This window comes from Typha latifolia, chromosome 2 (assembly GCF_019914945.1).
Source record: "Typha latifolia isolate L0001 chromosome 2, TyphaL0001v2, whole genome shotgun sequence".
Lineage (NCBI taxonomy): Eukaryota > Viridiplantae > Streptophyta > Magnoliopsida > Poales > Typhaceae > Typha > Typha latifolia.
Window position 1 is genome coordinate 5272690 of NC_133087.1, and position 278436 is coordinate 5551125.

General features: G+C 36.3%; 20 protein-coding genes across 33 annotated transcripts; 9 read left to right on the plus strand and 11 right to left on the minus strand.

Annotated features, from left to right (window-relative positions):
* Positions 1-297: 297 nt before the first annotated feature.
* Positions 298-2593, minus strand: LOC140782171 (arabinogalactan protein 16-like). The gene is made up of 2 exons (XM_073128611.1): positions 2254-2593; positions 298-665 (listed from the first exon to the last, which is right to left on the minus strand). Exons 1-2 carry the CDS (start codon positions 2363-2365, stop codon positions 559-561), a joined length of 219 nt encoding a protein of 72 aa, XP_072984712.1. The 5' UTR covers positions 2366-2593; the 3' UTR covers positions 298-558.
* Positions 2594-19380: 16787 nt separating this feature from the next.
* Positions 19381-24614, plus strand: LOC140781413 (indole-3-pyruvate monooxygenase YUCCA2-like). The gene is made up of 4 exons (XM_073127361.1): positions 19381-20822; positions 22040-22288; positions 24126-24248; positions 24399-24614. Exons 1-4 carry the CDS (start codon positions 20145-20147, stop codon positions 24612-24614), a joined length of 1266 nt encoding a protein of 421 aa, XP_072983462.1. The 5' UTR covers positions 19381-20144.
* An 845-nt stretch (positions 24615-25459) lies between these two features.
* Positions 25460-27958, plus strand: LOC140781134 (BURP domain-containing protein 6-like). 2 transcript variants are annotated; one of them, XM_073126951.1, is made up of 2 exons: positions 25460-26264; positions 26936-27958. In XM_073126951.1, the coding sequence occupies exons 1-2, from the start codon at positions 26231-26233 to the stop codon at positions 27607-27609; spliced, it is 708 nt and encodes a 235-aa protein (XP_072983052.1). In that variant the 5' UTR covers positions 25460-26230; the 3' UTR covers positions 27610-27958. The 2 variants fall into 2 exon arrangements, with proteins under 2 accessions (XP_072983052.1, XP_072983051.1); XM_073126950.1 differs by lacking the exon at positions 25460-26264 and adding an exon at positions 26284-26622.
* Positions 27959-31269: 3311 nt separating this feature from the next.
* LOC140782170 (kinesin-like protein KIN-13B) lies at positions 31270-36568 on the minus strand. The gene is made up of 12 exons (XM_073128610.1): positions 36308-36568; positions 36045-36200; positions 35642-35788; positions 35355-35462; positions 34653-34730; positions 34492-34573; positions 33343-33502; positions 32964-33266; positions 32665-32883; positions 32091-32574; positions 31943-32008; positions 31270-31865 (listed from the first exon to the last, which is right to left on the minus strand). The coding sequence occupies exons 1-12, from the start codon at positions 36380-36382 to the stop codon at positions 31686-31688; spliced, it is 2058 nt and encodes a 685-aa protein (XP_072984711.1). The 5' UTR covers positions 36383-36568; the 3' UTR covers positions 31270-31685.
* An 8926-nt stretch (positions 36569-45494) lies between these two features.
* Positions 45495-113025, plus strand: LOC140781214 (protein SWEETIE). Of its 2 annotated transcripts, none has more exons than XM_073127103.1 (48): positions 45495-45894; positions 47342-47549; positions 51833-51939; positions 54268-54504; positions 54636-54725; positions 54808-54895; positions 60140-60204; positions 60770-60874; positions 62839-62928; positions 63000-63080; positions 64000-64068; positions 65689-65814; positions 70739-70842; positions 72610-72742; positions 72817-72923; positions 74495-74611; positions 74727-74894; positions 75071-75157; positions 75345-75438; positions 79677-79745; positions 79847-79969; positions 80077-80145; positions 80248-80352; positions 82586-82674; positions 88140-88296; positions 91165-91314; positions 91499-91548; positions 91714-91813; positions 91896-91952; positions 92757-92824; positions 95221-95314; positions 101577-101794; positions 103232-103379; positions 103475-103543; positions 104041-104097; positions 104311-104397; positions 104480-104608; positions 104742-104942; positions 105038-105496; positions 105832-105885; positions 106342-106439; positions 106610-106703; positions 106868-107006; positions 109346-109656; positions 109738-109884; positions 109949-110113; positions 110197-110322; positions 111255-113025. In XM_073127103.1, exons 1-48 carry the CDS (start codon positions 45733-45735, stop codon positions 112410-112412), a joined length of 7029 nt encoding a protein of 2342 aa, XP_072983204.1. In that variant the 5' UTR covers positions 45495-45732; the 3' UTR covers positions 112413-113025. The 2 variants fall into 2 exon arrangements, with proteins under 2 accessions (XP_072983204.1, XP_072983205.1); XM_073127104.1 differs by having other exon boundaries at positions 106871-107006.
* Positions 113026-115016: 1991 nt separating this feature from the next.
* LOC140781215 (mitochondrial arginine transporter BAC2) lies at positions 115017-118210 on the minus strand. 2 transcript variants are annotated; one of them, XM_073127105.1, is made up of 2 exons: positions 117578-118210; positions 115017-115916 (listed from the first exon to the last, which is right to left on the minus strand). In XM_073127105.1, the coding sequence occupies exons 1-2, from the start codon at positions 117821-117823 to the stop codon at positions 115221-115223; spliced, it is 942 nt and encodes a 313-aa protein (XP_072983206.1). In that variant the 5' UTR covers positions 117824-118210; the 3' UTR covers positions 115017-115220. The 2 variants fall into 2 exon arrangements, with proteins under 2 accessions (XP_072983206.1, XP_072983207.1); XM_073127106.1 differs by having other exon boundaries at positions 117677-118173.
* Positions 118211-136787: 18577 nt separating this feature from the next.
* Positions 136788-138504, plus strand: LOC140782231 (WRKY transcription factor 22-like). Its single transcript, XM_073128702.1, has 3 exons — positions 136788-137320; positions 137418-137531; positions 137635-138504. The coding sequence occupies exons 1-3, from the start codon at positions 136980-136982 to the stop codon at positions 138185-138187; spliced, it is 1008 nt and encodes a 335-aa protein (XP_072984803.1). The 5' UTR covers positions 136788-136979; the 3' UTR covers positions 138188-138504.
* A 4327-nt stretch (positions 138505-142831) lies between these two features.
* Positions 142832-161146, minus strand: LOC140782317 (uncharacterized). 3 transcript variants are annotated; one of them, XM_073128817.1, is made up of 10 exons: positions 158369-161146; positions 158185-158288; positions 156993-157062; positions 155314-156114; positions 154435-154637; positions 153301-153424; positions 144856-145062; positions 144121-144373; positions 143378-143626; positions 142832-143297 (listed from the first exon to the last, which is right to left on the minus strand). In XM_073128817.1, exons 1-8 carry the CDS (start codon positions 161093-161095, stop codon positions 144233-144235), a joined length of 4377 nt encoding a protein of 1458 aa, XP_072984918.1. In that variant the 5' UTR covers positions 161096-161146; the 3' UTR covers positions 142832-143297; positions 143378-143626; positions 144121-144232. The 3 variants fall into 3 exon arrangements, with proteins under 3 accessions (XP_072984918.1, XP_072984917.1, XP_072984919.1); XM_073128816.1 differs by lacking the exon at positions 143378-143626; XM_073128818.1 differs by lacking the exons at positions 142832-143297; positions 143378-143626; positions 144121-144373; positions 144856-145062 and adding an exon at positions 152782-152922.
* A 2943-nt stretch (positions 161147-164089) lies between these two features.
* On the minus strand, positions 164090-173072 carry LOC140781770 (serine/threonine-protein phosphatase PP1). Of its 2 annotated transcripts, none has more exons than XM_073127963.1 (4): positions 172614-173072; positions 169315-169874; positions 168797-169009; positions 164090-164406 (listed from the first exon to the last, which is right to left on the minus strand). In XM_073127963.1, the coding sequence occupies exons 1-4, from the start codon at positions 172795-172797 to the stop codon at positions 164392-164394; spliced, it is 972 nt and encodes a 323-aa protein (XP_072984064.1). In that variant the 5' UTR covers positions 172798-173072; the 3' UTR covers positions 164090-164391. The 2 variants fall into 2 exon arrangements, with proteins under 2 accessions (XP_072984064.1, XP_072984065.1); XM_073127964.1 differs by having other exon boundaries at positions 169315-169871; positions 172614-173001.
* Positions 173073-178232: 5160 nt separating this feature from the next.
* Positions 178233-179905, minus strand: LOC140782860 (UDP-glycosyltransferase 88B1-like). The gene has a single exon (XM_073129690.1). The coding sequence runs from the start codon at positions 179851-179853 to the stop codon at positions 178390-178392; it is 1464 nt and encodes a 487-aa protein (XP_072985791.1). The 5' UTR covers positions 179854-179905; the 3' UTR covers positions 178233-178389.
* Positions 179906-185318: 5413 nt separating this feature from the next.
* LOC140780874 (ABC transporter G family member 4-like) lies at positions 185319-187350 on the minus strand. Its single transcript, XM_073126571.1, has one exon. It carries the CDS (start codon positions 187203-187205, stop codon positions 185448-185450), a length of 1758 nt encoding a protein of 585 aa, XP_072982672.1. The 5' UTR covers positions 187206-187350; the 3' UTR covers positions 185319-185447.
* Positions 187351-198208: 10858 nt separating this feature from the next.
* Positions 198209-199223, plus strand: LOC140782230 (late embryogenesis abundant protein At1g64065). The gene has a single exon (XM_073128700.1). It carries the CDS (start codon positions 198438-198440, stop codon positions 199104-199106), a length of 669 nt encoding a protein of 222 aa, XP_072984801.1. The 5' UTR covers positions 198209-198437; the 3' UTR covers positions 199107-199223.
* A 2774-nt stretch (positions 199224-201997) lies between these two features.
* On the minus strand, positions 201998-204984 carry LOC140780964 (probable membrane-associated kinase regulator 2). Of its 3 annotated transcripts, XR_012107613.1 has the most exons (3): positions 203621-204984; positions 203362-203478; positions 201998-202794 (listed from the first exon to the last, which is right to left on the minus strand). XR_012107613.1 is itself a non-coding variant. In XM_073126699.1 (2 exons), exon 1 carries the CDS (start codon positions 204660-204662, stop codon positions 203622-203624), a length of 1041 nt encoding a protein of 346 aa, XP_072982800.1. In that variant the 5' UTR covers positions 204663-204984; the 3' UTR covers positions 203223-203468; position 203621. The 3 variants fall into 3 exon arrangements, 2 of the variants coding, with proteins under 2 accessions (XP_072982800.1, XP_072982799.1); XM_073126699.1 differs by lacking the exon at positions 201998-202794 and having other exon boundaries at positions 203223-203468; XM_073126698.1 differs by lacking the exon at positions 201998-202794 and having other exon boundaries at positions 203223-203478.
* Positions 204985-214387: 9403 nt separating this feature from the next.
* LOC140781274 (reticulon-like protein B5) lies at positions 214388-216576 on the plus strand. Its single transcript, XM_073127197.1, has 5 exons — positions 214388-214831; positions 215480-215660; positions 215750-215891; positions 215987-216056; positions 216144-216576. The coding sequence occupies exons 1-5, from the start codon at positions 214624-214626 to the stop codon at positions 216308-216310; spliced, it is 768 nt and encodes a 255-aa protein (XP_072983298.1). The 5' UTR covers positions 214388-214623; the 3' UTR covers positions 216311-216576.
* Positions 216577-218894: 2318 nt separating this feature from the next.
* Positions 218895-230762, plus strand: LOC140782774 (U11/U12 small nuclear ribonucleoprotein 59 kDa protein). 4 transcript variants are annotated; one of them, XM_073129547.1, is made up of 12 exons: positions 218895-219314; positions 220250-220303; positions 220395-220475; positions 221024-221218; positions 221315-221729; positions 221874-221957; positions 222373-222438; positions 226414-226486; positions 227469-227857; positions 229723-229763; positions 230223-230286; positions 230470-230762. In XM_073129547.1, the coding sequence occupies exons 3-12, from the start codon at positions 220465-220467 to the stop codon at positions 230512-230514; spliced, it is 1383 nt and encodes a 460-aa protein (XP_072985648.1). In that variant the 5' UTR covers positions 218895-219314; positions 220250-220303; positions 220395-220464; the 3' UTR covers positions 230515-230762. The 4 variants fall into 4 exon arrangements, with proteins under 4 accessions (XP_072985648.1, XP_072985650.1, XP_072985651.1 ...); XM_073129548.1 differs by having other exon boundaries at positions 219036-219314; positions 220254-220303; XM_073129549.1 differs by lacking the exon at positions 230223-230286.
* Positions 230763-233718: 2956 nt separating this feature from the next.
* On the plus strand, positions 233719-239446 carry LOC140780947 (S-type anion channel SLAH2-like). Of its 3 annotated transcripts, XM_073126680.1 has the most exons (7): positions 234561-234926; positions 235862-236013; positions 236374-236901; positions 237343-237415; positions 237593-238113; positions 238592-238623; positions 238720-239446. In XM_073126680.1, exons 2-7 carry the CDS (start codon positions 235873-235875, stop codon positions 239066-239068), a joined length of 1644 nt encoding a protein of 547 aa, XP_072982781.1. In that variant the 5' UTR covers positions 234561-234926; positions 235862-235872; the 3' UTR covers positions 239069-239446. The 3 variants fall into 3 exon arrangements, with proteins under 3 accessions (XP_072982780.1, XP_072982781.1, XP_072982779.1); XM_073126679.1 differs by lacking the exon at positions 234561-234926 and adding an exon at positions 233719-233904 and having other exon boundaries at positions 237343-238113; XM_073126678.1 differs by having other exon boundaries at positions 237343-238113.
* Positions 239447-242256: 2810 nt separating this feature from the next.
* Positions 242257-243497, minus strand: LOC140782339 (uncharacterized). The gene has a single exon (XM_073128857.1). It carries the CDS (start codon positions 243444-243446, stop codon positions 242370-242372), a length of 1077 nt encoding a protein of 358 aa, XP_072984958.1. The 5' UTR covers positions 243447-243497; the 3' UTR covers positions 242257-242369.
* Positions 243498-250820: 7323 nt separating this feature from the next.
* LOC140781670 (pentatricopeptide repeat-containing protein At3g16010) lies at positions 250821-253325 on the plus strand. The gene is made up of 2 exons (XM_073127758.1): positions 250821-251051; positions 251329-253325. The coding sequence occupies exons 1-2, from the start codon at positions 250937-250939 to the stop codon at positions 253158-253160; spliced, it is 1947 nt and encodes a 648-aa protein (XP_072983859.1). The 5' UTR covers positions 250821-250936; the 3' UTR covers positions 253161-253325.
* Positions 253326-254064: 739 nt separating this feature from the next.
* Positions 254065-265342, minus strand: LOC140781671 (probable chlorophyll(ide) b reductase NYC1, chloroplastic). Its single transcript, XM_073127759.1, has 10 exons — positions 264983-265342; positions 264138-264216; positions 263888-264023; positions 263202-263272; positions 262873-263072; positions 261999-262067; positions 261251-261390; positions 260394-260516; positions 255628-255820; positions 254065-254764 (listed from the first exon to the last, which is right to left on the minus strand). The coding sequence occupies exons 1-10, from the start codon at positions 265307-265309 to the stop codon at positions 254579-254581; spliced, it is 1524 nt and encodes a 507-aa protein (XP_072983860.1). The 5' UTR covers positions 265310-265342; the 3' UTR covers positions 254065-254578.
* Positions 265343-270263: 4921 nt separating this feature from the next.
* Positions 270264-278070, minus strand: LOC140780906 (proline-rich receptor-like protein kinase PERK4). The gene is made up of 9 exons (XM_073126612.1): positions 277816-278070; positions 277564-277661; positions 274624-275190; positions 274155-274241; positions 273968-274038; positions 271687-271763; positions 271335-271494; positions 271095-271256; positions 270264-270816 (listed from the first exon to the last, which is right to left on the minus strand). Exons 1-9 carry the CDS (start codon positions 277920-277922, stop codon positions 270700-270702), a joined length of 1446 nt encoding a protein of 481 aa, XP_072982713.1. The 5' UTR covers positions 277923-278070; the 3' UTR covers positions 270264-270699.
* Between the last annotated feature and the right edge of the window lie 366 nt (positions 278071-278436).

The window sequence follows — 278436 nt, forward strand, 5'->3', positions numbered from 1 at the left end:
ATGTAGTTCTGGCCGGTTAAATTTATATTTATTTTATATTGCCTTTTTAAAATAATAATAGTAGTAATTAGATGGCACTAATTCTGCTGATTTTTTTTAATCAAAGTGAATATACTTAGAAACTTATTTACTTAAAAGGGAGTCTATTTTAGGTGGCAGATATGCCACCTAAAATCTCATAAACTCCATATAAAATGGTGAGGAGATTATAACGAGGGTGTTTTGAAGATGCTTAATTTAGTAATACCAAACTAGTAAGATCTTCACGGGGCCTCTGACCTATCCATAGAATGCGAATGAATCCTCGACGAGCAAGTCCAAACTTACATTACAGAGCAAAACAAGCCATATCATCTCTTTAAGAGTTGCATGGTTAATTAACCAATCAAGTGAACATGAGGGAGAAAGGAATAACAATGAAACAACGAGAGCAAACAAGAAAGAATCAAACAGTACTAGCGATCATTAAAAGCAATCCGATTCAGACAAGAACAACAATCTCAACCCCACCCCCACTACTACTTTCGTCACAACTAACTATTAAAGACCATGGACGACTTAAAAGAGCTTGTACGGAGAGGAGGCATCCAGAGGGTGGATGAGGTAGGTGAGGACTAAGGCTACCAGCATCAACACATAAGCAATCCCTTGGTCAATAGATGTTCCTGAAGGAAAGCAAAACATATGGTTATCAAACAAAGTAACAAAAGTGATTAAAAATTATTGAAATAATTAACAAAATTCAACACCAGGAAGAAAAAAAGAAGCCAACGCTTCTCCTTTGCGGTTCTGAGCAATTAGTATGAAGCACTCACAGTTGACAACTCGTTGCACACACAATGACATGTGAAAAATTGAGACAAATACTAAAAGGCAAATGATTGGTTCGTACAAAAATGGATACTTGTTTATAAATTATATTTTATAACTAACATTCACTTAAGTATATTTTAGTGAAACTTTGTATAAAGTAAATGACTTGACAAAATAATATACTTATTCACAGTTTAATAATTAAATGCAAATATTTATGTAATCTTATATGAGGTAATTATTACATTTTACAACCAAACAATAAATTATAAGTAGAATTTTATATGTATCTCATTTATATTTAAAATATGCATAAAGTTATTCTTAACAAAGTTTATTCACAAACCACGACCCTACTGTCTCAGTCCTATGAAATTTCTATCTTACACCATGTATTATTAAGTATTATGATTAAAATCCCTATCTTTCACTCTTTAAAAATTGATTCCTACGTCTTAGTAAGACACACTGCAACTAGTCTTTTTCTTGCGCAAACCTACCAAGTTGCCAAAAAAAAAAACTCCAAACCAAACCTGGGGAACCTAATAAGAGCATCTCCAACCTTTCGCTCCAAATTTTTAAATTTGGAGCACCGTTTGCTCCAATAGAGCTTCAAATCAAGATCCAGATTTGGAGCTTACTATAGCTTGAAATTTAGAAGTTGAGAGGGAGTTTTAGAGCCTAGCTCTAAATTACTGTTATATTTTAAATTACAAAATTACCATCAAAAGACATAAATCATCTTTTAAAATTCTATCTATATTCTTTTCTTTCATTCATTAATTATTTCAATTGTATATTTAGTTTCGCTAATCAAAATTTTTTTATTAAAAAATACTAGGAAGAGAGAGGCCTTCAAAAATAAATCTACTATTAAATTATTTTAAAGTTAAAAATCAAATTGTAAATTAAAAATGATAAATATAATTATTTTTAAATAATAAAATATTTAATTCTTTTACTTTTTAGGATATATAAGTGTCCCAGAACATTATATTATTTTATAATAAATAATTAAAAATAGAGTTCGGATGCATTGGAGTCCATCGGTCTCTAAAATGTGATTTGCTCCAATCCATTGGAGATGATCTAAGAGATACAAATATTAGTTAAATCAAAATTGATAAACAATCTCATCCATTTCAAGCGAGCAATCTAAGTCGGCTGTTTGAGGGGGAAGCGCAAATTAAGGATTACAAATATTCTTTTTTGAATGCCTGAAATTATGGGGCCCAGTTAAGAAATAATAAGAAGGAAGGGGATATATGAATAAGTCGATAATGCAAGAAAAAGGTGTTCATTTGAGAAAAAACTACAAAAAGATGAGGAAAAAGAAGGGTTACATCAAGAATATAGACCCCTTCAAGAAATGAAAGGAATTAAAAAAAGAAAAAGAAACAAAAAGTACAAGTGAAAAGATCAAGAAACATGGATACTAACCATCGCTCGACGGCGCCGGCGCCGGTGCTTGTGCCGCCGCGGGGAGAACAATGGCGAGGGCGACGACCGCGACGGCAACCAAAGCGAAAGGGACTCTCGGGATCACCGCCATCACCGCCTCTCAAATGCCACCAAAACAACTACCCCAACGAGACGAGAGGAGGAAGCGGTGCGCGAATTAGAGCCCTAGTCCTCTCTCCTCTCTACCTCTCTCCCCTCTACCTCTCTCCTCTCTTCCAATGAAACCGTATAATTTTTAGGGTTCGGGAGAAGAGGACGGACTCTATATATAGAGAGAGGAAGGAATCAAGGATTACGAATTCCAAGTCGGGGCGAGAATACCGCTGCGCTTCGCTGTAGAGAGAGAGAGAGAGAGAGAGAGAGAGAGAGAGAGAGAGAGGGGGAGTATATTGAGGGCCCCACCCACGTGAAGGACCAGATTGGCTGTTCGACCCTTCCAGCCTGGACTTCTTGGTTGGTTCTATTCCCGCTCCATTGGGAAATATTACGCAATCAAAAAATTTTAATTTTTCAAAATATTGTAATTACCAATAAAATTATTATTCTATCAGTTAAATCTAACTAATCAAATTGTTAAAATAAATTAAAGATTAATCATTTGAAATGGTTCAAAAACTTTTAATGTTATCTAATATCATAGGTCAATTTATTTGATAAATATCAAAGGAACAATTTTTAATTTATGCAAAGTAATTGAAACTGTGTTAAAAGAAATTTAGCATTTATTTTTTATATTTGGTATGTGATGAGTTGGTCCTCCAGCCTGACTAAGTTGGCTAAGAAATGGAAGGGATTAGGATCATTTTGGTAAATATAGTAAATAGTTAAATATCTATATATAGTAGTGTATAAATGATAATAAAAATAAATTTGATAACTTTTCTTATTTAATATCATTGCAAATCACGGTGATAAAAGTAAAAAAAAAAGATATGAAACAAATAAACCTAATGATATGTCTCATAAATGAATTAAACTTAAACATGATTTAGCGCTCGAAGAATCCACTGGCGCTCCTAATTAATGTATTAATAATATGGTTTTCTATACAATATAATGGAAAATGCTTACTTTTTAATCTCCGTATCGATAAAGGAGGTGACAGAGAGAGAAACAGGAAGAGGGACAGGGGTTGGTGCAGGGCCACAACTTATTATGGAAAGTTGGAAACTCTTCTCAAAATAATTTGAACAATCCAACTCATTCGCCCATATCATTCAGATCGACGCCTATTTCCAGACAAGGCAAGAATCCATTATTATTAACCCTTCACAACATCCCTCCAAATTTATTCAAAACAAAGTTGCATGAGTTCCTGTCGTCCATCTTATTTTTTTTTTATAAAAAAAATATAACTATTGAGATAGCTTTTAATGTACTTTAAAGTTTTACAGCTGGAATTATTTATATATTTGAAGAATTTTACTTTGAACACTTAGAAAATTATGGTGGTTGACGAAGTTTTGGATGCATTCTAAGGCACCCAAGAGTTAGGCACAAGGTTGTAGACTAAGGCAAGGGGTTGCATTACATAACTAACTATAATCAATACTTTTCCTTTGATCAAGGAGCTATATAGTTCCCGTAATAATGTTATTCTGTAAAAGTTTCTTCATTATTTACTCACCAATTAAACAAGATTTTTCTATTTTATATTATTATTATTATTTTTTTTTTGTTTCTAGGCTGAAACATTTGGATTTAAATAAGTGAAGATTTTTTTTATTTTAATTTAAAATGATAGATTGATCTATCATGATTCGAATTTAGAATCCCTGCTTTGATAAATTTTTTTTAAATTTATATTCTAAATACTAAAAATTGAGATTTAAAAGCATCCGGTGCTAAACAAACTTCACATGGGACTATGGGAGATAGGCAAGTGATGATACTTTTAATGAAGCAACCTCCAAAGTAGTTTAGCAATACTGAGGGGTGGGGCAAGAAACAAAAGAAACTGCTGCCAGTTAATAACGAATCCTATCAGGCTTCTGCTCACTGCTCAAATAATGGAGCAGTTTGAGGAATCTTTCTGGCTTCTATAATGAATGACGGATTCAAGCTTGTCAGATAAAAAGCCTGCTGTTGATGAACCCAGGAGGATACCTACGTTAGGGGTATTAATATTATTCCGCATGATATGATGTCTTATTAGAGTTTGATATAATCTAAGTAAGTCTTTTTTAGCCTTATACTAAGACCCTATGAACTGCTTGATATTTCCACGTATACTCTCATAATATCTTTTAGCACATTTTGACCATTTAATTTAAGAAAAATCTCTCAACTTAATAACAAATATATTAAATAGCTATATTATCCTTAACTTTTGTTCTTTTTTCTTCTTCTCTAAAATAAGGATGAAATAATCATCGGGGCCTAAAATTAATCACACAAACGTTCACATGTCATTTTTAATCAGATGATATATCAGATATTTTTTTATATAGTTAATGGGTTAATATGCTAAGAAAAATAAATAAGTGGGTCTATATGAAAATGTGTAGAAATTTAGAAAGTCTGGGTGTAGTTATCCCATATAGAAAAATGCTTTGCTCTCACATACTTTACAAAAATTCTCGGACTTCTTTGCATCATCCAATATATTGTAAAGTGTTTGTAAGCATATCAGTCTTCTGATCCTATTAAATTTATCTTCTATAAAGAAAATATCCTCTGGGTCTATATAAAGAACACTGTTATGTATACAAGTACTTTATAAATATTTTTCTTATGAACTAGATTTGAACCGATCTATTCATATAAAATTATGATGAGCGGTAGTCTCGTGAGTTAGGAATCTAACGGATCTAGTTTGACGTGATTTTAAGATCGAGTTAAAAAGATATAATTAAAAGAGTGAAAATAATATTGAAATTGGACAAATTGATAAATATCTAATGTTGCGACGATCGTTTGAGGGTAGCGGACGATCAAGGGTGGTGATTGACAGTTGTAAGATAAGATGGCTCGTGAAGGAAGATGTTGGCTCAGGTTTGGAAGATTAGTAGGATTCTACGGTTAAGATCAACTCTTACGAAGATAAAGACGATCTAACGATTATGATAAAAATAAATACAATAATAATAAATTAGCCAAACTCAATATTCATTCTACTATGATAATTAATCCATTACCGCTCCTATTTATAGGAGTAGGAGTGTCAAAATAAATGAGCTGCTTGGGCTCGACTCGGCTTGGTTCAACTTGAGCTGAGCCTAAGCTTATTTTGAGGCTCGATTTGAATAACACCCATATTTTCAAAGGCTTTAGCGTTAATTACCCGATGAAGATTTGAAACATTCCTTCCATCTTTTGAATCCAAAGAAGGGTGAAGAAGATGAGCACCACTGCCACAGTACGGTGAACCCTGAACCCTAAATGACATTCCTTCTTCCTCTGCGACCTCGCCTCCCCTACCATTTCCTGCCACTTCGCCATCCTAAGCCAAGTCGTCGCCGTCTCCATCCTTCATCGAGGCCACAACCTCCTCCACATTCTCTCCTCCACCTCATATCCTCTCCCTCGATGACCACCATGACTTCTCCCCCGATCCACTCCTCAACTTCCCGAGTGCCTCCCAAGGTCTTTCCAAAGCCCTAGGCCTTCTCCTCCCTCCACCCGCCAAGAGCTACCTCTTCTCTTCCCCATCTCCTATCAAAACTAGGTCCAATTTTGGTGCATCTGGCGAAAATGGAACACTTCAGCAGTAGATCTCTAAAAGTAGGAGTTGGTGGTCGCTAGGGAAGAGTGGGTTGGAGGTGAGGAGGGGGTGATGTAGTAGAGGGTGCTGATCATGTTGCCGTCGCCGAGGGAGGTGGCGAGGCCGAAGATGAGAAGGGATTGCTTGCCCATTGAATAGATTGGTGGGGAAGAGTGTGTTACTATTTACGGGTATGGTTGTAGCAGAGGGTGCTGATCACGTTGCTGTCACTGAGGGAGGTGGCGAGGCCGGAGATGAGAAGGGATTGCTTGCCCATCAGATAGATTGACGGGGAAGAGTGTGTTACTGTTTATGGGTATGGTTTCTATCAAATTTCTTGTTTATTGCCCTTCTTGCTACAACTTTGAGAAGGGATTGTCGCCGCCTCCTCCTCCTCCTTATCTTTCTTCGCAAGCTGTCGTCGCCTTCTCCTCCTCCATTAGTCTCCTCCTTTTCCTTCGGTAACCTGCCATCCTCACTGCCTTCTCCTCCTCTGATTATGCTCGAACTTGGCTTGGGCTTGGCTCAAACTCGATTTGGATTGGCTCGAGTTGAGTTGAGGCGAGCCTAAACATCAAAGTATAACTCAAAATTAATTTAGAACTGAGCTTGAGCTAGAGCCGGCTCAGTTTATTTACATCTCTATATAGGAGTAGAGTCATAGCAGATCGGATTCACATACGGATTACCCGCTTTATTTTAAATTAAAGGCAATAAGCAAATTAGACTAACTAGACTCAACTCGACCAACTCAATTGACTCGACCCATGTAGTCGAATCATAATAATCCACCACACTTCTGACTCTTTGTCCTCAAAGTGACTAATAATAATTCACCCAATAGCCTAGTTTGTGTCACGCTCGTGCTTCATGCGAGTCCGACTTAGTCAACTAATGCGAGCCCACTGGGTCGTTCCACCAATCACCCTCGGGCTCCAAGCCATGCTCATTGGTTCCAATTGTTTCGCGTGAGGTGATCAAGTCGGTTCACAATAATTTAGCATATCATGAGATTCGTGCACTTCATCTCTTCCACTTAATAGCTCAAACCCTAACCCTAGGGCTGAAAATATTTTTCACCCTAGTGGCACCGCCACAGGCTGCATGGGCGATGGTGGCTGGGTTAGGTAGTGGGTCGCCAGCAATCGACCTACAAGTGGTGCGAGCGGCGATGGAACGATGACAAGCAGTGGTGGAAACTAAAAATCAAGCTCAGGTTCGATCTGCTATAATGGCGACGATGGTGCATTGTCGGTGCGTCTACCAACCCCCGGTGGTTGTGGTTGGTAGCCGTGGCCCCACTATAGTGGAGCTACGGTAGCGATAATCATGATTTTTTTGCAACGAGAATGACTGTCGATGGTGGCTTCTCAATCTTCTCTGGCATGAATTGCGGTCATAGTTCTAGTGCGAGAGGTCCAAGGAAGGTGTTAGTGGTGGTGGCTTGGACCGAGAGGGCCTAGATCACCGTTAGTGGAAAACTAGGATTTTGACCATTGTTCTCCTCCATGGCTAGAGAAGATCATGTCAAGCCCTTTGCTGGGGGCATCTCTAGCATCGAGTTGGTGGCAGGAAAGGTTTCTAGAGATAGCAAAAGTTCCACCACTGTTGGAGATGGTGCTTTGGCTGTGGTGTGGGCTAGCTCTTTTATTTCCTCATGGGTTGAGTTTGTTTCACCGTGGGGGACAGATTCCACTATGGTCGACGATGTTGATGGCAGATGGGGTCCTTCAGAGGTCGCATGGACTCCACTGTGACCAAAGGAGGGATTTTGATAGCAGTTTGGGGCTTTACTCTACCTCCCTCATGAGTTGAGGATAATGACTAAGATGGCGGCAGTTTTGCGGCAGCCAGTGGTGGTGCAGGGGGTGGTGCTGGGTCGTGATAGCTACCGTCAAGGCTTAGATAGCACTTTGCGGCGTGATAGCTATCGTCAAGGCTTGGATAGCACTCTGCGGCAGATCTAGCAACCTCCTTCGAATTTTTTTTAAAATATTCGCCATCGCTCACGTTGGTGGCTCATCATTAGCAATGGCTAGTGGTGGTGGCATCGAAGAAATTTTCACATGGATGGAGATGAGTTCTTAGTCTTCCATGGCAGCGATCTTCCTTGGGTTAGTTTTGGATCACGTATTCACTATTGTCTAAGAAAGTCGGCTCTGATACCACAATTACAAACTAGAATTAGACCGATCTATTTGTATAAAAATTATAATATTTTTATGGGTGGTAGTAGCATTGTGAGTTAGAGATCTAATGGCTCTCATTTGATATGATTCCGAGGTCAAGGTGAAAAAATAAAATCAAAGTAGTAGAGAAATATCAAAATTGGACAGATTGATAATTATCCGATCAACATTGCGACAGTCGTTGGAGGGTGGCAGATGGCCAAAAGTGGTGGTAGATGGTAGTAAAATAGGGCGGCTCGTGGAGCAAGATGGTGGCTAAGGTTTCGAAGCATGGTAGTGTTGTATAGTTAAATCTACTCCTACAAAGATAAATACGATCTAACAGCTATGATAAAAGAGAAAAATAATAATAATAAATTGGCTAAACTTAATATTCATTCCACTACATAATCACTTCTATTTATAGGAGTAGAATCCTAGCGGATTTGATCCATATGTGGATTACTCGCTTTAACTCAAAATTAAAGACAATAAATAAATTAGATTAACTAGACTCGACTCAACCAACTCTACCCATGTAGTTGGATCATAATAATTTTTATAAACAATGATAATTTGGAATCATTTTGTGCATTGATTTTTCTCTTGCACCTCATTTGTTAAGTCTTTATGAGCGAGGCATTCTTCCTACATATATCCTTTCACCCTTATATAAGATAGTCAAGACATTGCCTGTCTTACGTAGAAAAGTTACATTGTATAAGTTTGAGGTCCCCCTAGCGGCAAAAGGTGGAAGTTTTGATATCTCGATCGTAGATCCAAATCTTCTTGCAATAAGAGTGTTATAGAAAAGTATGCCCAAAAAAAAAAAAAAAATCCCATACAGGAGCCTGAAGATTGCCAGAATTTTCCTCTCTGAGGCTCTTGTCTGTCTACTTTGAATGAGTTCTCATAAGTTAAGGGAACTCCCGATTCCCAACTACTTGGTTATAAGTTGCACAAGTTATTAATATGGCTAGAAAGACATTCCTTTCTAGGATTTGACTTCTATTGATAGTGTGACTATGATATACTTGCTACCATGCATGCAATTGCCAGTCCCCATGCACTGAACGAATCATAGTCTCCATAACTGCATCAAACTGCACGTCGGCATGGATATGCTATTATTCCTAGCTTATGGTATCATTTACAATTGTTAGAAATGGCCAGTCCAACTTATCCAATTAAGACAACCACTTGCAATTCTTGTAGCTAGATCTTGAAAGAGACTTGACATTGGTCGTTAAGCTCATGTCCATAAGGTACTTATTAATATAATAATTTGCGAGCTTAAGTATATATTTGCTGACTTATATAATATTTATAATAGTAATTTATAGACTTAAGTGTATATTTGCTATTTTATATGGTATCTATAATAGTAATATGCGGACTTAAATACATAATTCCTTATATTTTGTAGACAGATGCGAGAGACTTAATTGGACATATTTTATATAAAATATAAATATTTTGGAAGAGAAAATAGAAGAGAGAGAAGATATAATATTGATAAGATATAAAGTTAATAGTTTTAAGTCAGGTCAATCCTCTCTCAAACTCGACCGCTAACCTAACTTCAATTATGACATTGAAATGGTTGCTACAGCAAGGTTGAAAATAACACAAGCTCCCAACGAATATTTTGGTCTAGAATTATCTTAGTTGTGGACGAGCCTCAACAATTCACAGCCTAACTATCTCTCTCTCCATAGAACCAAGTCTTCTATAGCCTCCTAAATTATAGATGCACTCCCAGCTCTTGAGGTACGAGGGTCTTTGGTAATTGTTAAAGCTCTATTAGAAATCACAGGTTAAGTTGAATAATTTAATAAGCTAGTCTGTTTATTAACTCTTGCCTCCCTCTGCTGCCTCAGGCACTAATGTCACTCATTCTCTAATCATGGGTGACTTTCTTTGTTAAATTGACACCTCTTAGCATGGGGTCATAATGGCAGAGTTAGTATTTACATCCTATCTTAATCTGCCCATCCTAGCCAAATCCATCTTCTTGGACAATTACGAAAGCTCCCTAGTCGGAGAAGTTCTAGCTATCCTCCTTGAGATCATGGCTTTTATCAGTAAGCATGTAACACGCATAACTTATATATATATATATATATATATATAAATTAGCGCACGTGCCATGCGCAAGCAGTGTAACCATAGTGCACGCGCTTGGCACGTGCACTGACTCGTTCGTTCCTCTCTCCCCCCCAATTCTTGCAGTTAGTTGTGAGAAGTGGGAGAGAAAGCCGCCAAAATGGAGTCAAACTCCACTCTGCCCTCTCCCCCTTTCTCTATAAATACCTGACTCCTCTCAACTCTTTCTTTTTCCCAGCCTCTCACTTCTCTCATTCCTTTCTCTCCCTTCTCTTTGCTTCATGCCGCCGAAGACCCCGACAAAGTCTGTGGATCAGCGGAATGCCGGCGGACAGAACCAACTCGCAGCCCAAACCGTAGGTTAGTCCCCAATCCCTCCTTGCAGTTAATTTAATTCTTGTTTAGTAAATCATAGTTAAATCATGTTTTACCGTTTTTAACTTCGCCAGAGATATTCACCGGTCGGCGACTTCGGGTCGACCACCCACTGGTCCGGGAAGTTTCCTTGCATTAATCTCTTGCCGTGGGTACCAAATTTGGGTACCCACGGGGTGCGTGGGAGGCGATGCCATGTCACCTCCCACCGTCGGATTCTCGATTCGTTGGCGGCCACCATCGAATGTGGTGGCCTCGCTCGTAAGTCTCGGTCGACTCACCTCTTCGCATGGAAGAGGTGGGTACTCGGGTTGAGGGCTTTGAGCCCCTTATCGCACCTTGATGGGAGCCTCCATGGCCGTTGGCCATGGAGTCCCATGATCCTCACCATCAGCCACTCTGGCTAACGATCCGGATGCACCTTACCCCCAAAGTTGACAAGTCGACCTTGTCGACTTTGGGAGGTGGAACACCTTGGTCGCCGGCGACAGTAATCATCAGCGATGTGTGCACCTCCATCCCTTCCTTTGTCTTCTTCTCTAAAGGAAGACAAAGATGGGTGGGCGTTAGATCAAATCCCCCACCTAGCCTTCAGTTGGGCTATGAGGTGGGCTGCATCCCACACCCGAAGCCATCCGTGGGCTGGGCTGTTGAGCCCAATCCACCTCACTTTCGGTTGGGCTACGGGGTGGGTCGCAGCCCACGCTAGTAGCCATCTGTGGACTGGGTCATTGAGCCCAGTCCACCTCACTTTTAGAGGGCTATGGTGTCGACTACAGCCCACACTCGTAACCATCTGTGGACTGCAGCCCACGCCCGTAACTATCTATGGACTGGGCCTCCGAGTCTAGTCCACCCAACCTTTTATGGACTACAGGGTGGGCCGCAGCCCACACCCATAGCCAACCCTCTTTTTTTCCTTAGCTTAGTGGGTTGCAATGGGCCTGCAGCCCACTTCCCTATCTTGTGCAGTGCAAGGTTGGACCTTGAGCCCAGCCCAACTTTTGGACCATAGGCTAGTCACTATTAGTCTTTTATTTTTCCTTTAACTTATGTTAGCTACCTTTCTAGATTTTTCTCAATCATTTTATTAACATAAATTTAGGGCAATACAGAACTAATTAGGTAGTTAAATTTATTAATCATTCTAATTTTATTATTAATGCCTTTGACATTTGTAATCAAGGATAATTCTAATTTTACCATCAATAACCTATTTTAATTAATACAAAATAATATATTAATAAGGGAGAATAAATGCAAGACCAAGTCACCTATCTGGACCTAGAAAATTAAACTTAATTTATGCAACAAGGTAGTTAGTTCTATAAGTTCATCCATCTTATGCTTTATTTTATTTCATAAATTATTAGACCCAATACTATATGAGGAGGATCTCGAGATTCAGGACGAGCCGACTGTTTAGGAGAGTGAGACAAATTCCAGAGATATTTCAGGTGAGTTAGATCCTATGTTAGTCTACGAATAATATTATTATTGTGATGATAATTACGTTATGTCATTATTGATTAATTTACATGCATTATTTATTATTTATCGCTTATGTATGATAGACTCAATGCTTAGTTATGATATATGTTATCCTAATGATCATAATATAAAAAGTAATAGAAGACATGGCACCACATGCACATATCATTGTTAGTCTAGTCCCAACTAGACAGTACCCCTCTCACTCACTCAACCCGGGGTTAAGGATAGAGTGTATCAAATATTATTATATTAGCGGTCTATACTTGAGATATATTTGAGAGGTAGGGTTATAGCTCTAGCGGTACCTAAGGACGCAGGGTCAAGGCGTCTATTGAGTTGTGAGCTCTTTTTCGCTGTATGTGATAATTTTACTCTATGCGATAATTCAACTACAAGTAATAATTCTGCTCTGTACGATGATTTACTATAGCGATGATGATGTTGATGATGGGCTTATAATTGGGGGCCTTAGTCTGATGGCCACAGATAACCGGTCATATGCAGCGTCGCCAGGCATGTACGGGCGACAATACCATTAGATGACTAGTCCCATTTGTTATTATGTTTGCTTTGTGGAATATGATATTATGGACTCGGTTGCTACGTGGATTTTGATATATTGAGTTATGATGATATTACACACTTATGTGTATTATGAGTAAATAAAAGTTTATTAAAAATTACATTGTACACTTTTACCTTGATATGTTGATAATTATGCGCATGCATTTCTATTTAGCGTGCAATACATTATTCATAGATTATTATTGGATAATACTTGCTGGGCCATGTGCTCACCGCCATTTTGATAGAAATATTTTAGAGTTAAATATGAAGGGCGTGGATATCGAGGAATAGTGAATTTATTTTCTTACTAGGATTGTTTAATCTTTTATTCCTAGTTGGACTTTTAACCCATGTGAGAGTTATTATGTTTTAAATTTGTGTATTGACTTGTATTTCTGGAGGCTTATTAATGCCCGTGATAATTGTAACTCTAAATTATTTGCTTGGATTAATATGATATTTTTAGACCTATCTTAGATACTTTGTGAGATTATTACGCTGACAGGTCATGTGAGAGTCACGTGAATTTTTTCTCGTGAAGAACACGTGATTTTTAGAGGTGGGTATTTCAACTTGGTATTAGAGCATAGTTTCACTATAATTTGACAAGTTCTGTAGGGTACAGTCCATATATTGATTTAGAAAGTTTAGAGACCAAGATAGATTGGACATAAGAGATATTAATGACATGTAAGTATAATTTATGAATCATAAATAAATTACTCTGAACTTAATAAGAATGCTGCCTAAACGCGCTAGATCGATTCGTGCGACTACTTCTGAGGGAGCTATTGCTCCAGTTGATAAGTCGGCTGTGGATACTCCAACCAGCAGCATGGAGGCCCTCGGGTGTCTGGTCAGACAACAAGAGAGGTTTATTGAGGAGCTAGTTCATGAGCGCACGGCGACGACTAGGACGAATAGGACGAACATGCTGGGTGGATCGTTCGAGCACCTTACCCTAGGCGAGCAACCTGGAGGTGGATCTTCATGGCCACTAAATCGTTTTGTACAGCTTAATCCTCTAGTGTTTAGTGGCACGACCGATCCTATGGAGGCAAATTACTGCCTAGTAGATGTGAAAAAGATCCTAACTGCTTTCAGATGCCTAGAGGATCAGTAGGTGACTTTTGCCATCTTTCTTCTTCGTGGGGAGGCAGAAGAGTGGTGGTAAGCCGTCAAGCTTTTGATGCCAGACCATCATGGAGGAGAGTACATCATATGGAAGGCGTTCATAAACGCCTTTGATTAGAAGTATTTCCCAGCATCTCTTCGAGTTGAGCTAACATGGAAGTTTATCGTACGAGGAAATGTTTAATACCTTATCTCGTTCCTGTCCTAGAGTTGTGCCAGATGATGTTGTCAGAGCTGAGCAATTCAAGATGGGTATTATAGTATATCTAAATATTTTCATAACTTTCAGTTTTTTTCAGAGTCTATTGTTATAATTTAAAAAATAAAATGTAATTAAATTGCAAAAGTCGGAAAAAAAGGAGAGGGGAAAAAATGACCGAATTTTGCAATAGAAATAGGTTTCAGTCCAAAATTGCCAAATGGAGATAGAGCAAGTCTTCCAGGTCTGGAGAAGACATCGACCTGATTCGGTTTCGGAGAAATTTGGATCCGAATCGAGCAGTCAAAGCCAATTCCTCTATAAATTGTACGGAAACTATCATCGTTTGCATTTGGTCAATATTTCTCATGGGGATGTGTCGAAAAACACCAGGTAATTTTCCAACACTCTCTTCTTTAGATCTTTTTCTTTTCTTTTCCTTCAATTTGGCTCGTGAATTCTAATGGATCAGTTACTTTCTTCTCCAAGTTCTTTTTTCTTTGTCAAGATGGCATTAATAATTAACACTGTTCTCCATCAGACGTGCAGAAATATTCTCTCCTCAAAAAGGGGCATAGTAGGCCAATGTAATCTTGATCTCCCCAAAACTAAAATTACGGGCCATCAGAATATCCGAAGAAATTGGAAGAAAGAGGTTTAATTTTAGATTTTTAGCCTTTTTTAACACTTATTTACTTTTCAGTAATTTTGGAGTTTACAAAGTCATTATCTTTGAACAGTCTTCCTCTCTCTGTCAGTAAGATTATTCATATCCTTTTGGATTGATAGAAAAGTGAGTAAAGTTTCTGTTATCAAAATCCATTGAAAACATATCATATGCTTGCTAAAATTAAATAAGTTTATTCAACAATTTGTTAACAAATACAGAGGATGCCCATGTTGTGTTCTAGCAAAATACTCCTGCAGCATTCCTCCAATATTATGAACTTTAAGTCATGCTAATGTATCTTTCTTTGCGATGAAGTATGCTTTAAGAATCCAAAAGATTTCTAACGTTCGAGCAAAGTTAGAACCTGCTTGTCTATCCCACAGTAGACAAATCGATAATTTCTGAGAAATAGAGTTGTATCCTCAGATTTAAGAAGGCTTATGCTTATGGCATGCACATTGTTGTAGATTGTCAGGGATTTCACGTGTTAAAAGAATTCTCAAGGATTATTATGATTTGCATTTCATTGCAATGATTTACTAGAAATTATCAACTTGAAGGAATCCTTATATGTCTAAGGACTTGCGAAAGAAGTTGTTTGCACTACATATTTGATCTTTACCAGGAATTTGCATATGTTGGTCATTTTGAAGTAGTATTCCCGTTAGAGAACAATTTGTTTGTTTTGTCCAAAAATGCTTTTATGCACTCATTAAGAGGTTCTTGTTAGTTTTAACTGGTATCTTCACTATATAGAGGCCTATTTATTCCCTATATTTGGGCTTCTGGTTTGTCGCATACTGTTTTAATTTTGATTCAGTGGAATATATACTATCTTAATGCTTCACATAGTTATGATCTGCATGAATGCATCTTTCCTGTGATTCTAATGCTAGCTATTTTCTCCCACAAATATCTACAAAGAGGCATTTGTAAAAGCCCAGTGTCCCTGGTGACTTTATGGACCTTCGGATAGACTTATTTTCCTTTCCCTAAACACCAGATGTATGTCGTGTTTCAGTTAGAAATCTAGAATTCTTCAAAATTGAGAACCAATTAATTTTTAAAGGAAGCATAAAGACATTGTGATGTTGAGAATAGCAACCATCTGAACATAAAAACTTAGTATAGCTAGATTTTTTTTTTAAAAATTCTGAAAAATCTTTATTCTCATTACACAGCCATTTGTGTTCCGCAAATATCAATTTAAACAGCTTGGTTTTCAAGTATCTGACAAACTAAATGGAAACAATGTAAAAGGAGACAGCAGCTATCCTCTTACTCAAGTCTATTATCTTTATTTGTATAGACTTCCCTACCTATAACCATGTAACATGTGATATTGCCATTTCATCTCAGTTTCTGTATTTTTTAAGAGTTTGCTTCTCGATTTACCGTTTCATGGAATGCAACATCCCTTCTCCGTTGTAGAAAAAAGTGTAAAGGCCTACCCTTGCTACTTTCATATCAAAAGGCACTTACAGAAAAATCTTTGCGAAAAATCTTTGCGCAAGGTTCCATAGTATCTACATGTTTTTGCCTATTGTCCTATTTTGACTTGCCTCCATGATTTATAGGCATGCTATGTTTACTACACAAAGATTTACAAGCATTTAGCTACTTTACTTGACAGTGCCTGAGATGTAAGTTGTATCTCAGAAGTGATACAAAACTCCAGGAAATATTTCCATAGGAATCCCAATCAGTAGCTTCATTATAAATAGATGCCCTTGTATTTCTTTTTGAAATATTTTATTATTGCACATATGAATTTTATTGGCATTATTTGTTGTTTCCCTATCATCATATTCTATTTGAATTTGCATTATATATCAGGTGATCCACATACCAGAAAGTGTAAAGTTGAGGGTAAATCCCTGTATCATTAAATTTAGGGCTAAATACATTTTACCCTATATACTCTAGACCAAAATTACTTTACGTTATGAATTTTATTTTATATCATTATGCCTCCATGCATTTTTAACTAAGTTGTAGCAATTAGGTTTTTCATCTAAAGTTAGTGATGTTCGTATGATTTTTTTCTTTTTTAAAACTTATTTACCGATTTGAACAAAAATTACTTTATTTTACTATAGTTTTATTTTGTATCACTAAGTTACTCAATTTCTCTTTGATACATATTTATTTAACAAAAGCTGGGCCATTTGGGTCATTCTGTCATCTCTATTAAAATATTTATTTTTTATAATTTAGTCAAAAGGAGGCATAGTGATACAAAACAAAGTTTATGGAGATAAATGATTTTAGTCGAAAGTACAAGCGATAAAATGTATTATGCCTTAGAAAGTTAATTATATATTGCGTTGAGAATTGAGACACCACATATAATGGATTGAGCCCCATTACTAGAAGACCTAACTTAGCCATATCTAGTTTCTGCTCAAGGTAGTGTGGGAAGCACTAGTTCCTGCCTTAGTTTTATGTCAAAATGTTGTAAAGCTTGAACTAATGGCCCTTAAGTAGTACATTATAGTGGAAGCTGCTTCTTTGAATTGAGAATAGCTGGTTAACTTATGACCTAACCTTGTTATCCTTTTGTACTGCTGCTGATTCTGTGCTTGGTCTGCTCAAAGCAGTACTCAGATATGGATATTGCAATAACCATTTTTATGGAGCACCAGTGCATGTCAACGTCCTCTTTTTCAATCATCTCCATGGAACTTGAGAGGTAAATTTTGATTAGGAATCTAGGTAATCAACTTTAACTATCTGACTGTTCACATTTTACACACACACACATAATTATGTTCACCAAAAGCTTTATAGAATTCTAATTCAATGGAGGAAATTGATTAAAAATTACTTATGTTCTCTCTCTCTCTTTTTTTGCAGGTTGTTATTTGACTTATTTCACTGAAGCAGGGCAATTCATGCATGATAGATCCAGCTAAAATTACACTTAATTCAAGCCAATTCAAACTTGACACCAGCAAGGTACTTTGAATTTGTTTCAGTTATGTTAAATGAGTAGATCGTTCATACTCTTGCTTAAACTAGTCTCTTATGTTATTTCTTAACTCTAGTGCTAAATCACTTATTTCTTCAGCAATAATAGGATGCCTGTTATTTCTTTTCATAGGAAAATAGTCATGAGTTGATGCATTACTTTATCGATCATTCAATCTTTTCTAACTAAAAAAAATATTTGACGATCACATCGCTCTTCTTAACTTTGTTTTGGAAAGTATCAATAAATATATTCTTTAGTCGTCAACTGCTTAACTTTTCTAATATCTTCGAAGGCAACAAATGCATCAACATGCGCTAGTTAAGCTTTTCGTCCTTCAGAAATGCTATCACATATGTCAAAAGATTTCGAACAACAATTTCTTTACTCTACATATTTGTGCTATCGTGGGACGGAAAAGTTTCAAGTTTCAAACTCCCACAACTTCTCTCTTTAATTTCTATTGGACAAAGTAAGCCTTTCATCGACTTGATTTTTGTTTCTCTATTGTTCTTAACTTTTGTGATTTAGCAAGTGAATTACTTGAGACCATTTAATGGTAATCAAACAAGACAACTTTATTACTGTATAATTCCTTTCCATCATTTGCGCTAACAAATGTACATCACTGCTACTATTTTTAAATATCCAAAAGCATGAGAATAACTTTCTTAAGTCAAACTTGATAACTTAGTTTTATCTCTTGATCCCCTCAACTTAAAGAAAGCATTAACTATTTAAGTTTGTGATACAAATATCAAGAAATCATTAAAAAAAACCTAACCACTCATAGAAGTGATTATTATGCACTAAGCATGCTCTATTTTTTTTTATTATTTTAACAAGATGGGCCTTTCAAAAGGGAGGTATATTATTAGTAATTGGGAAGCTGGGCAGCATACACGTATCATAATTCCACTAATCTTAGTTAATGCTTGAGGTTAGTGCTGTCTTGGTCGAAGAGTGACAAAACTGAGAAGATCTGACCTTTTTTTATTTATTAATGTTTGGTAACAATTTGATTGGTCGAGTAGCCAATATCTTAATGGTTCTACATGATAGGATAAAAATCATTGTATTGTATAATATACTACTGATTTTCTTCTAAATTCTATCAATTTTAGTGTTGTAAGGTGAAATTATAATCTGCGGGGAGGATCAAGTTGCTTAGATATCTTGTGCTGGGCCTAAGAGCACTTATGATGCAAGGAAGCAAACTTCAATCTGTTGATTCGTGAATGAATACCGGGAGAAAGGTTTGATCCTTATATCAGATCAAACACACCAACTTTTGAGAAACATGAAAGTCAAATACTTGAGATAATTCTTAAATTTTCATTAAGAAGAGAGCCACCAAAACTCTCTCTAGTTCCACAAAGTCATAAATAAAAAAAATTTGAGCTAGACTCATTGATAGCGATCTTAACTCGGCCCAATCACACTAGAATGAAATGATGAATTGAACTACGGGTTCTAAACAGCAAGATATATACATATCATCTCATTTAAATCTGAGCTCATTATGGCCTGCATCTTATTTAAATTTTAATATCTTCTCTCTTCGAATATGGATATATCCATGATCCTTTCTTTGTGACGTGTTTAGAATATTTCTGATCATTATTTCTTAAACAAGTAAATAATGTTTTGATTAGATCTAATTAATTTGTTTTTCCTCTATCAAATTGGACTAAAAAGTTCAAATATATGGATGAAGTATTTTCATTGTTGTTGACTCATCATAAAGTAAAATTTAGAGCAGAATACTGTAATGAGAGTAGATTCTATCTGAAGAAGCCGTGTTAAATAATTTAACTGAGCTTTACTTACATACGAGGACCACATCGTGGTGGCTTAATACAATATCCAAGCTATGCGGACGTTAGGTTTAAAAATAACTTGGGTAGTGTTTCTTTAGGTCGCTTTTAAGCTATGTTTATTTTTTAACTATTTACTTTATCTTAAATATGCCGTACACTTGTACTTCTGGTTTTCCAGGACTTGGCTATAGTTCCCTTCTCTCTTGGGGATTAAAAAACGAACCCCCTCAAGAGAAAAGGGAAACAAATTTGTAAAAAAAAAAAAAAAAAAGATTTCAGGCTTAAATATCCATGTTAGGGAGGGGCATTTGCCGCATAAGAGATAATCGTGGGTGCAAAATATAAATAACCCAATGGCATAACAAGCACTTTTAGCCGTTGCCCTCTCCTCTGTTCTCGCCTCACTCCTTCCATTACTCTCTCCTCTGTTCTCGCCTCAATCCTTCCATTACCTTCCTCGTTTCCTCCACCAGACCGAATTTTCCGCCTCCAAACGGCTTAACTAAGCAAATTAGGAGAAAGCCGCATGTATATTTTAGACTAATCCAATTCCGGATAAGTCCTAAATTATCCATTCCCAGAGGAATACATTACCATTAGTGAAAGTTTACAACTACTGCTAGTGAGTGTGCAACAAATTAAACAGACACTGCCATCGAGTCTATGTGTATGGATTGTAATAGAGAATCTGACTGCAAGCTAGTCCATGACCCCTTAGCTAATGCCAAGGAGTGCGTCCCCGTTGAAGGGCCCGTCATCGTCGGCGCCGGTCCGTCAGGGTTGGCGGTTGCCGCATGCCTCAAAGCAAAAGGCATCCCTAGCCTCATCCTTGAGCGATCCACTTGCGTGGCCTCGCTGTGGCAGCTCAAGACCTACGACCGCCTGCGCCTCCACCTCCCGAAGCAATTCTGCGAGCTCCCGCTCATGCCGTTCCCTGCCGGGCTCCCGACGTATCCGACTAAACCACAATTCGTCGAGTACCTCGAGGCGTATGCAGAGAATTTTGACATTCGACCGCTTTTTAACATGTTGGTGATCAGTGCAGAATATGATGCTGGCTTTTGGCGAGTGATAGCAGAGGGCCCCAGTAAAGGTGAGAGGTTTGAATATATCTGTAGGTGGCTGGTGGCAGCCACCGGAGAGAATGCGGAGGCCGTCGTGCCGGAGATCAACGGCATGGAGGAGTTCAAGGGGCCTGTCATGCACACGAGCTTGTATCGGAGCGGCGAGGCTTATTCTGAGAAGAAGGTGCTCGTCGTCGGCTGTGGCAATTCGGGAATGGAGGTGTGTTTGGATCTCTGCAATCACAATGCTCGCCCTTCCATCGTCGTAAGAGATACGGTGAGCTACCGCTTTAGAATCATATTTCGTACATAACCATTTTATCAACCTTTAGCTGAAGTTAGAGATGTGGAGCTCTACTGTTATAGCCAATATATTAACCACCCAAAGAAAGAGGAACTCATATATATCATTATATATATGTTATTATTTTGATCGTTATTGCCGTGAGCACTTCGAGACAAGTAAACGACAAATGCTTGTCTTCTCTAAAGCATTAGTTTCTCAATATATATATATATATATATATTTATATATTTCTTTTAAATTTTCATGGAAGAAAAAAAGGCCGGTGGATAGTAGTGGCATGCGAAGAAAGATGAATGGATTTGCCATGGCGAAGTCTTTTTCTCGAATTATTTGTTCCTTCTTCAGAAAGACATTAAAACATAAATGGAGTAGTATATTGGATTGGATCTTCAAGGAATCTTCTGTTGGTCATCCTAAGATGCGGTTTCCAATATCATACGAAGATGAGCTATATATTCTTAATAAGAAATGCAAATCTAGCCGCTCAAGAACCAAATGGTTTATAAGAGATTTAATATAGAGGGACTAAAGTAATATTATTTTGAATACTGAGAGATGAATATATTTAATTAAACTATCTATTGATTTTGAATCAGTATATAAGTATATTAGATTTGAATTCCATCTTTCGAAACGAAACCAAAGATTTGAAGTTGGTTTTTAAGTATATTATGGGACAAAAGAGATTTATATTAATTGGAGGATTGATCTAGATCTAATCATTTCGACTTAACTAGATAAGATCGATTCAAATCTAATATCTTGTTAAATGATTATCTTTTATATTTAAACGAAGAAAGAAGATATGTTTCTAAAAAGAAAACATGTATGTAACTATTTCTCAATGACTTTCTACTCCTTAAATCTATAATTAAAAGGGGAATTAAGAAACTGTTACCAAATATATAAAGAAAATAAAAGAGAAACCGGCTAATATTGTTCGTAGGATTATTATCAAAAACTAGGATGGTTCTGGTAGTATTCCTATAAAGATAGGAATATTTTAGATTACATTTTAGAATATATAAATTTCCTGGCTGTTTCTTCTAAACAAATATCATAAATATTATATGCCAATTAAGTATTTGAGCTAATTCATACACCAACTTTGAGTCCGAAGCAATCCACAACTCATTTGCTTTCATCTCTTTTTGGTTAATTCATGCACCAATACGTGAGATGTTCAGGTGCATGTCCTCCCACGAGATATGCTCGGCGGCTCCACTTTCCGGCTATCCATGTGGCTCCTCAAGTGGCTACCGGTGCGGACGGTGGACCGCCTCCTTCTGCTTGTCGCCCGCCTGACGCTCGGTGACACGAAGCAGTTCGGTCTCGTGAGGCCAAACCTCGGCCCACTGGAGTTCAAGTCGCTCTCCGGAAAGACACCGGTCCTCGACGTCGGCACCCTTGCTAAGATCAAATCTGGCGACGTCAAGGTTTGTAATAGTGTAGCCTACTCAGTACTCACTCATTACTCCAGAATAACTTAAAACCTTGTTTTCTTTGAGTTTCATGGGTGTCCTTAAACTTGGTCACAGATTCCTAGCTAAGTTTAATAATCAAATATTTTTTTATCTTTTTTTATTCATAATTAAGTTCGCTTCCTGATAAATAAAATATAATTTCTAATATAAATTTAAATTAATTTCAATTTTACTTTGATATAATTTAAATATATCACTTTCATATCTTCTCAATATTCTATCATTTCTCTCCTCTCTCTTCCGCTTAATGAACTCATCTTTCACCGTGATTTAATATTAAAAAACTCATTTTATAAGTTTAATAATAATATTTTGGTATACATATTCAATTTCTTTAATAAATAAATATTTTTTTATTTTTTCATGCAATAATTATACCATTATTTTTAAATTTTCTCTAATTTTATTTTTAATTTATTAAGTATAATATAAATTATAAAGTGGTTCAGCCTACAATAATTCAATTCTTTTTTTTTTTAATAAAAGTTTGCAATACAAATAATTTCTTTAAAATATATTAGAAATTTTTTTATTAAAAATATAATAAATATTAAAAAATATTATAGCTTGTGCTTACAACAAAAAAATAAAAGAAAATAAAAAGAGTGTTTCTTCCGTGCCACAAAGTTAATTCTTGATGAAGATCTAATAGTTAAGATTTTAAGAGTATAATAGGAATGAAAGATATTATCGGTTCAGTAGGTAATTTTTTTTAAATATATAATCTTGCACATTATTTTTTGACAATAATATTATCTTAATATTTTATCAAGTAAAAGACGTATATATCATTAGCTGAGAGTAATGTATATATATCAAAATAAGGGTATTGATGTCTTTTATAATTAATTTGATGAATATTTAATTATATTTTATCTTTTTAAATATTTTTTATTATTTATATATATCTCACATTAGTTTAAGATTAATTTAAATTAAATTTTAATAGATAGAGATAGAGAATTGTATTTAAATTGAAGTTTATCTTCAAATAATCAAATTTAAATTATTTAATATTAAATGATATCTCTTATAATTAAGGCATAATTATATTTAAGAGAGAAATATTAAAGAAAGAAAAAAAAACGTGTAGTTTCTTTCGTACCGTAAAATTAATTATTTATTAATCAGATGAAGATCTAATTATTAAAGATCTTCAAGGGTATAAAAAAAAATTGGGAAGTTAGGCTCACGTAATTAAATCTTCTTAACTAATATATTCTTTTTCTTACGTAATATAATTTTAGAATAAGTATCGAGTATGAAAACTGATAATTATAGCCGTTGGATTAAGATTTTAATTTTTAAAGATGCATTAAAGTATTCGGCAAATAAAAACTAATAATCTTATATTATTATTTTTAAAAAAATTAACTTTACATTATTCTAAAATAATAATAATAATATTTATGCTTGCAAATAGATTTACGTACGGCATGTAAGCCCATTTGGCATATATATGTAAACATTACGAATCCATAATTAAAAAACTATTAATTTGATTAAAAAAATAATATTTTTAATATTATTATTATTAAAGTTAAAAGTTATTTTGGTCCTTTAATTTTATATATATATATATTTTTAAATCAATATTTTTTTTCACTTTTTTATTTCACATCAAAATTAATAATTATACTTTATCCTAATTCTCAACTTAAACGTAATATTTTCTTAGTCTAATTCAATATACCTAAACAAAATTTAAGAACTCAAGTTCGGAGCATAAGCTCAAACCAAGATGCTAAATGACAGTATAATAGTGTATATCATGTAAGTGGCTACGTAGGTGTTCCCTGCGATACAACGATTCACCAAACATGGTGCTGCGTTTGTGGACGGAAGATCAGAGGATTTCGACGCTGTCGTTCTAGCAACCGGCTACAAGAGTAATGTGTCATCTTGGCTAAAGGTACACTCAAACTAATAAGTCATACCGCTATCAAACAGTTTAAGCTTTTAGTCAACAGGTTATCTAATACGAACAGAGTAATTAACAAACTACTTCACTTAGTCTGATTTATACTATTACTCATTGTAGTGCGTTTATTTTGTTTGTCAGGAGAGAGAGATCTTCTCAGAGAAAGATGGCTTACAACGGAGGCCATTCCCCGGCGGATGGAAAGGGAAGAGTGGGCTCTACGCCGTCGGATTCAGCAAGCTTGGGTTGTTGGGTGTATCCATGGATGCAACGAGGATTGCTAACGACATTGAGAAATTCTGGAAAGCCAACGATAGCATGCTCTTCAATCTAACACACATCAAAGTGAGAATTTAACAAACTGTAGGTCGCGGTTTTGTTTCTCTATTTTTTTTTCTTCTTCTTTTTTCCGGTTGGTAATGTACTGGATGAATTATTTGCCAGGGAGGGGAAGGTATGCTCCGTTTTTATCTATTCAATTAGATCGAAAATTGTGACGTGAGATCAAGAATCTCTATTTGGACCTAATTATGATATGTGTAAGTCTTTCAAGTATTCTCTCGGGTTTTGGAACACCGAAAGGAACCCTAAACCAGTGAGTTCTGGGCTTCTATTGGGCAATTTGGTGAGGGTAGTGGATGTTCGGCCCATTAGGCCTAACCAAAATGCTACTGGCCCGTAAGGAGATGAAACATTTCATCTTAGCCAGCCCAACTATCTTCTCTCGTAGGATTCCACCGGAGTCCGGAGAATTAATAGGCAACAGTAAAGGTTGTCCTTTACTTGAGTATATTTCTTTCCCCTTCTTTGGATTCAATAACACGTGGACTCCCATAGACAGGAGAGAGATAAGGTTGCCCCAAAATAATTGGATCGTTTCATATACTGGAACGTGCTCATTAATATTGGGTAGGTAATTAAAAGTTATTATTGCTCCATAGCAATTTCTTTTGGGTTTTTACTGCCTGAGTCGAGATGCATGGTGCATGGTGCATGGTTTTAGACAGTAAAAAGATTAATATTCCTTTCATGTCTCAATGTGCCAAGTTGTTTGTCTGTTGCAGTATTGCTTTCTTTCCCCCCATAATTTTTTTCTGAGGTGATAACCAGACCTACCTCCCTCTGTCTTCTCCCTCACTGACCTCTATAAATTTCCACAACCTTCCTGCCATTGTATGCATAAGCTAAGGTTTCTTCTTTAGTTCCCTGCAAGTCACCCATGACTTGCTTTCTTGTCATCCTTTTGGTGAGCAATTAGATATTCAAAAGTCCCTCGGAGTCCTATCAAGAACTTTACCCTTTTTTTTTTTCTCTTAAGGCTAGATACGTTAGACAAAAGTCAACCCTCCATAAATATAGAAGCACTTTAGGCAAGCTTTTAACTGTCTAGTCTAGGTTTCAAGGTATATGGGTCACTGAACAATTGCTTCGAATCAAACGTTGATGAAACCTGCTCCAAGTCGTTGCATTGCCAAGTTGTTCTTCCAAGCTAATCGCAATACTTAGCCATTAATCGAATCGAGTCAAGCCAGCAAACTACCAACCACCAAATAATTTCTCAACAATATTATTTAAAATTAGGAGTTGAACTCATGATCTCGTACCAACCGACTCTAGTCTTTTTTAAATATATATATATATATTGGCCTTGCTAGTAAAACTAGATAGCTAGGAAAAGATCATCTGCCGCTCTGGTTGCAGGAATTTGCTGCAGCATGGCCTGTGGTTTGCCAGCTAAAGCCTAACGGCAAGGACTAGAATTTATTAATCTCTTGATAAAAATGTAGCGTGCAAGTACTAGTCTTGGCTTTTATTATTCTCGTTATATTTTTGGTTGCTTCTTATTTCAAGGAGTTTGATGTCTAGCCTCCAATGGAAACACTTGATTTCAGCTTGCCGTCTCAGCAGTAGCAAGCCATGCTGCTGCTTCACCCGCTCAGGAGTTCTGGGACAAAGTCCACCCTAACTCTCCTATGCCAAGTGCCATCCGCGACCTCCTTTACGCTGGTCTCTCTCTCTCTCTCTCTCTCTCTCTCTCTCTCTCTCTCTCTCTCTCTCTCTCTCTCTCTCTCTCTCTCTCTCTCTCTCTCTCTCTCTCTCTCTCTCTCTCTCTCCCTCCCTCTCCCTCTCTCTGTATATATATATATATATATATTATATATATTAAACTTCTTGCAGAATTATTATTATTATTTTGAAAATTTATTGGAGGAACGGTTGAATTTCCAAACCATTGGGAGAAATAGATGCATGTGTGCTTAGCGTGCCTAGGAAATGCTATCACCATTAGCGATTCACTTTTTTCGATTTTGCTCGCCGGTGTTCTTCAGTAATCTCGGTTACGTGGAGTTCTTCGGTACTCCAGGTGGTTTTCTCTGGCTGTAGCAACATACAGAAAAAACGGTGATGAGATTAGTGATTATTTAAGCGGCAACCAGTAAATTGTTTGAAAATTAAACCACCATATAATATATATATATGTATATCTGATACATTGAAAATGTAGACCTACTTTCTATTAGATAACTGAGTTTGATCCAAAACTAGACAGCAGTATTAAAGAAGATGGTAGTTCGTGTAAATTACATGGAATGCATGCATTTTAAAAGTTTCACACACGATTATACGCCTATTTTATGCTTTGATATATAAATTAGCTTCTGGATTGCTAATTATAGGCAAGACGATCAAGTCGGCCAACGAAGATACAGTCGGCGGCGTATTCTTCCTCGCGAGGAACATGCACCCCGGCTCCAAGATGACGCTGCACTTAACCCGAACGACTTCCTCCGTCACCCTCCTCCCTCGCCGCGTCTCCGACTCCATCCCCTTCAACTCCACCCAGCTCCCAACCATCCTCTCCCGCCTCTCCGTCGAGCCCAACTCCGCCAAGGCCGAGGCCATCAAGAAAACCCTCTCGGAGTGCGAGGAACCTGCCTTCGCCGGCGAGACCAAGCTCTGCGCCAGCTCTCTCGAGTCCATGGTGGAGTTCGCCATGTCCAGCCTCAAGACACACAGCATCCAAGCCATGTCCACTAAGGTCAGCAAAGAGGGCACACCGAAGCAGGAGTACACCATAGTTAGCCTGCGGAAGATGCCGGCCTCAGAGCTCGTGGCGTGCCACGGCGCGAGCTACGCGTACGCCGTGTTCCACTGCCACACGACGAGCGCGTCGGCGTACACGGCGTCGATGGTGGGGATGGACGGTTCGAAGGTGGAGGCTTTGGCGGCGTGCCAGACAGACAAGGCGGCCGGCGTCGAGGAGGCGTTCAAGAAGTTCGGCGTCGAGCCCGGGACCGTGCCGGTCTGCCACTTCCTGCCTCAGGTTGACCTCCTCTGGGCTCGGAACTAATTGGATTTGGATGCCATGTATGTGGCGTTCGGTTCATCCTTGGAGCGATAGCTGGAAGTGGCCCAGCTCACCATATCTATCGCTAGAATCTGTTGTCTGTGTGATATCTACGCGTTTGTCTTTTTTCGTCGGTTGTGGTCCCAAGGGATGTGTTGTAGCCTTATAGGGCCTATCAGATGTTTGTGTTTCCTTCTTGTCATATTAATAAGGGAACATGCTAGTACGTACCGCAAGGCGAATTGTCTCGCTAATTGCTTGCGCATTATGTTAGTCGCTTTTAATGATTTATCTTTTGATTCTTTGTGAGTTTGGTTCACTTTGGAATATAAATAGGTTTGTTCTAGAATAAGTCTCTTTGATTACGGTATAGTAATTAAACAATAACTTATCTTGTTCATATATATTAATTCATATTCTTTATCATCTTATTCCATATAATTTTTAATAAAATATTAAATAATAATTTACAATTATTATTTTGCCTCTAGATTATATAATATTTAATTACGCATCATCTCAGTAGTTGAGATTCTTTATTTCTTTCTTTCACCACTATCTATTCTCTTAAATAACGGCTATCTCAGCTATAATTAATATTTTCTCTCTCATTTACCTCTTCTTTTAAATATTAGTTATCTCACCTACAATTTAAATTCTATTTTTTTTTTTTGGACTAGTAAGTTTTGCAAAAATAAAAAGGAATATTAAATTTGCATACTTTTCTCCTAGTGTGAGCTTATAAGCTCGCATTACTCCATAGTGCGAGCTTATAACCCCGCGTTACTTTGCAATCTGACTGCAGATTCGGACGTGCTCGACTTCGATGAAGAATGGGAGAACCTCCTGCAGCAAGATAAAAAGAGTGGTGAGGAAAGAATCGAGCATTAGCATCCGCTCCCGAAGAAGCCACCTCTTTGTGAAAATGCCCCATTGCATGTAGATCCGATTAGAAGAAAAAAAAGATATACTCGAAATCTATGACGACGATCTATTCAGTATCAGATTCTATGAACGAGGAGTGAGGAGTAGCGGGCAAACTCGTCCCTCTCTATATCCTCTAGTGTATGATTATTTTATATAGAGTGTATACTTATAACTTCCTATTACCCCGCAGTGACACGATCCGAAATTGAAATTATGACCGACCATGTACCTCAATATAATTGAGATACATGAAGCCTTGCTAATACTTTCTAAGTACACATCGATAAGAATTAATAAATATATTTTTAATTTATATAATTTAACCTAATAATAATGAAAATAACCAATGCCATCGTTAATGTGTGTCTAAGCAAATTGAATTAATAAATAATTTAAAACATAAAAACAAAAAGAATGGAAGTGTAAAAGGGGTAGATCCTAAGTGGAGGTGGGGTCTCGGTGCATCTGGTTCAGTCACCACGCTGACCATTACCTGAAATATTAGAAGAGGAAATTCTATAAGCCAACAGTTATAGCTTAGTGAGTGAAATTCACTCAAAAACCAATTAAATTCGAAATTTATAATGTAAAAAAATCTAAATCTAATTATACAGAATGACAATTCCATTAAACATGTTCTTAAAGTAACAATAATTACGGCAATAATAATAACAATAGAAAGTCATATCTCATAACATGCTCAATTTAACATACTAAAATTTTTCTTAATAATAATAATGTCATTTGTCTCATTTGGATTTATATCCTATGGATCCATATCAACTAAAAGTCACCTCGAGATGGCACTTAGGTCTTTTCCTCATAACTAATCTGGATAGAATCATTAGGAGGTGTCACCATGTGATAAATCACACCTTATCTCTTCTAGTGGTCGTTAAAAGAGATTAGGTCACCTTAGGATGTCTTTCAATCTAAGTTAGGACTAGTTTTTAACTCCGCCACAGTCACCTAAGAAAGTCACGACAGTGATCTAAAATAGAATTTTTCCTTGGACTTTCAATTAGACTTGAGTCACTTTGGAAAATCACAAGCGATCTATACCGGAACAGTTCTCTAAGTCATACAAAATATCAATTATGTTTTTCCCCATTAAATTCTATAATTCGCATGAAGTATAGCAATGGACTCAATTATATATTTTGCACACAGAATTATAATAATTAAATTGCACACAAAAAATATAATAAATTAATTTGTATATAGAGAAATACGTGGTTTGATTAAAAAAAAGTACGAAATATAATACGAATAAATATATTAGTGAACCCACTCACCTAAGTATAAGTAAAACAATTGAAATCTCTAATCTCTAGTCTGTGTGCTAAAAATCACTACCTTTAATAATAAATAACAATAAAAATTTTAATTTAATAATATCATTATTTTAAAATTTTAAAGCTAAATAAATTGTTCAAATGGGCCACATCAAGCCCAATTAGTTAGGCTGGGCTGCGATTGACCCACAACCTCTTTTTATATTTATAATAATCGGGTTGGGCCAAGGCCCAACCTAATATTTATAAATGATTAGGCTGCGGGCTAACCCGCGGTCCATGACCCAATACTTAGGATCAAGTCAGGTCTTCAAGTCTAAAACCCAAACTTGAACTCGATATCTCTCTTAATGAGAACGACAAGGGTGAAAAAGAAAAGGAGAGAGATAAGGGAGGGAGAAAGAAGATTGTCGGTGATCACGGTCACCGACAGTTTGCCTACCTCACCAAAGCCCTCATCAGGATCATGCGAGGTGGAAGAGAAGCCACCAGCGATGACCCATAGCCTTAACCCTTGGCCAGTGGCGATTCGAGCCATGAAGGCTCCGCCAGAAGGCAACCATTGCATGAGGCCAATGACGTTAAGCTCCTGAGCACGAGCGGGACCCAAAGCCATCAGTCGACTTGATTTGTCGACGAAATCGCAAGCATCAAATTTAGGTATTTCTAATCTACTGTATTAAACTTAAATTAAATTTGAGGGGTGAGATAGGGTTTACTAACGAGTGGCATGGTGATCTCCGATTGTTCCGACGGTCCAATTCCACGATGATGCCTCCGACAAAGTTGGAGCTAGAAACTAGCTCGTAGGCAAGAAAGGGGGAGGGATGCAGACTTCTAACCTCTTTATTTTCTCTAGTGCATAGTTATTTTACATAGAATGCAGACTTCTAACCTCACATTACCTCTTTATTTTCTCTAGTGCAATAATTTTATATAGAGTACAAGCTTATAACCTCTCATTACTATGTAATGTCTTTTTATATCCTTTAGTGCATAGTTATTTTACATAGAGATCAGAATTATTTTCTTACAGTGCAGACTTAAAATCTGGCATTACCCTATAGTACATAGTTATTTTCTTATAGTGCGAATATATAAAATATTTTAAGTCCACATTTATAATAAAAAATATTATTATTTTAAAAAATTACTATTTGTTACTATTACTTTAACATATACTCAAAGTTATTTTTATTATTTGGTTTAAAACATCACCAATTTCTAATACAATTTTATTATTCTTTAATATTTTAATACCAACTTTATATCACATTAAATGTTATTATTACTTCTTATACTAGTTTTGAACTAAATATTATAATATCTTATACTAGTATTATCTCAATTCTTCTGGTATTAAAAATTAGAATAATTACATATATTCTCGAACACAACCTAAGATAAACAAGTTTGCCTGCACTAATTTAGCATTCCAATCTAGCCAGAAGAAATCAAGCTAGCATCTTTAGAAAATAAGTGTTACAATACCAAATGCAAATCTATAAAAGCACTCCAAGACTGAGTGCTTTTGATCACTGAACGACCATAGCTTTAAGAGCTTTACAAAAACACAGCCAAGAGCCTTTAGAGTAGCAAACGATAACAAATGGGAAAAAAAATCAAGTATAATGGTTCTTCAAGCAAAAGCAACTTTGCCAAAGTTACAGATTCACCCGAGAAAAGCTTCAGGTTTGATGGCCATGGCACTACAAACGTGCCGGCATTTTGCTTCTCAATCATGCAACTTGGAAGAAGATTTACGAAGGCTGATGACATGATCTCACAACAGCATCAGCAAAGACAGATAGCAATACTGAGTGACCTTTGTGCTGGACAATTTGCCTGATATAAAGCTCATATAGCCATGGAGGATACTAGAACATTATGTTCAGCCAAGCGCCGCTGAAACTGTGTCAAACGTGACTGCAGATTCATAATTCCTGCTGCCTTCTGGGAGAGGATGATATTCAGCCTAATTATGTAATTATCTAGTTGATTACCAGGTTGATCTGCTTCCTCCAATAACTTCATCTCCTGCATAGAGAAATAGTACATAATCCTCTGGCATAATAAATTACTAAGTACAGTACGAGGAATGCAATTGCTTGTACCTCCCTGACGATGTTTATTGTCTCCTCAACTTGTTCTCGATGTGCCGTCACCAGATCTTCCTCTTCCTGAAATAGTGCCACTTATCATATGCCCGATTGCTTTCAGTAATGAAGCAATAAATGAACATAATTTGGATAATACTCTCACCTGCAAAAGGGCATTGAGATCATCATCTGAATTTGAACCATTGACATGTGCACTTGACAAATCGTTCCATTGCATCTGCAAACTGACACTTCTTCCCCTATCATCAATAGGTGAAGCTGAAAATGAATTTCCAGCTCCTTTTTGTCGAGATGGTTTGTCTTGCTCATATTCCCATTGGGAGAAATTAGACTCGTCCATCCCTGAGACACCCCTAGTCTGTTGTTTGAAATAAGTAGGATATGGAGGAGGTACACGCAAATCTTCTCTCCCACTGGATACACGGTTAATGTTAAAAGGTAAAGAAGTTTCGTTTTCAATTTGCTTGGGCCGGCCAAATCTTTGGGACTCACAAGCAGTGCCAACATTGTTGCCATCAAAGCTAAGAAAAGGTGAGATAGAAGATAAGAGTGCTGGATTGGATTCTCGATTAAAGGATGCTGAAAAAAGATCCTTCTTAGAGCTGCCTCTCGAAAGGCTCTTTACTCTGCACAAACAGTAAATCCATTGTTCAGGAGATAAAAGTACTCCAATGTAATTGCTTATCCATACATGGTCAACTGAACTATCGTATTACCTATCAGCATATCTCAATGTATTGAGAGTGTGTTCGCATGAGCCAGAGTTCGGAGAAATGCATGAAATCATCACTGTGCGCGAATCTCCAATAAATGAATCCCTCAGTACTTCAGTCAGCTTGCTCCCTCTGAAAGGAATATGAACTTGGTCGCTGTCGAGGGCTCTAATACATTCTTTCAAGGCAAGCAGACTTTTGTTGATCTCAGCACCTTCTATTCTGCAGAGAGAGAAAGATTTGCTTGTTAAAATGATCAAAATGGTTCGCTGTTTAACTAACAGAAGGCAAATTTGTATCACCTCGTCTGCTTATCATTATCTGTAGTATCTGCACCACGCTCACTACCAGCAAGGTCTATGAAGGATAACTTGCCAACAACTCGAGCTGGTTTTGACTCATTGCCTTCAACCAACTTTTTAATAGCAAGCTGAAGTATGGCATGGGATCGTGAAGATTCCTCATTAGCACCTGTTGTTCCTGTACTCCTGCTAGCATTACCTTTCTCAATGAGCTCTCTTATGATGTCAACATTTGACACTCTAAACTCTTGTAGACCAACAATGCAGACTTGTTGTTTACCATCCTCCCTCATGCAAAGTTTTCTGCAGAAAGCCAACACCTAATTATGAGAAAATTTAACAAATTTTTGCACCTTAAAAGTCAAGAATGTCTACAGACCTCTTTTCATTCAGCAGATCAAATAGCTTTCCACCATATATCTCAAAAAAGCTGACAAATAATTGAAAGCCTTGATTCTTGTATGTGTGATGCATTAACCTCAGAATATCTTGCGATGCTTTAAGAGGAAGTGGTTGCATAGTATATGTCTTTCCACTACCTAAAATAATCACATAAAGGCAAGAAAAAGTCTTTCAGAACTAAAAAATTGATTTATTTACTTGACATGACAGAGTACCCAGGTAAATTTATCAGCATTTATAAATAAATGTCTTCAGGTGTAGTCGTGTTAGAGTTTCCTTTAGACAACAAAATAAGCACCCTCGTGAAAAAGGCAGCTTGGCTTCGGAGATGTAACCCTCAGCCAACCTTACAAATAAGCAACATCCTCTTCACATAAATGGATATCTGCATATGTTATCCAAACATCTAATTGAAATTGAAATGATTACAGTTGCAAATGTAGTAGTAGCACTCTCAATTGTAAAGCAAATTCGATACTGTTATTGTAATGGATATTATTTCAGTGCTGAGTAATGTGACAATTTAAGTCTGCAAGTTACAGCTGATCAAAGTTGATTCACTTACACATTAAAATATAAGCAGGAAAAAGCGGCATGAAGCTTGCCAAAAAATGAAAAATGTATGTTTGTCATGCTCTGAGCCCTTCATTAATATAAAATCTCAGATTTATAGTTAGTAGATAATTTAGTTACTAGAAATATCATCAGTTATGTACTGACTAACAAGTGCATGAGACAGTCAATCAGTAGTAAGAGAGAGCTAGCTGATGCCAAATACAAAATGCACTTAAATCCTAAACAGCATCCTTTCAGCAGAGCTCATCTCCTACTTATGAACAAACATGTTATTCATTTTGTCTTATAAAGCATCAGTAAGTTAACCAAGAGTTACATAAATTAAGAAGTAAACTGATAGTTCAATAACATAAATTAAGAAGTTATTAAAGAAAACTGTAAATTAACCAGCATGCATATGATGCCAATTAGACTCATGCAACATGGCTATTCAAATGTATATTAAAATGTTTCTACATGATATAGATATGTAGACATGTACAAGGTCCAGGAAATTAACTGCTAAAAGTGATAATTCTCATCTCAGAATATCAAGTAAATGGATACTTGCCTGTTTGTCCATATGCAAAACAAGTTGCTTTTGTCCGTTGGAAAATAGCAGGGACAATGGGCTCTACAGTTTCACGATATACCTTAAAGAAGAAAGAAACACAAAGGATGATAAAGATATTACTGGCTAGTAACCTGTGTACTTTTTAATCTTGCACTTACTTCATCATTCGAAACATCCTCATCTAGCACAGCGTTGAATATAAATTCATGCTTTTCAACATACTCCGTTAAGTCAACCTGATGGAAGAAACAACATTTGAGGATGATGTGCATTACAATATCTGTGATTTTGTATGATTGAATGGAAGTACGAAAAAGTTAATATGTTAATGCCAGAATGAAGATCTTATGCCACCCAAAAACTCAAAGCAGAGACCATGTGATTCTTATAATCATTCTAAATGCATCAAGATAGTAGGCCATATTAAAGTACAGTGGGCAGCGAATACAAGTTAAAATTTGAAACTATCTAGTTCTAAAAAACTTATTCACTCCTTTTGAGTTTGCCTTATTTGGCAAAGGCAGAAATAATGAATTAGCAGTTAAGAAATCAATTTTTAATGGTAAATCCAAAACAAGCTTCATTTTGGCATTAATCCAAATTATAATCTATGCTGCTAAGCTAGACAATATGGCATCATACTAATGATATTAATCACGGATTGTGGCATTAACTACAAGAAGGTAGGATATTCCAATTTAATGGTAGTTGGCATAACTCCCTTTCTTGAACTTCTAGATTCAATGTAGATGTGTACTGAGCGATATTAGTACCTACAGGTTATAAATCTTGAACCCCTTAACATTACTGGATCGAAGCATTCACACAAAAGATCAGCAAATCACCCACTTGGCACTTACCTTGAGTTTAATCTCATGAACAGTAAGCGAGTTGGAACTTGGTTCTATGGTGATAATATCTTCCTCTTTCTTGGATAACTCCTTTTTGTTCAGTGGCCTCTTCCTCACCTGCATTAAAAGATCAAAGTTTACCTTCCTGAATATCTTTAGACCATATAAATGATTTATATTCTTTTGTTCCCCATTTCACACTTACAGGACTACTACTCATACAAGGTAACAACCATTGCCATTCTCGTCTAGACTAGTAAACAGTAAAACTCGACTAGCAAGGTATGAGACTGTACCACTACTTTTATCTTAGCAACCGAGCTAGCCTTCTCTTTATCAGCAGAAAAGCTCTTGGTCATCTGCTTATTTGTAAAAATGCTTGGTTCTAAATCACTAAAATTTTGGCCCCTCCCAAAACTGTCGTAAGACCCTGGAATAGACATCTGCCAACATCACCAGATGAAGTTAAAACTAAGAAGTCATCAAGAATTAACATTCGTAAGTAATGTACATCAGAAATAATCTAGACAAATCCATGCTTAGGCGTTCAACTTCTGAAATCAATAACGAGGAAATTAACAGAACTCATTTGCCGGGAGAAGAACTTCATGCTTACAAACCAGAAACTATTCCTCTAGTTTATGTATTGACTCCATGTAAGAATCTTGACGCCGACAAAAATAAGGATAGAAATTTTACTTCCGGGAGGAGGTCGGTATCAAAAGACTGGAGATCCAAAATCCCAGGACTAAGCTCACCCAGCGACAAATCCTCCACGTTCCACCTCTGGCTCGACGACGGTGTGGGCGCCCTCGACGGCTCACGCGAACTCCGCATCGTCCTCAAATTCTCCCCCTACCACCGCCACAACCAATAAAAAAAATCCAACTTTAACTCAAAAAACGACTCGGGCCGATCCATTTCCCCACCAAATAAAGATGGGTCGTCCTCAAATAGCTCACCTGCTGCGGCGATGACGAGTAAACACTGGACCGAAGCCACCTATTACTCCCTCCCATCGCTGCGCCGCCGTTCATCTCCTGCTCCTCTCAAAGCTTTGACGGCGAAGAGGAGGAGAAGAGCAAGAAGGGAGCCGGTCGTTAGGAGGGGAACTTATTACGGGAATAGTAGTAATTTTGTATTAGTAGAAGAGCCAAGTGGAAAAATCTAACCAATAAAGAAAGAAACGTGAGAGAGTTTGATTAAAAAAAAAAAAAAACGAGAGAGAGAGAGAGAGATTTCAAAAGTTTAAATGGCAGGCCGGGGGGAGGTCGTAATCGTAACTCGCACAGGAGAAGAGTAGGTGCAGACAAATAGGGAAGAGACACGTGGCATAGAGAGAGAGAGAGAGAGAGAGAGAGAGAGAGGGGTCGCAGCCTCGGGGTGATGGGGCAATGGGTTGAGGACGTGGAGGGGAGTAATGGATTCGGATGTTTTCGGGGATTTTAATTTGCATCTATTTGTGGTTTATCTGTTGGGTCATCGCACATTTATGTACAGGTAAGGATTTGAGTTTGCCAGTTTGGGTAGTTGGGTATAGTTGCTGGACTCGATTTATACACAGCTGAGTTTGAGCTTACTTTGAGGCTTGATTTAAATTTCAAGTCGAACTTAAAGTGAAGCTGGCTTATTAAGATTCAGGCTCATTTACATACTGCTCCTTTTCTCTTCTTTTTCATCCAAATATAATGTAAGATAACCACACTTACTTAACGTGCTCTTCTCCTATAGTATACTTGAGTCTCACCCGTCCTGTCTTAGTTGCGTCAACTTAGTAGGCTCGATTTCCACCGCAAACTCTCGTATTTAATTTCCTTTTACTTCCTCTGACACCACATTCTCATTCTCTCTCTACAATGACTAAAAAATACTTTAAAAAGAGATATAGACCTTAATAGGCTCAAATTGCTTTCCTTTCCGAGAGAGAGAGAGAGTGAATGAAGATTAGGTTTTAACGAGAAAGAGTGTTCTCACCACCTTCTTATTCTCCTCCTACTCCTTCGATAAGCCACCTTCTCCTCCTCTTTTGGAGGTTGCTATAGCCACCGGCTCCTCTCCTCCTTTAGCCTACTCTTTCATCGACCTCCTCCTTCTCCTCCTCCTCCTCCGTCGGCAAGCAGTCACCACTGCCTCCTCTTCCAATTAGGCTTTGGACTTAGGTTTTGCTTAGGATCAGACTCGTCTCAATCGAACTTGGCTCGATTTAAATTGAGCTAAGCCTAAAGATCAAACTAGGCTCGAAATTAATTTTGAACTGAGCTTGAGCTCACTCAAACATGCTCGTTTAGACCTCGAGTTCCATCGGGCCATGAAATAAGTGATGCAACTGACCATCTTCTCCCACCCAGAGGAAGTTAATATGGGAAAAATGTATCGACCGATCTAAGAAATTATTCAAAATACTTATTTAGTTAAAAAAAGACATTAAATTATCTCAAATAGACGTAAATTTATACTTGGTATGTGATGGGATACCCACTATATCCTATACATTAAGCTAAGTAAAGAATTACACTTTGTATTTATTTGCTCGAGATCTCAATTCAATATGTTTCTTTAGTTAATCTAAATGTAATATGATATTTCTAGTTTATAAGATTGCAACATAATATCTCTCTAATTTATCTTATTGTAAGGTATTATTTCTCAACCTTATTAAATTTGAACATGTTTATCGCTAATTCAGTAAGCGTTTTATTATTAGGACTGGATTGTTAGCTTTTCTACATCTCACATGTAGAACGCTAATTATGTTAACAGCTTCTTCTTTTCTCTTAACTGATGAGGTGATCAGCTGATTTGTCCACAAGATGCCTATTTGAGTATTATATTTGGGAGTTGTCTATTTAGATATTTAGGATGTCTAGTTTGGTTAAATACTCGAATATATAATTTAATTTAAATTCATTTAGTAGTAGCCCTATTAAAATGTCTCAAAGTTCAAACAAATCATCACCACCCCCCTCCCTAGACAAAATGGTGAGTTTATGACTTCTTTGGTAGTATTTTATTTTTTTTGCCCTTCTTTTGAGTTGGTGAAGAGTATAATGTGATATTATTTCCCGTGCTATTTGAATAATTTGAGTTCCATGTTTATGCTAAACTTCTATAGGAAGTCAACTAGGAGCAAAGCTTTTGAAAATAAACAGTCTCTCTCTTGCCATGGTGTACAAGGACGTGATTGGCAAGAGTGCAAGACTTCAGAGATTTATGACTTTGATGTCAATATATATATATATATATATATATGGATTATAACCCTGGTATTAAGGCTAAATGAGCCTTCTAAAAAATTAGTTCACCCACCAAAGTTATTATAAAGTGGGAGCTATTTTTGCTAACTCAAATGTCATGCCATAGGTCGTCTAAAGAATATTGAATTATTTAAAAAATTATATAGAAGATAAATTATTAAATAGTTCAGCACTTTTATAAATAATAAAAGTACTAAATTATTAAGCGATTCACCGTAACTAACCTAATTAAAGAAAAATTGTTTAATTGTTCAGCGTTTTACTCTTGTAAATGCTAGAGGGTTAAACATTTTACTTTTAGTAGTGCATTGAACTCAATAACAGTTCATTTAACACCTCACCTAACCCTTCTCTTCTGAAACAAAATAAAAATAAAAAATAATTACCTTTTCTGCTTTCCTTTCATTTCCCTCCCGATACTAAAAACCCTAGCTCCTGCTTAGGTTGTTAGTAATTAGGTTGAGGGTGAGCACTGATTTGGAGATCAGCCAACCTAGTTCACCTGGCCAACTAATACTTTCGGTATCAAGTGGTTGTTTCACTGATCATATAAAGTTAACAGTCATGCTCCTCCTATATTATAGTTTTATCAAGATCAACTAGACCAATAGTGCAATAAGCAGATAATATTTAATTTTAATAGTAACTTGTAATATGTGTACTTACTCTGTTATATTTATAATTTTAAGAGTTACTATTTGTAGATGATATGAGAGCTATGCACATAGGAATTTTTAATTGAACTACTTGTTATATGTACAAAAGATAACCAATAAATGGAGGACGAGGATATCGTTTATCTATTTTGTTATAATTGAATCATTTTTCAAACCGTGTTATGCATAGGTTTTGATAGAAAAAGGAGATTTACAAATTATGTAATACAAATAATAATCTCTACTCAATCATTAAAAGTGGGAAGAGCGTTTATAGTTGACAGAGTCACTATGTAGATTATATTGCCATATGGAAGTAATGTGGTGCCAAGCTAATGGATGGAAAGCACTATAATAACCCAGATAAAAAAAATAAAAAAATAATAATAATATATAAATTAAATAAAAAAAGAGACAAAATAAAGAGGAAAAAAATTTGTTGCATGGCACGAGCTCGTGCCATGCAAATTGTGGGCGCACGTTGAGGGCGCCACGACCGCCGACTCGGCCAATCGAGCCGAGGCAACCGGCTGTGGCGGGCTCCGTCGACGCCACAGCTACCGCCCTTCCCCTCCTTCACCGCCTCTCTCTCTCTCTCCCTCTCTTTCGGCCTCTTGCTCTCTCTCTCTCTCTCTCTTTCTCTCCTTCCCTTGCCGATGCCGGCCTACTGCCGCCGTAATCCTCCCACTGTCTCTCTCTATAGCTCTCTCTCTCTAACTCGCTCGTTCCCTCTCTCACTCTCTCTCTCTCTTACCCTCCTCTCTTTCTCTCTCTTTATCACCTCTCTCTTTCTTTCCTCGCCGTCGCTGTCGTCACTGCCGCACCCCTCACAACCTTCTCTCTTTAACTCTCTCGTTCTCTCTCTCTTACCCTCCTCTCTTTCTCTCTCTCTATCACCTCTCTCTTTCTCTCCTCGCCAACAGCTTCTCGCCATCGCCGTCGTCGCCACCGCACCCCTCACCACCTTCTCCCTCTAACTCTCTCGTTCTCTCTCTCTTACCCTCCTCTCTCTCTCTCTCTCGAGCTCTCTTTCCTGTCTCTTATCGATGCCGGCCTGCCGCCGCCGCCACCACTGCAACCTAGGTGAGCCTCCCTCCCTTCCCTTCTCTTCTTCTTCATTATCTTCTTCTTCTTCTTCTTCTTCTTCTTCTTCTTCTTCTTTCTTTTTCTTTTTCCTTTCTTCTTCTTCTTCTTCTTCTTCCTTGGCTTCTTCTCCTTCTTTTTTTGCACAGTGTTGGGCTCGGCCCAACATTGTAGCGGCAGTGCTGGGCCAAGCCCAGGCAGTGAATTATTATTTTATTTATGTTATTTATTTAGGTATTTTCTCTTAATTAATGCAAATAGATTATTTAGACATTAACTATTTTAATAATATTATTTATTCTTCAATATAATTATTATTAATTATAATTTGTATAATTAATGATTAATTAGGCATAAATATAGGTAATACTTATATTTATTATTTATATCTCTATTAGATTAATATATATATTTGTAAATTATAATTATCAAATTTATATACTAATATTCTTATGAGATACATTTTAAGTCATTCTAATAATTTATTATACATTATTATTTTGTAACAAATAAAATACTATGCTTATCTATTTATTTATTATTTTATAAAGTAATGATTACATAGTCTCTAATTAATCAAGATATAATTATAATTAGATTTTTATCTATATTTATATTTATATTTTTATTTATAATTAAAAATTGAGCTAGTTATAAAGATAAGTAGAAATTCTAAAACCTACTAAATCATCTTATATTACATGATCGGATTTTAATTAGATGAACGACTAACTTCATGCTACTTAAATATTTTCAGATTCGGAAACCCTTATTTGAGATCTTGCTAGCGATGAGTGTCACTTGATTGATTGGCGGATGTAAGGGATACGTGGTTTACGTCTTCTGATTACAGTGAGTAGTCTTATCCCCTAGATGTCTTTCTCAAATTAGGATATATTATATATTATGAACATGCATATTTTGGTCTCCAGCATGATTATACGACTTTATATAGAGATGATTTCAGTTAAGCATATCTTATCATGCATTTTGATTAGGCTGATTTAGGATTTGAGTATATTGGTGATATATAGAGATGATTGGAGATGATTATACTGTTATGGTTTTATATCGGGATAATCTCTATCATGAGTGTGCATGTGATGGACTAGCAGGAGTATGCATGTGTTAGATACATGGTTAGAGTCTACATTACATCATTTTTCTCTTGGCTTCTTTACCACCTAAATTCCTAAGTTGCATGATCTGTTGCAGTACTGAATATATGCATATGATATATCATGTATAAGAAATCATAAAAGTACATGTGTATGTGATGTGATATGATATGATGTGATGGCTGGAACGGTAGCTAGTCCGGACTGATATTGCACATACTCTTAGCATATGACAGAGTATGGTGATGGCTTATGGTTGTACTCTTAGCGTATGACAGAGTACAAATATCATTGATATACTCTTAGCGTATGGCAAGGTATTATTATTTTCTTCTGAGATACCCTCAGTGTATGGCAGGTATGATTTATCTACAAAGATACTTTTAGCGTATGACAGAGTATGCTCTAAACTTGTGGCATGATGAGTATCGAGTTTGGGGCCGGGTACTGTAGTCCAGCATAGTGGATAATATTTAGAGTTGAGACGGATGATTGTGATAGTGAGAGATATGTGGATTATATCTACCTCTGACATAGACGATTATCTAGTGGTTGGCATGCATCATGCATCATTATTGATGTGACTAATATTATTGGATCATAATTATTATACATGATATGTTGTTATATTCAATGAGGTTATATGGTAATTTCATCATGTGATATATTTTTAGTTGGGGATATAATATGCTCATTCATATATATGTCATTAAGGATACATATATATATGCTCATATATGGCATCATGCTGATTTCTGATTCATATTATTCAGTACATAATTTACTCTCTGTTTGATATCGCTGATTCAGGGTAAGGTCTATTCACTGAACCTTTTGCTTATGACTCTTTTTATTTTTCTTTTTTTAACCCCCATAGATATTATGGTACATGATACCGACTTGAGATATTCTGATGAGATATTTTAGAGCAAAGATGAGGTGAGCTATAGATGCGAGATGGAATAGATGATAGTTTATATAGAAATTGAGTTGTACCAGTATTTGATATTTGTACTTTTTTATATTATACGATGATTTGTATAATACAGGTCGAATCATGACGTACTCTTGTATTAGTTGTTTTAGTTGTATCTTGATGGTTTGTTGTGGCCCGTGTGGGTCCTTCCAGATTATATAGTGGTCTAGTATATATTATTATGGACTTGGATATTTATATGTTAATAGGTTTATTTGGTTAATAGTATAATTTATTTGGTGATGGATTATGTGATCATGGATAGGTTAGCAGTTTTTATTTGATTATGTCATGATTATATGTGCATAAGAGAGTATCTGTGCGTGACGGGCCCCGCCCCCGAGAGGGCTTAGTTGATCATGATTTATGTTTTATCTTTCTTTTTCTTTTTGTTTGTTTCGATAAAGATATCGTCCAATTCTTTTTCTATTGATTTTTTTCCGATCGAGATGTACCGTCCTGTCGCGTGCGTCGCGCGTGTCGTGTGGGCGCGTGGGCGTACACGTGCCTATACCGGGCGAGGGCGTTACAATACCTATGATATATATAATATCTATATGGAATAATATAAAAGGATCACACGACATTTCACTTTTCCACTCTCAGATAGGCCACACACGTGATTTTGTTCTTCTGACACAACTAGTGAGATTATGATATGTTTATATTATGTTCTTATTTATTGTTTTTGAAAACTTGAACTTTACTAATTGATGTGGTTCGGCTCGATCGAGTCACCTTATAAGGGACATTTGGTTCGTTGGATCGAATCAGGTTATCATCGAGGTTTTTTTTTTCAACAATAGCAGTTTTAGGTTATGGCATTCAAATGATCACAACTTGACATTTAAATGCCGCAGGCCCATTGAAGAATAAGTGCTCTTAGGTCTCGATGTTCGAATGATTGTCACACGGCGTTTAAATAGTTGTTGCACGGCGTTTGAACACCATACTCTTATCGAAGAATAAGTGCTTTTGAGTTTTGGTGTTCAAATGGTGGCAACCCCACGTTCTAGCGCTAAAACATATTGACTATTCTCAGGTTTTCGCATTCAAATAGCTGTTGCATATCGTTTGAATACTTGAACCTATGAGTGTAGTCTGCCCAACGATGTTAAAACACTCAACACTAAAATCGTTGTGTTATGTTTAATTTAAATTATTTTTTATTTTAGTTAGCTTCTAAAAGTGTGGAAGACAATCATTTTGGAGATTTTTTTTGCTATTTTCTTCTTCTTCTTCCTCTAGTTTCATTCCATTCCTTGTCTCTCTCTAACTCCTTATCTCTCGATCTTTCGATCTAGGCCGTCATCATCTTAAAGGTCATCGTCGTCCCTCCCTCCTCATCTGCCGCACCTCCTTAGACCCATAGGGCCAGCCCTTCCTCCCTTTCTCAATTTCCCAAATCCATCGATGCCATCCTCATCACCACTTTCATAGATTTGTTGTTGCCATCACGGCCACCATCCATCCACCACCTAATCAATCTTAGCCAGGAACACAACACTATATATTTTGTATAGGTTCATATTTTATCTAATATTCATTGTACTAGCACGAATACAATAGCAAGGAATAACAGTGGTGGCACAAATGACCAGTGAGGGTAACATCACACAAGTTCATATTTTATCTGATATTCATTTTACTAGCACAAATACAATAGTAGTGGTGGCACAAATGACCAGTGAGGGTAATATCACTCATGTGCATATTACCGCATCTCAGATGATTAATGAAACATAAAGTTTACATAGAGCTGCTAAACAACCAACTCGTCATGAAGTGCATCGTCCCCTGCAACCATCACTACCTCCCATAGTTGATGTATATTCACCATATCCATCAGTGCTATCAATACCTTGCACAATCATTGTAGAGATAAAAGTAGAATATATATATATATATATATATATATATAGAGAGAGAGAGAGAGAGAGAGAGAGAGAGAGAGAGAGAGAGAGAGAGAGAGAGAGAGAGAGAGAGAGAGAGAGAGAGACTGTGGAGCTGTCTTCTAAATTATCCTAACTAGACAAGAGGATATGGAAAGGAGCATGCCATAGAGAAAGATTTCTTTCTCCTCGTATTCTATTCTGGAAAAGATTTCCTTTCATACATTATTACTCTGTATAACTTGACATTTTATCCATTTAAATATATGAGCTCCTGTTCACTAATGAATAATTTTTTTTTCATTCTAAAATATAACTTCTTATTCTAGAATAACAGTTAAACATTATAATAACTTTATTTTAGAATATAAATACTATTTATCAAAATTACATCTTATACTACACACTAATCAAATTACTAATTTACCTTTAATATCTGTCCCATCAAAAAATTAATAATAAAATAAAACATTTTTTCTCATCTTTTTTTTACTTAATATAACATCAAACATAATTATTATATTATTACTTTAGAATATAAGCGAACATAAAAAAAATTTATTCCTAATATAAATTTTTTATTTTTGAGAATAATAAAATAAAATATCTATTATAAAATTGACTTATTCCTAAAGTATAGGAGGCTGCATTTTCAACATTTCTAAGCACAACATGTACTGTATTTAATTGAAATAAGTTTATTTCAAAATTCATTACAAAGATGATTTTAAGTGTGGATAGAAGTGAACAGCCTAACTTGCGACAAAAAATTATTAACACTCTAGCTATCATGTTATACACGTAAATTCCCAATTCACACTCTCCTTTTTCTTTAACCTTTATCATTCTCTCTAAAACCATGTAATGGATTGTTTTACGAAAAGGAAACAGATTATAAATGCAACCGAAAACTAAGTTCCAATCTCTAGATTGAGCAATGGATCTAAATGAAGCGACAAAAGACCGGGTGGCCATCTATGGGGGAGAAAGACGATTTATTGAAATTTTAGAATATAGATTTCCCTACTTCTATGATTTATAAAGTTCTTTTTTTTTTGGTCTAAATAGTGAATTAAGTATAGATAATCTAACAATACGTATTATTTTCAGGCCCAAATAATTGAAGATCCAAGAAAATGATATATATTATTATTGTGGGCATCAAGAATTAAACTCAGTTATAACTTTTATTAGCAGAAAGAAATAAAATGGCCATCCTTCGAGAAATTATCAGACGATCCAAGTAGAAGATCTTAATCTTTGTTAGAACTGCAACCGATCATACTAGACAACCCAAATCCAAGATCCAAAATCCAAGAGCCGAGAACGTCGTTCTGACCGCCATTCCCTTTCGAAGGCCGTTCTCGTAGATCCGAGAAGGGAAAGCTTTCTCCGCTCGTCGCCTTCCATGGCGAAGCGCGACGCCGGCGCCATCTCGCTCTCAAGATTCGGCGTCTTGGTCGCGCAGCTCGAGTCCATCGTCGCCTCCGCGGCACAGCAGCCGCCCGACGCGCTCCTCTGCTTCGATCTCCTCTCCGAGCTCGTCGCCGCCATAGACGAGGAGCCCAAGGTCTCTTCTCTCCCCTAGCGGGATCTCTTCTTGATTTTTAAATTTGCGATGGAAACCACAGAGAGATGTTCCCATGAGATGTCTTTTTTTTTTGTTGAATAGCTCCAGAGTTGAGAGAGTTCGGGTGTCTTGGATAGCAAGTGTTGGAGATTCTTGAACTAGGAATTCACATTTCTTGGTACGGGAGTGGAAGAGACTAGAACGAATTAATTGGATTGTAGGGTAACTTTCTCAGTATGATCTGCTCTTGATTTCTGAAGTCTAATTGAAACCCTGGAAATATGGCTTGGATCTTGCTGAATTCAGGTGAAGATAGAGTTCTTGAGACCTTTTTGTTTGAATACGTTCAGGATTAAAGTTTTCCAGTATCTTGCATTGCAAGTATTGGAGATTCTTGAACTTGAAATGCACATTTCTTGATGCAAAGTGGGATTTCGGCTTGTTTCTATCGTTTGATGGAGTGTAAGAGAATATAAAGAGTTATTTGGACTGCACTGTGACTTTCTCCGATCTGATTTCTTCTTCATCTCTAAATACTGATGGAAACCCTAGAGAGATGCCTCAGATCTTGATAAATTGGGAGAAGATAAGAGTTCCTGGGATCTTTTTGCTGAATAGGTATGAAATTAGAGTGTTCCAGTGTCTGGCATAGCAGGTGATGGGGATACTTGAAATTTATATTTCTTGCTATGAGAGTGAGATTTGTGCTTGCTTACTATTGTTTGATGGAATGTTAAAGTTTGCAATGCATTAGTTGGGTTATAGAGTGGAAAATTTTATCATCATGCTCTCTTTGGGTTCTATAAATTCTGATGGGAACTACCCTAGAAGGATATCTCTTACCTTCTCAACTTGGTTTAGATCTTTGGATGTTGTATCACGAAGACAGAGTTGTTGTTGAATATCTTCAGAACTAAAGTGCCTTGGTAGGGCTTTTGTTTTTTTCCCTTGTGTAGAGTAGGTGCTTGTCGTAGCAAGCTTTTATAATTCTTGAACTCCAAATTCCCATTACTTGATACATGAGTGAGCTTGAGTTCTGACTGATAACGTTTATGCAAATACAGCTACTGTGATGCGAGTGGTTCAATTTGTTTGATCTTTCTAGCCTCCACTTGTATGAAGATGCATGCATAAATGGACCCACCCTTTTTTTCTTATATTTTTAGGACAAGACCCTATCCTCCAAATCCCCATTTCTTGATATTGGAGAGGACTTTGAATTTATTTTCTATCTTTTATGCAATATCAAATAACTCAATGAGATAACTAATTTGCAAAGAGTAAAAAACTTTATCATATTCTTGGCCATCTTAGCGTTTTAGCATGATTAGCTGTATACTTGGAGACATTTTCTTCTTAATGTTGCGATTTCTGTGGAAGTGGTGCATTATGATTAGCTAGACGGAACTTGACTTGATCTTAGTTTATTGCTTCTGTTGCATTGTAGGAATCGATACAACTGTCACAGAGGAAGTGTGAGGATGCTCTCTGTTCTTTGCTTATTCTTGGTGCACGTCGCCCTGTCCGGCGCCTTGCATCATCAGCAATTGGAAAGGTTATTGCAAAAGGTGATGGAATATCCATTTATGCAAGAGCTAGCAACCTTCAGGGGTGGCTGGCTGATGGCAAAAGAAGTGATCCACTATCTTGCTCAGGTTAGGGTGCAGAACTCTTGATCATGATTATGTCTTCCGTTGTTCTCATTTGATAGTTTAGCTGAAAATGTTGAATTTTGATTTGTTTTTCCTGTATGAACCGTGACATTTATTTGCCAAAAAAGACCTTATTGGTAGACTGTCATAGAGCCAAACACTTCGCAGTAAAAAGCTAAAATCTGATTCACCCAAAAGTACTTTAAGGTTTACACTCCAGAAACAACTTTTACAAAAGCAGTTTGTAGGCCAAAGCTGCAGCAACCCAAATTCTCACCTTATTAGGCACATCAAAAGCCAAACAAACCCAAGAGCTATTTTTGGTGACAATTTGATGTGCACAGGGCTAAAAAACATGATCTCGGTTTGAGTTTAAAATAAACACCAAGTGAAAATGCTCAAATATGATCCTTTGACTGTTTTGTCATATAGGAGGTGATGAGTATCATGATACTAATGTATTCCAGCAATTTATTAGCTTGCTTTCCCAAAAAAAAAGTTCACTAAAGAAAACTAGTATCACATGTGAGGTTTGGTCTCTCCAGGCAATTGGAGCTCAAGTGAAAATCTTTGAATGTAAGCATTTGAGCCAATACATATTGACTTAAAATTTTGAGTTGGGTAATCGTCCAATTTGTCCATCAATACCTCTTTCACTACAACTGGATTTACTCATCTCCCAGTAAATGTTTTCGAAGCCCATAATTTGACAATCAGAGACTACTTTTTAAAGCTGTTATATAGTTGATTTGGAAGCTATTGTGGAAATACAGACCTTCGTCAGATTCTGGAGTCATGGTAATGATATGGTTACAATGTAGTACAACTGGTGTAGCCAAACCTTAGTTATGGATCTGAGTACGTGGACTGGCATGCTTACTCAGTTACATGATGGTTTAAGTGTCTTGGGTTGGAATAAATGTGTTTCTAGTTGACACATGAAGTTAGACAAGTGGGTTCATGATGACTCATGACTCATGAACAACAATTAATGTGATGTAATCATGGAAAGAGCCGAAAATAGATTAGCCGAAAAAGTTAAAAGAAAAGATAATCCTGTTCTTCACTAAGAATATCCTAAGTAGGATAACTATTGCTGTAGAAATATAATGCAGAAATCACATATTAGTGCATCAAATAAAATTAATATCATAGTAGTCCAAAAATCACAGATTTGCATGTTCCATCCACTATAGTAGTACTATGCAGTCTTACAACCTGTAAATTTAATATGCAAAGAGAAAAATGATATAATTATTTATTATCATAAATTTATAATATTGAATTGATTGTCACGTATTAGCATTATCATTTGTGACTTGTTATGGTATCTTTGTGGTACCGTGCGCATTTCTCTTATGAACATATTATGCATGCTTGTGTTCTTATCTTATAAGTTAGATAAATGTTTATTAGATGTATCAATAACACAATTATATAAATTATGTCTTATTTATTTATTTTGCTATGTTATATACATAGTTCTCACACTCGGAATCAGTCAAAACGGATGGGTATTGGCCCTAGCCGATCCTGATTTTGATCGACATTGGGGTATCGGTCGTTTCTGCCGATCCTGCCCGAAAGTGGCGGGAACGGGTAGGATCCAACCCGGACCCCACTCCACTTACTTATCTTTCTCTCTTTCTCTTTTTTCTCTCTCTTTTCTTTCTTTCTTTCTTTCTTTCTTTTTTATTTTCTCTTTATCTTTTTCTCTCCTTACTCACTTCTTCCACTGGCGACCTAGTAGATCTCTGGAGAACTCGATCTTCGGTGACATTCTCCTGTCCCTATTTGGGTACGGTTCCCTTAGCTCGGGCTCCATCTCTGATCATCCAATATTATAGGAAGGATTGCTAGTAGTCCAATCCATCTGAGGAACCAACGAGTTAATTGGTATAGTATAACCACTGCGAAGGGATAATTCTTCATGGAGCTTCCTGATGGGTTAGAGCGTTTGCGAACCAGAAAGGGGAAAAACCCATCTTCCAATGTTGTGAACAAAGATCTGACGATCTCGACCTCCGGTGACCTCGGATGAGTTTTTTAATTTCAGTTTTAAATTTCTCTCATTCCCTTTCTCTTTCTCTTCCTGCACCGAGTAGATCCGACGACCTTTATTGTTGTTGCTATAGTGAAGCAGTAGCACCAGTTGCTGAGAGCCTGAGAGAGAGAGAGGGGGGGAAAGAAAGAGAGAGGGGGGAAGAAGTAAAGAAAAAATAAGAACCTTATCTATGTGAGTAATTTTTGAGTAAATTTTGAAATTTGAGAGGGGGAAGGGGAGAGTGAGAGTTCGATATTCATTAAAATTTTAAATTTTAAATAGGTTAATATATTTTTTAAGTTTTTAGGCTTCATATGTGAGTAATTTTTATTTTCTTATTTTTCTCTCATTTTTTTTATTTTAAATAATATTAGAAATTTACGTAATTAAAAAATAGTCCGATCCAATACAAGCAGCCAATACAGTCGATACATATCGTTTTTCCGGACAGCCGATACCAATCCTGATCTCGATACTAGGAGCCTTGCTTGTATATGTTTTGTGTCCTATTTTTTCAAGAGATTCTTCAATGTCGTATCCGTGTTTTGCGTCCACATTTGCTCATCTTAGGCTGCATAACCTTTAACCTGATATGTAATCCCCTTCCTCATTTTGTTATTTGCCTAGTTAAAAGAATAAGCATAAAAGACGCATGTTAGAATTTTCTAAAGCTATTTTGAGAGTCCTGTTTCCTTTTCATTTTCAGGTTATTGGACAATTCAAAATTATTACTGTAATTAAAATTATGTCAGGTTAATTTCTATTCCTTGAGATTTTGACTGCTTTATTGTCACAAGGAACTCTTGCAGATAATTCAGAGACTGAGCTTTTGCCATAATTTTAGTCATACTGGGGTCACTAATTTTGAACAAACGTCTCCTTTCTCTTTTGAGATACTGTAGAGCTCTGAAGTTCTGGACAGAGCTGTCACAACTAGTATAAAATTTGATGTCTTTTACTCAAAATTATCACTAAACCATTATAACAATCCAATCTCAATGACCAATTATGAAGTAGTTCTTAGTCTTTCATAAATTCAGTGTTCTGTTGGTCCATTATGAACCAGTGATGCTTCTAAATTACTTCTAAGATGTAAAACCACCTGAGAACCTACTCCAACTTCTGGTCCTCTAGAAAATCAGGGAGCGAAGGAAAAGAGATGCTAAAGAGAATGATGTTCTTTGTGTTTCTTCACCTTGGCATAGGTTTCCTCTCAGATCAGATTTTGACAGACATGAAATGTTGAACATATTTGGAGGAGTTGGTTTTTTTCTTTTAGGACGTTAAATATCTAAAAGTAATATTGTCTTCTTCATAGAGTAGTACAAGAAAGCTAAAGCCTACCTTTTTAGGGAAAAATAAAGAAGCCTAGTCAGTTTTATATCTTTGTTCTGATCATCCATCCTCTATGTGGGACTTTTTGTGCTGAATAATCATGGGTTTGGGCTCTGCTTGAATTTAGTGGATTTCTGAGAGTTTGTCACCAGACCTATAATTATATTGAACATGGAATGGGATCCAGAGGATTCCCCTATGTCTTTTATTATTCTGTACTTGTTTCTGATAGTATCAGGTCTTCATGTTATTTCTGTTCATTGCAGTTGTCCAAACTGTTCACTCATACTTGGGTTTTCACAGATTATTAGCACTCTTGTGCAAATTTGTACCAACTTCTTAATATGCAGTGTGCGTCTAATATTTTCATTGCACTGTATAATTATTTTATTCGCAGATATGTGTTAATTCTTCATAGAATATTAGGATATTCAGATGGTCACATATAATTTACAATTAGAATAGCTGGAAAAGATCTGATTGTCAAATGTCAATTACAACATTTGTCCCCATGTACATGCAAGCTATTTAGTCAAGATAAGTTATAAGAGGTTGAAAATGCTGTATGCATTTTGTTTGTAACATTAGGGCCACAATTTGCAATAATTCTTACCACATTCCAAAAGTTTGATCATGAATATTTTCTTCATACCTGCTACATACAAGACAATAGATCAGGATAACTAGTATCTGTTTTGCATTGAGTAGGTTGCCTTCCTACTTGTAACTTTTGGGGCATAGCTTCCAATTTTGATCTATGCCCTAAGATTGGAGAATATTCCTCTTGGATTTATTGTTGTTAATTACACAGATCCAGATTCCAGTTAAATTTGTAATTGATGTTTCACTTTTTTTCCCTAGGGTTTTGTAGTTTAATTTAATTTTTTAATCTTGTATTGGCTAATAGGTGCAGCACAATGCTTGGGTGAACTGTATCGCTTATTTGGACGTAGGATTACTTCAGGATTGATAGAAACAACAAATATCACAGCAAAACTAATGAAGTTTCATGAGGTAATATGTTTAATTTGTTTTGACTTGCTATCTCCTATTCTTTCTTTTATAATAACTTTTATGTTTTAATATTTTATCAACATTATGTACTAGATATTAAATAGAAGCAATTAATTCCTGATCCTTTAGAAGCTGTACTTTGTAAAGTATTAGATAAGTTAACATGCTTGTTCTTTGCAGTGAGCACTTGTATCTAATAACCCTGGTAATCTACACATTTCTTTTTCACATTCTCTTGTTCTATGAAATTTTGAATTGTTAATTTCATTCGTAATAAAAACCGTCTTCTTAAATCAGATTCTTATATTTTATTTAATTCATGGTCTTTTTATTTCTAACACGCTATATCCGCAATTTTAAGTATTCCCCGATTAAAGGTGACTTGATTTATATGTTACCCTTTTTTTTTAATATATACATAAAATTAATTGGCTGCCTTTTGTGGTCAGTCTGAGAAAGTCACCTCAACTTCTTCTGCATACTATGCAGTGTTGCATCACTATCTAATGGTCTTATTTAACAGACCATATAAAACAGATCTTGGTTAATGATCTTTCTTTTATTTTTCATGATGCCTAACAAATCTTTAAATGCATAGTGAGTTAATCTAGTTATCGGACCACAATGTTTCTATTCTTCCTTTCAACAGAGTGTGATTGTAACTTGTAAGTTTTTCTTAATTCTTTGTCATCCTGAAATCACAACATCTCAAACTAGGCTTGTTTAGCTTATTTCCACTTGTTTAGTCGACATAGATCGCTAGGTAAAAATTAGAGTTCTAAACTCAGTTTTGATACCTTAATCTGTGTACTTAGTTTAACAGAGCTCTTGATGAATATTTGTTAATTAAATCTCTCAAAGGTCAAAACCCTGTGGTTGAACCTTGTCAGCATTTTTATTTTCTAGATTGTTTGAAATTCCATCACGCACTAGGAAGGTACCTCCTTGCTTGCTAAGGGGAGAAAAGCTATACATTCCCCCTCTTGCTAGTTGTCCTTCACATTTTCATGGGAAGCCCTTTACTTGCCAAAAATTGCTTTTTAAGATTTGTACCATTGCTAGAAGTAGCATTAGATTTGAAACAAAATTGTTAAGTCTTCTTGATAATTCTACTATACATCTTTACCTAACCCTTTGTAATTGATCTCCCAGTATAGCTGAAATTATTGCATGACATTTATTTGATTCTTTTTTTTTCTATTTCTTTTATTTATGTTGTGATATAGAATCATTCTTTAAACCGATTTTCTAATTCTGAATTTGCAATGAACATTTAGTTGATCAATCTCAGCAATGAAATTTCTGTCCTCATGTGGTACTAAGGAAAACTGAAGCTTGATAAACTTGGATCCATGCTTTGTAACTGATCTCCCAGTATAGCTGAAATTATTGGATGACATTTATTTGATTCTTCTTTTTTTTTCTATTTCTTTTATTTATGTTGTGATATAGAATCATTCTTTAAACCGATTTTCTAATTCTGAATTTGCAATGAACATTTAGTTGATCAATGTCAGCAATGAAATTTCTGTCCTCATGTGGTACTAAGGAAAACTGAAGCTTGATAAACTTGGATCCATGCTTTGTAACTGATCTCCCAGTATAGCTGAAATTATTGCATGACATTTATTTGATTCTTCTTTTTTTTTTTCTATTTCTTTTATTTATGTTGTGATATAGAATCATTCTTTAAACCGATTTTCTAACTCTGAATTTGCAATGAACATTTAGTTGATCAATGTCAGCAATGAAATTTCTGTCCTCATGTGGTACTAAGGAAAACTGAAGCTCGATAAACTTGGATCCATGCTTTTTTAATTACAAGTCATTGGATTTACTTGCACTTACCCAACCATATTTTTTTTAAAAACTTGGATGAAGTCTATGGATTTTGGATGCATAATTATTTTAGCTGTTGCAGATATTATAGTGATTTCAACTATATATTATATCTTGTGAAGTCTATGTCTATCTTTGTTTTGTTTCTCGACCACCGACATATCCTTTTCATTATGAATACCTGATGAGAAGGTAAATGTTCCACTGCAGTCACATTCCTGATAATGATACTCTGTCTTAGAAGTCTTAAGAAGTTAAATTCTCAGGCAGCAATTTCCTGTACATGCATGGTGGCATCACCACTTCAGGCATTTATGCAATTCTCTTATTATATGTACCCATAATGTTGTATGCTGTTGCTTGCTGATTCTTGCAAACTACCAATGAGTGTATTGTCCTTTCCATCTGCTTGCTTTTATCCTTCTCGAAGTATTCTTGCTTTCTATTTTTAAGCCTAGACTTGACCTTTTTTTAATTTTGTGAACTTAGGAATTTGTGAGACAAGATGCATTGCTATTACTTGAGAATGCATTAGAAGGCTGTGGTGGTACTGGTGCCTTTGCAGCTTATTCGGAAGCTTATCGCATCATTATGCGCATTGGAATAAGTGATAAATCATTCATTGTAAGACTAGCTGCAGCAAGATGCTTGAAGACCTTTGCTAGTATAGGTGGGCCCGGATTAGGAATCACTGAACTTGAAAATTCGATGTCTTGTTGTGTCAAGGTATGCCTCCTCTTCTCCTTGTCATCGTAACACATCTCTTCATTTCTTGTACTCTCTTTATTTGGTATCAATGTTTTATTGTGATTCTCCACTTTGACTATATATTTACCACTCTTGTTGTTGCCAATTAGGGGTTGGAAGACCATATTTCATCTGTTAGGGATGCCTTTGCTGAGGCCCTTGGTGCCTTGCTTGCTCTTTCAATGAATCCTGAAGCACAGGTCTTTGACTTCTCATGATCCCCCATTTCTTTAACAATTATATCTTTTGACAATTGTCCCGTATTGTTGGTTCTGTACATAGGTGAAGAAAAGAGGAAAGAGCCAACCTGTCCCTGCAAGAAAATTGGAGAATGGTTTACAGAAGCATCTGATCATGCCATTCATAAAAGGTTAAAGCTGTAGGATCTAAATCAGTAAATCCTTTGTTAAATACACTTCAAACAGTTAAGAAACCTAATTTCTCTGGTAGTAAAATTTTCATCTCAAGTGTTTGTATGTTGTGGCATTTTTTGTTAGATGCATTAATCTTGACTTTTTTTTTGTGTGCATTTATTGGATTCACATGAGAAAGATTTTAAACACCGGATGAAATCATTCTCCAAGTTTAAAATTCCTTTTGTCATAAAGTTGTGGAATGTGAAGATAATAGAGTTGACATACTTCAAGTCTTCAGCATATACAGTTATTACTTTATTTGAATTTGCATTATTTGGTTTCTCGTTAACTTTGGAAGCATGAGAATTGTCATTTATGCATACTGAAATCGAAACTGGGTTAGGTCAGATCACATCATGAGGACATTTGACTTTGATAGATCGAGTGTATTTATCTTTTAATTAGTTCATGCTTATATCTTATATAAGCCCTTAAGACAGTTCTAGTTAAGTTATGTAAATTACTAAGACAAGTTCAATTAAGTAATGTAAGCTTCTAAGGCAAGTCTTAGTTAAGCCTTTAGGACTAGTCCTAATATGACTCATTGTACCTAATTTCTATATATATGAGGAGTGAGCTTTTCTGTTTATCATCCAAATATCTATTGAAGAATTAAAAATTATATTTTAACCTTTGACTATCTTAGGAGCTTCTAAGGCAAGTCTTAGTTAAGCCTTTAGGACTAGTCCTAATATGACTCATTGTACCTAATTTCTATATATATGAGGAGTGAGCTTTTCTGTTTATCATCCAAATATCTATTGAAGAATTAAAAATTATATTTTAACCTTTGACTATCTTAGGAGTAGAAGTAAATTAATTATAGCCGTTTATTTTCCTAGGAATAGATCGAACTTAGAACCCTAATTCTACCTCTAAATTTTAGTCATCATCTTTTTTCACGAGCCACCTTATCTTATGACTATCCACCACCACCCTTGACCATCCGTCACACTTTGACGACCACTGCAATGTCGAATAATTAATTAATTACTAATTTGTCCAGTTATGATCTTCTTCTACTATTTTAATTTTATCTTTTCACTCCGATCTCGGAATCACGTGCATTTTAACCAAAGTTACTAGATTCGTAACTTCCGATGCTTTCTCTCATAATATGACCTATTAAAAACTACATTATAGCATTTTATTTTTAGATTATTTTTATAAATGACCTATTTTATTAAAGATAAAATAACTGTTAAATATAAAGATTATTCAACACATATAATTGAATACATGAATACATTTATTAAAACTAATATTAATGATTGAACACTTCATAATATGATTAAATTTTCCATAATATAATTGAACATATAATAACATTCAACACATAATATTAATTGATAATAATTTAATAATTGAAACAAATATCTAGTTAAAAGTAGCATAATGAAGAGGATCAAAAGCTTCATTTACTAGCACAAGAATAACACGAAAATATCGCACTAAATACCAAGGTTCCAAAAATTGGTATCGGGATCGAGATCGGCCGTCCGGAAAAACGATATGTGTAAGAACCAGAAAAAAAATTAATTAGGGGTTGAGAGAGGAGGGTGCACGTGCTCTGCACGTGTAGCCCCTCCCCTCTCCCTCTTCGGTACGCGACGAGGCGCAAGAGATTGGCCGAATCCAAATCTGTTTCGGATTTGGATCTTTGCCCTATAAATAAAAATCCTAATTCTCTCTCCTCACCCCCCCCAGTCTCCTTTTCCCTTTCCTCCTCTTTTGTTTCCTTCTTCCTTACTGTCGGAAGCGCGACGTGGGTTCGGCCCATCAGAGCATCGTTGGAAGAAATTGGAACCATCACACTCCTTCCTGGTGAGCCCTCTCTCATCCCTCTAGTTTAATTTCAGTTTAATAAAGCAAATTAAAAATACCTAATTTGGGGGATTTCGGCTCCGCCGACAACTGTCGCTAGTTGGCGGCTTCGGGGCGGCTCTGCTCGTGCTCGAGAGCTCCAAGTCGTTGGCCTTGCACCATGGTTGCTCTCTGGAAGAGCCCTCGTGGCTCCGGTCGACATCAGCTTCGGCGTCGGCCGTCCGTGATGGGTTCTCTTCCACCTCGAGGGAGAGAGAGAGAGAGAGAGAGAGAGAGAGAGAGAGAGCCGAGAGGTTGAGGGTGGTCATGAACCGCCGCCGGCAGGGTCGCCGGCGGTCAATCTCTCTCCCTCAACTCTTCTTTTCCTCGCGTCGGTCGCAGGAAGAGAAGGTTTTGGGTGGGGCTCGGGTTTAACCCGAGCTAACCCTTTTCTATTAAGTTTTGGGTTCGGGTTCGGGTTGAATTTCAGATCCAAAGACTCGACCCGAACCATTTAATTGGGTGGGCTGCGGGTTAGCCCGTAGCCCAATCCACTTAATTTTGGCTAGCAGTAGCCCAGCCCAATCCAATGGGTAATTTAACCTATTTTAGTTCTTTTTAGTTTTAAAATTTTAAAAATATTGATATTATTCAAATTAAAAATTTTATTATTATTTATTGTTAAAGGTGGTGGTTTTTAGTATGTGAGTTAGAGATTTGAGATTTTGGTTATCTTACCTAAACTTAGATGAGTGGGTTCACTCACATATTTATTTTATTATATTTCATACCTTTGTCAGATCATGTAAATTTTCTGTGTGCAAATTTATTTATTTCATCCGTACGTGCAAAAATTTAATTGTTACATTTTTTGTGTGCATTTAATTATTATCCTCTGTGCATCATCATACTTTGTGCAAATATTGAAATTAGTGAAAAGAAAAACGAGACAAATATTGGTACGACTTAGAGAACAATCTCGGTATAAATCACTTGCGATTTCTCAACTCAAGTCTATCTGAAAGTCTAGGGGAAAGTTCTAAATCAGATCGCTGCAGTGACTTTTTTAGTTGACTCTAGCGGAGTTAGGGGATAGTCCTAGGGTGAATGAGAAATTTTATAGGTGACTCTAACTTCTCTCAACGGTTAGAGAAAAAGACAGAGTGTGTTGATCACATGGTGATACCATCTGATGATCATAACCGGATCAGCTATGAAGAAAAGTCCCGAGCGTCATCTCGAGGTGACTTCTAGTTGATGTGGATCCACAGGGTTTAGACCCATTGAGACATGTGATAGTATAAATATTGAAAATATGTTAATATGTTGAAACCGTGCAAGGTTACAAGTTTTGACTCTCTATTGTTATCATTATTATTATTTAAAGTGCATGCCTATTGTAAATTATTATGGATATTGTTGCTTTTAATTTTATTTTATTTAGCATTAATATAATTTAGAATTTATTTGGTTTTCGAGTGGATTCCACTCACTGAGCTATAGTTGTTGGCTCATAGATTCTTTTTTTGTATTTATTTATCTATCTCAGGTAATAGTCAGCGGGGCGATTGAGCGTGATGTACCCGGACTCCACCTCCACTTAGGATTCACCTATTTACTTTTCTGCTCTTTTGGATTTTATGCTTTAGATTAGAAGATTTGTTTATTTCGTTTAGAGACTCAAAAATAATAACATTGTTTTATATTTATTGTAATTAGTTTTAAATTTAATAAAGCAAAATTTTATTTTATTTATTTATTTTGCTATCGTACACGTAGAAAGTATTAATAAGGCTTCGTGTATCTCAAACATATTGAGATGCATGGCCGGTCATAATTCCTATTTCTGGTTGTGATAATACGTATCGACCGTATCGGCCGTCTGTATCGGATCGGACTATTTTAATTAAATAAAATTCTAAATATTATTAAAAATGTTGAGAAATTTCTAAAAATTTAGAAAAAATTATAAGAAAATAAGAAATAATAATTACTCACATATAAAGCCTAAAAAGTAAAAATCTCTTTTCCTCCCTCTTTTTTTTCTTATCTCTCTAACTGTTAGTTTAAAATATCTATTCTCTCTTACACTTTCTCTTTTTTTCTATCTTTCTCTCTCTCTCTCATCCTCTTTTTTTTATCTTTCCCTCTCCCTCACTCTCTCTTCCTTTTTCCCTCTCTCTCTCTCTCACCTTTTTTTTTTATCTTTCCCTCTCCCTCACTCTCTCTTCCTTTTCCCCTCTCTTCTCACCCTTTTTTTTATCTTTCCCTCTCCCTCACTCTCTCTTCCTTTTCCCTCTCTCTCTCTCTCACCTTTTTTTTTATCTTTCCCTCTCCCTCACTCTCTCTTCCTTTTCCCCTCTCTCTTCTCACCCTTTTTTTTTTATCTTTCCCTCTCCCTCACTCTCTCTTCCTTTTTCCCTCTCTCTCTCTCTCACCTTTTTTTTTTATCTTTCCCTCTCCCTCACTCTCTCTTCCTTTTCCCCTCTCTCTTCTCACCCTTTTTTTTATCTTTCCCTCTCCCTCACTCTCTCTTCCTTTTTCCCTCTCTCTCTCACCCTTTTTTTTATCTTTCCCTCTCCCTCACTCTCTCTTCCTTTTCCCTTCTCTCTCTCTCTCACCCTTTTTTTTATCTTTCCCTCTCCCTCACTCTCTCTTCCTTTTTCCCTCTCTCTCTCTCTCTCTCTCTTTCTCTTCTTTTCTCTCCCTCACTCTCTTCCTCTTTCCCTCTCTCTCTTCTTCTCTCTCTCTAGCTGTAGCTGCCTGTTGCAGCTGTAGCTACTTGTTGCAACCGCCTGCAGCTGTACCTACCTGCTGCAGTCGCTTGCACATAGTATGCTAAATACTATCGATAATTTTTAAAACTCATCTACTGATAGTATTGCTTTTTGTAATATTTCACATAGTTTTCATATAATATGAATTTTATAATTCTCTTATGATATGATATGAATATTGAATATGCACGGAAACTAAAGTTTATTTGATGATGATCGAAAAATAGATTTTTTTTTTTCAAAAAAGGTCCCCATATGTTGTACTGAACTGACACGGCTCAGCACAGAGGTGTGTCACTGGCACACCATTTATTATTTTTTGTCAGACCAAGCAAATCACTGCTTGAACTGAGGGAATCCTATTTCTCCTTTCATTATAATTCAATACCTCTTTTCATTATAAATAGTATGTATGGGATGGTTCATTCATGAATCATCAAATAAAAGAATTCTATGAAATCATAACATAAAAATAGGAAAGACTCTTTGAAATACTCTTTGCCAAATGCTGTGCCACTACCTACACGCAATGCCATCCTTGGTTAAAATAAAAAGAATATAAAAAATTACTATTTTTTATCAGCTTAAGCTTTTACTGAGAATTACTTTTAATTGCAGGAAGTGGAGCTAATACAAAGAACATACGCATTGGATTGACTTTCTCGTGGGTATTTTTTCTACAGGTATGCAGATATAAAGTTATCTGCATAGATTTTTGTATGCTTATAGTCTGGAACATTTTAATTACTAATCATACTGCTAATTGCTCTTTACTTAGTGTCTAGCCTGCCTAATTATGTATGATACTTTGAAATGAGTGTTAACATGTGATCTCCTTTTTGCTTTCCATTTCTAGTTTATTGAATTGCATTTTCTTATTCCCTGATAATTTGACATCAGATGTCCCAGCTCTGATATCTTCCTTATTCTTAAGAGAAGGAAAATTATTTTTTGTCATTCATAGATATGAGTTTCAATATTCTTTTTTGCCTTTAGTCATTGTTGACTTGATACTAACAGTCCATTTAATTCACCTGTCATATTGTCTCTCAATATAAGTTTCAGAAACTACAATTATGGTGGTTTTTGTTCATTGTGCAAATCTTTACAATACACATTGTTTGAATAAATACTAGATGTCTAAAGATAGTTTCAGGAACATTATACAAGTCATTTAACCTCCACACTTTTATGTATTTTAATTTGTTTTAATATTTTATAAAAAATGTTTAATTCTGATTTTTGCAGGTGATTCATCTGAAGTATCATTTCCCAGATAGTGAACTTCAAAACATTGCCTTACAAGCCATGGATATGCTTCAAGGAAATGGTTCTCTGGATCCACACGCATTGGTATTCATTTTATTGATTTAGGTTTGAATTTGTCTGTTTAGTTTTCATATACTTTATGCCTTCAGAATAATATATTTATATGTTGGCTTATTCTAAGATGGCCGTGCCAATCGGCACGCCTCATGCTGACCGGCACTTGCCGTGCCAGTAGAGGCATGACACTTGGCACGGGGTGTGCCAGCGTGCCGAGCCGTGCCGACCGACACACGTGCCGTGTCGATCCGTGTCGTCCGGCACAGCCTCGTGCCGGTCATGTGCCAATGTAGAGACATTTTTAATTTTTTATTTTATTTTCATCAATCTTTATCAAATCAACTTTACTTATTTTCTTAACAAACATGATATAACATGTAGAACCCATTTTTTCAACTTTTTCTTATTTTCATTAGTTGACTTTTGTCATTTGTCATTTTTGAAATGATAACTTATTTGTTATTTTTTAAAATTGAAATGACAATTCATTTGCTAGACCTAGACAACCACAAAGCCGAATTTATAGACAGAAGAAAAGAAAGAGACCATCTTAAGCTCAATATGATTATAGTCAAATGAGGGAAAGACTTGAGTCTATAGGTAGCAGGATAGCAGGAGAGGTGTGCCCACAGGATAATATGAGTTTCATCATCATTACCATTATATCAATCACACCCACCAGAGCCACAACGCTCTTATTATACTTCATATCCACAATCTGCATATGCTTATGGTGTGCCTGTGCCGGTCATTCTCGTGTATATTCAATATCCATATTATATCATTGAATAATTATAAAATTCTTATTTCTATGAAGACTATGTGAGACGTTATAATGAGTAATATCATCAGTGGATAAGTTTTGAAGAATATCGACAGTATTTAATGCAACATTCCCGTGTTATTCTTGTGCTAGCAAATAAAGTCTTTGATCCTTCTCGTCATTCTACGGTCAACTAAATATTAGTTTTAATTATTGAACTATTATCAATTATGTATTGAATGTTATTATGTGTTCAATTATATTATGGAGTATTCAATCATATTATGGAGTGTCTAATCATTAATATTAATTTTAATGAATGTATTCAATCATATTATGTGTTGAATAATATTATATTCAACTGTGTTTTATTTTTAATAAAATAAGTTATTTACAAAAATAATCGAAAGATAAAACATTGTAATGTAGATTTTAAATTTTAATACATATATTTAGACAAAAAAAAAATAAAAATTGACATACCAAAGACCCCAAAACATCTCTAAATATCCTAAAAATTTATTAAAAAAATTATAAATGTGTGCCACTGACACAGAGGGCGTGCCACTGGCACGACACTCATTGGGCTTAGTTACATTTTGCTCCATTGAAATTTGACTCACTATCACATTGTACCCTGAAAATTAAAAGCATACACGTTGCTCCCTGAACTATTTAAAATGTTATATTATCTACTCTTATAAAATGGTGCTGAGCATTACACTTATGATATTATAAGGGATAATTTGTATGCTTTTATAGTTGCGCGATAATTTGTATGCTTTTATAGTTGAGGAGAGACAAAATAATACCGAGTCAAATTACATGAGGGCAAAGTGTCATTTTTATATGTTTGAACTAAGTTGTTTATGTCTTAGTTCTCTATAACACATGTTGAATTTTTAGTTATTCTTTCAAATGAAGAGACTGATTATGTTGAAACTTGAAGATACTTATAGTGATTTTGAACCTTTGATCACTTGAGAAGATTTATTCATCCACCTCTGGCACTTGCTTCAATTAAGTTGCTTCTTGCTGTTTTATAGTACGTGTAAATATTTTAAATATCAAATACTTTGTTGATTTCTATATTATATATATTTTATAATATTCCTTTTCTTGAAATGAAGAGAATGGAAATAGAGTTAATACTTTACTAATTTTTTTGTTGTTGTTTGTCTTGAAGAACCTTACAAACGCTTCCTTTTTTTTATTTTTTTACCTGAAGGCATGTGTCCTGTATGTTCTTCGGGTTGGTGTTGCTGACCAAATGACTGAGCCAACACAGCGTAGTTTTTTGGTTCTTCTTGGGAGAAAGGTTTGTTTTGTGCTGCTGAGCTTAAACAAATGGAGTTTCTTTTGCAGTACCTGAAAATTTTCTACTTGCAGCTGGAATCTTCTGATTGCATTCCTCCAATGAGAGTTGCAATACTGCGAATCCTCTCGTACCTCTTAATAAGCTTGGGAGAGGTATCGAAGTTAAAAGATCTTTCTTCCTTGTGTTTTTAAATATATTTTCCTGATGATTTAGATGCTCTGTTTGGCCAACCCAAATTGAATGTAATGTGACGTTCAATTTATTTCACAACATACATATGACTTGTATATCAGTATCTTGCATTGAGCATATATATTTCGAACTGTCCACAGAGAGCTAACTTTCTGCACAATCATCTTCTGCATTTTTTTCATGACAATAACTAAAATAATCTGAGAGCTATCAGTGCTTGATAGCTTGATATTTTGCATCTAGATATTCGCAGTTTGTAATGAACCTAATCTAAGTTGCAAAAATCAAGTAGCAAAATGTAATGAACCTAATGTAAGTTACAAAATCATTGTCTTTTTATCTACATGAAGTAGCGTAATCAAGTACTGATGTTCTTCTATATTGTTAGAGTAATGATCCACATCTCTTCTCACAATAGTATATTAAAAGCTAGAGAGAGCAACCAAAGTCATTGGTAGCATTTGCCTATATAAGGTACTTTGAGCCAGGGCCCAGGAATACTAAAGTTACACAGTTCTTGTTTACATGTGCAGTAGTGCATCTGTTGTTCTTCATTTGTATTTTTTTTAATAAAAGGCAACAACCAGTTTCAAATTGGAATAGATGGATGTTTGACAACCGAGGCTGTTGTATCTTATGATATGTTAAATTATTAATAGTGACCAATGAGGAAATACCTGATTGCAAGTTTCCAAATTTCATGGTTACAATGATTAATATTGTTTGTACTCTTAAGTCTTAAGATAAATATAACTATTACCCAGTACCCTTTAACACATGATTTGGAATTTATCTCTTCCCTATTAAATTAGTTACTATGTACTTACCTCTGGGCCAAATGTGTCAAAGTGATGCAGTTCATGATTTGCAATCTTGCAGGTACCAGCTGAATTCAAGGATGTTCTTGATAACACAGTTGTGGCAGCATTATCTCATTCTTCGTTACACGTATGTCATGTCTATGCTAAATTGCTAATTGTCCTGTGTTTTTCCTTCAATTCCAATTTTTTAGCTGGTTCTATTAGTAAGGTAGATTAACTAATTGAATCATATATAATTTCCAATGGACAACTCTCAGTAGCTTGTATGAATGTTAAGATCTCCTTCAATTTTGATATCCCATGAGTTTTAGTGACAGCTCTACCTCCTTTAGTGCACTTGTGCGTATTTAAGTATGATTACTGCCTAAGTATAATAATAGTGAATTCTAACTATTGTTATCCTGTTAGTGACATCAGTTATCTGTTGGTTCTTCTTTGCCTTTATCTTTAAATTATGGAACTTTTAATAGTTTCATAACTATACTAATTTTTAATTGTTATTTTTTTTAGTTAGCAATGTCATGAAATTGACATGCATATGAACTCAGATAACCACAGTGAGACATGCCAATTTCAGGAGTTAATTTCCTCCGCTATTGTTGCAAATCATGTAGTCTTAACCTCTTGCATTAATAGATGAGCTGGTATAGTTGACCCAAAATAGTTGATGCTATAGCCTTGCTTCTTGTTATTTTATGAGATAAATGATTGAGAAGGATCCGTATAGGATCGAGGTCTGATTTCTTTATGAACCTGGGAATATCTTCCCATACTCAAATTTGATCCAGGATCCTAGTTTATGGCTTATCCCATGCCAAAATCTAACAACTGTGGACAATCTCCATATCTAGGCAACTAAATGGAAGGTTGGCTACCTTGATGTATTGCTATCAGATCAGTTAACTCACATTAAGTTAAATGTGGAAGAAAATCATTTATAGTGAAGCAACAGAACAAAGTTGGGTGTGGTAGATCATTGGTGTCTGCGATTGACATCTCTTACTAGTTACTATTGCTAGAATAATATGATCTTTCAAGCACTTCCACTATTTGTAACTTGTAAATCACCCAAATCAAGTCTAGGAAAGTAGCAAAAAGTTGGTATATCGTATAAAATAAATTTCACCACTTTCTATACAAATGTGAAAAATCGAATAAGATTTAGTTCCAAGAAGTGAAATTATTTATTATTGAAGGATAGGCTGTACCCTTAGATGGTAATCTCTTTGAAGTTCCTCTATTTTGGCCTTTTGGGGCAAAATTTCTAGTCAAATTGGGAAAGTCTAGATTAAGAATGTACACTTGTACTATTCTGTTTTAGCCAAGCCAAGCTGGTACAAACATGAAATTCAGACGGGTGTAGGTGCACTTTGCCTGTGATGATGGCATTGTGCCAACAACACTGCAGGTCGTGCTACTGCTATGTGTCAGCATGGCACATCCTGTTGGTGCATGGTTGGTAGGTCCTTGTGGCACGATGTGGCAATCCTTGATAGTATTCTTTGGTTATTTGTCATCTCATAGTTGGTGGAAGGGAGATTTTTTAGGACGCTAGATCATCAACACACTACTGAAAATAATGCATATAAGTTTGTTAAATTGAACTAATGATATGGTGGTATTTATATGCTAGTTTCCAAGTACTTTTGCAAAGTCTTTGAAATGCGGGTCCTTTTCAGAATGATCTCAACTTTTTTCATAATCAGTATGCTAATCTACTCTTTTGTATTATCTGGTGATGGTGTAGGTACGTGTTGAGGCTGCTTTAACATTGCGTGCACTGGCAGAAGTTGATCCTACTTGTGTTGGTGGTTTAATTTCGTATGGTGTGACGACATTACATGCTCTAAGAGAAAGTGCATTTTTTGACAAGGTATAGCCAGATGTACGTTAAATTTACTTATCCCATACTTCCATTGCTATTGGACTATATTGGGGCTCTGTTAGATATGAGTGCTTCATGGTAGTTGAACTTTATTTTATACAGAGTATGTACTATACTCTATGTACCTCCAATTTATAAGTTATTCTATTCAAAGGATTAAGCAATGAAGGAGAACACTTATGAGTTATGACTGTTATAACCTCAGGACTATGCATTTAAGACAAATACCTGGCCATATGTCAGACATGTCTAATATGTATCTGACTTGCTATCTTAGTAGTCTAAATAGACGTGCGTGGTTATGTTCATTTACTCTTAAGTCTTAATGTCATTTACTCTTTAAGTCTTAAGGAACGATGTCTCAGATACTATGTGTACAGGGAAGATTTATTTTACTATTTTAGAATCTTTGGCTTTCAGCTCCTTCTGATTGTTGTATCTGTTGAAATCATATCCTGGATGTCCTGGAAAAATATGTCCTGGCAATAACCACATTTATAGATGAGAAGAATTACTTTAGTGAAGTTTATATGTAAGTTTTTTCTAAAGATTAAATTATAAGCAGCTTTTCACGAAAAACTGATGTCAAAGATCTGGGTATTTAGTCTAGCACTACACTGCAGAAGTTGTGCTGCTGCAGCATTTTCATGTGATGGCCTATGCAATTGAGGGATAAAAAGGAACAAAAGGGAAGAAAATAATAGAGATAGCAGGACGACTGGATAATTTTGCATCGAGAAATTGAACTCTGACACTTGCCAGGCCTCTGCCGGGCTTTTGCTGCACAGAGTGAGAACAGGACCTCACAAGCATGGATAGAGATCCATCATTTAATTAATACAAATTCATAATAAGTCCAGCAGTATGGCTATTTGCAAAAGATGGACAGGGAAATGATTCATACCTAACTTGAAAGTTCAGAATATTTATGGTTTAAAGGTTGGAAAATTTTCCTGCACAAGTGACTAGTGGCAGCAAAGTCTAAAACTGCTAAGTTGGTTGTTGGCCATGGATATGTGTAATGACTGTGAGGCTAGCATTAATTAAAAAAAGAGAGCTTAATTTCACTTTGCACTCCTGTAATTCCCTCTTGTATTATAAAAGCATTCAAATATTTCTTTAGACTTTTAGAAAACTACAACCTCTTAGGCGTCATTAACAGATACCCTAAAATTACCTTTCTATCCCTCCATTGTTGGAGGAAAATATTAGGTTTTATTAGCTAATAACTTGTATGATATTATGAATGGTCTTGTCAGGTTTGATAGAGATAATTCTTTAAAAGGATATGTTGAACCATTCAATGGAACTTTATTTTCTTAGTTGTGCTCCCTATTGATGGGGAAATGAATTGTGAATGACATGCACCAGAATATTTAATGGACTATTGTGTTTTATTACAATTTTGGGCAAGGTTTCCAGTATTGGGATCGGTATCGGCCGTCCAGAAAAACGATACGTATCGGCCGTATCGGATTAGCCTATTTTTTAATTATATAAAATTCTAAATATTATTTAAAAATGCAGAAAAATGTAGAAAAATTTAGAAAAAATGACAAAAAATAAGAAAACAAAAAATACTCACATAAGTCTAAAAACTTAAAAAATGTATTAACTTACTCAAAATTTAAAACTTTGATAAATACTGAGCTGGTTCTCGTAAATTTCTATCATAAGTTTGTAAATATTGATGTCTGGAACCTGATGCTCCAAAAAGTGATTTCATCATACTAGTCATATTGTATAAATCTTGTTGTGTGACTTGCGTTTGAGGAGGATAATAATCAGCATTTGGATCTTGTGCCTGAGAATACTGAGGATACTGAGGATAATAACTAACATATAGATTTTGTGATGGCTCTAAACAGTAAATACTCGATGTACCATAATCATAGAAATCAAAATGCATCTCATGACGACGTCGCTGATATGTATATATATCCTTAGTTTTTCTGTCTTCACTCCTTATGCCTCCTTGACTTTTCTCAATAAATGTAGATGGAACGATCTCACCACCATATGTATCATCAAGACTATGACTAGTACTAGTATGTATACTATCTCTCGCTGCTGAATGACTCGTACCAGCCTCTGCCCTCGTCGTAGTCTCTCCCAATATTTCATCTAACCATAGGTTATCTCTGTCATCTAATAACCTGTCCTCTATTTCTCTGATCCATAGAGTGAAGGGGTCTTCTTCATCAAAAATATGATTTAAATCAATCAGTTATTCATTTTCTGTCTTTTTTTTTAAATTTCTCTCCCTCAATCTTATATTATAATGATAAAAAATTAACTTCTCTAATCTTTCCATTGTCAAACGGTTGTATGTTTTTGTGTGGATTAAGGAGAAAGTAGTCCAATTTCTTTCACACTGTGATGAAGATACAGTTTGACTTAAAATCTTCTTTGCTATTGGCGTCAAATTTGGTGCATTCTCTCATCCATAAATAGACCACTATTCAGCTGGAGTGTTATGAGATATAGCTGTAGCAACTTTAGCAGTACTGAATTGCCCAACTCTCAATCTATATTTCTCCATCTGAAATTATAAATATATTATTAGCTTATTGATTATATTGAAAGTTAAAACTTGAAACAAATAATAATAAAATTATTTAATTGAATCATAACTCACTTCTTTATCGCACACGATTTGTTTATGAATATCGGGCTCAAGCTTGCTGATTACCTTTCTAACTCTCAACAAGACTTTACTATCATTATTGACATTTTTAGAGAATTGAAATCTTGGATTAAGAAAATACCCGTAGAAATTTAAAATTTGTAAGCATTCAAAATTTTAAATATTCATAAATAAAAGTAAATTAGTAAATTAAAACTTAAAAGCATGCCTACCAGCAGCGTGTATATCTCTATGTAGTTGTTTGTTCCATCTAGAATTAATCATCTTCCACCACTTCTTATAATTTTGGCTTACATATTTTTTATTGATTCTTTAGCTATGTCCATTGCCTCATATGAGAAACCCTTCTCAGACTTGTCATCACTGTCGACAAGTCTTAATATTTTGATAAGAGGCTCAAATACTGCGGTGGTAATTGTAATATTATCTCAAAATGTATTTCAAGAGCCATATTTTTCAAAGTTTCATTTAAAGATTTATTTTTAGGTTTCATATTCTTAATTTTTATAGACCACTCCTGTGATGTAAATATCCATATAATATCATCCTTGTAGCGCATGATGCTCTTCAAGGCTAAAAAGTGAGTGACAAATCTAGTGACAAGGCTAAAAAATACCACCAGTCATCTGCCTGAGTAAATTAAGAACCCAACCATGGTTATATATAAAATTTGTTAACCTCTGATATTCACATATGACCATGTTAATTTCAGACTCTTTTGCAATATCCTCTAACATCAGATCAATACAATGTGCAGCACATGGCGTCCAATATAAATAAGGTCTTTTAATCATCAGTAAATTTCTAGTAGCTTTATAATTTGCCCTATTATTAGTAACCACTTGGACTACTCTTTTTTCACCAATTTCTTGTACCACCTCATCTATCAACTGACAAATATAATCTGCATTTTTGAAATTAGCAGTAGCATCTACAGACTTCAAAAATATTGTCCCCATGCCAGAGTACACTAAGAAATTAATTATATTTCTTCTGTTTTGTGTACTCCACCCATCACACATCAGTGTACAACCAAATTCATCCAATACCGTTTAAATGTCTCAATATAAGTATGCAGTTCATCTACCTCTGAGTCATGATATTTAGTAGCAATATCATTTGAACTATGAGGGATAACACCAGGCTCTATTGATTGTATAGCATCTACTATAGTGTGATAGTAAGGACTATCAACTATATTGAAAGGAATATGCTTCTAGAAGAAAAATTTATGGATAGCCCTACCAATGTGTTTATTTGCATTTTTAATTTCTTTGAGAGCTATCTTGATGGAAGTCTGTGTATGACTCATTTTTTCTGAAGATATGTATCCATTGGTCCAATATTTTTAGACTCTGCTGTAACATCAGGAGTCCTATGGGTAGAATTGCTGCCCCCATATTCTCTCTCTCTCCTCGTATATTAACTGATCTAGATCTCTGAAAGTTATCATCAGTGTGCTTCTTCTCATCTCTTCCTTTTCTCTATGCATATTTCTGCTCTCTTTTATTACCCTCTTCATCTGTCTCTCCTCCTCATCCTCCTCACTTTGCTCACTGCTATCATTATCAATGTGTACAGGATTATGCATCAATTCTTCACGAACCATTGACTCTCTTTGTTGTGCATATTGTTTATCCTTATTTTTGCCAATTAAATGAGCCAACATCTATTTTTCAACTTCCAAGGACACTTGAGTGCAAGCTGCTACATTTCCTTGTCTTTCAGCTAAATGTTCTTTTAAACGGCTGACATCACCACTCATTTACTTGCCACACCAGTTGCATTTAACACGTCTTTTATCTTGCCCAATAGTGCTGCAATGTTGTTGCAAGGTCGATGGAGATCAAGGTCGTCGAATCTTCGTCGGAGAACGTCACCGGAGGTCTACTCACTACTCAGTCGCCAGTGAGAAAGAGAGTAAGAGACCCGTGAGAAAGAGAGAAAGAAAGAAAAGAGAGAAAGAAAAAAAAGAGAGAAAGAGAGAAAAAAAGAAAAGAGAGAGAGAAAAGGGAGAGAAGCAGGTGGGGGTAGGAATCCGACCCGTTTCGGCCGAAACCGCCGAAACCCCTAGTTTCGGCTGGGATCCATTTCGGCTGATCCCACTCGGGATCGGCCAAAACTGAAAACCATGATTTTGGGCTTGTGTTTGCTGTATGTGAAGTGCATTATCTTAGTTTGTTTGCTGATAGTTTTTTAATGTATTGCATAGATCATGGTTCATGACATTTATATTATGCCTCTAATTTAACTTATTGTAAATAGGGAAATGATTTGCACCTTGAGATTGACTCCTTGCATGGGCAAGCTACAGTTCTTGCGGCCCTTGTTGCAATCTCGCCAAAGCTTCTTCTTGGGTATCCTGCTAGGTTTGATCTCTTATGCTCTCCCTGCAATGTATTCAAGCCTTCAAGGTTGCTTCTTTTCTTAAATTGCTATAGTCCTAAATAATATCACATCGTGGAACTAGTTTAGCACTAATTTTCCCTAAATCAGTCCGTTGTTTTTCTAATTTCTTGTAATATATGATTTCAAGAACAAGAGCTTTTAAATAAATTATGTTGTTCATGTTACTCACGTTATAATTTTTCTTGCACCTCCATAATGAACTTTTCTCTCATCACTATGCTTATCGTGTGGCTTGTGTTAACAGTATAAAGAATAAAATCACTATTATCTAATTGAGTGAGTTTTTAGAGTAGTTGGTGACTTAACATGGTACTAGAGCAGGAGGTCCGAAATTCATATCCCACTAGCCCTACCTTGTCAATTAAATAGAAACCCTGAAATGTCTTAGTCAAGTTTACTTCTTAGGCATATTAAAACGCTTTGAGTCTAGAAGTGATCGGTAGTGTTGAAGTATAAAAAGAATAAAAACATAATTCTCTAATAGCTTAAGCTTTTACGGTAGTAGTTGGGAAGTTAACATTGTGTTGATAAGCCTCTTAGATTTTCAAATAACTTTGACTTTTTATTTAGTGAACGTGTAACTTTAGGTTTGTAAAATTGGAAAAGGAGCAACTCTACAGTCTACACATTAACTAGTCAATTTTTTTCTCTTGCTTTGTATCTCCCAAATAAAAATTGTTTCACTATGCTCTTTTGAGTTTTTGACCAAATTTACCCTTCCAAATATTTATTTTATGTGTCTATTACATTTTAAAACTTAATTATGAGACTAGGTGCTTTTAAAACCACTTACTTAATTAGCAACTTCCAAATATAAGTTGCTGACTAGATTATTGACTTATGTAAAGAAAAAATTGTTAAGTCAGAGAAATTTCTATATCATTGCTGATTCAGTCAGCGGCTTATAATTTGGAAGTCATTGAATTGAAAAAAAACTTATATAAATTTTTTTTCTTAAAATTTCACAAACTTTGTAGGGGATTTGAAATTTTTATATAACTCACTAATTCAGACAACAACTTATATTTGTAAGTTTTTGGCTGGGTAAGCGGTTTCTAAGCACACTTAGTTTCATATTTAAGTTTTGAAATGAATTAGACATGTAAAAGAAATTAGCGGCCGATTGAAAATATTCAAAAGCTCTGCTCTTCTTGTTTGATTAACAAGGACCTATATTAGGATCTGTAATAAATTTGGCTTCAGCTTTTACCTGTCAAAAACTTTGAAGTTTGAAGTAATTTCTGACGTATTTCCAGATTTTGGACAACAAAGTGGCACACTGTCTCAATGTCCAATCTGGTTTTCTCTGTGGGTCCACCAATGGATATATCTTTGGGCTACTCCAGATTTGAGTTCTCCTTTTGTGTGATGGTGGTGAGAGAGAAGGGATCTAGGGATTAGTTAGCCCAGCGAGTTGCAGAATGCAGACTGTTAAAAGAATTAAAGAAGTATAAGACATGGGACTTGTTTCAAACTTAAATGTTAATAGTTGATTAGTGGCGCAAAATTTTTCAACTTGTGTGGAGCAAAAATTTTTCATGCAAATTTTTTGAAACCACCATTGGAGTGTGAATGAACCCAACTTGATCATTCTTTTATTGTAGAATATAGATCTGGTGTTAACTGAAAGTTATTCCAGAATTCAAAACTTGTTAAGTCCAATGATCTAGAAACATGCTAATAATGCTATTTAATTAGTTATATTAATGATCCAGTACTTTTTGCAGGCTGCCCAAATCGGTCTTTGAAGTATCAAAGAAAATGTTGAGTGAATTTAGTAGGAACCCTATGGCTGCTACTGTAGAGAGAGAATCTGGTTGGCTACTTTTGGCTTCTCTTTTAGCCTCTATGCCAAAAGAGGTGCGAATTCTTCTTGAAAACTTTGACTTGAATTCCTTTTCCTTCGTTGTCATGACTCTTCTATGATAAACCAGGAGCTTGAAGACCAGGTTTTTGATGTTCTTTTACTCTGGGCTGATCCTTTTGCTGGAAATCCTGAGTCATACTTTCGTCAGACGCAGGATTGGGCATCTGAATTACGGTGGGTCTGTTTGGTAATTTGGATGTGCTTAATTTTTATTGATGTCCAGTATATAAATGATGTTGTAATTATTTTCTTGGAATGTTAACCTCTTTGCATGCAAAAGTACTTGTAGTCCTTTCTTGTCTTAGTTATCTTTGGAATTCATATCAATCCTTTTGTTAATCATCTTTTATTTTTCCAAATTAAAATGAACATTATCTTACACTCTTCTCATATTGTGTGCCTGCGACGGCAAGTGAGGTAAGAGTGATTTGATACCCATTAAATGTGCAGCATAGAATTTTACCTTTAATAATACCCATGATATCATGCTAGCTGAAGGGCCTGAGGAATCAGTTCTATACTTCTACTAAAATGATGGCCAGTTAAGAAATGAGGGAAGAATTATCTTAACAGACACGACACATCCTTCTTTGCAATGGAAATTCTCTTTGCTATTTTGGCTAACATCAGGATCTATATTATCATGATACACATGCTGTACACCAGGAATTGGCTATACTTCGCCACAAAATAAGAAAAACATGTGCATCATTACTACTGGATAGTGAACTGAGATGCCTGAAGATGGAACTAAAGATATTTATTAACTATGCTCTAAGAAACTGTAGTTTCATGTATCCTGTGATATATTCTTCTTAGTTAAGCAACACATTCAAATAGTTATTATGAAGAGTATGGAGAATTCTGAAATATAGTGCTCCCTCTTTTTAGTTCTTTCATGAATCCATTCAGCAATAAACCAGAAGACAATGTGACATCTTGATGTAACCTGAGATGTCAATTGATGGAGGAGCAGAATAATTTATGATGGTGCTGTTTTCATGGTCTTACTTTCCAGATAAATCATAACAGTTTTATCTGCAACATAGTATTGGATAATACACTCTAATTTATTCTTTTGAAACTGTTAATTTTTACTATTTAGGATCTAATTCTATATTTTCATTATCTTATACACTCTAACTGCCTACCTGGAAGGCTGGAACCATTCTGTATCTGCATAGACTATATGTATCAATTTTTGTATGCCAAAGTTTCTTGTGATGACGAAGGATGAAAAGTGCAACTAAATTACTAAATCCTCCCCCCCAACATACACACTCACACAGAGGGGAAGATCTCCAATGATCTATAACTTTAGTTTGCAAGCATGTAATTTGTCTTTTGATTTCCAGCTGGTTTCCTGGAGGACAATATTTGATTTCAGTATTTCATGTGAAATTCCATTGATGTTATGAAGAATAATTATACAGTTTGTCAAAAGGTAGATCTGTTATATGCCACTAATGTTGACTTCAGGCACTCAATATAATTTTATCAATCCCCTGTTCTTCAAAGGTTTCTTTATATGAAGAGTGTAACACTAAATATCTAACTCAGCCCCTTGCTCCTCCCCTCCAAAGATGCCATCTCATGCATGCACTATTAACTTCAGTTCACCAGCATGTAACGCTACCTTTCTTTTGATTTGCTTCTTTCAACTGGTTTCCTGGAAAAATTATGATTTGATTTCAGTGAGTTGTCTTGAATCTGTTTTTGTAATAACTTCTTTGCTGTTCTTTTAGTGTTCTGTCTGTTGCAATTGAGGCACTTACTGCCTTCATAAGGAGCTTTATTTCTCCAACAGTAGCAGATTCTAATGGAGGAATCCTACTTCACCCTGTGTTGGCATACCTTAGCGGGTGAGTACAACATTCTCAAATTTGCTTCTCCTTTTCCTGTGTTATCTGTGCTTGCGAAAACTGAACTTAGAATTTATAATATGGAGACTGCACTTTACTAACTGATATTTGGCAGAGCATTGTTCTTAATATCTTCCTTATCTTCGAAGAAACTACCAAATGTAAAAGCTGCATTAGACCTATTCACGAGCAGAACAATAATGGCATATCAGTGTGTTTGCAATCCAATGGCATACAAGTCTGAACATGCACAGCTTATTCAGATTTGTACTAGCCCATTCAGGTAAGCTGTCTCATTCATCAGTTATGCTTATTGTTGAATCTGAACTCTTGAATTGTACATTAAACATTGTGAAATATTGCACTTCCTTTTTTAATTGTCAATTCTCTAGATTATGTTTCATGTATATCTTCATCTTGATTTATCATTCTTCTCCTGGTTGGTTTGCAAATGAAAAGTGATCCTTCTGGATATGAAGAAAGCTCGTGTTTGAGGTTCCTGTTAGATAAGAGGGATGCTTGGTTGGGCCCTTGGATACCTGGAAGGTATGCCTATTGTATGCTTTTAACCACTGTGAAACATTCTTCATGTAGCAGCAGCTAGTGATACTTTATAATGTAGTCGGAATACCTAAAAGTTGTAGGTATATGGATAGTTGTGGTTGTTATGTATTATATTTATATAACTTGTTTTGTTCTACATTTTAATCTTCTTCTAATTACAAATGCTCAGGGATTGGTTTGAAGATGAGCTTCGAGCTTTTGATGGTGGTAGAGATGGACTTTTACCATGTGTATGGGATGATGAGGTTTGCAGCTTTCCGCAGGTAATAATGACTCATGATGCTTTAACCCAATTTTCTTTCGTAACCCTTTGCAAGATTTTTCTCAGCCTACATGCTCAAATAATTTATGCTCCTTTGACACAAATATAGCTTGACAATTGTTTCCATGACTTAGTACAAATATCAGTGCCAATAAGGTAGTACTGCAATTCAGAATGCCAAACATGAGCAAATTTATCCTTAACTAGAGGAAAATAATGTTTTTCTATTGTACTCCTTATTCAAAGACCTTACTATCATGACCTAAAATCTGAGTCATGACCGGTCGTGTACCTTAATACACTTGAGATACACGAAGTTTTAACAACTAACTTTTTAAGTCCACAATAACAATAAATTCAATATGAATTACCATATCCGAATAAATATACTAAAAAAATAATAATAATCAAATGTCACCACTAATGTTTTATACATTAGTGGTGGTGGTAGGGTCCCAGAGCATCTCGCTCAGTCACTACACTGACCAGTATCTGAAATGCTAGGGAGATTTCGTGAGCTAACAATTATAGCTCAATGAGTAAAATTTACTCAAAAGCCAACTAAATCCGAAATTCATAGACATGACTTTAAAATAAATCTTCAAATTCAATGATATACAAATAAACAATTACACTAAGCATGCTTATAACAACAATAATAATAACTACACACGGAATAATAATGCAAGTCATATCTAATAATAGGCTTATTATTAATATGCTAAAATTTCTCAATATTAATAATGCCATATGTTTCAATTAAGTCTATGTTTTGTGCATCCACATCAATTAGAAGCCACCTTGAGATAATGTTTTGGTCTTTTCCTCATAATTAATTCGATTATGGTCACTAGGAGGTGTTACTATGTGATAAACTCACTTTATCTTTTCTACTAATTGTTGAGAGAGATTATAGTCATCATAAAAAGTCATTCGATCTAATTTAGAGCTATTTTCTAATTCTGGTAGAGTCATTTAAGAAAGTAATCGTAGTGATTTAAAATAGGATTATCCATGGATTTTCAAATAGACTTGAGATACATGGAAAGTCGCGAAGCGATATATGCCAAGACTATTCTCTTAGTTATACTAATCACTGATTATGTTTTTTCACTAATGCACATAATAAATTAAATTGCTATTGCATGAAGTATAGAAATGCACTAAGTCAAATAATTTGCACACAGACTATGATATTTAAATTGCACACAAAACGGTATATGCATGGATTCCAGTTTCGACTGATCCCGAGTGGAATCGACTGAAACGGATCGGAATCGGCCATAGCCGATCTCGGCATCTCCTCCTTATTGTGTAATGGGCAAGAGGAGGGTGAAAGGTAGGTCATGTGCACCCCACTTGGCAATTTTTTTTTTCCTAGTTATTACTATTACAATCTTTGAGAAAGCAAAATTATGTGCTTGGACTAATTAACGTGGAAAGCCAAAAATATCTCGCAATTAATGTTTTTAAATTTTGTCTTTAAGCTTCATGATTCTTGCAGTTAATGCTTTGAAATAATGTTTGTAAATTATTAGGGTAAATTACAAAGTACCCCCGGTTATGCCTAAAATCAAATTACCTACTTTTATTTGTACTGTTGTATAAACTAACGTGAACCCATTATGTTTCCCACATGGGTTGAAATTTCAGCTGATTCTAACCTATAAATAATACCTTCACGGCTTTAATCTCTCTCTCTCTCTCTCTCTCTCTCTCTCTCTCTCTCTCTCCGCCCCCCTCTTGATTTGATGACAATGAGCGATGATGAGTAATTTTCCGGCGCTGTCGACCTTCGGTTATGGTTTGAAGTTTCACTCGAGACAGAACAGTAATGGCTGAAATTTAATTAAAATTAAAGCCGAGACTCATTAGTTAAGGCCAAAACTATCAAGGTTTCTGGTTTTGACATTTATGTTGGACCACAATAGGCTAAAAACATTCTATTTCAGCCTAAAATATTCATTTTTCTAGGGGTTGAAACCAAAACCAACTGAAACTGAATCTTCGAACCATGCCTCCAGCGAGTAATTCTTCGACGAAATGTGGAGTTTTTCTTTCTTTTCTTTGGTTAGGATTTTCCCCCTTTTTTTCATCTCTGTCCTTCTCTATTCCCTATCTATTCCCTCTTTCCCCTCTCCCTCCTCCCCCTCTCGCCCTTTCTCTTTATTGCTGCAGTTGCGCTGCCTTCACTGCTACAATAGCGTAGAGAGAGAGATAGAGAGATGAGTTAACATCTTGAATGTGAGGGTATATGGAGTGTATATGGACATCCTTCTCTATTCCCTATCTATTCATCTGTCCATATTTAGTGTATATGGACCACCTGTGAGGGTACATCTTGAGTGTATTATATACATTGTTGGTCTATTGTCTATCAACTTTAGTTTTTGGTTAACTAGCTATCTAAAAATGGCAAAGTTAGACATAGTCACATCTTTTCTCATTTAGCGCCATTTTCTTTAATTATGTGTACATATACAAATCTTGAGTTACAAGGATGCTGTCAACGCCAAGCACGAATAAACAAATGCACGTACACACACAACATAAAGTTTATTTTAGTTTTACATGTGTTAGCCCCTTTGATTTTGTCATAAATATATTTTCTTGAAGAAGATTATACTTTATATTTTGGAAAACTAGAAAGAGGCCTTTTTGGCCTTAGCCTTGTGAACAAATTGAGTTGAGCCGAGTTGAACTTTATAGTTCTTGTCAATTCGGCACAGTTTGAATTTTTGGTTGGGGTTCTAGTACAATAGGAGCTTTCAAAAGTTTGGCCAGTTTCAACAATCTCAGCTATGTTCTCGATGGTTTTCATCTCTTTTTTTCAATCTATAAAATAACTCAAAATTTTCTAGAAACTACTTGAAGAATTAAAAAAAATGAGGAAATTCAAGGAATGACTGAATCAGGAAATCCAACCTAGGATGATGAATTTTTTGGAGAATCATAGAGGTAATGGTGGACGTCATTATTGCACAAACATGAGAAAGGAACAATTGTGTGAGAGAGATATACTTATTTGATCATTAGATGACTTTGAGCCTGTATTGAAGACAATGGATCATATTCTTGAGGCTTAGGGTCCAAAATTAAATTCTGCTCGATGATTCGGAGCCCCATTGGGAAATGGCTGCAGACTAGTCACCAAACCATGCAAATCTGTGTGTGTGTTTCTTCTTCTTTTGATTCACTTAATTGCACTAGATCCAATAGGGTACTGGGATCACTGTTGCCTTGTTTTTTGGGTGTTTTGTTTTGTTTCAGACTGAAGGGACCCCAACACACAAAAACGCTGAAACTCATTCACCCTTGCAAACACTCAACTTGAAGGTTTCAGAGGTATTCTGAATTGTCCATGCCTCAGCGGTAAAGCTTGCTTCTCATGATATGAGTGTATTGAACTGGTTTGAGGTCAGGTTTTTTGATAAGTGCTCAAGCTTGAACTATTAGCCAATTAATACAAGGCTTGTAGCAGAGTCAAGCCTCAGAATGATATGAAGCCAATTTAGAAATGTAAATTCTCCCATCTTTGAGCTTGGCCTATGTTTGAGGTGAGTTAGTTGGGGTTAGTGCGCAGATTTGTCTATTTACAACCATACTCGAGCGATCGAGAGACATCTCGCAGAACTATCTGATCCCTGGATGACAAAACTCAAAGTGATGGGTTGTCAATGACCCAGTGATTCCATAGAAGAGGACAAATTTAGCTGCTAGAGTTCTAGCAGCATTTTACCTCGTCTTCTAAGAATTGCATTAGAAGGGCCTGTACATGGAGATTGGATTACCATCTCTGTAATTCATCTTTTAGCGGGCGTATTGGATGGTTCTTGCCTGGGAAAGTAGTTTTTGTCTTCTTGAGTCAGGCAGAAAAACCTTTTGTGCTTTATCTCTTCCTTCATTCGTAATTTTGTCTCACTCCTGCCAATGTAACCTGGGATCTTGACGGTTGCTTCATCTATCCATTTCTTCTGGTAAGTAAAGAAGTAGTTATTTAATGTTTTGCTGATGGCTATGGCATATTTGTTTATCGGTTATTTCTGCAATCATTATTCTTGCTTGATGCTTCTATTTTCATTAATTTCATGTCTTTTTCTTTTTTAAGAAACTTATTTATTGTTATATAATACTATTCTAACTTTGAAGAAGCTTCATACTGTCATTGCTATTCCAGTTTATCTACTTCAATTATTATCAATTGAATCGTGACCCTTCATTTCCTCTTTTTTTCTGAAGCCGGAGTCTATTAGCAGAATGTTAGTCAACCAGATGCTTTTATGCTTTGGTACCATTTTTGCATGTCAGGTGTGCTCTTGATTTTAACAACTTCTTTTCCCTTTGAATTCTACATTTTATTTTTCCTGTTGGTTGATCATTTTGTTATCTTAAACTATGTTTGTATACAGGATAATCGTGGGAAGTTGATGCTTCTTAACAAAATTGATCAGTGCCTGAATTCTGGTAAGAAGCAGTCTTGGCATATGACATGTATTACAAATGCATGTGTTGGCCTGTTGTCTGGGTTAAAGGTAATCTCTACCATCTTCTTGAACTGATCAATAGTAGCACAATTTCTTTGGTGCTACTTGATGGTTATGGTTATGAGTCTTGTGACATTTTATTTGTTCGTGTTCAGGCTGTGCTTGCTTTACGTCCTCAGGCATTGGCAGCTGATATATTAAGTACTATTCAGTCCATCTTTCAGGTGACTCATTTTACATCACATTGGGTGATAGTTATATAATTTAGTTCTTCAATTAGAAATTTGCAACTTTATAATTTTGATTCTTGCCATCTTCTATATCAGGGTATTATGGCAGAGACTGAAATTTCTTCAGCACAACGAAGAGCAGTATCTGAGGGTCTTGGTCTGTTAGCTCGTGTTGGGAATGATGTTTTCACTGCAAGGATGGTTTGTTTCCCGGATAAATCTTTTCTTAAACAACCTTTTGAGCATTATCTTTCTTGCTTATTTTGAATAATTGTCACATTAACATGAGGAACACACCTTATATTCAATTTTTGGTCGGCTTTGCAGATCATATCATATAAATAAATTTCCTAATTTGTAATAGTATCTTTCTTATTGTTAGAAGAACTTCCACCATCGGTGCTAATGCTATCCAAGTCATATGTTCATCCGGCGTCTTAATTTGTTTGTCTTTTTATTAGGGCTTGTTTTGGATGATATTGTGAATACATTATCACATACTCCAAATCACATTTTATCTTTCCTTTGAGGTTCTCCTTTCCTCAATTTCCACTAGATAGTCAGTTTTCACATTTACTGGATTGGATATACTAATATAAATTGATAGCAAGGTAGAAAGCTTCTAACTAATAGCTATATGTGTTATGGTGTATGTCTTAGACTCTTAATTTCTAAATAGATGAGCCTAATGCTAAGTGATAAGAGCTTGCTTTTCACATAATTTTAATGTTTACTCTAGATGAGCAACAAGTGGTAGGTTTTGCTCAATGTTGAAATACCACTAACCTTGAAGCATGGTATGGTTCCAGATATATGGTGCTGCTGGAGGATCTATGAACCAGTTCAGTTAAAAGATATTCCATCGAGTCAATTAAAATTTTAAAGTTGACGAGTGTGAAACAATGTTTGCCTAGTTTTAAAGTTGACGAGTGGAGTATCTATGAACCAGTTCAGTTAAAAGATATTGCATCGAGTCAATTAAAATTTTAAAGTTGACGAGTGTGAAACATCATATCCTATTAGGTCAATTAAACCAAAGAAACCAAAAACATGAACTAGTTTTAGGTTCTTCTAAATATTTTCTTGCTTTATTAATAATTTATCTACAGTGCTTGCATTCCTTGCATATCAAGAAGTTTGATCCTCAATTTTTTATTAGTTTGATTCTTTCTGTAGAATGTTTTCTCATTTAAGTAATTCTAATTTCTAGGTACTTGTATGACTAAACTAATGAATAATTGCTTGAATTCTGTACGTCTTAATCAGGAAAAGTCTTGAAGGCTTAGGTGCAATACCTATTGGGCTAGGCGGGATCCTTCAAATTTTTGTTGACCTATAGTGCTACGAAAGATAAAAAAGTTATCATGGAAATATACCTGGTTCAAAATTTCCCAAAATTTAGAGGAACTTTTTGGGAAGACTCATCAAAGGATTAATTTACATGGTCTAATTTTCTTTTTCACTTGTAATGTTTTTCAGAATACTAACTTTTGGCTGAGAATTTGGAAAGTTCCTTTTTCCTTAATTAACCATAATTGTAACCCTAAAGTTGAATACTTGGATCAACATACATCTGTGAGATGATGACCCATCTAAGAATAGATCTTGTTCTTCCTTGCAATGATCACCCAAGCTTGTAAGACACCATGGAATTAGAGGACCCAATCAGTTGTTAATCATGGATGTATTTGTGGCTTTGTGCTAATACATGAGGTCAAACCGTCAAAGTATGCATTAGCTCATCATGATATCTAACATGCCTAGCAAAATATTTCATGACATATGTGTTTATAAGTCTCTATTTAGTAAATACAATACTAGCATGCATGATGATATTAATACAATACAAATTAATAAAAATAAATGTCACAATAAAGTAGTGTCATTTAAATTTTCAAACATATAAGTGTTAATTTCAGCAACAAACATAACAGTGTGCCAGGTTTTGGGGCTTATGTAGGTAATATTTTCATAACTGGTCGGAAACTATCTGGTTATATCGTTTAGTCGTTAAAGCATTCTGAGGGAATTGGTCATGTTGGGCTGCTTTCCGTAGCAACATTGCTATTTGGGTGAAGATGTGCTAAAGTTTTTGTTTGTTCATCTGGTACCTTTAATGCATAGGCTATATATTATGGTGAAAGAAACAAAGACTATGGTGTACTTTAGATTGGAAGTACCACCCTTGGAGGTTTGGTGATAGAAAAGTCATTTCCAATGACAACAAATCATGCAAAGCTATGTACACCTACTTAGGTGTCAACAAGTTGTTCTTGTTGACAGAGCAACTTTATTCATATTTAAGGTAACATTGGAAAGAGAAAAGGAAAATAAATTACATGTTTGGGAAAAAGAACTGATGGCGCACAAATTATTCTGTTTATTGTACAGTTATATTCACTTCTGTCTAATGATATATTCTTTTGTTTCTTAGACCAGAGTTCTTCTTGGAGAGCTAACTGTAGCAACAGATCCAAACTATATTGGGACTATTGCACTTTCATTGGGCTGTATCCATCGCAGGTAGGCTCTTCATATATCACAAGGTTTCTAATAACCTATACTTTGTCTTGGAAATGCAGTTTCAATTTTGATTCTTGATTAATGTACTAATAATTGGAACTATTTGTCTTTTTGTTTAGAGTGCTCCAGGTTCTTGAAGGGTGCTACTGTTTATGTTGCCCTGTTTAAGCCTTTTAATCTTTGGTCGACGAATGTCATTACCTACAAGTTGTTCCTATCTTGAAATGTCTTGCAGAGTTATCATGTAACCAAAATATCTAGTTGGGAAAACCTTGATCCATAAGTTCTTTGAGATGGGAGATAGTAGTCCTAGTCCGATCATGTATCAGCAAATATGGAAAGAGAAAACCAAGTCCGAGTAAGAAAACTAAAGCTGGAAACAAGAAGGAAAAAGAAACATGACTAAGACCACGACATAATTTTTTTTACATGGAAAACCTCTTTTTATCGTGGAAAAAACCATGGACTCATTCAGATTTACCACGATGTAATAAAAGATTACTTACAACTCCTCCCAACATTCTGAACATTTAAGTCTTCTCTTGCATGTCCCAATGAATTACTCTAATGAAGTAGAAAGCCTCCGTCTGGTTCACCCTCGAGCTACAAATTGATCTCTAGAACAAATGTCGTTGTAGATGGACAACGGAATAACTCAGCCCCTTTGATGCTTTAGATCAATAGCTGATGTTGGACGAATGCTCAGACATACAAAGGTAGCTCTCCTCACAATAATCGTAAAATATGCTCTGTGAGGGAAGCTAGAACTCTCTAAGTGTAGTACTTTGATTTTGCTTGAGTTTAGTGAATTCTTAGCCTTTGTTCTTCTTTTATAGGCATTGGAGTCATTTTTGGTTTATTCTAGGTGATTTAGATTAGGAAAATTCGAGCCAAGAACTGTTTCTAAATCTTCTTTAATCAGTTTTTGCACAGTAGGTCCGCAACTGACTTACCCGGTCCACACCTAGACTAGTTACTATTTGAGAATACATGCATTGGTTGTGTTTGTGATGCCCACCACAATGTTCTGGGTGGCATCGAGTTGAAGTACTAAATTACACTTTTTGACTTGATTTTGATTTTCATTCTTTGGTTCTCATCGTACATACACTTTTTCACAAGTCATGTGTCTTAATTGTATAATGATCCTAGGTTGTACAATATATTTTTAATTGTTCTATGACCATGAAATTCCATAAAATTGCACTAACATTCTTTTTAACACTGATGCCATATAATAAACTAATGCTAATTTTATGGCTTGGTTCTATTCGGTGATGGCCGTGCTAGTGGCACGTGCCATGCCGTGCCACCATTGGTACGCCCCCTTCGTGCTAGTGGCACACATTTATAATATTTTTAATAAATTTTTAGGATATTTAGAGATATTTTTTGGTCTTTGGTATGTCAATCTTTGATTTTTTTAATCTAAATATATGTATTAAAATTTAAAATCCACATTACAATGTTTTATCTTTCGATTATTTTTGTAAATAACCTATTTTATTAAAGATAAAACAATAGTTAAATATAAATATTATTCAACACATAATATGATTGAATACATTTATTAAAATTAATATTAATGATTAAACATTCCATAATATGATTGAATACTCCATAATATAATTGAACACTTAATAACATTCAATACATAATTGATAATAGTTCAATAATTAAAACTAATATCTAGTTGAACGTATAAATGACGAGGAGGATCAAAAACTTCATTTGCTGGTACAAGAATAACACGGGAATGTTGTGTTAAATACTGTTGATATTTTTTAAAACTCATCCACTAATAATATTGCTCATTATAACGTCTCACATAGTCTTCATACAAATAAGAATTTTGTAATTCTTTGTTGATATAATATGAATATTGAATATATATGGGAATGACAGGCACCGGCACAGGCACACTATAAGCATATGCAGATTGTGGATATGGAGTAATAAGGGTGTTGTGGCTCTGGTGGGTGTGATTGATATGATGGTATTGATAATGGACTCATATCATCCTGTGGGCACACCTCTCCTGATGTCCTGCTACCTATAGACTCAAGTCCTCTTATCTGACTGTAATCATATTGAGCTTAAGATGGTCCATTTCCTTTCTTCTGTCTCTGATTAATTCGGTTTTGTGGTTATCTAGGTCTGGCAAATGAGTTGTCATTTCAAAAATGACAAATGACAAAAGTTAATTGATGGAAATAAGAAAAGGTTAAAAAAAATAAGTTCCACATGTCATATTATGTTTGTTAAGAAAATAAGTAAAGTTGATTTGATAAAGATTGATTGAAATAGAAATTTTTTTAAAAAATGTCTCTATATTGGCACATGACCAGCATGAGGCTGTGCCGTGCCTCTACTGGCACGGCAAGTGCCGGCTGGCACGGGGTGTGCCGATCGGCACGGCCATCCTTGGTTCTATTTTATTGCCTACTTTCTTATGTTGATAATCGCAACAAGCAATGCCATGACATGAAACTAGAATTGTAACCGGCCATATACCCCAATAAAATTTGAGATACGTGAAGCCTTGATGTTAGATTTGCAAAATCCATAATAGAAAAGAACTCAATATAAATCAATAATTCCAAGTCAATTAATAAACTCTCGAGGTAATAAAGAGGTTCAAAGTTAGGCAACCAATATCTTTCAAAATAATACTAAAACAACTAATGCGGCTAATGGAGAAAACCAAAGTCTTAAGTGGAGATAAAAGAATCCTGATGCACCATGTTCACTCATCGCGTCAATTAACATCTGAAAGGTTAAAAGAGTTTTATGACTTTAGCTCAGTGGGTGAATACACCCTAACCAAATAACAAGTGAAAACCATAATTTGTAAAGTAGGATTTTAAAAATCCAAAGCTCAGCAATCAATAATACGCAGACTATACCTAGGATGCTAAAATAAATAAATAATAAGATACGAGTAATAATAATGTGAGTAACAAACTGATAACATACACAAATTTCATTATGTGGATTTTCTCAATCTCAAAGAAATGTCATATTTGTTATTTTGAATTTGTGCTTGTGGATCCATATCAATTAGAAGTCACCCTCGATAGTACAGATAATGATTGAGTTTTTTCTTTATAGTTGGTCTGGTTAGAGTAATAAACACGTTGTATTTTCTTAATTGTTGAGAGACATTTAAGTTACCTTAGAAAGTTTTTTGATTCAGTCTAGAAGTGTAATTTAACATTGTCAGAGTCATCTAAAAAAGTTACAATAGTGATCTAAATTATGTCTATTTTTTGGACATTATGTCTACACCGAAACTATTCTCTAATCCAACGTATGTCATAATTTAAGTTTCGCTAGTTACTCATGATCAATATATTTACAATTTTGCACGAAGGATAACAATGCATGAAGAATAATGTTGCACAAAGATTGACATTGTTGAAGGTAACATAATAATAGAATATACATATTTTTACGAAATATGAGACAAATAAAATCGTAAGTGAATTTACTCACCTATGTCCATGTGGAATACCCCAAATCAATAATCCAAGTGAGAAAACATCGCCATCTTAATTCATAAAAATAATATTTAATTTAAGAACATACTAGAATTTCTAAAATTAAAATTAAATTTGGGCCAAAGTGAAGCTCAAGAACTTGGGCTCGATTGTGACTAGCCCATAACCCACTCAATTTAGCAACTCGGGTTGGGCCTGCTCTGCCAACCGACCAGCTTTAATCTAAAAACTTGGGCTGGGTCAAGGCACAAGCCTAACCGCTAGCCACAACCAACCCAATACGGCAATGGGGTTGAGCTCTCACCATTGGAGATAACCACTACAACAATCCTACGATAGCCAGAAAATTAGCGAAGGCACCACACTGAAGGGTAGAGGGAGGCTAGGGAAAAAAAAGAAGAGGAAGCGATTTCTCGGCCTGAGTAGTCGACAATGAACAATCCAAGCTCCATGGTCGGCAACCATGGAGATCGCCACTTTTGCAATCTGAGAGACAGGGGCTCTCCCTCAAGACATCAACAGCATGAGGCCATCAACACGATGAGATAATAATTTGAAGCCAAATTGTCCTTGATGTGGATGTCATGAATGCAAATGGTAATTGTAATTGTAAACTCGGATGATATGACCCCTCTACTTTTAATTATTAAATATACCAAAAAGAAATCCTTTTACTTCTTCCAAGCATGAATCAATCCCTTGGAGAATTGAACAGCCACCTTTAGGATTCCAAAAAGGATGAATGTTTGTATGATTGTACTCTTTTTAGGAACTCTACTTATGTAGCATATTTGCAAGACAAGCCATGCACAAATAGAATCGGGCTTGTCCTTGATCGACTTCCAGCAATGTATACTGCATAAAGATAATTTTTTATTTCGATAGAGTGGAGCAAGCGAGTTATGTCTAACTGCCACAGTTGGATGTTTCAAAAATTAATAACAAAGGAGATAGAATAATGTGGAAAAGTAGATGTTTTCAGCCATTTTATTTTCCCTGGAAACCTTTTGCATCTTATACAGCGAGTTCAAGGCCATAATTTTATTAATAGGAGATTTTTAACTGGGAAAGAATCCTTTACTTAGTTTATCAATGGAAAAATATTAGGATGGCCATTACTGTGGGACAGTATGTTGCCAATTGCTGTTGATTGCCTCTTATTGATGACAAGGACAGATGGTGCCACTGACACTCCTCGTGCCACATGCTAACACCTACTGATGGGGCTTGTGTTGATTGGCATTCTTATCCTTGGAATATATATATATATATATATAGAATACAAAAAAAATTCAAAACTCCCTTAGTAGGTGGATGTCTAAGCTTGCATCAATTTTGTCTCTTGCAGTGCTTCAATTTCTTTCGGATCAACAGGTACCACCCTAAATTTTCATAAATAGCAAAAATGACTTTAGAATGGCTCAGTTGGAGGTGCAATGACTTACACGTCTTCGTCATGTTGTAGATCTTTTCAAGCTACACAACTAAATTGAAATTAGTAACAGTATCATTCTCCACCTTGCAAAACAGTAAGCATGCAATGTAGAAGAACAGCTGTCTTCTTCATGCTAGCAGCTCCAGTCCCATAAGCCATTGCTTGTTGTTAAGTAGTGTGATTTATTTCTGTTAAGCTGTGTAGCAGCATATTTTAAAGGGAAGTAAAGGAAGGGAGTTGGAAAGAACTTGGACATTTCTTATCATTCTTGCCTCCCCATTTTGTTGAACTGTTTTATACTTCTTTCCATTTTGTTGTAATTTTGATTTCTGAAAGTTCTGCTTACCTATCAAAGTATAGGATTATAGGAGCAGAAAATCAGTTTGATTAGATGATTAATCTGTTAATATATACCCTAATAGCTTTACCTACATATCCTTATATGAATTTATTGAGTCAACCTTTCTGTACTATTCTACATTCTCCTTTTTGCAGTATTACAAGTTTTATCTGTGGTTTTCGGTTTGCAGTGCAGGAGGAATGGCATTATCTACTTTGGTTCCTGCAACTGTGAGCTCAATTTCTCTATTGGGTAAAAATTCAAATGCTAGTGTACAATTGTGGTCATTACATGCTCTTCTTTTAACCATTGAAGCTGCTGGCTTATCGTATGTCTCACAAGTTCAGGTACCTATATGTTTATTTATGTACTTGTATAGGTGCCCTGTAGATATCGAATAACTTGTTTTCATTATTAATGTCTTTCTTCGTTCCTTTGCTAATCCTTGCTTTCTCTTTGTTGATTGTTCTTTTCTAAGTTTCTTCTAGTAAGTTATGTCAAAAGATGCTGCTAAGCCAGCCATCTCACTACTGAATTTTCTAGTATGCATAATTTACTTCTACAATGCTAAGAAAGTTCCAATCATGGCATATCCTAGGAATTCCAAGGAATGAAGTATTGTGTTAAAAGTTAACTTATACAGGAGCTGCAGTTGAATGAATTTTTCTCAAGAAACCAAGTTTGAGCTGAGGTATTCCTCACGCGATCCCAAGATCTTCATATATGGCATGGTTCCTGTCATGCCTACATAGGAAATCACAACTAAGATAGTAATTTCTGAAAAAAAACAGACAATAAAGATCTGCTCATTGCTCAAGACAAAGTCTATGCATATATTCTGAGAACCTAAGATATTGTTCTTTCTAGAGATATTGTTCTTTCTAGAGATAATTAATTTTTTTACTCCTTAAACTATCATCATTTTTTACAATGACCCCGTAAATCTTTTTTGGTATACAATGACCTTTTGAACTATTAAAATATCTTATCCTCTTGATGCCATTGATGGAATTAGTAAACTTGCCAAACTGCCCTTCCACTTATAATAATAGGATAATTAAGTGACTTAGCTAATATTAAGTATTATTTTTGAAATTCTTTCATTGCCCTGACCAATGTTAGAGAGAGAAAGAGGAGGTCCCATGCCTTAACTCCTCATTGTTTATTTATCCCTCTGTATTCTCAAGCCCCTATCTTTCTCTACTTTTCTCATTTGCCCTCTGTTGTTGAAAGTGCTTGCCAAAAGGATGAATCTTGATGGAGTAACTTGAATCTCGTGGGAAAGAGGAGGAAACAAAGGTTTGGAAAGCTACTAGCTTTCTTTTGTTTTGGGTTGTCTCATTCTAGTTGGTTTTTTCTAAGGTTCTCTTATGTGGGTTGGTGGGTGAGGGATTAGGAGCTCAATTGGGGTGCTCTAATGGTGGAAAAGAAAGTTTGGGGCCAAAATTATTGAGAGAAAAAAAGAAGCATTTGAGGTCTATATTGGTGTAAGGTCCCCCATAAAAGAGTACATGCCAAAAGGAAGTTACAGGGGGCAACATAAAAGCCCCACACAAATAGTACAATATGAAATGAGAAAGAAAATGGGGCGTAATACGCTACGACATAAACTGCTACTGAGTTCCCGCTAGAGTATCAATCAATCTGCATCATATATCAACTAGGAATGTGCCTAACGTTCAACAAGTAACACTATCACTAGTTAAATATCATAGATAAAAATATACCCGTCATGGAGAATGAATGAATATCTACACAATTGATCATCGTGATAGTAAAATGAATCATGCATGTATTTAGTTAGCCGGTTTGGCCTCACCCCTGCTAACCCTATCCACCCCATATGCATAGTGCACCTCATACAAACCCTACTAGCCACCATCCATACTCAACAGACATAAAAACCACCAAGTGATGGTAGATTCTAATTGTAGAATTGCTTGCCTATCATCCGGCGAACAGCATGGCCAGTTGTTCGCCATCGCACATTAAGGACCACAGTCGTAAGCGCACCACATGAGTTAATATCGTAATATTGCCCTTCGAGCCCTCCGCTCTATCACATTGTTGTGCAGCAAATTATGAGATGTCGCTTAGGGACGTCCTCACTCTACGCCATCGGATACCTCTAGATCTACATTATCTAACCCTTTTGCTCTACAACTTAATATCATAAAGGACTTGACTCTCGTCGATCGATAGTAAATCTTCCATAGCTCGGCGGAACAGCTGCCTGATTGTTTGTAATCTATATATGAAGACCTCAGGCGTGGACCCTACTATATAATAATAATATAAATATACTCTGCCCTTATCTTTAGATAGAGAGGTGTTGTATATTGTCGAGACGTAGAGATCACTCCTTTTACGACAGTGCATGTGTGCTAGTGACATAATATTATACAACACGAATAAGTAAATGAAATAGTGTGTGCCATCATGTCTAAGCATGCTACATAACGATCAAAATGATAGCAATTATGTCAGGCAGCATGTTAAAACAAGTAGGTATCCTTTTGGTATTCAAGTTATCATGTCATAGACAATTATTTACATTCTAACACCATACCAAGCAATAACAAAAAAGGTGGACAGTCCACTTGCCAAATCTCACTAAAATTCATTGAGGATAAATGGTGTTACACTAATCCCAGTGGATAGGTAGGGGGCATCATTGGCTCTGGCCATGGCAAGGGGAGAATCCCATCAATGGTCAAATGGTGAGGGAGGGCTCTGTATGTGGGAATGAGGAGAGAAAAAAGGAGGGGGAGGGGGAAATAAAGAGGGGAGAGGGCGGCAGCCCTCCGCCCGAGGGGTTGGACACCTTGCACGCCACCGGTGGCGTGCGTAGGGGGCCTCTAGGCCTGCCCGTCCTCGCCCTCTGTTTGACCCTCTATCAAGCAGGGAGGGGAGGTAAGGGGTGGCACATGCTCTGCCAGTATTTTTTTGTTTTTTAGGTTGTTACATCATTACTAAGTGATACTCTCTACTGTTTCTCCTTATTAAATTCCATATTTTGTACTGAATATGTGTTTGCCATTGTTGTTGATTTATTCTCATTTACTTATTATTTATTAAAACATTTTTAAGGACAAAAGGCTGTTTCTTCCTAGACCACAAAAATCTATTTGACATACCAGTTCAATAAATGAATGGGATTATCTGTTTATGCTTAATTCTGACCATATATTTCTGCTTTCTTTTGTGCTCCATAGGCAACACTCTTCCTTGCTATGGAAATTCTTTTGTTGGAAGAGAATGGCTATCTTGATCTCAGACAGGAGATAGGTCATCTTATAAATGTGATAGTTGCTGTTCTTGGTCCTGAGCTTGCTCCTGGGAGTACATTCTTTTCGCGTTGCAAGGTTTAGCTATGAATGAACTAATAGTTTTAATGGCTTGCTCTTCTCTCCCCTAGTCAGTTCTTGTGGTATTTATGTTGTTGAGCAAGTGCTTCTTGCTTAGCTTAGAAGTGATCTGGCTTTGATCTTTGCTCTTCTAATTTCTTCAAATAGTGAAATTTGTGTTAACTTGAATTTTTTATTGCAGTCTGTTATTGCAGAAATAAGCTCCTGCAAAGAGACAGCAACCCTTCTTGAGTATGTCATTATCTCATTATCTGTAACTATTGTTTTGGATAGGGTAGTGACTTTTTTTTTTAACATATCTGCTCTTTCTGTATTTTATGTGCTGTAGGGTGTTTAATATGTTAAAAAAAAATTGTACGGTACTATATAATAAATGACCATATGTTGTTCTTGCAGGTCTGTTAGGTTCACCCAACAGCTTGTTATTTTTGCTCCCCAAGCTATCCCTGTGCATTATCATGTTATAAGTCTTCTTCCAACGCTCTCCTCAAAACAAGTAATGTTTAACTATAATTGATATACTTGGTAGTTATGTTTCTCTTTTCTTTTTTTTAAACTCTAATTTCTCATTGGAACAGCCAAGCCTTAGGTATCTTGCTGTATCAACGCTGCACCATCTGATTGAAAAGGATCCGGTAAAATTGCTTAATGATATGCACTTGTCTCTTTTTATATATACTATATCACTGGCAAACCATTTTTTGTATTATCTACACTGATTGCTATCATTAATGTGACCCAATTATTTTGTAAACCTATAGATGTGTCAAAGGATGCAATGCTCCCACATAGTTAAGACTTAAATATCTAGTCAGTAGTCAAAATGAACAGTAGAATCATTAATAGAACTGTTCAAGATCTGTCTAGTGACCCTTTAGATTTACTCTGTCAAACTCAAATATATGCCATTGGGTATGTTTCTCTGCTACTCCCATTAATTTTGGGCAGGTTTCAAAGTTTTCCATTTGTTAGTTCATAATTGCGAACTAGTGCTCTTAAAAATTCCTCTGGTAGGATAATTTTGAATGGATAGTACGATATTTGTCTTAATTATATGGTGACTACAATATGCTGCTCTTCCCCTGAGAAGTAGTGATCATTTAAGTGAGATCATTGTCCTAGTAAAGTATCTTAAGAGAAATGTTCACCCTAACAATCATTTATTTCTTCTCTTCTGGTTGGAGATAGTCTGCAAAATTTGGACATGCAGATGGTTTAGTGTAATCTAAGCTTTTCTACTTAAAAATTAAAATAAATCAAACTTTTTCCATGGCATATTGTACTAGTTGTGTTAGGCACTAATTTCTGATGTTCACTTTGAATTAACTTATCTTTCTGAAACATGCAACTTTTTATGATTTTAATTAGCTATCTTACATGTGAAATATAATTGTGATCTCTTTGTTCATTGCTTATATGGTCGCAAATTTGTTTGACAGATTTCTGTGATTGATGAGAACATTGAAGAGAACTTGTTCAGTATGCTTGATGAGGAAACCGATTCTGAGTATGTGTCTTGGCATTCTCAATATGCAAAAAATTTAATGTATATCTTTAATTCCTTTATTTTTGAGAAGCACAATGCTAGAAAATTGAAATATAAAATAATACTCCAAGCAAGTAAAACAGGAAAAATAGGGTGACCCAGTGTATGAGGCTTCTGCCAAGGTAGGGTCTAAGGAGGGGAGATTTGCCCAACCTTACCTCATTTTTGAAGAGGCTATTTCTAAGACTGAACATGTAATCTCTTAGATACAAAGGGAAAATGCCCTATAAGATTTCAAACTAGAACCAAGTATTTGATTACCTCACTATTCTAACTATGGTTCAAAGAATCGACCGATACCGATCCAATACTAGGCATTTCAGTCTCCTCTCTTTCTTCTCTTTTTCTTGCTTTTTCTTATCTTCCTCCCACTCTTTGTTTGGTAAAGGTTCTGCCACAAAGAACAATTTTGGCTTAAATTTATTGGTTTCAAGCGGCACATAATGGGTGCTGCTTGATACTATGCCTGTATCTCTTGATAAGGGCGATACATGGCTCGTCATGGATTGGCACATTGCATGCCGATTGGCATGAGGCTTGCTGACCGACGCAACAATCCTCTCTCACTAGTTTAAGTGAGTAATTTGAATCCTCTTATTGTTTGATCATTTATACTAATTTTTTTAGAATTTTCCTGCATTTTATGATTTTTTTTAGAATTCTATCTAATTTAAAAATAGCTTAATATCAAAACGGCAGCCGATATGTCTCATATTTCTACTGGTCAATACCGATACTGATATATTTGGAACTTTGTTTCTAACAAGCTCTTATTCTGGCAACTTAAGACACATGAGAGGGGGGCAGAGCAGTAGGGAGGGCCAATTAGAGATTTTTAATGTGATTAGATTGGGTTAACTCCACTATTAGGCCTGATGAATACTTGATTATGTTAGTCAAGATTTCTCGGATGTCAGTCGGCTAAAGTGTTACTATCTAGGCTGAACTGAATTGATTTACTTAAAGCTAAAATCCCTAACTCTAAATCCCCACTCTATCATGAAGACTCGTCACCTCTCCCAATGTTGAACCATAAGTGCTATGATGGTGAATGGTGATGATAGAGGTGGATTTGGGCAATGTACAAGGGTGAAAGGCGAAAGAGGAGGTGCATTTGGATGGACATCAAATGCTACTATCACCAGTGAGGTGCATTTGGATGGACATCAAATGCTACTATCACCAGTTATATATACCACAAATAGACCCCACTTAACTGTCAGCACCATGTTGGCACAAGATGTGTCGAGCTGTGCACATACTGTCTTCTGAGTTGTCAAAGATGATGAACTAATAACATCATTTCTTACATGGTGGTTTTCAAAAATCTTTCTTGGTAAGGATTTAAGATCCATTTCATATGGGGTGGAGTGGCATCTTGTCAGCACAGACTTCCGTGAATCATATTGGCACAAAGAGAGGTTAGGGAGAGGAATGGAGGGAGAGAAGGGCACATACCTTGAGAAGTGGCATTTGAAATGGCATGTATAGCAGTGATAGGTGATTTAGTTTAAATTACAGATTGTCAGGGGAAAATTATCTTAAATTACAAGGAACACTGACTTTGCATGTGACGACATGCTCTACTAGGATGTATTTATTGGAAAAATGATTTTTCTAATTTTCTTTTAATCTCTAATGATCTAATCTAAACAGCATAGGAAACACTAATATATGTCTAATGGTAAAACTGCAGTACACAAAGGACAGGTTCTCAGGGTCTGGTATAATTTTGCAAATTTGCAATGACGAGATTGACTTAAATTTTAGCAAGTTAACTCTGTCTCTCAAGGCATATCACCATAGAATATCAAACGTCAACAGCATGTAATATCTTTTAATTATAATTACCGAGTTTTTTTGTGAATAGTAGTAAAATATGTTGAATTTGGTAAAGATTCGTTTGAGTTTTGAATATTGAATATTCTTAAGATTTGTATTTTGTTCTGTTTGTATGGATTAGTTAGTTGTTGAGCGGCAGACATCTTTTCTATCATTGGAATATTTTTGAAGTGGTAGTTTGAAGTGAGTGAAATTAAACAAGAGGAGGGAGATCATTACAAGTTGCCAGTTTTTCACTTTGTCATGTTCAAAGATAATATCCTTTTTCTTGATTCATATTTATTGTTCTTTTTTTTATGCTTAATCATATGCTTTTGGCATCTAGAAATTCAAGCTCTAATGATTGCTTTTAATATTTTTCATTCTGATGGAACATAATGAGTAAAAATTGTATCTGTTTCTGTTGGAATATCATTTTCCTGGCTTTTAATGCTACATGATCTTTGGTAATAATATCTTATGTTAGCATGTTGTTGTGAATTTGTGATCTCACTAGCTAAGTTTGTTGTTTATAGGATTGCAAGTTTGGTTCGTGCAACGATCAACAAGTTGCTTTATGCTTCATGTCCTTTATGTCCATCACGATGGCTGAGAATATTGCGGAGTATGGTATGTAGATTACCCTTTATTTATACTTATAAATCTGAGGACATTGTCTTCTATACATTACTATTCTTGATCACTTGTATACAGAATTCAGTGTTTTCCCAATTGAAGACAAACAAACTAATATTATTTTATTGTTATTGTATGCAAGTCGCATTACATTATTAAAATTTTGTCATATAGCAATTTTTTTATTTCATTTTATATTTTCTGCTATTGGACAACCCAGCCATCCTAAGGAAACATACACTAATACATGGAAAGAAAAGAAGGTTACAAAAGGAGGAAAAACAATGGACTTAAATCTTGTTACTTGTTCTAAACTTCGAATGTCTATGATTAAGGACTTTTTTTGGTCGTCTATAATTTGACCTAATCCATTCTCTTCTGCACTTCCATTGAAATTGTGCAAGTACCTTTTTTCTTCCATGAGATGAAATATGTACATGAAAAAGTCAGCTAGTACTATGATATTATAAAGTGCTCGAAAAGTCAGCCACTTGCCTACTTGCATAAACATGTACTTCAAAACTTGCATAAACAGGTACTTCAAAAAGTCACAGAGACCCCTCTGGTTTACAAATTTCTATTCCTTATGGTCTTGTCTTTATAATAGTGATTCTATACAAGGATAGCTGTGCTGGTCGACATGCCCCGTGTCGGTAGTGGCACGGCACAACATATGGAGCCTTTTTTATAAAAAAAATTTCTATTTTCATCAATCATCATTAAATTAACTTTAGTTTTCGTACGTATTCAATATCCATATCATATCATAGAAGAATTACAAAATTTTTGTTTGTATGAAGACTATGTGAACATTACAATAAGTAATACTATTAGTGGATAAGTTTTGAAAATTATCGATAGTTTTAGTGCAACATTCTCGTGTTATTTTTATGCCAAAAAATGAAGTCTTTAATCCTTTTCATCATATTACATTCAACTGGATATTAATTTTAATTATTAAACTATTATCAATCAATATTATGTTTTGAATATTATTATGTGTTCAATTATATTATGGAGTATTCAATCATATTATGAAGTGTTCAATCATTAATATTAGTTTTAATAAATGTATTCAATTATATTATGTATTAAATAATATTATATTTATTTTCTTTTTAATAAAATTGGTCATTTATAAAAATATTGTAAAGATAAAGCACTATAATGTAGGTTTTAATACATATATTTAAACCAAAAACTAAAAGTTGACATGAATGTTAGTTTTAATGAATTTATTCAATTATATTATGTGTTGAATAATATTTATATTTAAGTATTGTTTTATCTTTCATAAAATAGGTCATTTACAAAAATAATCTAAAGATAAAACACTATAATGTAGGTTCTAATACATATATTTAAATCAAAAACTAAAGATTGACATACCGAAGAAATAAAATTATTTCTAAATATTCTAATTTTTTTGTAAAAATATTATAAATGCGTGTCAGTGGCACTCAGGGGCGTGCTAAACCGATGGTGGCACGACACTGTCATTGTTGATCCTATTGTGATTGCAAATTTTTGCAATCACAATCTATTTTGTTTTTACTATGGCGAGATTACTTGTTTGTTGAGAACACAGGGAGTAATTTTAAGGAGTTCTAGAGTACAATTACTTATTTCTATAACGTATTAAATCACAAGGATCTCGATGATTAAAAACTAAATCATCAGGAGGAGTGAAAAGGATTGATTGGGTATTGTCTTAAAAACTGCATTTATTTGTTATTGGACAATGATGAAGATGCATGCCTTAGCTTCATTTTGCTATACTTGAACTATTTTTTTAACATGTGACTGATTAGCAAGATGATAGGTTCTAAAACATATTTGTGTTGGCATATCAACAGAATGGTATATACTATATAGTAATGATGTTCACCAACCAATCTTATAAGATGTCTTATAAGTTATAACTACATTCTTCATTTGCAGTCATCAAATAAAATGAGGTATTATATCGCCACCATATGAGTTTGAAATTTCAAGTTGATGTGATTCAGACCACACTGAGTCATCTCGTGCATTGATACGACCTATGGACTATTTTCATATTTTGGTTTCTTAGTTTTCTTGAAGAATAAGAATTCTGGCTGTCGTGTTTGAATGCGGGGAGGTCACGTTCGAACATCTGTATACGTTCGCACATACAGAGAACGTGAATTTCTCGAACACCTAGTTCATACGCTTGCATATGTTCGTACATACAAAGAAGGAAAATTGCCCGTTCGAACATGCTCAACCCGTTCGAACGTGCTCGGCGAGAATGCATTGTTTCTAGGTTTATTATTTATTAGCTTTGCTTGTTTGGTTAGCCTTTTAATATGTGGAAGGCAACTTTATTGGGATTACCAATTAATATTGTGTTAACTAGGGCTATCAATTTAAACGAGCGGCTTGGGCTCGGCTCGACTAAAGCTCAAGTTTGGCTCGACTCGGTTAGAGATGAGCCGAGCCTGAGTCGTCGAAACCGGCTCGAAATTAATATTGAGCCGGTTCCAACTCAGGCTCGACTTGATAGGCTCGGTATAAAAGGGTTGAGAATTGAGAAAACCCTAATCCCCAAATCTAACACTCACATCCCCGACTCCTCCTTTGGCAATCAGTACCCGTGCTTGTTTCCTTGAGTTGGCGCGGTGCTGCCTCGCCCTCCTTTGCCAAGACGCCAAGCCGCCGCCTCGTCTCCTTCGCCCTCCATAGCTCCCACCGGCCAACTCTACGTCTGCAACCGCCGCACGCTCCTTAACCTGATCTACATCTTTGCGGTCTCCCACCACAACAACGGTTAGCGGAGCCGAGGCGGGCTGAATTGGAGGAGGTCTGCCGTCGATGCTCGCCAACAGTGATGGGTTATGGAAGGAATGACTAAGGAATGCAAATGCCGCCTCGTCCTCCTATGCCAAGCCGCTACTGCGATGGTGGTCGAAGTATTTGGAGAAGGGGAGGAGGATAAAGGGAAGGGGATTGGGTTCTTTTTGTGGCTCTGCTTGGGCTCGATCTAGCTCAGCTTGAATGAGGCTTGATAATAGTTCTTATTTCAAGCTTGAGCTTAGCTCAGGCTCGGTCTGGCTAGAACTCGACTCGAGTTGAGCTGAGCCAAGCCCGAGCCCAATTCTAAGGCTCGAAATTAATTACAAGCCGAACCTGAGTCGGAGACGGCTCACTCAGCCTCGGCTTGTTTACACCCCTAGTATTAACCTTTCTTCTTCCTCTATTCTAAATCTTCTCCCTCCTCGCTCAAACCCTAGCCATGTGCTCCCTTGACATCGGTTACTCCTAGCCTCCCTCAACTGTCAGGTCCTCCTTGGGATCTCGACCACCTTTTCCCCCCTTTTCTTTCACCCAACAGCACCTCGTGCAACCATTCCATCACCACCTTCATCTTCATCACCCGTCATCTCCACCTCCACCGGAACTTTGCCTATTTTTGTGCTAGCTGTAGTCAGAATTTGTAAAGGGCGTGACGTAAATCAGGAAGATACGGATTGAACTCATCTGGTTTTGTAATTTTCTGACTACGAGAGAATATTTAACGAATATTTTTCTCCGATTGCGCGGACTGCTTCTTTGCATCTAAGCTTGATCGGGTAGTTGAGGTCGGATCATAACATAATTGGGTCCCTACCTAAGAAATGTTTATGTGCATCTTGCTAGGTTGCGCCATGAACATCAAGCTCAAATGATGGGCAAATAGTGTGAGGAATACTTAGGCAAACATGACTGCAGTAAGTCGATAATACTGATACATATCCTCCTCAACTTTAGTTTCATCCTAGCTTTTATGTACCACAATTACAATTAGCCTCTAAATCTAAGTTAATAGGGGAAGGGAGACTATTTGGATGTTGTTATCCTTCTTCCTCTTTCTCTTTCTCTTCAAGTTATTCTTTCCCACTAGTTCTAGAAGTGGGCACTGGTAGCAGCCGCGGCGAGCTCGAGGAAGTTGATGGTGATGATGGTAGTTTTATTCCTTCATTTAGAATTGCCACCTCAATAGGCACTTAACTCCCTTATATTTCGTATCACTTTATAAGAATTTCATATGCTAGAAGCGTTGTGCTATCTTGATGCCAATATGCCCCACATAAAGCTATACCTATGGATCAAGTTGCCTCTAGGTTCTGCAAAAACACCATTAATGGCCATTGTGAACTTAGTTAGAATTATGATTCCGAAACTTGGTATTGGTCAGTATCGACCGTTAGAAACAACAATACGTATCAGTCATATCGGCCACCCATATTGGATCATATTATCTTTTACTACGTAAAACTCTAAATATTATTTAGAAATGCAAAAAAAATTATAAAAAATTAGAAAAAGTAACAGAAAAATGAGAAAATAAGAATTAGTCACATATTAAGCCTAAAAACTTTAAAAAAATCACTAAAAAATGATGAATTCCAACTTGAATCTTGTAGAATTTATACTTGTAAATTACTATTGCAAAACAACAGTAAAGAGAGAGATGAGAGATCTGTCTCTTCATTTTTATTCTGTAGTAGTAAGAAAAGATAAAAGAGTGGGTGAGAAAATGAGAGAAGAGAAATGAGAGAAAAAACACTCATCCAAGTTCACCAGCATATGGAGTAGCCAGAGGGGCTCATCAGGTCAGTGATGAGCTCAGTGAAGTGTGAGGGTGAGAATAGAATGTGTGAGAGAGATAGAGGATAAAAATTAAAACTTGAAAAGACAGCAGTTGAGAACATCAATTATAGGTTAGATACATTTTAGATTCAAATTGACTCTTAAAAAAGTTTAGTTTCTATCAATACGGCCGAGTTCCAACCGATACGATCGAAACGAGCTAATTGATCCAGTTGATACGACCAAAATTGGTCGATCCCAGACAAAAACCGGTCACTTTGTTTCGGTCTAGATTGGGATTAGTTATGGTTGATCCTGATCAGCCAATCCAACTCAGGATCAGCCAATTTTGGAAACCATGGTTAGAATATAAAAGAAAAAAACTTTAACTTCCATCATCTCCTATATAACCTATACGAACCTATCTCCTCCCTTGTTCCTGTCTTGCTTTTGACACTACTCTAACTTGCCTCAGTTAGTGGATCTCAGTAAGCTATATTGGTGATTCTTAATGGCATCCCCTATCTTTTATTGCTCTCTCCCTTCTACAGGAAGGGGAGCTACTGCCGAATTGGGATCGGGAAGAGCTTAGGCTTTGCTGAGGTAACAATAGGAGGATGCAATTGGGATTTTGGTGGGGCTTAAGATTTGGGGAAGTGACTGGAGGAGGAAGGTATTGGGATTGCAATTAGGAGCAAAATTGGATTTGACAAATTAATAGGAGGAAGGGAATGTGATTGGGATTACTGATTAGGATTTGGATACAGCCTTGGGATTTAGCAATGGGATGGGAAAAGGTTTGGGATTGAGATCTGGATAGTGCTTGGGCTTTGGCAAGGGTGTTCTCATAATTGGAGTCTGTTAAGATGCAATAGGGAGATGATGGGTAATGGTGCCATTTGGCATCTTTCTTGTCAGCTATCAAATGGTTGTAAAATGGTATGGACTATAGAAGGGCTAAGTTCTTAAATTGAAAGTCCCATAGTGTACCTTGATATCAGGCCTAACTATAGGGGGTAAAGTGTATTTTTCTTTTAATTCTTTTCTGTCAGAATGTAAATTTTAATCCCTAATTTCTTGTTTGCTCCGCACATTAAAGGTTGTGCGGAGTGTGGACACCGTACCACCATGTGCCTCTCATTACAAATGACTTTCATTCATTATCTCATCATTATTATACAATGGCAAGAAACCAAGGAGTTTAAATAGTAGCGAAATGAACTCTCAAATAATGGTTGCTGCATGAATTTGGATATAAATGTTTATTATAAATATTGCGAGGAAGACATTTTGATTATATTATTCCAACCTGTTTTAATGTACCATGATTGAATCCTTTTACTTGCATTCATCTCTTTCGAGTGAATCGTCTTTTGCATTTTTCTGTATAATAAACATTATAAGGAAAATATTTTTCTGTTGTAACTGCTATTAATAGTTCATAATACAAGGAATAATCAAGTTAAGTCTGGTTGTAATGTGTCTACGTGAACTTCTATGATTAGTCAAGTGGTGTGTACAGTTTGGTCAAACCATTTTGTTATGCTTGGTAGGTGGTAGTGTGATACATGAATACTTAATTTTGATCATTCCATGCTTATCGAAAGAGCTACTTTTGCCAATATGTCAATACTTGTACAATTACATAGGGTGCTATGTCTAGGCTCTGGCAACATCACTAGGAAGGAATGCTTCTGTGAGTCTTTCAAGTTCAGGCCATGGTGTCTTTGAAGGTGAAAAAACAGTATCTTATGGAGAAGATGATGAAGACATGATTACTAGCTCTAAAGGGGAGCAAATAAAGGGGCTTGCTTCTAGCATCAATGATTTTGCTAGGAGAAATAAACATCTTAGATATCGGACGAAGGTTTTTGCTGCAGAGTATGTCTCTTTAACTTGCTATTGTTGACTGTCAATTTGTACAAACTTTCTTCTTTTCTTGTTTCTCTGTTATGCAGTAACGTGTTAGCAAACATTGGCATGCTATTATGGATAACACATGATTTACTTTAATTTGGAATGCAAGAGACAGATATTTCGTTCAACTATGTTTGCATCTAGCCTTTTTGCCTTCTGCTTTCTTTCTTCTCTTTTTATGATTACCACGTCATATATTCTGACTGCATTCCTTTGTACTCTAGGACGAGGATAGACTTCCCTAATAAATAACAACAAGGAGCGTACTACAGAAGTCCTTTTAGAACTATGTTTTGGAATTATGACTTGTGAGCTTTCATCTGATAATCCCTCAAGAAATTGAAGAATACACGGGTTGATAACTTTATAGATTATCATAAAATATATTGTCAGAACTGTTATGATGCTGACAAGGACTATTTGTCTAAGATTTTACATGCTACAGCATGCTTTCTTGCTGATACCATGTTCATATGATACTTGTTGCTGCACATGCTTGCTGACACTTGTCGTAGTGGATATGGCCTTTGAAACAGCGCAACCTATAATAGCATGTCTTTTGCATGCCTTGGAGTTCTCTTGTTCTTTTATTTTGGTACATGTATAAAGATCCTTTGTGCATGTTCTTCTATAGTAACAACCATAATTGCTGACCCTTGGGCATGTGTCTTAAGATGGTCTTTATTAAGGGTGTCACGGAAGCTTCTGAGCCACTCAAGCTTCGGTCATTTGCAGCTCAGCTTGAGTTTTCGTCTCATTTAATAAAGAGCGAAGCTCGAGCTGGCAATGGCTAGCTCAAACTTGAGTCTGTTTAGCTCAAATAGATAAGATACTTTTAATCGTGAACCTGATTGCATTGAATTTGAAAGTTGAAACTAATCACACTGAACTGGCTGGGTTAGGCTTGGTTCGGTACATGGTTGACACAGCTTAATATTGGACGTCTATATGTAAATTCATGCATAAAAGGTATATATCATTTAGAAAATTGCTGGATTGAATTTCAGTGAGGAAGTGACTTAAAGATAAAAAGATAATATTTAGTTTCATTCTGACAGCTGCCATATAACAGATAGGGCCTGATCTAATTGTCAAAACAGAAAAAAATCATGCTCATTTTTTATCGTAAGGTAAGCTGGACTTTGCAATTCCCATTTATCTATATAATCTGTATTAACCTAACTTCAAATCAGGGGCTTTGTTCACAAAGATAGTTTATTATCACTAATGAACTGTCTGTTTGTATGCTGCTAACTTAGTATGTTTGGGTTTTCTGGTTACTTCTTTCTCTCATCATGAGGTTCTATCTTTTGTTAGTTTGAATTCTGAGTTGTGTGCTATGAATATATAGTTTCACTGGAAAAAAATTTGGGTCATTGTTGCAACATTTCTGTGAAATAGGTGTTTGAGTTTTCTACCAACTGCCGTTGGAACAGATCCTGCACATTTTGATCTCTCTTTAGCAAGGACCCAGATAGCGAAAGGGAACAGTACCTCAAATGATTGGCTAGTGCTTAACCTACAAGAGCTGGTCTCACTTTCTTATCAGGTACTACATTTTAGTTTATATTGAGTGAACACTGCTTCCTGTTGCAAAATAGGCATAGTCATATATGAAAAGTTGACTAATATTCTGTACTACAGATAAGCACTGGAAAATTCGAAGGTATGCAACCAATAGGCTTGAGGCTTCTGAGTATCATAATGGACAAGGTATTGGATAACAAAGCCTGGAATGACCTTGCTAAACATTTTATTTAGTACTCTTATGTTTATATATTGTGTGATTATATGTTGCTTGGGCTATGACTGATATAGTATTGCAGACCAGAAATATCTATATTTTCAGTTAATGCTAGTGGTTTCACTTTCTTGCATACTTTCGAATTGTAAAACATAAGGGTATTCCATAGTGAATTCAAATGCTTCTGTTTTATAGCTTGTCCTACAAGCTTTCTAATCCCAAGTTGTGTTTTACTGTTTATATATTTGTTTATGCTGGACTTGGTGTGAATTATTATTTACTATTTGGTTCTCAAAGTACAACTTTTTAGTATATCAAATATTTTTAGGTTTTAGAGAAAAAGTTAAATTGTTGGGTCATAGTGGAAATTTCTTTCTTTTTTTATACTGTTGTATCTATTTGGTGGCATTCAATAATAAAAGTTTCTGGGAGATACTTCTTACTTAGTACTTAATGTACCTTTCAGTTTGGCAAGACGCCAGATCCAGAATTTCCTGGGCACATCTTATTGGAACAGTATCAGGTTAGTCCCAGATCTCTTGACTTCATGAAATGCCAATTGCTTTTGCCAGTGAGTTGTGTATTCTATATGATTTGTAGCATTTCCTGCTCTTTTAAAGAAGCACTGACAGGTTAAACCAAGATGAATATATAATGGAAAACAGTAGGATACTTTCATATTTTCACACTTGTATAGTTGAATTTATATATTGATGTTAAGTTCGTTGAAATGCAGGCTCAGCTTGCTTCAGCTGTTCGATCTGCTATCAGCACTGCCTCTGGCCCTCTTCTCTTGGAGGCTGGTCTTGAGCTGGCTACAAAGGTCCACAGTCTCTCCTTTTATTTTTGAATTTTTTAGTCTTGCAGCTGGAAGGTTACATAAACTCTACTTTTTTAAAATTTAGATCTTGACGAGCAGAATCATTGGTGGGGATCGGATTGCTCTTAATCGCCTATTTTCATTAATTTCACGCCCACTAAGTGATATGAAAGACCTGTACTATCCATCATTTGCTGAGTGGGTTGCTTGCAAGGTATTGCTGATCTTCTAGTAGAATTTACTGGAACTGTACTAGTTAGACATTTTTTATTTTCTTACATTTATCATAACTCTTCAACTAGATTGTAGAGGATTTATCTTACATACACATGCATCCTATATGATAGATCAAAGTACGACTTCTGGCTGCCCATGCCTCCATAAAATGCTATGTATATCAATTCCTGAGGGAACAGAAAAATGTTCCAGATGAGTATCTGCAGTTGACACCTCTCCTTGCTAATAGCTCAACCGTCTTAGGCAAGTACTGGATCAGTCTTCTCAAGGACTACTGTTATATCTGCTTTGGCTTACATTTGAAATTTAATGTAAGATTATCTATGAACCTTCAAGTTGTGTTCTCCAATATATTTCTTTTAAAGTTAAATTTTCTTTTTTATGGCTATCTTCTTCTTTCTTGCAGCACAAGCCATTTCTTGATGGAATTCAGTCACTTTTGGTTTCGTCCAAGGTTCAGAAAAATCTCGATGAATCTTGGCCATTAATTCTGCAGGCAACTGCATTAGATGCAGTTCCAGGGGAGTCTGAAATGAACAGATCTATGAACTATGATGCTGATGATCTAGGCGAGACTTCATTAATATCTGGGCGCAGCATGGTCAAATTGGAAAGCAATGAATTTCATTTTCTTTGGGGGCTGTCACTGCTTGTTCTATTTAATTTTCAGGAACCAATAGTGGATGAGCCAGCTAAGATGGTTCTTCCTCATAATAAGGAGAAACTTTGTCGATATTTATTGATCCACGGGCCAAATGATGTGAAATCATATGAGATTGCCTTGCCGGTATTTCTATCGCTTTCAAAGGAAGTCTTTTTCAGCCAGGAATTTCTTCAATTGGATATCTGCAAAGAACTCCTTCAGGTAAGATATTTTCAGGTTAAATACCTTTTGGGGAACATTTTCTTTAGCATTTTTATTTTCTGTAACTTTCCCTCATACACTATACATATATTATGAAAATGAGTCCTTTGCAAAATAAGTGCAAATTACATTTTGTATGTAGGATATTTAGTTGCTTCATTTTCTTCTGTATCCATCTTTTACAGTGAGCAAAATTCTTGTATGATCCATATTCTATCTCTTGTAACTTTGTTGGTTCACTGTGCAAGAATCTTGTATGATTCAATACCAAACATTCTATCTTTTAGTGCTTTTTAGAATGAGTTCTTATCCTAATATTGGATCATTTGTTGCAGGTTCTTGTATATGCTGATTGTTCAGGTGGCCTTGCCCTAAATTTAGTATCTCAGGTAAACTACTATTGAGGCTTGAATAAAACTTCAGTAGTAAAAGCAGCAATTAAGAAGTTGGAAGGCTTGTTTACTAATGTGTTTTATATATAGCAGAACAAGGATAACATAAACAAACTCCTTATGCTTAATCTTGGAATCAGTTGGTACTCATCTTGATATATATAATTTTTGCTGTGAGAAAGAGTTCTGTAGAATTTTATGTCTGTATAGTTGTGTGCTTGTGTAAGACCTAGGAGCCCAAAATGTGAACCTGCACTTGGACTTAATTAGATTGGATCTGCAGGGGATGGAGCTAACCCAATTCATTGCTTTTGTAGTAATAGTTCCAAGTCTTTATTGTTTTAGTATGATGTTATTGCAAGTTATCTGCTGTATTATTACTTATTTAGGCACATCTATCTTATATCATTTCTTAGAAAATTGTTCTGGCCTAATATCCACCTTTTTGAACAGGTTGCTCAGTTGTGTCCTGAGAATTTTTTTTGGGTGGAAGACTTTGCATTTGCAGTGATGGAACTATGTACCCATTACCTCATCTTGGCATTTCAAAGGTTATTTTCTTTGTATGGTATTTCCTAGATATGTATCACAGGAATAATGTCATTGACATGACGTTGTAATGATCCATCCTGTTGGCTGCTTGCAATTTATGGTTTCATACCCCTTAAACGTAAGTCATAAAGGATTGAACTCAGCTACTTGTTTATGATTATTGATGCAGTACTAATGCGAGTTCTCAAGATCATTCAAGTGGTGCTTTGCTTTCTGAATTATCTATTACAGCTGAGATAATGGCTTGTCGAATGAAAAATAAGGTGCGTCAAAGCCAATAGCTTTCTCAGAAATACTCTCCTGCCTTTAATCTGCTTTAGAATTTGAGGTTCTCATATTTTTAGAAGGACAAGATAAGTCAAGTTTTTACATGTTACTTGTCTTGTATCGTACCATCATATCTTAGGGGATGTTCTTTTGTCTATAGCAGCACCAATGGAAATTGGCAGCATCACTTGTATCAGTCTGTTACCAATCATTCAAAAGAGCTTCAAGTAACCTATACTTGTCAAAAATAATCTCTTTTCTCCAGAATATAGCACCATTTTTGAAGAAATGTTTCAAAGGTAATTCTGATTATCATTGCTCTTCTAGTCATCATAACGTGTTATATTATTATTTTTCTTTATATTCTAAAGTAATCTCTTTATGTTAATCCTAAACTAGGTCCTAAAGAAATATAGTCTACCTTAAACTTAATTTCATTTGTAGCAAATCGTATGGTTTCATTTGATAAAAGATATTACACTTATAAATGATGCTCAAAAGTGGCAAGGTATCACTTGACTAATTTGGTAAGTTTTATATTCCCTAAAATCAAAGGTCTTTGATGTCACCTGCAACAAACTTAACCTTTCAACAAAAAGATCATGTAGTATTGTAATGTTGTCAATTTGTGCATTTTAGCATGATTGTTATTGTCACAAGTCACAACATACAGGATGCCTCACACCATTAGACCAAATAGATATGGAAATGGAAAATAAAAAGGAAGTCAATATGAAAAGGGATTGGAAGATTAGATGGAGGAATTTATAGATCTCACAGTTGCATACATATGGAGGAAAGAAAGAAACCCACTTAAGATATACTTTGCTTAGCTAGTAGGTTGAACATCAATTCATCATATATAACTTACATGGAAATCAGAAAGGAAATTTGTGATTTTCTTCCTTTAACAAGATCCATCTGTTCCCACAAAGTGCACCTTTTGCAGTAGTTAAGTGTGGATCACAATCGAACTAAGCATCTTTGGTGCTATTTTGCTAGGAGATTAAGAGAAATGTGCTGCATGAAAGCAAGGTTCCTAGTATTAGAATCGGGATTAGTATCTGTTGTCCAGAAAAACGATATGTATCGGCTGTATTAGCCGCTCATAGTAGATCAGACTATTTTATAATTACATAAAATTCTAAATATTATTTAAAAATACACAATTTTTTAAAAATTTAGAAAAAATGACAAGAAAATAAGAAAATAAAAATTACTTATATATGAAGCCTAGAAACTTAAAAAATATATTAACTTATTCACAATTCAAAACTTTAATGAATGCCAAGTTGCCTCTAGTAAATTTCTATGGTTTTCATTATCATAATCACCGTAGCATTACCAACTGCAAACGCATGCAGTTGCTTCACCGCAGCAGCAATAGAGGTGGTTAATATCCTCTACTTGGTGCAGGAAGAGAAATAGTGAGGGAATGAAAGAGGAATTAGAAATTAAAAAATAATAAAAATAAAAACTCACTTAAGGTCGCAAGAGATTTACTTGGTCGCCGGTGAAAGAGGTGAGAAAGAGAAGAAAAGAGAGAGAAAGAGAGGTAGATGGGGGTGACATTAATTATTGATGTCCCCTGGGTTGGAACCGACCTGTTCCTGCTCGTTTCAGGCGGATCAGCTGATCCCATCTGAAACAATTGAAACCAGCCAACCTGCTTTCAGCCAGGATTGGGATCGTCTAAAACTAGGAACCTGACATGAAAGCATAAAGCATAATTGCTGCTTTATTGTAGCTGTTTATATCTCAGCAGCATTCCTCTTATTTTCACCTTTACAAATGTGGGCATAGTGTAAATTTGATTTGTGCGCTGTTGAATGGTTCTGGTTTGACCTTATATTAGAATTTTCTTTGGCCACAGTTTTCTTTTATATATAAATGCATATTGATTAACTAGAAAAGTTTATCCAAAATTCCTTATTTCTAAGTTCGTCTGAAGTGGACCCTAAATTATGCACTGCAAGATTCTAGAAAACTGTTCGATCATGTTTCATTAATCTTATGAATAAATATATCTAGAGCAACAACACATGAGTACATGTGAGGTACTAGAAAATGTTCGAAAAAAGATTTCCCACAGATTGTTGTGCAGAGCATGAACTAATGGAACTGATACATGGGGAGGATCTTGATACCACATATAGACCCATGCTGACCTATTGCAGACTCATGCCAACACCTTCTTAATTCTTATCCATTCACTGAACTGGCACATATTTCTCAATACGGGGATGTGGCCTCTTTGGCGATCATGGCAGTTGACATGTATCATGTCCATGGCTAAACAATACTCCCAATGCCACTAGCATGATAATCTTTCTCCTCTTCCATTTTGTACATAAATGTTATCTTGTTCCATCTACAGGACTGAGTAATGGAGTTATATGTATCCTATTCTTCTTCTTCATTCTCTTTTTCTAATGTAAGCAAACATGTTAGTCCACCCTAATTCTTAGCTAGTCTTTTGGTTTTCCAACGAGAAGAAAGAGAAATCCTTTACATTTATGTCAAAATTTTCTTTGATTATATCCTCTAAAAAAATACTAAAAGATCTATATAATTGGGATTTTGACAAAAGAAATTCTAGGAGTTCTAATAAGAAACTATATGTATTGTGGATCTGCAGATGGAGCTGAACTTAATGATGACTATGCCCATAAAAAAGCAGCCTTAGGAGCTTGGACTAGTACACTTGCAAATATTTCTTCAGAGTGCACTGAGAGGATGTGCATCCTGGAGAATAAGATGAGTGACTCCTATAAACTTGTGGCAAAGATATTTGTCTTTTCTCTGGAAGAAATTGTTGCTCTTGCCAAACTTGTTCATGTAAGTGACTATCTTAGACAAAAAGAGGCAAATGGTCACGTGTTAATGTCTATTATGTTCAGACATTGCATAGAGAGCATCAGTGCAGCTTTTCATGATGCCAACATACAGGTATAAGCATGTTAAATTTACTCTCTGTAAGAAATTCAGATAATCACCTTGTGAACAACTATGTCGAAGTACCTTATGCAGGTGCAGATGTTAGGACTTCATGTACTGAAAGACACTGCTCAGAGAGAACTTGTTGAAGATTCACATGAAAGGAGTCCTTCCTTTTTTCTTCTTTTAGCTGGAGAATTATTGGGAGATATATTTTATCTAATACAACTTACACTGAAGGTATTTCTCGTATTTAAATTCTTGCAGAAATGGATATTCAGCTTTTGACAATGCTTTTTTGCAGAAATGTATATGCAGAGCATCGATCACAGTTATTAATGAATGCTTGAAATTGCTCTTCCTGGTTCACACACTGGCACAAACTAGCAATTGCAAACAAGCTGTTACAGTTCTGCTTTTGGAAGCCTTACTTATGGCTTTCTTTCTTTCCTGTGATAGTCATTCGCAGGTAGCTACAATGTGGTTATTATCTAAATATCATGCACAAATAAATTGTATGTTCTGATCGTTTTCCAATTTTGAGAATTTCAGGAACTAAGTGAGGTTAACTCTATTACAAGGAGATTGGTTTCTCATCTCATTCAGATTCCTTCATCTGCATCACAAATCAAAGATGTGATGTTATCAGCTTCAGTCACACGAAGACAGCAACTTCAGGTATGGTGTGAGCACATCACAACAGATACCATCTTACATCAGAAACTAATGCTTCAGTTCCTAACTACTGCATATTGCTTTTCATAAAGTTCAGGTTTGTCATATTGTCTGCAATCTTTGACCCCTGAAATATGGTGTTACATGTATAGGACCTGCATTGATCATGTCATGTGTACAATGATAACTATTTTCTGCATCATAATTAAATCTAGGAAAAATTATATTTAATATTATACAGTTATTACAGTTTACATTCTTCGTTTTTTGTCTTATCCAGTTTGAACCCTACATTTTGAATTTATTAACGAAAAAACACCCCGAGTTAAATTTAACCCAATAACTATTACCCTTCTTCTCATAGCCCTATTCCTACATACTCTTGCAAAAGCCTATCAGGCTACCATCCATATTCTTCTTCTTCCCCCACCATTCCTATTCTTTTTCTTCTTCCCTCTCACTATCTCTGCTCTTCTTCTTCTTCCCCCACTGTTTCTATTCTTCTTCTTCACCTCCTAGCATATGGAGGTGATCATTGGGTCCGGTGATCGTTGACTCCAATGAGGACAAAAATACAGATTCCAAAAATCCATTTACATATCAAAACCCATTTGTCATTAATGGGTTTTAATCAAACAAATTGAGGGCATTTTTGTAACTTTGTACCTATGGTTAACTAAACCAGGTACTATGGTTATTTTCTATGTGGCTAACAAATATCAGAGTGCTTTTTGGTGAATAAATCCAAAATATAGGTTTCGAACTGGTAGGTAAAAAATGTAGGGCGTAAACTGTAATAACTGCATAATGTATGGTGTTAAAATTAATTTCCCCTTAAATTATTTCCTTCTGATTACCTGCTAGACCTTACCATCTATTATGGTGTTTTCACTTGCATATTGAGATAGGACTAATACTCTGATATGTACTTTCAGGATATGATTCGTGCTTCTGTCAATCAGAGTCAGATGCCAATGCAGGTAAATTCAAGTATGCAATCAAAGCCAAATGCTAAAGATGGTGAGATCCAATCTTCAGACTTCATGGTGGCACATTCTGAACCCCATGACATCCAAGAAAAAGATGAAGATAGAAAAAGCAATAGTGGTAATGATGATGATGATAATGATGATTGGGATGCTTTTCAATCTTTGCCTGCTAGTAATGCATCTGCTTCCACAAATAATGCCCATATTGGCAGTGAAAAAATTGATGTTCTTATAGTTGCTGATTCTTCAAATGTGGATGATCACATGTATGAAAGTAGTCCTTTTCAGCGTAGCACATCAGATGATAGTGTGTATGAAGAGGTTGGTGATACAGAGGACTCAGCAGAAGATGCTGGTGAAGCTACAACTAGTCAAAATGAACATGATGAACCCTTAGCTTGCCGACATTCTGTTAGTGATAAAATAATAGAATGTGATAGGAATGTTGAAGAGTTACCTAAGTTGTCTAGTGAGGCTGGAGACAGAATTACAGGAAGCCATCTAGATGATGATATCATTGGTTCATTCAATCAGTTACCCGGAGATGATGAAGAGCTGGTCAGGGAAAAAGGTTTTGACGGTGATGCTTTGAGAAGAAATAAGGATCATAAAGCTGGCCCTGAGTCCCATTCTGATGATCTATTTACTCCAGCCAAGAATAATGAAGAGAAGAGTAATAACCAGGTCCTGCTTAATGAGTGTTGTGACAAATCAATCACAGCTAACGAAGATCACTTGGAAAACCATTCCAATGCTGTGAGAGATACTCTCAAGGTTGAGGTAGAGGATGAGAACCTAATTGACCATCAAGTGGGTGATGCACTAGATGAAGGTGGTGAAGGTGGCTGTGACAAGCATTTCCATTATGTTATTTCTTCCCCCCAAGGTTTTGAAGAGCATAGTGATGGTACTTGCAAGGTCAATGTAGAGGGTGATAACCTACTTCTTGATCGTCAAGATGGAGATGCATTAAGCAAAATCGATGAAGGTGGCCATGACAAGAATTTCCGTGATGTGATTGCTTCTCCCCAAGGTCATGAAGAGCACAGCTATGACACACTCAAGGTGAACATACAGGGTGATAACCTACTCCTGGACCAATGAAATGGAGGTCCACTGAACGATGGTGATGAAAGTTGCTGCAACAAGCAATTCCATGCTGTCATTCCTTCTTCCCAAGGTTATGAAAAGCAGAGCAATGATAAACATATGAACGATAGAGATGGGCTGTGAATCACAGGGACGATGTGAAGATGATATGTCGAAATAACCTTCTGGCAGTTCATTAAGATCTCCCAAGGACATCGTTTAGGAGATTGGCATCCAGAATCTGAGAGATGAACCAGAAAGTGATTGTGAATTCCAAGAACATGTAACTACTTTATGATGGCTCCGGAGCTATACTAGTAGCTGCTTCACTTCCAAAAGTAGCTAGCAGAATAGGAATACACTTCAGGATACCAGATTTTTGACTGACCATAGCTTGTGTTCTAGGTAAGAAGACTTTTGTATAAAACAGCTTTACTTCTGCTCCACAATTTTGACATTCTCCTGGCATGTGCTAAAACCCTTCTGGAATTTGGAGCCTCAGCATCAAATAAGTTATCGAATCATAATAGAGGCCAGCCAGGGGCACTGTTACTTTCTTGAATGTAATTTGTATTGAGGGTAGATCTTTTTTATGTTTATAAAAAAAATGTGAAGGTGATATATGCAAGGTATTATTTCCCGAGGAATTCATCATCTGGCTGCAAAAAATCCTTTCATATGCAAAAGATAAATCTTCCTTTTGGAGCCAGAGGCAGATCATTATCTGTGTACGAGGTTCTGAATGGCATAGGTCTGAAAAGGAATGGGGTAGTTAAAAACTTAAAGCCACCTATCTACGTCGGTTTGAGCATATTATCTATCTAAGTCAATATATCCATTACGCACATTTGATAGTTTTGATGATGCTCGAGGGCAAATATAAAAGAAGCTGAAAATTTCAGCAAAGCACATTTGAAATCTCAGATGCCCTTGAATTGATGTGGCTGCGTGTATCCTGCAAGGAGTCGGTACACGACGAATCCCAATTTGGTGTTAAAAAGTGACATGCTTTACCCGACCTTGCTCTATGTTGAATCTGCTTGTTTGTCTCGGACTGCGTCAATGGTATGACACCATTATGCACCCAGCCTGGTGGAATTAGTCTTGTGGTTCGCTGTTGCAGTCCTTGATATTTTAAGCTGTCAATTTGAACTGTCATAAGAGACCATTTAGTAAATATATTTCATCTTGAACCATTAGATAATTGTGAAGAGATGCACCATTAGATAACTGAGAAGGATCGTTAAAACTTGGACTTCGTAATATTACCTGTTGAACTTACTAATAAATCTCTGGGTGATACGAGAGTATATAGGGCAAGTTGGTCTACAGTAAAACCTTATTCAGTAAAAAAAAACTTAAGCTTACATATTGCAAGTCCAACAGCACAAAATAAACCCCTTTAATTTGATTTGTTATTTCATATATCTAAAGCTGGCAAAAAAATTGCTAACTGTGGGTAAAAACATTTCATTATAAGTCAACTTTCTAGTTTACGTTCAATATGAAATTTTTCTTTTTCGTTCGTACTTAACAATTTTTAGCAGTTTAAAATTTTTATATAAGTTATATTGAGAAATCATTATCTCAGTTAATAAATTTTAAAATAATTATTCTAATTTTTAATGCTGGGAAAAGAGCTAATATTAGTTTAAGCTATTATATTATTCGGTTGAATAATAGTGTAAAGAATAATAATTACATTCGATGTGGTATAAAGTTGATATTAAAATATTAGTAAATAGTGAATTTGTATTGAAAATTAGTGACATTTTATACCAAATTACTTTGATCGGATGTAAAGTAGTAGTAATAATATATTTTTAAATTATAATATTTTTTATCATAAATGTGACTTAAAATGCTCCAAAGTCTGCTCTAAGACAAATACAAACTTACAAATACATAGCCAGTGTAAATATATAGCTATGTAGTGCATGACAGTGCTGACGTATAATTATATAATACATGGCAGTGTAGATATATAGTTATGTAATATGTGGCAGTGTGGATATATAGTCATAAATACATAATAGTAATGACATATAGCCATATAATGTGTGGTAGTATAGATATATAATTATGTAGTGCGTCGTAGTGCGGCCACAATCATAACGTGTAACAGTACAAACATTCGACATATAACCATGTATTGCATTGCAGTGCCAACATATAACTATGCAATACGTGGCAATGTAGATTTATATCCTTTATACTGTGTTGTAGTATGAATATAATAATGTATTTATGTGATATGATTACTTTTCGAAAGAAAAGAGAGGAGAAAGAGAGAAGTATTCTCAACTATAGCTAAAATAATGTGTAATTATGTGATATTTAATCTAGAGACAATATAGTAATTTTAAAGGAATGGACGCATCATGACATCTCCATCTGTCTCGCCCTGTTTATTTTTAAAAAAATTTACGGTATAAGATGAGAAAATTATTAATTAGTATACTAGAAGAATCTAAGTTATTATTTAGTTAATGCACCAGAATAAAAAAAAATTAATTTAAAATAAAGCTATTCATGTTTCACAAGTGAACAGGATCTAGTTTTTTTTTTAAATTTCGAAGTGAATTCAACATGTGATAAGGTAAATAGGCTGGCTTAAAATAATCAAAAACTCCCCAATAGGACCATAGCAGTTTCCAATAAGATCAAAGTTGAAAGAATGATCTATAAGCTATATATTTACAACCCAATCATACAGCTACATAAACTTGCTTCAAAGTATTCCTAGTGTACTGAAACATATGAATGTACTTCATGTATGAATCTGTAAATTGGGATGATATTACTGACCCACAAGAAGGCATTTCAGTTCTCCTCCATCACAACCCTCTGGTTGTTACTGCCCAAGAACCTTAAAGCCAATTCATAGGCCGAGAATATGGCTCCATTGACGACAAAGGCTCGCGCAACAGCCGTTCCAAGTCCGCGCCAAAGCACCGGGAAGCCCTCTTCTTGAACACTTCTGCGGAAGCAATCGATAATACCAGAGTACTTAAGTCCTGCCTTGTTGACATGAGAATTTGTTTGTGCTTGTATTCTGGACTTCACCACGTCTAAAGGGTAGCAGCAGACCCAACTGGCTACTCCTGCCAACCCCCCTGCAACAAGCATTGTCCCCAGGGTCTCCTGGCCAGTCTTCCTGCAGCCTGGATGAAGATGCTCTCGTGCAAACTCGTAAGTCAGAAAGTAGACCCCATGGGCCGGAGCATCTCTAAGGACAGTAATGGAGAGGCCTCTGTATATCCCACGTAATCCTTCCATCCTAAGGATATTCTTGGCCATGCAAACTGGTCCTATGTGATCCTTTCCATAATGCTTATTGCCTACTGTCTGTAATTGAAGTCGAATTTTTACTAGCTCCACTGGGCTTAGCATCAAACTCTGCAGTGCACCGGTTCCAACGCCAGCCAGTGCAACACTTCCGTATGAAGGAGGTTCATTCCTGTTGCCTGAATCAAAAGCCCTTGACAAGATTGCATACACTTGGAAAACCATAGCATTCTGCATCAAAATGTGGAATAAAGGAATAACCAAAAAGATCTTTGTGCTCCATAATTTCTAGAAACAAAAGCAAGAGTAAAGTTGACAGTATAGGAGTGGAAATTGTAGCTCATGTTATCAAATTGTATGGATTAGCACCTCTCTGCAAGGAAACCTTTATTAAGTCCATATATCTATTGTCAAAGCTCAGTTATTAATCATATCATATACACATCTTTAACTTTGAAGTTAAGATGAACATCTCTTTTGTTGAAAGTGAAGACAGCAATGTCCTCCATTTTACACAATATACTACTGGCAAGACTAGAGAATGTACTATTACTGCATTCTGGTAAAGCAAATTTGCATGATGGATCTCCTTCTGTTTTTGCAACTTTAATATGAATAAAAGATCTTTCACATTTGTTACTCAATTAGCATATATGAAGACTACAGGAGTCGGCATTTCACAGCAAATAAAAGAATTCTCATATCTCGATAACAATGTATGGAGTGCAGAGTTTGAGTATTTTTCTATTCTTATCATCACTTAACCATAAAGCAAGACAAAATTTATACAAGCAACTGCGAATTCAGACAGGATACAGTTGTCAAACAAGAAGATCACAATTCAAAACAAATTTCAAGAGCTCGGTAGAAGATGCTTGCGAATGTGGAAGCCTAAAAAATATCCAAATCATACAACCAATAGGACCTCTAACGAATTCCACGCGGATATATCTAGAAACTAAAATCATGTTTTGGATCTAAGTAACAAGTTTCAGAGAATCTAGGTATTATAATCTAAAACATGAATATCTGATAATTGATAATTCGTCAATACGTTTTCCATATATTCAACAAAGGAAATAACAGAACATCTATATAGGTCCAGGAAGCAGGGTATATTAACTGAAGAATATGAGAAGCTTCCACTGACACCCTCTTCCGCTTCTCAATAAAATACTTCAGTCTAAGAGACAAGTTGGTAATCCAGACTCAAGTCAATCCCTCAATGGTGGCTTCGAGAAATTTACTACGGGACCATCCTATTTTTCTGCAATAGAATCTGAACTAAAAATTTATCTGAAAATGACCTACCTGATTAGGTGCAAGATGCAAAGTGCAGCAATCTGAGTATTCTGAATTCTTTAAGAGGAAAACAGAAATCGACCTTTATAGCATGATCAATACATTATATATGTACTTGCTTTACACACCTATTGATAGAAGAGAGAAGCCCAAGATTCAGGGATCAAAATTTTATAATTTGCGTCAAAGAAGCAAGTCAGACAATTAAAGATACTTAGATGATAGATGATGTTCCACAGCGTTGCATACCCATAACGTAGTCACCTAATCTGTAACTAATAACCATTTATCCAACTTGGGCCTTCAATTCTTTGGATCATCTAGCTTTCTGCTAAAGATAATTTTAATTTTGACGCCAGATGTGTTTTTGGGCCTCTGTGATCTCTGGAATTACTCAAATCAACCCAACCAACTTATAGTTATCCAACATGACTAAAGACTAATCTAAAACTACTATACATTCCAACAGATCCATGAACGATTGGAACTCCCAGCCACATCCAGTGTGATCTTGGGAGGATTCTCTTACCAAGAATCACGACATAAACTACGCAATCCATGAGTTCATGGAAGAATTCAACAACACAGACCTGGAAAGTAACGGACGCGAGCGGCGCCGCCATGCCGCGGTAGAGGGCCGCGGGCCCCTCCGCCGAGACGATGCTTCGAAGTAGGCCAACGGCAGTTACCCGGCGATGAGATAAACTGGGCTGCTGTAAACGGATCCGGAGGGTATCTAGGGGGTAGCCGGAGATAACTCCGGCCATGCCGCCGACGCCGCCAGCAAAGAACTCGCGCCCCCAGCTGCTCGCCAAGAACTCAGGCCAGAACTCCATCTAGCCCTCACCACTACCATTCCAGGGCTACCCACCTCGGCCAAATTTCTGGAAACAACCTCCCTCTCTTGTTATATTTCCAAAAAGATGTCTCTTTTAATAATTAAAAAAAAAATAGGAAGGAAGGAAACAAAAAGCTCCGAACTGAAACGTCCAGAAATGGAACTCTAAGGCGGATGAATATCTAGGAAGAGGTGGTTACAGTTCTTGGTTATGAAGCTGAGAAGGTACTACGTATGATTGTATGGGCAATAGAAAGGAAAATAAGAGGGAGAGAAAGAAAGAGAGGAAACAAAAAAAAGTATAGATCTTTGCTACAGAGGGAGGGAGATTGAGAACAGTTCTTGGCTAGAAATGCTTATGGGATTCATGTGGTATTTTGTAGATACTATTACTACCGGTCCCGGATAGAAAATATTGCGGATACCCCCCTACATCATTACGTATTTACGTGTTGGCGCAGAATTCTGTATTACGCTTTTTTACGTAAATGCCCCTGACACTTTTATAATAGTATATACTCAGTACTTACTAGTAGTTTTTTATAATTACTGTAGTGTTTGTGTCTATTTTATATTTTATTTATCAAGTTTTTTTTTCCCTATTTTTTCGTTGAATTTTGTCATTCTTTGAGTAGTGATGATAGAGAATCTTGCTATATATTAAAATAACTATGAATTACTTACTTTAAAAATGTTTATCTTTTTAATCTCATCGCTGCTACTTTTGACAAATATTTAAACACGATTGAAAGTAAATTTATAATAGTTATTAGTGAAAAAAAAAAATAAGTCTTCAAAAATTTGAACATGAGTATCCCAGTGAGTTCTCTGATTGTAATTCACAATTATTTTACGCAAAGTTATTTTTATATATTTTGTAGTTATATATTTATACATTTTGCATTACTCACTTTGCAGTTATTTTTATTAGATATTGCGTCAATTCACAGTACTACATAGTGTCAATTATTTTATTTTAAAGTAACAAAAAAAAGAATTTCTACATCATTAACACTAAGAAAGAAGGAAAAGAGAGAGAGAGAGAGAGACAGGTGCAGAACTGCAGAGTGGGTGGGGGGACTGACGGCACTGTCTAATTTGTTGGGTTTGGAGGGGCTTCTGGGTAAAGTTGCAGCGGGACCGACCCACTGAGGGCGCGAAAGAAACGGCCAAAGATGCTCTTCCCGAGGCCGGAGCGGCGGCCGAGCCTCTGATTGTTGTTTGCATCTACCGAGAATCAATCTCTCTCTCTCTCTCTCTCTCTTCCCCACTGCTCTAATGAATGTAAATAGTAAATACACCTCTGCTCTGCTCTCCTCTGTCACTGGCCTCCACTCAAAGCATGCCACCTCCCTTCACCCCAAACCCAAATGCTTCCTTGCTTCTCATACATCACTCCTCGTTTCAGAACTAACAAACATTTATCTGCCATTTGAATCCTTATCCCTCCGATAACAAAGAGGTCGTAAGATCCCATTCAATCTTAAATAAAATTATTTAATACTTTAATAGTTTGGTGGTTCGGCGGTGCGGTTAATTTGGATAAGCAGTTTGGCAGCGCAACAACTTAAAGTAAGTTTTAATAGCATTTAGTTCGAAACAATTAATTGATACCGCATATGACTTGAAACTTAGACGATGCAGTTTATTATATTGGCTAAAGTTTAATAGAACATAAATATCTCTATATTTATAGAGATTAATATTTGTCCATCTTATATTTAGTTATCGAACTCATAAATAATTTATATATATATATATATATATATTAATATAAGTTAGAAATTTATCTTAAGAACTTATAATTTACCGATTTTCTATGATTTCGTTGTCTTTGTAGATGAAGAGATAGTTTAGTCATCTTGCTAGTTATTGGTGACTAGAGATACCGGCGTCAATGAAACACCATTAATATTGAATGAAAAAGTTAAACAGTTATAATTTGATATGGGCAACAAATGAGTTAAGTACTTAGATTTGAAGTATAAAGAATTAAGTTAAAATCGAGCTAAAAATGAAAGGAGTTAAATTATAATTTACCCTGTTATCTTATTCAATATTGAGATTTGAGTAAATAACATTCGTTATTATGATGGTTCTACGAATCAATTACTGCCAAGTTTACCATTTATTTGGTATCTATATTCGTATTCAGATAAAAGAAAAATGGATAGCAGAATATGAGATGGTGGATGAGAAGCAGTAACCATTTAGGATAAGACTAGAGTAGCAGAAGTTGATAAGGGAACTACAAGCTCGTATAAGTAGGTGAACTTTGACTAGTAGCATGAGTCATTTGGACAGGATGGCCTTACGTCTCACTCTTTCCTATTTTTATACTACCAAATGGTACTATGATATGATGATGCCTTGGATTACAAATTGGCCCTATTAACTTGTCTCAATTCCCATTCATATGTACTTTTATTCCTTATGGATTATTATTATTATTATTATTATTATTATACTCACTCTATCCCATTCTATTGCTAACTACTCCATAGGTGTATCACCAAACTAAACTGTATGTATATCCTGCGTAGAGGATATCACACTTTTATTATAGTTCTCAGGATACGACTCTTTTATTATAGTTCCTAGGGAATTACATATTTAGACGTCTGAACTATCATCATTTTTTATATATATTATCTAAATTTTTTAATCACGTATATCTCTTAATTCACAAAGTTCTTAATTTAGAGGTTCATATAATTATTATTTTTTTCTTAATTTAAAAAGATATATAAAAATATTTCTCATAATTTAGGAATGTATATGAGTAATAAAAATTTAGATAATTCATTTTTACCTGACTATCACTATTTTCTACTGTGACTATCTTTCTTAGTTGTAATATATTTTATCTTAAAAGATAGTCTCTTTTTTATGAAATTATTTTATTATCTTAAAGAAGAAAAAAAAAGATAAAAAGAAAGAAGATGATGAAGAAAACGAAGTCATATATTAAAAGAACTCGTCGTTTGAGTGAGCAATTTTATTAAAAAAGCACCATAGTAATTTAGTAAATAGTTTTAAAATATAATAAAATGATAATTAAGTTGGGAGAAGAATAATCGATTAGTTTATATATATACATAGTATTTGCAAGATAGTTTCTTCATCGCATAGTTATTTGTAAAATAAAAAACTATAGGTCATACTGTGTGATTAAGATCGATCTTGAGAAAGCTTATGATAAAATGTTCTGGGTAGCGATCACAATGGCTACGAAGGAAATGAATTTTCCCTTAACTTTGTTGGCTGAATCAGTGCTTGTGTTTCTTTTGTGATCTTTGAATAATTGTTTTACTTCTAAAAGGATTTCATGTTTCAAAGGACTCCACCATGGTTTAGAAGGACTCTTTATTATGGTTGTGCAAATCCTCACTTGCATACCAAATGAATCGATTAATTACAAGGAAATTGTTCCTTTCTACATCAATCAAACTTTTAATATTAGTCATCTCTTATATGCGGAGGACTTGCTTATCACTATTGGGATTAATGAGCCCTCTCTTTCTAATCTGATAAAGATTTTTGAGCAGTTTTATCTCATTACCAATTTGAAAATTAACTGGGAAAGTTTGAGGTTTATTTTTCCGAATTGGCAAAGGAGATTTGCAAGACTCTTAAGTTTGAGAGAGTCTGATTACTCTTTTCCATACTTAGGGGCTCTCATCTCTTTTAACCATCTGAAAATTATATATCATGAGTTTTTCCTCAACAAGATTGATCAAAAGCTGGCTGGCTAGAAAAGATCTAATCTTATCAAAGCTGGTCGCCTTACGCTTATAAAAGAATGTTGAGTCAGCACCAAGTACGTAAGTTAAGTCATGTATTTGTGAGCCGTGCTAATGGCGCATATTATATCCTGATACACTTACGTGCCACTATCACGCATTTAACATATTTTTAATAAAAATTTAGAATATTTAAGGATATTTTTAAGTCTTCGGCATATTAATCTTTAGTTTTTAGTTTAAATATATATATTAAAACTTATATAATAATATTTTATCTTTAGATTATTTTTATAAATAATATATTTTATTAAAGATAAATTAATAGTCAAATAGAAATGTTATTTAACACATAATATGATTGAATACATTCATTAAAATTAATATTAATGATTAAACACTCCATAATATTATTAAATACTTCATAATATAATTGAACATATAATAAATTCAACGCATAATATTAATTGATAATAGTTCAACACTTCAAAACTAGAAAATATTCTACCTAGACCCCCTAAATTATTAGTGTTCTACACATGCATTCCTTGAACTTTTCCTATTACCCACATATACCTTCTAAACTAAGAAAAAAATAACTACACAGACTTCTAAACCAAAAAATATATTTTGGATTAGAGAGTGTATGTGGCAAAAAAAAAAACATTAGGGAGTATGTATACAGAAAATGGTGTTAGTTCATCGGGTCTAAGTGAAATTATCTCTTAAAACTATTATCTAGTTAAAACTATAACAACTACGGGATTAAAAACTTCATTCAATAATAATTTATAAAAATTAGAAGAAAAAAAAAACTCTAAAACGGCACGGAGGTCGACACGCACCCATGGCAGGTTTCGTGCCACCACTAGCACGGCCATGTCTGTTCACATACTTCTTTCTACCTAAACCCTGTTGGCCATCATTTAATGAATTGAGAAGAGAGCTTGACAATTGTTCTAGGATAAAAGGTAAGGGTAAGAGTGGCATCCATCTCATAGGATGGAACCTCATGGCTAAACCCCAAAATGGAGTCCTTGCCATCTGTAACCTCTCCATTGGTCACTGGTGGCGAAGAGGGTCCTACATGTCTTACTCATCCCTCATCCCTAACTCACTAAAAATACTAAAAATATTACTTAGAGCTAGAGGCTACTGAAAGATGCTATGCTGCATACTCCAAAAAGTTATTTCAAACTTGTTAAGAGCTATAGATCATTACTTCCATCTGGAAAGACTCTTCTTGGCTCCACTAGTTACCTTTGATTAAGTGGCCTACTTTCTTCGTTATGAACTTAGGGTTCACAAAGTCTCGGAGCTTATTGAAAATAAGTCTTGGATTGAGGATAAGGTGCTGGACCTATTTGGGCTTACGCTAAGTGAGACGGTTTTCACCATCTACCTCCAAGTCGGTTTATAATACGATTAATAAGGCTCAGTCGGCGGACTGTATTTCTTAGAACGTTTCTCTGAAAGTTGAGGGTCCTGCCAAAGATAAAAACCTTTCTCTCAAAGTTGGCTCTGGGTCTAAGCCACTCAAGAATTTGCCACATACGCGGGCTCTTTGACTAAACTATTGATCATCTTTTTTTCTATTCCTTTGCTTGTGCTACATTGAAAGAATTCACTAAATGTTGGCTTATTTGGCAGCCAAATCCTTCTTGGTACACTCGCAAGAATACAAACAACATCTCTTTTAGAAAGATTAAGGAGAATCCCAGTATTATATGGGAATGATCTATAGCTCTTGTTTATGAATATCACAGGACCTTATCCCCTCCTCTAGCAAAAGCACAGGAACCTACTACTCGTCCCACTAGCTGAATACCTCCCCTCATAGAATATGTTACTCAACACTGACGCCTCATACTCGGGTGGGGGCTTCATCTCGTGCTCCACCTCGGGATCCCCAATTGCGACCGATAGTCACTTCGGTCTCTTCCGATCACCACTTTCTATTAAAGCTGCCGGTCTCAAAGATGAGCATATTGCACTTTGAAGTTGAATCAGACTCCCAACTGCTCGTCAAAATTATCACCAGAGGTCTCCGAGCTCGTTGATTGTAATTTTGTTCTATTTTTCATCTCTCACTATAATGTAAAGTATATTTTCCTGAGAAGCTAACAAAACTGCAAACTGGTTTGCTACCTTAAATAGACATACAAGCAATTTGGTAGCTTGTACCTGGCAAATAGACCAACCTAGACTCTCACTCTCCGAGTAGTACTACTTTTAATTAAAAATAGACTCGTCCTTTTTATAAAAAAAAAAAAAAAAAAAGAGTTTATATAACTGTATATATAACGTAGGTGCCCCTCACCGTCACGCAATTAATTGTCTTTAAGCATTTAGATGTCCAATTCGCACACGAGAGTTTGATGTTAGAAAGAGAACAAGGACGACAAGGACGACAAGGACAAGAGAGACATGTGAAAGAGTAGTAGTGTTTGTTCCCAAGGTTCGTAACTGTACTGTGATTGATATATGTAAATAGGTGAGTTGTCAATTTATTTATCTCGCTAGGTTATTTTATCTACGTACGATAAGATAAATATGTCACGTAAGATAAGATACACACGTGTTAGAAAATATCATTATCTATCTTTTTCTTTAATTGTTGTTTCTCTAAACGATTTAGTTATCCTGATTCATGAAAGAATAGAAAACCCCTCTACGAAAGCTATTTCGCCCAAATGGGTAAACGAATTATATTGTATCTTTCTAATTTATTACACGTAAGTACGTTGGGAAAAGCAATTCTCATTAACTATTAATATATCTGGAGCCTTATTTGATTTGATTGAAGAATATGATCATTTATTAATAATATTATACTTATTTTTTAAGGAATTTTTATATAATTGCCATGGAAATTTTTTAAATATTTTAATTGCCGCCGTAATTATTGTGTTCTTTTCAAAATTATCTTTCCCTTATACAAATTATTAAGAATGGTTTAAAAATTATCCGAGCATATACCCATTACTATAGGTACCAGGAAATATATCTTATTTTGTATAAGATTAAAATTATTGATAAATGTTTTATACTCAACTTAAAAAGAGGAGAAATTTTAGTCATTGATATGTGTATATTAAATTTAATAATATCAGCTCTAATATTTTAAAGAATGTAGTGGCAATTATAATTTTTTTTAACAAGTTTTTAGTGGCAATTATGTAAAAATTCTTATTTTTAGTGGCTATATTTTTTTTTCGTATTTAATTGCAATACTAGGATAAAGAGTTCTCTCCCTTATTCAAACTCTACGAAAAGAATAATGGTGTACACAGGCCGAATTCGAGTGAGTTGAGCTCAGCTCGAGAGTTGGATTTTTTCAACTCGAGTTCGATTCAAGCTCAAAATGCTCAGCTCGACTTGCCTCGGTTCATCTCCAGCTCAATAAAACTTGAGCTCAGCTCAATATCTCAAGGGGCTTACTGGGATAAGCCTGACACATAATAAAGATAAATAATTAAAAATATAAATCCTAAAATATAAAATTAGCACATCTAATACAGAAGCAGTAAATAATTAACATAAAATATCATAATTATTTATGTGAATATATATTATAATGCATCCAACTTGAATTAATATATATATATATATATATATATATATATTATCGAGCCTAATAGAGTCAAACTCGAGTGAGCCGATGCTAACTCAGCTCATTTAGAGCTCGAGCCGAGATCTAAACAAGCTGAGCCAACGGGCTTTTTCGAAGGCCCGTGGGCTCAGCTTATTTATTGGAAAAAATCAAGGCAATCTATTAGGAGTTCCGTAATTTGTGAAATAATGCACGAAGAGGGCAAAAGTTGTACCACAGTCGTCGGAAAGTGGCAACTTGCACCGAAATATATGAGAATTTAATAATTTGAGGTGGCGTTTGATCAATTCTAAACAATGACACTGTCAGCTATTTGTATCCTCATGCAACTTTATTGTTTAAAAATATGTGCATATAATATTGAAATGAAATCACTGGCCATCAATATTAATATCTTCTCTCTTGATTTTTTTTTCCTTTTTTTTTTTCGTCGGAAAAAAATTTCCATTCAATTCTTAAAGAATAGCCTCGTGAGTAGCATAAGAAGAGAGATAGTAAACATTACGATGAAAGACTTTCAATAAATTCAATAAACAGAATCAGTTGAATCATGTAGATATAATTCTAGAGATATTCAAATAATACAAAAACTGACCTAAATCGATAGACATTGCCATTGATACCAGAAGGAAGAAGGAAGATGAAGGAGATGGTTGAGAAATTCCAATGGATGGGTTTTTCACATCTTTCAGTTTCACACGTAATGGGAATAAGAACTGAATCGATATTTTATTAAAATCTCCCTCACAAGCCCATTAATTATGACATGGGCTTCTACACATTTAGAACCATATCAACTTAATTATATTTCTAAAGCCCAAAAATAAATTTAAACTTATAGATCACTTAAGTGGGCTTAACATTAATGACAGGCCCATATATATTTTATTTAACATATGAGCCCATTAATCAAATTATTAACACATGAATCATCCAAGTTATTGGCGATGCCACCCAGTCAAAATTTGAACTCCATCCGAGCCAATTCGATTGCATACTGATGCACAACAGCTCATCGATTATACATCATAAGATAATTATTACACTTAATTACGCTCACTCTTGGAAATAGGGATTTAATTGGTATACAAGTGTGTCAAAACTATGCAGTTTAAATTTGCTAGTTTTGAGATACTTGGAGAGCTATTAAAATGAGGTTTCTATGATATTTTTCTTGGAAATAATGTTTATATGTTGAAGTGGTGGATGGTATAGATATTAGGAGAAAGTAAATGTAATTAGTGTATAGATCTAGAGTAGTACATTTTTTTTAATGGACAATGACTAATTCTTGAAGGATGGTTATTGAAGTTTAGAGTAGAAAGATGATGTAGATACATTAATGAGTTGCTTCACAATGAGGTCGTCTAAAACTTTGTTTCTGGAATCATCGCGTGCTTAGTGGTTAGTATGCTTATTTCAAACAAGTCTTAGTCAAGGGATCTATGGATTGTCTGAATCATGAGTCCTAGTTAGTGGACTTCATTATAAATAACTAAGTGGGCATTTAGTTTGCCAAGGTTATTTAGAGGAATTTAGTTAGTGAACTTCATATTTTATTTATTTCTTTTCCTCTTTTTTTTATTGTTTCCATTAAAAAGTCCAATTTGATTTTCCTTCTAATCATGGTAAATCAAATATGTTTTTAATCGTAAGATTTCCACACTCCTTTTTCATGCAAAATGCCTTCCTCAAAGTAAGCTTAGTTTTTGGTCAGCTATAGTTAAAGTTTGTTGGATAACATTCTTTTCTTTCTTTCTTTTTTACAAAAAAGAAACTGCATTAGCAAATGGGCACAAAAGAACGTGTTAAGTTCGAGAATGATACCTAATGTATCTCTATACAGTAAAGGATCTAATCAGAGGGGAAGAATGTAGGCATGCAATGAAGGAGAGATATGTGACTGATGATCTCTACTGAAGAAATGGCAGAGGAGATTTGGGCCATGAGCTTCTTTCAACCTCCAGAGGTGTCTTCTCTTATTTCTATGAATGCTTCTTAGAACCCCTTTTGTTCACAGATCAACTGTATACAGTGCTTATTCTTATCTGTAATTAATATATAATCAATCTACAGGTGTTTTGCTTACCTTTTTTCCTTTTACTTACAGTTACTCTCTTTTAAAATTATAAGCACTTTAATCACTGATACAGCTTCAAGAAGTGCTGCATGAAAAGCATAGTATTGGAATGCCACTTGATGTCATATTTAAAGCTGCTGAGTTTCAGTTCCTTGATGTTCTAGGTAACAAATGGTTTGGAAAAAAAAGAAGACTACTCCTATTTAGCCAAAGTTTACTTATCTGTGGACTAAAATGGTTGAGGAGAAAGTATATTCAACATTGCACTGAGGTATCAACTGACCAAGGTGGTTAATTTCTGTGCAGAGGCTTCCTAAGCTTGCCATTCAAGACTAAATAAGTGTGGACATTAATTGTTATACCTTTAGTAGGATTGCATAGTCAACTCTATGTAATTTCTCAGTTGATGTACTAATTATTTTTAAATAAGTGAATGGTTATCCTGTCCAAATGTTTGATGGTCAAATTATTTGCTTACGATTGAGATTTTTGGAAGTTTCAATACAATAAATCTAAGTAAAATTGGCTGTTATGATCTTTGTTCAAACTTTTGCTGTGCACCAAAAGAAATAAGCTGGCCGGCCTATGTGGATCAACACACGATATTTTACAAGTTCTGAATGCAGGTTGACAAAAAGATTATTTTTATCTTCCCTTTGATAAAGAAGCATCCGAATGCTTATAAACATGGTGCCTATCTTGATGACACTAATAGGCAACCTACATGATTATGGAAGAAGAATGTATTGTACGGGTGGCGTGGATTGTACAGTTGACTACCTTTAGATTGGGTTTCTAATCTTATCTCTATGACCTTTTTCCTGCCATCAGAGAGCTCAGAGATTCTTTCTCTTCTATGTGACTTGATTTGTATCCTTATTCTTGACTAGGTTGGATCTAGGACTTTAAAGGAGTAAAATCTTTGGAAAGTTCCCCAAATATACATCTAGAAGAACCAAAATAACCAAAGAGAAAATCTCTGCAGATGCAAAGTAGGATCAATGAAAGTCATCACTAGATAACTAGAAGCAATTTCCGCACATATATGGTGATATTTAATCAAATCCCATTCTGTCTAAAGCCTGAGGAAAGAAGAATTTCTACCTTGGTATCATCACAAAAGCTAATCAGGCTGTGTGAAGGATGGCGTAGGTCAACCTTAAGCCAGATGAAACGAGTGAAAGTTTTGCTGTAGAAAGTCATCTTCTCATAAATCATCATGAATCTTAATTAGTTTGTTACTTGGACTCAAATACAGTTCCTGCATGGTGTATATATTTACAATTATCAGATCCTTTTAATCCTCTAAATTTTCTACTAGCGGCTACATATCTAAGTGCTATTAATTAAAACTCATGAGTCATGTTATGCCCTGTCAACCATGAGTACTTAATCAAACTAGTGGATTCAGGAAACATATTATTTTTTACTTTGCCTATGGAATTTGCTTATTTGTTCAATGATCTCCACAGCTCATGATACTGTAGTCATATGCTTATGTTTTTTCAGTGCAGTAGTATGATTAGATAGTTGGAAATAAGATCATTGTACTTTCACTCTGTTTTAGAGTTTCTTGAGATTACCCATTTATGATGAGAGGAAAAGAAAAGATTCAATGAAAGAAGGTAAATTACACTTACTCAATGAGAATTGCTGACTAAGGCTTATTTTTATTTTTATTCTGGCAGATGGCCTGCAAATATTTGATCAGGACGACATGGAAAACAGGAAAAAATGAGAAAGCTGGATTCCTCACCAGTTGGATTTTCTTGGAGTTCCATTTAGTCTGGTGACATACAAGTCAAGGTAAAGAAGATATATATATATATATGCATCTGAAAGGCATGAAAGCTACATTATTAAACAACTCAAAACAGAGCGAAACATATGCATGTTCTCTGACAGTGTAACTTGATAGTGTGAATAGTGCAGCCAAACGCAGTTGCCGGCCGGTCGTTTTCTGTGCTTTCGGGAGAGATCAGTGCATGGTGGAATCCATACTATAAATGGTGTTCGGGTTGTTCGATTCCTTGCCACCACCTAATTTTAAATCAGATGCCTGCTTCCAGGTGTTTAAATTACTGTTAAACAGTGGAATGATCATCTGGGTCTTGATGTTCCTGGGCTTGATTCTCCCAGAAGCCATGTTTTGTGGAATCTTACTCTATACTTTATATGAAGGGATAACTACACTTAGACCTTCATTCTATTATCATTTTTCACATATCTCCTTTCAATTACAGGATTCTCTTAGAAGAAGGTAAAGATGTTTATAAACTAAAATTTTTCTTTTTCTCCTCTAAAACGTAAGGGTAAATATATTATAAAGAGCTACTTACATAATTTGCAGGCGATAATTTATGGATAGAAAAGTAAGTGAAACCTAACATAAGGGTTATAAAATCTTTTTATAAGTTCAGGTGTCTATATGTCACAAAAAAATTTGAAGGAGAATTATCCGGAGGAGGAATATAAACAATGATGATAGTTCAGGGGCTCTAATAGTAATTAACCCTTATATAAATTATGCAGGGTGATATGAGTATGTTTGGGGACTTTAAGGGTGGCTGGAAAGGGCTTCAACAGTCCCCTGCACCGAGATCATATTCTCTGCTTTCTGTGATGCAATGATTCCAATTTGGTGTTGTTATGCTGCTATCAGGACAGCATGGATGGAGGGGGAATTTGAAAACTATATAGATTATAGAAGATCTTGGGGTTTCATGGGCCCATGCCCACAACATCACAACATGTATGTGTGGGGAATAAAGGGCTTAAACATTTGTTGGGTAGAATGGATGGTGGGTCTCATCTACACTTCTGATACGGCTACTGATGGAGTGGATTCTCCTTCCCTCTCTTCCTCTCATTTAATTTTTAGGCAGAAGCCCACTAGGAAGTGGTGTGCACTTTTTGATGATGAATGGATGAATGGATTAGAAAGTGATTGGTTGGCCTGTTTTTTCCATTGGAAAAACTAAGAAGATGCAGTGTGTTGTTGTAAATGGATGAAAAGGAGATTAGTATCTTAACATTTAGCTGAATAAAAATTTCCCGAGTTCCAACTTGAAGCCAATAATGTAACAACCTCCTCTCATTTATTTTCTTGGAATTATCTGGTCTGCATTATTCCCAAAAGCATTCAATGGAATCTGAGTAACTCTTATATCTAAAGGGATCCATAGATGAGAGCAAAGTAATCCTAATAAAATCACAGTTGATAGAAAATGCTGAGCTGATTCAATCATCCAGTATGATGATTCCTTTCTTCGCAAAATAGAAACTTTCACCTTCATGAGCAGCGTGATTATAGAAATCATCGATGCCCAAATGGAAAGAGCTTGGGTTCATTGCAACCTTTGAATATTTATCTAGAGAAATATTATATTATCTATCTACTATTGCTTTCCCAATTACTTTTTCTCCTTGCAACCTCGTCGTTTTCCTTAGATTTTCCTTTTCTTTTTCTTTAACTCTATTACGTGAAATCTAGCTACAGTAGACAACAAAGTCTTCTGCGATCTGTAACAAAAATACCACTGTCCAATCTTTTCCAAATCCTAGTGGCCTTCATGCTCAAACTCTTGTTCTTGCTGCTTTGGTTGGTAGCTGGTATGAGCCTAGGCTATACTATAGTCTGGTCCTGTCTACCTACCAATTAGAGAGTATGGCCACAGTCTGGGCGACCTGACTAGATAAGGGCTATCCAAATTCCCAGCAAAGACTGGAATGGACCCTTGGCTGGTCGCTCGCTGTCAAAACTGATGAATTCATGGGAAATTGAGGAGCCAAAGGAGGTTTTCTTGTACCACCTCTGCCCTCTGTAATCTTAGCTTCACCCCAACACGTAAACAAGTACACCATGCAGTCAGTACACTGTGTATATATACATACGCCTGCCTCAAAATAGTCCCCAAAGCCACCCTCGTTTAGTGCCCTAAATGGAGCCTGGAGCTCTCGAGTCCCAACTATGACACTCTCAGCTCTGAACACTGGAACTGATATTATATCATATCTCTACAGAACCAATGCCAGGACTACTCCGGTAACCCAAAGAGTCCAAGGATGGTGTTATTCAATATATGTGTACTCTTCTAAATTTACCATTTCAAAGTATAACTTTTTATTTATAGTATATAAGTATATTTTTTTTATCTTCTTTTCTTGTTAAATGGATAAAAAATTTACTCTTGGTTAACTTTTAGACTTATAAAAAACAGAGAATGTTGCCAAGTACTCTGACCAGTTTCCTAATTATTTTAATTTAAGATAAGTCGTGTTATGTTTGCTTTCTTCTCTCTTTTGACCATATTGGGTCATGGTCCTGCGTGTGGATGTATTAACTGCAACTCTATTATTATTCTTGTATTATTGTGAATACTAATATCCCGAAAGAGATGGATGGATGGATGGATGGATGGATGCTTATGGGAGTCAGCTAGCTAATATAGGCCATTGATCAAGTGCGTTTAGTCCTTCAATAATAACATATAAATACCAGTATCTTGAGGACATACATGTTTCAAAGGTAGTTTGGATGTGGCCCATTCCATAGGATTGACTAATTTAAAATTTATCTTTTTTTAATTCATTCTTGGATATTTTGGCTTATTACCACTCAGCAATCGACTCCTCCTTCAAGGTGTTAAACAGATAAATCCAGAAATTGGGGGTGTTAAAAGCAAAAAAAAAAAAAAAAATTCCTTTTTTTTATAAGAGTTTAATAGTGAATTGCAATAGCTCAACTGTCTCCAGTACTTAGATAAGCCAGCACGCGTGCGAGGTCATTAATCTTTCTTTAAACAAATAAAAGAAAATAAATATTCCTTGTCGAGATTTCTAACAACTTGCTTATTGGAAACATTCAAAAGGAGGAGTACGGTGAGACGCGACCCAACTGTACATCGACTGAGAGTTTTCAACACCAAGGACGTGGAGAGACCTACGTTTCTATAAATAAAAATAGAAAAGGTCTAATTGCTTTTCTCTTTTTATATAAATTACATGCTCGTAGACTAATTATGAACTATAATTTTTTTTTATCAAAATCAATTCTAATAATCAAATCCATTATCAATTTATAGTGTTCTTTATATATAGCTTAGAGGACCGCTGTGCCGACCGATCCTCTGAGCAATTGCACCGTAGAGTAACCGAGCTGATGAGGTTGGTGGTAAGGTAACCTCTAATTATAGTTGACCAAGTTTTTGTATTTTTTTTTTTTCATTTTTTATTATTTTTTAGGGAGAGAGAGGGAGAGAGATGTGAGATGGAGGGGTGGGGTGGGGTGGGGTGGGGCCCATGAGATCTGCGACAAAGGCTGCCTTGGCCCCGTTTTTTTACTTAATTGCCCTTTGGCCTACGGCCTGGGGTGGGGAGGGGGGGCTTCAAAGTAGGTGTCGTGTCCCATTCCTTTCACGTCTCTCTCGAATCCTCGTTGTGCGCACGCTTAATAGTGGGCGTATCGTATTCCTACGCATCCGTGGGTCGTCGAGATCGCCGTATCTCACCGGCATCGCTACTACTATACCACGTACACGCCCATTTATAGAACCCTGTGCACGTGCAGCTGATGGTCTGCAACCCCTGTTCCGATAACTTGCTGGAGTTGGATGAGCTTCCATCGTTGACTGGAAGGGGCCATGGCTGTTGAAAGTTCCTGCGATCGCTGCTGCAGAGGAATACGCTCTTTTTCACAGAGAAAGAGGGCTAGTGGCTAACTCTCTAGGGATGCAGGAGGATAACCAACCAACTTTACTAGAGTTAATAATAGTACTTATTTTTTCTATGATCAAAAAAATTATGAGATTGACTTCAACTCTAAATAATTATTGCGGAGAAAATTATTTGATGATTAGTGATGATTTTAGTTTAATGATTTGGCTCGGTTGATGATTTCACTGTGTAATTGACTTGAAAGAATAGCTCATTAGCGCAATTGTTTGGAGTAATATCTCAGCGGCATTTAGTTCGCAGCAATAATTCAGCGTGGCTTAAAGTCTAAACCATGCGGCTTAGTATATTACCTAAAAGTTTGATAGGGCCTTAGTGTCTTTATATTCATAGAGGGTTAGCTCTTTATTCAACTTATATTTATTTAGGCTCTTGAATGAGTAAAAAAAAAAAGATATCGGAGGACAAGTCCCATGTTAAAATTTTAGGACAGGTTTTAATTATTTCTTATCTTAAAATTTATTGTTTCACATTATAAACGAATAGCATATATATATATATATACTTTGGTAAATGATGATTATATCTTTTCTAAAATAGGATGAATAAATTATAAATTATATATATTTTATCTTCTTATCACAATCCTTTAACAAGCCCTACATTTGGGTGACAAGCACACTAACCAAGTAAATACATTATCAAATCTTAAATATAACCCAAGCAATCTTGAAAAAAAAAAGAGGAGATATGAAATCCATCCTAGAAACAAGCATCTCACATGGCCAAATTCAAGCACCACTACAAGGAGGAGCATCAAGAAGCTTAAGAAAAGGCGTAGAAATAAGTGATTCAGCATCTTATGGCGAAATCAGTATCACAATAGAGCTAAAAGAGCAACCTACATAACAAACTAAAGCCTTAAAATACAGAACCAACTTCTTACAAGCATAGAAAACCCATAACAAGTGTGGCTAAAATAGAAATATGCAGAAAATGTAAAAGAAGGCAAACGGAATCTAGCTTGACAAAAAAGATAAAAAAAACCTAAACGGCATCGGCGACAGCTGTCATCACTAGCGTCCTCAATGGTGGGCTCGTCAAAGTGGAGGTAGTCGAGTGTGCGATGTATGGGCCAAGGGCCGTGTGCTGTTGGGAGTGGATTCGAAATGTGGGGGGTGTGGCAAAAAACGATGGCACCAATGGGCGAAGGTGCAACCGCAGTTGAGCTAGCCAGTATCGAAGGCGGCTACATTGAGGGAGTATGCTAGCTTGACTGTGGCTAGGAGCGATCCGGGGGAGTGGAGAGGCGGAGGTGTCGTCGACGCACAATGGTGACGAGGGATAAGATAGATAGCTATGGGGAGCGGCAATGGAGCTACAAAAACAACATATTTTGGGGGAGAAGAAGGAAAAGAGAGATAGGGAAAGTGAAAAGGAAATGGGGATTTGCTCCCCTCCCTTAGCTCGTGGCTAGTAGGGGAGGAGAAAATCTCGTCGGCAACGCGATGTGGAAAATCTTTTTTAGAGGAAAGGGAAAAGCTCATGCGCTAAACCTTAGTAAAGCTAGGGCCAGCACAAGGAAGGCAAAGATTGAATACTCTCTCTATATATAAGTGATATTGCTCAGGTGATTTGCCCTTTCGTTTTTTAATTGGCAGAAATAGGCCACTCTATTATCAAAATTATAAATTGAGATATTTTTTTTAACTAATTTACTTTTTCTATAACTCAACCCAACCGTTTAATTTCGATGCACACATTGTTAAAAATTAAAGCGTACGTTTTGTATAAACGATGTATATAAATTATATAGGTGATGCATACCATTTTTTTAAAATCTCGATACGCACATCATTGAAAATTGCAGCGTATATTTTGCATAGGCAATATGTATATATTATATAAGTGATGCATCGCATTTATTTAAAATTAGAATATACACTTTGTATAGGCGATGTGTATAACTTATATAGGTAATTAGTTACTTTTTTTTAAAAAAATTTATACGTATATTGTTGAAAACTAGAGCGCATATTTTGTATAGGAGATGCGTATAAATTATATGAGTAACGCATAGTATTTTTTAGGACACGAGAGTTTTTTTTAAATTTATTAAGACTAAATTAGTAAAAAATACCCGAAATTATAATTTGATAATTGGGAATCTATTTTTGACAATTAGAAAACTAAAATATTTTTTGCTGCAAATCACCGGATGTTGCTCATTGATATAATAGATTATAAAAATATTTGGCAAGAACAAATTTAGGGATCCATATCCCCGCACGAAAACTGCATCTGGTTTTAAATTATTTTCAATTTATTGATCATATTCTAGTATGCAAACTGTGGGTTTAGATTCAAATAAAATACTTCGAGCATACTGAATATGGAATATGGAATATGGATACATTAAAAAATTGGACAAGCAATTCTAAATTTATATAGATTCTATTTTTTAATTCATCCTTGTTAAATTCTATAATTATATTGTAATGGAATCTTTATATCACACTATGTATTTGTTATACACTTGAATATAATATTCAATTTGAATATCGGAATTTAATATCCAATTTGAAATATTATGAATAGATATAAAATCTAAAAATTAGAATTATATTTCTAATGTATATATATTATAATAAAGTAAGTATATAAAATGACGAACAATAAATATATATATTAAAATTTAAATATTAAAAAAATGTAGCAATCTTGCTGCTTCAAATATTCTCAACCATCTGATAGTTTATGAATAAAGACAACGACAATTGAACTCCTATTCATTTGTGGTTTCTATATTCCGGTAGAAAGAAAAGATTTCATAAGAAACTATTTATAATTATCTTTATTATTATTGGAGTGAGTTGTGAAATCAAGATCTCACGAAAATTAACTAATAAATTTAAAAATTATTTGCAAAATTCTAAAAGAAAACCTTTGACTAAATCAAAAGAAAGAGGGGGAAACAAAAAGATAGTTGAACTTTTGGGGCGAGGGGGTCAAAATGGAGAGCAATGGCCTGGATGGAAGATTTAATAACAAATTGCTGTGAAGCTTAGGCAAGGCAGTAGTAATGAATTATTGAAAATTAATATATATATATATATATATATATATATAAATTCTTATAAAAGAAATAATCTTTGATTTCATACAATATTCTGAATTGTGATTTGTATAGACAACTACACATGTGGGTTGTTGGGATGCATATGATTTGGTAGAATCAAAATATGAATAGGTAATGGTTTTGATTTCACTTTAGTAATTAATATTTCTGGGATCCCAAATTTCTGGAATCAAATTCTTTTTTTTTTTTAATAAAAAGAGTGGAAGGCTAATAGCAACAAAATTCTCACTGAGATTGAATCCGAACTTGCCATTTAACTAGAATATAGAAAAATAATTATCTTTCTGTAGCATTGAGTTTCAAAATAGCTCACAAACTTTAGTTAGTGGCGAGGTTAATAACATTAGGATAATACACACAAGATTCTCTAATGTAATTAAGAACCACACTCGGCCTCTTCATTAAGCACAGTCACGTTGGATGCACGTGTTCCTCGGTTTGGATCCACCAGTCGAGACTCCACCACGTGTTGCCTTCGCAGCTGCTGCTGCAGCAGCGTGTCTCCACTTTTGTTTCCCTGCAACGTGGACAGTTGCATTTCGGTCCCTCCTAAACTCCGTTATTATTTATTTATCTCTCCTTTTGTGGGCTCTAGAGAGAGAGAGAAAGAGAGACTTTTCTTTTTTGCTCTTCTCGCCCCTTTGACATTTTCCCAAAGTCAAGTGGGAAACCCGAAACCGCTTTCCAAAACCCGACGGTTTTTTTAGAAATTATAATTCCCTCTTTGTGACCCCTTTTTTAGGAGGAGGATCCAATGCCCACCCCCACCCTTCCACACACACCATTTACCCACCAACCTCATACCGCTTTAGTAGTTTTTCCCAATCTCTCTCTCTCGCGAAACAAAAAGTCAGCGCCTCTGCCTTATCTCTACTCCTCCCCCTTTTCCTCTGAGCTCTTCAAGCCATGGAGGATAGCGGAAACAACTGGGATCTACAAGCAGTGGTGCGTGGTTACCGGGTAATGGCGAAAGATCCCTTCTCTTCTTTCCCACCTCTTCTTTCTTCTATCCACAAGGAGGAGGAAGCAGAGGTGGGAGGAGATGGGTGGTGCTTTCCTAATCTAATGATGGAGAGCAAGAGCGGCCTTGAGGAATTAGAAGAGCTTTATAAGCCCTTCTTCTCCAAAACCCAACAGCCTTCTTCTTCCTCCACCACCATGGCGGCGGCGCCTAAGGTGCGTCTGGTTCAACAGCCGCAGCAGCAAAATCGACAGCCAAACCCGCAGGTGCCAAGATCGAAAAGGAGGTAAGTAGTTAATGCTTGCTAATTTTCTTGGGTAATTCATCAACTTAGGAAGTACTCATTTGGTTAAACATTCGAATTTTTGGTTGAAATTTTGCAGAAAGAACCAGCAGAAGAAGGTGGTGTGCCATGTTCCTGCGGATGGGGTCTCTTCTGATATGTGGGCTTGGCGCAAGTATGGTCAAAAACCCATCAAGGGCTCTCCTTACCCGAGGTAAATATCAATCCTTTTTAATCTCTAATAAAAGTAGAGATTAGAAACAAGCGCAGAGATCTAAATCTAACAAAAGAATTTACTTTGGTTGCAAATGGAGCAGGGGATACTATAGATGTAGTAGCTCAAAGGGATGCTTAGCAAGAAAGCAAGTAGAGCGTAGCAGAGCCGATCCGGCGATGTTTATAATCACCTACACCGCCGAGCACAACCACGCCGTCCCCACCCACCGCAACTCCCTCGCCGGAAGCACTCGGAACAAGTCTCCCACGACCCAAACCATCACGACCGCCGCCACCGACAACGCCTCTGGAGGCGGAGACGAGGAGAACCCACCTCCCAAAAAGGCCGGTTTCTCGCCCACTACCCCGCTCGCCGCGTCCTGGAGGCAGAAGGGGGAGGAGGGGGAGGAGGAAGACGAGGCCGACGAGGAGGAGGAAGAGGAGGGGATGCTATTAGTGGAGGACATGGAGGTAATGGGCGAAGACGAGTTGCTCTTCATGGGCAGCGGCGAGAAAGCCAATGGAGTCTCCACCACCACCCAAGTGGCGCTCTCGGGCTTCTTCGATTACGAGGGCGGTTTAGAAGAGCCGTTCTTTAATCCGCCATGGATGGCTAACAGTAACAACACGGCTGCCGCCGCCGGAGGCAGTTGACCACCCACTCTGTCTGTTCTTCTATTCGAGAGAAAAAAAAGAGTTTAGATAGAGTGATCATCAGGAGAGAGGAAGAGTGGGAGAGAGCATCTCCTCCATCATTTCACATATATATTAATTACCCATCACTTTTAGTTTGCCTTGTTTTTGTTCTTTACATTGTATAAAAGAGTAAAAAAAAAAGAAAAAAAAAATCAGGCTAAAGAGAGTACTCCATGCTTCAATTCCAAATATATGCGCTGGTCTTCTTTGTTAGCCGTTCGCGCAACAGAGCAGTGGCTGTCTTATTTGAGCAATAATATATTAACGTTTCTATCTCTTCTGACCTTATTGCTGTTGTGTTCATGGATTCCATGAGAGAGAGAGAGAGAGAGAGAGAGAGAGTGAGGAGGGGAGAAGATAGATTAGTCAACCGCGGTTTGGTCAAAACGCTAAAAACCAATTCATTAGCTTTGTTGGATTGCGAGTTTTAAGACATTGCACTCTTCCATCTCCTCTCCCTTTCTTTGAATTCTTCTTTGTCATCCTTATCTCATGCTCTGGGGATATATTAATAAGCCAGGCACTATTAGGCATACCATCTTAAACAGTGAACGATTAGTTTAATTAGGTCGCATTAAAGAATGTGGTTATCTTAATGTCCTTTTTTTGTTTAAAAAATTGGGATTCGAGCTTCTCGTGTCAGAAGGGGGGGCGGGGGATGACAGTTGTCCCCACTTTTGGCGGGGACCACGTGGGAGGGACTCCGCGCCTCAAAATTCGTGCTTATACGGAGAGCCGGATAGATAGATAGATAGATAGATAGATAGATAGATAGATAGATGGGGATGGGAAAAGACATGAACTACGAGGGGAGTTTTTATGTCTTTGTATTGATAGTGGCCCTCGATAATTCACACTATTCCCTGATTCCAACAGGAGAACGGAGATAAATACTTATTCCCTGACAAAAAAAGGTAAATTTATTATTAGTATAGTTGATTTATTGGCCACTAATTTTTAAGGTGGTGGTACGTAGTGGTAAAACGTGAAATTTATTTTAAGCCCTTCCTTTATAGATTGGAATATTCTTACAATAAATGCACAGGAGAACATTATATGGATTCTGGGCCTCGGTTAGATGGTATATAATTTTTTATTATTTTATTTTTCATCAATTTATTTTTCTTATATGCAAATTAACTCTCTTATTTATAGATAACAGCTAAACACTGTTCTCTCTCTTTCTCTCAAATTATAGTCAACTTTTATAATTTGGCAAATAATTCAATGCACCTTTAAAATAAAATTATAATCTTAATCCAATGGCTATAATAGCCAGTTTTTATAACAAAACCGGTACCTGTTCCAAAACCACTAGTTAAGAAGATTAATTAGGTGTGCATAACTTCCTAATTTTCTTGTTATACCCTTGAAAATCTTAACCATTAGATCTTCATCAAAGTGATTGATAAACAATTAACTTTACGATACGGAAGAAGCGCTTTACGCGTTTGTTTTTTTCTTCCGTATTATGCTTTAATTATAGGAGATATCATTTAATATTAAATAATTTAAATTTGATTATTTGGAGATAAACTTTAATTTAAATATAATTCTCTATCTCTATCTATTAAAATTTAATTTAAATCAATCTTAAACTAATGGGAGATATATGTAAATAATAAAAAATAATCAAAAAGATAAAATGTAATTAAATTTTTATCAAGTTAATTATAAAAGACATCAATACCCTTATTTTGATATATATACATTACTCTCAGTTAATGATATATATGTCTTTTACTTAATAAAATATTAAGATAATATAATTGTTAAAAAATAATGTGCAAAATTATATATCTAAAAAAAATTACCTGCTGAACCGGTAATATCTTTCATTCCTATTACACCCTTAAAGATCTTAATCGTTAGATCTTCATCAAATTGATTGATAAAGAATTAATTCTATTGCACCTAAGAAACCCTCTTATAATTTTAGAGATGATGCACGTTTTTCTATATTAGGTGAGACGTTGAGAAATTTATCACACCTATTTTCTTATCAAGATACGCATAAACTTTTATTCACGTTTAAGACTTATATACTAATCAAACTGGACATTAATATTGAATAGTTGCTCTGATTTGATCGGTTATTTTATCACAGTTTCTTTTTCGTAATAAAACATGCATAAAAGTATGGTATGAAAAAGGATTTAGAGGATATCATAGTTTTATGGAACCCTTTACTTATATGAAAAAGGAGCATAAAATAATGAGTTATGCAATTTTTTTTAAAAAAAAGAGACTAATATTTAATTCTTGTGTATAAATAAAAGAGGTTTAATATTAAATAAGTGAAAGGTTAATTAAAAAAAACATCTTCTAGTGTAAGAAGGGGATGGACATCTCATATAATAATATACATATCATAGTACTGTAGAAGAGAGTGGTAAAATAATCTTATCAACTGCCTTGCTTCTCTTCCTCTTTCATCAGATTTGACGTCTAGATATCTATATGAATGATATAAAAATTACTTTTGATTAAAAGAAAGCAAAATAATAATAATAATAATAATAATAAGCTTAAAAAAATTAAAAAGCTAGTTATGAGTGTTTAAGGTCCATAATCGATATACATTAATTAACATAATGTTGATGAGAATACGACGGAATCCCACAGCAGTCAGAATATGACTTGGAATCCAGAAAAGTTAGAATGCTTGATGGCTAAGTGTTAGTAGCACATCAAACTATCATACAAAAAAAGAGAGACATTTCATAAGTTTTTCTCTGTCATCTTTGGTGTACTCCACGCTGCATTCATATGTCAATTAACTGTAAACAACTAAGAATAAAGTCAAAAGGATATTATTTATATATATATATATATATATATATATATATATATATATATATATATATATATATAGTGCAACTGTGGCAGTAGGAGCTTAAACTCCATGCACATGGCTTTGAATGGCATCATGCATGATTTGTAGAACATGGCAGTACCCATCCCATCTTCACATAAGCTTGCATGGATATAGTCTTCTGGAGCAGGAGATTAGCATTTTAAAAATAGTTAGAGTCGGTAATTCACACTAATGATGTGTAGACTAATTATATCAAAGTCAATGGAAACAGTGAGTCGATACATGTGATGGAATTTAATGGGGTTTAAGAAGTAAACGCTTCCAACTGCAGCTAACCAGCACTGCGTCCAGCTTTAAGCATTTAAAAAAGCTGGGATAATTACACCAAATCTTTGAACTATATATTGCTCATCATTTTTCTTTAGGTAGACTCTGATTACTTAACCTCTCAGCTATAGTTTGATAATTGCCAGTTTAATATTTTTCATAGAGAAAATAACACGTCGCTATGATCACTTTATTTTATTTTAACAAAGAAAGAGATAAAAATAATATGATTATTTGATGTTTTTCGACTACATCGATCATAGTCATAGAGGTGTAATTGTCTCGTAAAAGTTTGACGTGGTGTGGTACCACAGGACCATTTGCATGAAAAAGGAAGACAAAAAAGGGGAAAAGAAGGATGTTTGCTATGGGGGGTTGGAACACTCTTTTTTTTCTACAAAATAATTCACTTACCACCATTGTCTACAGCCCAATAGAGGACTCACTTAAAAAGATAATTTCTCGACTGAGTTATGCTCATTCACACAAGATGATAACTTACCATGGTGCATATACCGGGATTACAGTATCTGAATTCATATTTTTTGTTCGGATCTAGATATGGATATTGGATGGATAACAAAATTAAAACTATATTCTAATTAAATAAATTTTAATTTTCAGATAGAGAATCGGATCTTAAATGAATATAGATTAAATTTTACTGAATTATGATATTTTATTAAGATATAATTAACATAAAATATTAAGAGTTTCAAAAAAAATTATTACATGTCAAATACATATAAAATTAGTAAAATTAATCCTTACAAATAATATATAACATATCATTACTAATAATATTATTATTTACTATTTAAATAAATAAACTAAAAATTATAAATCATTCAAAAAATATGTGAATAAATAAATATTCGTATCCGAATCCAATCCAAATATTTTCAAAAATCCTATTCCCATCCGAATTAGATAAATTTCCTTTATCGAAATCCGAGGAACAGAGAGAGCATGTTCCTTTCTTAGATCCAATGGGTTGATAAATATACCTCTCCGAGGGATATAAAAAAGAAGAAATTAATCAACTAATTCTAATTCTATCCAAGTTCTTCTCAATTGGTTTTTCCAATATGACTCTCCTTTAGCTTCGGCAAGGAGATAATAATATCAAAATTTTCCATCGATTTGCTAATGGAAGAAGACACATAAATCAGATTCCAATCTCAGACCAACAAGGACAGATCTTTACTAAGCAACACGATGATCTCAGGATCTTCAAGGAGGAGCACTACAAAATATTTTACTTGACAAAACTTCCAGCATACAACACCTCTAAGGCCCATAGAATCACAACCTCAAGGACTTGGACAAGTCCTTTTTAAAATAAAACTAAAACAAGCCGTCTTTGAAATAGATTCGAAGAAGATGCTGTGCCCAGATGGCCGTCTTTTTTCAATATGCCTTGGAAAAAAAAGGACAGGATATTGGGCCTCGTGCTATACTGGTAACATGCACAACCTTTTTTATTTAGGGGTTCTTCCCCAATTTCCTAAGAAGATGCACAACCTTGTTACATAAGAGCCGAATATCAAAAAATTAATCAAAAAACCCGTCCAACCAAAACTATACATCCACCTGTTACATATGATTACATTCTATCTGAGAAAAAAAATATAAAATAAATATAATGATGAGTGGAAAATCTCTATGAATTGCTTCTCCACAGCCAAAGTAGCACCAGCAAATATCTTCTCCTGTATGGAGTTTACTCAAGCCTCCTGTAGATCTTCTACTTTAAGAAACACAGGCTTTGGAATCTGTAGGATGAATTGTAGAGCCGAGATTTCTGAAGCCATTTTTGTCCGGAATACTTGATAATTTTACTCCATATGCATGTCAACCTTTTCTTGTGAAGCATATCATGCAGACTTTGTTTCTTAAGCTTTCTTCGATTGCTCCATTTTCCTGCATAGAATAGCAATTAAATTGCAGTTTTATTGTCAAATTTGCAGATACATAAGCTACTTTTGATACACATAGCATACATGTGATGCGAAGAGGCAAGTCCAGAATGTAACAAATACAAGCATCATATACATTCGAGAGAGTCGTAACCATCTGTGTGATATACTGACTGGTACTCCAATTCCTCCCCTCAATCAAATGCATTTCTTTCAGATCTGAATTTACTCACTTAGCTGGGAATGACAGGACGATCATTCATTTTCTTCAGATACCATAATTTGGCCAATAGGAGAGCAATGAAAAGTTGAAAAGGTTAAATAGTATTGAGCCTGCAATGTTTCAGGAGTCATGAACAGAGAAGAATTCAATAACCGCTGTTCACATTGTTTGCTAGGTCTATAATATCTATCTTCCTTCTCACGTTCTTATATTTGAAGGCACAGGGAATAGTTGAAGGCATGCATTATGGTTAATCTATTTGGAGTTGAGAAGTTTAGTGATACAAATGCCTCATTAATCCTGAGAAAAGTAAGAGATATTCTGTTGGCTTATGTGAAATTGCGATGCTTAATTAGTATATCATAACAAGGAATACTAAATTGTGCAATTCCTGGAATGAAAGATGATCTAGGCTGCTACTATAAGAAAGTGAGTGTAGTCCAGCTTCACTGAAGCAGGCAATGCAGAGAACTCAGGCACTAACTATCAAAATATTCATGGACTAAGTTGCCCTGAAATGCCACTCGGTTAATCAAACTGTAATACAATGTCATGCCATGCATTGGTGACTGAACAGATCTAATCATACAAGAGGAGCTCTTACCTCGTACATTGATCACAATCACAGAGCTCTCAAACTTTATATCTGTCATTATTGAGCTTATTGCACAGCTTCATCAAAAAAGTTAATCAACAAATTCAGCCAACTTTGACGATCACAACTGAAATATACCCAACTCCTGGCCATGCCTTGTTAGTTTAATAGTCCTTCCTCCAATCCATTGAAGGCAATAAGACAGATCAAGATTATGCAACATTTTCAGATTATCAGCATCTTCAAGTTCCCTCTTCTTATCCTGCATAGATTAAAACATGGAAGGTGCCTTAGAGCTGGAAAATAAGGCTATTGATCGCAATTGCCCTGCAGATGGCACATGACTTTCTAGAGACTATGTAGCAGAAAGTTACATTCTAGAGAAAATAACGACTTCTAATAAGAAACTTATTATGAAATTAGAGGATAGCTAATAATTTAGGACCTCAGAAGAAGAAGCAATAGTTCATAGCAGATAAAATTATGGTTACTCAATAAAAACAACAGATGGAGAATAAAGGGACAAGTATGACACATAGGAAGAATGATAAGGAAGTGTTGATAACATATCAATCAAGAAGCATCAAAGGTGCACATACTAACTATAGTTTATCGATTGACATCTTATCGATTGCTGCTTGTAAAAAACCTGACATATTACAGTCCGTGATTATTAATTGTACATGTTAAGACTTTCTGAACATCAACAAAGCAAGCATTCTAACATTCCATAGGAGAACGTACCTCAGAATTTGCAGATTTATCATGGCTTAAAACATTTGCCATTATACTCAAACGAGAAGACTTGGGTGAAAACCCTTCCCATGGAGGAACAAGAATGAGTTTGGTGCATTGGACAGGAACAAGACTTCTGCTGAGCCTCTCCCACCAGGCAGTTCCCAGCGACCACCATCTAATCATAAATCCATTCTCAGAGAAAGCAACCAACCCCTGATTCAATAGAGGCATTGTTATAATGTCTACCAAATGAACATCCTAGATTAACTATTTAGGAAGGTAAATAAACTGTTAGCCCCCATTTGGTTCTATGTTTATCTTTTTGCATATTCTAAATTGAGGAACACTATTCTATATTTTTAACCAAACATCAAATTATTCATACTCTATATCAGAAACACTATTCAAATTATTCTACACATAAGTCCAATTATAGATTTTACAATTAATTTAACTAAAATTATTTCAAAAGTCATCTCGCATCTCTGCTATCGCCCACCTATCTTATTCAATAAACCAAAAGTTCCCGCTCAATTTTTCTATCTATCTCCTCTCTTCTCTCACCCACATCTTTTTTCTTACTCAAGTATACAATGTATCCTATATAAGTATCCATTACATGCCTCCAAGAAAAAAGAACATTTAATTAAGATTTATATATCAAATCAAGGGTATTTGAGACAATTTTCACTTCTTATTTGTACCTTTACCTCTACTTTATGTCATACCAAAAGTAATTATTACACTATTATTCTAGTTTATAACCAAACATCAAGTAACACTACTCCAAATTATATGTACAATTTTAAGAGTAACAAATTAGAATAGCAACTTTATATTTTCTTTTAACCAAAAATCAATGGGCCTTAGGCTCCATGAATCAAAATGTTATTTTGTTGTTGACACCACTATTCGTCACGTTTATTCTCGTAGGCATAAGATGGCTACACTCATGGCCCTTTGGCTTAACGAGGGTTTTGACTTCTAGGGCTATTATCGTCTTTTATCTTTTACTTTGTTTTGCCTATATAAATGCTTGTAATTATCTTTTATTAGTTAATAAATATTTTGAGAGTTTTCACATATTGAGTATTTGTCGGTGGATTCTAATGTCGGTGGATTTCGATACCCCGGTTGGTGGATTCCCTAGATTTGATTATTTTCCTACTTGTTCTTCTTAAATCTACAATCGAGACGTCTTACATCAGCTTTGGTATCATAGTCAATTGTTTCCCGGTTTATAGATGCTCCAACACGCCACATCTTTTCTTCGTCAGATCAATCGCAACAAAAACACCATAGTGCTACTAAATCCGTCGCCCGTCAACATTAAAATCCGAATCCGAGTTATACGAAGAGATCACCCTCGGGAAGGAAAACAAGAAACCATTACCATCACCAAATCTCCACATAAGGTTAGGAAATCATCAAAAGTAAGTTTTATTCAATAGATCATTTTCCGTTGTAGATAAAAAAAAAAGAGAACGTCTCTGTTGAAAAAAAAAATCAAAATTTTGAAATTTAGTTTATTTGTTTCCTTTTCTATCTCTAGTTTTGAATTTCAAAATTTTGAAATTTTGATATTCAGATTTAGAAGATAATTTTTCCTTATTTATCTCAATTAGTTTCCATAATTTTAGGAATTAATACCTATTTTATCGTAACTTCCTAATTTTTTCCGAACTTCCTAAATAGGCTTTTCAAACTCTAAATTCTGATAATCTTTCCCTCCAAATCAAACACAAAACCTACACCCAATAACCCATCAACTAAACCAAACCCTTTTAAACCCAAATTCATTAACGTAAACCAAACTCATCATTCCAAAGCCAAAGCCCACTAGCTAACTAAGCCCACCAGCTCAAACTAACCTTACTGACATCGCCGCCTTCTACCAAGAGGGTCGATTATCTTGCTTGGCCCTTCCACTCCATCACGCCCTCTAACCTCTATCGCCTTATCAACGCACCACCACCTTCACGGTCACGCCACCGCTTCATTGCCAACGCCGCAACCTCCTGCAGCCTTCATCACCGCCGCCGCCACCACCTCTACTATTGTCACTATCGCCACGACCGCTACCATTGACGTTGCTGCTGCCGTTGACATTGTTGCCACCATTGCCGCAGCTGCCATCTGCCGCAACCACTGCTGTCACTGCCGCCCGCCGCTATTGTCGTCACTATAGCCCCTACGTTGCCCTGCTGCTGCCGCTATTGCTGCCACAACCACTGCCACTGTCACCACCACTGCTGCCGCCTACCGCCGCTGGAGTTGTTGCCTTTCAGCTCTCATCGCCCTGCAACCCCTGCCATTGTTGCCGCTGCCACCATCGCCGCTGCTGTCGGGTTATAGCCATCACTGTCACTATCACCATCTTTCAATGGACTTACAAAATTCAGTAACATCCATCATTTCTTTAGTATTATTTGTTAATTTTTAAATAGCAACTGTCTTTCTTTTGGTGTGGATCATAATCCTATTGAGCCTGCTATTACGTACCTACTTATATTGCTTAGTTAATCTATTTCATTGAGACAAATGCTTGAGCCTGCTATTGCTTACCTATTTATATCATTTATTAAAATCAAAATAATTAATATTAACAGTAGAACTAGCTAGGTTAGAGGAAAAATCTTGACATATCTAAAGTCTCCATCTCGATCTCGGGAGCTTATACTACTGGTTTGCGACTTTCTACTAAGTCTAACCGGCTCTTATTGAAAACTTTATAAGTGGTTGTAGGTTATTCTGTCCATTATGCTCTTATTGTTCGTTATGATATCTTAGTTTGCATATCATTATTTATTTATTACATTTATCCCTTTAGTAGTAAAGACATTACATGAATCTTCATAGTGGTAGAGTAGCCTCTAACACACCATCTTAGTCTGTTATAGAACCCAATACCATAAAAGATTTTCATCGAGTTTTACAAGAGTCTATTAAAACTATTATGACTAGATTAGACGACTTCAATGCCCATCTTGAGGCTATTGAGATAGATCGTGAATAACATGAGAACAAGAGTAACATCGGTGCATCCAACACGGATGCCACGCGTGCCACTCTTAATGTCAATACCCATCGACAGGCCCTATACTATCCTCACCATGGGAGATGTCATGAAAGAGAACCCCATAGATTATCGTGATGATACATTCGATCTTCACAATAATAGGGGTTTTAGAGGTAATACTGCCTTTAGAGAATTTCAAAACCACGAAGATCAAATTATTAAAAATATTAAGATTGATGCCCCACTTTTGACAGTCGTTTAGATCCTGTTGTGTTTATTGACTGGCTCGATGAGATGAACCACTTCTTTGAGTGGTATGATCTATAAAAAAAACGACAAATTAGATTTGTTCAAATGAAACTAGTCGGTCGAGCCAAATTGTTTTGGCAAAGTACAAAGTAAATTTTAGTGCGGTGAAATCAACCTCCCATCATACATTAGCATGAAATGTAAACGAAAAGTACTTGCCACATTCGTATCTTGGTGACCTTTTGGATCAATAGAATAATTTTAGATAAAGAAATAGGTCTGTGAGCAATTACGTCTCCTAATTTGATGAGCACATGTTGAGCTGTAATGTTGTGGAGGATGAGAGGATGATACTGAGTCGCTTTAGACATGGCCTTAATGACAGACATTCGGAGAGAGTATTCTAGATGGTTAGTAGGCAATATTTGCCTAGGCGACCAATTGGGCGCACACTTCTCAATTACGCACCTGCTGGCATAAAAGCTCTAGCAACAATAGTACTTGCCAAAACTACCTAAACTGTCGCACTTGTCCAACCTGACAAAGGAAAAGGGCTCCCACATGAAACTGCTCCTGTCAATGACCCTCATCGATGTTACAAATGTAGAGAGGTTGGTTGCGTAGCCTCAAACTATCTTTGAAAAGCCCTTTACCTTGGGGAACAGGATGAGACAATCGAGGGAGACAAGTTCAACGAATGAGTTTATAAATCTGACCCTGATAACGTCCAAGATAGTGACGATGATCATGGATATGAAAATCATACTATTAGTGTCGTTCGTTGCACTTTAACGCAACCCTGGGAGATCAATAATTGGCGAAGGAATATAATATTCCACACTTACATTAAATATGGGACCAAAGATTGTAAGGTGATTATTGACAATGAAAGCTGTATTAATGCCTTCTCTTCTAGCGTTGTATCTCGCTTAGCATTAAAATTCACATCTCATCCGAACTCTTATATGGTATCTTGGGTCATAATTCCTCAATCGCTATAAATAAGAGATGCCTAATTCCTATCACATTCCTTTCTTATAAGGAAGACATGTGTGATATTGTGCCAATAGATATAAAGCATATTATTTTGGGCCGCTCTTGATTATTTGATCATAATATTAGCATTTTTGGATGTTCCAACTCATGCTCCTTCACTTTTGAAGGCAAAAAGATTTAAGATAAATCCTATGTATCCTAAAATAATTAACAAAGATAACAAGAAACATGCTCCTAGTAAAAAGGGTTCGCACATAATAAATTTCAAAGAATTTGAAAAGGAAATAAACTAAGGCTCTGTTATGTTTGCCTTAGTAGCCCGTGAAGTTGGGAGCACTACCCTCATTTAATCATCCGAAGAAGCTACTCCCATACTAAATGAGTTTCAAGATGTGTTACTGGATGATCTGCCGGATCAATTGCCTCATTTGCACGATATTCAACATGCAATTGACTTGGTCCTCGAGACTTCTCTCCTAAACTTGCCACACTATCAAATGAGCCCCAAAGAATATGTTGAACTACAACGTCAAGTGAATGAACTTCTTATAAAAGATTTCATCCACGAGAGCCTAAGCCCTTGTGCTGTTACTGCCTTGCTCACGCCAAAGAAGGATGGGTCTTGGCGTATATCTATCGATAGTCGAGTCATCAATAGAATAACGACAAAATATTGTTTTCCTATTCTGCGGCTTGATGACATGCTTAACATGATGGCGAGAGCTTCAATTTTCTCTAAGATTGATTTTAAAAGTGGTTATCATCAAATTGGAATTCGCCCAGATGATGAATAGAATACCACTTTTAAGACAAAAGACGGATTGTATGAATGGTTGATGATGCCTTTCGGACTATTTAATGCCCCAAGCACTTTCATACGTATTATGACACAAGTGCTTCGACCATTCATGAGAAATTTTTTTTGGTCTATTTGACATTTTGATTTATAGTCGATCAAAAAGGCTTTATTTGAACTATTTGTGTCAAGTCTGTCTAGCACTTCGTGTTGTTCAACTCTATGGCAATAGAAAGAAGTGTTCTTTTCCTATGTATCAAGTCATCTTCTTAGGGTTTGTGATTACTTCTGAAGAAATCCACACCGACCCTGAAAATATTAAGGGAATTATTGATTGGCCGGAACCACGAAACATTCATGATGTTCATAGCTTTCATGGCCTCGCTACTTTTTATCGACACTTAATTCGAGGGTTTAACACTATCATGTTCACAATCACTGCATGAAGAAAGGGTATTTTCATTGGAGTAAGTCATCAAATAAGGCTTTTGAAGAAATTAAGAGGAAAATGATAATAGCGTATGTAATGCGTCTTCCTGACTTTTCTAAAATCTTCGAGGTGGAATGTGATGCCTCAAGCATCGTGATTGGCGGTGTTCTTAGCCTGGAATGCCATCCTATTGTCTATTTCAGCGAGAAACTAAATGAGGCCAAATAAAAGTACTCCACTTACGATATTCTATGCGGTTATTTAAGCTTCGCGCTATTGGCGTCATTATTTACTCCCACATGAATTTGTGCTTTTTTTCTACCACGAAGCTCTTTATTTCCTAAATTCTCAAAAGAAACTAAATTAGAGACATGCTTGTTGAATTGAGTTTTTACAGTATATTTTTGTACTTAAACATAGAGTTGGGGTTAAGAATAAGGCGACTGATGCGCTTAGCCGACGAGTTAAACCTTCTTTCTGCCATTAGCATCAAAGTCACTAGATTTGACAAAATGAAGGACCATATGACTTGCCCAGACTTTGGAGAAATCGTTCTCACTTTGTTGAATGATCCAAACTACAAGCTCTGTGTTTCCCGTATATTTGTACGTGACTTCCTAGTTTGGGAGATCCATGTTGGTGGTCTATCGGGCCATTTTAGATTTGATAAGACCATTGAAGAAGTTGAGCATCAATTCTATAGGCCAAGTCTTAAGCGTGACGTAGAAACAGTAGTTAGTCAATATAGGACTTATCAATTAGTAAATCACAGAAAACAAACACTAGACTTTACACCCTGTTACCTGTGTTTGATCACTTATGGCAGAACATAAGTATGAATTTTGTCTTGGGATTACCTCGCACCCTCAAAAAAGATGGTTCGATCTTCGTGGTTTTGAATTGTTTCTGTAAGATAGCCCATTTCATTCCTTGTGCTAAAACCTTTGATGCATCACATATGGCAAAATTATATTTTTGCTCATATAGTCAAGTTATATGGTCTTCTAAAATTATTGTATCCGACCGAGATGTTCGCTTTATAAGTTATTTTTGGATAACTTTATGGCATATAGTTGGCACAAAATTGAAATTCTCTATAGCCTATAAGCCTCAAAACTAATAGTCAAACGAGGTCGTTAACCGCAATCTTGAAAATCTTTTGTGATGTGTCGTGGGTAATCATAACAAAAACTTGGATGATATTTTTCCTATAGCCCAATTTGCATATAATAACTTCATCAATAGGTTTATAGGGCATAAGTCCATTTGAAGTTATTCATGATTTTAAAGCAGGCAAACCTTTAGATCTGTTGCCCACGTCATCTCATGCTAAAATCTCTGAGTCAGTCGAAGCATTTGTACATGTTCATTCTTTGCATCAAAAGATCACTAAGTGAATTGAGACAAGTAATCGTCAGCATAAATACATGCCGACTTGCACACACGTGCTAAGGAGTTTAATGTTGGAGATTATGTTATGATTTGTGTCAGACCCAAATGATTCCCTTTAGATGCTGCTCGAAAGTTGTATGCTCGTAGTACAGAATCTTTCTAAGTTTTGAAACATGTAGGCACTAATGCTTATGTTATTAATATTCTCTAGAATTACGGCATTATTTGTACTTTTAATATTGAGGATTTAGCAGCCTACCAACCGCCTATAAACATCCTCACTGAACCATATGCTACATCCACTACTCTTCAGACATACTTAATATACCACATACATTTCTTTTTTCCTATCTACATCACAAGAAAAGATAAATGCTATTTTAGATGATCAAATAACATTTACTGTAAAAGAAGGGGTTCATCGTTTTCTTGTTCGATGGCACGGTCGACCATAGTCTGATTGTACGTAGATTACTCGTGAGGAGTTACAGCAACTTGACCCTGACATCTTGAAGTACTATCAAAGCCGTTCACACCCCCACTCGACTGGATCGAGTTTCTTTCACCCCATGAGAGTTGGTGTGAACACTATTCGTCACGTTTATTCTCGTAGGCACAAGAGGGCTGCATCCGTAGCCCTTTGGTTTAAAGAGAGTTTTGACTAGCCTTCTAGGGCTATTCTCGTATTTTGTCTTTTACTTTGTTTGCTTATATAAAGACTTGTAATCCTCTTTTATTACTTAACGAATATTTTAAAAAATTTCACATATTAAGTGTGGTGGATTCCAACGTCGGTAGATTTCGACACCCTAATTGGTGAATTCTTCGAGTTTGATTATTTCTTTACTTGTTCTTCTCAAATCTGCAATCAAGACATTGTCCTACATCATATTTCAAAAAAAGCGATGTTGCAGTTCACATGTCTATCAAAAAAGACAGAATATTCTAATACAACTAGTGAATCTGGTAGGAAGAAAATATAAAAAGGACATATATATATATATATATATATATATATACACACACATGCTGGTGTAGACCTAAATTAAAATCACACTTGCACTTATAGTTGTTCTAAAATATAGCTAGATGATCTATTGAGTTTTCTTTCCGTAACATCCAGATGGAGCCTAGTCAATAGCAAAACATATAGTAGCCTTCTGCAATACTGTGAATTGACATCATGGTTTACTGCAATATGCAGAAAATATAATATAGTGAGATATTTGAAGCATGGAAGAGAGAAAAAGGAATATTAATCGATAGCTAGGAATTAGAAGAAGTGATTAGAGTAGCCAGAATACAATAAAATCATAAACATGTAACTATGTAAGTGGTATATCTTAATAAAACTCCCAAAGCTAAATTAATATGGAATTTATATGACAAGATATGGATGCCAGAAATCCAATTTGGATAACAACTACATGGGCAATAGTTACTGAAAGAATAACAAACCAGCTGTAAAGTTGATGCGTGACAAATCTAGAATTTTGGTTATTGAATCATAAAGTAAAATTGAATTACTAGTTATAAGTTTTGTACAATGTAAAGAGCGGTTTAGCACACCTCTCCATCTGGGGAAAAACTCAAAGCTGAAATGATAATAGTAATTTTGGTACTTGATGCTCCTTCAAGTAAACTTGGCAGACCTGGTGGTCCACTTGCATCCAAAATCCTTATTTTTGTCACACTACAGAAAATGCACTGTACTATCAGCAGAGAAATCAAAATAGCAAAGAATAGTTGCCAGGTTGAAATTGAAAATAATGCATGAGCATCAGAAAGATCAACTACAATAAGGATCAGCATCTGATATCTGTGAAGAACTTCTCCATCTGGTTCCATATAATGCCCTCATATACTATCAAGTCTCAGAAATTCATAGACGTGTCATGCATGGCAATCATCTAAAAAGTTTAAATAAGAAACAGATGATCTTAAACTTTTAGCAAAATACAATCAACAATAAAAAATGCATTGTTAGAAATTCTGATACAAGAAGCTCTAATAATCTTATAACTTTCACCCAAACAACCTATGTCTTTAGACTTAACCAGCAATTAGTAGATTATGCAATCCCAAGGATCTTAGCTACCGGTGGGGTTTCGGTCCTTTAGCTGGTATTTCTTTGGTTATTCAGATAGTTACTGGTTTTGGTCCTCAAGAATATCAGTAAGTTGGAGAAGAATCTAAACTTAAACCATCTTTAAATTGAAATGGAGAAAATGCAATTTCAGGCAATAGAAAACCAGTGATGGAAAAAGAAAAAGAAGCCACTTGGTCAGTGGAGAGGATGTATCTAAATGGCAACACTCCCAGGTTCATCTAAAATTAGACGTGGTCCACAATTTGCAAATGCAAATCTAATCACCAGTTGAGATATATAGAGTGTAGAGATAGATAAGCAAGCCACATCAGAATCCAATACTTAATGGACCTCTAAAAGTTATAAGTACTATATTAGCATTGCCTATATTAGACACTTCCACACAATCATTGAATAAGCTAAATTCTGTTTTGTTATTTAACTGATAATTTAATGTTAGTAGCTACCTAATGACGATAATTAGTTCATTACAAGCTGAGGTAGCTTTATTTGATATTGTACCCATAAAGATGATCAGTGTGGCTAATATGATTTGAAAGACCAAATATGTTAATCAACATTTGCCCAAGAAGGACAACTTTTAAACCACATACCTTTCTATGTCGTATACTCGAATGGTACTACTTTGAATATCTCCAATTGCATCTCCAACAGCCAACCGTGTAAAAGATTTATTGATAGAAACCATCGGAAATGCACGTGCAATTTCTCTTAAAGCAATGATAGAGCTGCTAAGGCAAGCCTTACGCATGACCAGATTGCTAGGATCCATAGTCTGTAAAACATAACTTACTGCCTGCAAAAATATACTCGTCATAAGAGATATGGCCCATCAAGTAGGATAAATAATTTATTTTTCTTTGACAATGTTTACTTTCAGAAAAAAGAATACAAAGTCTTCAACGAAATGAAGTACTACATCCAATACTCAGACTCCCATTAGAATGTTACAATACTATAATACAACAATGCATTCAACAACTTACATACGCATCTCCTACCTATGAAGTAAGTCGGAAGGTTGTAGCTATGCAATTATCTGGTCACAAATCTGTGTTTGTGCAGATTACATGCAGAACCATACACATTGGATAGAGAAAAAAAAAAATCTCAGCATGTCAAATCCTAGTTGACAAATTGCTAGCCAAGAAATCAACAAGTTGCTCAATGACTCCACAATGAGAGGTACAAATTATTCTTATGGATCTGTCAGGTGGTTCATTGAGGGACACTCTTAAACCATGTTTGGATAGAAGGAATAGGAGAGAAGAGGAGAAATTTAGGAGAATGATTTTCTCCCATTTGGATAGAACTTTTAGGAGGAAAATGGAGAATGGGAGAGAAAAGGAGAGATGGAGTCAAATACAAGATGGAAGTTAGAAAGCAATAAATGAGAATATAGCTACAACTATACAAGATTAATGCCAATAAAACATCTTTATTCATTGCTTTAAGCAAGTAGTGATACAAACCTTATCAAGATATGGAGCCAAGTGCTTTGGAGAGCCACGGACTACTCTAATAAGAGTTTTTAGCGATATCAGATGAACAGGAGAATCAGAGGAAGTAGCCCAAATTTGCCTTTCTACTATACCAAAATATCCCATTATATCAGCCACAGCTAAGTTTGGTAGAAGGATCCCAATCAAAGCCTCTCGGATAGTAACAGCCACTGCCTGATTATGTATTCCATTGCCAGTAGGTGTGCTACTTAAGCATTCAATTTGAAAAAGTACATCCCCAATGAGACGAGGGACTTCAGTACCTAAGCATGCTTTCCAACTGCTCTCCATTCCCTCTGCTAGTAGCTCTGCGGCAGTTGAACTGTACCGATCATTCATGGACATAACTAACTTGATTAGTTGATTAACAACCAGACTTGCAACCATATCATCAACAATGCTAGGATACCAAACAACTAAAGCTGCTGCAACAATTATATTGGAGGCCACCGCATCCTGACTTGTTCCTCTAATCCAAGATACCCATTCCTGAATCTCAAATGATTCCAACCATGAAGAAATACCAGATGGTGCACATTCATCTCTATCAATACTTCCATTCTTCATTTCAGACTTGCTAGTTAGAGATGCATTATGCATATTTGAGAAAAAATTCTCTACATGATAGGAGGGAGTTGAAGAAGAACCAGATGATTTGATTTTCTGACCACAAAGGGGACGCGGAACAGCACGAGGAGCTGCACAATGGAACAAAGAACGAGCAGCCATGCGCACATGTTCACAAGGATGCTGCCAGAAGCTCACCAAAAGCTGTTGACATGGTAGGACACAAATACTTTCATTATCACAACTAGTGAATCCATACAGAAGAAGCTACATCCACAAATATTATCAAACTCAATAAAATATACTACTATATTTGAAATGTGGGATATCAAAGACATGAGAGATTATGGACATCCACGTCAAAGTTTTAGTCCAGGAGTATCTGTGTTTTCCAGGTAGATTTTGTTACTTGAACTAGTACTCACATGTACTCATCTCACAGTACATGATAGATAAAAACAGTTGCGCAGAACTGTAGCCTAAACAGTGAACGATACTTAAGAAGTAAATCTGTTCCAATATGGCAGTAGCTAAATTCAAGCTATTTCGGCCATGATTTAAGTTCGTCTACGAGTTGTGACCACTAATTCTCAATTTGGCTATTGACTTCATTTCCCAAAAAATTATAATTTTCAAAATATTGTCTCAGCCATTGTGATATATAACTAACCAAAACCACCCCATTCATATCTTATGTTGAAGAAATGTTTTTAGGTTAAAGATTACATAACTCAGCTAAATCATCAGATGCAAATGTAAAGTGGCATTTAGACAAATCATTTGACTCATTCATTTAAAGATATATTTAACAGTTATGATGCAAATGGTGCAAGTTATGATTAAACAGTCAAACACCAATTTTATGTATTGCAGGCATCAGTAATGGATAAGATGACTCTTATCTATTCACAGATCTTTTTCAAAATAAAATATTTTTTCCTACATTTAATTTTACTACACCCACAAGAAACTAAGTTTGTAACAGTCAATGATAATAAGATACAGAATATAGACCATGGCACATACTAGATTCACTAGTACACATATGGAAAATATGCCAAACAATAAGCACATGATGCAACCTGGAGTAAAGGAGGCTTTATATCTGGAACTTTCTCTGCAAATTTCCGTGTGTAAAATGCTGCCAGGGCACTGTGAAAAAGCAAACATGAGGTGAGCAATATCCAAATTATTAAACAGTAACCTTTTTTCCTGAAATTGTGAAATAAAATGGTGCAAGTTATGATTGTACACTATATTATCAATTTTACATATTTACGGTCATCAGTAGTGGAACAGTAAGTTCATGTCACATTCCATTAGCAATAAGTGAAGCAAAGAAAAGTCCATATATCATAATTCATTTTGCAGACTTCTAGTTAACTAACTCCAAAGCACGAAATGGTTGTAGTATCAACAGATCATTACCTGATGATATCCCATTAACTGTTGCATGTAATAATTACCTCAAGGCAGAGAGCAAGGAATGGATGAGATATAGTAAATCTGCAACTTCACTAGCGCGATACAATGCAATAGCAAAAATTTGCGCTCATTAAACGCATGAACGTAAAAAACAGAAAGTACATATTCATAGTTTGTCTAACTAATAATCATTTTTATCCATAGCAACAATTTCAAACTAAGTGCTGAAAAGGACTATAGCTCAGTAGAAAGTCGAAATTACGATAGTACCAATAGTACTAGAGCATGTAACTGATGCTAGAACATTTGCAAGAAGGATGCAAGTTAATAAAACCAATATATCAGCAACATCAGTAAATTGTTTTGACCTGATCCATCTCTTTGTCCATCAAGACAAATTAGAACTCCAAATATACCACTTAACATACTGAAAAGATATAGCAATGGGTGCGATGTCATGTTATAAAGAATCTGCAGAGTCAGCGACCACCCTTGTTCTACTAAGCAATAAGACAGTCCTCAACCTCACCGTTAAGGAAGAATACAACATTGACTACAGGAGTCAAATGTCCTTGTGGCACCAAAATTTGCTCAACAAGGTACATTTACAGGAACTAACTATGCTCAGAAAATATGCACTTGAAATTGTGAGCTAAAATTTCACAATTAAAAGAGAAAATATTAGGCCAGCTCAAAATTAGTGACTAAGACAACTTGAATAATTCTTGGCAAACTACAAGGTCTTTGACTAAAGGTCTGCCAATAATATAGTATATGAATCATCATATAAAACTTATCTGATCTAATCTGGAATAGTATCTGTGGAGTAGAAAAATAAGGAGACTTTACCTGCTAGCAGTCGAACAGGAATGCGATAAACTGATCATATGTTGGGCAAGAGAAACTATAGTCAGGGATCTCATTGCACAGAATTCTGATGAGGACTTCCAAAGCTGAAAGATAAAGTGTATCTAAGAAATTTTGCAAGTACCATTCATATAACAAGTGAAGCTACAGTTAGCAAAAAACCTACCTCGAGAGTAGCCTGCATACCAGGAAACATCAATGTAATTGAGCCTCTATCTCCTGGCACACCAGGAGCTATACAAAAGCCTTCTGGCTTGCAAATATCCATCTCATCTACGAGTAATTTGTCAAGCTCATGATCAACATCCCATAAATGTAAAAAACATAAGCTGAACCGAAGCAAACGTCCTTCAAGTGATGTTTTAGAAGGACTATCAATTGGTTGGACATCAGAGCTATCATTCAGAGTTCCATCTTGAAAAGTAGCTCCTTTAGATCCATGATCAGAAACATGAGCCTTCACCTGCTTGTCACAGTTCAGCATGGCAGGTGGAAACATAAGAGCTGAAAGGTCAAATCTCAAACTTGCAATGCCAGGAAATGGGCAAGAACATTTCACAGGAAGTTTTTTCTTCTGATGAATCCTCTCAGAAGAGGCATCCTTAGCAGCATTATTCCCTAACATATCATTCTGAACCTCTTGGACACCTATCTCTGGTACCTTCCCCTTACTGCTCTGTGCTAGCGAAGCACTCAACTGGAGGTTATCCTTACCTCTATGAGAATTGCCAGCTGCAGATGACATGTTTATTTCCTTCTTGCTCTCTGTTGAATGAAATTGTGAAAAGCTTTTGTCACTTATTAAAGGAAGAAGCAATGATGACGCTGAAGTAGTGCCTCCCAAAATACTACCTGTAATAGCATTTTTGCTTATTCCCCTACAGAAATGGTCGAACATTGAGAGAGAAGCCGTTCCCCGAATAATCCGTTCTCGAGCACCTGTTTTGACATCCCAAAGGTATAAAACACTAACAGTATCATCTGAAGAATGGGGACTTCTGCACAAACAGGCTATGTACCCTTTCTTGCTGTCCCAAGCTACCATCAATGGATAACTAGGATGCCCAGGAAACATTCTCTCCACCCGCATTGTATGAAGGGAAACAAGGGCCACACAGTCATCATCCCCTACAGAGAGAAAACAGTCATTCCATGGACAGTGTGTCCAAGGTGGTGGCAGTATAATCTGCCTAACTGGAGCTACATGATGGTGCATCACTGATAGAAGACTGCCTGTGTCCAGATCCCATATACGGATAGTACAATCCAGGCTTCCTGATATCAGTGCTCGACTGAACCTTTGTTCTTCTGCACGTGCATGCATGCGATGTGCTGCCAAGCAAAGAATTGCACCTGTGTGTCCTGGAAAGAATCGTTCAAAAATGTGTGGATAAGTGCCTTCGCTACGAGATTTCGCTTCAGGGAATACATTCATAAACTGAATTACTTCTATTTCACCACTGTAGAAGCCGCAAACTACAGCATATGGAGCATAAAAATCTTCAGAAAGTACCATCGAAGATGATACAATCCTTTTGCTCATTGCCAAATAGCTGTTCTCTGGTTCAACATGTAACTCATCAAAATCTACTGGGCATTTCTTGTTTACCTCTTTTGCCTCATTAACACAGCAAGAGGGCCATGTCCTATATTCTTCACCTGGCAAACCCCCTTCTGCAAGGAGCGTGCTCAAAGGAGGACTGCCCAAGCTGTCAAACACATTTGATTCCAATTTTGGAACAACCCATCTGGACACATAAGGTTTCCACAACAATGACTCCCCAATTGCAAAGCAGTGCGAGTCCACACGAACGAGATCACTGTTCAACTGGCAAAAACGAATGTCTGCTTTCCCTTCTGGCATGGAAGTCATTGCTGGAATCTCACATAGAGGCTCAAATTCAAATATAGTACAAGAGGCCGAAATTCTATACACTATCCCTGCGCCATTAGTACTCCAGAAAGCAACTATCCTTACTGTGCTATCATCTGAATTTCCAGTTCCCAGCTCACTACCTTGAAGGAAAAAGCCACCAATGAGCCGATCCTTCGACATAGACTCCGCTTCACAAAGTGAACTGCCAACCAAAGAGATCTCACCAACAGTAATTCCATCAGATACACGTTTAAACAAACACCTAGACTCCGAAACAAGCACCAGGAGCTTCCCATCCGCAGAAACCGCCACGGCCCGAACCCCTTCGCCTGAATTCTCCCCAATAGGAGGGAAAGACGAGCTACTGTTAGAAAAGATCCCATCTTGGCCATCTTGATCAGATTCCGAAACGTCCATAACCTGTATCCGCCCATGCCCATCAACCAAGATCGCATCTTTTGTCTTCCTCTCTGCCTCCTCCGACGCGGCGACCACCACCAAAGCCTTCGGGGGACCAATTGATAGGATCCCATGGAACGCGGTCTTCACCACGTTAAGGCTATAAGAGTCAATGATGACCACGGCGCACCTCGGAGACCTCTTCCCAAAATCGTCGCCGTCCGCCGCTGCTGAGCTACACACCAGACACACGTGGCGCAGTGACGAAGGGAGACTCGACAAATGGGTGGGTATTCCTACCCAAGATGGTAGCTTCCTCCGGCGGCGGCAACGGCCGGCACCGGAGCTCCAGGCGCAGAGGACGCCAGCGGTGCAGACACTGACAATAGAGGAGGCAGAAGCGCCACCGACGACGGCAAGGCCAGAGATGGCAGCGGCATGACCGCATAGGATAGCAACGGGGCGAATCTCGGAGGAGGAGAGGTCCCACCAGATAATGGAGCCGTCGGATCCCCCAGTGTAGAGGGCAGCGGGATGGTGAGGTATAACGGCGGATGCGGTGACGTGGTGCGGCGGAGCCGCCCCCGGCCATAGGCATGCGACGGAGGGGCACTTCATGCGCGCCACCACCGTGGGGTTTGGTTTCACCGAGTTCGATGGGAAGTTGAGTCCGTTGTTTGCGTTGGTAGAAGGAAGGTGTAAGAGAAGAGTTCGAGGTTTGGGTTGGATCCGTTAATCCGCGGATCCGAGTTATCGGGTGCGAATTTAGTAACCCGGTAGCCGACGGATCCAATTTATCCAAAGATTACTTCGTTTTCATCCAGGAAAGCTTCCAAAGAAAAAAATGGCAATTTATATGCTTAAAACGTGAAGTTTGTCCTGCATTTTTAAGGAAATTGAAGAAAACAACCTATCTTCTGTTTTTATTAACATTTACACCTTATATTATTGGTATTTATCATTCAGCTACTACATTTTAAGTTTTACATTATAATGTTAGTTTTCTTAACCAAAACTAACTAACTAACTAACTAATATATATATATATATATATATATATATATATATTAGTTAGCTTAGCTTTAAATACAAAATAACATTTATACCCCTAAGGAAGCAATTTGATTATAACGACTTTTTACATATCACATCTTACATTTTACTTATTTTGTAATTCACACTCTAACTTTAAGGATTTTATAACTCAATCCCTTATTTTCTCCTATAATTCTCATTTAATACCTTGGGTTAATTTAGACAATATTAGAAAAAAAAATATTTTGTCATAATATACAAATTATTCTTATCTTCTTTATTTCTTTTTCTCTTCCCAATAAAGAAGAACAAGAACAAGAACAAGAAGAGGAGAAGAAGGAGGAAGAGGAGGGGAGATGGGAAGATGAGGAAAGGTGGTGGCAGTGATGATGGTGACGGTAATAGTGGGGGGATATAGAAAATAAGGAGGAATGGTGAAGATATTTTAGTAACTTAATCGATGTTAGTTAGTCAAAATAACGTCAGAGTGTTAAATAAGAATTATAGAAAAATAAGAGGGATCAAGTTATAAAATCTTTAAAAACAAAATGTGAATCACAAAATAAATTAAATATAGGGTGTGATTCATAAAAATCTCTAGATTATATAGCATATCATCTTCTATAAGCCATCTCATCATCTTCTTCCTCAACACTACTTAATCTTTCTCTCATCCTTTCACACTTTACCATTTTCCTTTTCCCTCTCTAACCTTCCACACTTTACCAATTTTGGATATCCAAAATATTATTTTTACCTCATCCCCTAATGTCAGTTTAATAGAGTGGAGGACGAGCAAGAAAAAATTAAGCTAGGAACAGGGGTGTAAACGAGCCGAGTCTGAGTAAGCTGCCTCCGGCTTAGGCTCATCTCAAAATTACTTTGAACTCTACTTTCGAGCTTAACCAAGCCCGAGCTGAGCTTGAGCTTGATTAGAGGATGAGGAGGCGACGGCGGCGTGGACGACGGCTTGCCGAAGGAGGATTAGGATACTGATGGAGGAGGAAGCCGACAAAGAGGAGGAGGCGACGGCTTACCGATAGAGGAGGGGGTTGATGGAGTGGAGGAAGAAGAGGAGGTGGACGTTGAGCCCAACACCAATAGAGGAGGAGGTCACCAAAAAAGGCCAGAGGAGATGGTCGATAGAGGAGGAAGTTGATGGAGAGGATGAGGTGTCAGGCGGCTTGCCGATGGAGGCTGACATAGAAGGAGGAGGTGGTGGTGGCTTGCCAATGGAGGCCGATGGAGAGGAGAAAGTGGTGGCGACTTGCCGACAAAGGCCAACAGAGAGAAGGAGGTGGCAAGGGTTTGCTGACGGAGGCCAACGGAGAAGAGGCTGGATGGGTGAGGGTGGGCTAAGGGCAGGGTGATGGGTGAGGGATTAAGGGTGGAGCGATCGGTTGGGGTGAGGGCTATGGGTGATGGACAGGGGTGATGATCCATGTACCCTTTCATGAGGGTGGTGTATGTAGACCCTCGAGTTAGGAACATAGTGTCTATCGATATCGAGCCAAGCGGCTCCCGGTTTAGGGTGCTATTAATTTCGAGTTGGTTTCAACGGCTCGAATTGGCTTGACTCCAATTGAGCTGAACTCAAACTCCGAGCCGAGCTTGAACCAAGCTCGAGCTGTTCGTCAAGCTTGACTGCCGATGATGAGATGACTTTTAAATAATATTTTGGATATTTTATTTTTTAAAATTAATTAAATATTCTATATGCAGTCCACCGTTGAGTTAAATTGCACTCATTATGATTTTGAGACGTCAAACTCAAAACATAGCAGTCAAACGATAATTACCTATAAAGTATAATATCAACAATAATAAAGTCAAAATGTAGAATATTTTTAATTAATTTTCCTTCTTTTTAGGATGGGATAAAAGCAAACTGATGGCAAAATATTTTGACTTTAAAAGTTAAATACAGTGTTCCAATAATAAATATCCACAAGTATAAAACATTTAAAATAATAACAAAATATAAATATAAAGTATTTAATAAATTCTCTCTTCCTTTCCTAATTACCAATGAGAAATTGGTAATAAGTTCGTACACTTTAAGCTTGATAAGAAGTCAATCATTCACGATGCAAGAAGTAGGGGTGTCATCCTTAATCCAGCCGAGCTCAATTCAACTCATTTTCACTGAGCTTAATCGAGCCGAGCTACAACCAGCTTGATTGTTTTGACAGCCCTGGCAAGAAGCAGTCCATGGGCCCATGGCTCGGCTCATTTCGCCATTTTCCCATCCATGGCAATTAGCTTGACGCGATGGTACGTCTCTCCAAAATCCCAATCAGGACAGTAACAGTTCCCTAAAGTCAATTTACTATGCTACAGAAGTACAAATAAACTTACACACGCAAGATTTTACCAAAAGAAAGAGGAAAAAAATTATATATATATATATATATATATATATATATATAAAGAGAAAAAATTGTACTTTAGTACATAGAGGTTAATTAATTATTTAATTGGGTCTGCAACACATAAATTAGAGCAAATTAGGTTTATACCTCTCTGGAACAGTGGAGCTACTAATAGAGTGATAAGTCTTAACATACGACTAGTAAGTGAAACTTGAAACCTTAACTGATAGATTGTGCTGGATTACCAAAACCTACAAACTTTTATATGAACCAATATAAACACAGTATCATTAGCGAAAGAAAAAAAAAAGATCATCTGACTTCCAGAATAACTTTACAAATTCTGGCCATAGCTTCAGATTGTTGGCCAAATAGAGAAAAAAACACCAACCCCTCCCAGTTATTTTGAATCGCATGACCAAGGACAAATATGCCCGATAGCTGAACCTTGATTCCACCAACTCATGAAGAGATCCCAGAGATGCTGTCACCTCGTTCACCTTCTTGTTAACCTTTCCCACCCTAATGAAGTTAAAATTATGAAATCAGCACGATCCCCACATGTTATACACATGCAGCACAACTTAAGATTCCAGAACCAACTTCCAAATGTGTAACATATTAACCAGAGAAAAAGGAAGGCGAGAGAGAGAGATCCGAAGTAAAAACAAAAGGAAAGGTAAAAACACAAGAAAAAAAAATTACACTTAAACTCTTTAAACTATTGCCTATTTTCACTATACCATCTCATTTATTTTTTATCCCACATTGACTCTCTTAGCTATGAATAAATTTTCAAAGTCTATTAAAATTTTCTATTAAAAGATGAGATAATTCCGCTTAGACCTTAAACTTACACTTTTTTACACATACTCCCTAAACATTTTAATTACCACACCTCCTAAACTAAAAAAGTTATTCGCATATACCTCTTTAAACTGAAAAAGAAAATAACTGTATAGATCTCTAAACTTAAAAACTTTTTCGATCAATGGGTGTATGTGGTAAAAAAATATCAAAAAAAATATACAAAAAATGATAATAATTCGTAAGGTCTAAATAAAATTATCCTCAAAAGATATCACGTGTTTATTCCCTCTAGAGACTATTTTACTATTATTTTAGATGAAAGAAAGAAAAGTTTAGGATAAGATGACTGCAATATTTTTCCATTAACACCATCAGATGGTGAGAAACATTAGATAGTTGAGAAGGTCGAATTATCACAAAAATAAAATAAAAGAATCTATATGAAAATATAGCTATAGTTAAGGATCTAGGTGTTAGCCTGTTAGGTGTCATTGATCCAAAAGATAACTATAAAGGGCGACTTGTGTAAGTATCAAAATTCAAAAGAATCTCTTAGCAGCTCGTGGAAATAAATGACAATCCACACTTAGAGAAAGTACTCTGTTCCTAATAAAAATAAAAGAATCTATATGAAAATAAGCTATAGTTAAAGGTCTAGGTGTTAGGTATTATCGATCCAAAAGATAACTCTAAAGGACAGCTTGTGGAAGTATCGAAAAGAATCTCTTAGCAGCTCATGGAAATAAATGACAATCTACACTTCTTTAAAGACCAATCACCCAGGAAGGAATAAATGAATAAAACTTAATGTACATCCATTTATGAGATGGCACAATTAAGTAACAGCTCCAGGTCATGTCTGCAACTCGATAACTTTCCAAATTTTGACACATTTAATGGAAAATAACTAGTTGGAATTTGAATAATTATACATAGCAACCGAACCCTGTACAAGCCATTGTTTAAAGTAATATGGATGACATGGAGTATATTACTTAGCATCTAGTAAGAGCTCATCAAGAGCCTAAAAGCTTGTTCCAAGAGAAGAAGCTAAAAAGACAAGGATGACGCAAAAGCAACAAGAGAAGAGAAAATGCATGAAGAAGCAAGGAATCTAATAAACTTAGAAGCACCTACAACCTATTTATATGGTAAATTCTGTAATTCAAGAAAGCATGCACAATTTTGAACTATCAATTATAGAAATCAGACGATACTCTAATGTGAAACAAGATCGTTAGAATTCTGAAAACGATAATGGTTAGAAAGAGAAAAAGAATGTGATTTCACATCTTCATTCTCAACCTAGGTTTCACACCTAAAACTCACATTGGAGATAAATCTCAAAAAAAAAATTAATTTCTTCGTTAACCCCGATTGAGTAAAAAAATAACATGTATCCTATATATAGACCTTACAAATGACCATATGCAAATAACACTCTGAAGAATTACAAATATATATATATATATATATATATATATAACCCTAAACACCATAAAAGCAAATATAATAATTGACTTAATATTAATTTTTTAAAGGATGAATTGCACGGATACATGTGCCTATGTAATATGTCATTGATGTCCGCATCATTCACCCTGAGTGGGAGAGAATTTGACTCTGTCAAGTGTGTCCTCTACAGTATTCATATTGCTCCAGGTCCTACGATTTTCGACACTCCAAGTCACTTCGTTCAAGCTAAATATCATCAGATCCAGAAATATGTTTCACACCTCCACCCTCAAACAAGAGTTTCACGCTCAAGTTTTTTCTGATGATAAGATTTGTCCTTAATAACTTTGAGCAATGAACTAAGACTTTCCTCGTACTACTTTAGCCTGTCGAGCTCTTATCATTCCAAGTCACTTCACTCAAGTCAAGTATCATCATGCTTACGGATAGATTTCACACCCCCACCTTCAAGCTAGGGTTTCACAATCAAGTCATCTGATGCGTAGAAGTTTTAGAAAGGGCACCGATCATAAGGATAAGAGAAGAAGTCAATGGAGATGCAATAGGTTAGGGATTGGCGACTATAAGCAAACGACAATAGGTAGTGGAGTTCTGAGAATATAGCATTGGCAGTGGTGGAGAGCGACTCTAGCAATGTCACCATCGATAAAGAGTGACACTAGTGGTGACAGCGGCAACAACATCCTAGCTATGGAGAGTCTGATGAAGGAAGAAATTGGGCTAGGGATAAGGTAGGTTTAGATATGTTGAAGTCGAAGTTGACTTAAGGCTAAGAAGTGGGAATGGGTTGAGTTAAGGCTAATTAGTTGGATTAGGTTGGGTGCTAATAGATTTGAAGATTGAGTGTTGGTAAGTTGAATTAGTTTGGGTTTAAATTAGGCTTAGGTTCAGGTGAGTTTGAGTTTAATAAATTGGAGAATGTGAGGAAATTTTGATATTTTGAAGGAAGTGAAAATTCAAAATGTTGGTAGATATCGTAAGAAAGAAAAGACATTTTGATATTTTCATGAGAAAATTTAAAATTCAAATTTTGGGACAAGCTTGGGTAGTCTTTGGATAGTTAGGATTTGTTAGGGGGTTAGAAAAAAAAATTCATTGTAATACCAAGGAAAGGATAATCCGTTATGAAAATTCAAATTTCAAAATTCATGAAATTCAAGAATTCAAAATTTTTAAATTCACAAAATTTGAAACTTCGAAATACACGAATTTCAAAATTTTGAAATATCAAAATTCTCAAAAATTTTTGAAATTTGTTTCTTTTTTGTTGCCCACCTATGGTAGAGAAAAAGATTGATTTACATAATGATGAATTATTGGATGATGCACGAACACACCACATCTGGCCGGATTTTGCTTCGCAACTTCGTAGTGATTACTAGTTCTTTTTGTTCGTCCACAATGGTGATCTCATGCAAATGCAGTAAAGTTCGTGACAATCTGGAAGGCGGGCTATCTATACCCAGTGGAAATAGTGAAAAGTTAAGGAAGATGGATGACATGAGTAAATTAATAATGGGCAACTAAAAGAGAAAAGGTGGTTTGGAGAAGATTTGAATCCTAAAATAACAATTGCTTTGATACCAAAATGTATCAAAAATAATGTGAAACAACAGATCATTAGAATTCTAAGAAAAAAATGAATGAGATTTCACACCTCCATTCTCAACTAGGTTTCACACCCAAAACTCACATTAAGGATAAATCTCAAAAAAATTCGTTTCTTGATTAACTCTGATTGAGTAAAAAGATGACATATATATACACAATAAGCAAATAACACCCTAGACAAATGCAAAAGAACAAATATAACCCTAAACATCATAAATAACAAATCTATAATAAAGATGATTGATATAAGACTAATTTTTTAAAAAAGGAACTACATTAATAGATATGCCCGTGTAATATGTTATTGATGTCTGCATCATACTCAACAATACAGAATAAGATATTTGGTAATGGACGTGCAAAAACCAAAAAGTAATAATAGCATAAGCTGGAATAGATATGGGATCTCTAAGGTGCCATTAGATAGCAATTTTGTCTTATGAGTAAGAAATCCACTTGTTGCATCACAAAAATAAGGCTCTTTATCATCACTAGACTCTAGAAAAGAGAATCAATTTCATATATTTGATCCATCAATTAGCGTCAACGCATTCAAATTGTTATGAAACTCAAATTCTCTCAAATACTTTTCAAATGCTATGTTTCAAATTTCACAAATAGTTGATCAGCATTACAAGATTATTTACTTTACAAGATTAAGAAACACAAAACTGTAATTCAGCAAATAAGCAAGGTGCATTTGATCACAAGAGAGAAATGGTCATGAACATGAAATAAACTCACATTAGACGATTGGAAGAAAGATCTAAAAAGTAAAATGGAAGATGCATTTTCATCTCCACAAGAAGAAAAGCATAAGGATTCCACATTGCAAATAGATATAAAATAACCAATAAATTTTAAAGAAGAATGCAAACAGACTTTTTTTTTCACCCAGTCTCAATTATAACTAACCATCATCATGATGATGCTGTTTTAGCACTTAAAAGTAGATGGATGCTCTAATACCTTACACAGTCTTATATCAGATGAGAAGGGAATGCTAACTTATTACCTTTCTAGGAGGTGTTCCTGGTTTCAATAAATTATTGCCAAATCCCATTTTCCCTTTTTTATCAGATGGTTTGAGAATTTGAAATGAACATGTTAGAGTATCATCTATGCTCATCATGGCACCGGCATTATCAAACTCGCCACAATAGTTAGGGGCAGAAAATATGGTCACCAGCTGTCGCTTAGCAAAAAATTCATAACCATCTTCAACAACCTGTCCAAAAAGGTCATCCATGAATCACTGATATAGATATCATATTGTTAGAAATAAATGAAATAAACTAATATTCATTCATGTCTCATGAATGACATTTTAATAAATAGGAACAAAAGCACCAGACCTATCAATTTCTTAATCACACTGTAAGATGCTAATATAGAGGGCGACTTGATACAGCCAGCAGAGTCATTATCTCAAGGAAAGAGTAGGTCATTGTATAACCACATCATCATGTTAAAATCATTTTACTAGAAGGTTCAATTGTGCAGAAACAAATAATGAAGAATGTTATGAAGAACCTGGTGAGCTCTGCAGATGAGGTCTAAGTCATGCTTCTGAAGGAACTCAGCGACTTTGTCAGCTCCAAAGGTAAAAGAAACGCCTCTATCATTTTCACCCCATCCATCAATATCTTTATCAGGGTCTGACCATAGCAGATCACAAAGCAGACCTTGATCAGGAACATCCATAGGACGAGCAATATTCCGTATCTGATCCAAGTTCTTCAAATCTGGAGATAGCCCCCCATGCATGCAAAGGATCTTTTCATCAATAAGTGCAGCCACAGGAAGGCAGTTAAAACAATCTGTGAAAACCTTCCACAGGCGAACACTAAACCTCCTCTTGCACTCATCGTAGAACCCATAGATACGATTGATGGAAGCACATTCATGGTTGCCTCTCAGAAGAAAGAAGTTTTCTGGGTACTTTATCTTATATGCAAGGAGAAGGCATATGGTTTCTATGCTTTGCTTACCACGATCAACATAATCCCCAAGGAACAAATAGTTAGCTTCTGGTGGGAATCCACCATATTCAAATAAGCGAAGAAGATCCGAATACTGGCCATGAATATCTCCTGTATCAAAAAAGATAAGGTCACATACACTCCATGCTCCACTAGACATTATACCAACAAAGGCATAATATGGTTCCCGAGAGAGAGAGACGTGCACCAATATGAATGCCAGAGGAAATTTTGGAAAATTTCTTCTCTAAAACAGTTCTTACATGCATTGGGATTGAAGTGCAAATTTCTTGGTTCAAATATAGAGACCTCCATACTAAGCTCCTTATTTTGAGTGTCAAAAGCCCTAGAATTACCTATCCACTTTCTTTGCATCAGCAAATAAGAAAATAAATTCTCTCTATGTATAATATATCATACAATATAATGCCAATAAGTGGACAATGTGACTTTTAGGACCAAGAAAATTTACATATGCCTACTAATGGACATCAATGAAATTGATCATTAAATGTCATCAGGGGAGCAGCATAGGAAAAAAAATTTAAAGAAAAAACAAAGTTTGGATATGAGAAGAACATTTGTGAGCTGTCAATTTTATGCTACATTATAGTGAAAATAACTTTAGAATCAATTTAAGGGTTTAAGTTTACAATAGTAACGAGTAATAGCTAGATTACCTTTTTGCCCCAATTGTAGACCCTTCTATTAGTTGATGAAGAGAGACAATGTAAATGTACTGAGAGAGAATTGGCCGTTCGGCATCCATTCCCGTGAATGGCCTAAAATGTCTCTGTCGGATTGTTGGGTTTTAGGGATTTTGGTTGTAAATGTAAAATTTAAATTTGTTTTCATGAGTTTAGTTGATGCTTTGGCTATTCATTATCTTCTAGACCTTTCTTCTTCTCTAGTCTTCTACCCTCAATAGTTACACTTCCCATTAAATCTTAAAGCAGCAATAAACTTCTCCTTCTCACAGTGTCCTAAAATCTAGAATAATCAGCATCTTATCAATTTACTGCAGTACACCACCTGACAGTACCCCGGAAAAGTGACATTCACCAATGTACTTGTGTATTCTGGAGGATGAAAGCAGAAAGTTTCCCACTTGTGTGCGCAATCATACTTAAAAGGAGAGGTACTGATTGAAATACATACAGAAATAAAGGGTCGAATTACCAACCAAAAAAAATATATTCTTCTTACTAAAAGATCATGATTTGATCAGGCACATTTTGGGAAAAAGGGAATGGTCTTCTTTTATTGATCATAAATAGGTTTATTTGATTAGAACATGGGAACATGGGTAGTAGTGGTGGCAAATAAGAGAGTAAAGTCTTGAAAGACAAAAGAAAAAAAAATTACTTCAAAGGAGCTGCACAAATGTAAATCTGTAATTGTGTATATAGAAAAACCTTCAAAAGAATGGAAGACGAATTGTACATAGAGAAATACATACACATGTTTGTTTCTACTTATAAAACAGCTTATTAGTGCTCAGTTTATACCATTGCAAATCATAGATAGAGCCAGGTATATGTATCTTCATTTATATATTTGTCATATATACACTAATGTATGTTTACTACAAAAATAAGAGTTTGATTGAATATATCATTTGCAGCAAGGCCTTAAATATTGATTTTAGTTATCATTTAGTTATCATTTCAAGCATACCATCAAAAAATAGAGTATTATCCAAAGGCTTTGAGCAGGAACATAAAACCATTTTGCATACAGAACCACTATGCATCTCAAAAACATGATTAGAGAAGAAACCATAAACTGAAATATCCCTCCCTACTTACTGCAATCAAGAGAACTATTGAGAAATACCTAAAATTAATATGAGAGTAACACCTAGCAAATAGAGTTAATTACATTTTGACCCCCTCAACTATATTATTTTCACCCCCTCAAGAAAAAAATGGACAAATATATCCCAAGAACTATCTAAATGTATCACTATACCCCCCGCAGACAATATTTCATTAGAAATCTCGATAGAAATAATCTTAAAAATTTACCTAACTCAATAGATAGACGAAAATGCCCTTATAGAATCTTCTTTCAATATCTCCATCTTCTCTTTTAATAGCCTCTACAGTAACTTCTCCAAATATCAAACTCTAAGCCAATCTTCTCTAATTTACCAATCTTCTCTAATTCCTTTAAAATCCACTCCTAGGAGAAGGGATGAGAAAGTAAAGACAATTTTTACCATCTAATTAGTTACTTATAATCTTTTAATATTTTCTATCAAAATGTCTAATGGAGGAAATATAGTGATACAATTAGATAATTCAGGGGTGTATGCACTTTTTTATTGACGGGTGAAACTGATACATTCTTGAAGAGGTGAAAGTGATACAGAGTGATAATTGTCCCGGGGTCAAAATGTAATTGACCCTAGAAAATATTGTTAAACATTAGAGACATTCGAAGAACCAGATGGTAATTGAGTTCCTCATCAAGATTAACTTGCCCGTATTGTTGCCTCAACATACTACTGTGCAAAGATCATTTCGTAGAAGGTTAACACGTCGCAGGACCAACGAACTAGTAACAAAGACTTGCAACTTAATCCATATCATTAGAAAAATACACCCCAAAAGTAATATAACAGAGCGTCAAAAATAAGAAAACAAATTACTGAAGATGAACTTTCACAAACCCGACAAAAGATGATAACATAAACATAATGATAGCACTTACTGAGTAGTAGCCAAACACCTAAACCCAGGTCAAAATCCTACTTCTTCAATCGAGAACGCTTCTTGAATTAAAACACAAATTGTGACAAAACGGCAAGAAAAAAAATAGAAATATCGAATGTTATCTAATTCTTACCACAGATCTTGATCGGGGCTTCGAGCTCCAATAGATTTGGCTGATTGAGGAAGATCTCCTTTGACGTGGCGCACAGCTGCCGGATCTCGTCGTCCTTGAGCTGCACCTGCCTCGTCGTCCTCCCGTTCCTCGCGTTGACGAGCCGCCGGATGATCTCATCCAACGCCTCCTGGTCCATCGTCATCTCTAAAACCCAAACCCTAACCCTAGCTCTCCTCTCCGACGATCAAAGAGAAGAAAGAAAACGAGACCGGAGAAAAAGGAGCGGATGATAAGTGCACTCCTCTTTTTTTATTCTCCGATAAGTGGTCCAAATGGCAAGAGAAGAGTAGTGGAGGTGTACGCGCGCAGGTTCGGCTCTTAGCCTATGCGCGTTTCTTCCCGCCTTCGTCCGCAGGGAAAATGGAGGAGTGGTGATATCTACGGAGCGGTCATCATCCGGTTGAACCTTGGAGCCCTAAGAGCAGATAGCATGGCACCGGCCCTAAATCCTAATCACAAATTACTCCAGAATTGACACGTGCGAATCCGTCAGAGACACGTGGCAACTTGTCTAACGATGGGGACACTGGGCCACCGGCTGTTGATCTTCCAATAGGAGCCCGATTTTTTTGTTATAATCGGATGAACAGAAAGTAAGCTCACCTTGCTATATTAATTAAGTCTAGCTAAACTTGATACTTCTTCTCCATATCCCATTTATCTTTGATTTTTAGAATGTCCGTCACTAGTGCAGTTTTTCTCTTTCTTCTTTTTTTTTTTTCCCTCTTTTCTCCTCTTTTAAAGAGTATGTGTTATAATATTCTGGACTTTTGCTCATTTTTCATATAAGACTATTTTATTTATTTTTGGGACACTTTTGACCCTTTTAATTATATAAAATCTCTCAAATACTTATTTTTCTAGTTGTCTATTTATTTTTTATTTTTAAAATTATCAAGAGAATATCATACGATCATCTTTAGGCCTCACGAAACTATTTTGCCTACCCTTTCCTTCTCTTAAATTTACTTAATATATCTTATTTTTTTAATTTTAATAAGGAAAAATTACACTTTACCTCCCAATTTTAGCTCAATTTCACAAAACTAAAGGATGTAAATGAACCAAGCCTAGATGAGTCGACTCTAGCTTAGGCTTGGGTCAGCTCAACTCTAGTCGAGTCTGACCTCAAGTCCGAGCTTGATTGGCGGGGGTGAAGATAGTACGATGGTAGCTTGTCGATAGTGGAAGAAGAGGCGACAACAGTTGCAACTTGCTAGTGTTGGAGGAGGAATCAAAAGAGGAGGAGGATGTTGGAGGAAGAGGTTGGGTTTGTTGGATAGAATATTATTAGATGTAGGATTAGATAGAGATAGTAGCCATTGAATCAAAGGACTAATGGTTATAAATATATTTATATATAGTATATAAAAACATATATATATATATATATATATATATATATATATATATATATAATATCTGAGCTAAGCCTAGGTGGGGTGGCTCTAGCTCAAGCTCAACTCAAAATTCAAATTATGTCTTAAAATAAGCTCATGCTCAGCTCAGTTTGAGTCAACCGAGTTGAGCCTGAACTTTAGCCGAACCGAGTCCGTGCCGCTCGTTTATTTGGACATCTCTACACAAAACCCTCAATATACTTTTAACTTAAGCACTTTAACATTAATGTGAATTTGACTAAAGAGCAATAATTATCTTTTTCATCATATTTAATCAAATTAGATGTTTAAATTCTAGAGACAGTGTAGAGGATTAAATAAGCTTTTTGGTGCATCTAAAATAATACAAACTAGATTTTAAATAACAAATATATTGAATAGATGTATGCTTTTCATAATATCTTTATCATTTAAAATTCGATCAGTATTATTTTTAATGTGTTGGAAAGCTTAACAAATCATGTATAATTATATTCAAATTCGACTTGTGTTTATTTAATATAATAAAAAAAAAAATAGTTGCACTTTAGTCAAGACCATATAATGGTTAAATGCTTGAGTTGAATGTGTATCAAGGTTTTGTAGAATTGAGTCAAACCATAGAGGGTAAAATACAATTAACTCTTATAAATAGAACTCACTTTTAATCTAAGAGTACAAGCATAAGATCATATTATCTACATACAATATAACCCCCTTTAAATATATGATTACCGAATGAAAATTTCAATCATCAAATTTATTCGAACAATAGGATTATTAATATAATATGTGTAACACCCGTGTTTTTAAAAAAAAAAAAATTTAGCGCACGCGCCATGTGCGTGCCCTCTAACAGCAGCGCACGTGCTTGGCGCGTGCACTAACTCCTTCCTCCTCCCCCACCTCTCGCAATCAGTTGCGAGAGGTGGGAGAAAAGTGCGCCGAAGTGGAGTTAACTCCACTCCGTTGCCCTCTCCGTCTCTTCTCTATTTAAACTCCACTCCTTCCCCTCGAGTTCCCTTCTTTCGCATTTCCGCTTCCTCGCTCTTCTCTTCTCTCTTTTCTCTTCCGAGCCGCCGAAGTCCCCGTCGCGGATAGCAAGTCACCGGAGTGCCGGCAGCCAACCAAAACCCCCTCATCTCGATCCTCGGGTTAGCCTCTATCCCCTCTTTAGTTTAATTTGAAAATAGCCTAGTTAATAATGTGTAATTAGGAATTTATTTATGTCTGCCTTCACCGGAGAAATTCGCCGGCCGGCGACCTCGGGTCGACAACCCACCGGTCTAGAAAGTTTCCCTCCTTCAACCCCTTGCTGTAGGTACCCAAATTGAGTACCCACGGGGCGCGAGGGAGGCATCCTCGCTCGTCAGCCTCGACTGACTCACCTCTTCACATGGAAAAGGTGGGTACTCGAGACAAGGGCTTCGAGCCTATCTTTCACTGCACTTGAAAGCTCCATGGCCGCCGGCCATGGAGTTCCTCAACTATCACCATCGGCCACATTGACCGATGGTTCAAGTTCACTTGCGATCCAAGTTGACCTCGTCGACTTGGGGAGCCGAGGGTGCTAGGCTGTCGGCGACAGGGATCACCGGCAGCAGCACCACTGTTTTTCTCAGACTTCTTCTTCTCCTATGTTTTTTTTTCTTCTCTAAGAAGGAGAATGAGGAGAAGGGGTGGGGGTGGGGGTTGGGCCAACCCCCACCGCACTCCCATCTGGACTGTGGGGGTGGGCCGCAGCCCACGCCCCCGAGCCTTTTCCTAAGGCCTTGGTGGACTGGGCTCTGGAGCCTAGTCCACCACCTTAGATTCTGGTGGGCTGCGATAGGTCCACAGCCCACCTCGTCACCTCTTTGGATTGGGCTCTGGAGCCCAGTCCACCATCTTGGGTCTTGTGAGCTGCGGTAAGCCCGCAGCCCACCAACTCACCTTGCTGGATTGGGCTCTTGAGTCCAGTCCAGCACATCTTAGAATTTGGTGGGCTGCAGTAGGCCTACAGCCCACCTCCTCACTCTGGTGGACTGGACTCTTGAGCCCAGGCCACTACCTCTAGTCTTGTGGGCTGCAGGTAGGTCAGCAGCCCACTCTCTCTCACTTAAGCATACTGGGCCTTGAGCCCAGCCCAACCTTTAACCCTAGACTAATTTATTATTAGTATGTTATTTTTTTAAGAAAAAAATTCTGTTAGCTACATAAATGGTAATTAATTAAATTTTTCTCAACCATATTATTAATAAAATTAGGATTTATACATAATTAAATTAGACATTTGAATTTATTAGTCTTTTCATTTATCTTCGACACTTACATTGTAAACGACTCTAAATGATCATTATTTTTTTTAAATTAAGACAAATAATATCTCGGACCTAGAAAAATCAAACTTAAATTCATACAACAAGATAATTAGTTTATAAGTCCATTAATCTTATGTTTATTTTATTTATAAATTATTATATCCATTATTGTGCGGGAATGATCTCGATAATCAAGAAGAGCCGACTGATTATGGGAGTAAGACGGATTCGAGAAATATCTCAGGCGAGTAGAATTCTATAATAGTCTACGAAAATGCATACTTATGTCATTTCTTATCTATTTTAATCTAATATCGTTTATTACTTGTAAAAAAATTACATGATATTTTATACTTGCATTTAATTACGTGTCAATTCTTACTTGCATTATTTAACAATTATCGCACATGTACGATAGACTCTATGCTTGTTATAATACCGGTTATTTGATGATTATGTTAAATGAATAATAGAGGTCATGGCACCACGTGCACGTATCATTGTTAGTCAAGTCTCAACTAGGCAGTGCCCCTTTCACTCGCTCAACTAGGGGTTAAGGGTAGAGTGTAGTATATATTATTATATTAGCGGTCTACACTTGAGGTCGTTAGCTGGTGGAGCATTCAGGTGATTACACTGCCCTAGTTGGATGCTAGTCTAGTATGATATTAGAAAAGATGATTGAGAGGTAGGGATTGTAGTCCTAGCGGGACCCGAGGACGCAAGGTCAGGGCGTCTATCGAGCTATGTGCTCTTAACCGCCGTATGTGATGATTTTGCTCTGAGCGATGATTACTAGAGCAGTGATGATGGGCCTACGACTGAGGTCCTTAGTCTGATGGCCACAGACAACCGGTCATATGCAGTGTCGCCAGACATGTATGGGCAATATTATCGCTAGATGACTAGTCCCCCTCGATTTTATGGTACTTTGTGAGATATGTATTTGTGACTCAGTTTCTGTGTGAATTTCTATGTAATTGAAACTATAGTGATGAAAGTTATTAAAAGTCATAATGTACACTTTCCTTGACATGTTACGGGTTTGCATTTTTATTTATCATGTAAAATTCTTAGATTACTATTGGATTTTACTTGCTGGGCCTCGTGCTCACCGCCATTTTAGTGGAAATGTTTTAGAGATGATTATGGAGGATGCGAATATCGAGGAGTAGCATATTCATTCCTCTATTTTAGTATTTGCTTATTCTATTATTTGTAGTTGGACTTGCCCTACGAGGGTATTTATGTTTTAAAACTTGTGTTGGACTTGTATTCTTAGAGGCTTGTTGAGGCCTGTGACATTGTAACTTTGGATTATTTGTTGATTTATTATGGTATTTCTAGACTTATCCAAATACTTTGTGAAATCATTTCACTGACGGGTCTCATGAGAATCACGTGGAATTTTTTCGCGTGAGGAACATGTGATTTTTGGAACTAGGTGTTTCAGTACGAGGATTACAATAATTTGTATTTCACTATTAAGTTTGAATAAAAAGAATTAATAATTTTACGTTAGTCTAAATCATAGGAGAGCAAAGCTATACAGATAAAATTTATATAGATAATTCAGTTTGAGGCATAACTATTTAGAATAATTTAGAGTATGTTTCTATATGATATGGTGGATTATTTAGTGGACAACTTAGTTTCACAGAGAAAGACAGCAGCCTGAGAGAGAGATCATTGAGATGTTAACATGTTCAACTTCCCCTTTTCCTAGTTAAATATATTTTATATTCATATACTTTTAATCAAAATTATTGTATTCATTTGAACTTAGTCATAAAATATATAGAGAGAGATACAGTGATATAAAATAACATTCAAAAGTGGTAAATGCTATTTTGGTCTAAAGTACTTGGAATAAATACGAGGGATACATATTTGCCATGTATAATCAAACTAACTATTCCAACATTCCATTCTTATTCGTAGTATTAAAAAAAAACAAATCTTATTCTCAGCAAAAGACAAGGAAATGAGGAATAAGAAATGCTTACGAAGTATAAGAAAATTTCACATTAATAAACACAGCTGAGAACATTTCACTTATCCTACTATCCCTTTCCACTTATCAGCTACCTCCTTCAACGCCCTGTACGAGGATCCCCCCTCCTCCATCGCAGCCCTCGCCGCCGATTTCATCCTCGCCGTCTGATGCCTCAACCGTCTCCCCTCCTCCGACTCCATCAGCCATCGGATCTTCCTCTCCACCTCCTCTGCCCCCACCACCGCTCTCTCGTACCCTTCGATCCCCACCCCGATCCCCAACTCCTCCTCCATCACCACCTTATTCATGCGCTGCTCCGCGTACAGCGGCCATGCGACCATCGGCACCCCGGCCCAGATACCCTCCAACACCGAGTTCCATCCCGCGTGCGTCACGAACCCCCCGACCGCCACGTGTCCCAGCACCTCCACCTGCGGGGCCCACGTCTTCAACACCAGGCCCCTCCCCTTCGTCCGCTCCACGAACCCCTCCGGTAAGACCCGGTCGAGGTCCGGCTCGGGCGGCCTGTCGTAGAGCCGGGTGGTGTCGGCCGCCACCCTCACCACCCACAGGAACCGGTGCCCGCTGTTCTCCAACCCGCGCGCGATCTCTCTGATCTGCTCCTCCGTGAACACGCCCAGGCTCCCGAAGCAGAGGAACACGACGCTGCCACATGGCTGGGCGTCCAGCCACTGGACCGACTCGTGCCGGGTCTCACGTTTACCATCGCGTATCACCGGTCCGACGCAATAAACCGGCGGAATCGTCCGGTCCGGGAGGCAACTCCCGGTTCGGATAGCTTCGAGCGCCCTCGGCTCGAGCGACTCGAAGGAGTTGACGAGGATTCCGTCGGCCAAGGGCAAGCGGGAGAAATGGCGGATAAATCCATTATACGCAGAATCCTCGCGGTCCAATAGCGGGAGCAGCATATCCGAGGCAGGGATAGGGGGGAGGCCGGGGAATATGATGGGGGTCTTATCCATGTCCTTGAAGCTGGATGAGATTCGGGCGTGGAGGATAGGGAAGTGGAGGAAGGAGGCGAGGGCGGAGGCGTTGGAGGTGTAGAAGAAGTAGGAGGGGATGGAGAGCTGCTCGGCGACGTCGAGGGCGTCGGTGCAGAAGAAGTCGAGGATAAGTGCGCGGATAGGGGAGGATGATGAAGCGGATAAGTTTTTAAGAGTGGATAGGAGGTTGGGGTTGGATAAGCGGAGGAGGTCGAAGGCGAGGGCCTCGTGGTTGGGGGAGTTGTTTGGGGGGAGTTTGGTGATGGAAGGGAGGCGGACGAAGGAGATGGATGGGTTGGAGGAGATGGCTTTGGGGATGAATCCGGCGGTGGCGGCGCCGGTGTGGAAGGGGGGCTCGAGGACGAGGACGACGACGGAGAGGCCGTGGCGGTGGGTTAAGAGGTTGCCGAGCTCCACCATAGAGACAAGGTGGCCCATCCCCGGGGACGGGAAGAGGACCACCGTGGAATTGGTATTAGCCATTGGACATGATTGATTCATTGGTCTTTTTGCTTTCATAGAGATGGAGATGGGCTTTTCTTTTATAGGAATTTCTTGGCGCGCAAAAGTTTCGATTAATTCATTTTCTTTCGCTTAATTTATATTTAATACTTCTACCTACCTTCTTACCAGTACTGGTAGTCATAGATCCAAATTTTATGTTCCACTATCTCGAATAACACGATAAAATTAAGAATTACCCACCATTCGTGATTAAGTTTTATATATTTGGACAGTGAGCATGGAAGTGTCGCGAATCAAGGGAAAATGCATGAAATGATTGCTCTCTCTCTCTTTCTCTCTCAAACGGAAGCAATGACGTTTCCAGAGATGAACTTCTCACTTGGGCCCAAAGTGTCACATTCTTGTATTGGGTGACAAAAAATATTGTATTGACTATTGAATACAATAAATTGGTTGTCACACCAGCATGAAGCATGAGTTTTAATTTGCCAAATTACTGGCACAAGTAGCTATGTTACTATCTTCTCAATTCTCAACTGAGAAAAACTATAGGCAACAAAAAATCTATGAAACAAGAAATATAGTACATACACTAACTCAAATCTCTTAAATTCATAGGAACTCCACTGATATAATCTAATACTAGAATTTCACAGCAACAAATCGTAGGAGAATTTTTAGAAGAAAAAGTAGTCAGAAAAGATAATGCACTATTGAGAGAGGTTCTACCTAATTTGTCACATAATTTCAATTATCAAGTCCAATTTAGAACACCAACTTTTCTCTCTTCGCTCCTCAATTTCTTCATAGTCTATCTAACCATGTTTCTTTTTCCCACCACTCGTAATCCAACAAGTGATAATAGTTACAAACAGAGACTTCAGTTAATCAAAATCAACGCCAACAAGAGTCCTCATTGCATAAAGAAAAGGGGACCAATACATATAAAGAGAGATGGAGAAAAAAAATATAGCTACTATTCATTTGGATCAAGAAATTTACTTGGTCAAACATTGATGTTATAATTTAATTCCATGATAAACTGGCAGATCAGCTAAGCGAGAATTATAGCCCTAATTGCATCTTGTAGGGTTTTTTTTCCAACAACAACTGCTGAGAAAGGCTTCCATGGACAATTTCGGCGTGTTATATATCTATTTATATATTCGATTGATAAAAATTAGATTAATTTTTTTATAAAATAAGTTATAATGAGTTTAAATCATACACATATGATGCTCTAGTAAAAAATATTATTAAATATCAATCCATGATGTTTGTCATAAGCTGGGCTAGTAAGTCTCAACAGATAGACTTCAAGATGTCTTATAAATACTATAGTTGTTAATTAAGATATTTAGGACTATCATATGTCTCATAATTAATACCAGTTTCTTTAATGAGTTATTTCGAAGGCACTTCTGGATGAAAAGACCCTCCTTTTAAGGTGTACAGTAGCTCAGCAACATCAAGAGGTTGAAACTTGGTTCATAGTTATGTGGATTTTGAAGGGCCGTTATTCCTTAAAAGTCAATCTGATAGCCTAAAATGCCAGTTAGGAATATTTTAGAACTATATATTGGGCTTCTTGGCCCATTCCTAACCCAAAATCTCTCGGTCTTGCAATCCCCAATCATTATTTTTTCTTCAAATTTATAAAAATAATTATACTTAGATCTTCTAAATTATTACTTTATATATATATATATATATATATATATATATATATATAGCTCTCTTAAATATTTTTTTTTTGTGACACTCCTAAGTTATTAAAAATGTAGGCGGAAAAGCTAGAAAAGACTAACGTTTAGGGTATATATATAATTTTCAGTTCGTGGGCCAAAAAGGATACTTAAATTTGATCAAGTATCCCAACGTAGGAAATTCCTATATATACTTCAAGACAGCAGATGTATGCATCCTTGCAAGTTCGTCCTTCCGGATGTACACAATTCTCTCACTGCCTCAGTGGCAGCAGCAACAAATTGTTTCATTCTGACACTGAGATCGATAAAATAGTCTCTTCGTGATATGATAATTGACATACAGCACCACTACTGCAGGCATCTTTTGCATCCATCCAGCTTCCATTTGCAATAGCTTGTTAAATGGCTCCACCTGGCTATAACTATGACAATATCAATTTGCATCTCTCGGAACAACTTGTCTTACCAATAGGATTAGATATCCTAATCTCAAAGAAGGTTAGGAATACTGCCTTAAGGCAGTATATATTTAACTACATAAGAAACCTAATCCTAATATGATTGCTCTGGATGCAAGTCCTACTTTAATTCTCCAAGGAGAGTTTAGCAATTTAGTAAGAGATTGGGATTCGGTGCGGTCGGTCGCTTTGATCATGCATGTTTAAATTCTATGATCCTTTTAAAAAAAATTTCGCATAAGTAGAACAGTTATATGTCAACAAGGAGGGTTGACGGGGATCAAGGCGAGATCAATTGTGGATCTCACTGGATCCCAGCCTCTTCTCACTCACAATAGCTGCTGGTCTTATTTTACCCCGTCCACACCTCGCTCCATGCCTAACTACGCCTATCTTGCTTCCAATTTCAGTGTATTGCTTCCAATTCCACCGCGTCGCCTCCAACTCCGCCACCTCGCTTCCAACTCCGCCGGTGGCTTAGATCTACCTTGGTTTTGCCGCGTTGAGGTTGTTTTCTTTTCTAAGATTAATTGCCCTAAGAGGTTGTATCTAAGATGTATTAGGCAGATCCGCTACCCTCCACCACTCCTCATTTGTTTCTTTTCTTTTTCCCTTTACTCTACCCTCCACCACTCCTCATTTGTTTCTTTTCTTTTTCCCTTTACTCTAGGTTCTCGTCATGGTTTTTTAGGATTTCTCAAATGGGATCTTCCAAGTGATTTGTTGTTAAAGTCACTAAACTGTATCACTAATGAGCTTGAATTTTTGTCTGAGTTTACTCCTTATTAAAGTGTTCAGTCTGTCAAGACTCATGTTGTTATTCACGTAGTGTTGTCGGCTGGCCAAGGGGGAGGCTTACTTCTAAAGCGTCTGATCTATCTCTTCTGTATTATTATGCTTAAGTGTTTGCTTAGATGCTTATTTTAATTATTGTTCAATCTGTAATACAGTCAAATATAAGACTTGTCTCTAGGGCTTTTGTCTTATTTTTCCCTCTTTCTCTCTTTGTATCACTTGGTAATTGTTTGTCTAAATTGAATGATACGATCAACTTACAAATTTTCTTTTAAAAAAAATTAGAACCATTTTATATGTGATTGATTTATTGGTTTAACTTAATTAGCAGTAAATAACTTCCTATGGAATAGTACACTACTTGTCAAGAACTACATTAGACTAGTTTGGACTTCCTTTCTCTTCTTAAGAGATTCTCATGCAATAAGTGGACTTTGTTGGATAGATACATGGGGAACATGCATGCCGGCAGCTTGCATGAAAGATGTCATGCTTTCCAGCTCCCATGGAATACTTGCATGTTGTGAGGTGGCAACTAACACTTTCTCTTATTTCTGTTTAAATTTTGCATGTAATATAAGAAATTATTTTGTGTAAATACCAATGAGTAGAATATCCTACATAATAGATGTATAACTAACTACATATATAGTTTAAATAGTTATCATCATCTTATCCATTTCAATGCATTCACCTCAAACGGATCACATAGTTAACCAAAATTTATATGCAGGGTGTTATACGTAAATTCTCCTTCTCCTTCTTCTAAGACCCTATATATATATATAGAGCTAGCTCTTTAAAAAGAGGGAACAATGGAAGTATTCCTTTTATCTATTAGCCATTGGCATATATAGTATGCAAATCTTTCTGATCTGAAGACAAGCAGAGTTCACGTGAGACAGAATACACCAAGACCCGTGAAGGAGAGAGAGAGAGAGAGAGAGAGAGAGAGAGAGACGAGAGAGACGAGACGATCGAGAGAACGTCCAAAGCTCCAACTCCTCCGACATGATCACCTCATATCACCGATCCACCCACCACTCCACGACGAATGACACCTTGGATTATATTATTTTCATCTTATGTCTATCCTTCCTCTTGTTCCTCTTCTTCTTGTTCTTCTCCACATCTAAAAGCTAGCTCTTGTCAGTGCTGTTAATTAGTCTTTGCCTTTTAAGCTTCATGAGTACTTCATGCTGTGATCAAAGCAGCAGCGGTGGCATTTCCAACAGTCACTTATGGAAATGGTTTAACTATATGTGCAGGAACTTTTAATTTAAAGTTAAAAAATACTTGTGTACACCCTATTATATATAAGTATTTATTATTCGGTCTTGCATTATGATCACAATAATACAATGTTGCTAATTTTCATAATAGCTAGTTATCATATAGATGAGTTAAAGTTATTATAAATGCAAGATAACCTAAAAGAAATAATAAATATTTTAGTTATTAACTTATTATTTTGAAAAGAAATGAAATGATTCTCTATTGTTGCCTAGTTAATATTAACTCAGGATAATTAGAAGCAAAATGAAGGAGTCCAATTATATATATATATATATGGATGTGAATAATAATAAAAGTAAATGTATAGTATTTTTGATAAATAATTATATAACATACGGAAAGGATTCATGTTGCTTTCTTTCCCATCATAAACTTGATTTTACTTATAGCATGTCGAGATTATAATAAAAATGCAATGCAAATCATTGGCATTTAAAGAATTCTGCCATGAGTGGGTGCACCAAGTACTACGACTAGCTAGACACAGTTAAATAATGGAGGCTAGATCAGTGGCCCACTTAGTCCTGACAAGAACATTGGAGAAAAATATTGTCTTCCATTATTGCAAACTTCAAATATAATTTGTCCTATGGGGAATTTTCAAACAGTTGAGTCACAAACTTAGGAGTACCCAAAATGGTTCACTGAGCAAGTAATTTATATTACATCTGTACTTCACTTAATTAGATTAACTGTTTAATGAGCAGAATTGGTCAAAAACTCTTATGCATGGGGGCGCACCGAAGTGGATAAAAGTTTTGCAGGGGACTCTTTCACACCCAAAGTTGATAAAAGTTTCACATCCAAAGTTGATAAAGAGATCAGTACGTACGTTAACGTAAGATGGGCTCCTATATATGTTTTTATTACCTGCATCCACATCAATTATTACTTAGACACTGGGTCTAATATTCCTAGGTACATTATCGTGAATTAGATAGCTATAGGTGTATATGTATGTGTGTGTGTGTGTGTGTGTGTGTGTGTGTGTGTGTGTCTGTATATATATATATATACGAGCTGATATGACTGTCACGTGTAAAAGTGAGAACAAACTTGAAAGTCACACGATGTCAAAACGAGAAAGTTTTACTTAGATTTACTTAGAATCTCTTTGATCACATAGCTAGAAATCGAGTGGAATTAATAGTATATCAATCTCTTATTTAGTTGACAAATATATGGAGCGAGAGGAATCAGAGATATACCTCGATGCAATAATTCCCGAGTTCTATGGGATGTTTGAAGACGAGATCAGAGATTAGACAAAATATATATGTCAATAATTTTGTTAAGAACACCAGTAACTTACAAGTTAAACCACTCGAATCAAAAGTATAGCTCACATTACTATTCCACAACGTCACCTTCTTCTCCGATCACCTTCGTCTCACTTCTTGGACCTCGAAGCTCTTCTCGTGAGCACGACCCAGTAGAGTACTCTATAGAGCACGAAGAACCCGAACAACACCTGCAGCCCCATCCATTTATCCCCCTCTCTCAACCCTTTTCTCTCTAACACATCCTTTCCCTTCACCTCGCACTCTTCTCCTTCCCCCCATCCGAAGCACCTCTCCTTCGCGCATCCGTACTCGTTCGCCAGCAACGCATCCAACGCGTACTTGTACGGGGATAAGTAATGCATGAACACCCAATACGTCGGCATGCTCTCCTTAGTCAGGAAGTAGCCGGAGAAGAGGAAGAATCCCGCCAAGAACACCGTGACCAGCGACGTTCCGGCGATGTAGTCCGGCGTGAAGGAGCTGATCAGTAGAACGAATGAGTTGGCCGTGAGCACGACGAGCCATACGATGAGCACGAAGGACGCGAAGGCGGCCGGCGACGAGCAGAGCCCTACGAGGAAGTAGACGGAGGCGGAGTAGATGATGGCGACGGCGAGGAGGTAGGGGAGGAACACGAGGGTGGCGGCGGCAACGTGGGAGGAGAGGCGGTAGAGCCCCGACGAGGCCTCCCGGAGGAGGATGGGGCGTTCTAAGACAAATATGGGCAAAGTCTCGGTGGTGGAGGAGAGGAGGAAGGTGAGGGAGAAGGCGAAGAGGCCGAACCGCTTCTGCACTCCGGCGTCGCCGTACCCGGCTTTGATGTAGATGGTACCGAGGAGGAAGCCAACAATGAGAGATTCGAGAAAGTTGGTGAGGAGGAGCTGCTTGGTTCTGTACACGATCTTCCAAGAACGGCGGTAGAGAGTTACTAACTCGTTAACTCGCGAGCTATATTCGTCTGGTTTTAATGAAATCTCTTGCATCTTCTCTTCTTTGGTTTGCGGAGGTGGTGGTGGAGGAGGAGGGGAGGTAGGTTTGGGAGCAGGGAGATGGTGGAGGACCTCCATTGCGTACTCGAGAGGGTTGAGGTGGGAGGGGACGGAGAAGCCATGGGTAAGGAGGAAGGCGTCCAGGGAGGAGAGCGAGCCGTGATGGAGAACGGAGCCCTTCGAGAGGAGGAGGAGCGAGTCGATGGCGGAGAGGAGGCGCGAGCTCGGCTGGTGGATGGAGATGATGATGGTAGTTTTATTCTTGGCGGCGACTGAGCGGAGGGTCTGGAGAACGATGTGCGCCGACGAGGAGTCTAATCCCGAGGTGGGCTCGTCGAGAAGTAGAACGCCGGGATTACGGAGAAGAGATAGGCCAATGGAGACGCGGCGGCGTTCGCCACCGGAGAGCCCGCCGGAGAGACGTGTGTGCGCAACGTGGGAGAGTCGGAGGTCGGAGAGGAGTCCAGAGACGGCGGCAGAGGCGGAGGGTTCCGAGGAGGAGGGAAGGAGGAGGGAGGCGGCGAAGGCGAAGGTTTCCGAAACGGTGAGCTGGGGGAGAAATGCGTCTAACTGGGGGACGTGAGAGGATTGTTTCCGATAGGAGGAAGGGTGGAGAGGGGCGGAGTTGAGGAGGAGGTGGCCGTGGGTGGGGGCGAGGCGGGCGGCGAGGATGTCGAGGACGGTTGACTTGCCAGCGCCGCTGGGGCCAACGATGGCGAGGACCTCGCCGGGCTTGGCGGAGAAGGAGACGTCGCGGAGGATGTAGTTTGGGGGTTTGGGAGGAAGGCAAGGGTGGAGGAGGAGGTTGAGGTTGAGGTTGAGGGTGGGCTTGGAGTAGTAGATGGAGATGGCGGTGAGCTCATAATTGGAAGACATTGTGGTTGTGGTTGTAGTGGTAGTGGTACTGGAAGGGTAGGAGAAGGAGAGGTTTGAGAGAAGGGAAGGTGGGGTTGGCACTTGGCAGGAGTTTGGGCATGCCCCTTGGGGTTTCTTGGATGAGAGAGAGAGAGAGAGAGAGAGAGAGAGAATAATTGAATGGGTTTAGCTTCGCTAATAAAAGAAATGGAATCGAAGGTGGTGGGGGGAGAGAGATGGCAGATGCATGTGTTATGTGTCTGCATGCAAAGATATATAGAACGCATAGGGACAGATCGGTCCGGCCCGAATTTTCAGTTTATTAGTACCGGATTTTTTATAAGAAGTTTTATATATCACACCCTACGGTTTACCTCTTTCATTATTCGCATCATGTCTTCGAGGATTTTATAATTCGACTTTTTTTTTTCTTAATTTTCATCCAACACCCTAACGTTATTTTGATTAACTAATATAGATCAAATTACTAAAATACTCCCACCATTCTCTCTCATTTTCTATCTTTCTATCATCTTACCTATCTACCTTTTCCAATGTCGCCATTGTCGTCGTCGCCTCCACTTCTTATTTTTCCCGTCCTCCTCCTTCTCCTTCTTTTCTTCTTCTTCTTTGGGAAGAAAGAGAAGATAAAGATAATGGAAGTAATTTAGGTATTTATAAATTAATTTATGTATTATAACCAAATATTCTTTTTTTAATATTGTCTAAGTTGACCCAAGGTGTTAAATGAGAATTATAGGGGAAAAAAATAGGTCATGTTATAAAATCCTCAAAGACATGGTGTAAATCACAAAATATGTAAAATGTAGGGTGTGATTTATAAAATTCCCCCTTTTTTATATAAAAGCCCTAGAACTATATATTAATTTTTTTATAATAATTATTTAGGATTAGAATGGACTCGCTGAACTCTTTGGTCGTCAGAGTTTACTAGTTTTACTAAGTAATTTTTTTTATCATTTATAAGCCCGAATGCCAAATATGTGCTGAACAAAAGACCAACTCTCCTTAAATATAAAGGCACTTAGGTCTCACCGCATCATATTTGTTACCGAACAATTGCTCTTAATTAACCGCTATCAAGACTTGCTCTAAACCGTCGCACTGCCGAACTGCTATTCCAAACAAACTGCACTGTCGAATCAAAGCCTTCGAGCCAAGCTATCAAATCACCAAATAAATTTCTCCGCAATAATTGTTTAGGGTTGAGTCGAATCCATAAACTTATTGATGAGAAAAATGATACCTATCAACTCTACTAGAAGCAAAAATGCTAGGTTGTAGGAAATTCTTACAGCCTGAGTAGTTAATAGAGTCTCTCAGCAGCTGGCGATGAAGATATGCACAGACATGCATCCCGTTTTCTTTTTCCTTTTTACAGCAAGACTATTCGGTATTATCTAGTAATTTGGCTCTATATATCTTGTCACGTTGCACGCAAGTGATCTATAATTTCTGAGAGCAATCAAGTTTGGCAACTGTTGCACATAGTTAATTCTTAGACGATGTGCAATAGTGATCACTATTTTGCCCGGGGACTCAATTTGGTATCAATTTACACAATTTATTGATATAATGTTTAAATTATTAGTGTTAGATAACCTGTTAGATCTAAAAGCTTAAATTGTAACGTGCCCTCTCACATGCAAGCATATTGTATATATTGTATGTACGTGGATAGATTATAAATGATATGCGCCGCAGAGCCCAACCCTATCACCCTTGGTTGATCGTCACCCTCTGATGATCGCCGTAATATCATATATTTATTATTCTATCCCGTTCTGATTTTGTTTTACTATTTTAATTATATCTTTTCATCCAGACATTCAATTGATATAAAATCAGAGCCACTAGAACCTATCTTGTGAGACTATCATTATCTAAATTTTTATAATTTTCTTACTTCCTAATAAGTCTATATTTGGTTCGTAAAGTTGGTGTCAAAACTAACCCTTCGATCTTTGTACACTTTTCTGAAGATATCTTCTAATCTAGTCATCCGATTTACGAAAAATTAGATTCATTAAAAATATATTTTCAAGAGCCTTATCATATTGCAATCCTAAGAATTAGGGCAATAATTAAAGATGAGCTATTGAGGTATAAACTTATAAACTCTAGAAAATATAGATATGATAAATTCTATGTTAGTTAATCAATTAATTGAAAAACTTAAACTATAATATGCTCCCATACGACCCTAATATAGAACAAAGACGGATCGATGATTGATGATAAGATGAATGACCCATTGTATCACAATATTAAGAGTTACGAAATAATTAAAAATGAGCTATTGAAGTTTAAATTGATGACCTTCAGATAAAATATCTCTAATACCATGTTAATATAACTAGTTAACCTAAAATTTTAAATTGCTAGGTAATTTAGCACATTTAAATTGCTAGGTAATACTATGTGTCATAATATTAAGAGTGACCCATCGTATCACAATATTAAGATGAGTGACCCAATCGTATCACAATATTAAGAGTTACGAAATAATTAAAAATAATCTAATTGAAGTTTAAATTGATGGCCTTTCAGATAATATGTCTCTAATACCATGTTAAGATAACTAGTTAACATAAAATTTTAAATTGCTAGGTAATTTAACAAATTTAAATTGCTAGGTAATACCATGTGTCCAATAATCTATATCATATCTTTAACAAATTTATTTTGTTTTGTTCTTTCCATTTTAGAGATGGACACAAATTGTACTAGGCTACATAGACACACTAGTATCTATGATGACATGCATATGCTGGTAATTCCTTCAATCATGAGCTAGGCAGCTTGTTGGTTTGGCTGCCAATTAATAGTTAATAGCCAATCATATAAAGCCAAATACAGAGCATGAAGCTTAGTTTAGAGGAATGCGCAATGATTCTGAAGCATTTCATTAAGCTTTAATCTTGTCAAATTATTAGAGAATGATGTAAATTAAACAACACTAGTTTTATTTTTTTTCATATTAATTATAATAAGGATTTTTTATATTGTGAGTAATAGATAGTTTCCTCTTGATTCAAACTATATATATCCCATGGGAAAAGCTCTTAAGTATTATATATAATATTCAGTATCTTAGATGATAGTTTACTCTCATATTAAAAAATATATAAATGTTCTGTTCTCATTTAATAATTTATGCTTTTGAGTTGAAAAGATATTATGATGTTAACTAAAAGTTAAGGTCGAAGCTATTAGTAATTCAGACTAACACCAGGGGTGCTGTTACATTATTTTCTTGTTAATCGTCTTATAAATAGTATGAAAATTTATAACAAAACAATCTATATTTTATTTTTTTTATTATTATTCATATTCTACCATATTAATACTTACAAGAATAGTTCAATTAAAAATAAAATTAAAATATGTAAAATGTTTATAAATTATAGATCTTAAAATTTCGTTTCTCTCAATTTTAATTTTATCTTAATATTTACAAAGTAATAATAAAAATATGCTTATGTGATTTAACAGTACTCCTTGCTCTATAAATATCAATATTTTATAATTAATTTAACTTGTCTATAAGATAGCTTAAAAGAGATAATGACATAATGCTTTTTTTTTATTGTATCAAAAGTAAAATGCATGGTCGACTGATAATAAAAACAAGACACTTGGGGTGTTTGTGATAAATACTGTTAGATAATAAAATGGTTGGTTAATATGAACCACAATAAATAATAAAATGCTTGATTAATTTGAACCACAATAAATCAATAAACTCTATGGCTATATCTACTTCCACTACTATAATAGAATAATATTGTTTGCATGCATGCATGCATGCATGGCTCACAGATCGCACACATCTATAGTAGTGTTCAGAACCTCCATCGTCGTGAGGTTTTACAAGTGAAGCTCCCCGATATATGGCTAACTTTCCCCTGTTTGAAAGCAACGAGTAGGGCTTCCAGATATGAAGATTTCGTGGTCTTTATCACCACACCAAAAGCAAGAGCTTTGGAAGGAAGAAGGTGTAGGAGGGAAGCTTGGTGGAGAGGACAAATATTGATATATTTCTTCTCTTCGTGCGAGAAGCAGTCTGCCAACCGGTCACCTTCGCCATTAATGGCGATGAGAGTGATGATCTTTTCATTCGGAATGTTCTTGACCGAATCCTCTCGCATATATGGGGAGGAGCCATGGAGTTCTCTTCAATACCTTATAATTAAACATGCTATAAGTAATTAAACTTATCCATGCAGGAACTTAAAAGAAATTACGACAAAGTGCTCTTAATTATCTTATCGTATTAAAAGTGCCCTTAAATAAGGAAATGATGGGTTAATTTTGGACCACAATAAATAATAAAATGGTTGATTAATTTGAACCACAAAAAATCATTAAACTGTTATGGCTCCATCTGCCACCACTAGCTACGATGAAATAATATTATTGTTTGCATGGCTCACGGATTGCATGGAAGTGGAAATGGTTAGGGCGACAGGGACCATCGTACGAGCTTTGCTTATACTAACAAGAGGTGGGCCCAAGCTAAGTTAAAGTGTGAAGACCTGTGAGTCCTTTTGTCGGATTGGATAGTGTAAACAGTCACGTGACTACTTTTGTCCTCCCCCTTACGTCCATCGATGATCGATCTGCCTCTCACTCACTCACGAGTCTACTGTTAGGGGCTGTTAATTTTTTTTTTCCTTTTAAATTAAAAAATTATCATATATACTCCATTGAATAAAATCAAAAATTAAAATTATATGGAGCCTGGCCTGTAAATTTAATTTTTCTTTTATGTGATAAAAAATTGAAATTTAAAAAGTTTATATAAAAAATAGGGATCGTATATAAGCCTAGTTAACTAGGTCGATAGTTAGCCAACTTTTTTATATGATGGGGCACACCCAAAAAGGACTTCTTCCTTTGGTGCACCGTACGCGTCAGTGTTACCGTGTACCTTATATTGATAGGGATATATATAAGGCGAGTTCGCAGACGCCCATCATGTATGATGAGAGTTCGCTATCACTTGTATATATATATATATATATATATATATATATATTTAAGGATGGCACTTTGTCGAATAAAGCATGCATACAATGTGATCTGCTAATGATGATGGTGATAAAAGGAGGTTGTTACTTGCGAAATTAAACGCCTTAGCTCTTGCACACATCTATAGTATTGTTGTAAAATTTTATACAGGTAAGTAGAGGTGACCTATAACCTAACTCGCTCGTGCCCGGCTCAGACCCGATTTGAGCCCGGCCCAGCTCGAGCTTGAATTGTCCATGGGCGATGGGCCATCCAACCCTTAGCTCGCCGGTTTGCCAGACCTCGTATCCCGTCGGTCGGCCCGACCTGAAACCTGAAACCATAGCTAGGCCAAAACTCACATGTCTACCGTGATAACTATATTTTAATCACTAAGTAGAGGGCTAAAAGGAAAAAAAGAAAAGAAAAGAGAATCTTCTTCTCATTCTTTCCAACCAAATCACTATTTCCAACCAAATAATTCTTTCTATTATCGCCGATGTTCTCACAAATCTCTATAAACATCAATTCCAAAAACTAAAACAAATCAGTGATTCCTCATAGATCCCGCCACTGATCACGGCGAGCTGGTGAGGGGGATGAGAAGCGAGCAGAACACGAAGGTGAACACGGCAACAAAGAACCTCCACTTTTGCTGCTCTAGAGATCGCTCACGACTCCCTACTACTTCCCTATTTTCTCTATTTACTTCTTTCCAAATTTTTTTATCTCCACCAACGACGACCGCCCAAACCCCCTTGCCGATGCGAGCAGAACACGAAGGTGAACACCACGGCAATAAAGAACCTCCACTTTTGCTGCTCTAGAGATCGCTCACGACTCCCTACTACTTCCCTATTTTCTCTATTTACTTCTTTCTAATTTTTTTATCTCCACCAACGACGACCGCCCAAACCCCCTTGCCGATGCGACCTCCGACCACCAACAAGTTGCAACCACGTGGGCTCCACCGCTGTAATTGCCAACCCATTTTCATGCTTAGTCTTAGTGGCCAGTGGCCAGTAATCCGGAGACAAAGACAAAAATGAAGATGGAGCTATAGGGGAATAAGGATGGCTCGTTTAGGTACTCACTTGACTTGGCCATTAAGCTCGATCTGACCAGCTCACTCTCCTATGGGCTAATGGATGGTAACATGCTAGACTATTCTAGCTCGACTCGACCATAGTGTCTAATTTTGTTGGCTTGGTAGGTCCGACCCAAACTTTGCTCTAGTCTTTTTTATCCTTTTTTCTTTCTTTCCAAAGAAGAAGGAAAAGAAAAAGAAGAAAAGAAGAAGAGAAGGAGAAAAAGGAGGAGGGGAATGGTGGTGGTGGTGGCGGGGACGGTGAAGGAGATAGGTGGAGAAGATCATGAATGAATATAAAAAATGAGATAAAATAGTAGAGGTATTTTAGTAACTTTATTGATGTTAGTCAAAATAATGGCAGTGTATTAAATAAAAATTATAGAAAAAAAATAGGAGGTCAGGTTATAAAATCCTCAAATATAAGGTATGAATCATAAAATAGATAAAATATAGAGTATAATTTATAAAAATCCTATAATTAAATATTAAAAATAATTGGATTACTTTGTCAAAGTAATTGACCGGACCGATTAGCCAAAAACTAGCGGAGGTGCACTAATTCAACTGCAGGGTTACTTGATTTTTATCGGATCGATTGCTTATTCGATCTCATAATAAATTCTAACCTATTTTCTAGTCTGTTTACCGGTTCGGTTATGATAACTAAGCTGGTAAGCGTGTTTCTTTTTCGTTATAAAAACCTTTTCAAATATGGGGCTTAACGTTGAGAGAAAGACTTCCACCTGCTGATTTAGTATTAACTAAAGCCTCTCTATCTAAATTGAACAAAATTGGAAAAGTTTCCCTCGCTGTGGCTATTCTCAAATGGATTTGTTTTTATTTTGTGTTACGTTTTGATAGAAAGTTTGTACTCCAATACATAGCATCGTATTATATATTTATTAAAAATATATATATATATGTATATATATACTTAATACGTTCTCTTAATAATATTATTTTTTAATAAAAAATATATGTTAGAAAACTCTCATCGAGATCTTTAAAATAAGATTAACATTCAATAATTTTAAAATTAACTTTAAATTACTATTTCTTAATTAAACACATTAAAATTATATTAAAAAAATAAATATAAAAATAAGTATTATATAAAATAAGTAAATTGATGCATCGAAATTATATTACAGAAATAAACATCAAAATAAGCATTATACGAAATAAATATTAAAAAAATATTATACTTTGTTACTAAAATATCAAAAATATTTTACGCAAAATAAGCAGAAAATTAATATGTAATAATAGAAACAATAAGTATTTAATAGTCACACAAAAAAAAATTAAAATAATTCAAAAATAATTCAAAAATAATTTAATATTATACTTAATTTTCGACGAGATGTTTCCAACAATACTATTTTTATTAAAGAACGATTAGTAAAACTAATTATATATCAGTTTAACTAATTATATTATTTGAAGCTCTGGCTCTAAAATGTTCAAATATCAAATGCCATTGCTCATTTAAATAGAATGGAACAAAATAAATATAGATAGGGAAATTGAATACTCAAATAGATATACATTAAATCAAACTCGAATCAGACTAATTGAATACTGCAATCGTTATGTGAAGCGACAAAGATGATGTAACACAGTAATAGACAGGTTGATTTGCAAAAGGAAATTCGAATCTATTTGGGGATTACGAACAGTAATATTTAGATATTCTGAAGAAATCGTTAGAAGAACACAAGGTCCTATTTCAATTATGTCCCAATCTGGCCCAAATAGAAGGCACACAAATCAAGCCCAAGGCTATTAAGCCCCCTTTCACTTTATAGAATAAGAGTCAATTTATTCTGGTATAAATATTTTTATGCTAGTATAGTAAGTAAATAATTACTTTGATCTATACCAATATAGTGATACATACTTCTCTCTCTTCTCCTCTTTCATCTAATATATTTTATACTTATCAATTATAATTTTTACTCAGAAAGGTATCACTTCAATCACTCTCTTTCTTTTCTCTCTCTTCTCTTCATTTATTCATTATAAAGAATATTTTAACCATATGCTAAACTATCATTTTAATTATATGTCACATAAAGTGTATTTATTACAAATTATATTAGAATACAACTAGACACTAGAATAACTTATACCGGTACAAGCTCTCTTATGCTAGTATTAAAAAAAAAAATAACTATACTAATATGGGCTTCATCCTCTGTAAAGTTTTTCCAATTTAGATCAAGTACTTAAGATACTATTAAGTGTATCTTTTGCATGTACACTATCAAAAGCTACTAATTTGTGTATATTTTTACCCTTTAAAGTTTATTCTTGTCCATAACTGAGAGGAAATCTATATAAAAAAGAATAAGCGTATTATGTTATCTTTTTACTTTTAAATGGATGAAAATTTAGCTAATGGTGAACTGTCATGGGTATTTATACAAAAATAAAGGTTTTAAAGGCTATTCATATACAAATAAAATGTTCTGAGATGTATGCTCTTGATATCTAAATTATCAATAGCATCTATAAGAAGACTATAAAGATCTTAGCAGTAGTACTCACTAAGTCAACAAGCTAGTGCCTCATTAATATGGATTGCTATCTTCCTGTGCAAAAGAGTTTGATTTCTTCTGGTTGTAAGCTCTTTTCCATGTATCATTTATTAGTGCAGCAATGAATCCCAAACAGCATGACAGATGCCCCAACAACTTTACTGCAATATTTCAATTAATTCATTAATGTGAAGTGCTTGTTTCACATTAGAGTGGTTGAAATTTGTATTATTGGATGAAATACTCCAACATATTTCTAAAGCTTAATTCACTTCGTTGATGTTGGCCAGAAAGAAAGCTATCTGCCCTCCACTCTGATGCAATGGCCAATTGGCATTGGTAACCTAATATTATCCTACCTTTTCTGGAGATGAATTAATTTTTCTTTGTAAATTAGGTTGACAAGTCATGTTTTATCTAAAGCATTATTTATTGCAAATAGAAGATGTAGGGTTTTATTTAATTTATAATATGCTTTAAAATATTTTAAATGTGTATAAATATTAGAATTTTTGTTCGAGGAGTATGCATCAGTATTATGAAGGTTTACGAAGAAATTTAAGATAGACAATTTTAGAAAGTGGTTCTAACCAGTGTGAAAGTGATTCAAATTATAAAGTTCAAAATTTTTCTATGTACGTATATAAGAAGATTCGTCTAGTCATAAAAATGAAGGGAAAACGATTTAGCCATAAGGTGTTTGAAAGCATTTAATGGCATTCAAATACACATATGCGGATGAACAATGCTCAATGAATAGTTCTGGATGAACAATGCTGAATGAATAGTGTCATCTTTGAATAATGAATAGAGCGTTCAAGTGTGCTTATGGATTTTCACTATTCTATCGATTTCGTGGATAATTTTTAGGGTTATCTGGATTCTATGTGGCGGAGGTATGTATGTTAACCTTGGAGTATTATCTATTCCTACATTATTTGAGAGATTTTTGAAGATCAAATAATCGTTTTAGGAAGCTCCATAATAGAAAGTGTTGAAGAAATTTTTACTTATTCCATCTTCTTCAAATCTTAAAAGGGCTTTACCTTGAGGGCTATCAACTTCAAGGGTTATACAGATTGGAAATCGATAGTGAGAAGCAGTACATACTGGGTTCAAATTAGTAAAACTTTATAGTTATAATTATTTTATAGATTGCTAAGATCTGATTTTGAATCCATAATTTTTTATTCTAGCTTTAGCTTTAGGGGATTTTTAATGTAAAAATTCATGTATTTGCTATTTCTGCACACTTTTTATTTTATTTTATTGATAGTATGTAGTACATCAACCTCCTAAGACATTTTAAAATTTTTGAAAGTTATTAAATAGAAAACTATAATTTATACTTATGTAGTTGGGCCAATTCTTTTACTATGTTTGGTTTTCGTGGCTAAGCTGCAAACTTATTTAGTTAGCCTAATTTTTAGGTATCTAAAACTAGGCTAAGAAAATATGATATTTGGTTGTGAACTGGGCTAAATGTAATTTTTAACGATTTTAACCCGACATTTTTTTTTCATTTAATTTTTATTTAGCACCTTGGTTTAACGGTACCAGCAAAGAAATATTTTATTATAATATACTAAATATTTTATAAAATGTTCGAATTACTCTTGTCACTTTCATCTTCCCATTCTCTCTCATTTTTCCCATGAAATTTGTAGAGAGAGAATAACGAAGAAGAGGAGGAAGAGGATGACTGTGGTGACCTGGTTGAAAAAAGAGTAGAGAATGTATACTTCTGCTTGAATGCTGTCTGGGCCCAAAGTTTTCCCCCAGGGGAGACTTCACAACGCTGCTTTAATTTCTTCCCATTTTATCTAGCATGTAATATGAATTCCAAGGAATATAATCGATATATCCCCAGCTGTAGGAATTTATTCTGAAAGCACTGCTACCGATTTAATGTCGCCCTAAAAGGTTAGAGGTGTATTAGAATACTGATGTTGTAAGGAGAAAACTTAATGCGAGTGAAAATTTGGCAGTGATAAGATACTAACACTATCTACTGGTTAAATTTACTTCTTAGAGAAAATTGTGAAGGGATTATTACCACCAGAAAACAAAATAGTTCAATAGATTAAGCCTTAATTTGGATGTAATATTATGGTAAACTTACAGATTTTGATCAATTTAAAAAAAAAAAAAGATAACTTTTAAATTGCTCTTTGTGATTAAGCTTAAAATTAAACTATCCTTAAACTTTTATTTGGATAAAGTTTAGAGAAAGAATTTAATTTTAGATAAATTCAAGTATGAACAATTTGTAATTTACACTGAAAGATTACAAGAAATTTCTTGTAATCTGGGATGCAGAGGATCTGCTGCTCTACTTTCATGGTTGACTGATGATGCTCACAAAAGTCTAAGACACACCTACCAATTGGTCTAATCAATTGGGAGAAAAAAAAGAGAGAGAGAGAGAGAGAGAGAGAGAGAGAGAGAAAATATTAAAAAAATAATACAAATAAAAGAAAACACACATAAACCCCATCAACTATATCAAACCCTCTTTCCACTATTCCTCTCCCCTAAATTTCCAATCACTCGATCCACTCCTCTCCATCCACAATTGCTTCAATCATCATGTCCTCCTCCGACCGCGACCACGTCGTCCCCTTAGCCATCGCCACCGACCAAGAAGACAAAACCCCACTCCCTTCTCATCCTCCCCTCCGCCCCAACAGCCACCGCCGGCGCCGGCGCTGCCGTCTTCTCTGCTGCGTCGCAGCCACGATCGTCATCGTCGCCGTTATCGTCGCCATCCTCGTGACCGTCACCTTCACGGTCTACAAGGTCAAAGACCCCGTCATGACCATGAACGCCGTCTCCGTGAAGAACCTCAACGTCAGCAACCTCCTCTCCGCGAACCTGACGCTGCTCGCCGACGTCTCCGTCAAGAACCCCAACGCTGCCCCCTTCCGCTTCGGGCCGAGCACCACCGCGCTCTTCTACCGGGCCAATCAGGTGGGCCAGGCCTGGGGCCCGCCCGGTATGGCCCGGGCCCACGGGACCGTGCGGATGAACGTGTCGGTGGACGTCATGGCCGGAAGGGTGCTCGGAGATTCGGGATTCGCGGGGGATCTGACGGCGGGGGAGGTCGGGGTTGCCACGTCGACGAGGGTCGGGGGCAGGGTCAGGCTCTTCGGCGTGATCAAGCGACACGTGGACTTGGAGATGAACTGCTCGTTCGCGATCGACGTCTCGAGCGTGTCGATCCGGAACCAGAGTTGCTGGCAGCACGTGTGGCTTTAATTTTCGATAATTTATATATATATATATATATATCTATATATCTTCGTCATTATGGAGATAGACAACCTGTAGCTTTTTATTTTTCTAATATATTTTTGATGACAAAATTGATATCAATTTCCAAGGAGAGGTAGAAGAAATGAACTTGGGAACAGCTACATCTCTATTTCCCATGTAAGGGCACTGGCTAACAACCAGAAGGAATAAATTGGCCAGTGGGGATATACAATACAAGTACAACTAAACAGTGCTTCACAGAAGTGATATGAAACTAAACTATGTAAGAGATCAGAGAAGGTTAGGTTTAGGTATGAATCTATAAAGAGGAGAAGGTAGCAAGGATGATGAGAGTGATGAGACTACATTAACTGCTGACTTGGCTCCATTTAGACACAGTAATTTGGTAGTCCGATGAGCTTAAGAGCTTCCGGATTTGCATCAAGATTGGTGACATCGACGTACATTCGAAAAGAGAATAGTTTCGTACTGGTAGGAAAGCTAAAGAAATTTGGAAAGAGCACCCTGCTTTAGTTACTTTTGCTGATTTTTCTGTTAGAGCACAATATTAAAAATATTTACAGATTGGTCCCTGCGTTAGTTCATTTGTATGAAAACTTTGAAAAGTAGTCATTGTTATGAGAACAGGACAAAATATGGATCGGATTACTTGTTTACTGGTGGTTCAATCGATAATTTATTCAATCGGATTGCTGATTTTTTAAATATTTAAATAATATATAAATAGATCTAAATAATTCAAAATAATAATAATAATAATAATAATAATAAATCTATTTGTATCTGTATATCCCTCAAAATAAATATTATTTATATAGATACCCTCACTATTATTTTCAAGTTAAGTTATTAAAGGAGAGAGGGGGCCAGACTAAAGATAGACTTATCCTCATTAGATGCATCATTGCGCAAGTGCATTGGCTCCTATGGAAGAGACACAACAATATGGTTTTCCAATCAAAGCGGGCCTCCACCAAACAAGTTCTTTTTCAAGTCGTTGCAATGGTTGAGACCTTCCAGGCCGAAACTAAACCAAGGAAGGACCTAACTACCAGAAGGTGTGCAACGAAGTGGATCCCTGATAACAAAGGGATCAAACTGAATATTGACGGGGGCTTTCTCTCCTAGGGATCAGATGAGTAGAAACCTACTAGCTAGTGCTGTGAAGGGATCCTCAACTAAGCCATTCATGGCTGAGATTCAAGCTCTTCAGGTTGCGTTGGTCCAAGCAAAGCAACATAACATATCATCTTTCTCCATTGAATCGGATTCTCAAATGTTGATCAATATCCTACAAAACAAAACTCTATGCCCATGGAAATGGCATCCTCTATTCTTATTAGACATTTTCTCTGCACTCAAATCTTTTAATATTTCTTTCTTCTCCCACTGCTACAGGGAGGCTAATCTTGTTGCACATGAATTAGCCATCATTGGGAGAACTCAAAGGTTTTCTTCAGTTTAGGTCCATATGACCCCGCTGTTTTGGGCAACTTATTTGCTAGGGACACTCTAGATATTGCTTTGAATACCTAAAGTGTTTTTTGTGCCCTTTTTGAGGTAATGAAGTTGCCTGTTTAACAAAAAAAAAAAAGGTTAAGTTATTTAATATAACAAGATAAAAATATTATTAACTAAGAGAAATATTTAAAAATAATAATAATAATATTTTATATTTACATTTAAATTGTTCAAATTTTAATGATAGTTTATCCTAAATACTATTCAAGCAAAAAAATAAGAATTTTAAAATATATACGTACAAACTCTTTGTATTTTGAGAGATATACATATTTTAGATATACAGACAAGCAAATAAGTGACTTTTAATGGGTATATGTGCAACAAATAAGTTTTAAACTAGATGTTCTTTAAATTTTAAAACTAAAATACTATTAAGATATAAAATAATTAAGTATTAAGGATAATTATATAACTTTGCAAAACTAGTCGACCAGGCCAATTCGCTAAAGATAAACTTGGTTGTAACTATTGGATCAGTCGATTTTTAACGGGTCAAATGTTTATCCGATCTGATAAGAAAATCAAACCGATTTAGTGGTCAGTTCACTGATTCATCAGTGCGACCACCCGGTCAAATTCGGTTATGATAACTATGGTTAACAGCTCACATTTACCTTTAGAGCTACCAAAAGACCCTCAACTCAGTTTGTGAAAGACTTGGTAAGAGTTAATCTCTAAAATAGTCTACAATCTGCTAACTCAAAACATTCCACACAATTTATTATTACGAGGATTTAAATCGTAAACGTCTTAGTAAGATAGGATAGGAAAGATCCCAATTATTTGTGGATGTAATAAAGCTTGGCTTGCATTATTCTTTATTTTATGGCTAAATATGAGCCGGACAAATGGCTAATCATTCTTTGATACAAAAATATTTAGGCTCTCACTAAGCTTATAGGCATTAGATAAAGTCATTCAATCTAAATTCCAAGTTGTTATGTTGTCAAATTATTGCTCTTAATTGTTAAGCCACCGAGCTGTTTTTTTAAGCCAACATACTATAAAGCCATTAAAATGAGTATGTGTTTAGTATCATACGCTGTCATTTGGAAAGCAAGAAATGGAAAAGCTTTTAGATGTGAGGAGGCTAGCTAGCCCTCTCCAGATTATTGAAGCTCCTGCAAACCTTACCTGGCCTCCCCCACCAACCTCTACTAGCCGTTTGGCGAGGGAGTATACATTGAATAGCAAGCATGAAAACCCAGCTCCTGGGGGATGGTGATATTACTGCTGCATGCTTTGTGGGGTCAGATTGGCAACTTTTGTGCCTCCTTATGAGGTCTACACGAGTATGGCAATATTCCTTCCTTTTTGCAGCAGAGCTCTCTTCAGGGAAGCTTGCTTTTTTTTTTTTTCCTTTCTCTCTCTTTCTAAAGTGATAAGCATATACCAATACTGCTAACCTTTTCAGTGATTCGTTAACAAATTGTTAATGCTATTAATGGTCTCAGCCTCAGCAAACCTGTGGATTAGTCCATCTTAGCTCCAAACTGAAGAATGCAACTTGCGTATGTCTAGGCATCTATCAATCAAAATTTCTTTGGCAAGCTGGAGTAACAATACCAACAAAAAAACAAAAAAAAGGGATAAGGATTAGGCGTTGTGGTCCTCATCTCCTGGCAGTTCCCTAATCATAGCTCGTCAGCTATTCATATCTGTGGCTGCCCCACAGTTGAAGCCAGGATTATCCTAAAGCAATCTAAACTAACGATGAGGACAAACCTACTATTTTGTTGGATCTTTTGATTCCGGAATCATGAGGACAAGGTGTCACTGTCACCTCCATGTTACAGAACTGGATTTTAAATTGCATGAACAGTGATCATATCTTAATCTAAAAAGATAATATGTCTAGGGCCCCACATAACGCCCTTTGCCGTGCTACATGTCACTATATGTCCATCTAGTCCATATATTGAGACTTTATGGCTGCCTTCGCATATATATATTACACTTATTATTAAACAATAATCACAGTTTGTGGAACATTGGATCCGGTCTGGCGCGTAAAGTAGCGTTGAATTGAGCGCAAGGCGACACTGGCGCACTGCCCCGAGGCAGATACGGCAACTGTCTTTGCAACGTGTGCGCAGCCCCATGCGACAAGGTTACCAGTCGATTCGCATATCGTTGGTTCCAGTTTCTGCAGCCGCGTGCATGCATAGAGCCAGAGATTAAAAAAAAAAGAAAAAAAAAAGAGAAAGAGAAAGAGAAAGAGAGTTGTAGCAGTAGTTAGCAGAAGCTTTAATTCACACGGTAAAAGGATGAGAGAGAAGCAACAGTTAAAACTCCAATGTTTTAAAGTTTTTAGGAGGCTCTGATAAATAGAAGTGCTTTTATTAGAGGGGGCGTGGAAGCTAGAAAAGGTGTGTCAGTGTGATGCGTTACCGTCTTTAATCGTGTCAGTATAATTCTCAAAGCTCTTGGTCTAAGGTAGTTGCTCTTTTACTCGCCCAGAAAGACGAGAAAGGTAAGATGAGGTAATTATATATACATGCATGCACAGGGCTCTGCAGGCTGCAGCGTAGCAGTTGGATGGCCCAGGCATTTGAAGCTGATGGGAGGAAAAAGTGCAAACTAACGATTGGAGAATGGGATTACGAATTAACACCTACATCACCAAGCTCATATAATTTACATAGCAAATGCTGAGCAACGAAAAGAAAAGGAGAGCTAAGAAGGTACAACAAACTTAATTTATTGCGCCTACGGGAGATGCTCCGCCGCTCATCCTTAATCGAACGGTTGAGAGGGAACAGCAGCCGTAGCTCTCGCACATCTCCTTTTCTCTTGGTTCGTTTAGCTATTACTCGGATCCTGCAAGAGACTAAAAATCAAAATTTTAAAAAGAATATATTATCTTTTCACTTTTGAGTATAATGTAATATTTTGAAGAGTAACATGCAAATGTAGCAACTTTAGAGGGTCTATTTTGCATATAATCTGAAAAAAACTTGATTAATAATTACCTTAGGAAGCATTAAACGAGCGCTTGCAGTGCGCGATGGCGCTCTGGATTCCATCCTCTTGTTGTAGGAGCGAGTCATCCCGCCTCTGCGCGGCCGGCGACGTGACGGCAGCGACTGTAGCCGTCGCCGGCCTGCTCTTCCCGAGCCGCTTGCACACGACCTTCAACACCGCCGGCACGCTCGCCTTCGGCCCCTTCACCCCGCACGTCACTACCGCCGTATTCGGCGGTGCAGCCTTGATCTCGTCGTCGTCCTCCGCAGCCGCCGCTCCGCTCTCGTCCTCCGCCGCCGCCTCGTTCGCCACCGCCTTCGAGAACCGAAGCTTCTCGATGTACGCCTTCGAAACCCTAACATACAACGGCTTGATCTTGCCCAGATACTTCTGGATCGCTTCTTTGACATGTCTCCTCTCCTCTTCTTCCTCCTCTTCCTCTCCCGTTGCCTTGGTCTCGGAAACCCTTGAGCTGTTGTCTCGGGCGAAGAGCGAGATGATCGGGACATCGCCGACCTTGAATTTGATCAGGAAACTGCCCGAATCTTGTTGCTTCGGAGATCCTGGCACCACCACGGGCTTCGATTTCCGGAGCCCTAGCATAAAGACGCCGTACTTGGTGGCGGATTTGAGGAAGGAGACGAGAAATTGAGGCTTCGTATCTTCCTCCGAAGAGGCAATGACGATGGAGGCCGGATCCAAGGGGACTAGATCCCCCTTGAAGAAGAGCTCGTCGGCGACATCTGAGCCGCCGGCGGAGATCTCGTCGGAGGACAACGCGAAGTTGAACTCTTCCTCCTCCCCGTCTCCGTGGCCATCGCCATCCTCCCCGTCAACGTGGCCATCTCCGTCCTCCCCGTCTACGTGGCCATCGACATCCTCCCCGTCCACGTGGCCCTCGCCGTCCTCGGGGACGGCGAAATCGAGATCGAAGAAGGGACCCTCGTCCTCGCCATTCGTATCGGCGGCGACGGCCGTGACGGTGGTGGCTCCGCCGCCGCCGCCCCCGGCGGCGCGGCGCAAGTACTTGAGGAGGCTGAAGGATTCCATTGTTGGGCGAGCAAGAGGCGAGGAGCGATGGTGGAGATAATAGAAAGAGTTAAAAAAGGCGGGAAGCAGCGCTGCTGTGCTCCGTACGTGTCTCAGAGGAATGGACCCTTTGCTTTTGGGTTCGGGCTCAACTCGATTCAATAATCTCTTTGGAGTCCGGTGAGGGGGACTTACTACAACACTCCGTTTGAACGGAGAGAGTAAGAGAAATAAGAAAACGAACGGAAGGAAAAAATAAACAAGAGAAAAAATATATTCTTTATCTTGATGTAATCAGAAGAGAAGTGAAAAGTAATTTTTTTTAATAAAGGGGACGAAAAAGAGAAAATATCATATTTACCATTATACTCTATCTTTAATATTTATTTATTAAAATAAATCTATAATATTTATTAGATTATTCTTTAAAACTAAATAGATGTAACATAACAAATAATAGTATCAACAAGCTATACCATCTTGCACAAACTATAATAATATTTAATCATTCTCGTTTTGATTTATTTATAGAATCTTAAAAGGTTAAATAAATTGTATTAATAGAATATGAGCATATTTAGAATATTAAAATATAAAAAGAGTTTTATATAGTTTTGACTTTTTTTTTCTCTTCTTTTTCTCTTTGTACTCTCCTAAAAATTTAATTAAAATAATAAAAAACTATTTTCTCTTTTCTCGTACTCTCTCTCTCTCTCTAGATGGAGTATAAACGAACATTTAGTACAGTAAATAGAAAGTTGAGTTAATAACATTTACGTACTCGAAACTACTGTAAACTATTGAGGATTCTAAATATGAACGTTTCTAAATTATAAGTTTAATATAACACACTAGTTTTATTAGTTCAACGTCTACTATAGTTGCAAACTTACTTTTGTGATGTTTATGTATACCTATATAAGATGTCTATGTGTGTACCAAAATAATCTTTAAGATAATTTTGGTGCAAACAATAGTAAACTAAAAATACTAATTTTCAATCTCATCCTCAGGTCGCCTCTATTTTTCCAATTGAAGGAAATAGGATTAATCAATTACTATATTCTCATATATTAGATGCCACCTCTTTATGCTCAATGAAAAAAAAAAGTTTGTGTTTTTGTACGTAGTTTTAGGTGGCTGGCGCAGGAGTGCATTCAATTTCAATCGTGAGAGTCACGAGCAAGGACTTTATTAGTAATCCAGTTGGGCATGGCATGGCAAGTCTGATCAGCATCAGACGGTACGACTAGCTTTTATTTTTATTGAAGAGACAGCAAAGTCTGGTTTACAGTAAGTCTCTAGGCCACAACAATCTCGGAGTTGTTGAATAAAATTGAAATCTTTGAGGGGCTTTTCTGCTGTTATGTTTTATTTTTAATATATATAAAATTTTAATCAAGAGCACCGGAACAGCCATTTTGCATCCTTCATCTGAGAGCGCCCTAGAAAACGTTCGCACATACATTTTAGCCAAATGGACGAGCTCATTTGAATGCCGTCGTGAAACTTTACAATGTCTGAGATTTCGTGAAACCTAATAAAAAATTAAGCTTAGCTCTGAAAGATATCTATCTTATTTCTAAGAGATTTACAATCTTTGAATGAATATTTTATTTTATATATATATATATATATATATATATAAAGATTTAATATAACCCTATAAAAAGTGGTCGATCATATCTTTTGAGATCATCAAACGTTTGCTGTTATACTTTAGTTTCTGGAGTTGATTAGGGATCTCTGTTCAGTAGCTAAATTTTATTTTATTTTTTCTAACCAAGCTTAAAGAAGAAAAATGGGAGAAAAAAGCATAAATAAATAAATTTTTTTATTAAATTACAGATTTAATAATAATATTTTTTATATTATTTCATGACATATACTTAATTTTACTTAAAATATTATATCATGATAATAATGATATTCTTATTTTAATATGATAGAGTCGGCTCTCTTTTGACTCATGTCTAGATAGAAGCGGTGAAAACGGATCGAATAGTGCTGAATTCACATTCGGATATATATTTTTTAGTTCTGATATGGATATTGGAAGGATAACAAAATTTAAAATCATACCCTAATTAAACATATACGGATAATCTTGGGATAGAGGATCGGAACTTAAACGGATGTTAAATCAAAATTTAAATGAATTATGATATTTTATTTAGACATAATTAATACAAAAATATTTAAAGTTTTACAAAAAAAATAAATTTTTTGTATATCAAATACATATAAAATTAGAAAAATTAATCTCTACAAATGATATAAATAACACATCAGTAACGATCAATATGCACTATTTAAATAAGCAAACGAAAAACTATAAATTATTCAAAAAAAATATGCGGGTAAACGGATATTCAATATCTATATCCGACCCGTACCCAAATCCGTATCTGAGTTTCTTTTTTTAATTCTATCAGTATGTGAATCGAATAGAAATTTTTCATCCAAATCGAATCGGATAGCGAGTCAAATCGGAGTTAATCCAACTCGTTATAGGGAGGATTGTATTAAAAATGCAAACATTTGGTGTTAAAATTATGGGCATGCTAAGGTTAATTAATGACTAGCTTATGTCAACTTTAATCTGGATCGGTTCTCAAATTTGGTTTTTATTATAAATGGTGCAGTAGGTACAATATTATCGTTAAGAGAAAATTACAACTAACACCTTACAATTTGACTATAATATAAATAAAAACTCCCTTTTTATTATTTATAAATAAACCCATCAACTTGCTATGAGAAAATATTAAGAGACATCCTACCAATTGAATTATAGAAATTATTTAACCCTACAATCGGGTTTATCTTAATTATAGAACCAAATTAGACCTCCAAAATAACTTAAGAGACAAATCAAAAGACAGATTACAAATAAAATAGGATCAAATCAAGCCTCTAGAACACTTACATGCTTACTTCTACAAGATCAATGGATTTAAAACTATTGTTATTCAATCTTAAATGTTATATTAGAGAAGTGAGATAACGGTAATTTAAGAAATATAAACTTATCATTTGAAATGGATGATTAATTTATTTTCATTCTGTCATGTATTTATTAAATTAATCTTAACTCAGGGTGTTGCTCGTATTTTTCTAGCAAATAAGATGCTTTAATAGAATATGACTTTATTTATAATATAATTCAAAATGTAGAGTATTGTTTATAATTTTCACTGTCATTAAATAGCTCCACCATTAGGTCTTACTCCATTTCAAGTTGGTTATCTTGTAACTCTAACCATGCATGGCCAGATGATAGCAAACTGGAGACTACCATTGCAGCTAACTTTTGGCTGATTTGGAAAGCAAAGGAACTGTATGATGTTAGATGGAGACAAAGTCACGTCTAGATAGTAGATAGGTGTCTTCCAGAACTCTGTGCATGGCTTGGAAATATCATGATGCTAATTAGTTTAGACAAACTGATATGGGCATCCAAAGGGTGCTTGTAATTAAATGGACTCCCCCTTATTAGGCTGGGCTAAGATAAATAAGGATCGATGGTGGGTCATATGATCCCTGGGCACAAGAAGGTAGAGTGTGGTGAATAATTAGACTTTGATGGAGAACCTTTGGCTCCTGGTGTAGATGGAAAGTGGAAGTGAAGTTGGCGCTGGCAACAGGAACTCAGACTAGTGAGAGAAGAAGAGTTGGCTTGAGTCATTTTGGAGTCCAACTCTCCGAAGCTCCTACATGTTATGAAAGGGAGTGGAGCATACTGTGACACCCCATTGAATATTGAACGAAGTTGCAGTGTCGAAGGCATCAATAATATAAATAGCTATGTTGGACTCGAGAGACAATACAGTGATTAGGGGACTTGAGTTTATCTATTGTTGAACAAGCCTCAAGCTTATCCACTGCTGCATCGATAAGAGTAAAGGAAGTCACCTCTTTAATCTTAGCCATTCCTTTCGAAATATCTAGGAAAGATATTTGTTAAGGAAACTTTGAATAACAAAACCAAGGGTCGATATATCAGCCCAAAAATACAAAGATTTCATGCTATGTTTCTGAGGATGACCATTGGGCACAAAATTGCCCAAATCAAAAGAAAACTACATGCTACCCAACTTGCGGATGAAGAGGACAGTGGCGATGACAAGATAATTGGAGTCCTTAAACTCATCAATGCCATCCAAGGTCGGACTTGGAATGACAAGCCCCTTGAGGAGAATTGACTAATTAACATCAACGCGAAGGTAAATGGTGAAGCCACTCGAGCGATGATCAACACCGGTGTAACCCACACCCTCATGCCACTTGCGGAGGCCAAATGACTTGGCCTTTTGCTAGAAAATAAGAAATGCAAAGTGAAGGCCATAAATTCCAAGTCTTGTTTAATTTTAGGCATGGCCAAAAACTTCGAAATCCAACTTGGCTCATGGAAAGAGCAGAGTGACATAATAGTGACAAACCTTGACAGCTTTCAACTTATTGTCGTTTGAATCTCCTTATTACTACCAAAGTCATGCTAATGCCACATCTTGGAGCAATGAGAATCTTGAATAAAGTCATGTTATGTGTTATGTAGAACAACGCATGCCAAAATGAGCAAAACACTAATGGCAAGAAACGACGCAAACACAACTAAAAATTTGTGAGCGCATAACCATGACGGTCACATATTAGGTGGGGGAGAATGTAACTTCCTATCCAAATTTTGGCTAAAACCGTAATAACAAAGGCATCGACAATACAAATGGCTAAGTTGGACCTAAGAGACACTGTGATAATTAAGCGATTCAAGCTTATTTACTGCTAAATAGGTATCAAGCTTATCTACTGTTGGATCGATCTAGACAAAAGACAACAACTTTTTGATCTTATCAATCTCCTTCCAAATATATATGAAATATATGGTAATTTAGTAGATAAGTTTTTTTTCCCTATATAAGGGCTTGGACCCACTACTTATAAAGGGATTTAAAGTCTGAGTAACTGGAAAAAAAAAAGTGAAACTTCATCAAGAAAGCTTTTCTCTAAGTGTTAATGAAGGCACTTTACCCTTATTTTTTACTTATATATTGACTTTATTTTGAAGCTTACTTTATCTTGTATTCTTGTGAATAAGTTGAAATGCCTCACGGCGGACCTGCCAAAACGTTGAAAAAGCATAAGTCCAAGACAATACACTGAGTTATGTGAGATAGTGTGTACACAAAAAATCTTAAGTCCCCGTTGTGTAATTACAAAAAAAAAAAAAATTTGCCGGGCATGACGCAACCGGCCACACTTGTGGCCGACTTCGTGCCCGCATGGTGTGGCAGCGGTGGAGGTGCCATGCACTTCCACTAAGCCACTATCCTCCACGCCGCGACGACGCGTGGAGGTGGGACCCGACCCACTGGCCACTCCGCCACCGCTGTGTGACATTCTCTCTCTTTCTCTTCCCTGCATTCTCTCTCTCTCTCTCTAGCTCTCTTTCTCTCTCCCTCTAGTGCACCGGCGGTCATTAACTTCCGGGAAGAGCCTTCGTCGGCCCTTCTATCCACCGGTGAGCCTCTCTCTCTCTATCTCTCTATTTCTCTCTTTCTCTCTCTCCTTCTCTCTCTCTATCTCTCTTTCTCTCTTTGTCGGCTTCCTCTCGGGACCGCCGGAGGTTTGACCCGTCAACGAGAGGTTGGCCGCTGAGTGGCCACCAGGGGTCGTACCCTCCCCTGCGGCCCAACCCTCTTCTTCTTTCTTCTTCTTTTTCTTCTTCATCTTCTTCTTCTCTTCCTCCTCCTTCCCTTTTTTCTCCTCTCGGGTACCCCTCCCCTGCTAACTACTGCTGCTGTGCATTGTTTTAGCCTCTAGCATGATTATATGACTTTATTAAGAGATAATTTCAGTCAAGCATATTTTATCATACATTTGATTTGGTTGATCTGTGATATGAGTACATTGGTGATATATAGAGATGATTGAAAATGATTCTACTATTATGATTGTATACCGAGATGATCTTTAGCATGAGTATGCATGTGATAGACTAGCGGGAGTATGCATGTGTTAGATATATACTTGGAGACTATATTGAATCATTTTTCTCTTGATTCATGTTCCACATAAATTCATGTTATGCATTGATTTGCTATCGTACTGGATATATGCATATGATTTGGCATTTAGTTGGAGACTATATTGCATCATTTTTCTCTTAATTCTTGTTCCACATAAATTCATGTTATGCATTGATTTGCTATCGTACTAGATATATGCATATGATCTAGTATTTAGAAAGAAAGCACAAAATGTGATTTATATGATAGTTGATAAAAAGAATGATGATACCCGAGTGGGCACGAGGGTTAGGACGCGTTTGGTGGATGATTGATCGCTCGACATAGTCGCAATCATATTGGCCTTACGTCCGAGGTCATTAGTCTGTATGCGCAACAGACTTTCGAACACATGCCGTTCGCTAGGGCATATGTGGTGAGTTATCCTCACGAAATTTCTATTAGCTAGAACAGTGCCCAGTCTGGATGGATGTTGATACCCTTAGCGAATGTCAGAGTATGATTATATTTGAGATACTCCTTGCAGATGGTAGAGTATGCTCTGAGCCTTCAGACATGATATTGAGACCAGGTACCGGGTGTTGACTGTACACAATGGTCTAGTATGGAGGTGGACTTAACTTTGATGGATAGAGACGTAACATTGAGGAGGTTGCGTGCTCATCTTAAACTTGCTCAAAATCGTATGAAGCAAGTTTATGATCGTAGTCATAGGGAGCAAGAGTTCGACATCGGCAGTTAGGTATTTGTGAGGGTGTAGCCGTATCGATAGGTGACCTAATGTCCGATGTGTAATTAAAAGTTAGCACATCACTACTTTGGTCCGTTTTGTGTGTTGGAGCGTATTGGTTCGGTTGCATACCGAGTGGAGCTGCCAGAGGGGTCGAGAATGTATCTTGTCTTTCATGAGATCGTTGGATTAGTTCTATCAGAGCCATTGGAGAAAATAGAGATTGTAGAGCCAGTTTATGTACTTGCTAGGCGTCGACGACGACATGATACCAAATTTGAGATGGAGATTTTAGTGGAATGGCTTGGCAAGCCATCGGATGAGGCGACATGGGAGTTGGAGACTGATATCTTGGAGTGTTTCCTTGACATTTCACCTTGAGGACAAGGTGGGGGAAGCGTGGTGTGCGATACACTTTGTTTGGATTTTTTTCTTATTGCATTAAGCGTTTATTTTTATTAAAATAAAATTCCTGTAGGTCGCATTCGAGCACCCTTGCAAACGCCTACACCAGATTCGCAAACATAGAGAACGTATATTGTTCGTTCGAACGCGGTCGGGCGAGTTCGAACGCCTGCATTGCGTTCACACATACAGAGAACGTGTTTTGGTGCGTTCGAATGCGATCGGACGCGTTCGAACGTGATCGACGAGAAAGTCTTGAATTAGGGTTTTATATTATTTTAGGACTTGTTGGCTAGCCTCTATATATATATGTGGAAGGCAGCCAACTTCATTATGAAATTGGATTATTGATTTCTTGCCTCTTATCTTCTCTCTAGACTTCTCCCTTCTCCTTCACCATACTTCTACCTCTATCGTTGGCAAGGTTTCTTCTAAATTCTAATCTCTCTCGACTGTCGAGCCCACTTCGTTTTTGGGATCTCCACCACTTCATTCCCTTTGTCTATATTCCTTAATCACATCCACCATCCACTTTCATCTCTATATCCATCCATAACCCTAACATCTACTTCACCCGTCACCACCACCATCACCCACGTTATTCCGTGTTTTCGTCTCTGCTACAGTTTGAATCTGCGAAAGTCGTAAATACGAAAGTTGAAGATCAGGAAATTACAGATCTGACTACCGGAGAATATTTGACGAATATTTTTCTATGGTCGCGCAGACTGATTCTTATAATACATCAAGATTTTGAAGGAATCGTTGCGTAGCCTATCTTTGGTTCAAGAACGCATCAAGTGGTATTAGAACTTATCAATTAGTATTAGAGCCTATCAACTTTATTTTGAGAATAACAAGAGAAATACTTAAACTAGAATTGGACTTATACCTAAAGTAAACATGGGCTAAATATTATAGCCATTTTATTGAGTTTAAAGTAATATATGTCTATAAACAATATAACATAATGGTAGATTGGTTTGCTAATATACTGGGAGTTAAAAAGTTTCTTGGAACTGCAACAGCAAGTAAGGGGCGAAAAAATAAATTACGTGAATTCCTAGGTATACTATAATATTAATTAAAAATATAAGAAATAATTTAAAAGATGAGATCTATCATAGATAATAATATATGAAAAATAAAGCGTGAAAAAAGATAATTGTAAACACAAAATTTTTATGTGGAATATCCTCAAACTGGGTAAAAAAATTACGGATCCAAACTCGGAACGAAACCAATCATTAAAATCCGTAGCAGGTAACAAAAAGCATGCAAATCTTTCGTCAATTCCTACGACTCAATTTGTACTAATCTTGCTCGTTAGACCTCGCGATATACTACTTTTCGTGATAGATTTTCAAACATCAATGACCCTTAAGGTTGATCCCTCCATTTAAGTGACCCTCGAGACGTAGTTTTTCTAGATCTTCGTTCATATTCTATCTAAAGCTAAGAATTGATATCTAAGAGCAACTCCAACCGGGCTCCAAATTCCAAATTTGGAGCCCAGTTGAACTCCAATGGGACTCTAAATCTAGCTCCAAATTTGGAGCTAGGAATAGTTGAGCTCTAAATTTGGAGCCCCACCGTGAAAATGGAGCCGGGCTCTATTTGTCATTTCAACTTTTTAAAAATAACAAAATTGCCCACTAGTTATTATATTCAATAATTTTAATTCCATTTGTATCCTTTATTAAATAATTTAGTTAGTTAAACTGAGTATATAATTAGTTTACTAATCAGTTTTTAATAAAAATAATACCATTGGAAAGGTCTCATCGAGACCTTTAAAATGAGTCTAATATTAAATTATTTTTAAGTTAATTTAAAATTTAAAATTTTTATTATTTATAAAAATAAGTATAATATTAAATTATTTTTAAGTAAATTTAAATTTTACCAGAGTATTAAACATCTATTGCTTTTATTATGTTTAGTTAATTTCTACTTATTTTATGTAATGTAATTTTGATATTTTTAGTTAATGACATGTAATGCTTATTTCGATGTTTATTTCGTGTAATATAATTTTGATCCGTTTAATTAAAAAATTAGTAATTTAAAATTACTTTTGAAACTATTAAATATTAGTCTTATTTTAAAGATTTCGATGAGAGTTTTCTAACCATATATTTAAAATAGCTAATATAATAATATATATTTTATTATTATTTTAATATATATGGAACCGGATGCATTGGAGTGCACCGACTCTTGCTCCAATTTTAGCTCCATATTTGAGCTCCAATATGGAGCTAGCTTTTGAGATGCTCTTAGTAGTTAATACAATCCTACCAACTCCCCCGATTTAAAGCCAGCTAACCGCTATCTTGACACGAGTCCAATTCTGAGACCCAATTCTGTCGGATTTGACGAAATCTAACTCGTCATCCTTGTACGTATAGATCACGACACGTATTGGTGTCCTAGGTGGACCCACCAATGAAGTGCGGCCCTGTGAAGCTGCCATGTGGATAGCTTCTTTTTTTTATGTATTTAATTTTTTTCCTCATTAAACTATAGTATTGATGTACTCTGGGTACATTATAAACAAAAGCTGGCCGCTGGGTATTGCCACGTCCAGTTTAACGGACGTTACCCAGAGTTTCGTACTAAAATGGGCACCGTCAGTTCTCTTGACGGTCCTTCTCCAAATATAGAATGAAATCTAACGGTGCAGATTCAACTCTGATACTAAACCACGTATATAATACCCGATCGCCTACAAGGCTACAAGTGCAAGTAAGGAAGAGATAGAGAGAGATCGCGAACGAAGGTGAGCTTGTTGTGGTGTTCCTGCGGAGGAGTATAGATGGCGGAGCACGCAGAGGAGCCGAGCTCGGAGAGGGAGACGCTGGTGGAAAAAATCACGGAGAAGTTCGATGGCCAGGATTCGTCCTCGTCGTCGGCATCTGACGGCGAGAAGAAATCTCCGCCGTCCGTTCCCTCTACGGCTCCGAAGGCCAACCGCCTCTTCGGCAGGGAGAAACCCCTACACCAAGTCCTCGGCGGCGGCAAAAGTGCGGATTTCCCCCCAATTTTTTCTTCACTAATTTCATCAATTTTTACATTTTTTTGCCGAATTATTATTTGGGTGTTTTTAATTTTCTTTCGAATTTTCGAACAGGTCGTTCAGATTGCTTTGGTAGTATGAGCTGTGTTGATTTCTTGAAACCAGTAGTTGGTGATTAGTTTATTGGTTTGTTTACGTTTACAAGGGTTTAGGGATCGACTTTCTACTATTGGAAAGTATATTGGTTTTTGGATTTCTTGGAGGAAGTGGAGGAAAACCTATATTGTGCCATATAAAGTACTTATGGGATCTCTATGTGATCCGCATATACTAATTAAAATCCTAGTTGGGTTTTAATAGTACCTCCTGTTGCTATTTAATTATACAATAAAAATGTCATTTTTGAAGTGTTTTACAAAATAGTTATTATTAATTTGCATCGAATTGGTTGGTTTGTATCAAATTCATGTTCTCCTCGTGATCTACCGGTTAAAACTTCAGTTGGGCTTCACTAATTGAAATCTATTGGTACCATAAATATGGAAATTTTACGACCTTGTAATTAGTTGCTCTACTAATTAAGTCTGACAAATTTATCTTGTTTTTTAATTTATTATTGTCTTTGCTTCTTGTAATCTAAGTCACTATCTTGCAGCTGCTGATGTGCTGTTATGGAGGAACAAGAAGATGTCTGCTGCGGTGCTTGGTGGTGCAACTGCCATTTGGGTTTTGTTTGAATTGCTTGAGTACCATTTGCTTACTCTTGTCTGCCACTGCCTCATCTTCTCTTTGGCTCTCCTGTTCCTTTGGTCCAATGCCTCCACTTTAATCAACAAGTGATTCCTCTCTGTTCATTGCTTTTTATTGCTCAAACTAACAAAATACATCAATTTAGATCCTTCACTCTTTGCCCTTTCGGTTTCAGGACGCCGCCCCAAATTCCGGACGTGAACATTCCCGAAGATGTTGCTGTAGATGTTGCGCTTTCTCTGCGTTGTGAGATCAACAGGGCGCTTGCTGTTCCTAGGGACATTGCATTGCGCCGGGACCTAAAGAAGTTTCTTGCTGTATGTTGATTTCATAAAACATTCCTTGCATCAGTCTCTGATATAGTCAATGCTTGTTAACTATGATATGTTGATTGATGCCGTCGTTCTGTCAGGTGATCGCCGGGCTTTGGGTTCTTTCAGTTGTAGGGAGCTGCTGCGATTTGCTGACCTTGTTTTACATTGGTAATGCATCTCTTCGACATGTGAAGTCTGTTTATACTTGTGAACTTCTTCAGATTTTAACTGAGCATTGGACTTTTTCCTCAACAGTGATTGTGTTGCTGCATTCGGTGCTGATTTTGTATGAGAAATACGAGGTCAAGGTGGATTCATGTGTCGAGAAGGCAATTGCAGCAACAAAGAAGCATTATGGAGTATTCAGTGCCAAGGTTTTAAATAAGATTCCTAGGGGTCTAAAAAAAGATAAAGAACACTAGAAGGGCAGGAAGCATTCTGCAGTTATAGCACGTTTTAGTGGTTTGAAGTAGTATGATATAGCATAGCATATCTAATAGACTGTTACCAAGTATCTCAAGGGCTTGTACATTGCATACATAGTTCCACTACATAGGTAGTTCTTGACTTGTGTGTGTCAGGGATCAGAATATGTGTATGTAATCAGTTAATTCCTCATGACTCTTTATGTGTTCTTCAATGTGAACTCAAATGACAAGTTATACATGTCCTAGTCTTTCTCTTCTTATTTTGTCACTGCAAGTTACTGCTACTCGTTGTGTAGATTGTGTAGTTTGACATACATTAAAAGTTATGTTGATAAATTTTTCTTCCTCTTTTCTCATTGGGAAATTGGTAGGTAAGTGTTAGTTGAGTAGTTATTAAAAATAGTTATCTTTGATCATATAGTAGTGATATATTATTATATCTTTGGAGCTCCGCAGCTTTCAAGAAAATTTGAATTTGCTGTGTTACGTAGGATTTGATACATATTACAGTGGAGTAATGGTCTACTTTCACTTAAGTAATACATGGTTAAATAATTATCCTTGAGAAGTCTGTTACTTATTTGTTTTGAGTTTAGGGACCTCCTAAAACTGGTTTAGTAACTAAATATATTTTTATCTTTTTCATATCTAATTAAGTTTATTCTTCAAAAAATTAAGACTAACTGGTTTAGTAATTAAATATATTTTTATTTTTTTCATATCTAATTAAGTTTACTCTAAAAAAATTAAGATTAAAAAAATAAGACTAATTAATTAAATTTTAAGAGATTAATTAATCGAGTTTGAAGCTTATTCTCAAACTAAATAAGGCCTAAGGATCTACACTTAATAGTCAACAAAAAATTGAGTTATTTTGCTACATTGATTTGTTTTTTTAGTGAACTTAATCCAACAACTTTATGCTTGTTATCACACTAGTTTTGTTCAGAGGAACGACATATACTTTTGCTACCTATATTGTCTTTCAATGTTTGCCTATCTTATCACCTTAATTGCATGTTCCTACTAAAACTTTAATAACATAAAAAATAACTTAACCTGCATTGGCGCCGACCCTAGCTCTTTGCTAGGGTTCGGTTGCGGCCTTCTCCCCTCGAGAGAGGGGTTTTTCGGGTCAACCTTCACTCCCGTCCCCTCCTCTAGTTGGCTGTAGGGGGGAGGGGCTTTTCTTCTTCTTCTTCTTCTTCTTCTTCTTCTTCTTCTTCTTCTCCCCATAGGGTTTCCCCTTTCTTTTCTCCCCTTCCTTGTTGGTCTCGAGGTTTGCCGACCCTTCTGCGGCTGGGTGCGTGGGTGTGGAGACAAGCCGCCTAGGCCAAGCCTTGTCATCGGTTTCTCCTTTGACTCCGGCCCTCTTTCACCTCCAACTCAATCAGAATGTCGCTCCGCCCCTCATTCACCTCCGTCTTTGTCGGCACCTTCCTCTGCCTCCTTCTCCGTCGGAATCCTTCTCTTTCCTTTCAATGGCGTAGCCTCAACTCGGTCGCCCCTTCTCGGTCATCATCTCTTGCAACGGTTGGGCCCATGTTCACTCATTCCAGCTCTGCTTCCTTCTACCTCACTCTCCACCACCTCTATCGACCCCTATGCGTGGTGACTATTGACCTCTCCAGTATTTCAGAAATCCTAGCAATATCCTCTTTCCACCATCGCTGTCTTCCTTAGCCGTCTCCCCGCTCCCTTTGCCGGGTCTACAGTGTTGCGATTGCTACCTTGCGGAGAAGCTACCATGGCTGCCGAAAGTTGGTTGCCCCTCTGCCTAGTAGTGGTCAACACCGGCCTCCCTTCGCTAGCTAACTAGCTGGCTTTATAAGGGTTCTCAGTTTACTGCTCAAAGCATGATTTGGTGACTTGTTTGGCCGGTGTTGTCGAGTTGGCTGGTCTCTATGCGTGTTGGGTCTATTTTGGATGTGATAGCCATAAGTGTTGGGTCTGTTTTGGATGTGATAGCCATAAGACACCGACCTTTTGTTGAGAAGCATTTTGAGTCCAAGTCTCTTGCACCTGTTCTTATTTGTAGAGCCGCATCTGATAACTAAGACGATGATTTGTTCTAGGGTCGATGCCCTATCTCCTCTGAAAATTTTATTTGCATGAGTACCTATATTGTTACAAATTGATACTCTGAGTTTTATGTTGGTCAATTTGTCTTTCAACTAAGAAGGGGGCTTGATTTAAGATTTCATCCTACCTCCCCTTTACATTTGTGTATCAAGCTGTAATTATTACTTTGAGGTTAATGAAACATCTGTCTATGGATTCTCATCAAAAATACAAAACATGAAAAATAACTTGCTCAATTTTTTTATGAAAAAAATTCTATACGCAAAGAACTTCATTAATGCCATTGAAACTATTACGAGCCTAATACAGAATATAAAGAAAAGGAGATCATATAAATCATATATTTGTGTAGTAATAAAGTTCCACTCCAAAACAGATTTGGGATTTAGTGGGTTGGAATTCGTTCGTCAACTAATTGCATGTATCTAATAATTTTGATTATGATAGCTCAAATTTTATAGTCGTATAAATTCTTTTGTGTGCGATCATAATCGTTGAATTTATTTGCATGCATCGAACCGATAAGGGTGTCAAAATAAACGACCGGCTTGAGTTCGACTCGGCATATGCTGAGCCTAGCTTGAGATTTAGGCTCGATTTCAATTTTAAACTGCAAGTTCTCCCAACCTATCGCTCCGACCCTTTTTCATCTAGGCGTTCGGCCCACCTCCTCCTCCTCCACCGTCGGCAAGCCTGTTCCTCCTTCTCCGTCGGCAAGCCTACTCCTCCTCCTCCGTCGGCAAGCCTATTCCTCGTTCTCCACCGTCGGCAAGCCTATTCCTCGTTCTCCACCGTCGGCAAGCCTCCTCCTCCTCCTCCTCCTCGAATCAGCCTCCTCCATTGGGACCCTCAAGCCTTGTGTTGCATGTGAAGACTTGTGTTTATCTCAATTCGTCGGCTAAAGGCAACTATTACGGTATCTTCTTTATCTCAAACTTTACTTTTTGTTTTTTCCACCAATTAAACTGAGATGATAATTTCTGTATTTTGTCTATCAAAGATCACATTGAGTGATTTCCTTTCACATGTTCAAAAATAACTGGTGCACTTCTAGGCTTCACCAGATTTTTTTTTCAACCGAAGTACTATTTTTTGCCGGATGATATATTGATGCTTTTGATTACTTTTTAAAAATGAATGAACTTAGTGAAGGTTTAAGTTTATCAACATAAGTTCTGTCCAATGACTTCTGATCACATTGAATTGATTTTCTTTCACATATTCAAAAATAACTGGTGCACTTTTAGGCTTCACCAGATCTTTTCAGCTAAAGTACTATTTTCTGCCAGATGATATATTGATGCTTTTGGTTAATTCTTAAAAATGAATGAAATTAGTGAAGGTTTTTGTTTATCAACATAAGTTCTATCCAATGACTTCTGCTTTAATTTTCTTTTCGTTTAATAGAAGAATCAATGATACACGACTTACCTGCATTGGAACCTTTTTATAAAGAAAGATCTTGATGTATGCAGAATGATTCAAACTTTGCAGTTATCCCCATAGTGAGATCTTTCCATTCATAAATTGTGAGCAATGCTTTTTTCTTTTGAGAATAAATGAGAAGTGTAGGAAGGAAAAGAGATTGAAGAAAGAACAATGATAGTGGGATTTCTGCAGCTCTATGGTAGGTACTGATCAAAATAGTGATTTGAGACTTTGGCAAGAGTTAACTTTTATTTGATGAATATTTTCCCTTTGCTGTAAGATGCTGAAATTTATATATAGCACACAAGAACACTATTTGGAGTTCATGTAAACTTGAAGGATTGCCAGTTTGTCTGTATTCTGCTATGTTGCAAGCTTTATATGTTTTTTTTTTATGAATCATTGTTATCTAATGTTTTGAAGGCAGTGTCAGAACAAATTGAACAAATGGGGTCTTTGTTAGAAACAAATCAAAAGGTCAGAAATTTTTTGAATGCCTTTGACATATATAATATTCTGCTCCTGCTTTTTTCTAACTTTGAGTTTCCAATCTTTATTACTTCAACAGAAAATTGAGGATTTACAACAAAAGTATGATGCAAAGCTTCAACATTCTTCTGACCTAAGCAAAAAGCTTGATGTTTCAGAGGTAATGTTGCATCAATCCATCTAGTAACCTTACATGATCTATTATGGATCTTTGTTGAAGCGCTTTGGAGTTTTAAATCACTCGTACTAATGAGAGAGATAGGAATACAAATAAGAGAGACATGAGAGTCCCTAATACCAGGATAAATCCTAATGTCTTTACAGATTTCCTAGCGATTGATGCTTATAGGGATCCTAAGTGGTTCTCTCTATCAGCATAGATCCAAGAGAAATTAATCCCTCCATATTTTTAACAGTAAATAGATCCAAGATAAATGGAAGCTCGGGTCATAACTGTCAAATTAATTTTCATCAGACCTTGCAATTTCTACTTAATTTTCTCGCTCAATGATCTGATGAAAATTATTTTGACAGTTATGACCCGAGCTTCCATTTATCTTGGATCTATTTACTATTAAAAATATGGAGGGATTAATTTAAAATTCTGAAGGGTGAGTGAGAAGGCCTTTTAGTTCTGTGCACTCTGTGTTCTATCTTGGGTCCATCCCATATCACTGATTCGGTATAAGTTATTCCTCTTGCTGGCAGGTACATTGTGTCCCATGAAGTTTCTTCTTTCTCCAGAATTGGCAGTATGATTCCAACGCCATTATCATTTGGAACACCTCCTCAGTTGCAAGCATGGCAACCTGCACAAACTGCTGGGACTTCCTTTTGGCACTCTGAAAATGTGCATGATCATCTTAGGAAGTTACAAGAAACGATTAACCTTTCGAAAGCAGTGTATGTGTTTCACCATCTAAATTTAGTGTTCTCTAATGGTGTTCCTCACTTTCTTAAAGATTTATTTCTTAATTCTGACATTAATCTCTATTGCAGGCTGAATGAACTAGAGGAAATTCTCCTTATAAGATCGAATAGCACTGACACTCGAGGAGATGATTTATCTGCTGATCACCACTTGGCAAGAAAACTGTCACCATCTTCAGACAATTCAATTCCTTCAGATGCCAGTCAATTTTCTCCGGATGATAGACTTCTACAATTTTTCAAGACGATTAAGGAAAAGAGAATTAGTCTAGATTCTCAGGAGTCTCTTTCAAAGGAAGCTGCTAATAATTTATATAGACATCTTAAAGATCAACTTTCCCCTCTTACTGCAATCACTAGTCAAGAAGGTCCATGGGAAGAAAGGTTGTTGGCAGCTAAGTTAGCCCAAAAGCTGCAAAAGTCCAGAAGAAATAAACGTTGGAAGAAGAGAAAGAGGAAACATGTTGCAGAACTACTCTGCAAGGTGGTTAATACCTGGTTTGGAAGATATGGGCTTTTCTGTGCTGAAATAACTAATAAGTTTATATTGCTAATCTTGTAAGGAACTTGTGCTATGTTACGATGATGACATGATACTAATACTTTTGCATAATTCATTATTTTATAGGAGCGTGAAAATCATGAGAAAGCTGATCAGGCAGCGGATGAGTGGAGGGCTAGAGAGTTTGCCAAGGACATAGCAAGACAGAAGGTACCATATCATCTATAAGTTTTAGCTGCTCACTATAATATGTTAGTGTCTTCATGTCAGTTATTAAGTACATTCATGAGATAGTAAGTCAAACACCAGGTACTTGCCATTAAGTGTAATAGATATTGCTCTGGTTGTAAGCATGAAATTTGCCCTTTTGCAACTAAAAAATCAAATACTTATGAAGCTGGCTTACATCTGAAATTGTAGTAGATTTTTGTACTCCTCTTTGCTGAAGATATGTTCTTGTTGCTGCAAATAACAGTAGCAAGTAAATCAATGTTTAGCTACATGTTCAATAAAATGAACCTTGATATGCCACAGTTCCTTGTTTTTTGCTGTCCGAAACTGTACACTCTTTAGTTGTTTGTTAGTTTGCTAAAGGTTAAATGGTTAATTAAGCTTGCAAATTCAGGTTGAAAGCATGAGAGCAATAGCGAAATTGAAAGCTAATGAGGAGAAGAAGCATTTAGAGTCTGAGGTAAGGATTTCTGAGACTTTTGATGTAATTTATTCAGGATGATCTTTCATTAATCATGTGTTGCACTGCACTATGTTACTTTTTCAATGCACCATAACTGATTAAGAAATTAAGATTAATTTAATAAATTTTTCTGAAAAAAACATAATTGTTTTTGACATAGAGTATCACATCCGTAGCTGAGGCATGTGATACGATTCAGACTTCACCGATGTAGTCTTGAGCATGATAAATTTTAGGGATGTCTTTGTCTCTTGTTTTAGTATTTAAATCTTAAAAAATAAGTTTTCTGTATGTCGTGTTCGAACGTGGGTGGAGTGCGTTCGAATGTGGGTGGAGTGCGTTCGAACGCGCTTGTGAACGCTTGCATAAGGTTCGCACATCCAGAGAGTGCGAAATATGTGCATTCGAACGCGATGGAGCGCGTTCGAACGCGGTCGACGAAAATGTACTGTTTAGGGTTAATAATTGTCATTTTTGAATTGTTTGATTAACCTCTAAAGGTGTGGATGGTAACCATGGAATTATTATTGAGGAATTGAGTTTTTGCCTTGTCTTCTTCGTCTTCTTCTCTTTCGTTCTCTCGATCTCCGGCGACGCCATTTCTAACCTCCCTCGACCGGCTAATCACCCTAGTCCCGTAGGGGCGGCCCAGTCTTCCCCCTTCTTCCAATCTATCCATCGCCTGTCATAATCCTTCTATCACCCATAACCCTTCCACCACCACTTATTCACCGGTGCCACCCCATTAATGTCGGTCTACCACCATCCACCATCACCTAGGATCTCGTGCCTCCATCCACGGATCCTAAGACATATCCCCCGACGTTCATCCACTAATCGAACGATATCTCGAGATCCCAACATTCGATTCACCTGAAATTTGATTTGTTAGAAAGCTTTTTTTCGGGGCTACAACATATCAAAATCTCACGTCGATCCGACGGCGACATCTTTCGGGATCTATTTTCAAAGTTCCGTGTTAGATCTTGTCCAGATCTAAAAATCGGAATAGATTGAGCCTTGGCCTAAAAGGGGAGATCGTATCAGCATAATCCTTGGAACTTGTTTTCCTTGACCAGAAAAATATTTTAGCATATAGTTTCTCTAGTATTTATCTGGTTGTTTGACTCAATTTAATTTATATTTGCCGCATTCAAGCAAAAGCAAGGACTAGCTGCATGGATCTTAACATTAAATCAAGAATGTACAATTGGTCTTGTTCGATTTGCTCAATCCTCTAAATCACATATTTAATCTTCTACCGATACTAGTGCTCATAAAATGTTGTAAATTTTGACTAGTAGATTGCAGCTCGGAAAATGTGGTCCTTTCTACATTAATAATTCACTTCTTGTCTTTGGCATGCTAGCCATTTGTAAATATTGCTAGCGTATTAAGATGACTCCAAAAAGATTTTGCATTAGTTTGAAGCTGGTTTGAGGTTTTACCTTAAATGAAAAAGTACCTGCCAAAGTATATTGAAAACTAAGACTGAACACAATGAACAGGCTGAAACATGCAAGATTGTTGATTTTGATCTTTGTTTCAGACTATTAATCATGGATCTAGGTTTCAACTGAACCCGACCTATGCCTGGTTTCGAGTAGGAACTGGACAGATTGGTGAAAATAGGTGTTTTTCCACCAGGTTAGGCCGAAATAGTTGAAAGTCACTTCAAATATCGTGTCGGACCCAGATTCAAAACCCAAGCAATCTTTATTTTCCCTCATCTCTTCATGCTCTCTTCTCCCTTCTGTCTCTCAGTTGTCCAATGCATCCCATCTCTTCCTATCGGGTGACAACAAGCGATGATAACAGACAAGAAGTAATGACAAGTATTCTTTAGGTGATTTCAACCTCTGGCAAGCTGTTCTTTGCTAAAGAGATGTGTTTTTTTTTCCTCTCCTTTTCTTTTTCTATCTCCCCCTCTCCCTTCCTCCCCTCTCCTTTCCTCCCCTCTCCCTCTCTCCCTCTCTCTGTCTTTCCCCTCTCCCTATCTCTTCACTGCAGCAGTAAGGATAAGGCTTGCTATCGCAGCAAGGAGAAAGGAAGAGGGGGTGGAGAGAGAGATAGAGAAAGAAAAAGAAAACATCTTTGCTACTGCAGAGAGAGAGAGTGAGAGAGAGAGTTCCCAAGAGAGAAAGAGAGTAAAAGATAATCATTTTTTGTTCCTCCTAATGCTCAAACACATGGGTGTCATTTTTTATCTACTGTTTTTTTTTCTGAATTTTTAGATATTTTTATGCATTTTATAATAATTTTAATTTTTTATAATTAGAAAAAAGTTCAATACCAAAACAACTAACCTATGACTTACGGATATTTCATTTGCCCCTCTGTACCGGTATTTGATACATATCAGATACCAATATGGCACTAATATGGCTTGATACGTATCGAATACGGCTGGAGTAGTATTCAAATTTAAAAAAATAATTTTAATTTTCTGATACAACAGGATACGGCTCCGATACATTTCTTCATCATCCAATTCTTTTTCTTTTTTAATGCTAAAAGATGATATAATAATATATATTTTATATGTATATACAGTTATCCAATTCTTCACGATATTTGAAAGCCATTTAATAATCCAAATTAATTGTAGATTAATAGTTGAATTTGGTTTCAATGTTTCACTAACATTTTAGATTATTTATTAGTTTCTATTATAATATTATTCTAAAATTTTAGATATGTAGATACTAAATCTGTAGCTTTAGTTTCTTTTATCTTATCTGTGATAATAATTTTTTATCATATGTTATATTGGTTGACAACAAAAATTATTTATTTATTTTTTTTATGGCGTATACATATCGTATCTGTATCCTACTTTTAAGAATTTATCGTATCCTCGTATTCGTATTGTCATATCCCCATATCTTGTATTCATATCCATGCTTCATAGTAGTTGACCATTCCTATCGATACAACCAAAACATATCACTTTTTTCAGGCGACCAATCCTGATCCTGATGTCGATACTCGGAACCTTGTGACTATTAGTAAAAAGACAATCCATTTTATCCCAATTTTTATATTTTTTCTAGGGGTCAAAACCAAAATTGAATCTCCTTATGATAGTGTTTCATTAACTGAAAATCATGAACTGCATTAACAGTTGTAATGCTGAAATCTTAAATATGAGACTCTGCCTTCTTGACAGGATTCAAATTTGCTTAAGTTAATTACTGTTTGAAATATGGCCAGTAGAAGATACCAGGTGCTGAAAGTTTATATGATGCTGCTTTCATATAAAGTTACCACATAATTGAACTGCTAGGACTATAACTTAGCTACAGTGATGAACTCTCATTCTGTGATTTAAGAATTGGTCTTTAACAATTTTGTAATGCATATATTTTTTGTAATCGATTGACGATAACTTTTCCAAGTGTTTGTGATCAAACGCTTGGGGTTGTGGTTGCAGTATGTAACTTTATTTCTTGACCTTTTTCTCACTTACAAGATCAATCTTCCTTGCACTAATTTTAAATCTAATGGTCCTTCAGAGAAGGAATTAGATTACAGCCTTGCACCTATTTCTAGAGGCTGTTTCCATGATGGATCCATCAACATCATGAACCCGTGACCTTATGAGCATGAGAATGTATTCCTTGTTTGACTTCTAGGATTTCTTTTTTTAACCTTTCTAATGTGCATTACGTTTCGCTTTTCTTTACATGCTTAAAGCTGCAGTCTAAGTGCAGTTGTTGAAGGATGCAACGAAATATGACAAAGTTGCTAACATGTTCATTTTCTTCTTTGCTATATGTGCCTATATATTTCAATTTATTCTGTTTTCATTGCAAGAGAATGGATAGGAATGTTAAAGGGTAGCTACTTGGCATCCTATTTAGTAAAGCTTGTGATTTCCTCTTTAGTAAGTGTGTGATGGGAAGAACTAAAAGAAACTATTTTTGGTCTTGAGGACAATCAGCTTTTCTTATGTGGGATTTTTCATTTCAGCTTGAGCTCGTGTTAGTTGTCGAGAAGTTACAAGAGCTTCGATCCATCAGAATTCAGAAGTTGAAGAAACAAGGCAAGATCTTTTTTGCTCTCATCAATTGTTCTTCCTCATTCATGTTTCAAGACTTTCTTAGCTTAGCTAGGTAGCTCTGTTTTTCATTGTTGTGTGATTTCTGTCTTATTCTTTATAGTATTTAATTTCAGATATAAGACATTTTTTACTTTGCTTAAATCAATACCATCAAGGCAGATTATTGTTGGCTCGTAACTTCAAATCATATTCTTTTCTTTTTTCCGGGAGCCTGTTTTGATGTCATGAAACCGGCAAGGATATCACTGCATTTGACTTCTTGAACAGGATAAACTACTGATGCTTCTAATGCCAAATAATAGGAGATTTCACTTTTGGGAACTGTGTGAGAAACAAACTAATTGGTGCGTGTTTGTCTCGGATAGATTGATTTTCAATCTTGTTACAGATAGTTCATGTAGTCCTAGGGCATTAGAGAGGTTGCTCCATTGGATGTCAGAGTTAAAATTTTGACTCAGTGATAGTTTTAACTTTCATAGATCTCTAGAAATTGCTTTGGTAGAGTTCTCTTGCTGTTAGATAGTAGAGACCAGAATGGTCTTCTGCAGCAGGAGAGATGGAGAGAGGTCAAACCAGAAAAAAGAAAGGAGGGGAAAAAACAACCAAAGAAGACAGGGAGGGACAGGGTCAGGGACATGTGTTGAAGTGGAAACAACCATCCGCATGTTCCTAGTGGCTAAACATTGAGAAATGTTGCTTCCCATTTGAGATTTTTTAAGTTTTTGAGTCTTGAGTAGACACCATGTGAAGTAGATAAGGGTGGACATGGATGAACAGCATCCTCTCCTTTTCTCCTCCATTTCTTTTTGCATTTTCCTTGGCGTGGCCATTCCAAGTAGTGACTAGTGGGCTTCGTTACCCAGACTCCCACATGCTACCCACAGATATATAGGAAAGTGAATCAGTGGTAAGATAAGAAGAAATGATGAATAAGCTAAATACCTAGATTTCCTACGGCCTGCAGGTCACTTTCTTCCTGAAGAGGATGATAGTTTTCTTGATCGAGTCAGAGCTGCTGTTGAGGAGGAGGAAAGGGAAGTTATTGCTGCTGCTGACAGAGATGCTGCCAAGGATGCTATAGCAATAGCTGAGGAATCAAGAAAAGCTGTCCACATTACGAGCACTGAAGTGAATGAAATCAACCACAATAGTGGTGAGGCATCAAAGCAACAAGACAAATCAAATTTGATTGAAAGTGAAACAAGTTCAAAGTCAAGTGAGAAACTGGAACACGAAGAACAAAAAGTTGACAGGAAAGGGTCTGGTGGAGGTTATGATGCTGTTGCCAATCTACCGTTTGAGTTCTACCACTATTATCATGGAAGCAACAATGATATGGGAACACTAATCGAGGTAACATGCTTCAACTCCTGAAACTATCTGTGATACTACTATAGACATTGTTTGCTTGCTTTTGGTCATCAATATGTAAAATTTAGCATATAAATAATTTTATAAAAATCAATTTGTTAGTTATTTAGCTGAGAGTTGAGATAGTTATTACGTGGCTAAGATTTAACTGTAGGAATCTTAAAATTGTCAAAGCATCTATATGGTATATGTTAAAATTGGCAGCTTTAGGAAATCATCTTATGCAAAATCATTCTTCATTGTTTTCTTTGGTTTAGTGGAGCATCTATTTGCTTTTCAAATACAAAATCTCCTGTAGTATATGATTTTTCTTGTTTCAAGTTGATGGCATCTCTTTGATGCTGCTTACAGTGGTAGATCTTTTCATGAAGGTCATATAAACTTTTAGTTTCCTTTTTGCTGAAATTTTTTAAATAGCAGCTCCAATTAGAAATTTGAAATGGAGGTTTAAGTGAAAAAGATCTTGGAGTAGGTGGAACTGCTGCTCATTGTTTCCAGGCATTGACACAATGATACATCACCTCAACTCTTTTTCTCTCAGATTTACTGTTGAAAGTTATGGTTTTAATATAAATAAGTTAGGTGACAGATAAGGTTATAATAATTTGTTCAACTCCATAGTTCATTCTTTTACAAATTTTAAATCTGGAATTTTCTCAATATAAGATACCATTTTTTCCCCAATAGGGTTGATAGACAGACTTAAGGCAAAAGAATTACCAGAAATTAAATAATTGGTGCTGTATGTGCAGGCGGCATTCTAGATTTTTATTTTTGTTATATTCTTCTAACTTCTGCTTAATGCCTCTTAAGTTAGATTTAATTGAAGAAGTCCTGAAGTCCTGGATCTTATAAGAGATTGAAATTAGAATATGAGAATCATTAAAGATGATGCCTTTTGTATTATTCCTTCCAAGTAATTTCTTGCGAAGATTTTATTTTTCTTATAAGGATGTCGTGCTCTGTAGATTTTATCAAGGGTTGTCTCGGCCTTGGCTCAGCAAAGGCATGTATTGACACATTCAATGCTAAGCAGATGAAGTGCTGACATAATGAATGACCTCAATATTGCCCGAAGACAATCCTTAAACATTTTTAGAACTTTAAAATATGTTTTAAGGGTTAAATTGATATCTTCGCATGAGTGTGGGTTTAACACATGCAAGTTCTCATAGAAAGTAGTGTATCTATTTTAATCATACAATAAATTCTAATTTGATGATTTTCCCCAAATTTTCAGATCTTTTAAAATTTGGGGTAAATAACTTGTAGGAAATCACAATCGTCCTTGGATTCCTGAAATTTGAAATGCAATTTATGAAGATCAAGGACCAAATGGTATAGTAGTACCAAAAAGGATTAAAGAGATCCCAAATCAAATCTTTTTGAAGTAAGATATGTTCAATATCTAGTGGCTCAGGTTGGCACAGGTACGAATAATGGAGTATCAAGATACACTCTGACTGGCATGACAAATTTATGGATTTCATACTAAGTATTTGGTTCACTATATTAGGTTAGAGTGCTTATTTGATAATATCATAATAATTTAATAAGTATTCCACAGAATGGGGTCGGAGCAAATATCACTAGCTGTTAATGGAAAAGTCCATTAGAATATCTAGAGCATGTGAGAATTGCTGAAATGTCCCTTCAGTTTAGTTTTATCCATTTATAACTCAACGAAGCTAACTTCTCTAAGGTCATACCTGCTAAAAATAACAACTGACATTGATTCATAAGAGATCAATTCTTATTTACATCCATACTCCTCTTTTTGTCTTTTCCTTTCCTTTTATTGTGGTTTAATGCTTATGTAGATTGATGCCATTTGATTATCATTGCAGGTTCGACGAAGATGGGATGCTTACATCAGACCTCGAGGAAGGTGAGATATAGCTTTCACTTGCTAAAAGTTAGATTCGTCGCACAGATTATAGCAAAGAGTTCCTTTTTAGTTTATGAATCAACCAATTTTTTCAATATCAAACTAATGAGATTATGCGCTGCATTGTTTGTTTATAATCAACATCCATTCAGTCATTTGCTTGGTTTTGATTTGATTATGTTTTATATATTCTGAGAGCCATTGAAATCAGGCGTGTAACTCTTTCTGCTGCATCATGTTGAAGGCTTAGTCTTACAAACCAACTTCTGCAGGATCCAACGCTCTCATTTATTTGGACACGCCCTTTTTTAAATATACATTTTTTGAAAAAAAAAACACGTATCCTAGTTCATGAGGCTCCCACCTACTTGGAGTCTGGACAGTCCTTTGTAATTGTCAGTATTATTTTGTTGAATTCAGGGCTTTTAAGCATATCTTCCTTTTCTCCTGTTTGATCAGGATAACTGTGTTTGTTGGTTTGAGCATCTTGTCTGGTCATTGTTCAAACATAAATCTGAGCCACGTAAGCTTGTGCTCAACTTTTTTATTGATCAATCTCAAACCTTGAGTTAAGCTCGCTCATTTAGTTATTGAATGAATAAGCTCAAATTGTTGCTATTAAAAAAATGACAGTTTTCCTTTTCTTTTGCTTTCATGCAACAACTTTTTTTTTAACTGAGTTTCTAATCCTGGTATATTTATGCAGCCGAATTCCAGGGCACTGGATCCAGCCACCACCACCTGCCAATGAGGTGTGGGCATCCTATCTCGTACGGCCAAAGTAGTGGCTTATTGGATCTAGTAATGGTGTTTTCCTCACTGATGGCTTTGTGATCTTGAGCAAACTTGAACAATGTTAAATAAATTTCCAGCCTTCCATTTGTTGATGTACTGTTCAGTTGTCCTATTGTTACTCGTGGATGTACCGGTTCTTATGGTCTTGCGGCTTGACTGATGCATCATCTTACTTTCTTTCCAACAGGCTTTAACTTCACAAAACCTGATGAATATTTGCTGCAGCAGTTAAGAAAAGTCTTAATCATTTTAACAAGATTCTCGATATATTACAGAGATTTTTATCCAGCACTGTGTTTTTCTTGGCACATTTGGGGCAAGGCTTGCTTCAATAGTTGAGTCATAAAAAACCTAAAAGATGAGGGAAAGATTGCTTACTTCTTCCCTCCTCCAGTCCTGCCTTGGGTGAGAATCCTGTGCATGCATCAAGATGCCCTTTTACTCTATTTTCGTAATGTAATTATAGAAAAAAAAAATCCTTCCTACTGCTCTGAACTTGTGAGATAAAAACCCATAATTGTGATACTAATGCAGGGAATAGATTTATCTGTAAGATTATTATAGTACTATATATATGATGCATTACATTTAGAGAATTTATGTCAACAATATTACAGTTCTCCCATTGAATATTTGTTGTGTGATCAGCCGAAAAAAGGGCTTGCTCTCTTACTAATAAATCCTTTCAGAGAAAGGAATCTACCAAAGAAGGTATTACTCATTCCTTTCTCTAGAAAAGATCAAAACACTTCTTTGATGACTGGATGCCTCCTTGTAGCTTTCAGATAGAAAAGGCAAAGACTTCTCACAGGAATACTGGAAACTTTCGGTGTTCCATTAAGAACGATGCCTTCCAGTCGGTACATGAATTCCTAGAAACCAATAAGGGTTAGTGGTGAACAATAGAATCTTCCCTATTCCCATCTCTTCCCCTCTATTTTCTCTTTTGAGTACTACTTTCTGAGAAAGCCTAAGGTTATTTCATATTTATATTTTCTCACGTCATGATCACCAAGTTAGCCACTCACCCTGTGTTTTATTAGTATCAGAATATGTCGATAGAAGAATAGATTTGCCCAAATCTCAGATCCAACACGCATCATGATATCTCTGCTTTCTTTTCTTTCAAGGCTTTTTGACTTCAAATTGAAAAAAAGTTCACCAGCAATATTTGCTTCTCTTTTTCTTTGTCTAACTTTGTTTGTTATTTAATTTTATACGGACTATCATTTCCATCCAATGGCCTCATATCTGTCATTCCTCTGCACACTAATAAAGGCACATCTTGTAGAACAAATTTTGCTAAATAATACTGAGGATTTAAACCCTTCAAGGCTCCCAACCAACGTAATCTCCCAGGAAGAAGTTGAACTAGATATATACTTCAATCACATCTTCCTGAATCATCGTTTTAACTTACGTTCAATCAACACATTAAATTAAAAAAAAAAATGATCCACAATCCACTTGGCATCAGCTACTTACTCGACCTAGTATCATGGATTAAGACAGATCTTGCCCTCCTTTCACCCAAAATAATAATAAAGACAGATTTTAACTTGTAAACTCACACTTCAAACCTTCATTGAACCTAGTTTTTCTGGGTATAATTCAAGGCATGACAACCTGAATATTAGTATCTTTCCTACTCTCTTACGTCTTTTAGGTGTTAAAAAAAAATAAAAAAAATCTCAAGGATAGAACAACTTCTGCTCTTCGTTCTTCCTAATCTTCTGTTCTCTTAAATTGTCCACTTCAAGTTGACTATACTTCTGTCTCTTTCTGTGTTTCTATTGTTTGAAAAAGAAGAAGAAAGAAGTCACCCTTTGAACTCATAATTTGTGGATGAATATTACGTCGTTGCCAATTTGTTTTTGGGCTCATCTTGTCTCATTCCACATATATATACTCTTAGCTGGTCACCTTCCATGTCCCAGATGAGCGTATGAAAACTATAGTTTGCGTATCAAGTTCGTATTCATAATACTTTTATTTAGCCTTGCTAGTTTGACAAATGTGGTCTTCTTTCTGTGATTCGTCGAGTTTGCCAGCTTTGCTACCATACCTTCACAAAGTTAGTAGGTCAGCGAAAACAATTAATAGTTTAGTGTGCCGTTTCCACAAGATCTGATGTTTAACCATTATAATATTAGTTATGTGAATAGCTTAAGCTATCATACTAGTATGAAGTTATGCTGATTTGAGTGACATTTTGTCTCTTTCTAATAACAAAACCACTATAATTTTTTAAGATATGATATATATTGTTAGTCCTCTAATCTAGCTAACAACTTAAGCTTTTAGATCAATCGATAGTTACTATATTATTAGTAGTTTTTGGAGTTCAAATCTTACTCGATTGTTCTAGTATAGGAGCCGTAGATGCTTAAGCTTTTGAATCAACTGGTTGTTATTCATCCTCTCGTGTTTGTTCCTAGCTAGCTTGCAAACAAGCAAAAGATTTTTAATTAATAATCTTTCTCGGCTATTTGGTTTCCCACTTGATGGCTAAATATAGCTGGATGTGGATTTCATTTATTTCAAAGGGAAGGTTCTCAGCTAGTGGTATCACGAGGAAAATTAAATAAAGATTGGAATGGGTAGCTAGGTTTAATTATTAATCGAACACAACGATCATAATGAGGAGTAGCACTATCTCTCATCTAGTAGTGCATGGCGGTGATGCTTATGCTGTTGAGGGTGTTTATTATAAACTAATCACTGCCTTAATCTCTCGTCATAACTAGTGAGACACGGGCATTGTTTAAGGGTAAACATTTCCTCACGCAATTTGACCCATGCATCAAGTTATCATGCGAATTAATTACATAAATTTGGTTATAGAAAAGAGAAGAAATTACTCATAAAATATTAGGTTCTTTATATTAGATCTGTTGCACTTGAAGTAGGATTCTCCGGTCTCCCAACAAAATTAATACATAATAAATGAAAAGAGGGGAAGAAAATAAAAAAAAGAAAAGAAATTTACATCATCAATAATACAACAAAAAAGTGCTTTAGTCTTCATTGCTAGAAGAAGCGTGGATGGCCCCAAAACAATGTCATATATATATATATATATATAAAAGAAAAAAGAGAAAGGTATGGAAGAGGGCTACGCGATATATAAATGGTGGCGTTGGGCTAATTGATATATATTGTGCCTTGTGGTTGTAGGACTTTACTTCCTTTTCCTCTTTCTCTGGAACCAGCTGTGGTTGTACAATACCTCTCTATATATTGCTACAATCCCCCGCCCCCACTCTTCATTTGCTTGCTTGAGAGAGAGAGAGAGAGAGAGAGTCCATTGCTTGTCTACAAGATCGATCCAAGAAAACACTAAGTGGTATGTTTAGCTTCGACTCATGAATATTTGTTTTGATTTACCTGGTGATATTAATGCTTGTAAGATTTCATACATATAGAGCTACTAGTTTACTACTTCATATATATATATATATATATATTCTTCTTCTTCTTCTTCTTCTTCTTCTTCTTCTTCTTCTTCTTCTTCTTCTTCTTTCTTTTGTTGATCTCTCTCACTGGCCTCCATATTGGTCTTTCTCCTCCTTGTCTCTTTGCTAGCTATTTCCTTCCCTATTCCTCAAACCTATCCTTTTCTCTTTGTTTGGATTCCAGAAGAGAAGGATAATTATGGCATCTCTATTCTCTCACCACCATTGCCATTGGCATCAACTGGGAGCAAATTAGATCCCTGGAAATTACATCTTACTACTTTCCATTTTTCACCTTTCCTTTTGATCAGCTTTGTTCCCTTTTCTTTCTCTCAAATTTTCTTTTCTCCGAGCATCAAGATTCGTGCACCAGAACAGATGCTACTTGCGTCAACACAGTTGGCATGTGTGAGAAAAGTGTGACCTCTGACGTGACAATCGTTTTCGGCAAATCGTCGCCGTACACTTGTCGCGTAAGGAAGGTCCCGCCACGTGCCATCCCAATTCCCATCGCAGGGCTTTAACGGCTAACCTCCGCTGCTCGCTCGAGGTGTCCTCTCCTCTCGGCTTCTTCCCTCCCCGTCTCCCCGCTAATCGTAATCCAACTGCGTAAAAAATTTAGGGCTGGGTCTCCTGCGCAATCCGATCCATCGCCCGGGGCCCGAAAAGCCCGCGCGAGATTCGCGAGGGAAAAAAGAAAAAGGAGAATTCGATTCTAAAGAGAATCGAAGCCGACCTCATGGTAGATTTCTTTCCCTATAGAGAAAGGAAAATGGCAATTTTTTCCGAATCCTTCGAGGCCTCTCGACGATCTCGGTGTTATCCCTTGCTAGGAATCTCCTTTGGCCGTCGCAACATCGTTTACAAGCGCGTTTCTTGTATGTTGGATATATTTCTCGGAACTCAATTTGAGGTAATTGGGTTATTTACCGTTGCTTTCAATCTTTTGGTTTTCCTATGGAGCATTATTTTTGGCTAAAAGTCCCACCTTGGGAGTTGATTGATAGAAAAGATGGTTCTTTGGGTGGATTAGGATATGGGTGTGTTTAGTTTGTGAGCAAAAGAGGCTTCTGCAGATGTTTGGGTTGAGTGAATCGATATTGCATTTGCTACTTCGTGTCTGTTACGTGGTTGATATATTTTCTCTACGAGGAAGAATTTGTTTGTTTGCTTGTGGTCCTGCTATTCTTTTAAATATGACATTAAGATATCCTTCCAACTCAGACAATGGCTGGCACATGCTCTTGTTTTATAGTTTATGTATCCCTATGCCACCTAGTTTAAAAGCATCTGAACTTTTTCCTTGGAATTTAAATTAGTCAAGGCTGATGTGTAGAATACCATTGTTTAGAGACAAAAGTTTCTTAGGTGTAGCAAAGTTGATCTGAAGCACATGGTCACTAATTACTCTGAGATTCGGTGGCATGTAGTGTTTCTATACTTGTCAAGGTGTCCGGACAAGTGGGCCACTTTGGCTCAAGAACTAAGAGAAGCTCTACTTCCCTCATTGCCTTGAAATGCTTTTCTGTTTTTGTACCAAAGGACTGTATCATTCCAGGTATCACTTGCTGTTATATCTTCAAAGAGATTATTACTTCTGGCTTTCATTATGAGTTTGTTCAATGTCAGCAGAACCAGTATACAGAACTTTGAAGAAACAATTGGTTTTTCTTCTTTTCTTAATATTCTACCAGTCTTAACATACGAATCATAAGTCTGGTTAGTTAAGAGAAACAAATTAACTTGATGTTTCTTTTTCTATGTTTTCACTTTCCAGTCCCTTAAGAGGCAATTTCATCGCAAATGATGAATCACTTATCTGATGTTTTTTTTTTTGGTGTGGCGTAGGGCAATTTGTTATGGTGGAAAACAAAGAGTTTCAAGCCTCAGCTATGCAGGGTTTCCAAGAAGAACTTCCATCTCTTCTCACAGCTGTCCAATCAAAAGTTGATGGATTTGATACCATTCCCAGCCCGCGGCCAGAAAATACAACTTTTATAGTAGGTTTACTGTCTTTCTGTTGAGATATCAAGTTTTCATACCCTAATGGCTATTGATGAACATACCTATGTACATATGTAATTTGCCAAATGATTATGTATTTTGGAAATAGTCTATCTTTCATTGAGTCATTTTCTCTCTTGAACTCAAGGTGCCTTAAAAATTTGTGAACTTTTGGGGGGGCTTACTCTTTGCATATATGATATTCATGAATATGCTTCTCCTTTTTGGACATTCTTTATCTCCAGTTCACTTGTAAGAAAATTTCTAGCTAAATATTAGAGAGTATTTTTTTTCTTGAACTATATTTTATTTTTATTCACATCCTTGTTTGACATGTGTATTTGCACTTTATTCAGGGGCTAGAGATTAAAGACATTGAAAGTCAGATTAATGTAATTGATATTCCTTCACCAGATTCACCAGTTCAAGTGATCAAATCTCATCATGCACATTCTCTGTCCATTAGCATGCCATCATCACCTTCCGGGCTTTACATAGAACAGGATCAGGGAGATCTAATTAGCCAGAGATCTGTTGCTAATGGTACAAATGGGCAACCAAATCTCCCTATTAATTTCAAGGTTGTCAACTTTGAACAGCCAAAGCAAGGAATCTTTCATTCTCAACCCATGCCATTACGAAACTCACATGCCAAGGCAACTCCTGATCAGCAAAGGATGCTGCGGAGCAGTAGGCTGAGAGATAAACGCTATGATTCTTTTAAGACATGGTCTGGTAAGCTTGAAAGACAAATATCAAACTTACGTGGAAAATCACAGGAAACAGAAGAGATTATTGCTGCAGAAGCTCCTGAACCAGAGCCTCTACCGCCAGTGGATCGTTATTTTGATGCTTTAGCAGGACCTGAGCTTGAGACTCTCAGGGTGAGTAATACGTCAGTCTCTTGACACTCTTGCTTCTTGTTTTTCCTTTTTCTAATTTAATAACTAACTTCTGTAATGAGTTTTAATATTTTAATAGTAAGATATAGCAGTCAATGCTCAATAGATACTGTTGTGGACCATACAGAAGCAGGATATGTTATGTGGTCTTGCAAAGCTTTTAAGTTAATTTACAGGGCTATGGTATCAAATATTTGCAAAGGTTTTTATGAACCCAAACATCAATATTACCCAATACCCAGCTCCCACTTCCTCAAAAATGTCAATTTTGCAATGTGATTAGGCTAGCTGATACTTGTGTTTTAACTGAGGACCAACAAGATAACTTAGTTATTTGCAGTATGTCCTGCTGCAGCTTAAGAGTTATCTCTTCTTTCGTTTCACAATTTGGCTAGTTGTCTTACTTGGAGAAGTCTTTTGCAGGAATCAGAGCAATTGGTTCTTCCGGAAGACAAGAAATGGCCTTTCCTTCTTCGCTTCCCAATATCCTCCTTTGGTATGTGTCTTGGTGTAAGCAGCCAAGCTATCTTGTGGAAGAATATAGCTTCATCTCCTTCCACTAGCTTTCTGCATGTTACTCCAGAAATCAATATTGTTCTCTGGTGCATCTCACTTGCGTTAATGAGCATCGTATCTTTGATCTACTTTCTGAAAATTATATTATACTTTGAAGCCGTCCGCAGGGAGTACTATCATCCCATTCGAGTCAATTTCTTCTTTGCTCCATGGATAGCCTGCCTATTTTTAGCACTTGGTGTGCCGCCATCTGTGGCAGTTAATCTGCATGGTGCTCTGTGGTATGTGCTCATGACACCAATCTTGTGCCTCGAGCTTAAGATTTATGGCCAGTGGATGTCTGGAGGTCAAAGGAGACTTTCAAAAGTTGCTAACCCTTCAAATCATTTATCTATTGTGGGTAACTTTGTTGGTGCATTGCTTGGTGCATCCATGGGACTTAAAGAAGGGCCCATCTTCTTTTTTGCCATTGGACTTGCTCACTATTCTGTACTATTTGTAACTTTATACCAGAGGCTTCCAACAAATGAGACTCTACCAAAGGAGCTTCATCCAGTCTTCTTTTTATTTGTAGCAGCACCTAGTGTTGCTTGCATGGCATGGGCAAAGATCACAGGGGAATTTGGATATGGATCAAGGATTTCCTATTTCATTGCTCTGTTCCTCTATGTTTCTCTTGTAAGTATCTAAGCTGTTCGAAAATACCTAATGTTTTTTTTTCTTTTTTTTTCTATTCTCTATAGCAAATATATCAGAAATGGTGTATAGAGTATAATTAGTTAGTCCAACAATGCAAGAGACAGAACTTATTAAACTAGAAAAAGTTGGAGAATTATTCCTTTTAAGAGAATCAAATTCCCAGTCCATTTTAAGTATACGTATGGAAGTAATTGTTAATTTTATCTTGTCATTATTTCAAATTTCATGACTTTAACTTTAAAGTACATTTTCATACTTATTAGCTACTTGTTTGTTGGAAAATTTGTTGAACTATGCTGTTTCTCAATCAGTACTCATGTAGGGTGTCAAACTGCCAATATAACACCTGGACTCTCAGTTATTGTAGTGTTAACCAGTAAATTTAGAAATTATCTAAGTTTCTGTGGTAACTTATTGGCATCTAAATTATTTGTGCATTGTCACATGTCATTTGCAGGCTGTTAGGATCAACTTTTTTCGAGGATTCAGGTAAAGTGATACTTTCTTTTTATCCTTTGGAAGGAATCTTGCTTGGAAATGCCTTAGCTATGTGGCACGTTCTAAAATCTTCTATAATCTCTGTAGGTTTTCACTGGCATGGTGGGCATATACTTTCCCAATGACTGGGGCATCAATTGCAACAATTAGATATGCATCAGAAGTGGATAATCCGTTTACTCAGTCATTGTCAGTTGCACTCTCAGGGATATCGACTATAACTGTAACAGGTTTGTTGCTGTCCACAGTTATTCATGCATTCGTGCTTCATGACCTTTTCCCAAATGACATCTCCATTGCCATCACTGAAAGAAGAACAAAGTCAAACAATAACTATGCGCATGTAAGAACTGCGAGCTCAGATGCTAAAGACATAGAGACGTGCCTTTCCAAACAAGACACTGAGGAAGCACTAAATAAAATGTTCGTCAAATGATTATGCTACAATGAGGGATTATTCCATATTTCAACATGCAGTTGGATCCTTGTGGAAGATTTGTGGACTTTTTTTAGGGCTGAAACAGGAGTTGGAGATGAAGACTGCATAATAATCCAGACGCTGTCGTGCCATATTATTCGCTGAGAATTTTTTCATTTGTAATATCTTTGTATATGTGGATTGAGAGATGAGATATTAGGAGGCCTCTTTTCCTTGAAACAACGAGCTGTTTCTGAAGCAAATCGTGTAGAGTTTGCTTCTCGTGGATAATCTAGATGTTTCTCTAGCAGTGCTTGTAATATCTAAGGAGAAAGTTCCTTGTGTTGTCTTCTCTGCAAGCATTTGATGATTACAGCTCTATTGTTGGATTTTACCTGTAAATCAACTACTACTTAGCAAGACAGCTCTGTCGCAAAGTAACGGTAGCAAGAGGTATATAAAGACTTACTTGATTGTGGTCAGTTATTAAATCTTATATATGAACTACATGTATTAGAACTTAATGTCGAGAGGCATGAGATAAATGAGAGTCGTTCAAACTATTAGAACAAATAAAGAATTTTTTATGCATAGGCATTTGAAGAATAGTCCTAACCACTTGGGAATGAAAATGACTTAGAATGAATTTTCATGATAGGGAAATATGGTTTGAATGCATTGGTTTGAAGGGCAGTTTGGACTATTCTTGGAGGAGGTGTATAAGGGCTTTAGATCTAATCCCTAAGGCATCTCTTTTGAAATTTATTTTTTTAGCCACCAATTTGAAGTTATTGAAAATATCAAGATCGCCGCTTTTGGAGAATCCGCGGTGGAAGGAATGTGCTGAATAGATTTTACCTATCTCATCTTCTTTAGATTAGGAAAAATTTTATCTAGAGGGTCACTATGACGAAGATATTAATCTCGAGGGTTATCGAAATTAAAAAATCAATCAAAGGAAGCAGCACATTACGAGTTTCCTAGTTTGAGTGAGTAAGAGCTTTATTTAGTCGTGAGGATCAGCAGATAGCCGATAAGTTCATCTTGTAACTGCTACATTTATTTAATGATTATTTCAATCTTGAATTAGATCTGTATAGCTGTAATTATCTTTCTACGGTTATTGTTACGCGATTATTATTATATTAAGCAAGTATGAGATGGATCCAATCTCCTAGAGTGGTTTAAGATATTTTCCACATACATATTCAACAGTTGTCTTAAATTAATTGTTTGGCTTCTAGAGTTGACTTGGGATACTTATAAGATTGTAAAGTGTTCATAGATACTCAGAACCTCTCTATACTTTGGTAGCATGCTATATAAAATATAGTCCACTAGTTGAAAAAAAATAAATAAAACTTTTGATTGCAAATCTGATGTGGAGAATTAACTAATTGGAAATTTTTGTTTTGATTCCTGAAAAACTAAAACCACATCAGAGAATAGAAAATACGGGCTCATATTTATGATTATTTTCCGGTTTAAATTTTAGCCACATCAGATGACACTATTTAAGTGTCAGCTTTTCTCTGAAAGAAAAACAGAGAGAACAAAATAAATAGGTCTCTGTAATTTTAAATCGCTTTTATAGAATATTATAGAAAGAAATTAGAGATAAGTACTGAAAGATATATCTAAGAAGGAACCATAGTTTCTTAGGCGGTCAAAGCTAGAAACAGAGACATATCCTCATACCCAGCCATGGCTTAGTATTATTAAGTAAGCCTGGCCTACTATTGCCTGCAAAACGCATTGTGCATTCGTTGGTAACAGAGTTGCCTTTATGTTGGTAGTTGCATGATGGGATCTCTTACCAAACCCTCTCCTCCCCTCCATTAAAACCCTCTCCTGCTACAAATGCAGCAATGAGATGCTTATGCTGCAGCTACAGAGCATGCAGGAAAGGAATTCTCTTCCTTCTAGGCTACCCTTTTCTTTTCCTGGCAGAGTTACATACTATGTAGACTTATCCTGCCAAAATTACATCTACAATCTTAGATCTATATCTATATCTATAACTATATCTATATATATAGTTAGGTGTCTAAATGTATATATCTCTGGACTCTGGCTATCTTTGCTGCAGAATGGACCACCTTTTACCAATTGGGTGCTGCGCCGCTGGATCCTCTGACATCATAACAGAGAGTGGCAGCTTTTGATTGAGACTCTAAGCCCTTGCTCTCAGATATCTAAGCTTAGATGTTAGAAGGCCAACCATTTTAAGTTTAAGTGTTTCACTAGATTCAAGTTTGAACTCGTGGGGAATTTTGCCATCCCTTCCACGGAGTCTTTGGTTTGATGCCACTTGTTATATTGCATCCAATGAAGTAATAATATACATTAATGGGGCTACTGGATTCGCGAGAGAAATTTGACCATAATGCGCGATTAATTTCCCGAACGACGTGGAGATCTCTACTTCTTAGTAAGTTGCGAGTTTCGTTCTGTGTTTTTATCTTGTTCCATTAAGCTTCGCATAATAGAGAAATTAATTAAGTCATTAGCAATTATACATACGTTTAGATCTAGAATATCACTGTAATGGAGTCCTATCAAGCAAGCTACGACATAGATTATAATGATGTTATTATTATTATTTTTTATCTAGTCTATGATTAGACTATAAACTCATAAGTTATTAATATAAACGTTGGCAATAAAATAAGCATGCAGAATATATGGCTGTGAGTTTCACTCTCTCTCGTCAATAAATCCTCCTATCATTCAATCAAATCTGGGAACAAGAATCGAAGTGAATAGCTGGTCAAGAAGACTCCCAGCGACGTCGCGTACAAGGGAGAGAATCGAGCTTGCTTCAAGCTAAAGACAAGCCAAAAGAAAATAGCCTAGTGGCTGCTAATTCTTCTGTAAGTAGAAGAGACAAATCTTAGGTGCATCCCACTTACTTTTTGAAAAGTTAGTGCCACAACCTAATCCCATCAACGTATTGTTAAACAAAAAGAAGAAGAAGAAGAAGAAAGAAATCCACTTGTCTCATGAAAATTGCACGATCACACTCGAAGTTTCAAACAAATATTAGTGAATAGACTTCATTCCTAAGTTTCAAGAATATCCCAAATCCCAAGTTAGTGATGTACTACTTAAATTAGATTCTCCACTTTTGACTTTTAAATATCGGGAGGGTTGGGAGTTTAACTTAATTTCCTCTTAGGATTCAATTAGAACGCTATGAGTTCTTATTATCTTCTCTTCAAAAAGAAGCACTAAGTTAAGATTTTTGATGAAAGAAGCTTACAAGAACTAGACTAATTAAACTTACGCTAATTAGTAAGAGAAACCAAGAACATAGCATTTAATTAGCAAACAAAACGACCCAGATGTCGGAGAAGGCTTGAAGGATAACAGGGTGATGGTGAGGTGAGTTCAAGGAGTAGTAGGAATGGAGAAGCCGCTCCAAATCCTTGGCTCCAAAGATTTGCCGCTCGACGATCATCTCCACCATCGACGTCCGGAAGTCGTTGTAGGGATCGCTCGATCGCTTCACGACGGCGAATCCCTTCTTCGTCTCCTTCGCAGCCACCGTCGACACCAACGGGCGGAAGCCTTCTCTCACCTTGCAGCCATCGCAGCTCGACGCCAATCTCCGCGGCGGCAAACGCCGAGAAGAGTTGCTCTTCTTCTTCTTCTTCTTGCTATGCTTGCACTGCTTCCGTTTAGAACTACTCTTCTTGGAAGAGTTGGACAGTGGACGCTGGTAGAACTCGGAGGAGTCGGAGGAGAAGCTTCTCGATGAGAAGAAGGTCTCTTTCTCGCCTTTGACTACTTCCTCTTCGCTGCTAAAGAAGCCATAGCCGTCGTCGCTCTCCAGAGAGGAAGAAGAGCTGAACCCATAAGCGTTAGTTAAGAGCTTCTTGCTCTTCTTCTTCCTGTTCTTCTTCTTCTTCTTCTCGTAATAAGAAGAATGCATGGAAGGAGAAGAGGGTGGACACGTCCTCCCCTCCCCCTCGCCGTTCACATAAAACCCACCGTTCTCTCTAATCCTCCTCTCCTTCTTTAAACCCTTCGAATCCTTCGTCTTCACATTTTTCACCACCAGAGGAGGTGGAAGCGCGTCGCGGTTAGGCCGGCAGCCGCCACAATCTACCGAGAAATTGCGGCGATGGCTGTCGACAGCCGAGAAGGATTTGGACCGGCCGAGGCCAACAAGGTTAGTGTCGGCGTGGACACGATGGCGGCGGGGGACGACGGCGACGTCCGAGAGAAGTGTTTGGCTTGAGGAGTTTGCGGTGCTCCGCGTGGCGGCGGCGGCGGCGGAGGAGGTGGAAGCTTTGCAGGATGAGCGGAGAAGAGACTTAGGCTGGAATATTTTTGCTACCCTCTCTTTAAGCCTACTACTACTACTACTACTACTACTACTCTTCTCCTCCATTTGGCTTTCTTTCTCTAGCTCTTTCTATCTTAGTTTTGAATTGGATAACAGGAAGTGGTATGCAGCTTATATATATATATATAATATATTTTTTTGAAAAGAGGGAGAGAAACTAAGTTAGAAGTGGAATTATTGGGTAATTATTATAGGTGGAGTGGTAGCTTGTCGTTTGAGCACTTGAGAGAATAAAGTTGGTGATCTAGGGGGCAAATAGAACGAGGGGAATGTTATTGTGAACAGATTGTCTGTAGCACAGACTGTAGGAATTTCCTGTATTCAGGTACTTGGCACTATTAATTTGCTACGGTAGCAAGTAAAAGGGTTTAAACATTCTAATTGTTTATTAGCAACCAACCACAAGATGCCAATCTACGTGGTGCAGTAGATTAACTGACACTGGGGTGTCTGCAAATCACCACCTACATTTTAATCTCATTTCAAATGCTCTATCTTCCTTTCGTAGTTTACGGATCCACTCTCTAGATAACTCATCCACGTTATTAATTAATTTTATATATAATAATTATTTAGAATTAGAGTTGATTCTATGACCATTTTTAATATGCAAACTTAGTATGTAATATTTTAATAGGAGTCTCGTGCGTTTTTATATGTATAAAACTACAGTGGGTGGATTGGGTAGGAAGAAGTTTTGTTGCATGGCCCACGGTCCGACTCAAGTACTCTCATTTATTGATACACGTGGAGAGAAACCGTGGTCAGGTGTATCATATCAACATCTCATGCAGACAACATATATTTGATTCTCTTTTTATCTTACTGTTGCTACTCTCTGTGTGTCTTTTAATTGTACATACTGAGTAATTTTGGTTTCCCTTTCCCTAGACAAGTCTTTTTTTGTTTCCCTTTTTCTCTTTCTTTTTATTCTTACGTCTAAGTTCACTTTATTAAAGCCCCCTGAAAGTGTGGTTAATTTGAATTCAAGTAGTGTTGGATTTTTTATAGTTTATTTTTGTCTTTTTTATTCCATTTTTTGAGAAGTTGGGACCCTGAAAGGCTGAAAGTATTTTTTTTTTAAATATATTTGACTCTCTCAAACTATGTAAAACATTTTTAAATATGCATTTCTTTAAATATTAGTTTAACTTTTTATTAATAAAATTTATATCGCATTATCAGTTTTACCCTCTATGAGGATCATATTAGTTTTTATTTAAGATCGTTATTTGATTTTTTTTTTCTCTATCTATATATACCATTAGACAGTTAAATACATTAGATAATTGATGGTGTACTTAAACCTCTTATTTTAAGAGTATTGTTATTCATGCTTACAAACACTCTACCAACAAAATAATCGTGGCAACTTATTAGTCATAGTTTCATTCTCTATCTAACTACCTACTATTTATATTGATGCATAGGATGATGCTGCATATGCACGAATTCATAGAATGTTTGTAAAGTATATATGGGTAAGATTTTATTTGTATTTGTATCTCTAATTTAACTAAAAAATGGATATAAATTCCTATAACGATCGAAATAAATGCCAAGCATGTGGGCAAACAGCGTTTGCATCATCTACATGATCGATTTATTGCAAAACTCCAAACACTAGTTAAAGCCATCCTGCACTAGATCCCAAAATAAGGAGGCAGCCACCATTAAAGCAAGCAAACAAGAAAGGACTCAGAGTGCCTAGCTATGCTTGGATTTAATTAATTGATTTGTTGCACTCCAACCCAAAAACCAAAGAAAAAAGAAGACCTTTTAGAATTTATAATAAAAAAAAACTAGCAAAGGTTACCGCTTCTCTAGCAAACAGGATGTTTCTCATGTCATATCACTATCTCCTTCTTTGTTCTTCTATCTATCTATCTATCTATCTATCTATAGATATATATATATATAGTGCATATATTAATTGTATCTGGATGACAACACTGCCCATGCATGCTCACCTCTCTCATTAATGGTGTGTGTGGGGGGGGGTCTGGCAATTCTTTGTTCATTCTTCAATATGCATGCATGCTTGAAAGTGATAACACAACCAACGTTAGGTGATATACCCTGTGACCATTCTACATTGTAGGAAGGAAATAATAAATTTGGTTGCTTCGAAGAGTACACCATAAAGAGATCGATGTCTTTATACAATAGGCAGTTTGGGCTTTCTGTAAAGTATTTCTGTCTTCTTTTGGGATTATCTACTACTGCCATGGACATGCATCACGTGTGATGCTTGCCATGCATGCATCCTCAATGAGTCAGAAGTTGTTTATTGCGTAATTGCTTTGTATCAGGTTATATATCCCTCATACTAAGAGATGAAGTTCTTATAAAGTTATCCTCTTTCTCTATTATACATTTTTATTCTATGTGGGATGATTAAACCTCACAGTGGTATGTTAATCTTAAAAAGAAAAAAAGAAAAAAGAAAAGAAGAAAGGTACTTCGGATCTTGAACAAGCTACAAAAGACAAAGTAATTGGTAATTATTCCAGACTCCCAAGCCCCGACAATGTGCTACTACACCTCTCCAAGGACATTCAACAAGGCATCGTCCTTTGGAATTCTGGGTTCATATATGTGTCTCTTGCTATGTTTTGAAATCTTTTTATGGAGGGAAGAGAGGGAGAGGGAGAGGGAGAGAGAGAGGAAAGTAAAAGCATTAGGCAATTGGTTTTCTTTTTGTCCTCAGTGGATAGTGGGCTCACTATAGGCCAATAGGATGAACCCCAAATTACTGCGACCCAATGGATTTTTTTTCTTATTTTTCATATCTCTCTTTCTCTCTCTCTCTCAAAGAAGACAGACAAGAGTCCAAAAGCCACAGAAGGTAGAAGAAATAAAAGGAAAGAACAAAGAGGAGGTTGACGAGCAGGGCCTGGATGGTCTGATTAATAATTATAATCATATATTTAAGGAGCCTAAGACTAATTTTTTTAAAGCCTCAAGTTAAATTTGCAAGTCCCAAGAACCCATCAGTGAACTAATACATGCACCACAATTAATTAGTTGTGATTTCGATTTCCTTCGTAACATGATTTTATTGTCTATTGAACATATTAATTGCCTTTTTGCAATTGTAACACATTACTTGAATTGCTATAATCTAATGAGAAAAAGATAAAAGTCTTTCACCACAAAATCTCATATGTAATCTCAACTTGAATATAAATGATATAGCTTTCTCTCTTTTAACTCTCTCTAAGTTAAAAGAGTGATCCTATCTCTCACTAACCACCACCTAGCATTACTGACCACCATTGGCAAGACGGTGAATCGGAGACGATGATACCGTTGCCTAACCGACATCCGACCGCTAACCGACATGGCTGCCCGGCATACGATAACGCCTCCGATTTGATCTATGTTCACAGTTCAACCACCGCTAGTCATTGGATCGATGCTGACTCCTTTAACTTAGCCGATCCTTGCCGTCTCACCACCACTCATCATTCGACTCATGGTATCACCCCCTACTCGATCAATGCTTATTTCATAAGAGAAGAACAATATTTAGATAAATAATCTATTTATATAAAAATTATATAGTTCTTGTTATTAACTTTAAAAGAGCCCCATTTAATATATTTGCCTAGCGTCTCATTTCGTGTTAAGACTTCCCTATTGATGAGTCTTGTTTACATGATTTTATTACTGTGCAGGTTTCTTGGCTCATATGCGACTTTGCATTCTGATCCTTGCGAGGATAATATATGGCATTAAAGCATAAATCTTATTTGAATGTTGTCATTTGAAATCTAAAGCCTCTTACTTTAGTTCAAATACATTTCATAGGCATATTAAAATATCTCGGGCTAGAAATACACATGAATGTTAGAGTATAAAAGAATAAAAACTACAGTTTGAATCTAAAAAGCTTTTAGAGAAGAAAATCATCTCTTTATCTAGATATTGCATTACATATGAGGTGGACTAACTCTAATTTTAGGGTTACTTGGGAAGAGGTTTAATTTCCTCTCTCAGTTGTTGTAACCTCAATGGAGGGTTTTACAACAGTGGTGGTTAATTAATGACTGTTTTCTTTTTCTTTTTCTTTTCAAACAAAAGGAAACAAAACACTCTACAATGTTACCTTTCTTTCTTAATCGACCACGTAGGAAATCCTATTCAACAACTTATCAGGTAACCTTAGCAATTACTATTTTGGCATAGATCCCTCACCCAAAAGGCTCCAATGGCACTCCAACAGCTTGCAATCAACTTTGGTTAGGGAGGAAGGATAACTGACAAGGGCAAATTGCCAGCCATGCCATTGCACTTCGCCACCTTTAATTTGCTGGCCATTTCATGTGATTTAAGTGTCTTCTTCTCAATTGACTTCTTCTGTTTCTCTTGTTTGAATCAAGCTATCTATCTATCTATGTAAGTAGGCAGACCACAAGGAACTGCACGCTTGCAGTGGTCAGTGATTAGATAAGCGAGGAGCTTTTGGGGAAGCTTCCCTTGGTGTTTGTTCTAATTTGGTTCCTTGTGTCACAGGCAAACAGTTTGCAGATGGTGGCCTTGACCAATGGAAGTAGTTTTGTTGGAATACCAAGTAGACAAGTTGACCTGTGAAAGCTATACGCCATGCTCCATCTATCAAATCAAACACTGAGTTCAAAGCTAGCTCATTGGAAGCTCCACTTCAGGTGGGTCTAGCTAGCTAGTTCTTTGGCAAGTCCGAGCTCTTAGATTTGTTATTTTATCTATTAGTTTATAGTTTTAATAGGGTATGTGGATCTGAAAAGACTGGGAATTCAGATCATATGGCAGCATTTATCAGAAAAGGGGTAAAAAGAAAATCAGAAAAAGAAGAGGTACAAAGAAGTGATCTCCATTAAGAATAGGGGCGGCCTCATCGCGGCTGCTTGAGAGCCTACCCCTTGGGTCGGCATTGCTGAAGGATGCGTGGGCGATCCGTGTGGGGCTACGGTTAGTGAGATCGGGTCGGAGTCTTGTGCTTGAATCTGACTCGACTAAGATAGTGCAGATTCTTCAAACGGGGGACTTCGCAGTCTTGGTGCATTCTCAAATGGGTGAAGGTAGCAGAAGCAAGACCTTCACCCTCAAATAGTTCAAATGGGAATAGTGAAAAAAAACCAATAGCAATGCTAAGAAAACTTTTAAAGAGATGTTAATGGTGATAGAAAAGCTCTAAGCAAGTTCTAATTACGGATTAACACCCTAATGCAAGCAATCACTAATAATGGAGACAATAGAGAGAGAGACAAGATTTACATGGTTCGGCGATGTGCTTACGTTCACGGGCGGAGCAATCTTTTTTACCCTGCAAATCACTCACTTACAAAGAGTTTAACAACTCAAATCACTCTCCTTATAATGGTGGCTCAACTCTCATAAATGTTGTTCCAACCACACAACCTTAAAAAAACCCTTTTAGTATTTATAGTCAGGTTCAGATTTGGGGATTTTTCATGTCGCGTTCAAACGCCCTCAGGAGTGCATTCGAACGCGCCTAATATCAATACGGCAGAAATAAAGGGGCGTTCGAACGCAGGAGGGGGCCGTTGGAATGCCTGTAGAAACAACTACTCTATGGTTGGCTCGCGTTCAAACGCGGCTAAGGCCATTCGAACGCCTGCAGAAAGTCTGCTCTCGTGTTGGCTCGCATTCGAACGAGACAGGGGCCGTTCGAATGCCTGCATCACAGACTGCTCTCTGTCTGGAGCCCGCGTTCGAACGCGTGGCACAGAAATGCTAATACATGCTGAAAATTTGCTGAAACTGAATTTGACCCAATTTTTAACAGTATTTGCGTGTTTTTCTATTTTGAATTCCTTCTTAGATGTAAGGATATATCATATATTTAGAGAAGACAATAAAGCAGCAGATTGGGGCTTGGTGCTAGCCAGGGTTGGAAAGCCTCTTGCCCTCTCGGGGCTAGGTGATAGGGTCGAGTGATCCAGTTCCCCTTAATATTTTGTAACCTTATGTCTTTGGACTCTGCTGCTTGCTAATACAACTCTCTTCCTAAAAAAAAAACAAAAAAAAGCCTCACAAGGAGTTCTTAGTTCAAAGCTAGCTGTTCAGCCACCTGGGCTCTTACTTCATCGTTTGTATGTTCAGCTCAAATCAAACATAAGTGATTGGGAAAGACAAATTATATATCAACTAATATATATATATATATATAAACTCTAGGAGAGAATTTTTAAGTAGAAAAACCTTTAAATCTAAAGTAAAAGAAAACTATGATAACCAATTAAAACTAAACGTAGAAGTTATAAGATGGATTTACAGATTGCCCATAAGACCTCACTCCACTATGTATTGCTTTCCGTGTTGTGATTCGTTTTTAACCTCAGTGACCCTTTAGATTAATGTTATTATGTTAGTAACTCTCAAGATGAAACCTTTTAGGATGCAATAAAGATGAGATCTTTGAAAATATTCCAACACCTTCTATCGCGAACTCTCCCAGAGAACTGCGATTTTTGATATCTCCTAAACTTCAAAGTGGAAGGCTCATAACACTAAAGAGAACTTATGCTTAGGTTTTAAGTCCTTATATAGCTCCTCCATAAAATGTCAAAATTGTGTCAAAAATAATACATGTCAACTTAGAAAATTTGCAATTTATATATGCATTAGAAAGCCGCCCACTAAAGTGAGTTCGAACCACTACTATAGAGTTAGAACGGCAATTTGAAATTCAATTTTTCATTTCAATATTCTAAATTAAACACTTCAATAACTTATGCTAAAACTTATACATAATTTTTTTTTACATTATATAAATAAAATTCTATTTAAAACATAATTTTACCAATTTCATGAGTACAAAAACAACCTTACAAACCTGCTAGGTAAATTACAATTTATCCCGTTATCGTCTAGCTCAATTTTAACTTACTCGCGATACTACAAATTTAAAGCACTTAACAATTAACTCTCATATGGTCTAGACTAAATTATAATTATTAGATTTTTCATCCAAAACTAGCGGTGTTCCATTGGCGTTAATATTTCTTACCATAAATAAATAATAAAATAATCAAACTATCCCTCTATGTACAAATCAGACTAAATTTCCATGGGGGTAATTCAGTCTTTTTATGTTCCAATTATAATTTGGTCTCGGGGGAGTTAATTGCTTAATTTTGAAGTGTACAGGGGATTTTTCCCAAGCAAAAGCTGGGCAATTATGAGATACAATCATACAAGTGTTTGAATCCATTGGTGTTTATAAACAAATCTAGCCCATCCTGGCCCAATTAGAGTACATACTAAATGGACCGGTTTTTGGTTCGATCCAAACATAGTTTGATCCGATATGACACATATAGGTCCGAACCGAAGATAGTGGATTCAATTCGCGGGTTATCGGATCCACTAGTTAAATTGCGGCGCACCAAAATAAATTGCCATTCTAGACTTATAATGGTGACCAAGGCTTGGCGCCAATAAAGCCTCTCGAGTCTCGCCAGCTTCCCTCTTGCTATCAGGCTATCAGCACGGGGATATCCAACCAATCCTTTTCTCTTATTCCTCTCATGAGTCGTTGGTGTTTAAGAAGAAGAGGGGCTTTGCCTTCCAGTTTGGTTGTTCTCCTCTCCAAGCGGCTCGTATCATCCTCGCCTCAGCTCAGTAGGAGATTAAAACAAACAGGTGATATGCATAACATTTTCCTGCTATATCATCAATGATATTTAGTATCTTCCTTAGTTTTTGGTTAGAGGAAAGCTTATTCCTTGTTGGGTTTTCTTGTGAGAACTCTCTAAAATGGTGTTTGTACTCATATTTTATCTGGAGCATATCTACTGGTGGTATAGACCATTACTTTCTAACATAATTGAAACCGATCTGAAATAGTAGCATCTCTAATCTTTCTTCATATGCTTATTTGATGAGCTTCTTATTGATTCTGACAATATGGATTGCGTAGAGAATGAAATTGTTCAGATGTTCCGGCTTCCGAATCCTAGAGATGAGACTGCGACCTCGACAGTGGCTCCGAGATATGCGCGATCTGCCCGACCATTGGATGAGAGGTTTGTCAGAATATTGAAGATATTTAAGTGGGGGCCCGATGCGGAGAAGGCTTTAGAGGTTCTCATGCTAAGAGTCGATCACCGGTTGGTTCGTGAGGTCCTCAAGACAGATGTTGATATTAATGTGAAGATCCAGTTCTTCAGATGGGCTGGGAAAAGAAAGAACTTTGAGCATGATTCGTACACATACATGGCTTTGATACATTGTTTGGATGAAGCAGGACTAGTTGGTGAGATGTGGAAGACAGTTCTGGACATGGTTCGAAGCCCTTGTATAATTACACCTGTGGAGTTATCTGATATAATCAGGATATTGGGCAGGGCCAAGATGGTGAACAAGGCATGCTCAATCTTTTATCAGATAAAGACGCGGAAATGTCAACCATCTTCTAATGCTTATAATAGCATGATCATTATGCTGATGCAGGAGGGCCATCATGAGAAGGTTCATGAGCTTTACAATGAGATGTGTAATGACGGTCATTGTTTCCCGGATACAGTTACATACACTGCACTCATTTCAACTTTTTGTAAATTGGGTCGTGCAGATTCTGCAGTTAGGTTGTTTGAAGAGATGAAAGAGAATAGGATGCAACCTCCTGCAAGAATGTATACCACTCTGATCAGCATGTTTTTCAAATCAGAAAATGTCGAGGAGGCATTGAGTTTGTTCCGTGAGATGAGAGATCAGTGTTGCATCCCAAATGTCTTTACTTACACTGAGTTGATCAAGGGCCTAGGTAAAGCTGGAAGAGTCGATGAGGCTTATGATTTCTTTCTTGAAATGCAACAAGAGGGTTGTAGGCCAGACACAGTGCTCATGAATAATATGATAAACATCTTAGGCAAGGCTGGGCGTTTGGATGATGCCATAAGACTGTTTGAGGAGATGGAGACCCTGCAATGTATCCCCACTGTGGTTACATACAATACTGTCATCAAAGCACTTTTTGAGTCGAAATCCCATGCATCAGATGTTGCCTCATGGTTTGAGAAAATGAAGCAAAAAGGAATTGCTCCCAGTTCCTTCACTTATTCAATTCTCATTGATGGATTTTGCAAAACCAATAGAGTGGAGAAAGCCTTGATGTTGCTCGAGGAGATGGATGAGAAGGGCTTTCCTCCATGCCCAGCAGCCTATTGTAGCCTAATCGATGCTCTTGGAAAAGCTAAACGTTATGAAGCCGCAAGCGAGCTATTCCAAGAATTAAAAGAAAATTGTGGTTCTTCCACTGCTCGAGTATACGCTGTGATGATCAAGCATTTAGGCAAGGGGGGACGACTTAATGATGCTATGGATCTTTTTGATGAGATGAAGAAACTTGGATGCAATCCTAACATTTATGCCTACAATGCTCTCATGTCTGGAATGGTAAGGGTTGGCATGATAGATGAACCACTTTCCATACTTAGAACAATGCAAGAACAAGGCTGTGTTCCTGATATCAATTCTTATAATATCATCTTGAATGGATTGGGGAAGACAGGTGGCCCGCAACGTGCAATGGAGATGCTTTCCAACATGAAACTATCTAAGATAAAACCAGATGCTGTCTCCTACAACACAGTTCTTGGTGCTTTAAGTCATGCCGGTATGTTTGAGGAGGCAGCTAAGCTGATGAAAGAGATGAACACAATGGGATTTGAGTATGATTTGATTACGTACTCATCAATACTTGAGGCCATCGGCAAGATCGATGATGAGCCAACTGATTCAGTTCGATGACTGTCAAGGTATGAGTTCCCTTTTTATGAGTGTTTGATAGATAATAAATCAGTCATTCCACCTATTTATCTGGAGTAGTTTCTTTCCTGTCATTGTGTATTGTAAAATATGTAGAGAAATATGCACCTCGCTTTAAATCTGACTAATTAATATTAATTGTTGGCATCTTCATGTATAGTTCATAAAATAGATGCAAGTTGTTGTAAGGTAAATACGATTAATCCAGATAAACAAGCCAAAATTGGGGCTAACCAGGGTAGCATTATAATCTATAGAAAATTATTGAATGCCAGAAGCATTGAGACTTCAAAAAGCTCTATGGATACTTGTCTAGATACAGTTTAAGGCTCATCCAGCATATGTTTCTCCCTTTAGAAAGAGCACTTCATACCAACATTTAGCTATGTCACGAATATTTTACCTCATGAATGTTGAGTTACTGAACCTTCCTTCCAGAAGAACTCCTCCAATAGGATTATAGGGTTCTTTTATGATATAGGTACTGAACAGAAAAACCATTAGATTTTTCACTCTAGTTATTTTCACGAATGGAAAATTCAATGCACTTTTTGGAGAACCATGAATTGCATATTAGAAGAAATATTTTGGGTTTGCCAGAGATCCAAGGAGAGATATGTAACAAGATAATAAGATTTTAAAAAAAGAAATTGTCCAAGCTGTGTAAAAGTATCAATCATCTTTTAGCAGGATCATGTTATAGTTTCATTATGGTGTCAGTATCTACCATTTTTTTTTTTTTGCTGCTTCATGAGATATTGAACATCAAAAAGGAAAAGTTTTTACAAACTAAACCTAAGTAAAAAGGAACAATGCTATGGAAAAGAGGCTCATAAATTATTCGACTCAGCCTAATCAAGCTTAGATCAAGCTGGATTAGATCATATTCTTGCAATATGGAAAAAGATTTATAAGCATCAAATTAGTAACCTTCAAAGTTTCATAGTTTCTTAATCTAAACTGGATTCATATCTGCTGTGTCCTCTTAATACGCCAACAAGCTTTTATATGCCAATAGCTTGTGAGCAACAACAGTTTTTCTTTATACCAATGGCAAATTAATGTCATTCAAACTGAAGACTGTTATATGCCAAATGGAACATATATGCTTTAGCAGTCTATAACTTCAAGATGGGAGTAAACATGTGAGCTTGCTATTATGGATTCGCCAAACTAATTACAACTTGCAGGAGAGCTTATCAACAGTGGAATGCCCACTCCTCCTGCATGTAAAACCTAGATCTACATGGTTAGCTTGGATTACTAGATTGGTGACTCCCCTTGCTTCTTTTTGGCGTCATTTCTCTGAGTTTGCCATTGTCAAGCCTGGGTATCATATCCTTGCTTTCCACAAGAAAGATATGTGTATTAAGTTTCTCGTTTGATGAATTCAACGGAATTTATGTGCCTGGAAAAGCACCGCTTGAACTGGAGAGTATTATGAAGGCACAAACAACTGAGAGTGAGAAAACGGAGACCCAAGTACTCTCTGCATACATTTCCATGGCATCTGTGAATGAGAACTGTGCACGGCTTTCAGCCCAGTTTCGTATTCTGTCTGCCTCAGCTGCATAGAGTGCTCTCCCCTTGATAGGAAAAACAACCAAGGAAAAGCTATCAGCTTCTATCCATATGACAATAATAACAAAGAACCAAGATGAAGACCTTATTAAATATGGAGAGAAACTAGTCTTTTGCTGATGAATGCTGTGTAAAGATGAAGAGACAGTTCCGTTTATCTTTGGTTTTACTTTCAAAATACAGATGGTCTAAACTTTGTTGGAATCATTTAATTTCACTGGAAGAGCCGATAAATGTCAGAATACTAGTTTCTAAACACTAGTGTAGCATGTTTAAAAGGTTGTTTTGTTAGTTTTTTTAGTTTTCCTCTTCGGCTTAACACTCATCCTATAGCATTTGACTGGTGAAAACTAGACCCATATAAATGCCTGCTTTACAACTACAAAGACATCCCAACCTTGAACTCGCCACAATCCTCCTTGTACATGAGAAATATATTTTCCTTGCATATTAGCTCTTTTCTTGGTTAGCTAGGAATAGGATCAGAAAAGAAAACAAAAGGACAAAAGGAAAAGAAAAAGAAAGAAAATAACTGTATGGTACTAAGGGAGACCAGTCGACCAATAGTGTTATAGATTCTCCATAGAAAAGACAAGCAAGTCCAGAGAACCTATAAATGAACAAATTGGGGAATCACATAGCAGTTTATAAGCACATGAGAATCACATGTTGGTTGAGAAGTTATAGTAAGTAGAGTCTGTGCTAGTACTTCATCAACTCGTTGTGACTAAGTATTTATTATTTTATTATTTCTGATTAGCTGACTACAAGTTACATTTGCAACCTAATTGCTTCAACGTCCTTAAGAATGGATATCATAGGATAATACTAAAACTGAGTTTTTTTATAACCCAAAGAGTGACCATACCTGCTCATCAAACCATCGTCCTCGGCGAAGCCATGCAGTAACTAAAGCAAGCAATATTCGGGGTGGTGTCAAGTAGTTGATTGCCTTTCCATTTCCTTTTACAACTTGCATCCGGGGAACCAATGTTCTTGCAACTGTTTCTGGGAGCTCGCAGATAATGTTGAACATCTGTTTGTTCCTCAGAGATGAACCACTGCATAAGTTGGAAACACAGGTTAACCATGTAAGGTAATGATACCCTGTTCATCAGGCATATATTTATTATAGTGCAGCAGATCTAATAGAACTTGCATCAAACCAATACTACGATACAAAATAAAAAGAAAAGTAGCATATATATTTTACACCCAACCATGCGCCCGCTTACATAGACCACTCATGTGCTAGCTACACGTAAAGCTATTATGGCAAGGTAAATTTGTTAGGTTGGTCAATTGAACATCATCAACTTATAGTAGTAACTCTTTAAGAAAAACAGTTTCAAGATAAAATATTAAAGATCTGCAAGTTTCTTGAGATACGAGAACTTTCTCCTGATCATCATGCAGACATTTGCCCCACAAAATATCATGTTGACTAGAAGCACAAAGAAAATAAAGAATAAGATGCCTCTAAATATTTAACAAATTTTGCAATCAGATCTTGACCTACATCCAATTATACAATCACCCAGGAAATGAAGCCAAACTAAAGGCAAAGTCATACTAAAGGAGGGCCTGTCCTATTGCCTGACAATTTTAACAAGCTCACTAACTCAAGGAACAACTGTCTAAAACAAGGTTCCCAGTTTCGGCCGATCCCGAGTGAATAAAAATTTGATGTCCCCACCCCCCCACCTGCCTCTCTCCTTTTTCTCTCTCTCTTTCTCTCTTTTCCTCTCTTTCCTCTCTTTCTCTCTTTTCTTTCTTTCTCTCTTTCTCACGGATCTCTTACTCTCTTTCTCACCGGTGACTGAATAGTGAGTAGATCTCCATCTCTCCGGTGATCTCGACCTCCGGCGACGTTATCCGACGACCTCGATCTCCGGCGACCTTCGGTAAGTTTTTTTTTCAGTTTTTTTTTTTTTTCCATTGTGCTGCATCTGCAGCAGGTGCTGCTGCAGCAGCAATGCTTGCTGCAGCAGCACTTGTTGCAGCAAGTGCAGCATGCTTGCTGCAGCAAAGATCTGTCTTCTTGCTGTGAGTCGCAAGCAGAGACTTCTTTTGTCAGCCGCCAAAGAGAGAGTAGAGACTATATTTTATTTTAATTTTTATTTATGTTTTTTAGTTGCAGAGCTAAAATATCAATGGCTCCGAAAGAGAAGTCATATGATACCGACATTGGGTGGCAACATTGCAGCACTATTGGGCAAGATAAAAGACGCGTTAAATGCAACTGGTGTGGAAAGGAAATGAGTGGTGGTGTCACCCGTTTGAAAGAACATTTAGCCGGAAGACAAGGAAATGTAGCAAACTTGCACTCAAGTGTCTTTGGAAGTTAGAAAGCGAGATGTTGGCTCATTTAATTGGTAAAAAGAAGGATAAACAATCCGCACAACAAAGAGAGTCAATGATTCGTGAAGAATTGATGCATAATCCCGTACACATTGATGATGATAGCAAAGAGCAAAGTGAGGAGAATGAGGAGGACAGACGGATGAGGAGGGCAATGAAAGAGAGCGTAAATATGCATAGAGAAGAGGAAGAGATGAGAAGAAGCACTTGGTGGTAATTTTCGAGAGATCTAGATCGGTTAATATACGAGGAGAGAGAGAATGGGGGCGTAGTTCTATCCATAGGACTCACGGTGTTACAAAGCAGAGTCCGAAAATATTGGACCAATGGATACATATCTTCAAAAAAAAAAAGGGGTCGTATACGTACTTCAATCAAGACAGCTCTCAAAGGAATTAAAAATGCAAAGAAACACATTGGTAAAGCTATCTCTAAATTTTTCTTCTACAACCATATTCCTTTCAATGTAGCTGATAGCCCTTACTATCACGCTATGGTGGAAGCTATACAATCAGCAGGGCTCGGTGTTCCCCCTCCTAGTTCAAATGATATTGCTACTAAATATCTTGACTCAGAGGTAGATGAACTTCATACTTATATTGAGACATTTAAACGGTATTGGGATGAATTTGGTTGTACACCGATGTGTGATGGGTGGAGTACACAAAAAAAGAAATATAATTAATTTCTTAGTGTACTGCGGCATGGGGACAATATTTTTGAAGTCTGTGGGATGCTACTTTGCTCATTTCAAAATGCAGATTATATTTGTCGGTTGATGGATGAGGTGGTACAAGAAATTGGTGAAAAAGAGTAGTCCAAGTGGTTACCGATAATGGGGCAAATTATAAAGTCATTGGAAATTTACCGATAATTAAAAGACCTCATTTATATTGGACGCCATGTGCTGCACATTGTATTGATCTGATGTTAGAGGATATTGCAAAAGAGCCTGAAATTGACATGGTCATATGTGAAGGTCACAGGTTAACAAATTTTATATATAACCATGGGTGGGTTCTTAATTTACTCAGGCGGATGACGGGTGGTAGGAGATCATCGGACCCTTGTCACTAGATTTGCCACTCACTTTTTAGCCTTGGAGAGCATCATGCGCTACAAGGATGATATTATGCGGATGTTTACATCACAGGAGTGGTCTATGAAAATTAAGAATATGAAACCTAAAGATAAATTTTTAGGTGAAACTTTGAAAAATATGGCTCTTGAAAATACATTTTGGAATAATATTACAATTGCCACCGCAGTATTTGAGCCTCTTGTCAAAGTATTAAGACTTGTAGACAGTGATGACAAGTCTGAGATGGGTTTCTTATATGAGGCAATGGACATAGCTAAAGAATCAATAAAAAAAAATGTGGGCCAAAGTTATAGGAAGTGGTGGAAGATGATTGATTCTAGATGGAACAAACGACTACATAGAGATATACACGCTGCTGGTAAGTATGCTTTTAAGTTCTAAGTTTTAATTTACTTTTATTTATGAATATTTAAAAATTTGAATGCTTACAATTTACAAATTTTAAATTTCTACAGGGTATTTTCTTAATCCAAGATTTCAATTCTCTAAAAATGTCAATAATGATAGTGAAGTCTTGTTGGGGGTTAGAAAGGTAATCAGCAAGTTTGAGCCCGATATTCATAAACAAATCTCCGTGCGATAAAGAAGTGAGTTATGATTCAATTAAATAATTTTATTATTATTTGTTTCAAGTTTTAACTTTCAATATAATCAAAAAGCTAATAATATATTTCTGATTTCAAATGGAGAGATATAGATTGAGAGAGTGGGCAATTCAAGATCTTTGCTAAAGTTGCCATGCCTATATCTCATAACACTCAACCGAATGGTGGTCTATTTATGGATGGGAGGAGGCACCAAATTTGACGCCAATAGCAAAGAAGATTTTAAGTCAAACTGTGTCTTCATCACAAAGGTGAAAGAAATTGGACTACTTTTTCCTTAATCCACACAAAAACACGCAACCGACTGACAATGAAAAGATTGGATAAGTTAGTTTTTTGTCATTATAATATGAGATTGAGGAGAGAAATTTAAGAAGAAAGACGAAAAATGAACAACCGATTGATTTAAATCATGTTTTTGATGAAGACCCCTTGACTCCATGGATCGAGAGAAATGGAGGACAAAGGTTATTAGATGACGAGATAACCCATGGTTAGATGAAATATTGGGAGAGATCACGACGAGGGCAGAGGCTGGTACGAGTCATAGTCCTGATGATACATATGGTGGTGAGATCGTTCCATCTAAATTTGTTGAGGAAAGTCAAGGAGGTATAAGGAGTGAAGACAAAGAAACTGAGGATATATATACATATCAGCGACGTCGTCATGAGATGCATTTTGGTTCCTATGATTATGGTACATCGAGTATTTATTGTTTGGAGCCATCACAAGATCCATATGCTAGTTATTGTCCGCAGTATCCTCAGTATTCTCAGGCACAAGATCCAAATGCTGGTTATTATCCTCCTCAAACGCAAGTCACACAACAAGATCCAAATGCTGGTTATTATCCTCCTCAAACGCAAGTCACACAACAAGATCCATACAATATGACTAGTATGATGGAATCACTTTTTGGAGCATCAGGTCCCAGACATCAATATTTACAAACTTATGGTGATTATGATGATGAAGACTATAGAAATTTACGAGAACCAGCTCGGTATTCAACAAAGTTTTAAATTTTGAGTAAGTTAATACATTTTTTTTAAGTTTTTAGACTTCATATGTGAGTAATTTTTGTTTTCTTATTTTTTTGTCATTTTTCTAAATTTTTCTGCATTTTTAAATAATATTTAGAATTTTATATAATTAAAAAATAGTCCGATCCGATACGAACGGCCGATACGGCCGATACGTATCGTTTTTCTGGACAGCCGATACCGATCCCGATCCCGATACTGGGAACCTTGGTCTAAAACTCCCTAGGATACTGAAAGAATCTAGAAGGAGGAAAGATGATTTCCCACAAGGGTCGAGCTAATTTTCAGTGTACTAAAATGACCAATAGAAACACTATCCAGATAAAATGCCATTCATATTAGCCGACAATTTGGCCACACTCCTTAATTCTAAAATAGAATCACGAATTCTTAATCATTTGTCACCGTGCAAGTAAAACTGTAAAAGGACTTGTTGGCAGAGCGTTAAAATGCAGAAGCCGAAAGTTTCCAAATTTTTTTCAGAACAATAATTATTCAAATGAAGTACATCTATTGTTACCTCAATAGTAAGTCTGTAAGGACCATTCCAGGAGATGCCGTATGCACACCGACATTTGATCGCTTGCACTCCTTAAGAAGCGATGCTTGGAGCTGTCTAAGACCACATTTTGTTGATCCATAACTACAAAATAAGAAAGATCAAAATGTAACCAAAATTAGTAATGAATGGCAAAAGTCCATACCAGGTAAAATACTAATCTAGATAAAGGTGAACATGAATTATCAGTATTCTGGAGACTGGATACTTGCAAGTTAGCCAGGAAAATAGCATCTTAGCAGTTATTTTTGCATCTAAGGCTCTTAGTTACATAGTATCTATACTTGGAATGATTATTTTATATCACATATCAAGAGAACCAACATTCAAATACAACACGACTGAAGGGAAAGAAGAGGTTCCAAAGGACAGCTTGAAAAGACGGATGACTCTTATTGTTCAAATAAAATATCCATGATACAACAACCAAGGCTTCAGTCAAAATTATCTGTGGGTATGTGGATCTATTTTATCCATTCATCTATATTTTGTGTATCTGTTTGTGTCAAATTAATGTAGCTGACCATAAATATTGTTGCTACATCAAAACTCAATCTCAGTTCAGTAGACTTAAGGATTCGACAAAGTTCCTTGTTGTTCTTGTTATATATGAGGCTCTGTAAGAACAACAAAATTGTAATTTATAATCAAACGCATTGTGAAATCAGTATGCATAATTCTTCCTCTTACATTTATGCTGGCATCAGAAATATAGACCCAAAAAATCTGAGCGCAAGATACTGTTTCATGTACTTGTCATAAACTTTTCTGCTCCCTAAACAATTAGCAGGTTTTGTACACCATCCAGTAAAACTTACACAGCTGTCAATGGTGTACTTGATCCCCCAGAACCTGCTCCATCCATGTTGAATATGTGACCCCCTTTTTCCTGAGTTCTCATGACACGCATAGCTTCTTTTGTACATAGCAGGGAGCCAACCAGGTTTGTTGAGACAATCTAGTCACAAAGTAGCATGATATTAAAATCCAGGAAAAAGATGACTTAAACAAATCGATTTCATATGAAACCTGAGGTAGTTATGAAAAAAAAAGTACTCAGAAAAACTATGAAGTTGGAAAAGCAAGCAATTGAAGACTTTAAACATGGCATATGCAATGCGAACAGAACATGAAGCCCTGGAAGAAGCTCATATTGAATTTGAACTCAATTCTGAAAATAGGACTATAAAGTCCCCTAAGAGTAAATAAGTAACTAGTACAAAGCATGCATGAAACAGGAAGTGTCCCTTGTTTCAATGAAAGGTGAAAGGGTTCTTCACATAATGATTATAGGCATGTTGAAAGTTAACCAGTGGTTTCAGAGGAGAAATATGAAACACAATTATACTTTTCCTTTTAACTTGATTTCAGAAGGGACAAAAAAAACCAAAAATAATCAGAAAAATGATGTGTCTAGCAGAGCAATGCATAGTGATATCTTGAATAGATGAATAACCAATGAAGTGCCTAGGACAAATTAATTGAAACACAAAATGCATTAGCAGTACACCATATGTTCACAATCATACATGTTAATGATTAAATGATACATCAGAAAGGACTAACCTGATCAATGTCCTCATCTGTGAACTGCAATAATGGTCTAAAACCTTTATTTGTGCCAGCATTGTTTATCTGCACGTAGGATCAAAGAAATGTATTGAAAATGACTAGGATTAGAAAAATAAAATAAAAATAAAGAAACACACTGAGGTACATTTACCATTAAATTTAAGTTTAAAAAATGAACAGGAAAATGTGTTGCAATTTTGCATTCTATATAGTGCAATTCAAATTCTAAACTATCACCAAAATTAAAGCAAAGCGAGAATCATGTTTGAGAGCTTCCTACAGTTATTGCTGCATTATTAAGAAAGTGCCCTCATCTTATAATCATTCACAATTTGATATGGATTTCATAAGTGAATGTGAGATGTAATGATTATCATGCACTATGACTCAGTCATCCTAATTTGTGTAGATGCACATAGGGACAAATGCAGAATGGCAGAAACATGAATGAGTAATCCGCGCATAGATTGTGAGTGGGAAGGGCATGAATATATGCACCATATCTTATGATAACTCCGGACAATCACCAAATTTCCCAAGTGCAATAGTCACAAGTCAACTCTGCAAGCGGGAAAGACTTATTACAGAGGTTCTCTGGATCTGTCACTTTACGCTTACCTTATGCTTAACAGATCTTGTAAAGTGAACTTGAATGAGACCTAAGCTTTCCTAATTTCATGCAAAAAACGCCCAGCCATGACCTTATTAGCCTATGGGAACAGTTGGGAAAGAAATGTAATCTTGCAACTCCAAATATAAAACAGGCATACAAGTAAAGATGAAAGTTAATTCCATCTTCTCCTCTTTTTTTTCTTTTTTTCTTTTTGAGAAAAAAGTTAACTCCATCTTCAGTTAGATCATTACTTACCCAAATATCTATTGATCCAAGTTTATCAACAGCGAATTTTGCCAACTTCTGCACATCTTCTGGTTTGCAAACATCACATGCAATACCGACAACTCTAGCATTAGAGAGATTTGCTCTCGCTTTACTTTTAGAAACTGATAGACCATCCTTTATGTTCTCTTTCAGTTCTTCCACAGTTTGATCTACCGATTCAGGGCTGCCTTCAAAAGAAGAAAATGGAGGTGGTGAGGCACAAGAGAGATATGTAAGACAATGTTGAAAGGAAAAAGGAATCTTTAACAGGATAGGAGTAAACAGAGGACAAGAGGTCAAAGAACTGAAACCCTTACGGGAAGCAACAACAACATGGTTTCCAGAAAGAAGAAACTCGCGAGCAAGTGCTTTGCCTAGCCCTCTTGTGCTGCAGAAACAATATGAAAGGAGACATCAACAAAATGAGATAGAGATAACATCTTCAGTTCAGTTACTAATCTATCGACACCTGTATACTTGCAAACAGAAAACTTCTACAGAAGAATATTGATCCAGTACACTGAAATAATCAAATGTGTCCCCCTATATTGTTAATGTTTAAGATCTTCCCACAGTCATTGCTACATCATTAAGAAAGTGCCCCTCATCTTATAATCATTCACAATTTGATATGGATTTCATAAGTGAGAATGTGAGATGCAATGATTATCATGCACTATGACTCAGTCATCCTAATTTGTGTAGATGCACATAGAGACAAATGCAGAATGACAGAAACATGAATGAGTAACCCACATATAGATTGTGAGTGGGAAGGGAATGAATATATGCACCATATCTTATGATAACTCAGGACAATTTCTGCATGATCATTTTCTCGCATTATAAATCTCAATCCTAGTTTGAACAGAGTCTAATTGTTTCCAGATGCAAGAGATCAGCCATATGCAGCCATATGCAGCCATCCAAAGTTGACCTGAATAAGAATGAACAGCAGTTCCAGATAGTGCCACTGATCAAAATGAGTTGATTAATGTTTTACCTTCCTGTTATCACAATATTGCGTGGTCCAGCTTTGCAGTGTTCTTCTAAAACCAAATTTGCCCCGATCATTGTGCCAATAATAATCCCACCAAGCCAGCTATACCAGATTAATGTGTTCATCTGACTGTCTCCACCTTCAAAATTTCAATGTAGATAGAGAGAATTAGATGTTGCATATATAACCAGAACAGACAGAAAGGGCAAAGTAGAAACAAAGAAAGCTTTATACCATTGAAACACTCACAAACCTGATAACTGAAATCCGATTGTAAGTATAACACCAGTGCTCATCATAGTGACAAGATATCTTCCTATCTGCGTCGCAGACTGAAGAGGAAAGAGAGTTTGATGAGAAATGCAGCAGTAATACTCGTTCAATATTAGTCAGTTAAAGCTTTACTGCAAAGAACTGTTGGGAAACAATGTTGTAAATTCAGTCGTACATACTATATAAATAACTTATAGGGAAGAAATATAAAAAGGAAAACATAAAAGGACAATAATATATTACACTATCTATTAATCATCTGTCTTTCCTTTGGCTTCCAGCAACTGAGAGTGCACTTTCACACTAAAAAAGTTAGAATCCTCCTAAAATCAACCTTCCCATATAAGTAGTCTACAAGAAAGTAACAACCTTTGTATATGTTGACATCCTCATCTTATATTGCAATAATACCTAGGGATACTTCTGGAATCTTCATCAAAAGTCAGTATCCTTTCACATACAAAATCCTTGTCTAGAGCAAGTTTTTTGTTTCCCAAAAAATTCAATTAAACCTCGAGCGATGTAATTTTTGAAAATTATAAGAATCCTATCCACAACACATTTCCAACTAAAGCTACCTTCAGATGTTTTCGTTCCAATATTTTTGCTAGTGCCACCTCCAGTAATCTATAATTGACTATATATCTAATTGTTTGAAGAAACTCTATAATATCTATGACACTTCCTCAAGTCAAATATAAATATTCCGAAATATTTATCCCCTCCTTCCCTATAAAACGAAAAATTAGAATTTTCTTTCTTTTCCTTTCGTAAATCGATACAAAACCTTATAATCGCCAAAAAGGATCCGGGAATACATCTCACCGCGAAAAAAATCTCTTCCGCTCTCTCCACCGCCTTCTTGTACTGGCCCTCGTAAACCGATTTCGACCCGGAAACCCCAAGGATAATCGATTTGAGAGAATAGAGAGCCCCCTTCCTCTTCAAATTAACCGACCCATTCTTCTTCCTTCCACCTCCCTCGGATTCGGATTCCCCTTCCCCTCCGCCTCCGCCCTCCGATCTGAAGGACCGACACGTGAGCGTCGGAAGACCTCGCCGGCGGTGGGATATAGGATTACTGCGGCGAGCATCCGGCCGTAGGTGGAAGCCATGGACGGAGAGGTGGAACTTGGCGAGGGCAGCAGCCATGGCGCCAACGAGAAGGGAAGTTGCTACAAAGATGGAAGTGGGGGAGTTTGGGGGGCTTAAAATATCTCGGATGCAATGTGATAACCACACGTTTAAGAAACCTCATCTCCACGGGATGATCGCCACGTGGGCCTTCGTCCACGTCGACTGTAGTTTGTAACTTGTTCCTCTACTTCAAGGAAGAGTTTTTGGAGTTAAAGCAATAAGCTTACACAGTACATACCAGAAAAGGACGAAATGGGAAACTGTTCATTTGCAAACTCAAATTTGTGGATTTGTTTGGGCTAGTTTTATAAATATTCTTTTTAGCAAACAAATTTAGTTAAATCTATCTGTGACTGACCGGTGACATGTAAGATTCTACCACTTACCACTGAGCTATATTAGTAACTCTTGACCTTAAATTATCGTTCAATATGACACTCTACTAATATCGCTACGATACTCTCTACTAAAATACTCTCGACAAAAATAGTTTTTTTTTTTTTAAAAAAAGTTTGGATTTTATAATAGCAACCCATGTAAAGGCATTTTAAAAGTTAAATAAAAGGGGGAAAATAGGTAATTTAGACATTTAAAAAAGATAAACTTAGTGTCCTAATGGAATATTGCTATTTAGATATTGCTTCCTAGAGATGGGTTAGTTTAAGCTAACATAAGATTTGATGTGAAAATTAAGATGTTATTATGGGGGAGTTATCTTTGGTAGCGTAGCAGGAACAAGTTTGTAAGAAAGGAGTATTGGGTGGGGTAGTCTACGGTGGAAGTGATACGTGCACGAAACCATACAAGAATTCTGGAAGTAGGGAAGGGGTTATCCATAGCAAATATGTGGAAAAATTGTATGTAAAATTATATATATATATATATATATATATAGAAGCCAAATTGAAGAAGAGAAGAGCCCTCTCTCCGAGCCAAATTTTACACCAAAAAGAAAAAGAAAAAGAAAGACTACTAAAAAGAAGAGAGTCCGGAAAAAAGAAAACTAGCTTACAGTGCTTGAGAAAAGAACAAACACCGATTAAAGATGGAGAGTTAGCACCTGAGTTTTTTTATTTATTTTGGGAATGTAATAATCCCTTGAAAGCACTTTATTTGTTTGAATTCCTCTTCAAAACCTATCATTTTTGTAATTTTGCACAGACGCTCTTCTAATTACTTTCTAATAATTATAAATTAAAATCTAAATTATTTCATAGGTAAAATAATAAAAATGTACTTATTTATATATCCAAAACAAGATATTCTTTCAAAAATTGTATCCATATGTGATGGATGATTTGGTAGTGAAATAGATGGAAATGATTAGATCTAAAAGGAGGGGATGGAGAGGTTAATAGGGACGATGGAATGGGTAGATTTAGAAGAGAAGTCGTTGGAGGAGGAGGTCGACCAATGAGTCTAAGAAAAATGGGAGCAACAGTCGAAGGATGGAGGAAGGCAATGACCTTGGCTTGAGAGAACGAGAGGAAATGAGGTTGGGAGACGAGAAAGAGATGAGGAGTAGGATAAAGTAGAACACGATCAATATTTTTCAATAATATAAAAATGGTTTTCCACTATATATTTATTTGGAAGCTAACTTTGAAGCTGAAGACCGCTAACAAATTGAGGCTTTGAGGTCGAGCATTTAAACATTTTGATCAAGGCTGCTATTATGTTCGATTATTCAAATATCGTTGGTTAGGCATTCAACCGTCTAAGCCCGAAGCTAGAAGTCATCCTTTAACAATAATAAATAATCCATTCTAGATAAGTAAGCTCGACCCAACGAACCTAATGCTCCCAAGGTGACTTGATCGAGCCTACATTACATCATTATTGTAAAAACAAAGATTTTAAAGGTAACAGTGTAGATATCAACTTTAGATAAATACATATATTAATAAGGGATTTTAGAAAGGTATACCTGTAAAAAAAATCTCGTTGACAAAATAGATAAACAGGAAAATCAGCCTACTAAAAAAGCTTAGAGATAATTACATCTAGACTATTTGAATTATTGCTTACATTTACAAATTTTCTCATCTACTTTTTATAACACATTGACTCATCAGCTATGTAAAACCTTCCAAATGTTTTTTTTTCTTCTAGTTGTTCCTTCAATTTTTTTTTTCATCAAATGATATCATGTAGTTGTCACTGATTAATTTTAGACGTTCTGAATGACTATTTTATGTACTCTTATTTTAGAAGAAAGAAAGAGAGAGAAATTAAGAATAAAAATAGTTATTTATATACTATTATGTTAGATAGCTTAGTATATATGTGGCTGCACTTGGTTTTAGTTATGTTTAGTGGTCTAATTAAATTTAATAAATGGGTATTTCTTGGACTAACGTATAAGTAGCATATAAGTATGTCTCATTAGTTAATGAGTTCATGTAACTCAATGACAGGGATTAACTCTTAAGACTTGAAAGGAGAGACATTTATTCTGTCCTCAGGAATCTATCATTTTATGCAGAGAAAGTTTTGGCAAGATGTGGACGAGGAAAGATCTTTTTTTTTTCTTTTCTGCGAGGCTCTTTGCCTTCATCCCAATCTCTATCTTTGCCTTTGTTGTCGTGATTCTTAGGTAGTATCTACCTACTTTTATCTCTAACTAATGATTCTTATTTTCGATCTTGGCAAAGAATTTAATTAAGTCGTGAAATGATTTATTTTTGTTAGGAAGGTATTGAGTTACATTTGTTGCCCTAGCTTCACTGATTTATTTCGGCAGATTGGTTATGATATGATGCATCTTATTTGTAACAAATCATAGAGTATGAGACAAGAATCAAGTTAGCTATTATTCTAGTTGTTGTTGTTATATTGTGTTTACGTGTTTTATTTCAATCATAGTATATCCTTTGTCATCTTCTTAATCTATATATTTGTAGTGATTGTGATTCGATATTGGTCTCTAGATGTCCTACTTATTAGGGTGACATGTTCTATTTGATCTTTGGCTTAAGTTCACTCTCTTAATTTTTAAATTAGAAAGATTAATAAAAATTGTTATAATATGTTTAGTGTAAAAGTCAATTTGTTAGAGTCCAGTTTGACTCAATACATCACTCATATGCCCAAGTTGTCATTGCACTCAAGTGTTAGGTTGATATATATATGTATATAAAGAAAATTGTTAGCTGAATAAGTAGTGAAGATATATTATTTATGAATTAAGTTTTATTTGACTTTTATTAAATGTCTCCTTTTAATGTTAGATATGTCTAAGAAGTGTTTCATGTTTCTATACTCTACTAGAGTAAATTTCAAGTCAGTATAAGTCTCTTTTATATTTTATTTTATCTTGGATGATCGAACTCCTAATTTTTAACGAGTCGGACATATATTTAATTTGAAATTCTTTAATGCATCAACAAAAAAATACTTGAAATGAGTCTAACATATATCATAAGCCAATTTGAAATCTTAATGCATCAACTAAAAATACTGGAATAAGATATGTGAATCAAAACGATAAATTTTGATTTGCGATCGATTTGAACTTTTGCAATACAAAATTTCTTAAATTTGAATTCATACTTTTGTTTACAAAATGAGACATAGAATGTTCTATGCATTTTTTAGAATTTATTGGTTGAAAAATATTGCGGATTGAGTTATAATTTTAAGAGCGAACATAAGTCTTACAATGATTACATGTCTGCTTGACATGCATATTTATTTATTTTCATATCACATCTGCTTTTCACTTGGTATATATATTTGAGTATCTATCGGATTATTCGATAATCTCATAAAACTTGTGATATGCTCTATTCGGAGTTTATAACGAGTAAGTTTAAACATTATATTTTAAGTGAGGAATACTTCTCACAATTATTGCTAAAGAAAGGAATTGTAAAGTTTTTATGCAATTGGTAATGTGTTTCAGAAGTTTTCCCTTATGGTTATACCTATGTTTCTACTCGTGTAATGGCAAGTTTTGGGCAAGTTTAATGTCCTACAAAGTGGAAATAAGGAACTTCCATCATATAATAATATAATCACAAGATTATATATTAGAAAATAATAACAATAATATCCATACTTCTGGAGTTTGTCACTGGAAAAATCTCCTATTATACACCATGTTACATGGAATACTACTGCAATCTCTCTTATATTTTTCTCATCTTTATCACAGGGGGGAAAGAGACTAGTCCTTTTATTAGCTTTCTAGCCTGAAATGGTTCACTATTTGTGCTGCCATCTTGACTTTATTCCTGAACTTAATATGGTGCAGTTTTTCCGAGCCTTAGAAGGGCTTCTACGTCTCAAGGACCTCAGTGATGGAGTTCAATAAGATCAATGTTAGCACATTACATAAGTCATACACAAAAAAGAAAAAAATAAATGAACATCTCAGTGTTTTATAGCAACACTAAGAGACTCTAGTGTGTTGCCTAGTTCAAAACTATCATTCGACCAGATAAAAAGAGAGAAGAATTAATGTCAATGTGCAGAAACGACATGACCGTGGGCATTTCAGTGGATTTGGATGTGAATCAGGTGTAAAGTTTTGGTTTCGATTTCAGCTCCCATGAAAAATGAGACATTTTGATCTGTTTAAGTTCTGGTTTCATTGTGCCAATTTTAGACTTCTTTTAATAAATAATGTTCGGTGCATTATATAAAATCAAATAGCACATAAGTAATGGAGTTAATATTGGATTAAATACAAGTTGAATTCAAGTCAAATCTAACTCAAAATCCAAATGTACTTTCAAATAAAAATGTCTTTAGAGTTATTTTAGTTGGATATTAGTTTCAAAAATAGTTTTGGTTAAGATAGGACCAAAATGCGAAACGTTAAACAGAGCAGAACTTCAAACAAATGATGTGAATAGGACCAAAGAAATAAGTAGAAATGAGGACCCTTACAAAAAAAATGAAGGAAAAAAAAGGCTCACTACGTTGGGTTGGTAAAATGGACTTGTAAAGCAACCCTTGGCAGATATAGGGAACGAAGTATCTCTTCAGATTAAAGAGTATGTATTACAAGATATCACTTACATAAAAATTTTCTTATACAAGAATAGGGTACATATACAGAGGTATCAGTTAAGGCCTAGTTTGCTTTGAATTCAGGGCCCCTCTAAACTGTTCAGGAATTCCCTCTTCAAATTCACTCTTAGAGATAAAACCAACTAATCTAGTTCGGGACTTGGCCTCAAACCAAACAAGACCTAAAAGGCCCACATTATCAGCATACACTATACACAAATTTCCAACTTCTCTATCAACTATCTACTGCCATTTTGGACTTTATACACTTAATTTTTTCTTGATATATAAGAGGATTCCTAACAGATGCAAATGGCAAACAATACTCCATTCTCAATACTAACTTTTTTCAACATGCGCTATCAACCGCAAGATGTCTTCCAGTATAATCATGAAGTTGATTGTGTTTGTATCGATACCATGTCTGCATGTAGTGTGCTTTGACCTGATTGAAATTCCCCGCTGAGATTATCGAGAGGTAGATGCCCTTCTAAAGCCAGGACTATCTGCATCAAGATTAAGGTCATTGAGTTAACATTGCAGCACAGGTAATTGAACAGCTGCAAAAGAAGGGATAGAATGGTTTCATTAGGCTTTACTAGATGTTTGTGTTTCTTGCTTCACATGCAGATAGACATGGAATTTCAAAGGACTACAGTTAGGTGGGCAGGTTTTCTACAATTGCATGTCCCAAAAGGAGTTGGTTGGAACCAAAAGGGCCTAGTCTTCATTTTTAGATGGTCAACATAAACGTGAAAGAAAAAGAAACTGCTATGCAAAGTACTTGGCTCATTTGTGGCCGCCATCTTGCTGACTGTCGCACAGAAGCAGCAGCACAAACAATCATTCGCTTCATCTGAATAGGATCATAATTTTCTTTTAAACGCGGATCAATGAGGGCATCATATTTGTCATGTTCCAGTGCTTCTGCAAGCAAAGGCCTTGCCTGAAAAAGTTGGCAAACTTATGCGTCAAAGGCAACAAGTTGAAGCCATGGTAAAATGAAATAGGAAGTGACACTAACCCAGTCAACCAAGCCTTGAGGCATAGTAATGCCAGCTGATGTACTTGGTTGTAAAATAGGCTTTCTTCCAGTGACAAGCTCTAGAAGCATTACTCCAAAGGAGTAAACATCAGATTTCTCCGTCAGCTGTCCAGTAGAAGCATATTCTGGAGCAAGATACCTGTAATTATTGAAGCAATGCATGAACACAACTGCAAATTTGTTGCCCTATTGATATTTCTTTATTCTCATTCTGATATGGTGGAAATTCTTTATTTTCACTTATTGCCTTCTCCTCTAGTAAGTGGTTTAACATTATGCAGTCCAATACTTGCATATAGTGAAATCTAGTACCAATGAGTATCACACCTACCCGAAAGTTCCTATTACACGAGTTGAAATATGGGTCTCGTCCTCGAGAAAAAACTTTGAAATCCCAAAATCTGCAACCTAGATACAACTTCCAAAATGTAAATCATGTAAAACATTGCATAAATCTTAAAGTACTTATTAATAGCATCATACAGAAATTGTTACTATTATATTATAATGGCAAAATTGCATAATTGGTTAAAGATAGTAAGAGATAGGATGAGTCAAACAATGTAACATTGTAACCATCTACCAACCAAACCAAATGTGGTACAAGTATGCTTGGATCCTTCTTGGTTTGGCATGTTATTACATTTTATCAACCTCACCTTGCTTCAAGTATGACATAGGGTACAGGTAACACAGGTCAAGAAGTGTATTTTACATTATTAGATTGCAAACTTTTATTTTAGATGTATCAATAATTATACATTATTCATTTATTTATTTCGCCGTGTCCTATGATGTGTCCGTGTCCTATTTTTTAAAAATTTGCCGTATCGCCATGTCTGTATCGTGTCGTATCCGTGCTTTATAAGATACAGCAGAAATTGAAGTAAGGGGGAATCTTAATTCCTCTTATCTTCATTGAATCACTTTTCTTTATTAGATAATAACTGCCTGAATCAATCTAAAAGTACTTGATCATTGCTCATCATGTTTCTCTGACCTTCTATTATACAGTACATGTTTCAATCAGTAGCTGTCCAGACTCCATCAATGAATCATCTATCGGTTGCTAGCATTTAATACTTAAATAGGTTCTCATCTAGCATAAGGCTCAAAGAACAGTATTTTGTGCATTGATTATACAATGTCTTCATGTGATGTGGCAGGTCAGGTGGAATGCCTTTCTCTTCTTTGTCCTTAATAATCCCAAAAAACTCATACTTGATTTTTTTTGGACTTTTCTTGCACCCTTCAGTCTGTCTTTGTCAAGGGGCAACCAAAGCAGTCCCTCTCTTGGAAGCTACTCTTCGAGTAATGCTTCCATGTTATGTCAATATATTTTGTATTCTTATTACCAATAGTTGTGTTTTCTCCTCCTGATATGCAAGTAGTTCTGTTCTCAAACTTGAACTCCAAATCAAAGAGAATCCAAGTCAAATATCATATATTGACTTCAAAATGTGATTTCTGGATAGGGATGCGATTGTCCAGTTGATATCAAACTGCAGGTAGGTGATGCAAGATCACTCACATGCTTTGTTATCAACTGATAAAGAGAAGCGTGAACTATATTTTCAAATCCGTTAATTCACAGAATATGATAGAGTGTCTTTATTTAGTTTGTTGTCACTGTACAAAAGGGATCAACAAATAAGCACTCAAAACTCAAAGGTTGGAAAGGAAAGGAAAAGTCTCAATGTTATTGGAAAATAAAGGAACTAGTCTGACAAGAAGATTGCAAAAGTATTTGCATAGAAAACTAGGAATCTAACCATAAATAGAGAAAGGGACAGATTTTTCTAAAATATAAACTTGTGACAAAACTTACGGAACCCTATATTAAGTTATGCTAATCAAGCAGGAACAAATGGAATCAAATTCCAACTTCTTTACAGAAAGTTATTTGGTAAACAATTCTTTCTAGAAATAGAAAATAATTATTTTTAGGGCCCTGAACAATTGAATCTTTATTTTAAAAAATAGACATCCTTGGTTATAGTCCTTTGGCCACAATTATTTTTACTAGTAATCGTGTTTCCTATAGTAATTAAATTTCATTCATTTCTTAGCACGTCCTACCTACTTGGTTTCCTATGCAAACTGCTAATCACGCTTCTGATTATCAATTATATTGCATTGGTTGCTCACACGGCTGGTAAGTCTTAATTTTTTGAATGTTTTCCCTACCACCAATTCTTCTTGGTTCTCATCTTGATAGATTCTTAGCTGCAACCCTATCTTTGATAATCTCATGTTTTCTGTTGTCCAATCTCTCATAAGTTTTCCTAATGAGAATCAAAGACGACCACGTCTTGGTGAAAGAGTTCATGAGCTCTTTATTTCTACAGCTTTTATAAGATGATGAGTAACTTTTGTATAATAATAGACATATCTTACTTTGGATATAGGCTGTTAAGAGACCACATAAAGTGTTGTCCTCTCATCTTTTCATTTTACTCAGATGTTCTTTGTAAAACTTGTCTTGTTTCTTGTTATTTGAATTACAACCTGAGAAATCTCAACTGATCCTTTTCTTATAAATTTCCGAGTGATAGATTCCAACAGATAACAAAATGGAAAAAACAAAGCAATATAGAGATAGTTGTTTGTACCTTTGCCTCAAATGAATCATTTAGTAGTATATTGGCTGACTTAATATCACGATGGATGATTTTAGGTTGACCTACGAATAAAAGCAAAGAACAGTTAAAGCATACATAATCCTCACTTATGAATGTACATAATATAGTTGTATAATATTGATAAATGAAAAATTGAAGTTGATAGTAAGAAACTCACAGTCCTCATGCAAATAGGCAAGCCCTTTTGCAGAACCCAAAGAAACTTTATATCTATTAGGCCAATTCATGGCAGATTTGCCATTCCCTACAAAAAACAGATAATCACAGAACATCTCAATATAAAGTGATATGTCAAGTTATCATTCTACATTAGATTACATATATATTAGTTATAAATTTTAAAATGAACTAAATGTCATGTATATTTCCCCACATTTATTTGCTGCATAATAGAGGGTTTTATCCATTCTTAAGAGTTAAGACCCTTATTTAGGTGCATATCCCTCTAAACTTATATCTACGTGTATGCTCCTCTGCTTTAAAGGAGCACATATATGTGCAATTGAATGATTCCAGAGCAATATGCATATAAGATATTGCAAAATTCATTAGCCGAGCATCATGACTGTTTTAGTCTTTGCAAGAAATAATTGGTTATAAATTGAGATGTCAGATGATAGGCTTACTGTGCAGGTGGAACTCCAGGGTGTTGTTTGAAACATACTCGTATACGAGCAATCTTTTTTGGTTGTTACTGATACAATATCCAATCAGTGACACAAGGTGCTTATGATGCACATGACTAATGATATCGATCTCTGCCTGAAAGTTGTCATCACCAGATCTACTCTCGTCTTTCAACTTCTTAACTGCAACTTCTTTGCCACTCGCTAGCATACCTTTGTACACCAATCCATAACCACCTTTACCTATTATATTTACAGCTGAGAAGTCATTTGTCGCTGCCGCTAACTCTTCATAAGAGAAGCAGATCTTGCCAAAGGAAACTGCGTCCGAGATGCGAGATTCAATTGGCAAATTCCCTCTAGCAATTTCTGAAACAAACCCAGAATATGGGCTACTAGAAGCCACTGCTGGCAGAGAGGGAACTGATCTAGTTTGAGAACTGGAACCAGAATCTGTGACAATATAAACCACAAATGGTGGATTTACTTGAGGAACTGCAACTGGAGCTGGAACTTGAGGATTAGTATGCTGCACCTCCTTTGATTTCTCATTGTTACAAGGGCTCACTGTAGAAGAACAATAGTCTTTTAACATTAATTCTTAGAAAAAAAAAGGCATCTTGTTGAAGATATACAGCAATGATGCAAACCTCTTGTGACCTTTGGCAAATTGAATTGGTTGTTTGTTTATATTAGGGATGATCATACACATACACCGGTGATTGAACTATAGGGTGGTATAACTTAAATACTCTCAAGCAAGAAGAGAGGAAAAGAAATGACATACTAGCAGAAGCTAGCTACCGTAGAAATCGAGCGTTGGCCTTCTTCCTTCATCGCCCGGAGGAGATAGCAGAGTGTGGAGTGCTGATGGAAGAAGAATTGTGGCTAGTGCTATGTCAAGGGTAATAAGAAGGCATTCACTTCCGTCAGTTGATTTTTCTTCTTTCCTTTTTGTTATATATATATATATATATATATATATATATATATATATTGAGGACCATCCAAAATTCTGTGTATCACGTTCACCCTTTCAAACAAAAAGTAGGCCTATATATCCTTTTAAATGTTACGAACCAGATCTGAACCGATTTAAACGTAAGAAAATTATGAAAATTTATATAATGGTAGCTTCGAACGTTAGGGTTCTAATAGTTTTAGTTTCACGTAAATCGAAGATTGGGATAAAAAGATATAAATAAAACAGTGAAAAAAGGTGAGAATTGAACAGATTGATAATTATCTAATGTTGTGATGGTTGTCAAAGAGGGGCGAATAACCGTAAGGTATAGTGGCTCGTGGAAGTAATGGTGGCTAGGGTTTGGAGGTAGAATTATGACTCTAAATTATATCTCCTCAGAGGAAAATAAACGACTCTAATTAACTTACTTCTACTTCTAGATTATCTTACTCTTACTCGTAAGATAAACTCAAGACTAAATTAATTTCTCAATACTTGGATGCTTGTATTAATAAACAAAAAGAAACCCAACCCATCTATATAAAGAGGTCGGGTATAATGAATCCTACTCGGACTAGCCCTAACGGTTTATATGACTCAAATTAGGACTTGCCTTATAAGCTTATATAACTTAATTAAACTTGTCTTAAAAACTTAAATGACTTAATTGAACTTACATGACTAAACTAGACTTGCCTTAAGGGGCTTATATAAGAGATAAATATAAATCAATTAAAAGATAAATAGACTCAATCCATCGAGCCCAATGTCCTCATGATGCGATCCGACCTGACTCGGTTCACATCAATCCACCACATTTCCGACCACCTTATTCTCAAGGTGTCCATAGTGAGTTAGATTTAACTAACAAAATAACATTTTTAAAAGAGCACAATGATTCAAAGGCAATTATGATATTTTAAAAGTTTTTAGTGGTAATTATGTAAAAATATATTAAGTGAATCACTAAGCTCCTCCGTCAATATTTCATTAGAAATGTCAATAGAAATAATCTTAAATTTTATTTAGCTTAATTGATGGACGAAAATACCTCGTTCTTCGTTTTATATCCTTTTATGTTTTACTTTTAGTAGCCTTTATTACAACTTTTCCAAATAAACTATAATCGGTCTTCTTTAATACTTTCAAAACCCACTTCTAAGAGAATAGGAAAAGAGAAAATAAGAGCACCTTTATCCATCTAATTAGTTAGTCACTTTTTTAATAATATTTCTAACAGAAATTCTAATTGAGGAGGTGTTAATGATACAATTAAATAATCCAAGGATGTATGTGTCCATCTTTTTTCTTAAGCAGATGAAAATATTATGGAGTGATAGTTGAAGGGCGTAAAATATATTTAACACTATTTTCTAACCCTCACATTAACGTGAGAAGGATGAATTGCTAGATTGTGCTATGACAGAGTTGGCCTCTTTCTTATGACATTGTGAGCCTATTTGTCTTATGTATTCAAGAAGAGAAGACTGACCCTATTACATAGCCCACCAATTCTAAACTTCGTAAATAATCTATAGAAATTAGTCAGTTTTGACCAGCACCGTAGACGAAAAATAAGCTTCATACTTGTACCCTTGAATATTAATTACTATCCTAAGAGGAAGTGCCTTCTTTGCAGATTTGGCTTTACCTTTGTTTGCACGTCTCTCAGTTTCCGACTCTATGACCCTAGTTTTGTTTCATTTCATGTGCTCGTAAGTTCCTAATTATAATTCTAAAAATCTTTGTCTGAAAGATATAATTATGTCCAATTTCCCAATAACTCCAACATATATGTATATATAGGATATATTTGCAAGCTCTTCATCAGATATACAGAAAAAAGCAATCGAAAAGAAAGAAAGAAAGAAATTATAGTAGTTCTTGAGCTTCGCCTGTTACTAAACCGACACAGCTGATGATTAATAACGGAAGATAAAGATGAGATTTTTAACGAAAAGAGGAGCTATTCGTACCACACCATGGCAGAGTGTAAGGAAATCGAATAAGCGCCCAAACTGCTGGAATACAACAATCAGCCGAGCCCTTGCGCCCAAAGCAGCGGAACGCAGCCCTAGCAAAAAATTCACCAGTTTAACAAAGAGATTATCCGAAGAAATTTAAACTTTTCTTCTTCTTCTTCTTCTTCCTTTTTATCTCTGTCTCTCTGCAAAAAGGAAAACTTGGGTATAATAAATTTTCCAGAGAAAGAGAGAAGTTCGCATTACACAATGATCCCCAAGCAAAGGCCGACGGCGGAGAATGGGAGCAACACGACGGCGAAGGGAAACTGGATGAATATGATGAGCAGTGCCCGGAAAATTAGTTTGCACATCTTTCTTTGTTAACTTTAACCTTGCACTTGGCGGACATTCAAGAAGAAAAGCGAGCTCTCTATCGCTAAGTAGGTAACCGGCAAGCCCTCGACGGAAGTCAACACCGTTAATCCCCAGGCCGCCGTAGAAGAAAGTCTTCCTTTAGGTCTCGTTTGACTCGTGTAAGATTTGTTAAGAATAATTTTATTCGCACCTTTTAAATATAAACTAGATATATCTATAACTTCAACTCATATTTTATTATTTAATAGTAAAACATAATAATTATATTAAATAAGTTTATATAACAATTTATGTTACGTTTAATTATAATAGAAATTTTGCTTAAAATACGTGCACAATTTTATTACGTCACTCTACTTATGATAAGATTTTATACATAAGTTATCATCTAATTTTTCTTATAATAAATTTGACCAAAAAATATATAAATAAAAAAAAATTTAATTTATGAATAAATATCTCTTATTCACGAATTAAACGCCACCTTATCTGTATCAATAGGAATCACCA

Coding starts and splice junctions, on each gene's coding strand:
- LOC140780947 (XM_073126679.1), top strand. CDS start 235,873: ATGGTGGAAAACAAAGAGTTTCAAGCCTCAGCTATGCAGGGTTTCCAA. Junction 238,114..238,591: donor TGTTCCTCTATGTTTCTCTT/GTAAGTATCTAA, acceptor TGTCATTTGCAG/GCTGTTAGGATCAACTTTTT. Junction 238,624..238,719: donor AACTTTTTTCGAGGATTCAG/GTAAAGTGATAC, acceptor TAATCTCTGTAG/GTTTTCACTGGCATGGTGGG.
- LOC140781413 (XM_073127361.1), top strand. CDS start 20,145: ATGTGTATGGATTGTAATAGAGAATCTGACTGCAAGCTAGTCCATGAC. Junction 22,289..24,125: donor TCAAATCTGGCGACGTCAAG/GTTTGTAATAGT, acceptor GTGGCTACGTAG/GTGTTCCCTGCGATACAACG. Junction 24,249..24,398: donor ATGTGTCATCTTGGCTAAAG/GTACACTCAAAC, acceptor TTTGTTTGTCAG/GAGAGAGAGATCTTCTCAGA.
- LOC140781215 (XM_073127105.1), bottom strand. CDS start 117,823: ATGGAGTTCTGGCCTGAGTTCTTGGCGAGCAGCTGGGGGCGCGAGTTC. Junction 115,917..117,577: donor TCGCGTCCGTTACTTTCCAG/GTCTGTGTTGTT, acceptor ATTTTGATGCAG/AATGCTATGGTTTTCCAAGT.
- LOC140780874 (XM_073126571.1), bottom strand. CDS start 187,205: ATGTCTTCCAATTATGAGCTCACCGCCATCTCCATCTACTACTCCAAG.
- LOC140781770 (XM_073127963.1), bottom strand. CDS start 172,797: ATGACGATGGACCAGGAGGCGTTGGATGAGATCATCCGGCGGCTCGTC. Junction 169,875..172,613: donor AGCCCCGATCAAGATCTGTG/GTAAGAATTAGA, acceptor TTTTTGATACAG/GAGATATTCATGGCCAGTAT. Junction 169,010..169,314: donor TCATCTGCAGAGCTCACCAG/GTTCTTCATAAC, acceptor CTTTTTGGACAG/GTTGTTGAAGATGGTTATGA.
- LOC140782774 (XM_073129547.1), top strand. Junction 227,858..229,722: donor ATATGGGAACACTAATCGAG/GTAACATGCTTC, acceptor TTATCATTGCAG/GTTCGACGAAGATGGGATGC. Junction 229,764..230,222: donor TACATCAGACCTCGAGGAAG/GTGAGATATAGC, acceptor CTGTTTGATCAG/GATAACTGTGTTTGTTGGTT.
- LOC140781670 (XM_073127758.1), top strand. CDS start 250,937: ATGAGTCGTTGGTGTTTAAGAAGAAGAGGGGCTTTGCCTTCCAGTTTG. Junction 251,052..251,328: donor TAGGAGATTAAAACAAACAG/GTGATATGCATA, acceptor TGGATTGCGTAG/AGAATGAAATTGTTCAGATG.
- LOC140782339 (XM_073128857.1), bottom strand. CDS start 243,446: ATGGAGGAGAAGAGTAGTAGTAGTAGTAGTAGTAGTAGTAGGCTTAAA.
- LOC140781214 (XM_073127103.1), top strand. CDS start 45,733: ATGGCGAAGCGCGACGCCGGCGCCATCTCGCTCTCAAGATTCGGCGTC. Junction 103,544..104,040: donor TGAGTATCATAATGGACAAG/GTATTGGATAAC, acceptor TGTACCTTTCAG/TTTGGCAAGACGCCAGATCC. Junction 110,323..111,254: donor CACGAAGACAGCAACTTCAG/GTATGGTGTGAG, acceptor ATGTACTTTCAG/GATATGATTCGTGCTTCTGT.
- LOC140780906 (XM_073126612.1), bottom strand. CDS start 277,922: ATGTGCAAACTAATTTTCCGGGCACTGCTCATCATATTCATCCAGTTT. Junction 275,191..277,563: donor TTACACTCTGCCATGGTGTG/GTACGAATAGCT, acceptor GTTCTTCTACAG/TGAGCCCTTGTAACAATGAG. Junction 271,257..271,334: donor CTCAAGGCTTGGTTGACTGG/GTTAGTGTCACT, acceptor CAACTTTTTCAG/GCAAGGCCTTTGCTTGCAGA.
- LOC140782230 (XM_073128700.1), top strand. CDS start 198,438: ATGTCCTCCTCCGACCGCGACCACGTCGTCCCCTTAGCCATCGCCACC.
- LOC140780964 (XM_073126699.1), bottom strand. CDS start 204,662: ATGGAATCCTTCAGCCTCCTCAAGTACTTGCGCCGCGCCGCCGGGGGC.
- LOC140782860 (XM_073129690.1), bottom strand. CDS start 179,853: ATGAAAGCAAAAAGACCAATGAATCAATCATGTCCAATGGCTAATACC.
- LOC140782171 (XM_073128611.1), bottom strand. CDS start 2,365: ATGGCGGTGATCCCGAGAGTCCCTTTCGCTTTGGTTGCCGTCGCGGTC. Junction 666..2,253: donor GCCGGCGCCGTCGAGCGATG/GTTAGTATCCAT, acceptor GCTTTCCTTCAG/GAACATCTATTGACCAAGGG.
- LOC140781671 (XM_073127759.1), bottom strand. CDS start 265,309: ATGGCTGCTGCCCTCGCCAAGTTCCACCTCTCCGTCCATGGCTTCCAC. Junction 263,273..263,887: donor AATATTGTGATAACAGGAAG/GTAAAACATTAA, acceptor TTGTTTCTGCAG/CACAAGAGGGCTAGGCAAAG. Junction 261,391..261,998: donor CAGATGAGGACATTGATCAG/GTTAGTCCTTTC, acceptor CTTTGTGACTAG/ATTGTCTCAACAAACCTGGT.
- LOC140781274 (XM_073127197.1), top strand. CDS start 214,624: ATGGCGGAGCACGCAGAGGAGCCGAGCTCGGAGAGGGAGACGCTGGTG. Junction 214,832..215,479: donor AGTCCTCGGCGGCGGCAAAA/GTGCGGATTTCC, acceptor ACTATCTTGCAG/CTGCTGATGTGCTGTTATGG. Junction 216,057..216,143: donor GCTGACCTTGTTTTACATTG/GTAATGCATCTC, acceptor TTTCCTCAACAG/TGATTGTGTTGCTGCATTCG.
- LOC140782170 (XM_073128610.1), bottom strand. CDS start 36,382: ATGAACGGCGGCGCAGCGATGGGAGGGAGTAATAGGTGGCTTCGGTCC. Junction 34,574..34,652: donor AGGATGTTTCGAATGATGAA/GTAAGTGCAAGA, acceptor TTCTTCTTTAAG/GTATATCGTGAAACTGTAGA. Junction 32,009..32,090: donor ATCTCAATGCCCTTTTGCAG/GTGAGAGTATTA, acceptor GCACTATTTCAG/GAAGAGGAAGATCTGGTGAC.
- LOC140782231 (XM_073128702.1), top strand. CDS start 136,980: ATGGAGGATAGCGGAAACAACTGGGATCTACAAGCAGTGGTGCGTGGT. Junction 137,321..137,417: donor GTGCCAAGATCGAAAAGGAG/GTAAGTAGTTAA, acceptor GAAATTTTGCAG/AAAGAACCAGCAGAAGAAGG. Junction 137,532..137,634: donor AAGGGCTCTCCTTACCCGAG/GTAAATATCAAT, acceptor CAAATGGAGCAG/GGGATACTATAGATGTAGTA.
- LOC140781134 (XM_073126950.1), top strand. CDS start 26,532: ATGCTATCACCATTAGCGATTCACTTTTTTCGATTTTGCTCGCCGGTG. Junction 26,623..26,935: donor GGAGTTCTTCGGTACTCCAG/GTGGTTTTCTCT, acceptor TGCTAATTATAG/GCAAGACGATCAAGTCGGCC.
- LOC140782317 (XM_073128816.1), bottom strand. CDS start 161,095: ATGAAGTGCCCCTCCGTCGCATGCCTATGGCCGGGGGCGGCTCCGCCG. Junction 158,289..158,368: donor GTATGCAGGCTACTCTCGAG/GTAGGTTTTTTG, acceptor TTTATCTTTCAG/CTTTGGAAGTCCTCATCAGA. Junction 145,063..153,300: donor GTTTTTCCCCAGATGGAGAG/GTGTGCTAAACC, acceptor CTATTGAATCAG/GGGTTGGTTGCTTTCTCTGA.